Consider the following 246,270-nt stretch of genomic DNA (forward strand, 5'->3'; position numbering starts at 1 on the left):
GAATTTATATATTTGCATTTCTGTCAGAGGACCTTCATGTGTACGAAGAAAATATATGAGAAAATATCTTTGGTAGTATCATAAAAATGTTGCAAGGTCGTCACATCCCCTTGCATTGTTTCATGTGATAAGACAAGTATTTTGGGATACAAAGTAAATTAGAAGGAATTTGCAGTTTTGCCCTTCACTGTCTGTTACCTTGCGCTCCTACCGTAACTACTTTAAGTCAAAGCACAGTGAAGTTAGAATTTGCTCAATGAAATAACCTTTTCTCATTTATCACACTTCAAGTCACTCAGTTTTCATTTAAATATCCTGATGACCTACACAGTCACACGTGAATGTCAGCTGAACTATTACAACTCATTTTCTCCCACTGCCCATATTGCTTTGCAGTGCAGCCAGAGCCAACACAGCAACAAAGTCAATTAAATGGATATTCTTTTCTTACTTAAAAGCTGTAGGTCAGCTCTCAGGTTGAAGATGACGTGTTAGCCTTATCCTCTCTGTGAGCTGGTAGAAAATCTAGTTTTGGGAGGGCTGGTTTGGAAAAAACCTAGAAAAAGATTGCTCTCCATCACAAACCACAAGTACAGCGTACCGTGATTGGGTTTTTTTAGGAGCAAGACACCCTGGGCAGCACCTGAAGAGTTTCAGGGGAAACGAAAACCTGAAGAAAGTAACCAGAAGTTGAAGAGCAACCAGAAGTTGAAGAGCAACCAGAAGTTGAAGAGCAACCAGCACTAAACGGCACACAGACAACGAAAATGTGTGCTACTAAAGTAGTGCTGGTTTCTTCTGGTTTACCTTCAACTCATTTTCTTCTTCCATGGTATCAAAGGTAGGTCGAACAAGGAGAGCAAACACCTGCAAGTCAGGCACTCCACGGTCGAACTTGTGCTAGCAAATGTCCAGCTCTCCCAAAGGTCTCCTCCAGATACCTGCCCGAGGTGCCACTGCTTCACAGGTGAAGTACCTCAAATGGGCATCCAAAAACTCTTAAAACACACACGTGGTACTATGGTTAGACACTAGTATTATGGTTGTTCTCAAGGTAATTCAGCTCTTCTTCTGGTCTCCAGCTCTTGTTGCCTACCTGGCAACCCAGAGGCCTAAGCTCCTGCCAAACTTGAGGCCTCATATAGCTTTCTATCACTAACCTCAGGCCTTTTGTCCCTATTCACGCAGAGATTTCTTGGAAAATTGTCTTGTTCTTGTGTAAACTGTTTTCTCACAGCCTGGCTTCATTGCTGCCTTACCTCACCGGGTCAGTGGAGATCTGCCAGTGGCGGTGCAGCCAGTGCAGGGCCAGGCAGGCTGGAGAAGGGCAGGACAGACCGACCATCCTCAGCCAACTGCTGCCACAAGGATGAGGCGCTCTGGAGCTTTGGGTCCTCCACACACCTTCGTTCTCCAGATGATTATCCCTAGTGTACATTTTTCACATGGTTACCTGGGAGAAAGGCAGAGGAAAAAGGGAAAGGTAGAGTCAAAGATCTTTCCTTGGGCCTCCTCACACTCCTGAGAAATGTATTTCAAGAATTTACTCTGTGCCGTGGGGGAAGGCAGGGAGGAGGCACTTTTTGAAAGCAGCTGTTTTAGGAAACACTAAGCACAAAGATGGGTTTGAAATGTGACCCTGACCTACTGTGTGCTTCACATTTTGCAGGAAAATGCTTTTATGTACTGCAGATCCACAGCTTTTAGCCCTTTCCTGAAAGAAGGGGTCTGTGACCTGTCTTTGATATAGCTAAGCAGGGACTATTCTTTTCCTTTTAAAACATAGTTGAAAGGGGAGATGATGAAACAGCATTGAATAAAATATGAATCCTTGGAGCAGAATTCAAGATATCCAAGTGCCCTACCCATGAACATACGTTTGTACTGACATTATCTTACTGGCCCAGTGAATCTTGAGTTCATTTCTGCACAATAATGCAGATTCAAGAGGATGGCTGAAGAGCACTGCCCATGTATATACCCCATTAACCACAGACACCTAAACCGGGCAAGAAAATGGGGTATGTGGGTCTCAACTCTGTTAGACAAGAAAGAAAGGTGAGCATCATTATTTTGCAATTAGAGGCTGCTGCGTATAAAGGGAAGGGTAGGGTGAGACTGTCTTCCTTCTGAAGGAAAATGACATCTCCTACTGCAGTTTGTCCAATCTTTCCAGTTCATAAGGCACTCAACTAGGTGGAATCCCTTTGGAGGTTTAATCACAGGATTATCTAATTACTGGATCTTCAATGTGAAGCCCGTCAAACCCAAGTTGTGAATTCATTGTCACTTCAGCTCGGTATCTGGACAAGGCCGAGCAAATCTGAACTCCGGCAGAAGAGGGAAAAGAAACATACTGAAGTATAAACAGTTGCAGCTACACTCTGAAATCCAGCAGCAGTGAAAGGACCAGTATCCAGATCCTGACACACAGGGGAAAAGCGCGAGTTCACAGCATATTTAAGCTCACAAGAAAAAGAGAGAACTGAAAAAGGGAAAATACATAATAAAAATGTCATGAGCAGTACAACCTTTTAGGTTTCTTACTAACTAAGTGTGGTTCAGCAAAGCAAGTATGATCTGAAGTGTGGGTTCACTGGTTAATATATTAAGTAAATTCTTGGTTCAAAACTCCACTGGGAACGATAGTCATTAGGCACTGTCATCTACTGGAGATGGTTATGAAGGATCTTAATAGAGGAAGAAGCTATTAAACATTTCATCTTAATAATACCTACCTGCTGTCTCATGGTCTACAAAAAGAGACATGAGAATTTTCCATGATAAATTTATCTCATAGAAAGGGAAGAACTGATACTTGCTACAGATTTTTGGCTAAATTTTTTTCCACTTGTCTTTTTTTGCCATTTCGCTCCATATGCTCTGGAAGCATTTGCTGCCAGAGAGGAAAATATATTATTTACTGAACCAAACCAACAGTTATGTAGTTTTATGCCCTGTGTATGCAGTGGTCACTGTGAGTTATCTCACACTGAACAGAATGGAAGAGGTACAAGAAATTCTAACTAAGGCTCAATAAGAAAATTCTGGCTTAAGCTCAGGGTGACTATGCCCTGCAACATGATGATTAATAAACATTTAAATATTGTATCCCATTAATATTTGTCATTTCTTTCCAATTTTTGTTCTGGTGGCTTGATAATACAGAGACTGTTTCAACTCATATATTCCTAAACAATATTTCACTCCTATACTGCATTCTCCTAGTTCACCAGCACAAGTTAAACTGATGAGAAACAGGCAGCTTCCATCTGCTACCAACAAATGGCATCTAATAAATTAATTATATTAAAACGCTATATTTGAAGAGGTTTTCTAATAAAGTCCTAGAGAACCATTAGCACCATTTTTTTCCAGTTAAACTTATGGTGGCTCATGATCTGGTCTAATATTCCAAGCCACTCTACCTACAGTCTGCATTTAAAGATCGAGCCCTTAGCGCTCAGTTTAACAGCTGTCTGGTTTGGTTTAGATTCCCAAAGTCAGATGCAAATCCCTCACGTTGCCTCCCTTCTCCTTGACTGCTCTGCTCGGATGAATTTCCCCGTGACCACCACCTCCCTCATGTTTCCTAAACCAGAAAAGAACCATGGATTTGTAACACAAGCCGTAGGTCTTCACACTGGTTAGCCCAACACAAGCGGGCATACAAATGTTTTCTGCACCCTATCAACATTAGTGTATGGGAGAACTGATTTCTCCCCACATTTACTTCCATTCTTCTGGAACTGTGAAAAATCAGTGGCCTTGATTAGGTATTTTGTCAAATGGGTTTTGATGAGATGCGTGGTTGGAAGGATATTTGACTAGTTCTGCATCTGTGCTCTCCAGCAGAAACAGCTCATCAACTTAGCTCATATATTTCCGCAAAAAGAGCAGGATGAAATGTCATGAGGCTGTATTGGATTATATGCAAGGTTTCCTGACCTAATTCACTTTAATTTTTCCTTCTTTTTTTCCCTGTCGTGCGGTATGCTTCAGTAAACCTAATATCTGACTTTCATAACTATTTTGAAAATTATAAATACCTCTTCTATGAAGCACTATGAAAAGTCGTTGCACCACAAGCCTTACAAAGAGATGCTGAAAAAAATCTTCCATTAAAAGTGCATTAGGGACTAAACGAATCTACAAAACCATACTCAGAGACCCATATATTGCCCTTATGGGGAATAAGATGTATAAAGTTTGTGGCTGGCAATCTGTTATTTAAATGGAACATTAATGTAATAGAAAGTATCTGCTTGTATCAGCAATACTACCATCATAAACTTCACAGAGTAATCTCTTGCTGTTAATAGCATTTCACAGGAATCACCGGAGACAGCACAGAAAACATATCCACTGTAGCAAGATACAGCAATATCTCATGGATAGTCCTTTCTTTTCAATGAATTTAATGTAAAATTAAGGCCATTATTTTAAAATTTCAGCACTTGAATTTGATTCTGGATCTCAGATCCCCAAAAAATGAAGATAGGGTACCAATCTGATCCAGATTTTCCACTTTATCTACAAAGAAATGAGAAGTCACCAACAGTGAAATCTGGTTCTCAGAATATAAGGAAGAAATGTCAGGCACGGAGTGTGGTTATGTTAATGTTATGGAACTTAAGTTATACTTAGTGGATTAAGATGTGCAAATCTATTTGATGTTCCTGAGCCAAATCCTTAGCTGGTGTAACTCAGATGTAGTTCAGACTTAAATAACATCAAACTAACGCTACGAACTACCAGTGAGTAAAAACAATCACAGTAAGAAAAAACAAATTACTTGACTATATCAAATTTTATGCTTAAAAACCACCGTGAAAACACAGATGTTCCTCTTCTTTTCTCACCAATAGGACTTAAACAATACGTTCTGAGCATGCTCAACCCAACGAAAGAGAGGAGAGGAACTCTCCATAAAGTCATTAGAATATTTATTTGGGTACTGGACAATCCAGATTAAAAAGCTTCATCACTTGGACCTATCAACCCTTCCAGCAAGCCAGTATCCCACTGGAAACCACAAGACAAATGGGCCTCAATATTTCCTTGTGAAGCTCTTCTTTTTTGCACAGAAAAATTTAAAATATTTGTCATTAGTTGGAGATAGATTCTCAGAATTCACCCGGGATAAAAGCAAAATAAATTAAAGTCCTTGAGGAAATGAATATTTGTTTCTTAAGAGCAGAGGAAAGCTGAGGAGGGACCTGAGAAACAGGGAGCTCCCTGAAGGCACTGACATGTTTTGCCATTTTTGCCCACTGACTTGTATAACTGGTTTTTTTTTTGAGCAAATATTAGATCCAAGTATCAGATTACGGAATTTATAAACTTATCTCTGGGTTGTGAACTCATCTAGGCCTCTGGGTATGAAAAGTTCGGAACGATGCAGGTTAGTACTGCAGCAACAGAAATCCCCTTGAGCATTTGCCCTGTGTGTCTCAGTTCTGTGTTGCCTGAAGAAGAGCAGAGGCCAGGTTATTCTATAGAACAAAACATAATAAAGATATTATTTTTTTAGCCCTGTAAATCACCACCGCCTGCGACAAGAAGCAAACAGCAATCTCTAATTGCAGGTTGTCACAACCAAGTATTTTTCCCCGTTCAGTATAATGGGGAACAGTAGTGACAAACTGATGCCACATCTGAGAACATGACTTACTGTCTCCTTCTTCTGACTTTAAATAGACTGAGAAGCCTTTGTCTTATTAATAGGGCATACTTTTTTAGAAGTAAAAGGACGTATTCGTCCAGAATATTTCTAGAATGGTTTTCAGGACAGCCATAAATCTACATTAGAAAATACCTTGACAAGCAGCGAAGGTTTGATTGTACAAAATGCTTCCGGGTGATGCTTAGCCGATTATGCTGCAAATTTTTTAAAGGCTAAAATCAAATCAAATCTAATCAAAAAGAATTCAGCTGAACTTCCTGGAGGAAAGGATAAGCAGGTGGTCCACTTTACTTTCTTCTATGTTTTTCAGAAAGATGGTTGTAAGGTAGGGACGCTCGCACTCGAAAGCCACTGAGCGCTTGGAAAAGCCATTTATAGTAAAATTTTAATAAGCACATTGATGACTTAGGAACCTAAATTCCCTTTTTGAAAGTGAGGTAGGCACTGGCAAATTTAAATCTTCTAAAAATATAAGTGACTCAACACCATGATTCCCCAATTCTCATGCACACAGCCAATGTGAATTAAGGTTTTTATCTTTTAAGGAAGAGAATTATTGCAAATGGCAACCATTTTTCTACGGATATTCAAGCAAATAAAGAGACTATGTATACTTTCTACAGAGTCTATTTTTTCATCCAAATCAGAAATTATTTCATCTTGGAGTTGGTCAAAGGTAAGTTTATCCATTTTGCAATTAGAGCAAGATCGCTTCCATAGCTGTGGGCAGTTCGTAGCAGATTTCCCAAAGGGCATCAAATCCAAATCAGAAAACACAAACGCTTATTATGAAAATGTTTATATTTAGAATGGGGGCAAGTATTTGAAGCAGTTATTTCCACGGGAAGGGATTGCCAGAAAAGGAAGATGGTGGCAAAACATGTGTTTGCACCTCCTGCTAGCTGGGAAAGAGAAAGGCAGTTTAAAGTGTCTTTCTACAGAGCTATTCTAGGTCATCTGACAAAACCTTAGCACAGAAGCTGCTGTCCCCTTCTGCCAGAGAAGGGGCTGCAAGGGCACCCATGCACCCAAACCTCTGTTTCCTTCGTGGCCACGCTGCAGGATAAATGGTCCAACTCGTTGCTTCCTCAGCCTGAACACAGAGATGCGTTTGGGGGACTTGCCTTTCAATTTTGCTTTTTCCTTGCAACCAGATATATCTTCTTTGCCTTAATTTCTCAAGAGGATTTTCCATCCGCTAAATATATATGAAAAATCTCTCAAGATATTTTCTAACATACAGCAATCTGCTGAGTTTTGGAGATGATTACTTACTTGAGCACAGACTTTCCTTTCTATTCATTTTTGTACAGTGCTTCGCACAATAGGGGCCCAATTATATTAATGTTCCTCTCCCTCTAAAGCCTGTAACTTGAAAGGGTCATTTCAGAGACTTGGGCATTTCCATCTGTGCCAAGCCTATAACAACCTGTTATTCTGAAAAAAAAATCCCCGAAAGCACAACAACATTTAAGGATCTAGCAGATCGCTAAGGATCTACTCAAGACAATGATACTGCATCTCACAGAAACCCATCTGGTTCTATGAATTCACATTTTGTTTCTAGGCAGTATGATAACTTGTATAAAATAATTGCACTCATCTAACCGGTTGACAATAACCTTTTCCCATTTCATATAGCACATACACTGTGATAAACTAACACCAGTATTCATACTTGAATTTGGAAAACAGAAACTTAGGACACAACGTTTGCAAACTCAATAGGAGCACTCCAAGCATTACAGCCTTGAAAATACACACTAAGGGATCTTAAACCTGTACATAAATGTTATTGAAGAATACTCCTGAGAGCAGGTGTGAAAAGAATGGTTGTCAATAGTATATTTTAAATCAATGAGCTGCTCTGCCATTGGAATTTTGCGATGTTTGTGCCCTTTCTGACACTACAGTGCTCTCCGTGCTTGCTTTGTCTGATCAGAGCCTGTAATTTTTCTGTTGCTGTATTTCAAGCTGCTGATGAAACAGCCTGAGGAAGATTGGAAACACCTCTTTGAAATGCACAGCAGGATTTCTCAAAAATGAACCAACAAAACTTTGAGCAAACTCTGCTGCAGAGACTATGAGAGAAAACTATGTGCATCGTTAGCATTGAAATATTTTGCTATGTGGGAAATGCTCAGGTAGGATTAAAAGAGAGGGCAAATAGTTGTCTAAAAAATAATCAAGTATGGGCAACAGTCTGTGCACAGATGTAAGATTCCCCCAACTAAAAGTAAATATTTGTCTTATTGTTTTTCCTGCCTCAATGTACAATGGCAGAAGGACAACTAAGCCTGATTCTTTGCCATGGTCTATATTAGGAGATCAAGGGGTCACTTCAAATTATTTCAGTTGTAGAAAATCACTTGGAGTAAGCAAGCACACAGCATTTTTATTTCTGATCAGAGGAAAGGCTGGAGGTTGGGGGAACAGGAATTGATGATGATCTCAAACTGAGCATTTCATAGTAAGGGACAGATAGGAAATCCTCCGTAGCATCATGCTACCAGAAAATCAGGACATTCTTTCTCACAAGGTTTTGCTGGTACTTTATTATTGGTGACATTTCTGTGAGCAGTCTGTGTGCATTGCACTACAAAGCCTGTCATGAATAGCAATCCCAACCAACGTCGATTTCATTTAAAAGTCACAACACGGGAAAAAATTGAGCAGAAACCCGACACTCTCCTTTGCTATATATAGAATTTCCTTGCCAAGAATAGTGCTCTATAAATCTTTTATCCCTCTTTCTGCTTTTGCTACATGTGAAAAAGAAGATGACAGCCAGCTTGCAACAATCAGTACCACTTTGTAAAACAGATGATAAAATAAACCTGCTCATGATAGCAGAAATCTGGAACCAATGATGTGGAGACCTTCCTCCAGCACTGCATTACTGCAGATGGTCATAAAGTATTTGAAAAGGAAGCCTTAGTGTGTTTTACTTATTTTCACATTTACTTAAACAGAAGAAGTTTGAAGTTTCAAGCCCTGTGACTCCCATCAAGAAAAAATTCAATAAACCAGAAAAGAACCTGTACATCTCAACTGACATACATCACTAGTAGGTAAATCACAACTTAACACCTCGGAGCAGCATTGTGCTGAAGCAATATGCTGTCAATGCCACCTATAGACAAACAGAATTGCAGAGCAGCCGGGACAGTGACCGCAATGTCCTTCTCTCAAAACAATGGTCACCACCCAGGGACGCAGCCCGCTTGGCACACAGATGATCACAGTCACTTGTGAGCTCTCTGCAGCAGAGACCTCCTTGTTCTTCTGCGTATTTTTATTACACAAGACCGATCAGAAGGCGGCCTCACGGCACGACTGAGGCTCTGGGATTCTCCGACACAAATATAACTAAACAAGCCCACCAAGCAGCTGCACACGGCTCCGACACTTTCTGTGGCCTCTTCTGGAAACAGAACCCGCTCTGTGTATGATGGTCAGTGTTCACTCTTTCTAACCATTTCTCTTCTCAGTCTGAGAAATGTGTCAAGATCAGAACTGGAATCAGAATTGTTCAGCATCCTTGAGCCACCTCGGGTCTTTAACAAATACCAAAGGGACTGTTTAGTTTTACCCTGAAAGCGTCAGCCTTATGTGAAGTATTTTAACAAATAATATTAAAATTGGCTCTCCCTCCACCCTTTCCCAAAGTGGGGTTGATGTTCAATCCCCCCCCGCCCGCCTTGACCCTCCTGGTGCGAGCTCACAGCGCCCCCTGCCGGTTCCGCGCCACAACTGCGGCCAGCGCTCCGCGGGGCTGCGTAGGGACGAGCAGGGAAAAGAGTTTTAACTTTAAACTGCCGTGGTTAGTTTGAGCTTTTAACTAGGGTAAAACTAGTTTTAACTTTATCTATGTGAATCTTGAAATTTATGTGTATTTTGAAATACATATATTTTCACTTTTTAGATGCACGATTTCCTATGTCTGCGCGTGCCCTGCGATTTCCAGAGCCACCCACCGAAATTGCTTGCCCGGTACCGTGTGCATGACAACAGGTGCCCACGCTGACCAGGACTGATAATCCGTGAGGATTATCTATGCCCCGGGCTTGGACATAGAAACAGAGAATCATTTTGGTTGGAAGAGACCCTCAGGATCACTGAGCCCAACTATAACCCAACTCTAGCACTAAACCATGTCCCTAAGAACCTCATCTACGCATCTTTTAAACCCCTCCAGGGATGGTGACTCCACCACTTCCCTGGGCAGCTTGTTCTGGTGCTTCACAATCCTTTCTGTGAAGAAATTTTCCCTAATATCCAATCTAAGCCTCTCCTGGTGAAACTTCAAGCCATTTCCTCTCATCCTATCACATGTTACTTAGGAGAAGAGACTGACCTCAACCTCACCACAACCTCCTTTCAGGCAGTTGCAGAGAGCAAGAAGGTCTCCCCTCAGCTCCTGTTCCCCAGGCTGAACAGTCCCAGTTCCTTCAACAGACTTGTGCTCCAGACACCTCACCACCTTCATTGTCCTTCTACCCTCTCCATCACCCAGGCTGGGACATCCGTCAAGCCCATCTCAGCGGGGCCCATGGCCAAGCTGGGCAGGGTCAGGTAGGGCTGCTGATCCCCTCAGGGTCCCAGCAAGTTTATCTTGTGTCTTCTGGGTGCTCCTGCTTCAACGTTCCTCCCAACTTTTCTCTTATTTTCTGCATTTATAAAGGGACCTGGACATGGCAGGCAAGTCCAGCTCCTGTACAACACAGAGGGCAGGTCTGTGTTGCTCTGGGTGCAGAGCTGGTTCTTGATTGTTAAAGCTGATGGATAAAGATGATCAGGTCTCCTTGCCTGCCTACTATGTAAATTAAATACTTTCCTATACCACCCACAAAGAGTTCAAACAAATCCTGAAGTGGATTAAGCAGCTAAGAAAGTGAAAATATCCTAAACGTAGAATGATGGAATGAATAAAATAGTTTTTAAAAACATGAATGAGAATCTCAAAGTAGCCATGTAGGTCCTGAACTGTACCAGAAATGAACATCTCATAATCAGAAATCTTTAACACTTGTCATCTCATGTCAGCAAGTTACACTGAAAAAACATATTTTACTAGTCATGCTTAAAGTTGCCATTTTGTTTCCACTGCAGATATAAATATTTAAAAAAAATAAAAGCATGATTATATGGAGTATGTCATTAGAACTTTGGAAATAGTCCCTTAATTATTAGTTTCCTTAGGATGATACCAAGTACCTAAGAAATAACACCATAAAATAGACATTTAAGTCACTGGAAGGTTTGCGTTCTGGCAGGATTGCTTTCACTTATTATAAAAAGAACAAATTTCCTAAACTGTTTAATGTCAGTACGTGCAGTTCGCCTTGCACAACAGCAGGAGGAAAAAGAGAAAAAATTGTCTAATGCCCAAAAATGACATCTGTGAAAGAAATCTGTGCTAAAAACGATGAAAAGAACATCTAGTACAATTTATTCACAGAAATGCCCTTAATAGACTAAATTTACACCATAAAATCCGTTTTCTACCCAGTCTGTATAGTTAAGAAAATGATGTTGTTGATCCTAGTGTTAAACTGGCTTTGTGTGGTATAGAATATCAGACTCATGCTATGTTTGGCAGATGGACACATCTTTGTTATGTGCTCGGGACCATATCAGCCAACCATCTGAAAAAGTCTCGTCAGCACATTCATCCCTGTCATCTAATTTTCCTTTGAAGGCATCGCTAAAATCGGCTGCTGAGGTTTAAAAGGTTGAAGAAGCAACTAGATCACCAGAACGCTCTTTTTGTTACACAGCCCGTCTCAGATTTGCCACAGATTTGAAACTGGTGCTGCGGGCTGTGAGCAACAGGGCGAATTCAAGCAGCAGCCATCTTCCCAGATTAACATTTTCACCACTATTGACACTACAAGATTTATTACTCCCTGTTCAATTTAAACAGATTCCCCAGAGAAATTTTTAAGGGGTGCTTGCTTTATTAGTTGTTATTGAGTTGGACCACTTGACAGCTTGTGGGGAATGTCTGAATAACAAAATCCTTGCTAGGAAGAGATCAAGGGACCCGTGGTGACTGATATGGATGACATTGATTTGGTTTTAGCAGGATGCATTTAGTTTCCATTGTTAAAGGAATATAGCAGATTAATTTATAGAATGAATAGTAGCTATATGAACTGTATACACAACGGAGTCTGACCAGGGCCGTGATAGCACTACAGCATAAGTAATAAATTTCAGCACGATTACTTACTATATAGAGCTGGATTTCTGTAGGGAGGGAGCACTAGGGCTGAACCCTACAGCTTCTACACTTGATATTCACAGAATCCCCCAATGTATTACAGAGGCTGAGAAGTGGGGAGAGAAGAAAACATGGGAGAAGAAGATTTCTATCATCTTAAAGCTCATTAATCTCTTTCTTCCAGCATAAAGAAACTGTGAAACATTCTTGTATAATTTAAGCAGGATGTTGACACAATAGAAGTGCTCTGGCAAATACAAACACAGCATGAGTTAGGGTCATGAAGAGGTATCTTTGGTATTAAAATATAAACCACAAGTCTGTCTAATAAGTAACAAAGCACAAGGTTAAACACTGATAAGACTGGAACTATTTTTTCTGAGGGATTATGAGAAAAACAGAGTCCAAGAAACTGGAGACAGGAAAGACTGTAAGTTTAATGAATTTACCCAGACACTAGAACATTTATAGAACTATGCACAAAGACAACAGTTTCCTCTAATATGCTGATAAGAAGAACTTTCAGACAAGCAGAATCAATTTTACATGATTACATCACCAGCACCATTTGTTAATTATTATAAGCCATTAAGTCCTTCCTTTTAGGTGTAGTCAGTAGTCTAAAGTTGTAGCGTAAATGGCTTTCACTTCCTAAGAAAGGGTTGGTGAATATTCCCGTTCCATCAAGAAACAGTAGGTAGTGGAGGGATTTAATGTACCCAGAGATGGTTGAAATCAACTTATCTGGAACTTCAACTAAGCTGAAGATTTTTTTTTCTTAAGATTTAAAATATGTCCTTAAAAAATGCCTCCAAAAGTCTGAGGTGTTTCAATTTCAGATGAAGTCTCTGCTGGATGGGCAGCAGCTCTACATATTCTAGACTGAGAACTGCACTAAGATGCCTTTCTACCATGGTTCCAAAAATCCCCTTGCCTCACAGATTGATTTTCCCTAATCTCCCAGCAAATACACAGTTGTGGCAGCTTGGTTGAGCATACCTACAATTCCAACCTGTAGCCACTGAGAGCCTGAAAAATTACCTTGTGAAGGAAGCAAAGAGTTTTTATTCAGTCTGTGAGCATTTGTGGGCGTATCAGATCTGAATTGTCTAATCCTGGAGTTAATCTGAGGTTTAATATGAATCGACCGTTAACCCCACATCTGTGCTACACATGCTGGGCTTTGGCAAAAAACGTCTGCCAGGCAAATATTCAGATTATACAAACCAAAGGAAGCCTGGAATCTGTTTCTCCAAGCACACCAAGGTTACTCAGCAGGAGCAGCATTTGTGCCGCTGGTTTTCTACCCATCTATACAGCTACTGTAATTATACTTAACCCTCTCTGTGTTACATATGCTAATGTAATTTTCTGTACTGTGTTTGAGTCATTCATAATTCACTCCTGCCTTTCTAACAGAAAGCTTTATGCCTATGAGGCTGGAACACACAGTTGGTTTCACAACGTGCCAGTTGAATGCCCAAACTGGTGGATTACAGTCAGTGTCCTTAACCTTGACTCTGTTGTCAACAAGTCTGCAGAACAAAGCAGTTGGAATAGCAAGTGATTCCATGGGGTAGGAAATATTCACAAGCAATAGCTCTAACTCACCATTTCTGGTGATCTGGCATTTCTCCTTTGCCAGGTTAATATTCTTGTAATTAAACTACACAATTACCTTGTGGTAATTTCCTCTTGTTTTACCCAGAATGAGAGAAATCTTTATAGAACAAAAAGAGACTCAAGACTAGTAAACTTCTTAGTAAATGCGTCACTTTCAAGTGATTAACATTAGCTCTTGAAAATCAACGTGGGACTCTCAGTTTGAATGATACGTCTGTTGTTCCAGGTTGGAGACCAAAAACATCACTGACTATGAATCTCTAAATGGTGGCTAAAATAGATGGAAAAATTATTGCTGGGTGTTCCCCAAGTAAGAGCTTTGTACATGTTCCTAACTAGTCTGCTTACAGGAGGAGCAATTCCAGTGAGCTCCGCGAGTATTGAGTGTAATTCCATTCCTTACACGCTGCTACACGCTGTGAAAGCCAGAGACCAGGCACGAATTCTTCCTGAAAAGCATTTAAAAATGAAGGAAAGGAAGAGCACACTTCTTCACATTAAACCATGTCAAAACACCATGTTCAAGAACTTAGCCACAGCAAACTGGATGATCGTATTATGGTGAGCTACACCCATGGGTACTGTGCAGCAAGAAGTATCCTGCAACCACGGAGCAGCACGTAAGATCAGCCTCACTGAAAGAATGATTGATTGCAAGCAAAGAAGAAAGAAATTACATAAAATAGCTTTTTCTGGGGACAGTATTCTTCTTCGTTCTCTTTAAACCTGAGACGAAGCCTCTGGGAATGCAAGATGCCAATTTAAAAGAAATGAAAATGATTTCTAACTTGTCATATCATACTCTTACATAAAAGCAATTCCATTTGCTGTGTAATGCCCGTAATGCCAAAACATCTTCTGAATTATATTTGTTTTCCGGTTGGTTCTCCTCATCTAAGAAAGAGATACATTGCCATCTAAAAATGAATGCTTCTGACAAGCTTTTTTCTCTTTCTCAATAAATGACATTATAGCAGTAACAAAAAAATCTCGAACCATTAACTTCAGTGCAAATTTTGCCTGAAAATGGACAAACTAAACATTTCAGGATTAGGTCCATAGAATTACACCACCATTAGATTCAAATAGATAAATATTTATTCACGGTGAAGGATATCATAATGCTTCCAAAGGGACTCCGCTGGCAACAAAGGATGACAGTATCAGCAACAGCCCACAGTCTGATGCCAAAAAATTTTATATATTCCAATGTTAAATGTCAAATACTTGCAGATAAACAGACAGGGATGCATTCAAAGGTGACATAAAATACTTGTTGCTCCCCAAGGGTAAACTGCTGGTCACTAGGAGACCACTGTGACAGCACCTGTCCCCTGAACCAGCAATCTCTGTTTCAGACAGCAGGAAATCTAGTTTTGCTAGGAAAGAAAAGGGAGAATATGTGGCTGTGTAGAAAAAGTAGAAGGCCAGCTGTGGAAGCAGCAAAAATCCTGTATTCTTGCCATATCCTCATTTCCTTCTTAAGGGAAAAGCATCAAAACTCCGAGAAGAGAAAAAGACTTTCTGAACCGGCTAGGAAGAGAATAATTAATGAACCTGAGGGAAAGCTGATTAAGGGGGGAATGGAAGAAAGGGGGATATCAGAATCAAGTGGAAAGGGAAGAGATAGGCAGGTGGGTAGGAAGAGCTGGGCAGTACCAGTGGGGCAAGAGGAGAGAACAGAGGTAGAGAAAGCAAAGGCTCTGGCAAGTCTACTTACATGCCAGAGGAATCCTTGGTAGAAAAAGGAGTGTGGGAATCACTGACATAAAACACTGTACACAAAGCAGCAGTAAACCTGCATGAATTATTCAGATTACACATAATTTTCACTCTGTATAGAAGTGTGAGACTATAATAGGAAAAGAACAAAATAAGAGCTGTGAAGTGTGAAAGAAAGTAGAGAGGGGAGAACTTGTTTTCCTCAGGTCATGTTTCTTACATACAGACAGGGAAACGTTTTCATTCTGAAATGTTAAGAAAACAATTAAAAATAGAAAGTCTCCATTAAAAAAGAGTACCTTCTGGATCCATACTTGGTCTGTGGTTTGTCTTACCTGCTACTTTTCCTTCACCTAACTACACTTTCAACACCTAAATCTGTATTTTAGACGTATATGCCCCATGTTCCTTAGCTACTGAGTATACCTGTCCCATATAGGAATCACCACGTGGTGGGAAAGGTCAAGGTACAAACTCAGGTAGGAGAGAAAAACTAAACTAAGGTCAAGTTGCTCTGGCAGGAATCTAATACCACACAATTATGGACCGTAACACTGAGGCAATTGTGAATCCCCCACCTCCTCGCGACTCCTGCTGCTCACTTTGCATTTTGAAACAGCAAAACGGGGCTCCAGCCAAGCCATTTGCTTGGATTTGGCTCAGATATGTCTACGTCCCGCTGAACCAACTGATTTCACTGGCAATCTGATAGTAGCTTCAAACCTACGACTGAAAATTATTTGTTACACAAAGCCAAAGCTCACTTGGCCAAGTTCACAACAGGTGTAATAAAACTAAGGAAAGTCTCTGGCATATTTTTCTACAGTTCACCCAGGACTCTGTTTCCTGACATCCCTCTTATCTGCTGGTTAAGCAGCTCTGAGGTGTATAGTGTAAAATCACGGAGCAATGTTCCTGTTCTTAATAATTTTATCATTGAAACCTGGCTGTTTTGATAAAAAAAAGTGATGAGTAGTGACAAGGGGAACTATTCTGCAGGCATGGTGAATGCACTCGATGTACCACAAAATCATGGTGGGGAACATACTGTGGTGGAGAGTTTCTTATGAGAGAAAAGCAATAGAAAGAATCACATCATTCTATGTCCCAGCTCTAAAAACAACAAATGACACCAACAAGAAAAAAATAGTGAAGACTTAGGGGAGACAAAGAAAACAGGTTTCTCAACACATAAAATAAGAGCTCATGCAGCAGCATGGGATGCTGACTTTATTTCAGGACAGGATTGCATAAAAGTTGCTGGTCTTTGAAGGAAAAAGCTCTCTTGCATGGTTAGGAAGATGTACCGTAGAAGAATACTAATAATCAACTATCCGCTGTCTGATAACTGCGCTGAAAAGATCATTGTTAATAACGGTTCATTAAAGCAAGTGCTGCAACTGCTGTTGACCCTGACAACACATGCAATTGTGCTGAATTAGAGAAAAGAAGCCCCAACCTAGCAGCAAAGCATGATCTTGAAAACAAATTCGGAACAAAGATTACCAGATGTCTGGTTAAAAAACATTGCAACAGCAGAAGAGATTTTAAACATGAGTTCTGGGGCATGCAGATGGAAAACCAATGATGGATTCTTAGACCATTAACATTTCTTAAGAGCTGCGGTATGGAGATACTAAACCACAAGCAGACAGAAATATTATTTTAAAATTGCGTGGATGCTCTTAAGTGCAAGGTAAAAAGAAATGCTCTGCCCGTTTCAGCTTCCATTTGAGCATGACAGGAAATGTGTGGGGAGGATATCAATTTTACCAACAGAATCAGAGGGATGAAGCTTAATAACTTCACTACTTGGTGAAAGTACAAAGGAAATGAAGAAAAAAGCTGCAGCAGGCCAAGGCAAAGTGAGCTGATACAGATGGTGCCTCATTGGCTAATGATTGATAAGAGCAGCGATAACTGACAGTTTTAAAAAATGTCATTCTATTTTAATTCTCAATATGTGAGACCCAGGAAAATTATATCACATCAGAAGCCACAGACCTATTACTGAAAGGCCAATTTTTATGGAACTTTTCCTCAATAATTTTAACAGAGAGATTAACTAAAGCCTGCTCTATTCACTTGAGTCAGACAAGTTTTAGAAGAACACTGGGCAAAAATGGACCAAGAAGGTTGCTACTTACAGATATCGCACGAGGTTTTGCTTCTGTCTCCAAAGATCATTTGGAAATCAAAGAGTAAATCATCTTGGTATTCATAGTAGTAATATCATTCAAGACTTGCTTTGAATTGAAAAAAGAAGTAGCATCACTTGTCTTAATTAATGTAAGGATGAGTAAAGCCAGTGTTACTCCTCCTACGTAAAGTCACGTCCACACCTCTAATGCTCCCATTAGAACTGATGTGGAGGTGTGAGGCGATTCAGAGTCAGACCACCATACATGCAAATCCTGATGCTGCAGCTTCTTCAGAAGCCCATGGAAGAACATGAAGGGAAATATTATGATCACTGAGTCCTTGTGCAATTGACTGGTTTTAAAAGCCAGGCCAAAAAAGTGCTGTGTGTTTGTTACTAGCTTATTTCTTGATTCATGCACCATTTATAATTGTGAAGCACAGACTATGACTCTGATAGGCTGACCATGATTGTGCTTGAAAATTGTGACAAAACTGAGGATCAAGTTTAATCCAAGAAAAAGAAAAGTTTTTCTAGACTTAACAGTTGAGCTTAAAAAAAAACAACAGGAGTTCTTCAAAAACAGACCTATGAACGTATTTACAGTACCAGAGTTTACGTATCAGATCACTCAAATATTGGTTTCTGTCCTCTATAATACAGAGGGCTATCAACAACTGCCTGTGTGTTCATATTTTATGTTTGATGATAAGGATAAGCTCAGTAATTTCAAGCATTAGACAGGTACGTTAATACCAGTTGTCTTAGCACACTGGCTTACCTGAAGATTTAACTTAAAGAGAATCACCCAGAACTATATATTGTATGCTCATTAGCAGGAGAAGAAAATAATTCAACAGCCAGGAAAAATCTTCACAATTAATACAGTAAGACCAGTGGACTTCAGAAATGATCCAATTAGTAATTACCGGATAGGTAACTACCACGGTATTTTCTTCTCTTTTTTCACAATTCAACTGAAATGTGAAACGGTAGAACTTTGCAAATGAGGGAAACAAGGAATGACAAATAAGACTCCTCCTCATGTATTATGCACTTGAATGGATATCCACAGAGGCATAGTTAGGAGGCACAACTAGTTTGTCTTCTGATAAACAATTTACAATTCATAAGAAGAAGAATATTATAGACAATAGCAACAATCTCAAGAAAAGAGATTTGACTTTTATTAGAGATGGCATAGCTCCTCTTACGAATTCAGTGGTTTGACAGGAAAGGAGAATTAACATTCAGAGACACCACCAGAAAGTGTTCAAATGGCAGATTCGCTCTACGGAAATGACAGAATTATGTGTTGGCCTATTTGTGTTACACTTTGGCTTTCCTACATGAAGCCAGAGGTAAACAGCAAAAACCGCAATTACATTGTTGGCACTGGTAGGACTCTTTGAAACCAGTTGAAACAAAGTAGTACCCTACAATTTGAGGGCTTTTATCTATTCCCCTAAAATTGTAAATATACTTGAAACTAATCAACGTTTTAATTTGATATTGATTTTTCTTATTTGTTACTTCTATTCTTTTTCACTCTGTTCCTCACAGGCTTTGCTTTTTCCTGTTTAGAATGTATATGTGAATTATTAGATTATATTTATTTCATCTTACTGTTTGTACTTCTTATCTTAAAGCACTGATTTTTAGATACATCTTTTCTGCTTAAATTTGTCACTTAGCTTTTTGCCCAATCCTTGCAATTCTGATTGATATGGCTGAGGGTGCCCGTGCATTTCCCGGCTCCTGCTGCTCCGGGATGCTCATCGTGTCTGCAGAGCTCTCACAACTCATCCGTATGCCCGGCCTGGGCTGTGCTGGGATGGATGGGTCAGCTGGGGCAGCCCCGACAACTCTGCACGAGGGTTCCCCTGGGTGGGGAGATAAACGCTATATTATTCAGACAGGATCTTGGATAGGGATCAACTAGAGACTGAGGATAGGCTGGAAACCACATGGACACTGTATTTCCTGTGGTTGAGTGGAAAAGCCGTGAAAGCGAGAAGGAAACCTAAGGGCTGTGACAACCAAGACCTCAGTTTTATTAGAATTAAAAGCAAAATTATGTCAAGTAGTACTGGACCAAGGCTGATGTCACCACTATTTAATTTACCTCCTATGAGGAAGGCTCATTTCCAGCACATACCAGTGTTACTACATCCATCAGGGTAAAGGCCAGCACAGACACCCACATCTCCAGAAAACAGTACCTTGAAGCACGCAGCTGGCTTTTGTGATGGTGCACAGCCCCCAAAACTCGGGAAAACCTGTGTGTCCTTGGGTAGGGTTGGTTACTGCAGAAACACCTCAGACAGTTTCCTTTCTGCCTGTGACCATCACACAGCTTTCCTGTGTGATGCCCCTGAAGGGCAGACAGCCCCACACGCACCCTCTCATCTTGCTTGCTCCTATAAATTCTAGTTTCTAAATTTTTCTCCTTCTGTCTGGTCTTTTCTCTCTCCATAGAAAACTGCATATTGTTTTATTTCCTGCAGTCCTTCACCTAGGTCAGTCTGTAAGATGTGAGGCCTTTGCAGCTTCTCTCTGCTTTTGCAGGGAAGGAGGAGAACGGGAATGCCGATAAAAAGAGGAGAAAATAGGAAGATGCACGAGCTTGTGAAGGATGGAAACCCTCAGCCAATGCACTGGAGCAAGCCTGCAGAGCCTGCCCAAGGCTTATTGCTGTCTACAACTACCTGAAAGGAGGTTGGAGCATGGATGGGGTTGGTCTCTACTCCCAAGTAGCAAGTAATAGAGCAAGAGCAAATGGCCTCAAGTTGCACCAGGGTGGTTTAGATTGGGCATTAGGGAAAATTTCATCACAGAAAGGGTTGTGGGGCATTGGAGCAGGCTGCTCAGGGCAGTGGTGGAGTCACCATCCCCAGAGAGGCTTAAAAGGTGTTTAGACGAGGTTCTCAGGGACATGGTTTAGCACCAGAGTTAGGTTATGGTTGGATTTGGTGATCCTCAGGGTCTCTTCCAACTGAAATGGTTCTGTGATTCTAAGGGCTGAAAAGAGATGGTGGAGCTTGTACGTTTGATATCAGAGAAGTCAACATGGAAAGATGCTTCCTTGAAGTTGTTTATAAGAATGCTCTATGTGTGCGCTGCAATGAAGGGAAGCTTTGAAAACTAAAGGTAGATCTACCCAATAAACAATAATTTATAACAGCAAGTGTGAAACATTTTCCTAAAGTTCACATTATAACTACTATCATTCTTCACGGAGAATGTTATAAACAGCAGAGAAAAAGTCAGTCACTCAATACTGCCCATAGGATGAGACAATCACTTGTATTATTGTTTCTATTATTCTCAGCAACCTGCCAGATAAGTAAGTTGTGCTTGAATATCTCACACAGAATAACTTGTGCTTGAATACCTTGAAGGGCTTACATTTTTTCTAGAATTTTTGACAAGGACGCTAATCTCTTGATATAGTTTTTATACACTTTTAAATAAAATATGTAATCAGGGACAGTTGAACACGTGCAGATATGAGAGAAGTACAAGTAATTAAAAGGTGTATACAAAAATTCGTGGTTATCACAAATTTGTTTGTGAAGATACACACTGTTATTTGTATCTCACACATATCTGCATTTTTTGTTCTCTCATACTTTTATGGTACCTTTATCACTCAGTTCTGCTTTACTGTCTAAGCTGATTAATGCACACTGAACTGAATTTTTTAAATATTTTTGCTAGAGCTATGGGAGCTCCCTGCATCATTTCAGTGCTCTGGCTTTCACACAGCAGCCTCATTTACCCACTCCACAATCCTCTGTGTTTACAAGAGAATATAATTTGATTTTATTTATCCATTTTTCACCCTGCGGTGATCAACAGATCTAGGTGAAAAAAAAAGCAGCATGAGGTGGTAGCGTATCTAGTTTCACAGGAAAAAATACTATTACCACCAGAGGGCACTAAAACCTGAGAAACTAAATTGTCTATAAAAGGACAAGAGGGAAAACGGATGATTTCATTAGAAGCACACAGGAATTTACTAAGATGACGCAACTTCTTATTTTAACATTGTCATTTAAGTGCCAGAATTGATGAAGTGGTTTTATCCCAACCCAAACGCATTCACTAAGCCTTTATGTGAGCATATCTATCAGTACGCAACCCATCGGAATTAAATACTGATCTTCACTCGTGCCGTTCAGGAGGAGTTTAGCAAAATCAGTGTAACTCTACCCACAGAGACATGATGAAAGTGAAAAATCATGCTTCAGACATTGTTAGTGATTTTGTACATATTCAAGTATTCTTAAGAATATATTTACCAGCAAGAAAGAGATGAATTCTCTCTATTCCACAAAACACACCAAAGGAATTTTGTCTTGCTGTCTTTTTTTGTGGCTTCTTCGGATTATTTTTTACTAAAGCTTTCATGGCAGCTGTAAACTGAGCAATCCATTTACGGGAGTGTAACCACAAGATTACAGAACTACAATGTCTGCTTGTGCTTGAAACAGGATACAGGCTTCTGTTGAAATTACCTTGATCTCTAGGAGCTCTCTGAAAATCTCCGTTGCTCACGTGGAGCCCCCAGAACCGGTGTCCACATGTCAGGTTTTCCTCCCCCATCAGCCAGCACCGCAGGACGTGGTTGGGTTGAGCTGTGACCGCACCCACGCAGTTTCCTTGCCCTGGAGAGAGTGCAAACACAATAGTTGATTTTAGTTCCACTGTTGCAAATGTACAGTAAGCCCAGCCAAAAAAGAGGTAGATTATAGCTTGTAAAGTCATCTGTTTGTTTAGACATTATGGGAGTTATTCCTGCACCGCTTACTGCAAACAGCTGACTAACTGAAAAGTGATGGAGTATGAAAAAAACGCAGTGACTAATAATGAACTTCTGCATGCTATGTAAAATTTCTTACTTCCTTTGAGAACTGTTTGCATTCTGCTGCCTTGCACCGCAGCTCTTTATGGCACTTGCTTTTTATTTCCTGGCGGCCTCAGGGCTGTGTAGCAGCACACACCAGAATCAGCCGTCTCGATATATAAACCCAAATGCCGGTCCCATCAGCAAGCGTTGCTGTATTTCTCAGTGCCTGACCCTGGAGTGGTGTTCCAGCAGCTGGGTTTAGCCCTAGGAACTGTGTATAGTGGGAGGGGAAGAGTCAGATGTCAAACAGCCTCTGAGTAACATGCAGGAGTTCAGGGAGTCCAGACTGAATTGCCCTGTGATCCCCCACACTACAGGCGTATATCGAAACCTTAAGTTATTGCCTGGGATACAGAAACTGCGCTTCCTTTTGGTGCATTTAAGAAAGAAAAAAGCCTGTGGAAGTTCCAAGGTTATGCGACAACTAGATTTGGGCCAGATTTGGGCACCTAAATTCCATCTGAATGCCACTTTACCTTTCTAAGTCTGTTTGGAATCTGGCTTTACTCGTCTCTAAAAGATGAAATTTCTTTCTGAATGACACTGTTGCTTATATTCTAAAGGGCTAATTCAAAGACAGGGAAAGAAAGTGGTTAGCTCTTCAACCAGAAATCCTCAGTGGCCTGTAACTGGTTGGAAAAAGCACGTTAACAAAGATGTGAGAGGCAGCAACGCTAGTTTCTGGGATGTAGCCCCTGTCTGCTGAAATCTCACACCAAAGCGACCAACCGTGTGGTTGTTCAGCCATCAGAGGAGAAAAAGGAGGCTGAAGAGGCTGGGAAGGAAATATACCCTGTATCCGTTTCAAATTCAGGTTTTGTTATTGTGTCTATTTCTAACTTGTGCTCACAGTCTGACTTGGAAACTTACTAAACCTCTCTCTCTATATATACAACTTTTTTAAACAGGAGGAATGTACTCAATACTCATTATCTTCAATAGCAGAAAGTTGCTGCACCTTCTAAGGCTGTGCCATATGGATGCATGACATGCACAGCATAGGGAATCCTGAAAGCATCATCTCAACAACTTGTAGGTAGGTGCCCAAGTGGTAAATGCAAAAGCTGTATTCACTAGATTCCTTCCCAGAGGACAGATAACAGAGAATGAAATTTTTCAAAGCATCTAACTGATAGACACAAAATCTCCATTTTCCACATGATTTAAAACTCAGGGTCATATTTTCAGAGTTGCTTTGGTGACACAAGGTTTAGACAATCCTCTATCAGAAAGCTGGGATCTCAGGTTGTAACTTGAGAGTGGTTTTGAACAGGCCCTGGGGTACCTACCTGAGACAATGGTGGGCACAGAGATATCTTTGAACCCTGGCCCTCCAACCCCACCAATTTTCTGTGTTTAAATAATACATTTAAAAAAAAAAAATAAATCAGTTCCACGCATCTGAAAAATGTAAAACAAGACTTATAAGGCCTACAAACTACCTGCTCTCCTTTAAGACACACAGTTAAGGATTACGCATTGGTGCTGAACTGATAACTGATTGTAATTTCTGGTTATGTTTGTTACCTACACATACAACCTTCTAGGTATTTTTATTTTTTTATTGGAAACAGTGTTTGAAGTCCAGTCCACCAGAAGCAGAAAAGCTATGACATACCTGGTTATTGATATTTCAGGAATAAAATGGTCCTGCCATTGTGTGGTTCCCCACTTCCTCCTTTGTTTTGGTGGTGCCTCTTGGTTGCAGTGAGTCATGGAACTGAAAACCTGGGGGAAAAAAGATCAGTCAGTTTAACAGGTTGATGTGATTCTTTGTATTGCCTTATGATCAATCAGCAATGAAAATATAAGCTGGGAGGGGAAAAAAAGTCTATGCCTCTGGAAGGAAGTGTGGTCCTGGATCACTTAGGCACACTGTGAAACCACAGAGTCAGAAAATGGCTGCTTAAACTCTGGATGTACAAAACTCAAGGCTGGGTATTGCATGGACCTCCCTGTGCCTGCCGTGGGCACAAGGCCTTCTATAGACAGCTCCTCCTGGGAGAGCAAACTTCTGCCCCATCCCTAATACAGGCCACGGTGTAATTTACACAAATCCAGTGCCTCAACAAACCACGAGCCTGTACAATGACAGAGATCTGCAAAATCATCTTGGGCACCTTAGGGATGGTTGGCTTCACCGCCACACGTGCTGGGTGGAGATGGGAAGGCTGAGCGTGTAATTAGAAGGCAAAACCCAGCGATGGTCCTTGCAATTCTTGCTGTTCTTGGCTCCTGTTGAATACTGGCTCCAATATTGCATCTCCTGTGGGCATAAAAGCATCTATGTAATATATATATAATTCTGCAAGAAAATTAAAGGCCTAGAAAACACAGTTTTTAAACTGAACCTCGTGACCGGGTGCGTTGTGTGCAGTTACAAGTTGTTTAAAGGCATCTTTTGGTGTGCTGATGCCCATCCTGGTTGCTCCTGACACCCCGCATCGTGAGATTAAAAACTAAACTCAACATTTCAGACTTTAGAAAGCAACCAGACACATTTTTAGGTCTTGCTCCTGACTAAAAATTTACTTCTCGAAGCAGTAATGTGGCACAATACAACTAAAGGCCTAATGCTGTACATAGACCTGGACACAAACCCAGCACCTTATCTGACTCACTTGATCAGCCCTATGATTAAGAAATCCTGTCATGAAACCGCTGTTGCGTTACAGTTGCCCACGTAACAAACTCCCTGTCAGTCTGGTACACAAAATGGCCACTGAGACAGTAAAAGCTGAATATACAAAAAATTAATCTGAAAGAAGGCCTGAGATGATATTAATGAACAAAAAAATGTGTGGAAAAAAAAGCACTGAACAAACAGCCTGCTGGAAACTACCTCAGGTTATTGAAGGAAGCGATGAGGAGAGGAGGTTTGAGACACGAAAATGGCGCCAGCTCCAGGAGGAGGAACAGCAGCCGTGGCTGGAGCCTCCCGTCCACCCCAGCACCGCCGGGCTCTGCTCCTGGGAGACCAGACCCATCCAGACTGAGGGATCAAGATGGAGTTTCTTTTCCAGCACTTGGAATTAAAGAGTTATGTTTCTTCTGCCACCTTTTCAGGCCTCATTTCTCCTTCCTCAGACTCTATTCTTATTTTTGTCTTTCTCTCAACTACTACATACAAAGAACCCAGGCTTGCTAGCCAAAACAATGCATTTGCTAGCTCTGACTCTGTAATCAGAACAGCAAACAGTATTATCCTTTATTGTCTGACAACAGCTTACATTCGCCCTGTAGGCAGGACAACTGCTTGCTGTTCTTAACCTCCCTGCAAGATCAAAAGAGCAAATTTATCCTCAGTAATCAGTGATTGTACTGGTTTTAGCAGGGATAGAGTTAAATTTCTTCATAGTAGCTGGTATGGGGCTACGTGACGGAGTTTGTGATGAAAACAGTGCTGATAACACAGGGATGCTTGAGTTAACGTAGCGTCCAGGCCTTTTCTGCTCCTCACACCACCCAGCAGTGAGTTTTCTAGGTGTGCACAAGAAGATGGGAAGAGACACATCTGACCCCCAACTGATCAAAGGGACATCCCATACCATAAGACACCATGCTCAGAAACCAAACTGGTGGGGGGTGGAGGTTGGCAGGGGCTGCCATTGCTGGGCATCAGCCAGTTGGTGAGGAGCAATTCTTTTACTTTTGCATCGCTTGTTTTGCTTGTTTGTTTTCATGTTTGTTTGTTTTTGTTCTTTGTTTGTTTTAATACAAACACAGTATAATTAATACACTAGTTTCCTTAGTTTTACTATTCAGAATCTTCCCCACCAACACAGTGGCCAGGGGTAACTGAGCTGGGGGCTGTGCAGGATTTAGACACGAGTGGAGCATCTCCCTTATGAGGAAAGGCTGAGGGAGCTGGGGCTCTGGAGCTCGGAGGAGAGGAGACTGAGGGGTGACCTCACTAATGTTTATCAATATGTAAAGGTTGAGTGTCATGGAGCCAGGCTCTTCTCAGTGCCAACCAATGATAGGACAAGGTGTAATGGGTACAAACTGGGACACAGGAGATTCCACTTAAATACGAGAAGAAACTTCTTCTGAGTCAGTGTGACAAACACTGGCCCAGGCTGCCCAGGGGGGTTGTGGAGTCTCCTTCTCTGCAGACATTCAAACCCACCTGGACACCTTCCTGTGGAACCTCAGCTGGGTGTTCCTGCTCCGGCAAGGGGATTGGACTGAATGAGCTTTCCAGGTCCCTTCCAATCCCTGGGATTCTGTGACACTGACCCACAAAAAGAGTATTACTTTAATCCATGTTCTTTCCTCTCTCATCTCAAGAACTACTTACAAGAGATGCAAACAGAAAAAAAAAAAAAAAAAAAAGGCAAACTCTGCTATATCCAAACAAAGAAATCAAACTGTACAAGGGAGTTGCTTTTCCAAAGCGCTACTAAAGGAGCGTGCCAACGCTCGAAATTTAATCAATATTCACATTTTGGATGCTTTCCCGGTTCGCATTCCCACGTTTCTCTCTACGTAGCGGAAAAGCGAAGGGTTTAATGGAGACAAAGGGCTCTCCATCGGGCGCGATGCCCGCCCGGGGCGGCCGACGGGCGCGGCCGCCCCGGGCGGGCACCGCGCCCGGTCGAGGGCGGCCCCGGGTTCCCCCTCCTTTCTCCGGTTCCCCCTTCTCCGTGCTCCGCCTCTGCGGGCAGTGCGCATGTATGGGGCGGCAGCTCAGCCCCTGACTCACCCCTTCTTATCCCATCCGCTCCCGGGAGCGCGCCCCCGCCGCCGGCGAGGAGGGAGAGAAAAAGGGCGGCCACCATGAATCGCTTGGGGAAGAAAGGCGACGAGACCCTTATAGAGATGGCGCTGTCTACGGATGGTAGGAGACGGCGGGGGGATCGTTGCTTTGTTCTGGCTTCCGTGCACGGTGCGGAGGGGCCGCGCACGGCCGGAGCTTCCTGCTGGGGGGGGTGCAGCGGATTTGGGAGGTGGTTTTGGGGAGGGCCGGTTCCGCCCCGGGGCTTATCAGGAAGGCACCTGGGAGATGGGGTTGATCCCAGGTGGTCCCTGATGCTTCCTGAGTGTGTCTTTAATCCACCACGTTTGCCTGAGTGTAGTTTAATTAGGGGTTTTTTTAACCCTGTTAGGGCTTTATTAACCCTAAATAAACCTTGGGGGGAAAAAAAGAATAGCTCCTGTATCCGGACGCTGCTCAGAACCAAAACTAGACATAACCCTTAATTTCTATTTTTAAACACACTTCCAATACAAACATTGCTTTTGCCTAACAGCAAACTTTTAGCTTTTCACAAGCAGCAGCCAAATTCAGGCTGAGATGTGCTGGTGTCTTCCAGAAGCTGAGACGGTCGTTCCAAGAAGGTTCAGGTTCATTTGGAAGGTGGGGGCAGCCCCTCTGTATTCTCACCCCATCCCAGAGGCTCCAGTAGGGTTTGTGTTGTGGCCTTGCTTATTTTTTTGCAATAACCAGGTTACATTTTCCACTTCATGTCAGTATGTAATGTAATTATTTGTAATAAATGCGGTAATGATATGATTTCATAAAATAACATGACGCAAGTGCTGAGTGCGTATTTATCAGTACGTCACCTGGCAACAGGAATCAACAGTTAGATGTAAGATAGTATTTTTCAGAAAGATTCAAATATATTAAAAAAGAAAGAAAAAGACTGACTTAGAGAAATTTCCTTATGGGAATCACACTTTGCCATCAGTCCTAGAAAGAAAGATTGTAAAGCAAAAAAGAAGTACTAAGAGTTTCTAGGTTGGCTGCCTGGGTTGTGTATTTTCCCTCACAGTTTGACTACATGGTCTCTTTTAGAAAAAAACATACAGTGCCATTTCAAACACCTCCAGCACTAGTGTAAAATCATGATCTTTTTTCAAAGCATTTGAGTCTTGTTTCAGAGAAGTATGACAGCAGCTAGTGACTGTGGAAATGATCCAGAGGATGTTGTTTACCGTGCCGGTGAGGAGCGGTGTCCGGCTGTGGCGAACCAGCAAGTGTCAGACAGACGGACAGTCCCCTCCCTGGGAAGGCCCGGTGGAGCTGGCAGGCTGGCCAGGAACCCGAGCAGATGGGTGGTGCAGGCTCTTGGCCAAAAATGCGTTTCCCAAATCGCATGGGGAGGCCTGAGTCATCCCCCGTCCCGCTGCCTCGGAGCGGGGAAAAGGGCTCAGGGCTGAGCTGCCGTTCTAGACGGGGGTTGTTCGTCTCGAGTAGCTTGAGACTACAAAATATTTGCAAAATACACAGTCACCATTTAAGGAATGATGTTGCAAAGTTAATTCTGCAGCATTCAGTTTTCCCCTGGTCATGTCATGGATTTTTTTCTACTCATACACATGAAATATAAGGAGATTTGAGGGGTTTTGGTGAATGAGGATGATTCAGTAGGATTTACCATACAGTAGCACATAACTGTCCATGCAAAATCTTGTACCAGGTCAATGAATTTTTTAATCAAACACTTTTCTAAAACAATAATAAACTGGAATATGGGGTGAAGTGATTCTACTTTTTATGTTGATTCATTGTTCAAAAATCTCTCAAGGATAAAAAACCAACCAAACATAAAATCTTCCTTAAATTATGTTTTAGAAAAGTTAACAGCACACATACATTGCCACTGGGCCTTCTCGTAGATCCGAACATCTGCTTTTATGCTTTTAAGGAAGCTCCAGGCTATAGATGTCTGACGTGCACAAGCAGGGTCTGTGTGAGTCAATAGCAACAAGGCAGAAGCAAAACCATCTGCTATTTATTTTCCTTAAAGATGTGTTCATATTTGGATGGTGCGTGTGCATTTGATTCTGGTTTACTACTGCATTTCGTTGAACTTGAATGCTGAAGAACAGGTCGTGTGGGTGAAAAACTACTCACCAGCAGCAGAAAGCTTAGTTTGCAGGGTCTGTGCTTAGAGACCGTGTGCCAAAACTTCTACCTTGGAGGAAACTTTCTGGCTTCCTGTTGAATTACACCCTCGTGAGGTAATAACTTCCATTTTCGTGTGGGTGATTTTGCTTTCTTTTGGAAGATGTGTGGCATTTACTTCAAATATTAAAAACTAAGAAGAGTGAACTTGCAAAAATGGAATGTAGCTGTGTTGTTGGATGCATCCCCAAGATTGCGGATCTTCTGGAAACTTGTACTTGGCTCCGTGCCGTGATTGGGAATACGCTGCCTTTATGTGCGTGGTTCCTTTTTCAGAACTTCCAGGAGTCTGGTTTGAACTCAAAATTCTCTAAGGCTGATCTGAATTCAGACGTTTATTTAGGTTGATTGTCATCTTCCCTCTGAGAAAGGCAGCAAAACATTGGGAAGAGCTGAGGGCATGACTTGCAAATGGTGCTCGTGCTTCTCGTAGTGCCTCAGCATTCAGGTTCAAATACTGCCGTTCTTTAATACAATGGTACTTCACTTATTTAATCAGAATCATTATGATTCATACCAGTAACATAAAACACAGGCCTCTGTTCAAAACTGCATCTGTCTCTAATTACTGGAGCAATGTATGTAGTAATTTCTGATCTATTTGTGGAAGCATTGAATGGGATATCATGTTCCCAACAGGGCTAAAGCAGAGGGTTTGTTAACGTGAAAACTTTTCTTTTAAGGATTGTTCCTAGGTAATAAAATAAAAACTCGGGGAAATTTACACATAGTTCAGAACATAAAAAGCAGGGGAGAAAATACTCCCTTAGACCAACCCCTGTGTTGTTCCTGAGTGGAATTTCTTTACTGGCTGCGATGCGTCACTGCGGGGGCACAGTGTAAATACAGGTTGGTTATGGGAAGGTAAAACCTTTTTAACGGAAAAATCCCATTTGTAATAGGACAGCCTGCTTTTGGGAACTGAGCCCAACAACTTGCATAATATCGCCTTACATCTATTTTTTGTATACATGCTGTGGTGCTTTTAATGAGAAAATAAACGTTAAGCTCATTCCACCACAGTTGGTATGTATGGATTTTATCCAGAGATTCTTGCAGCTAAAAAAAAAATTAATTTAACAAATAATTTTTAAAAAAATTGGCTTTGGAGTGGTGACTGAGGCTTATAACACTTTTCTTTCAGATGAGGACCCTGCATGTGAGGTTAAAGTCACATTTATACCCTCTACTCTGTAGCCCAGTGAATGGCAAAGCAGAGCAGCTCCCCAGGAGGGTTTAAGTCTCTCGCATTCCTTCTTAACCCAGTAGCAATTACGTGGGAAGTTTAGGCCAGGCTTGGGAGAGCTGGGCAATCCAGCTCAATTCCCTCTGATGAAGAACTGAGTGGTGAATGCTCTTTACCCCCTATTTAGAAGCGGCTCTGCACCTTTTTGCTCAGAAGAGGAAAGAAAATGCTCCGCAGCTGTTTGTCCCTTGCAGCGGTTACTGGAGGAACGGGCTTGGTTCCAGCTGTGGGCAGAGGTTTTGTGCTGGGAATGCCAAATAAATGGGAAGGAAGCACCTGAAACACCACTGCAGCACTAGTGGAAAGGCAGATGTCCAGTGCATAGGGGTTTGATTTTCTTTTTTTATTTTAATAATACCAATTTGGCTTTGGATCTAAGCAAAAGTCAACATTTTGAAAGTGTAACTACAGCTGGAAGGTTTCCAGCCTTTGCTGCTGGTCAGTGAAATGATGCCCTAAGTATGATGTCACACCCTGTAGGTAATTCTCAATTTACAAACAAAACTCAAAGTTACTTTGCTTTTCAGGTTTTTTACTTAACAGGTGCATTAGCAGCACGTTTTGGGAACTAAAGCCTATGTTGAAATCCTAGTTTTTGCACTCTAGGAAAGTTTATCCAGAAATAAGATAACTGTACCATAAAATGGAAGTGCACTTTTAACATGTATGTACAAATGATTAATAAGTACTACTATGCAAGGAAGAACTAGGATAAGATACAAGGGCGCTACTAAAAATGTGCTTTGAAAATTATGCTGGGAGCTGTTGGCAGGTATTTTGTGGGGAACAACAAACCAAGCCCTCGCCCCCCCAAAAAAACCCAAGCAAAATGAGAAAACCAAACACCATTGTCTTCATGTTTAGTAGCTGTAAACTAATGAGTTGGATATACTCATGGAGAAGTACAGTCACCTAATAGAAACATGTAATTAAGAAAGTATAGGTAATGTAACAATGTGGCGAGAGCTGCTGGTTCAGATATTAAGTGGCAAGGTAATAATGCAGTGAACTTTTCCACTTTTTTTTTATTGTTATCTGGGGTTGAACTGAAGACCGGTGAGTGTCGTTGCCAGGTTGTGCTTCATTATCTAGCAGTAATTTCATTGTATTTGGCAGTAGCTTTTCACCTGTGCATGTGTATAAATGCACGAAAGGGAAGGAACATCCTTGCGTCCTGTTGATAGGGATAGTTCTTGCAATTATAGCATGGAAGGATTTTGAGGTGTCGGCTTCCTGCAGAAAGCTGAATAATATGTCAGGGATTATTTATAGATAAAACATTGTGTGGGGGAGGAGCTGGTTCTAGGTCGGGACTTGGTTGCTTGCATTGTACTACAGAGATGTGTGTTTTTTGTTCAAGGGCCTCCTGGAAGAACCGAAAGTGGTTAAACCCACAGTGCTCATGCTGTGGTCTGTGTGTGCCAAGAAATGGGGTGTTAGCAGGGTGGTTGGCTGCTGCTGATAAAAAAGGAGTAAAATAAGGCAAGACACCCTTGTGCAACTGTGCTGATGTGCGTTGTCAGCACCACCTACCTGTCTTAATGTAAAATAATACTATTCTTAACTCGCCTGTCTGGGTGGGCAAGGGGATGCAACAGGAAAATCTGTGTGTGAGTGTGGTTCCCCAGAACGGCTGAGAAAATAATTCCATATCTGCAATACTCGTATTTCAGTAATCCAGGAAAGGCTTCTGAATCTTTCTGTGTATTCAGAATATACCCATGTGGGAATTTGGATCGCTCTTTCCACACCACACCAATGCAGAACTAGCACGTACCTCACACACCGCAGACCTGCCTGCAGTCTCTCTCTTTAGCCCCTGTTTTCATCTTTAGTTTCACTAATGTGAGGTTTCAGCTTTAGTTATAACTGGTGCCCAAGAAACGAGGAGAGAAATTATCTGAGGTCCTGCTTACACAGTTGTAATCTGGAATTTTCAATAGATACTATAGATTAAAGCAGGGGTGTCAAACTCATTTTCAGTGGGGGCCACATCAGCCTCGCAGTTGCCTTCAAAGAGCTGAGTGTAATTTTAGGACTGTAGAAATGTAATGACTCCTACATTAGTTCAGTCCTAAAATTACATTTGGCGTTTTGAAGGCAACCGCAAGGCTGATGTGGCCCCCAATGAAAATGAGTTCGACACCCCTGGATTAAAGGGTTATGAGATTTACCTTTTTTTTTTTGCATTTTGTTACTGTTAAGAATAAATTAAGAATAGACCAACATTTGGTGCTACTTTTGTTAAAAGACTTAATTCTAAGCTACCGTTTCAAATCAGACTTTTTTTTCCAGTGCATGTGGATCACCCATTCACTCAAAACAGCACAATAAAAGCACTTCATTATTTCACATGTTGCTTTGTCTGGGTCTTTTGGTGCTGTCAGAGCCGTTCTCCACTGGATCTCAATGAGGACCCATTGAGGTAGTGAAGCTCCAAATGCTGGTTTTTAGGAAGTGAGAATATCTTTGGGTGAACTCCAGTCTTCTAAGTGGAAATCCCAAGTGATCTTTTGTCTTCCTTCACAGGCTCCCAAGGGTAAAAGTGAAATCTGAGGCCTTTGGCAAGAGAGCAGAAGCCCAGCAAAGCATCTGGGTAGGGCTCGTGATAGAGATGACTGGCCTTTAATTTTCTGTGCTAGCCTGAAATTAGAAAGGGCCCTGTGGCTTGTTATTCCAAGGGGTTTTCTTAACTATCAGGTAGGAAATGGGAGAGCCTATGTTTGTACAATTTATAGTGTGCCACAAATATACCATGCTAGTGACTGAATGACTTGCAGACGTGGTTTTGATGCCGTTGGCAAGCGGGATGCCAGCGTGTACTTCAGTCCCGTTAATCGATGGGTGTTTACTTAAAAAACTCTAAGTGATGGGAGCTGTGGTCTGTTGCCCTGCTCATTTTCTTGATTGATAGGAACTGTTTCTCTCTGAGGTCAGTATATGACTTCGAGAGTTATTGCCTTGTCTTTAAAGTAATTCAGACAGAAGATGTTGAGTTTTGCAAACTCATACTTCAGGAAAAACAAAAATTGATGGGATTTGTAAAAAGTCTTTCTATACTGGTATATTTTTATGTTGTTTAATATGAGGCAATTAAATACTTGGTGAATATACTAGTGAAATTCCAAATGACGCATTTCATTGGGAGCATAACCAAAATAGTATTGAACTAGGTAGAGTGTGAGGACCAGAAGGAACAAAAAACTGCAGATGAAATTGGCCATCTGAAATTCAATGTCTGGGTAGCATGAAACTGAGGAGTACTGCCAGAGGACAGTACATTCATGATGTGGTTTTTTGAATATATATTGCTTTTTACTTTCTTAATGAAAGTACAAGTTATATGCGTTCCTAGTTTATGCTAAACGCCTTCCCAGCATTTTTTCTCTATTTCCTTGTTTAGTTCCTTGTTCATATACCGCTTTTCTCTTCTCTATAGAAGATCTGCCATACAAGGATGGGCATGTAGTGAATAATACATTGGGCCCTCCCCTACTTTTGAAAACTTGTGTGTTGCAAATGCTGAAAGAAGTTAGAGATTGTGTTGCTTCAGGGTTACATCAGTGATTTCAGTGGGAGAAATTCATTAATGAGCGATGCTATAAGATTTTAAGTGTATCTCTGGGAACAGCAGGAAAGCAGCCCTGTACTTAATGCTTTTTGAGGTGCTTATCATTCCCTCGGGCTGTGATGAAAAGCAATACTGTGGTTCCCTTTTCTTCAGCTTTTTTGAAGGAAATCTCAGAGCACCCGACGCTTTTATATTCATATATGTGCAAGGCCACTGCCCGAGCTATTTTCTGCCTCTGCAGTCAGATGGTGCTGATGAAATCTGGCCCACACTTCCGAATAGTTTAAGTACAAACAAGCACAGCCATTTGCTTCAGGAGCTGTCAGGTCATCTGCAATCTTGTATTTTACCACCCTGCTTTCTTTTTTTTAATTGCATTTGAACCTATTAATCAGTTTACTTGTGTCATTCTGCAAAATGATGATGCCTGAAAGCTGCAAGTGCTAAACTCAGTGCTCACAGCATGCTCTAGCTTTGGTCTGTGCTGGTACATACAATACAGTTACGGTTATTGCCTTGACCACACTGAAATGCTATTCAAGTTCTGTGTTACAACACTATGCTTGTGGTTTTTTTGCTAAAAACAGATTTGCACCGCTCTTTTTTTTTATTTTCTTTAGCCAAGTGCCTTTAATTAAAAGAGGAGGTTTTCTAGTTCTTTAAAAGGAAGGCGGCTGAGGGTAAACCTCAAGTTCTGATATCAAATACTCATTTACCGTACCAGAGATGAGAACTGAGGACTTCATGTGTTTTCCATAAGCTAAGTGAGATTTTCTTATTGTTAGCAGCAGATTTCTTTTCTGTATATTTTTGCCTATATAAAATACTGTTGTTTGTTTCCTTTTACTTTCTATGTGTTGACAAATATCTCTTCTCTCGAACCACTTGTTTAATAATAAAACACATGCTGAAAATTACTGTCTGTGAAGCAAACTGTACTTGAAAGCAATCTTTTTTAAGGGAATCATAAAGTTCTTTTAAAACGTTCTGAATAAATTTTCTTGGATTTATGGAGAATTTTATGTTTGCATGTTAAAGAATAGCTTTAAATTTTTAGGAGCAGCTCTGAGTGTGCATAAAGCACCAATTCAAGTGTAATTTTGAGATGGACTCTTTGGTTCAGTGGTGCAGGTGGGTCCTCAGTGCCCCTGGGCAACTCGCTCATCCAGCTCTGGGAGGAGATGGTCAATATACACATAAATGTAGTTAATAAGTCATTTAAAGCTGTATTTTTCTTAGATATGGAAGCACTTTAGTCATGACGAAGCTCACTTGGAATGAGTGACCTTGTTCTGGAGAGATCTGTGTTCATTACACATTTTTGTCAGTGACTCAGTGCTGAATCCTTGGCAAGGATGGAAGTTGGTCAGAGTAGATCCCGCTGCAGCGGGAATCCCACCGCGATCTTTTGGGAGCAAAGGACATGGTGTTGTAAAGAACACATTGATTTAGTGATAAAAAACCATGTCTTAAATTGAATTATCTTGTCTGTCAGGCGGGCCAGGTTAGTGAATAATGACAGGGCTCTATTAAGATGGTAACTTCAAGACATCTAGGAATAAAATCTTCTTTCATTGTTTGGTAAGGATGAATATTAGGAATTTTCTCCATAGTACAAAGTAGCTACCTTGTAACAACTGCCATGTATATTTCAACGTTTTTATTATTGTTGGGTGGTTTCTTGTTTTATGTTATTGATGGTTGTTTTTGTTTGGTTATGGGGTGTTTGTTTATTTGTTGTACCTCGACCATTAAAAACTTGCTCTAGGGATATATATGTGTGTAAACCGATATGTGGAAGGCATCAGACATATGCAGGAGAGTTTGACAGGTCTGAAAACTGTTTGTTTTTACCTACTTGCTTTTGTTGACTGAATGGGATGCTGTTGCTGTGTCTAAGGACATAGTGGAAATAAATGGAAGCAATTATTTTGGAACCAATGCTGAAAGTAGTAGCAGTAGCAGTAGGAAAACTGTCTTACTGCTGCTGCCCATTAAACGGCTTGTCAGCACCTGCCTGAGAATCCTGGCTCTGGCTTTGCCTTTGCAATACAATAGCTCTGTCGGAGGTCTTAGGTGTGCACATGCAGATGATTTTTTAGTTTAGGTAGCAAAATGAAAATTTTGATCCATAAACTGTCTATTTGGCTGCCACTTGGCTTTAGAAGCACCTGATTTGTTGATGTTTTTACTGGTAGACATCTACCAAGAGCTCTACTTGGTGCAGATGAATTGGGGTAATAGAATTTGAAAGGAAGGAGAATTTAGATGCTTTCTCTTGGTGTTTTCTGAGGCAGAGTTGCTGTGACCCTGCCAGGCTGCAGCATCCCCAGAGCAGCCACTCCATGTCCAGCGGTACCTGAAGCGCTGCAGCACCGACCCAGCTCTTTTCTTCCCATCTGCCAGCAGCCTAAGGATGCTGAAGTGATATACATCATCATGTTTCAGGGAGATCACTGGTTAGGTACAGTTAAAGATGCTGGAGCATCCCTGGCTTGGCCTCTGCTAGTAATTCAAAAAGCCAAGAAATTTTTCATTGGCCTTTGAGAACAAGTAGCACAGTCCAGCCATGTCCATAGCACCAAACTGCCTCCTTCCCCAAGCTGGGCTGACTTCTTCACGCTGTTTTCAAGAGCAGAACCTGGCTGTGATGTCCTCCAAAGTGTGTTTCTGCACTGGTTGGATGGAGTGCACTAATAATTAAGTCAAGTGAGCAGATCTGTGGTTGGGCTCATGTCCTGGACCTTCTGTTTCCCTAGCTGAGGTATGGGTGTTGTGACCAGGACATGCTCTGTGACAGGCTGTACTTCTCCCAGAGAATGTGCAGATCATTTTTGGTGCAGAGGGATACATCACCAGTCCTGTGGCATCTTTAAATGGTGATGCTTTCCTCACCCCAGCTATCACAAAAATATCGAATCATAGGTTCATTTTGGTTGGAAGAAACCCTTAAGATCATCAAGTCCAACCATAACCTCACTCTGGCACTAAACCGTATCCCTAAGAACCTTATCTCCACATCTTTTAAACCCCTCCAGGGGCGACTCCATCACTGCCCTGGGCAGCCTGTTCCAATGCTTTACAACCCTTTCCATGAAGAAATTTTTCCTAATGTCCAATCTGAACCTTCCCTGCAACAACTTGGAGGGCTATTGAATGCTTTGATTTACCATGGCATTGTGACTTTTTTATGACAACTTGAATACTTTTGCTTTTGTTTCATAATGAACTTAAACAGCACTTGTCAAAATAAACAGAATTTATTTCAAGCTGCTTGTTTTCTTGCAGGTGACTTTAAATTTACAAAGCCAGTATTGCCATTGTTGTCAAAGAGAATTTCCTGCTTTCTGTCAAATAAAGGGTGGGTAGGTCGTGCATCTGGTCTCCCATCCATTTATCTGAGTTTTAAAGACATCCAGTCATACTTGAATAGCTTGTGTGCCAGTTCTGTAAATGGCAGATACAGTAATGTCTTTGAAAACCCATGAGCATGTTGGCGTCCACACCACTGAGCAGTTTTGTCTTTCATCATGGAATGAATAAAAAGGCTTTGAAGGACAACTTCTTGATTCCCGAAATATTAATCGTATTAAACCACTTCTTTTAACCAGGAGGTCAAGACATGGAATTAAATTCCTTTTTTTTTTCCCCAAAAATGTCTGTTTTCAATGTAGGAAAATAAAGTGATTCAGACACTGTGAACAAAGTTAAGCTATTGTAGAAGGACTAATCATTTCAGTACACAAGAAGCTATTTTTCATGCTTGTTGGGGAAATCGTAAGATGGCACTAATTAAAATACCTTCTTTTTGTGGGGTAAACCACATATATTTTAAGGAGCGAAATTAGTCTGGATTACATTCACCAGTCTTGAGTTCTGAACTGTTTTGAAGTCCTGCTGATCTGATCTTTTGGGTCTGTCATTGAAACAGAAACGGCCTGTAATTCTTTGGGTTGGCACACCAAAGGTTTATAAGTAGGTTGCCCTGTGGTGGGGTGGAGTCTGGGACAGCATACGTTAATACTGCAAAATTATAGACCATTTGAAGCTCACTTATTTCTAATAATGTGCAAAATCCCAAGGCACGTGTGGAAGGAGTTACAAATAATAGTGTGCAGAACTGTAAGGGTGTTGGAGATGACGGTTGCATTGGGAAGGAGACATTTCTTTCAGCTGGGGTATGTGCATGCCCGTGAAAGGCCAATGATTGGAATAAATCTTGAAATTATATATGTCTGAAGCGATTTTAATGGGTTCTGATAGTCGTAGTGTGGTTCTGGGGTTAATTTTATACAAAAAATTTGGAAGGAGTAACCATAATTTGTAAAAATGAATTTTATACTGAAGGGCTATTTATTCTTAGCAGATGTCCTCATTCATTCTTCTTGGTGTGCAGCAGTTTTTAGATCTTTTTACATACAGTAGAGCGTGTAGTGTTGAAAAACAAGGCCATTCCCTTAAATATAATGCATTTATCGGGATACTATTGTTTTACTCTCTCTTTAGATATGAAGTTATAATTTCTTGAAGAATTTTAAAGGTCTTTTCTTGGCTAGCAGAAACTATTACATTCCTCCCTGCTGCTGATATGCAAAAGTGGCATCTTTGTGTTGCTGAATAATGTGCCTGGAGAAAAAAGGCTAGGTCACAGTCTCTTGTTTCCACGGCTTGTTTGTTGTTTGGTTATAGTGGCCATACTGTAAAGGATAGAGGAGAATTATTAAACGAGTTCATGTTCAGAGTGAATTTTCCTTCTGGTTCTTACTGAAGTGTTTTTTCCTTTTAAAGATGACATTGTGGTTCTCACCAAGTTCAAGCCATCGTGGTCAGAAGGTACCGTACTAACCAGCACTGCGCCTTCCTCCCTGTTGTATGTCTGCTCTGTCCTCTTGTATTTTTTTCCTGTGAGAGCCTCTTGGAAATCTGATTTAAGTTTCTATGAGTCATCGGTATCACATATGAGCCAAGCTTTTTGCAATGTGGTTTACAAGTAAATTTCTAGCTATCTGTAGGCAGCCCTTATGGTTAGGAATTAATTGGACGTCTCTGTTCCCTGTTTTTTGTTGCAGTTGTGATGTGCGGCTCCTTTATACCTTCCTATATGACTTCAACATGCATTTCTTATCCTGCTTAGGAACGCTGTTATGTGTTTTGCAGGGAGTGAACATAAAGTGTGTTGTACTTCTCAGTTAATGTATGTTTTACATTCTCTCTTTGCCACCTTGGGTGCTGCACTGGGGTTATTCAGTTTTATTCCCCAGGATCAGAGATGCTGAGAGAATTTCATTTCACAAGTTGCACAAGTAATCAGCTGTGGTGCTGGGAGAGCAGTTAAAATGTACAACTCAGAATCGTGCTTGTTCCCGAGCTTAAACGTTCACAGCTACAGAAAGGATAATCCAAAGCTGCTGTTGGAGGCCGTGGAATCACTATTTATGATACTTTTGATACTTATTTACTTCCAGGCTAACTTTCTAGAGGTGACAACACTGTTCTCCCAACTTGCATCGCCATATGCAACATCTTTCTCTAGGTGCATGAATAAAACTTCAATTTTCAAATTATATCAACTAATACAGATTTTGCAGGCATGCTTTGCTTTAGCAAACTGTGAATGTCTCGGCATTCGGACACTTTGTTATATGTTATATACCATTGTACGCTATTGCCCAGTTTCTCATCACATCGTATGTACAGTTACAGATTACAGAGACCATTTTCTGTAAGTGAACTTAGACATAGCTTGAGAGCACTTTGTTCCCTCTGTTTTATTTTTTCTTTTGCCTAAGTATCTTATTATAGATTTTTAGATGAAACAGTTTATATCCTGCCTGGCTGCAATTTTGGCATCAAATATTTGAAGGTTCCAAAAGAAGAAAAGGAGAGTAGTTTGTTTTTTATTGGTAGGACTAATCTAGCCATAGATGTCTGACAGCGGTCCAGTCTAAGCTGTGCTAGGCAGTCTAAGTCCAGTCTAAGCTGTACCCACCAATACTTCCTGCTGTTAGATGAAGAAAAGAGAAGATATTCAATGTGATTTTTCCCTATAATGTTAATGTTTCCCTATATGTTAACATTTAGATAAGTGTCCTTGGTGGGCTGGCTATATTTGCAGGAAAGTCATGTCAGATTTCAATACTGTTGTTAAGTTCAAGGTGAGGATTTTGTTTATTTTAAATAACAAGAAGCTTGGGGATTAAAGTTGGTATTGCTGTGCTTGATCCTGTCAGCGTATCTCCATTATGTGGGCATCTATAACCTTGAGGTATGCACCATTAATTCCTTAGCAACAAAAAAATAATTCAATTTCTAGCAAAACCCCAGAGATAACTGAACTTTCTAACTGAGGCAGCAAAGCTGCAAGTGTTAGACTCTCGTAGACAGTCACCTATTTAAGACAACGAATTTTATCTCATCAAATACATGATGCTGATGGATTTTTGTTTGTTACATCTTAAACTGTGTTCCTGTGGCTGCAAGGTCACAACCAGGTAGGACAGACTGATTATCTTGTGTCTCCCAGTTTTTTTTCCCTTCAAAGAACTATTCGTGCAGATTTTATGTGGCTGAGTAGTATTTTCCAGCTTTTGCTTGTTTGTAGTTCCATGCCCTCGAGGTTCACTTCATTTTCAGCTACAATCATGTTTTAAAATAAGGAATGTATTTATGTGAATCTTTTTTTCCATGTTCCTTAGGGGAAGAATGCAACGGACCCTTATGTGAAACTGTTTCATCTGCAGAATCAGAAATCCCCAGCAGCTCCGAGGTAAGGTCCAATACAGATGGTGTTAATACATTACTGGTAGGAAGAAAGAGGAACAGTTGCTGTGAAAGAGAGATATTAGTTTTAAAACCAATATTTCTTTTAGATTGTCTTATACCTCCGTTTTTATTCATGTAAACATTTTCCTCCTCTAGCGTTCTGAAGGAGCAAAACCATGAAAGCGCCACTGACCCTCATTGAGTCTTACAACAGACTTAAAAATGTTAGCGCTGCAACCCAGTGGTGATAGGAAACAGTGTTTCCAGTATCACTCTTGAAATGAGAAACAATCATTTGATGTTTTGGCAATTGGAAAAACATAATGCTTCTGCACAAACCCAGCACTTTGTTTCATGCTGCAAACTATATCGCTGGCTCGATAGGGAAATCAAGACAATCGCTTTCCTCTGCTCTAGGAACTTTGTGACAGTGCAACAAGACTCATGAAAAAGCAAATGAAGGTTTGAGTTTTAGGAATGAGGTCTCATTTATCTGATTTTTGCTTTCTAGGCGTTAGGCAGGCATAAAGTTACAGAGTTAATCTTCTTGCCCCGTTTCACACTCTTATCAGCCACGACAGGCTTAGTGCTTGATGATCAATGTCCTAGATATTCAGGTTAAGTCTATCCTTAAAGCTTTTCCATGAATTCATTCCAGAAGTAAGGTAGCCCCGCTTTCTTTTTCCATACAATGCTAATCCTTTATTTTCATGTGTTGTCACAACTTCAATATTCTTCTCTATAAACTGGAAGAATTCATTTTCCTGCAGTTCTCCACTGGGCTGCCTTCTGTCATCCTCAATGTGTTCCCATAGGAACTGAGCCGGGTCATCTGTCCTGCCATAAAAAACAAGCCATGATTTCTCCCCTTCCCACCAGGACCCTTTTTAGCTCAGGTCAATGTGCTTTGTTCTTGTTTTGACAGACAGCACATTTCTCTACTTTATAATTTTACTCTAGTGACAGATGGGAAACATTCTTGTTACTTAAACAATGTACTTTGTTCCTGCAATTGGAAAACACGAAAGCTTAGAAGTCTTAAAACAATAAGGTCAGGTAATTTTAAAATGGTAATGGAATTCATTCATAAAAAGACCATTGGGAAAGAGTTAAATGGATTACATTCAAGTCACAACTTCATTATGCTTGGGCTGTCTTTTCTTTTGGAAGAGAAGAAACATAACATACAATAACAATATGCTTCTGCTCAGCAGTAGGGAGGAAAAGCTACGTCCTTATTGTTGATTTAGCAACAGCAGGGGAAAAAGAAATCTAGATTCAAATGTAGAGAGCAGAAAACATTACCTATCCATAATTCAGTGGTGCTTTTTTTTCCTTTGGTAATCTGTATAGGAGCATGTGATATGTACACAAGGAATAATGCGAGTAAAACAAAAGAGAAGGTGAAAAACAGGCTGTAGCCAAACCTGCCAACACATACACAAAAGTCAGATGAAGTCCAGGACTCCAAAAGCAATTGAGTCTCCTGTCAGTGGTGCCTTGGTCCTTCCTCATGATTTTGCATTTGTGCTCTAATCCACTGCAGCTTCCCTGAATTACCCTCTTTTTTTGCCTTTTTATATGCTTTTTGTTGAGTTTCTTTATTTTTCTTCTTTTAATCTCCCACAAGAAACAGGATTGCTTAGAGTTCAACAGTTTTCCTATCTCCTTTTTGAATCAATAATTCACAGACAGCGACTTCTGTTAGGGACCAGCAACTGTCCTAATTGAATCTCCATGTAGAATCTACCTGGATCAGGCTTTATGGTGTTTGTGTTCCAAAAAATACATAAATGCCTCTGAAAGTCCTTTCAAGAGAATTGGAAAATCAATGGAAGAAAAACTGAGAATCTGTTTTTTCTCTGTGCTTTATATGCATGCAAAGAGAGAACCAGAAAAATACATAGAATGGCATAATTCTGTTTTGATAGCACAGTGCATCTCTGTTCTGTGATTATAATTAGTTGTTCAAATTAAAATGTAAACGAGGATGAGGCCCACTGACAAAATAGGGTTCTTATTCTTAAAAGGGAAGAAGGTCAGTTAAATAATTTAAGATTGGAAGAGGGGTTAAAAAGTTGAATTTGTATTAAATTTCCTGATAGTAAAATTCTAGGCTATTCAAGTGGGATAATTGTAAAGTTAGTACAGATTTTGTAGAAGACTTACTAACTAGTTTGTATTTTATCGACATCTGTAAGAGGCGTATGCTGAAGACTATTTGTCTACTATTCTAATTAAGAAGTACAAAGTAATTTGAAATGTTTGCTTTGTGTGTATGTGGGCGCTGAGTTTCTCAGCCCATACCAGGCTGTACTACTCTGAGTAAAGCTGCAGGATAGCGCCCTACTCTGACTCTGAGAAGCTGGGAGTTCATTTAGCACAGTTAAAGATGAAATTTTCACCTTTGCTGTTATTTCTCACCAATGGAATGGTTACTAAACATTTCTGTTAAACCGGATTTTCCGTATTGTAACTTGATTGTGAGATAATCTGAGAACAAGCCATTTTATTTAAGCCAGGTTAGCAGGAGTAAATTGGCAGAGCTCCATCCAATGCGGTAATGCAAAGCATTTTACCGAAATTAGGGATGTGAGGCAGGTTATTTATTTTGAGAGCAGCAGTTGCTGCAGGTGTTCCACATGAACTGATTTCTTTATTTCTGAAAAAAACACCATGATAGCGTACATTACTTTCATGCTTGTTCATTCGCAATTCAGACCAGTGGCTTTTCAAGTAGAGAGAAACATAAAATACCATTATTAATACAAGAGTGGATGCCAAAGTATGAAGGACCAGCCCAGCAGTGCTGCCAACCTTCATTCTTGGTTTTCACCTCAACCAAGTTGGACTATTTGAGCATTTCTGAAAGCACGGGTTGGTTCTTGTTTTGGGGTTCACGTGTTATGAAGACTGAAGCCCCATTGTGCTGTACATAGAATTTAGCATATGATGAGAAAATGTCTCTCCAGAAGAGTTCTTGCACTTTAAATGTGCAAGGTAAAGTTATATTGACTGTCATTGTTTTTAATACATAACCAGCAGGACTTGAGCCAAATAATTATACAGAGAGCAGGGGGAGTTCCCTGGTTTAGCAGGAAAGTGTTTCACAAAACAAATGGGAATGTACAAAGGGGTTTTGGCAGCTGGACGCTGTTTTCATCCCACAGTTGAACATTTCACTAAATATATTACAACTGTATCTCGGAGTGAAGCAGTGTAGCAGCACATGAGGTGCAGCGGGTGGCTAAAATCCATAGTTACACTGAATTATGGAGGAGGTGGGAGCAGCACAGGATGGAGAGGTGGAAGAAAAGATGGGGACATCATGAGCAAGGCTGCACTGTTATCAATGTCAAATTTGTACAGTACTTTACATGGCAGGTATTTTAAGTGTATAATTGGAGAAAAAGTTTCCATTGAAGTGTCTCAGCCCTTATTTCTCTACAAATAGCATAGGTTTTTCCAGTAGCATCAGTGATGAGAGGATTAGACTGTAAAGCCAGTTCAGGCTATCTTAGGGTAAGGGCACAGTGCAGCTATTTATATTTGCATTGTTTCTCGTGGGGATTCCTTGCCAAAACCAGATCAATCTCTCTGGGTTTGTTTGACTGAATTCTGAAAAGGACGTTTTTATCTTGTTTAGATAAGCAAATACTCAGATGGCATCACAAAGAAAGAATGTAGAGATATGTGTGTGTGTATTACTTGCAATGGAAATAGGAACAAAAATAGCGTGTTTCACAAAATTATAGGAGCGGGCCTGTGTGGTTTCTCTCAAGCAAAATTGTAATAAAAGTGAAAAATATTCACTTCTAATTTCAAAAATCACAGACGGTACTTTATGAAAACTGGATTTTGGGAAATGCGCGTTTTTGAAATAATACAACCCCAAACCAATAAATGGTGATACGATAATGAAATGAAGTGAATATTCTGTTGAAAGCTAATTTAATTCCATAGGGAATTGTCATATTTTCCTAATCCGCTTGCACTGTTTGGTTGCACTGTTTAAACCTGTCTATAATTTGTTTTCAGAAGCAGGAGAACAGTGTGAGCAATGATTGACTAACAGAATTAGGTGTTGCCAAATTGCTTAGGGACTGTAAACCATCATTCATCCCAACAGCGAAGCCTCCAAGCCCTTTATTCCTGCCATTCCTGCCTGCAAAATATTCAGAGGACGTTGCAGCACCCTCTGGGCCCCCATACAGGAAAATAATGAGCACCCAGACCTTGTATTAATCCAATTAATACAACTAAAATCAGGGTAGGGCCTCAGCAGGCGTGGATCAGAACTGGAAGCTGGGAAACCCTCGCCAGTCTCATTAGGTGGAACAACTACAATTACCGATACCAATTTGCCTTGTCTACACTATGAGATTAATGATTTGTCTCCTTGCATTTGTTTGCCTTCGGTTCACAGGATGTAATTTCAGTTTGTATTGAAAAAAATAGCTAAGAAGGGGTGTCACGTTTGTTCTGAATGCAAGTGCAGCCATCTGTGCTATGTACATTGTCTCTCTTTGATGTGAAAATAACAAGTACTGTTAAAATTTGTTCTTTATCAGCTTGCAAATGGAAATCTGTACCAAGTTGTCTAGACTTTGTTTTATAATGGAAATGCTGAGGATTACTGTATTGCTTTTATTCTTACTAATATCTAAAAATCAATAGAGGCCATGTAAAAGTCAGTGGCGTAGGCTGGAGACCCAGCTCACCTGAGAGAGTAGAGCTTTGTTTAAACTTGATCTAGACTGAAAACCCATCTATTGCTCAGAACAGCTCTTCAGCAACTTAAAGCAGAAGCTGCACTGTTTCTTCTGAAATAGCCTTTTATTTGAAAGCGTCCTTTGCATCGTCGCTAACAACGTTATGTTTTTCCCGTGGTGCCACTGGCAGGGCCTAAACAGCACTGAGACTACTTTACTCATCCCTGAACATCAAGTGGTAAGCAGTAAGCGATATTCATGCTTCCCTGCATGAATCTGTGTGGCGTCTTCTCTTACCGTTTGCCAAAAAGTCCCTCACCAGAAAATTTTCCAGTTTCAAGGAAGCCATCCTTATGGAAATCGTTGTTTTTCTAGCATATAAAAACAAATGTGGTTTTTGAGATTATTCCCAGCGATGGCTTAAATTCCAGCGAATCAAAAGGATAATAAATAAAATTGAAAAGTTAAGTAGTGGTGGAGTAAACTGGAAAGTTTGCTTTTTTTAGCATTGTTTTGGTTTGATGGGTTATAGGGTGTATTCTGACTGTGGTGTTATTAACAAACGTGGGATTCCTTTTTATCTGGAGGGCTCTCTGAGTCAGCATGATACTTTAAAATGTTTCAAAGAGCAAGAAATCCTGACGCCATTTGAAATGCGTTGCCTTTTGGTTTGTTCTTATTGTAGCAAGTAATAAGGAAAGGCTCAAAATATCCTCTTATTGAAATTCATAGCCAAGATAATTGTATTAATTGGTAAATATACCAGAAAACTTAAAATAACCATTATGCTTTTATGGAGAGAAACATTACAAAACTCATTTAAGATAACTGAAGAAGTACATGCTGAGGTGTATTCAAACTGCCTGCTTGCTTACATTGGGCTCTGGTGTCTTACATTAACATGTACGCTCCCTTAGCATATTTCTTATGTTTCTTTGTTCTGTTCATTGTCTTTTATCCAGAGAGGCTTTTTCTGTGCATTTAGATGTTAGTGCAAACATCTTGGTGTCCTAAATGGTTTTGAAATGCATGTTTTCAAGCTTTCCGATTTTCCCGTGGTTCAAAATTGCAACATGAGCGTGGTAAAGGTGCAAATAGCAGCTTGCAAGTTTTAGCTGCAAGAAATACATGAGCTTTTGTGGGTTTTTTTGTTGAATGGGAAAGGTTATAGTTTTGTATGCAACTTTGGAGCCTGCATGAAGCATAACTGGAAATGGCGTTAAGATCTTGTGTTGTTAATTCACCTCTTTGAAGTGGGGAAGCACTTTGGTTGCCTGGATTCCTCCAAGGAAGAATATTGAAGAGAACTTCATGCAAAGGGCCTCTCTGCTCTAATGGGAACTGAGTTTACTGTGCAGAAACCAGGAATTTGCCTTTTTGATTTTCAGTAGAGTGCCTGTATATTTTCATATGTTGTGGAAATGCATTTCCAGGAGCATTTTGCTTTTGGAAATACATTTTATCAAGCAGTTGTATTTAGCACAGCAGCACTTTAATCACCATGTTTCTCATAGAGCTGTAAGCATGTTTAATTCTGTGAAAAGGGAAATGTGTAAATGTTCTCTGTGAACTGGGGGTCAAGGGTGATAATTTTGTTTTTAAGCCATTGAATGTTTCCTACCCCTCCAATTGTGGAGGCTTTTCTTGTATTTCGATTCGGCTTTCAAACCCTTGTATTTTTGTCCATTTTCTGAATTTTTTTCTGCAGTGGATTTTTAATTCATAAATTAACGAATTCCTTTGTGATATTGTTATTTTGGTTTGTTACATTATCTGTGATAAAATAATTTGCCTGTATGATTATCAAAGGTGTGCAGTAAATAAATATTTGGTTTGTAGACTGTATCTTGTAAGCAAAATGTTGCAAATCAATTTTATTTTGTAATTTCAGGTAGTTTTCTTGTCTGGTAATGTAGGACTTTGATAATAGAACTGTGCTGGTGGGCATCGTGTTATTGACATAACTTTTTAGCATACCCATTACTAATAGACACAGATTCTTCACCGTGCTATAACTCTAATGCAGCTCATATCTTGGCTTCCTCTGTCTCAGATTGGTGTTGGTTACTTACTGCTTTGGTACAGAAATCACCGTTTTAAACCATCTTCCCACCCTGAGGTACAAAAAGCAGAAGGTGAAGGACTCTGAGGTCTGAACCCACAGTCCCGCGAGGTCGGACGTTTGTGGAACCTTGGGCTCTGGGGAACTGAATTTGGGAAGTGTGGTTCTGAATGTAGGCCCCTGAGAAACTTGCAGTTTTCTGACTGAATATTAATCTGAAAAGTACTACTCTAAGCCGAGTTCCTTAGTCTTTGAAGTACAGACATGGAGAGTGCTGGGATATTGAGTAGCAAGGGGCATTTGGAGGAAGCTCCGTTGCCTACAAGGAGAGACCTGTGCTCAGTGGCCTGTAGGGACATGAATTTCCTGTTAGGTAGATAGCCAAAAATAGAAATCCCCAAGTCCTGTGAAAATATACAGGATTAGATCGTCCAGGTATAATCTGTAAGATGTATTTGCTTTTCAGGTGCTGTGATATCGTTAGACCACCGAGGGCTGGCAGATTGTGCTGACCAAGGTCAGCTGCCTGTGTGCTTTGGTGTGGGGCCAGGGAAATGTTGACCACGGTCTCTTCAGCTTCACTCCCAAGCTGCTTTTCTGAAGCACTTTCTGTGTTTAGCGGTTGATACCACAACCAGCAGTTCCCTTTCCCCTCTCACTGTTTGCTTTGGCCCTGGAGAGGCCAGTCTGGGCCACTGGTGCGAACGAAGTGGCCAAGGCTTGAGCAGGAGGGTTTTGATGGGTTTGAATGTAGTGTGTGACCGTCAACCGGCATTTACACCCTTTACACCAAACCGGTTTGGGCAGAACTGACCGTGATGGGGTGTTGTAGCCTTACTTCATCTTGAGCTCTGCTTTGTTTATTTTTGTACTGACATCTTGGTCTTTCTTATAACCTGTCCTGCCTGAGTCCCTAATGTGAGGATTGCAAATCCAGGTACTTGGAAGGCTGGTTGAAGGTCGTTCCGTACCCTGACCTCCACTGGATGTCTAGCCAGAAGTTATCGCTTATGGTGTAACTAGAAATATTAATTCTATATGAATCCAGTCAGTTTGCACTTTATGTAGCCACATCAAAAGAAAATTTCTGTCTTTATGATAGACTGTAGAGGGTTCAATTAGCACATCTGTCTACAGGCTACAAAGTCTTTTAGTTCCTATAGAGGTAATTAAGACTATTAAAACTGGGAAGTTACTACTGGAGAACAGGAGAGCAGTATTTGGTTTTGAACAAGTAGCTTTTGTAAACTTGCTTTGTAGCTGATGTTTTGGAAGTAGCACCATTTTGTAGAATCATACACTGGCTTGGACTGGAAGGGACCTCTGGAGGTCTTCTTGGCCAATCTCCTACTCAAGGCAAGGCTAATTTCAAACTTAGATCAGGTTGCTCAGTGAGGGCCTCGCTTGGAAAAGCTGTGTGATCTCTGAGGATGGAGATGATACAGTCAATCTGGGCAACTTGTTGTACCTGTTCCTGCTCAACCCCACCCTCAATCCAGGAGGAATTTCCCTGTTGCAACTTGTGGCTGTTGCCTCTTGAGTTTTCACCATACACCTCGGGGCTCCATCTCTTTTGTAATTCTTTACTGGCTGTTATTCAATTATTCCAAAGTTGCGTGGGGAAGTTTGAATTTGGTTACTTGTATTCCAGAAGGAACACATCACACAATATCTGCTCCGATGAGGTGTAACTTCATTGAATAACTGCAGGTTGTCTAAGATCAATTAATTTGAATACAGTTCTGGAAGGAGCTGTTAAGGAATGAGATGTACTGATCCATAATGTTTCATGATTCACTGATGCGACCAGTGCAAATTAGTAACATTTTATATATTTTAAACCTGTGAGTGCACATTTATGCACAGAGCGGCATGAATATGCAAGACTGATCTTGTTCTTCTTGTGAAATCCAAATGCAGCAAAATGGAAAGGAATAATTTATGGATTTAATAAGTAGGTCTGTCACTATCCATGATGAATAATCCTCTGTACAGGAAAGGGAAATGATAAGTATTCCCCTTCTCAAAGCAGATCCAAGGATGACTACTACATCTTCTTAAATTGATAGTCAGGCCTTTAATGACTGAGCAGGATTCTGATACATTCTAGAAAATTGGCAAACTTTGACACTACAGACAAATTATTGCTTCAATTGTATGGAATAATCTAATTTATAAGTATGCTGCCCAAGGAATTTGGGACACTCCTTTGGCAGGAGCCCTTTGTGAAATAAATATTATTTATTGATATTTATACTTCTTTTTTTTGTGTATATGGATTTTGGTAGTTTATTAGGACAGTGTCCACGCTCGCACAATCTCTGTCTTTTTAAATTACCAGTTCAGTTTTAGGCGGATTCCCAAGATAGGTTGTTAGAATGCACTTTGGGCTTCACTTGCTGTAATGCTGAATAATTCCAACACTGTTGATGCTACGTAGATACGGGTGTGGTTCTATGTTACGTTGATGACATTAACATCTAAACAGTTGCGATTTGCTTGTCACAATTGTATTTACAAAAACACCATAAACACAAAATAGAATAAGAAAAGACTGTTTCTTTTCTTTTGCTCTGTTGGATTCCATTGTTTTTGTGTTTTGTGACCCCTTTAGTCTTGCATTATTATGTACTGCATTTGGAAATAAAAGCATTTTCTGAGGTAGCCATCCTGCTCTAATTGATCTGCCGTAAATATTTCTCAAGAAGAAAAATGACAAAAAACCCAACAGAATTGCCAAAGAGGGAAGACAAAAAGACATTGCAGCATTTTCAGAAGTGTTTTTGTTTGATTTGTAGCTCCCAAAGGCTCAGATAGTTTCAGAAATACAGGAATTCTCCAGCATGCCTGGATGGTCTGAGCCGGCTGCTGCCTGCATGTATGGTGAAAACGCATGAAGTTGTGCAACACTATGGCACAATAAGGATGTTTTTAATTATTATTATTAAATTTGAATCTGTCTGAAGACAAACACATGTCCTGGAGTATGCGGATTTTATTGCTTGTAATATTGTCCGCTCTGGAATTACCTGGTTGCCATTTGTCTTTTTATGTCCCCTTTGGTCCAACCTGAGTGTAACAGAAACAGGCTCACACTGTTCATTACCCAGCGCTTGTTTTGTTACCTTTGCATTCCATTCTAATAAACTTTCAATTGTTCTTTCTTAAAAAATCCGCTTAAGTATCCCAACCATGGCAATTAGCATTATAGGAGTCATTATTTTAAACCACCTGAGTTTATTATCAAGATGGTTGCCAGCACAGCTTTGCCTTTAGTAAAAAAGACATTATAGTCATAATGTTTGTGGGTGCTTGCATTTTTTAATAGTTGTAGGCTTTTCTTGGCTTTGTTAAGGACATGGATTTGTTACTAACTTTAGTTTTGGGGTGTGCTGGCAGCTGGTTTGGGTTTTGGGGAGGAACCGTGGGCTCACTAATGGCTTGTTGGTTATTCCGGCAGAGTGGAAGGAGATATAATCTGTTCCTGAAGCGACGTCTCAGGGTAAAAACCAGTGATGAATGATATTGCAAGTGGCTCGGATGGCTGCAGTAATAACATGCTTCACTGTGTGGTGCCTTTTGTTAACTGGGAGCAAGGTTCACATTACAAAGTTCCCTGAGAAAGCACAGGATATTTTTCACGTGCATCCTCGCATGGCTTAAGAGAGAGAAGACAGAGACACATCCCTCTGAATTATTCTTTTTTGTTCCTACTCTAATAAAATGAAAACCCAGTCCTTTATGAATACAATTTTTGTGATGGCTGTGGTTAAAAAAACCAACACCAACCTTCCTTAGCATTGAGTTAAATTGAGACCGGGGTATTAGTTTCTATGGAGAGCATTTTGCTGGATGAGCCTCCAGTCCTGTAAACAATTGATAGAGCTGAATATTGATATGATAATAAATAATATTACCTAATATTATGTTAAGGTCCCTAGGAGAGTGAAGTAATAGTCTTTATTTCCTTAACATTAATTGCTGTTTTCTAATGAGTTGTCGTGGTTGAGACGGACAAACGACAATGAGTGAAAAAGATTAATGTTGTTACTATGACATTCTGACATGCCAATAAATGAAAGGATGACCTTTAATAGACCAATTAGAATACTAATTACCTGGTTACATTGATAACCTTTCATTAGATGTTTTTTTTCCCCTCCAAGAAAGTAAGTACTCTATTTTGAAATGTAACCCCTGCGTTGTTTGTGTGTGTTTTCACATGTAATCATTGCTGGAACATGTTTCTCTGTGGTGGTTGGTTTAGTGACTCTTATTACGTAGAAGAAAACGCATGGATTTCGCATTTTGCTGCCTGCTTCGGATCAATGAACCATGCCCTGGCTGGGTTTTGTGTGGTGGCGTTGTGACTAACTGCAGGAAAAACCCCATGCTATCAGATAACACTTGTCTTGATCATTTATGACACACTAGTTAAGATTGTGATGGTGGCATTGCTCACAGGTATTGCTACACTAATGTATATTTATTCTTCATATAGTAGTTATTTACATGTAGAATTTGTGGACATAAGCAGCTAATTTTGAAATTACTGTAACTGGATATATCCCTTGTTAAAACTTGCACAAGTGTATCTTCAGCTATGAAGAAATTGAAGAATTGAGACAATTTGGGGAACTTCTTTGTCTTCTGTTACATTTTAGAGTGACAGCAATACTTGCTCTTTTTAATCACATGCCTGTGTCTTCCGCAGATTGATAAAAGACATCAAAGCAAAGATTCTATTTTCTTCAGGGATGGTGTCAGGAGAATTGATTTTGTTCTCTCCTATGTGGATGATCTCAATAAGGAATGGGAAAAAAAGTTGGTAAGTGTGTCTTTTTGAGGTCCTCTTAATTCTTATCTATCATAACCCAAATATCAGTTGCTAAGCCTTTCAAATCGCTGCACTCGTGTAAAAAGCTGTTCTGTGTACTGAAAATTCTGTGTAATTTACTGTTGTGCATTAGGACCCAATGTTATTAGATATTTGGGGCTTTATTTACTGAATTGATCACTCTCCATTACTTAGGCTGGTCAATATATTACACAATCAATGCCAAGTAATCCAAATGGCTTTGTTTTCTTCATTTAAGAGTCTTACAGTTACCTGTGGCTGTGGTGAAACTGTTCATGTAAATAGTTAGATGAAGGAGGTTTCTTTTAAATAAGCAAAGCATTATCCAAATGAGATGTAACGGTAATTTCTTCCCCCATCCTTTGACTTCAGTCAGAGCAGAAATAGATTCTCAGGTCCAAGGATCCAGGCACTTTTCCTTTTAAGACTTTTTAAAAATAAATACTCAGAGTAAAACAAACAGCGCGTCTGCTCGGTGCTTGACTTGCACTCTGCATATGTGTATTTATTCTTCTAGAAGAATATTGAAAGTGACTTTGATAAGAGACCTCCTGTGTATAATAACAGAGCACGAAGTTCGAGCTTTCTCTAAAATGCTGGTTAGTGATGATTCCTGAGCTTCCCAGCACGACCCAGTTGACTGAATGGTGGCAGTAGGGCAGATGGAATCACTAAATTATATGTATTTGTTCTTGCTAACACTGCCACTTGAGGTCTAACTTGACTAACATGTAAATTCAAGCTATATAAAAAAATCCAGAACTATGAGATGCAGTCAAGACAAACAAATACTTTATATAAAGCACAATATTTAAAAGAATAATAATTGCAGGGATTTGAATTCTTTTGTTTTCTCTTTATTCATTGCCTTCTCTCTGCCAGGAGAGGTTACATTTACAAACTAGTCTCTCCAATATATATCTCAAAATTAAACAAGAGAGGGAAACTAAAGAAACTTCATTCTTATGTAATCATATTATTCAGAAAAATAAGGATGTTGGAAGAAAACTATGCTGAGGGTTATGACAAAATCATGATCAAAACTAAAGGTCTGTGAAGTAAAGAACATTTCCTACCTATATCTTGTCATATTAAAGCGTTTCATAATTAAAAATTGTCATTTCCTTTGAACAAAAACTGCAACATTGGGCTGTTCAAAAAAATTGCTGACTGATTTCAGTCCTTTATGAAGGAAATAGTGTTTTCATTAAGGACTTAAGCTGGGTACACTTGCACCCAAATCTGACCCAGTGTAGAGCTCAGCCCCTACATCTTACTCTTGTTACCTTAAAAAAAGCAAGAATCTCCGTCATTGTCTCTGGTGTTTTTCCCAGTTTAAGCATCTCACAGGCAGCATTTCTCAACTGGCTATGTTGAGGAGATTAGTTTGGCAGACCAGGGTTACATTATAGCTATGAGCCCATAGGTTTAGAAAAAAAGTACTTTGTCAGCCTGTAATCCAGCTAGATTACTTCTCCCATAAAGCAAAATGCATTTAAAAAAGAAGGGAGAGGAGGCCAATCTGTAGAGAGAAGAAAGATACCCATGTAAACTATGTGAAAGCAACTCTTAAAATAAACTTTTCCATTAGTCATACTCAAATAACATGAGGAAAGAAATGGAGACTATTTAGGTAAAGTTTCAAGTGGGAAGGAAAACAAGCCAGATGCTCAGTCTCGTTGCTTATTTGTGTTTTGTGCAGCAATTTCCATTTCATTGCTTTATGGGTCGTTAGGGGGTAGCGGGAATCTTTGCCAGACCAGAGGCCACGTACGTGGGCGTTGTTATGGCCTGAAGGATTCACATGGGGAAGAACCCAAGAGTTAGAGCTAATATTGTAGTTCTTCTTTGAGGTAAAGATGCGCTTGGTCAGGAAGAAATGTCTTGCAAGAGGTGAGAACATCCACATCAAGTTGCGTGAGATTTAATTCTGTATGTCTGCTACTCGTAAAAGAGTTTATGGCCCCATGGAAGGTGTTTGGTCTATGGCCCTATAGGTAACTCACATGGCAAAAATATATCCATGTTACAGCGTATCTGTTTTTACACAGTTCCTGGGTTATCAGCTAAGAAAAGGAGATTTGCCCTATATTTATGTTTTATATTTGTACAATGAAATGCCATGAATTAATGCAAATTTCTTGGCATAGAAGTACTGTGCTGTTGTCTTTGTGGGAACAAGATTTAAATATTGATGCACTGCAGCCTTTGGAATCTGTCTGACATGTTGTACTTGCCATCCTACAGTCATCGCAGGACAGAAATGTGAATTTCTTTTACTGTAATACAATGACACAGCAAATTGGAACAGCTAAGAATGGAAATCTTCATAGGAAGAGAATAACAGTTGTGACAAAGGGGTTTGTTTCCTTGTCTCAAGGAAACAGCTTTATTCTGCATTGCTAAGAAAAGAATGAATAGCTTCTTTGTGTTTCAACACCGCCCTGATACAGACGGAAGAGACGGTCTGTTCATCTTCTCCCTTAGCTTCATGTAGAACAAATGCATTAACTACTTTGATGTTCCCCAGAAACTTTCCATCTTAAACTCTGTTTTGAACTCGCCTTCTAGGAGCTACATGAATAAATGCAAACCACAAAGTCTCTCTAAACAAAAATTAGGATTACGTTTTTGTTTCCTTAAAGCCTTTAGCAGATAAGTGGAAATATTTTACCCACATATGAAATGCATGTGAACGTGGAAAAATAAACAGAGCATTAACGTATGACCAGGACTTGATCTCTGTTCTCCATAAGTGTATTTCTCCGCAAGAAACTCCAGAGCAATAAGACTCTGAGATCTCTGTGGAAAGTAACTTGTTCCTGTGTTTACTGGAAGCAAAGTCCCCAAAGTGATTGTTCCTAAAGTCCATATTGATTTCCCAATATCCTACCTAGGACTGCAGTTAGAATAGGCCTGAGCATCCTGATATGTAAAAGGCTTTTGTCAGCTTGGCGCTCCCTGCCTAAAGGAAGGGGAAAAGTGCGAAGGAGGAGTTTGATGAAGGAATAGTATGTTGTAAACTTGAAATTATTTTATTTTCCTGCTTATTGATTGTTGTTACTAGCAGTAACAGCATTCTTATCAAGAAAACAGGTTGATTACACTTGTCTATCTTCCTTGGGTATCTAATCCTGCAGTGTTGCATCTGCATCGGGCGTGTTAGTACCGGTGGACTTTGGATCTTGCTTTGTTAATCTTATCGGGATGAATCATTACAGCCCAGGATAAGTTAGATGGTGACGTGACCCCATAAAGCAGGCGGGACATCCCCAGCGGTGTTGGGAGAGGTGGATGCTCTACTGGCAACTCCCCCATATAGGCCACAGTGGTCTCAGAAAATGTGGTTTCAGTCCTTTACAGATGCTTTGGAGGGGCTTAAGGACTGTCCTTAAACAACGTGTAAATGTGAGGAAGGGCATTAGCCCACAAGTCCTGGTCTTCACTGCCGTTATTAGTTTTGTTGCTTCCCTGTGTGACTACAGAGCGGCATCTATTGTGGAGTCACAAATACACTCACCAGGTCCAGCTTTTTAGGTTTGGGATAGTAAGCTCTATTAAGTACATATTAAAACAAAACAGCACTAATCCAAGGGTACCTTTGGTCCATTTTAAGCCTTTAGCAGCGACATGAATAAATCTAGTATTTGGCAAGAAACGGGGTAGCAAATTTTTTTTGCAGGACATTGATTTCCTCCTAAAGACGGTTGTTTCAAGTGACTGCAAGTACATTACATTCTCACGGATTTCAGAGAAGGTGGCCTATGGGAAGAGAGCAAAGAGGTGAAAAGGGTATAACTTCTATCGGAGCAAAGCAATTTATCACAGTAAGTGTATAGTAGGGAAAAATCAGTAAGATGGGGCCAGACCCTTGGGCTCTGCACAGCGGGAGGAGGAGCTGGGGTCTGGTGGCACAGAACCGCTGAGCTACTCGCTTGGCTCTCCCCCAGTGTTTGTTCAGACAAGATGTAACCCAGAACAGCACGTAGCTCTGGATACCAGGCCTGAATGTCAGCTCTTACACACCACTTTGACTGTAATGATAAATCACCTTTTAGTTGTATTGTTCTCTATTAGATCAGCAGGTCAGCACAGAAAAGTTCTGGGGTATGTTTATCCAGGCAGGTTTGTGGGATAAATGAATTAAAATTAATACATGGAATTGCATTTTCCACAGCATGTGCTATAACTCAGGAATGATCGTATTTGCAAGTTTACCTAGGCCAGTGTCTAATCTAATATCTAATAATAAAATCAGATGTGACATATCAAAATACAAGGCCACTAACATGGGCATGTCTTAGCATAGATTTCAGAGCCATTAAAGCCATTCTTGTCTGTATTCATTTATCTGAGTAGTTAATGCAAACTGAAATGCAAATAGAGCTTCCTGACCCTCACAGACACCCAGGAGAAGGAAACTGGCTGAAAATGATGGTGTTTTGCTTTGTTTTTTGGTTTTCTTTTTTCAAGTGTGCTTGCAAAATGTCATGTAAGACCTTTCGATAGAGAACACATCACCCAGCATGCACGTTTTAACCCATAAATTGTTAGTCTACCTAGTGCTTTCTAATGACGCTAGAGCTCAAATACTGAGCTTAACATTTGGTTATTCTTGCAGTTCTTCAATGAATTGTGTATAATTAAAAGGAAATTAATAGGAGAAAAAATTCTACAGACAATAAGGGGGAGAAAATGTCGTTGTCTTAAGACACCACCTTGGAATTACTTGGCAAAAGACAGCGTTCACGAAGGTTGCAGGCTTGGCGAGGCCTTGGTTTATCTCTGCGTGAAGTCCACGCTGGCTTTATGCAAGCTCAGCATATCTGAGCTTCCACAGGATGATTTGTTAGTCTTATCTAGTTTTACAGTTGTGTTGTTTGGGAGGCGTCCTGTTGGAATTGTGTGTTATCAGTACTTGAGCATCTATATCAGGTATGGTTGGTTAACTGGTAAGTAGATATCGCTAGAAGCAATCGGTCTTCCATGTGCTTTCAGAGTTTTTCTTTTCATCTAGTTTTAACAGTCCCTTAGAAATATAGCTACGTTTAAACAATACCACACACCACTCTTCCGAAGAGTTGGAAGTGCTCAAGACACATGATATAGAATCGTAGAATGATTTGTTTGGAAGAGACGCTCAAGATCATCCAGTCCAACCATTGACTCAATGCTGTCACTAAACCACATCCCCAAGATTTCATTTATTTTTCTGGTTAACAAGATTGCACAGTTTATGAGCCTATTCCTGACTAACAAATAGGTTTCCTGGTCCTAGTCAGAAGTGGCCTGGTCTGCATCAACTGGGTTTTGTCTGCTTTCTTTTCCAAATGTCACAGAGCAGGAAGGGGTTGTCATCAGGAACATTAGGAGGAGTGAAACTCAGTGAAATCATTAGGAAGTGATCAGTTAATTGTTAAGTTGACCAATTAATAAAGCATGGGGTTTTTTCTCTTCAGGAAAGAAGAAAAGAATTTGAGAGCAATCTGCAAAAGGCTGGCTTGGAACTAGAAACAGAAGACAAGAAGGTAAAAGAAAGGAGAAAAATTAGGACCAAAGAAGTATACACACAAATTACTAATTACAAATTATTCTACCAGATTCCAGTGGGCTATGACTAAGTGAAACAAGCTTAATGTGTCTGTTTCGCTCATTTTTTCAGATATCTTTATAAGAATTGTAGAAGCAAAGTAATCTTGATTCAGGAGGAAGTAATGGCTTTGGATTTCGTAACAAAAAGAAAGCAGTTCCAAAATAGCTGTGACTTCATTTAAACCCATGTAAATGGGAACTATGCTTACAGCCAGATTTAATCCCACTGATAAACTAGTAACGTATGTAGAAATCAGTGAATGGATTAGCGTGTGGCCACTGGATGTTGTAGTTACGATGAGGAAGGACCCTGGTGTAACAACTCGAGGGTGTTTGATTAGTGTTACTGTTTTGTTTGATAGGTAGAGAACAAGGATGCTGACTTCGCTGACTTCTTCACTCAGCAGCCTCTTTTTTTTCCTACTAGAAATTGGGAGGGCAAAATAACTTTTGATGAAGTTTAGTCTGTATAACATCCCTGGATGGGGATTCATTAAGTAACACATTTAAAATACCTTCTGATTACCATTTTCTCCTCTGTGTGCTGAGGAACACTACAAGAATCCTGGGGGGTGAGGCTTGTGATAAGATTATTCCTTATCACAGCTGTGAGACGGTGACAGATCTTTACTCTGCTTGCTAACTCCTTTTTGCAAGGACTCCTGTGTGCTGTACTTGCTGTATGAAAAGTGCCCTCTCCAGGACAGACAGCAGCTTTGCAGCCCTGCACGACCAGCCTGTGCCTTTCCAATGGCTCAGAGCCTAAGGAGAGTTTTCAGGCCTCGGTGCACAAGATTAACGTAGTTTGAAAAGCCTTCCTGAGCTTTTAGTAGTGCAAAGATTATCTTTATGAACAAACGACCACTCAGATAAGCTTTTCAGTTGTTAAAAAAAATGTGTATACAAAAAGTTCCCCAATCCCCCCTCCTTTAAAATTAAAAAAAAACAACAAAACACTTTTAAAAATATGTACAAGGCAATAGATTTTGTACATCTTTTCTCATGAATCTTGCAAAGAAACACAGTTTAGTCTGACATCTGATTTAACTTCCCTGGGGCAGGAATCGGAAGATGGCAAGATCTATTTTGTGAAGATCCACGCCCCGTGGGAGGTTCTGATCACGTATGCAGAAGTGCTGAACATCAAAGTTCCCATCAGGGAAAACGACATTCCCTCCACGGTGGAGAACCCCCTGGACTGTATGTTGGCTCCTCTCAGGCTGCCCGAGAAGGTGATGCACCCTGAGCCCGATTATTTCACGGCTCCATTCAGCAAGGACAAGCAGGAGCTGTATCTCATCGATGATGAGAGCACCTTCTTCTCACCGTCCATGAGAAACAGAATAGTACGTATGTGAATTTGCCTACTGATATTTATAGGTAGATTTATGTGGTCCCACTGGAATGTTCATGCAAGGAAGGAGAGTATAAACTGTGCTGTCTCTGGGTAAATATGAGGAAGCCTGGATGCCTGGGCATCTTTCATAGAAATCTGGAGTGGTGTTTGTTGGATGGATCTTCTGTCTACAAGGCAAGTGTGCCCTGAGTGATCTCACATGGGGTAGGGCCTTCTGAACAAACCCTTTTTGCTTTTGCATATTGTTCCTGCAGGTTATACACAGCGCACAACCATTATAGGTTTCTACTAAATGGCCATAAAGCAGGAAAGGTCTGAAATTCTTATGTTTGAATCTTAGGTTAATTATATTCTTACACGTTGCCCGTATGGAACAGAAGAAGGGAAGAAAAAATTCGGCATTAAGAGACTGCTAAATAATGGCACCTACTCAGCTGCGTATCCTCTTCATGACGTAAGTACTGGAGCTTTCTGCTCCCCTGAGCATTTCCCCGTGGTTTTACTCTTTTACCTGCAGTGACATTTGCTGTTTCCAGCAGAAAGGGAAATGCAATGAACCCTCCCATTTGTGCCAGTAGTCGATTCTGTTTTATAAGACACAAGACAGAGCTGCCAGCCTTACTGTTTGGGTCTTATTTGCTGAAGTGTTTCTTCCTATGGATGAGTTTCTAGGATATGCTTATATGTCAGACACATAATTTGTAAGAGACTTATTCCGTAGTATATTCCTATTATGTCTATGGTGTGGATTATGCAATAGTACATTAGCAAGATTATAACAAGGAATGAATACCTTCTGTACACACATACATTGAGCTGTGTGTGCATAGGATGTGTACATACTATAGTTACACAGTAGCACATACTACCTGTTGTATATTTTACAGATTTCTTTTTAATGTATTTTTTTTTCCTTCTGAATGTTGTATTTAATTCATTGCTTAAATCCTAAATTCTCTCCTTGTTTCTAAGAGTTATTTCAGATTTGTCACAATGCTTTAGGAACTTTAAGTGCTTATTTACATCTGTGCATTTTACAATAAATTTTTAAATACTTTATATAGATTTCTGGTTTTTTTTCCTCCATTAGAAAATGGAAAGAAATGGATTAATGCACAATCTTTAGCTTTTCAGGGTGAAAGTTTAGCTGATCAGAGTCTTGGCTGTAGAAGACTAGTCTAGACTGGCAAGTACTTTATACTATTGGTACAACCGAAAACACAGATAATAAAAGCCAGTTGTACAAGAATCTGTTCTATACAAATACAACCAGCCTTAAATGCTAAGAATCACAGAATGTCAGGGGTTGGAAGGGACCTTGAAAGCTCATCCAGTGCAATCCCCCTGCTGGATCAGAAACACCCAGATGAGGTTACACAGGAAACAGCTGAAGAAACTCCAAATGTCATGAGACAGACTCACAAATCATTGTCTAAAAAAACTATTTAACCTCTTAAAATATTTTAAAAATGCAAACGTTAGGTTGCATAGACTTCTTGATTTCTACTGAGAAACCAATTTTCAGGCTTCTCTTTGTCACTGAGAGACATTCAGAAAAAAAAGGAACATGAAGATGACAAAGAGAATATTTGACATAGCCAAATATTTCTGGAGTTGTACAACACACATTTCCAAGAGCTGTCAGAAACTGCCATTATTTTGTGCTGTTTAATTTTTCTTAGTATTTGACAAGTGGGTGGATGATAGTGACGAACGCCACTGACATTAATTAGTGTCAGAATTTCAGTTTGCATGTCTTTGCATGACAGCTTGAGCAGCCACAGCGCAGGGCACGTTCTGGTGCTCTGGCTGGAGAAAGGAAACAACTTGAATTTCTATCCCCCCGTTTCCATCTCTCGGTGAAGAGCTTTTGGCTGGGCAATTTACAGTGAGAACATGATTGAGAAGTACAGAGAATGGGATTTCAATTTGCATTGTTTGGAATGAAATGGGAATTTTCTGCTTTAGGGAAGCTCGAACTTCTGCAGTTGCACTTGTTACCGATGCAAAGGAACAGACCGCTCACTGCAATGATCATACAGTCATTTTGGTTGGTAGAGACCATTAAGATCGAGTCCAACCATCACCTAACTCTGGCACAAAACCATGTCCCTAAAAGCCTCATCTATACATCTTTTAAACATTGAAAGACATACATCTTTTAATCTACCAGTGCAAATGAGTATGTTGTACCAGCACAACACCGGTGTAAAGTAACATGATGTGGTTACAGTGCAGGTTGACTTAATGTCTCAGATTGATGAATGTTTTCTGAAAACATATATTATCTTAAAACATATATAAAAAGGGTTATACTTAAATGGAGTGATAAGTTTGACTTTCAAATCAGTTTAATTGGCACAATGTTGAGAGGGATGCTTTGTCATCATTAATGTTCATTTATTTTAATGTAGGATTTGAGTCTGAGGTGTTTTGCTTTTCCTCTGATTTGCTCACAGTGCCAGTACTGGAAAAAGGCAAATGATCCAAACTGTGACAACGAGAGGTACACGCTGTACATGGAGTGGGCCCGTTTCTTGCGCTTCTACAAGGAACAGCCTTTGGACCTCATCAGGTAGAATAAAATACCACTTGTGCTTTATTAGATTGACTTGGTTCTCACTGTAATACAAGTGTGGATTCATCTGTAGCTTGATCCTGCTGGGATTTTTTTATAGCTTTTAAGAATCAGATACTTAATTGCACCCCAGGTCCTTGGAGGGCATGACACAGGTTTTTATTGGCAACAGGAAAAATTATTGATCTCAAATCAAGCCTCTTTCAGTGTAGCCAGTGCTGCTGGTGTCAGGTGTATTACAGATAATTGGGCTGTAGAGGAACACATATGAAGAATACCTTGCATTTTATAATCAATATCTGCCACAGTTTTTAAGGATTGATTTGAAATTTTGCCACAGACTTGAAAAAACATTGATAAAACCAGTTTTGAAGCTTGGCTCTTAATTCAGTACCAAACCCGAATTTAAACTAACCTCACCCAAGATCCCTTTGATTCAGCTCATATAACAAAAACGTTACATTATTCACAGGTTACAGCTGCCCCTTTCATAGCACAAGGAGTTGTATTCCTGTGAATTAGACGTTCATTCTAGCACATGATCAGAACTGTTGGGCCCAGTTTCATTTATATAACCCCTTAGAAAATCAAAAAAGTAAATCTTCATTTACATTATCCTGTGGGAAGGAGAAAGAGTGATTTTTAAAGCTGGAGCTTTTAAAAAGGGTTGAAAGAGGCCACATATTTTGTTCATTCAGCTTGCACTTTGCAGTCTGGCCAGTAGTAGTTTTATTGTAGTTTTAAACTTTGCTTTGTATTCCTATTAATTGCATTTTTTCCTATTCAGGAAGTACTATGGGGAGAAGATTGGAATCTATTTTGCCTGGCTGGGATTTTACACTGAGATGTTATTCCTTGCAGCAGTTGTTGGCTTAATCTGTTTTCTTTACGGCTTGTTTACAATGGATGAAAATATGAGCAGGTGAGTAATGTTGAAAATCTCCTGAGCTTATAATGGGAAGCGCTAAGCAATGTGAAAATTTTGTTCTTGCAATAGAGCAGGTAAGAAGCTTTTAAAGCTTGTCAGAGCAGATAAATTTGTTCTTCAGCCGCCTTTATTGACTGAAATGGTGGCGGACAGCAAATGCAGAACTTGTGACTGTTAATTAGTAAGACTTGATTTGTAAGTGAAAAGCAATATTTCATTGCCATTTGGCAACAGCTTTTTAGACTGGAGTACCTGCAATACATAATGTCCTAAGGGTACAACTGGCACATCTCAATACTATTTGTTTCAAGTGTTTATTGTTGCCTTAAGCTTTTTTATTTAAACTGCCTTGCAGAATACTCCGTTGACCATGTTGTGTAGGTCATCATTTGTGCTGACTGTCCAAAGCAGGAGCACAGGACAGATCAGCAGGTTCTCCTGTCAAAGAAGGGTCCCGTATCTTGGAAGCTACAGTTTGCTTCTTTTTTAAATAAGCATTATATTTGTTTCTTCAAGGATCCCAAGATTTGGGGATGTGGGGCGGGGAGAGGAAAAGAGGGTTGACATTCCATTGCTCACTGTTTTTTATAAGAAGGCTTCCAGAAAATTTTGAGCTTTAACCATAAAAGATGAATATCGGATTAAAATCATCATCCTTTCTATTGAATTAGGTCAGTTTGAGACTTACATTTTAGCTTGGTTCAGGGTTCACCTGGGAATACTGCTGTACGTGTTCAGATTTCTCTGGGTACTGAAGGACTATCATGGGATTGTAAACTTTGCCTGCTGTGGTACTTCAATTGAAGTAGCAAATTTTATTGTAGGTAGCAAAACTGAATTAATACCTTTGCTTTTAGAAAGGGTGTTATGAGCACGTTACTAACCCGCTGAGAAATAACATGGGTAGTATCTCGCCTGAACGCAATGCAGGTGCAGTACAGCTCCTCACAGGCTTCTGATTCATTAGGGATAGAATCAGAAAGCCCAGGCTATGTGAATTGTTCTTTCTCCTTGTAGCAGCTGCTACACAACCTGGCTTGCCCTCACCAACTACAGATGAACGCCAGTGAATGTAACAAGACTTAGCATCTTCTCTGTGAAGCTGCAACAATTGAGCTTTGAACCAACGAAGCTCTTAATTTATCTTTTTTTCAAATGCTGATTGTTTTTTTTTTAAGTGAATTTCATACGGCATCTGTTAAGATGGTATCAAAACAGGTACTATACAATGGTTTTTCTCCTCAGCAAAGAAATTTGTGACCCTGCAATTGGAGGAGAGATCATCATGTGCCCTCTTTGTGACCGAGACTGCGAGTACTGGAGGCTGAACACCACCTGCCAGTCCTCAGAGGTCTGTACCTGCTTCTCCAACTGCTTCTCATTTTTGGTCATACTGAAAACTGTTCTGGTACTGACCTATTCTCCTGTATTCTGTTGCAGTATTCCCATTTGTTTGACAACGTGGCAACTCTGTTTTTCGCCATTTTCATGGGGATATGGGGTAAGTACATTTGATAACTGTTACGTCAAGCAATAAGGAGATCTTGGCCAAACTGCTGAGTGACACTGAAGGTGGGAAGGAAGAGAATAATGGCTTGGCTTTAAAATCCTTCCTCAGAGGCAAAAGTGATGAAAGAATAAAAGTAATTTAAAGTTACAGAGGGATTAGGCTTGATCAAAACCAAACAACATCCAGCAGGTATCTGAGACATCCTAACCATTGTGTACTGGTAACATTTATTTCTTTCCTTAATAACCTAAGGTCAAGTGGTGCACCCTTACATGGTCCTTGTAAGAATAGTCTCTACTTAGCACCACAAGTTATTAGTGTCACTGCAGGGTGGTCCAGCACTGCGGCTTAATTAGTACTAATTTTACAATGAGACTCAGTTGTTTTCTGCTCCAGCGAGGGTCATACATTCTGGTATGTTTTGATGATGCAGAAAGAGGTGGATTTCTTGATTCTTTCTATAAGAAGTGTGGTTTCACACCAAGAGATACTTGTTCACACGTCAAGATTTTATTGTCTTGAATACATGTTCTGTTCTTTAACTCTGGGCAGCTTTATAGATGCAGGACAGTGTAGTTATTATTTCTTATTAGCTTAAATACCTTGTATCCTGTTTCATACTGTTTGTATGAAATACCGTAATTGAATCTTCAGTTCAAATACAGATATTTCATTAATGTGCAGAGATCTCTGTATACTAATACAAAACCTATTTGTGTATTCATTATCGAAGGATCAGTATGTAGCCACTAACTTGTTCACAGAGAATTCTCAAGAAAATCTTGTGTAAGATGATGTTGTATGGCTGCTTTCCTAAACTTTTCTTGGTTTTAAGCATTAGTCTCTGAGTGACATGGATTAGTCATTCAGGAAGTGCCAGCAAAAGATTTTAGAAGATAAACTTCCCTGTGTTTGTGTGAACTGTACAGTCTCCGCACATCCAATAAGAACAATTAGATTACCAAAGGCTTATGTTTCAAAGTAGTTTATAAAAGGCTTTTAAAGTGTGATATAATATTATAACTTTTATAGTTGTTTATTTTATATATTAAATCAGTTCCTTTTAGAGTCTTAAATTTCTTCAACAGTCTCGCTCTTGATTGTATGAAAAGCGTCAGACATTCACTGTCTTTAAAATGACCGTGACATCAAATAATCATCAAAAAGCAACAGAAGCCTTTGAACACACGACTTGAAAACAGTTCTGCTTATTCGTAATACTTGTTTATGTGTTACAGGTTTATACACAAGCAATTAATTGAATGATAATGTTCCTTTGTTAATTCTGTATTACTATTTGCCTATGAAAAGTAGTTAAATTGTGATGGAACATGGTTGTCATAACCATGGAAACATTCATATCCTGTCTTGGCATCTTCCTTGTCATCCACTTCTGAAATTCAGTTAGCTAATAAATTACCTTATCCATGTTATGGTCTCAGCTGTGAACTTTGATAGAAATAGATGGTCACATTGCGAGGGGGAATAACAGACCACAGAATAGGAGCCAACAAAGAAACAAGTTTATCTTTGTTCATAAACTTGTTCACTTCTCCCTTAAATATATTGTAAAATTTCCAAATTGCAGTTACGCTTTTCTTGGAGTTCTGGAAGAGACGGCAAGCTAGGCTGAAATACGAGTGGGATTTGGTTGATTTTGAAGAGGAACAGCAACAGCTCCAGCTGAGGCCCGAGTATGAGGCAAAATGTACCCAAAAGAAGAAGAATCCTGTGACTCAGGTAATGAGGGTGCTGGGTTGACACGTGTGCAGATTCAGTGGTGTGCTGGAGGGCTGGCAAAGGTTCGGGTACAGATCTGCGTGACACACAAAAGCAATGCTGCTTTTATATTGGAGCAGGGCAGGCCCTCGGCTATTGCACGTGTGCAGAGCAGTGGTGATGGTCACAGTTGGCTAATTGAAAACTAGTATATTAAATCAGGGATACAAAGGCAAAGTTAGTAGTTTTCAGTTAGCTAACACCATCTTTACTGTGTCCTTCACGTTTCAAGGTAGCAATCTGAAATCTTCACACCTTTAGAAACACTCTTTCTCATCCCTGCGCAGCATATGGAGGAGCAGTTGTCTCGGTCTAAAGATACAGAAGTGGGACTGGCTGTGGTTTTGCCTCTGATATAAAACCACTTTGCTTGGGGGAGAGATGGAGGTTACTGAAGCCCTTTGTCTGAAATCTAATTTAGATACAATTAACCATGCTATTTAACTCTGTTAAATGCTGTATATAATTATTTACTAGACGTTAATGTCTTCATTAAAATTTAATTTAGGTAGTAGTTATTTGACAAATTTAGGGTTGAGATGGTTGCATTCCGATACATCTACCACCTCAATCTGATGTATTTTTAAACCATACTTTCTCTTCCTAGAACTGCATATCAATAACTTATTTTTGGTAGTCCTAGGTATACTTCAATAGCACAGTCTTCAGAAAAGAAATATAAACTTAACCAGAACATGAGAAGAATCATTGTCATATAAACAGTAGCCTTGCCTTTCAGGGTTTGTATCTTGAATTATCAGGAACTACATACACTAATCTTATTTCTCATGAGGGACAGTTTTCCTGTCTCTCCTTCCCCGTCTGCACATGCAGCATTAACGCTGTTGTTCTTGCACCTGTAGCTTGTGCACTGTACAAGTTACTCAGACTTTTGATAACCATGCACAGTGATTTTGAGTGTAGCTCTGCTGAGGTATTGATTTCTCCATGCTCAGGAAGACAATTTCAGGTAAATCAATTTTCGATGAGCTAATTGAAAACAGATGCCTGCCTGTTGCGTGTTATTTGCTGGTTTGTATCCCTGTGTGTGTTTGGACTCCAAACCTCCGCTCTCTTATGTGGCTGTGTCCAGTTCTGGGCTCTCCAGTTTAAGGACAAGGAATTACTGGAGGGAGCCCAGCAGTGGGCTATGATGATGATGAGGGGTCGGAAGCATCTTTCTCATGAGGAAAGACTGAGGGAGCTGAGGCTGTTCAGCTTGGAAAAGAGAAGCTGAGAGGAGATCTTATTTATGCTCATAAATATATGAAGGGTGGGTGCCAAGAGGGTGGACCAGATTCTTTTCAGTGATGCCCAGCGACAGGGTGATGGGCAACGGGCACAGACTGAAACACAGGAGGTTCCATCTGAATATGAGGAGAAACTTATTTGCTTTGACAGTGCCAGAGCCCTGGAACAGGCTGCCCAGAGAGGTTGTGGAGTCTCCTTCTCTGGAGACATTCAAACCCACCTGGACACCTTCCTGTGTGATCTGCTCTGGTGAACCTGCTTTAGCAGGTGGGTTGGACTGGATGATCTCCAGAGGTCCCTTCCAACCCCAACCACTCTGTGATTCTATGATTTTATTTTGGAAACAGAAGTTGGATCATGGTATACTTTTCTCATCTCAGAGTGAGATACTGCACTGTTCTGTGCTTTCTAAGTATGCATAAAAAAATTCTATGACTGCACAATCCTTTATTTTATGACACATCAATTTATTACTTTGGTGGATTTTCAGAACCTTTTGTGCAGCAAAGTATAACAGTGATCCTTATCAATACCCAGTTATAGCAAACCATATGGGTTACGCAGGCTGTAGTGTAATTTCCTTCCATTAGATAATGTGCAATACTGAACATGTGAAAGGGCAGTGATTTGAAACAACTTAGTTCTACAGACTGATAAAATCAGAATCACAGAATCACAGAATGTTAGGGATTGGAAGGGACCTCGAAATATCATCCAGTCCAATCCCCTTCCGGAGCAGGAACACCCAGATGAGTCACGGAGTTTCTTGTGTCCCAAGGTAGGCTTTGCCTTCCTCAGAAAATGATTTCCTCATTATTCCTGGCCATGATTCCAGGTTCTAGTTGCGCTGGAACAGAAATTGCCCATCTCGAGGCTTTAATTAACACCTCAGCTGATCACAATGCCAACTATTTAGCTATGTCATAGCTAAAATCTGGTTTTGCTCATTACAGTAGAATCTTTACATATTTACATAAATGATGAAGCATTCCATTCAAACTTAGGCTCTGTCATTGCACATTATTGCCCACCTTTGTTATAAAGTAAAAAAGTTGGTGAATAGCCTAGAATGTGTGAAATGTTCCTAGTATAGAATATATGTCTTATCTATTTATACATAATAGATATAGAATGTTATGAGCCTATGTAAAGCTGCTTGCTACCTATGCTTGTTATCTTATCTTCAGCTGGGTTTTTATAGTTCTGTCAACAGAGCCTTTAACTGTTTTCATCATCAAACAACTTGTTGTGACTCAAGACTACGGTATTGATAATTGTGTTTAGTGAGTATACTCAGGCAGATACAGGCGATTTATCTCTCCTGAGAGAACAGCACATTCTGGTATGAGCATCCCAATTGACTGAAGAATATCGCCATCAAGAACATCTATTGCTTGGTGGTGTCAGGGAGAAATGTGGAGCTGTTGTATTCAGCGGTATTAGACTGCATTATGCCAGCGTGTTTGGCACATTCTGACCTTCTGTGCAACAGAAAATAAACTCCCTTCACAACATTTCACAGGCTCAATATCCTCTGTTGTCAAAAGAAGCATTTCCTGGTTCAGTATACTTATTGATAAGATAATATTGCGTTCGCCTATAGTAATCGGTGCCCATTTGTCCAAGAGGAGTGTAAGGATACTACAATGTCTTGTCCTAAAGATTTATTAAATTCAGATTTTTTTTTACTGAATCTTCTTCCACTGTCATTAGTACTCGAATGATCCTTTCTTAACACATGTAATCTGATATTTTAGGAATTAGAATTGGTTATGAAAAAAAGAACTTTACACGAACATGGAGTATTGTTCATGTGCTATGTGGGGATACTCACTTGGGTAAGACCTCGCTGCCTGATGCTGTGGCAGAGATTGGCAGCTAATGAATGTGGCCACTTCTTCAATTAAAAAAATAAATTGAAGGAGTGGAGTAAGACACTCTCTGGCTGTGTGGAAAATGTGGTACCATTTTAAGAAACCTCGACATGAAGAATTTCTTAAAATTCAGTCTAGTTTTGGACTCGGAGCAGTATGGCAGCTGACCGAGCGTTCCTGTCACACTTCTGTCCCTCTCATCTAATGAGTGGGGTGGTCTTTTTCATTCAGCTATCGATTGATTTTTACAAAGGTTTAACCAGTCTTTCCAAGTACTGACTTAATTTTTAGCATTGTTTTGGCCACTTCTGTCCCCCAGCACATTCAAAATCTGCCCTTTTAGAGATGCTTTTCCTTTCACACAGCTGATGAGAGCTCTGTGTGCTGCTTGACGTCAGATGGTGGATTTGTGATCAGTGCTCTGCTTGCTTGACTGTTTCAGGAGATGGAGCCTTATTTGCCTATAACCAGCCAGGCTGTGCGGTTCTGCATCTCGGGAACTACAGTCTTGTTCTGGGTGAGCATCTTTCCAAATGATTGTTTTAACATACATCAGGGTTGCTGATCATCACTAATTGTTACATTAACACAAACTGGCTTTCATTATTATATTAACATGTGCTTTTATTATTGTCTTGCGGATTTCCTACTATCATGCAAAATGGACTTCAATTCACATTGAAAAAAATACCTTGGAAATCTGTCATTAATTAGTAATTTGATTGGACATTTTAGCACAGGGATAACGTTTCCTCTGGCTTGTGTCCTGTTAACAGATCGTACTGAAAAAAATAGTAGTAAAGGCAAAAAAACCAGTGTTATTCATCACAATGAAATCTACATATTCCTCTGTAGAAATACCTGCAGAGTGAATTTCAGCATGGGCAATTTAATCTAACTTGTCCCATCCATCTCCATTTCTATGAGTCTGTATCCTTCTGCACTATTTTTTATTAATATTGGTATTGGATAGTCTGCTTGTCTTGTGTTAACAAAATAATTTTTTGGGGTTTAGTGTATCTAAGAAAAGAAAGTATTTTGCCTGTGGACTTTGCATTTCAGTGCTGCTCAACTCATACCTGTGAAGAATAAAATATAAAAGCCATAAAGCGTAACGATGTACATGTTATTTCCAAAGTTGCATGCATCTAGCTGTACTGAGCTGTAGGTGTATTTCAAATCTCTCTTTCCTGTAGGTGTCTCTGATTATCGCCAGCATGATCGCTGTGATCGTGTACCGCCTGGCGGTGTACGCGGCCTTTGCCAGCCTGATGGAGAACACGGAGACGTTACAGCCCGTCAGGGGGCTGCTGACCCCCCAGCTGGCGACTTCGGTCACGGCCTCGTGCCTCAACTTTATCATCATCATGATACTGAATTTCCTCTATGAGAGAATAGCCATCTGGATCACCGACATGGGTAAGCAGCGTAGTTGAAAACAAAACTTTCAAGGAATCGCTGAAGGTAGAACTAGGTGCTCTGCGTAGTTGTTTCCAACTTGGGCACAGTGGGAGCACGAGGATGTCAGTCTGCAGCTTGTAGCAGCAACTCGGATATATCCATGGCCACACTGAACATTTTCCCTGCATTTGAGTACTTATCATAAGCCGGTTTCTCCTAGTATCATGTTTGCTTATATTAAAACTAGTCTACAGAGACAAGCCTAGTTCTGAACATTATCATGTGTTAAATTAGAGCTGCCAAAGCAAGATTAAACTCTCTTGATTTAGCAGTGTTTCAATTAGAAACCCTGAAGATAATATTTAAAAACAGAACACAAATTTCACAGCCATCCTTACAAGAAAAAAGACTGAATAATCCAATCTCTTACTTTGGGGGAAAAGGTAGGAGGCTGGGGGATGGATAGGACAGTATATTGTCCAGGGTTTTCTCTTGGCATTATTCCCTGTAGCTGTGGATTTGCAGATTTGGAGTCACCACAGGCTGAGCAGGTTGAGAAGCTGGGCCCAAGGTGTGTCATTGGGGAGGAACCACAAGATCTTAGATCTTAGAAAGACTTAATACTTTTGTAGCAGATTTTATGTTTGGAAATGTCCTTCCCTAGAGCCCTTCTTCCATATTTTTTTTGTTTGCCCTTAATGATTTAGATGCTCAAGTCCCTGCAGATGCTTTATAGAAAGAAATAATTGCAGAATATTAAGCTGGGGGGCTAGAGCCGAAAGTATTAGATACTTGTAGTTTGCACAGCTGTCATAAAAATAGCTGGGGGATCTTTTTTTTAATGAGGTCTTGCAAGTGGATTTAAGAATCAAAAGGTGTTTCTTGCACAAACTTAATGGTATGTTGCACTGGGTTTATTTTGATTTATCATGGATCTCTTGTCTCGAAGATGTGTGTTGCTTATCTCACTTGGCCAAATTAGACGAAAGAAAAACAGAACAAGTAATAGGTAAAATTGCCCCTAGGGGAGAAAAAAACCCCAAACATTATTTTTTAAATCTTTCTTTCTTGAAGGGCAGGAATTATAAGCATGAAGTCTCAGCCATGTTGTTTTGGTGTTTGCAAGCATGGAGAATTAATTTATTAATTTTTGGATAACCTGATAACCTGTGGTTGTCAGTTAGAGGGACAATAAATCCGTTTTTTTGTGGGACTGCTGCCCTCCTCTGGCGGCTGCGGCAGCTGCGCTTAGTCCAGGCTTAGGGTCAGGCTTGGGTCCGGAGGATGAAATGTTTTGCCAAGCTTGGAAATGTTCGTTTACTCAGATATATAAAATAATTTCACCACAGGGTGGGTGAGTGAAATTTTCATCGTCAACAAGACCAGCCAGTTAATGTTTGAGATTCATCATGGATCTCCTAAAAATAGTGTAAGATTTTGGGATGAACAAGTGCTAGTGGTCTGTACAAAGAAGGGGAAACTGAAGCCTATAAATGTTTCAATAATGAATTTCACTTGCTTGTCTACTCAGAGCATTGCATTGTAAATTAAGGGCAGGGTGTCTGAGAGCTGGAATTCCATTTTTTAGGTGGTTCTCCTTTCTCTTTCGTTTTTTTTCTTTTGGCTTGTAAAGGCACTGTGGGTAATGAGTATTAATGAATCTGTATCCTTTTAAAGGGACTAAAGCAAAATAAAATTACTGTTTTCTGGTTTTGCAGAGATTCCCAGAACTCATATGGAGTATGAGAACAGGCTCACTATGAAAATGTTTTTGTTCCAGTTTGTCAACTACTATTCATCCTGCTTCTATGTGGCCTTCTTCAAAGGGAAGTTTGTTGGTTACCCAGGTGCCTACACATACATGTTTAATCGCTGGCGAAATGAAGAGGTAGGACTTTTCTGATTGAGGAGGATGGAATAATAATAATAAACTATTTTTTATCCCCATGAAGTACCAGCTGTGGGTTTGGTCTGAAATGAGCTGGACCTCAGCTGGGCATCCTGAGGCTGATGGAGGAGCTTCCAAGGACTTTTCCTGCTGTTGCCAGTCAGGGAAGCACCAGCAGTGAAAATCTACATCTTTCAGTCACAAGGGTGAAAAATAAAAATGCTCCTGAAATACCAGTGGATCTCACCATAGGTCTTAAAAGTGATCCTCTAGGTTGAAGCAAGCTGGTATAAACATAAATGCTCTCTGCCTTTTGGGTGTCTTCATTATTGAGGCACTACATTTTCAGAGGGACCATTTGCTAAGAGGGACACCTGTAAGCTTTTGCTTTTTTCCCCTCATTTCATTGCTAATTATGGTGTTTGTACAGAGATAAAATATAATATTTAATGTGAAGCATTGCCTGGGAGTCAATAGTGGAGGAAAAACCTCACGCAAAACACGCTGAAGTAATGCAGTGCACTTGCTGGTGGAGTGTCTCCTAATACTGGTCTGGCTGATATTATAAATTCCTAAGAAGGCCTCAATAAAGAGTTGAAACTTTAAAGATACTCTGGTGTAGGGATATAAATTGAAAATGTAGGTCAGGGTTGGTCTGATGTTGAGAGGTGACCAAGTGCCACAGATTCACCTTTGCTGGGGCTGCTGTACGTGGATCCACCTGCCCCATCTTTGTGTACCTGCATAGTGGTTGCCTGGAGCATCTCTGAATTACTCTGTTTTTAGATGTTCGTTATGTTTTGGTGCGTGTTTTATCAAGCACAGGGAGTGTTGAAAGCCCCTCTGTAACAGCTTTCCTGAGAAGGTGTCTTAGCTGGCAGCCCAAGTGAAAATTAATTATCCTAACAAGTTTTAAGAACCCTTCTTCCTCTTTAATTGATACAGTAGTAGAATATATTTTATCTGGGTAATGTCTGTTAACCCCCAGTTTGTCTCTGCCAGTGCGATCCTGCGGGCTGTTTGATAGAACTGACGACACAACTCACCATCGTCATGGCTGGCAAACAGATCTGGGGAAATATCCAAGAGGCCATCGTCCCGTAAGTTCTCCCTTACACCGAGATGCCCGTGTTACAGACAGAGGAAATTATTGGATGCAATGATAACGAGTATTGCCATATGAAGAAGCTAAGAAAACTTCTGTAAATTAAGCACAAATTCTGACAAGTAGACTCATTTCATAGCAGCTCTTGGCCTCTTTTTGTGAAAGCCATGCTTGGAAAAGCATGTTGCAACAAGAGGCTTGCTTAGAGAAAGGGATGCTTGATCTACTTTTCTCATTTTTAACTCTTTTTCTGCATCTACAGCTGGATTTGTAACTGGTGGGGTCGCCGGAAAGCCAGAAATAATCCAGAAAATTTGTACAGTCGCTGGGAGCAAGACCATGATCTGCAGACATTTGGAGCCTTAGGCCTGTTCTATGAATATCTAGAAATGGGTGAGTTTAAAAATACACATTTGGAATTGAGGACAAGACACCTCGTACAGACACTTTCCAAAAAATAGCTTCTCAATTAGTTGTTATGGGTTGATGCCACCACTTTCATCTGGTAAACAGTAGACGATTAACTGCTGGAAATCATTAAATAGGTCAACCCAATTAAAAAAGAGCTGCCTTTGCGTCTTAGACTGCAGGGAATTTCACAGAAACACTGCAAAGACTCTTTGTTTCCCTCATTTGAATGGGGAACATTATTCTCGGTGCAGCCAGCTGTCTCAGTGTCTGTTCTGCTCTTGTTCCCAAGCGTGTTCTCAGCTGATGTCAGTGGAAATTGTATGTATGGGGTGAGTGCCAAATATGCTGTAAGGATGGGAACTGCAGATATGAGATCTGGGAACTGCAGCGGGGAGAATCCGTCTAGTTTGGGGTTTGTGCTGATTAGTGTTTCGATACAGACCAGCAGAGGGAGCACGGGGAACTGAAAAGGGTTTTCAAAGGTAACGTGAACAGATCAGCATCTGAAAACTAGTTTACAAAACCTGAGAAACTAAAACTAGAAACTGAAGCCAAACTAAAGCTAAAAGATGCTAATATATATATATATATATTTGTCTTTTATAAGGACAAAATTTGTGGGAAAGTGGACCTTTGTAGTGTTTTATTGCTACAGAAATAATTTTAAGTGTACTAGATTGCCTAGAGATGTGTGGCTTTATTATTGTAACTTCGTACACTTCATGGTATTCCATACAGGGCTGTGATCTTATGAAATTCATACACTCAGAACAGTGTTGTGAGCCATGCCTGTTAATAGATGTCCTCACTCTTCCTGAATCAGAACTGAACCCCAATGCTCCGGCATTGTCCTGGGGCTGCTGAGCTAGTAGGAGTCTTGTTGCTTGTCTAGAATGAAGAAATCATCACTGAAATCATGGAAGAGCCGATGGCTGGTGTATGGGAGTTTATTTTTATCCACTGCCTAAACCAGACAAGATTTTCTGTTTCATATCTTTAAAATACAGTGGCAGTATTGACTCTGCATTGAGAACTGCCACATTCCATACCAAGAGATATTTCATTTTGGTAATGACTAAAGGGGTCATTTGTGTATTTTATTTGCAATTCTTAAATTAATATTAAGAATCTCCAATGGAACTGTTAGATATAGAATTAGTATTAATATTTTGACTGAACCACTAACAATAGGTGGAGGTGAGGTTGTGATGAAATTAAACATGTTTCCTCTTCTTCATTTAGGAGTGTAGCTGGTGAATAGGGGCATATTTTTATCACTTCTCTTTTCTCCCTTGCAGTCATTCAGTTTGGATTCATTACTCTCTTTGTGGCGTCCTTTCCCCTGGCTCCCCTTCTTGCTCTGATGAATAATATCCTGGAGATTCGAGTGGACTCCTGGAAATTAACCACTCAGTACAGGAGGCCTGTGGCTGCCAAAGCACACAGCATCGGAGTTTGGCAAGAAATCCTGAACGGAATGGCCATCTTGTCTGTTGTCACTAATGTAAGTACATCAACTAAGCTACATCCACTTCGATTCTTCCATGTACTCAGAATTTGCAGACTTAAAAATCAGCTAATGCTTTTTCTCCTTCATCAACAGTATTCTGTGGGAGTTCTGCTCGTTTGACTGTTTCTGGATGCCCCTATGGGGCCAGTGGCTCAGAGCACTTTTTATAAGCTGGAAACTAAACGTGTGCTAGTATTTCATCTTAAGTAGCATATAAAGCAGACTGCTGAGCAAAAGAGTTGCCTCTTTTTAATGCAGAATATTAAACAGTATCAGATCTGCAAGTGCCTTAGGCAATAAACCCACTTGCAGGTATTGCCTAATTAGCAAAGTACCTGAGCATCTCGAGTACTTCAGGGTTCCAGGCAAAATGTGCTGGTGGCCATTGTTTCCTTTTTAAATACAGCTGGAGAGAGCGGCCCCTTCTTGGATGAAGTCATCACACACTGGATTTGGGTTCATCCTTTCTCACAAGAATTCAAAACCACATCTCCCCTTTTACTAAGGAGTGCTGTTATCACAGATAGAAGACAGTTTGGTGTGAGGAGATATTTGGGATTTGGTGCCTCTTATATGCACTGTTCTCATGTTTTGTTCACTGAGTGCTGGTCCTTGCATCAAAGGCCACGATCAGCATCTTTACCAAGGTGAAGTCCCCTGGTCATGCTCACCCTTGCTTAAAAGATCATGGAATCATGAAATGGTTTGGGTTGAAGGGATCTTCAAAGCACATTGTCCCACCCCTGCCATGAGCAGGGACATCTTCACCAGCTCAGGTTGCTCAGAGCCCCGTCCAGCCTGGCCTGGGATGTCTCCAGGGATGGTTCATCCACCACCTCTCTGGGCAACCTGGGCCAGTGTTTTACCACCCTCAGTGTAAAATATTTCTCATGTCTGGCCTGAATCTCCCCTCCTTTAGTTTAAAACCATCACCCCTTGTCCTGTTGTAACAGGCCCTGCTGAAAAGTCTGAAGTCACTGTACCAAAACCTTTTTATGAATCTGCTCACAAGTTTTGTGTGCCACTTCCTTAATTTCTTTTTCCAATTTCTTTTTCAGGCTTTTATCGTTGCATTCACATCAGATATGATCCCTCGTTTAGTTTACTACTATGCTTATTCTGAAAATGAAGACTCTCCTATGTCTGGATACATAAACAATAGTTTGTCAGTGTTTCAAATCTCAGATTTTCCTGACAGAAACAAACCTAAAGTGAACCGAGAAGACTTTGTCATATGCAGGTTTGTGTTTGTGTAATAATAAACATCACTTTGTTTAGAATACAGCATAAAAGGTCAGTGCAGATCTAAGTAGTCCACTAGAAATTAAATTATATCATTCTAAAGTGTGAGAGGTAATATTGAAGCTGTGAGCAAAGCAGCGCTTGAGATGGTAAGAGATCATGACACCAATGAAAAACATCACCTTTTTGTTGTTTAAGTGTCTCATTGCTAATGGTTGGTTGTTTTTACTGAATTGAACTATTGATTTTTGAGTGATGGAGAAGCTTTACGTCCTTAAGGTTGCAAACTTCACCTTATATTTTTGAAGGTTTTTAGACTGCAATGCCTAAGTGGACAAGGGACTATTATTAAAGGAATGTTTAGATTCCAAAACTGAAAATGAGATATGGTGTTTAAAGACAATCGTTATTGTGCTAGATATCACCAAGGATCTGGGCCATCCTGCTCTCATTTAAAAATAGTCCTTTCTTGCTAGAAGCAGCATTGGAGGCTCTAGAATAATTGAGAAAGAACTTTAGAGAAGTCCATGGTAAAAGAAAAGTGTTGATTTGATGAAAAAAAAATCCCCAAACAAATGAACCAAACAAAAGCCTCAACACTTAAAGAGGCAGCTACGTTTGTATGATGTTTTAACTGTAAAGCCCCAGGAGTCTTTATCCTACTTGTACATGGGAATGTAGAACACGTGCTCAAGACTGTCCTTCCATTAAACCCTGCAACTGTTCCATCCGCAATCTGTCAACATCTGTCACATTTATTCAATACTTGACCGTTAGTGTGTGATACATTCTATCACTGTACTGTATTATTTGATCATTACCTGAAAAAAAAGTAACCTATGTACAAAATTTCACTTCTCGCACATCCTCGTCTCTGTTGCTGGGAATGTGAGGGGTTTTAAGCAAACATGAGATGGAAACAAATAGAGAGGCGACCTTTTCCTGCCGAAGGAAACAGACCATTTAAAATGAGATGAAAAGGTTCCTTAAGTGACAGCTGTACTTGCCTGTAAGTGTCACTGAGCTTGTCGTCTGTCTGAGACTGAATGTGACATTTCACCTCTGCATGTCTTTCTATCCAACAGGTACAGAGACTATCGGTATCCTCCAGACCATGAGAGGAAATACTTACACACTATGCAATTCTGGCACATTCTGGCTGCAAAACTGGCCTTTATCATCATTATGGAGGTATGTTCCCTGCAAAATGTCCTTCTGCAATTGGTACCATTACGTTCTCTAAGTGGTTACTAATGTTACAGAAAAGAGAATTGCTGAGAGTATAAAACAGCTTCTTCTCTAAGTAACACCAAATAATCATGTCTTGAATAACTACTCCCTGAAGACCTAGCTATAGTAAACCTCAGAGTAAGAACAGTGAAACAACTGAGGAGACTGCTAAAGTTGATCCACATAAAACAGCAGAATAAAAAAGGTCTTTATGCAGGTGGAAGAGGCACAAACCACCAGGACTAGCACTTTCCTACTGGGTTCATTAAAGAGCTGGATGTGAGATGATTGTATACAGAATCCAGAAAGAAAAATGCAATGATGTATATGGGCTTAAAATAGCTAAATCCATACTTTGGATAACTGGCACTTCAGTATTAAGCTGCTGTCTTGCAGTTTCTGGAGGGAAAAGGGAGTTGTTGAAATGCTCTTCTCATCACTTTTCCTACTGTATCTTATCAGTTCTCGATATCTGTTACCAACACGGCCAAATGAATGTTCTAGGAAACCACACAAAGATATTGAAAGAGCGATGTTGGGGAGGGAGAGCCTGAGTTTGCTAATTCATAAATGATTTGGAGTTAAAGTTTCTGCATAAAAGCAAGTGTTTTAATCTTCGTGCATAGCTCAGATACACATCAGTTTGTTACGTATTGTTCCAGGACAGACAAATGAAACGTATTCTGTTTGTGAACAAAAAGTGATCTATTTGATGTTAGATAAAACAATGGGTGTTTCATTTGGGAATGAGTTGTAACATTTCTCCTGGCTTTTTTTTTTTTTTTTGGCAGCATGTTGTATTCATCGTCAAATTCTTTGTAGCGTGGATGATTCCTGACGTCCCTGCAGACGTGAAGGCCAAAATAAAACGTGAAAAATATTTAACACAGAAAATCCTACATGAGTATGAACTTGAAAAACTGAAGGAGAGACTGTGTCAAGGTGATAAACGAGCCACGGAAAAGGAGTTCATCGCCACGGAAGGGAGAATGGAGTTATCCAGAGCAATGTAGCTGGAAAACAACTGTTTGGGATTTAGCTCATTTTAGGTTTTTTATCTGTGATTTGCTCAGTATTGCATCATCCGGAAAGCTGTAGGACAGTTTCAACCCTTCGCTTTCAGTCTGAAGATTTTAGACTTTTCTTTAAAAGTCTTACTGAGCACTCTCGGTTTGGTAAATCTACTTATCTGTATGACTGTAGCACTGTTTTCTATTTACCCATCACTTTGAATCGTAAGTGTAATCTCATAATCCTCCAATTGGGATTCCCAGTACAGGGAACATGACCCTCAAAGGGCCATGACAATGTCATTACCACCCAATCCTCCCCCTGTTGCTAAATGCAAAGTTCCAGGCTGTATCCCAGCAGAATGAAAAGGATCCCAGAGAGGACTCCTGCTGGGGAGAATGCTGAGAATTATTATTTTTGTGACATGAGCATTTAAATAGGAGAACACTCCTGATACAAGGGTTAGGGTTCGGGGCTTTTATTTGTGGCCACTATATCTCATGAAACCTTTGTTGCAGCTTTAAACTTCTATACACTTTTTAGAAGGAATGTTTTTTTAAAGATATATTGGCTTAATTCCACTCGGAATTATTTAGAGACACAGAATTCAGTTAATACATACTAATGAAGGAAAAAAAAAAAACCCACATAATTTATTTTCATAAAGATATCATCTGCCAAAGAGTTTGCTCTTTAAATGCCAATCTTGTGGAATCACCTATTGACAGTGTTTGTTGAAAAGATGTTGGAGAAGTACAGCTGGTTGATTTCTCCATCTCAAAAACCGCCATTGGAAGATCACACTCGATGTGAGCTTTGGCCAAAGCTGCTCTTTGCTTGGCTTCTCAGCGAATGCTGACAAAGGGCTAAAGCTGCATGTCTGTACATGACGTGTATTGATGCAGTGGGCTGGGAGCGCGACCGCCGCGCTAATTGATCTGGCTGCTAATTGATCTAGCTGGGTGGTTTGTACATGGATTTTGCATTCAAGAGATTTTAAGCATGCCAATTAATCTACGTTTACGTTGTTATCTTCCTTATATATAGGAGCCTCCGTGGGTCTTTTTTTGCTTTGGTTTGTTGTTGTGGGTTTTTCTTTCTGTGTTGTCATGGGGCTTTTCTACAAAGTTATTGAGTTTATAAATATCTAGTATCTACTTGTGCAAAGTAGCTCCCAGCTGTTATGAATGTGCCCTCATTTTATAATTTGAAGCAGTTAGGTATTTTTCTGATTTTGCTGTATATTTAAAACATATCAACACTTCCATGCTTAGTGCCTTGTTTATTTGCGTTTGGCAAAAGATGTGAAAATGAGCACCAGGGGGAAACGTGTGTTCCCCAGGTGTGCTCACAGGCATCGTGATACTGTGACCCTGCACAGGGAGCTGCACAGTGTTGGCTGAACCACCCGTGTGTGTTAGTGCTGTGCAGACTGTTCCGAGAGCAGTTCCTACCCAAACTGCTTCAATAGCACCAGACTGTTGAGCTCTCTCATGCTGAAGTACACTAGCTAGAGAGATTAGAAATTTTTATTCTATTTGCACTTTGAAAGTTATACTTCCTTGCAAGTATACACATTAAAAAAATGAGATTTGTATTCCATATCAGCCAAATGATGTACTGTTTACTAGATCCACAGCGTAAGGTTTCTGTGTTTTGTTTTAGCAGACCTGTGTCTTGTAATACTTGGCTGATAACCTTAATGTTGTAACAGGGTTTTAAATCAGTGTCTTGGGCAGAACAGTCATTGTCAGCAAAAGTTTTAACATTGAAGTGCCTACCTCGAGCAAACATCCCATGGTTTGGCTGCCAGGCAAGGAGTTGAAGCAGATGTACATTTCTCATTACTGTAAATTATTCAGCTTCGTTTGGTGGGTTTGCTTGGTAAATCAAGCATATTGGCAATTCATGTTCATGATGAACTGACCATGTTCTTGAATATTCAGATAGATTTGAAGTAATGGGTTTGTCGGAAGAATGCACGTATAAATAAATGAGCTCTGCTGTTTAATGTATAAGCCAAAGAAAAGTTATCAGTCACCACTATTATGTATGTGACACCAGAATTTACACAGCGCAAGCACTTTGCTGCCTCTTGCACATATACTGTTAACTAAACTGCTTTATTTAGATTTCACGGTTTTGTTACTGTCAGCAATGCAAACAATTGCATCAAGCGGTAAGGTGATGAGATGCAAAACGATATTTCTATGCAAAATATACAATCTGATCGAAGCTGAAAACAGGTTTGGAAATTCAGCATTAGATGCACTATGCTCACGAAACATTACTTTCCTGTAATAAAGTGTCCTAATATACTACACTTGAAAAGATGATGGCAAAATAGATGTATTGTGAATGAATAATGCTATTTAAAGGCAAGATGCAGGAAAGCAAGGAAATACCTTAGTTTGGGATAGAGCATTGGTGTGCAGAATGCAGACCCTGAATTTGAATTGATGTTTTGACCCCTACTTCTTGTTTCTTTCAAACTTATTTTTTGAGACCGCTTCCTATTTAATGCTGTACAAACAGATGTTTTGCATATGTTGTATCGTACAATAAAAAGTGGGAAAAATCTGGGATCATCTTATTTTAAAAGAAATATATGTCTTAAAAATCTATCATTACACTTCATAGCACTACTTCTTTGTATGTAGAAACTGTTAAAAAGAGAATGTGTTGTCATATTAAGAGCTAATTTCACATAATGAAATAAGTCTAATACCTCTTCACCTACTAGTTTGCCTTTACTCGTCATTAAGCAGTATTTCGACAAACAAAGGATTATTAATATGATTAGGATTATAATGGTCCACATACATATACATTTCCTGAAGTGTTCTTGAAAAGTGGCAAAAATAAGAAAAATAGCCTGGTTAGTTTGGGAATGCGCTTATTGTTTCTGTTGGAATATTTGATTTCAATGTGTTTAATCTGAAAGTGTCCTTTAATCAAAGTGAAGATAGTTCTGTGTTGGAACTATTGTGATTTAAGCAACAGTAGATTGCGTCATTAAAATCAGCTAGAAGAAGAAAATTGGCCTTTCAAGTGTAATACAATCAGGGATTTATTTTTTTTTTTTTCAATTAAAATGTAGTATTTCTACCTTGGAAGGATTTAGCGTGGTATGTTCTAAGCAAGTGACTGCAAAACAAGATTTCTACTATAAGACACTATACTGTTGTTTCTAAAAGACTTTGTTATTATGCTTTTACTTTTTTTATGTGATACTATCAGTTTGAGACAACGGAACGGAGTGAAAATAGAGGGACTTTCCTACTGTTCTATGTGTCCTGCTTGTTTAACTTGTACTGTCATGTAACCCGAGTGGCGGTTTTGTCTGCTAAGTATGTTGCTGATATACATATGATACACTAATGTTGGAATAATTTTTTTTAAACATTGCATTCAGCTAACTTATATATGTACATTTAATAAGGTCTAAATCTGGCAAATAAAGCTGTGTTTATTTTTAATATGTTGTCAACTTGGTTTTGAGAATTCCAAGAATTTAGAGAGGACCTGAAGTCTCAGAAGTTAAATGCCCAGAGAGCCTCATGGAGAAAAGTGTTCATACAGATTTCTGCAACTCATTGCAGGATATTTAGGTGCTGTATAGAGATTTCCTGCAATTGTAACTTCACGAGTTTCTTACTCAGATTATTGAAGGAAGCCTCCATCTGACTGCCATCTTCCACTTGATAATCATATTAACTGGCTTTTCTTTCTGTGTTTTCTTAAGAGTGAATTACCAATTAAAACACATTAAGTTCTGCATATATTGTAGGCAAAGCACGTGGGACAGGGTGCCATGAGTGTGTGATGGCTCAGGAGGGAATTCAGCTTTGCAAATTCCTTACATTAGCAGACTGTAGTTCAGAGAAAAAAAAACCCCACAGCACTTTAATCTTTTAGGTACGGTACAAACGGTGTATTAACACACATTGATTTTCAGCCAGGCTGCTTTTCCCTTCATCCTTTCGATACGGTTTTTATTCTTGTGATGCCAGGACCTGAGGTGACTTGGCAAGTTCTCCATCAGTCACACACCCAGTTTCACACACAGCACGAGTGCTTCGCATACATGCACTTAAATAGCTTGGAGCACGTATATTGGAAAGTATGGCAGAGCTAAAGCTGTTCTGAGGGCCCGGTAAAGTCTTACTCTTCATAAATACCTCTACATATTTTTATCTTTCTTAAAACTCGCTCCTGGCACCAGTGTGTGGCTTTGGATTAAATCACAGAGAATCTGGATTCAAGTTTAGGACTTGCTCACAGTGGCAGCATCAGCACATTATTTTTCCTGTTACACCGCATTATCAAACTGCTCTGGGAACAGGGTCGCCTGCCAGACTTGGGATAACATTTCCTTTGTCACTTTGAAATGGTGAATTGAGAGAGACGCAATAGCAGTAATCAAATGAAAGGAATTTATGAGACGAATAAAGCAATCTTGACTGTATTAAAACAACAACAAGAAGAATACTGAAGCAAGCAATGTGTAATTCTGTGTTTTGTTCCTACCACTGTGCTGGTTACTAATGCGGGATGGGTACTTAGGTATTAAAAGGAAAAATAAAGCATTAAGAAAGATGGAGAAGAAAGTCGTAGGAAAAGGAAAGTGAGAAAGGAGGGCAAAAATGAACAAACAAAAACACCACCACCCCATGAAGCCACTGTTGCTATGCAGGATATAGGGGATATTAATGTATTATGAAAGTGTTCAAAGTTTCCAGATGCATTCAGGCTTTGCTCTTGGAGGTTAAGCCTTGCCTCCATTGAGGCCTGAGGTAAACAGGTAATGAAGTTTAATTGGGGTCCAATTTCATCCAGAGTCAATTATATTTTATAAGAGTAGCATGGAAAGTTGTGAGACATTCACAAATACCTGGCTCTCCCTACAATCAGAAATTGTAGTTACCCTTAAAAAATGTGAATTCCTTTGTTGATGTTCTGCAGTAAATAAAGAGATGCACCAAGATTTTGGCAGTTGTACTTTTTGCATCAGAAAAATATGTAAGGCTTCTAGTTCATTCAGTGTCTTCATCTACCCAGATTAAAGGGTCTTCCTAAAAATAAATCCATGTTATTCTATTGAAAAAATGGTAGGGAGCACTGAAGTAGAAGGAATGTGCATCTCAATCAGACTGGTGTAAAATACATTGTCTTACAGGAGTAGAAAAACCTGTAACCCATTCACCTGTAGATCAGCGAAAAAGAACAGCAAGATGTGGAAGAAACGTTATCCCGACAGCAGTAGCCTGCATGTTTCATGTCTCTTTCAGATGTGTGGGCTCTGCAACAAATAAAATCTTGCCTAATGTTCCTCAAAATGTTCAAATTTAAGAGAAAAACAGCTTTTCTGAAAATAACACCTTAAACATGGCACTGAAAATGCATCAAGATCGGCACAACTGTGCCAATGGCAGCTCCTGCAATCTGAGAGCTCAGAACGTAACTGGAAGGAGATTTAGTTTGGGGTTCCTCACGTCTGGTGTGGCAGAGATTGTACCAAGACAGCCCTCCCAAAGGACTCACTTAGACATGAAAAACCCTTCCTTCACTGAACAGATGGAAAGTGGTAAAGGGAAAAAAAAAACTATGATCATTACCAGATGAATGATTACAAAATAATTTCCAGAATATTTGAATTACTTGGTAACCTCATTAAGCCACAGCTACTATTTCTTGTCTGGCTTTCTGCATGGTCACAACAACTCTGCGGCATAGTCTTGGCTTCCTTAAAAAGAAATAGCTAAATTAAATCTTGTTCTGGTTTTAAATAATCAGTTGTCTCTACCCAACACTTACATCATTCAGATGCTGCTCGGGAAGCTGGTTTTTTTATGTAAGCCTGTGTACCAAGAAATCTGCTGGGAGCTGAGTAGGATGTGAAATTCAGCAGCCATATCAATTTTTGGAAGGTGCATATGCACATTCCGCTGCAATAATGAGTGACTATGCTTTCTCAGTCAGAAATGAGTCAGTCTGAAACATTTAGTAAGGGTATGATTCTTTCTCATTCTTTTTTTTATGCAGCTCCCCAACAAACCAGTGCTGTTAGCTAGTCAAAAACACATTTGTCTTTAAATTACTGACTGACCCAGCTTTGCCCTTGGGTGTTCTGAACATCCAACGCTATTTAGCATCTCAGTTTTGGTACTGAAAGATGTAGGAGACATCATAACTACTTCTGTAGTCAAGTGGCATGACATAAATGAGCCTTTTTGTTATGGCCCTTCCATACCACAGTGGGTTTGCAATGCTTGGCATTGCTGGTGTACCTGAACTGAACCACCAATGGAAAGCTGTGGTGGGAACGTTCTGTCTCCAATGGCTCCTGGTTCCACGCATCTCCCAAGCTGACAGCTTTTACTAACTCATCTCAGCCAGGGCTTAGTGCAATGATATTGGAAGCTGATATTCAAGAAGTACATGCTGCGTGCTCGCTGGCTCTTAATAAGTTTTCAAAAAGGAATAAAAATACTCCAAACTGAAGATTTTATCAGGGAAATCTGATAGGAAGGCTGGATTCTCTGCTATGTTACAACCTCATCACAAGAGTTTTGCTATTGGATTCTCTTGAATAAACATGCCTATTGACATTATCCCATTAGTAGAGAGTCAGCAAACAGCAACTCCAGAGTTAAGCCTGTTTTCTGGTTGTGGCATCTATATCACTCTTCAGATAAAATCCTGGCTCCTTCTATAGCGATGAAAATTGTACTATTATTTTCAGATGTAGCCAAGATTTCAACATTTCTCTAACAAAGACCCAGGCAAAAAAAAGAAAATACCCAAGATAGGTGGGCCAAGAGATTTCCATACAGCTCACCATATAGTGGCAATCCATTCATTTTAAGATGTCTGGACTTGGTGCTGCTCTGAGCAAGCTGCCAGGGCATTGCAATCAGGAAGGATTTGCTGCTTTCCCCTTTCACATAGGATCGCCTGTGTCATGACAGCTTTTTAGGCTTCTCCAGAAGCAGTACGGGAGATGAGGTGGGAGCAGCACCCAACATGGGATCCAAGGTGCCAGGTCACACTTCCACGTGTCTGCTAACAGAGGCTTCCTTGCCTGGGTTCCTTCAGAGCACCCTCCCGCGATGCTGCGGAGTGCGAATGGGCTCATCAGGCAGTCGAGGATTGTGCTGGGGAGAAGGATATTTGTGCTGGTGCCACACTGCATGAACGTTTCCAGAAAAACTCCTTGTATCTCAGCCAAGAACTCCAGGCACTCTGTGTCAGTGACGGTTCCTGGCACTTCAATGCTACTGAAGCTGGGGTGAGTAGGTTCAGTCCAGAGAAACGCTGAGAGATGATCCTGTGGGGCTTGTCAGGGCTGTTTCCTTGGGAAAAGACAAATATTCCACCCCTCTACTCCTTCCTTTAAAAAAAAAAATTGGAACATCCTGATGTATCACTGTAAAGGGATTTTTTTTTCTCTCAGAGATTTCTAAGTAGAAAAAGTCTCATGTTTTGAGTAAGGGAACGAGATCCTGTGTGTTTTATGGTAAGCAATAAGTGGCATGTTTTTTCATTATATTTTTGCTGCTGTGCACTCATGTGAAAATAGTAAATGATTCTGCGGCTACAACCAGCCCGTCATGACGACTCGTGTTTTAATTAGAAATGCCACAATATGCCGAGTCACCACGTACCAATGAACAACATTCAACTTTTTCATTGAACGCAAGTACTCTCTCAGGGATTGGTAAAAAGATGATGATCTAGTTAAGGGGGTCACTACTGTGATTAGACCTGAAGGAGGTGACACAACTAGAGGAAATCAACGCAAAAAGCATTTTTACTTTATTTACTTTATTTGCTTTATTTTTATTTACTTGATTATTTATCTATCTGTTTCTTTATTTACTTAGTTTTATTTATTTTTACATTATTTATATTCAGAAATACTTTGTATTTCTGCTGTAAGTGCTGGAGTTAACTGCTGAACATGTGGAGGGAACTGAATTGAGCAAGGAGCTATGAAGACCTTACAAGTGACTTTATCTTCAAAAGGGGGAGAGTGGATAAATGGAAGTGCAAAAGGGCTCTTGAACTGGAGAAGATAGAAAAACTGGGGCACCAGACAGGCTTGAAGGCAAAGAGAAACTGCTATGGAGATTTGTTAATATTCGGATGTGTAGAGGAAGCCTTTAAATGTAAATGTTAGTCTGTCAGCAACCTCCCCTGCCCAGGAGAGAGGAGCCACTTTTATTAGCAGTTAATGCAGAAACTGAAATGGGGCATCCACGAGGTTGATTCTGAGGGGAAGGGAAAAGTAGGTTTTCCTTCGCTTTTGCACCTGGAAGAAATTAAATGCAAAATATATAGAGATATATATAATTTGGAGCACTTGCTTCACTTTCAGTGTGAGAATAAGCTCTGATTCCAGCATTTCCAAATGCCTCCCTGTGCACGGAGCAGCCTCCCCTTCTCCTGAGCCCAAGCCACTCATCGGGGATTTATTCACCCATCTGTCCTTGCAGGGACCCAACTCATTGTGACCACAGAGACAGTGACAGGAGCAAGTGTTTCTCCAAAGAGCTCAAGGGGTCTGATGAAGACGTGACAAATTTCAGTTTGTGGAGAGAACAGCTACAACTTCCTATGAGGCTACCTTGGCAAGTTGCTTCATTCTGCAATAAATGCCAATTATTAGGCCTATATTTGGCACACAAAATTCTCAGCCATTCTGAAACTTTATAATTAAACTTCTATCCCGCAAAAGGGTTGATATTATTTAGCGTAAGAAAAGCAAGTGATATGGGTTTGTTGTCTTCAGAGAACATGGTCTTTGTCACTTCTTAAAGCGTGCTGGAACTGGACTGGAGATGTTCCGATAGCACCAATCCAAAGCAGTAGGTAGGAATTTCGCTGTCGATTTTAATGCCTTTGATCAGTCCACAGCAATTTGCCAGTAAAATGTCAAACACCTAAAAAAATGAAGACAGTCCCACTATAAATCTCTTCTCAGAACTGGCAGTAGTGATACAGGCAATCGCAAGATGTTCATGTTAACTGTAACGCAGAGAGGAGACGTCTGTCACGTAAAGTGGAAACATCGCGTTTTATGTCTTTGCTTTTGGATAGAAAACTGAGGCAGATTTTTGTGGGAATGCAGATACCATCCTGAACACTGTTCACAGGACTCTCCTTCCCATCTGTGTGGCTGATTGAACATCTCTGTTATCTGCTTCTGCATCTTCCAGGGGAAATGCTGGACCTGGCGTGAATTTCTCTTGCAGCCTGGTCTTAGCTGAAACCACGTGGCTCCTAACCCTTCCCGCTCTGATCGCCATTTGAGCCAGCTGCTCTGGATCTTTTGAGATACTTCTGAGCCCGATTGCTCTGGGAGTAGCTACTAGCAGAAAAAACAATTAAGTTACTCTTCGGTCAAGTATTTATTAAGTGTATCAGATCTGGGCCCAAATGTTTAGCAACATGATCAACTGTTTAGATTTATTTTCATTTTGATGGTGATCTTTTCCTATTGATGTCCTTCTAGCTTTTTGTGAAATAACAAGGATTAAATTAAGAAGAAGCTTGGAAAATATGGTGGTTCAACTCTCCTGTACATTTGCCATCCCACTTCTGCTGCTAAAGGGACATTCGTTCAAATGCTGGGAACCACTGGATCTGTAAACTGCTTATTACAGGGAAATGAGGTAGATGAGGCATGCGATGATGAGGCATAGAGTATTTTGGAATATATATGCGGAATAGAAACCCCCTTCACTGCCTACAAAAAGCCTAGTTCTGGTCTGCTTGCAGGCTGTGGTATGGGAAAGCAATTCCAGAAAGTGAACTGTGGTGAGATTTCCTGCAAAAATGCTACAACTTGTGAAAATGTCCAATTATATTTAAGGTCATATTCCTTGAGATTGAGTTCAAGTAAGGAAACTTGGGCTGGTTTTCACACCATCTGACCTCCCCTGTGCCCCACATGGACTTAAGAGAGAATCCTGTTCTCTGTTTCCCTCACTGGTTGTATTTTCCCATCTCCTTCAGGCTGTATGGTTGGTCACCCATCCTTATAGTGAAGAAGGATTAATGAGGATCATTTTGAAGTCTATTAAAAGTGCTGGAGGGTACAGGGCAGCTTTTGAAAGACAAGCAATCGGTTTATGAAGCCTTTTGGAGAACACTAGTCAAGGTACAAGACAGGAACGAAGGAAAGATGCTCATGTAGACCAAGAAAGTGTAGGCTGTATGAAGCCCGTAGGTGTAATGTTAACCAGATGCGAAAGTACCTCTCCATGATTTATGATGTGCACTGATGATGGAGCACGCACCATTCAGAGAGTGATTAATATTGTTGTCATAAACAGAAAGAAATGGGCAGCCTGCCAGCAAATCTGTCTGGGAAAGCAGAAGACCAACTCAATTCACCAAGAGCGACTCAGTAACTTGAGATTGATTGAACTCATGGATTCAGTGGAGATTTTTATTAAAGATAAGCTACCTCCAAGGAAAAGTGTTTCCATAAGCCATGGGGACCTCACAGTAAAGGAGAATTTGGAAGTGAAGAAGACATGACTGGCAGAATGGATTTTTAGGGACTACCTGCTTTCCAGCCATTCAGTTTGGGGATATGTAGTTATTTCAGAGTTTTGAGTATTACGTGATTATTCGTAACAGAAAGTCAAAACAGCATGAACCCTGTTGTTCCAAAGGCCACAAAAGCTAGCCTTTGTAACGCTTCTGATGTGTTCAGCCCTTCAGAGAACATCCAGAAAAAAGGGAATATATAACAGCATGCTAGATGTGAATGAATTGGCAGTCTCAGACCAGTTACTGGACACATGCATCAGTCTAAAACAAAATTAAAAACACACACACAAAAGGTACAACTAGTACCTTTCTCATTGAGTTAAAAGTCAGTCTATCATGATAAGGGGAAAAAATGATCTGCACCAAAAAAAAAATATGGCATGATCACTGTAAGAAAATTTAGATCCTTTGTTCTGGATATAGCCCCAGTGATTTTATTGGAATTACATATGAAGTTAGACCTACAGTTTGGAACTGTAGGAGAATATTAAGTGAGAGAGAACAAGAAAACAAACAGCTAAATTTAACAAGTTATGTGTTGCAGAAATTAATTACCTTGCTGCAGCCCCCAGGGTGTGATCTCAGGACATCTGGCAAGCAGCAACAGAACTGTGCTCGTTGCCTGCCTTTCCTTACATATTTATACACATCTCAGTCTTGATCTTTGCTTGACTGTAGTGTGATGTGAATTTTTCATGGATAAAGCAGGCTTAGTATCTAAGAAATACCTGTTCCTCAACAGGGCTTTAGAACAAACAAATGGTAAGACAATTTTTGAGGAGCTGGCATCACTTCTGAAAGGAGGGCGCAGAGGATGTGAAACGGTGTATGGAAGGGTTCTCGGCTAAAGATAGAGCACTGGCAAAATGCAGAGCGCACATTAAAGTTAGATCCATACAGAAGGCCAAATCCTGAATTCCTTTGTTGATATTCTGCAGAGACCTGCCTCCTGCTGGGTTAGGTAGGAATACAGCCCAAGCAGAGACTCTGACATTTGTCTTATTCCTCCTGTAAGCTGTTATTTTTGTAATGCATTGAGAAGTTTCTGTAGCAGTAAGACAGAGAATAAGTAGCATCGCCTTACAAGAGCTTTCTATCTACACTTTAGTATTTGGCTTTGGCAAACAGAGTGGGATTCATAGATCATACACCCCAGCAAACAGAAATAGCACTAATGGTAACACTGATCACTTCTCCAGCTGTGAAAAAAAGCCAGTTAAGAACTACTCATAAAATCCTTTGGGTACAAAACTGAAACAGCTCGAAAATCTTTGCCAAAAGGGAAGCCAGAAAGTGCCTCAACTGCAGAATGAATTGTAATAATCAGACGTAACGTGTTCCTGCTCCGGCGGGAGGATTGGACTAGATGATCTTTTGAGGTCCCTTCCAACCCCTAACATTCTGTGATTCTGTGATAATGCAGTGAAAGTCCATGGTGTAGGCCTGGTAGACATCAGCTGTTCAGCTGAGTGCTGTTGGGCTGAAAACCAAAAGACAGAAAAGCTTGTCCTTGTTTTCACAATGAAAATGTCAACTTCAGAGACAAACAAGAACCCTAAGCCTGGTAAGGGCTGAAGGTTCAGCATAAGTCTTTTGAACTGTTTAAACTTCCAAGTATTGAAAGCAGACCACTAAATATGCAATTAAAATTCACCTCCTCTGTAGGAGAAACCCTGGAATAGCTGAAGACATCAGAACTAGTCACACAGAGAGTGAGTCACACAAGAATCAGTGGGCTCAGTTTGACTCAGATGGAACAGAACGAGCCAGAGGCATTCCTTGGAACACTTGAAGTTATGGCTCACTACATCCAGAGGAACCTGGGAGGGAAGAGGAAGGACAGACTTGAAAGTGAGTCAGCATCATGCTCTTAAATATGTGGATATGCCTGTCCTTAATCTGGTATATCTACATATAAAATTAAGGTGGTAATTAAGGGTTCAGAAGTACTCCACACATTTTAGTTTGTGCCTGTGGAGCCTAATCATGCCCCAGTGGTGCCATCATAATGCTGTTGGCCAAGCTAATACCACCCCGTGGCCCGACACAACGCATTTGGAGCCACAGCTTCCTCTAATAGAATCAAGTAGTTAATTCACCAGATCTGTGATGATTTATTTATAGCAAACAATAAGAAAAAATAGATATAAAATATTTACACTTAAACACTAGATTATAAAATGAAATGCCTGTGAAGCCCAAGCTTGAGGGTGCTCCCTGTGACTTTTAGAAAATGCAACAGAGAACTTGGTATTTTTAGTTACATTTAGAGATCGTAGATATTTTGAAATGGATGGGTCGTGTGCTTTGGCTTAAAGCTAACAGTGTGATACCCCAGTCGTCCCCCTGCCCTGTGAAACACAAGGTAATCACCTTTAGCTCATCAGCAGTGCCCTAAAACAAAGCAAAGATTTTCCTGTTGTCTTGAATTACATGCTGCTCTAATGTTTCTGGGAGAGAAGGAACATCTTATGTATTCAACAAACCAACAGGAACAGCAGTTCTGTGCTCAAATTCTCTCAAAACCTTTTACAGTCTTTGGTTTTCCTTTGTATCTTGTGGTAAGAAGAAGAACATTTGGACTTTTCTGCCTTTGAACCCATGGACATGTTCTCCAAAGAAGGCATCTAGCACTTCTTAAATATTTATTGGATAAAAGAAGTGAGATCTTTGTGCTTTGTAGAAAGCAGAGGAATTGTTTCTCAAAAGATAAAGTAATATCAAAGATAACTTGCGCTGTTAATGAAACATGAGATCAACAAAAACAACAGCATCTAATTCTGATTGTTTCAGTCCAGTGTTCTAATGAAATGAGACTTACACTTTGTGTGTCTATTCCCCTTCATAATCACTTTTGAACCTATTTTAGTCAAATTTGCCAGAAACAATAAAGTGTCATAGTTAATTGTTCTCTATAATTTTCAGAAAAATAATTTACCAAAAGCAGACACATAAAGAAAAAGAAAAGAAACCTGATGAGGAAGAGGGAAAAGGCATGCTGATGAGATGATGGAAACCATGGATGTTGACAGGAAAGCATTAGGGAACATCAGGGGAGAACTGGAGTTCTCATAGATCTGGACCAGGGGTTGGTGTGAGGAGGGGACAGTAGAAAACCAGGGTTACTGAAGACAGGAAGCCTCAGGGAGCCAAATGCCTTCAGTCTGATGCCCAGAAAACAATAATTGATTTTATATTATAAAGAAAATTACAAGAGTCTTTTGATTAAAACACTAGTCATTGAGGGTCTGCTGGCATTGCTATCTTGGACCAGTGTTATCTGATGCAGATGCAAACATATGACATAAGAACCAACCCCCAAATTTCCTTTTATTCCTATTTTTGGATCCAGACTGGAGAAAATTCTATTAGGGTGTTTTAAAGGAAATTTAAATAGGAAATGTGATTATGTTCAGTCTTGAATTCATGGTATGGTTGTCAGCTTGTCAAGAAATAAAACTAAAGAAGGAAATAAGGGATGACTGGAAGCCTCCCTCACTGAAAAACATGGTTCTTTCTTGGGAAGGCATGAGAAACAATCTCTACAGACCCCCTTAAAGCCAAACCTCAACTAAAGACATTATTTTTTGCTGCAGTTATACACATTGACTCAATATCCTTCTGCATAGAAAAGCTATGGTGTAGTGATTGAAAATACACCAGTGTTCTTAGGTCCATGCAACCTACTCTGGCAGAGTCTGATGGTGAAGGTGGAAAGTGTTGGTTGTCTATATCACTGGCAAATTATACTTTGTGGATATAGATTACTAATCACAGCTTGATGTGTGTCTCCTTAGAGAAACAGCTTTATGTGTAAGGGAATCTCCATACATTCTTCTTACACAGCATTTTGTGAATTTTGGTTTAGTTTAGTCTTTTGACAGTTCAATATTTGTAAATTATTCTTCCTCTTTCATAATAGAAAACAAAACAGAACAAACTGAGGCATGGGAAGAATGAGTGACAAATTCAGGCTGTAATACCAATCTCAGACACAGCACTGAAGTTCCAGTCTCTGCCTGCAAACTCAGATGTCAGCTCCCCATTGTACTATTTTCCAAATATCTACTATGTGTGTTTTTCCCTACCAGGAATAGTTTCTTGATCAAATGATGTATCTCAAGTTAGGCTTGGTATCTCTTTAACAGTTCTGCTAGCAAATGAATTTAGATTTAATCCCTGTTCAAATCAGTGTGACCTGTGATCTGAATCAACAGAAATTCCTTCCCAAACTTCTCTTAATACATTTAAAAATAATGTTAAGAGGTAAGTCAACAGGAAAGGACAGACTACTGCAGCCTTAGAAAAGCCGGTTCTGATTTTCTAATTCTAGCAATAAAAAGGCACCATAATACAGTCTTCAACTTCTACATTTCCCTCCAGGTTTTTCATGCAGTGAAAAGAGACTTGGCCATCACTAAGACCAAACTGACTCTTGGGTAAAAGCCTTGCCTAAGCTGTCAAACAGTCCAGTGATGGACATTGTGGAACAATAAAATAACAATATATGAATGACATAAAAAATCATTAACCATCCTATTAATAAAAGATAGGATAATATGCTGCAATCCTTGGCTAAAAATCATCATGGGTAATTGCATCCCACTCGCCAAGTGTTGCAGAGCTTTCTTGAGTATGAAGAGAGTTGTTACTCTGCTCGCCCCAGCGGTGGGTGCGTTTCTGTCTGTGTGACATGACAGATGGTTTGGAGCCCTCGGGGATGCTTTGCATTTACCTCTTGGAGCAGTACAGGAATTCAAAGTAACAGATGTTCCTGTAACATCCAGGAAGAAGATAAGCACTCCCTATTATTTTTAAGAGAAATACATTTGATACAGTCTCCTCAGGTATACTAAAAAGTTCAGATTTTTAATACAAATATCCTTGCTTTCATGATTTAAAAGTCTTTTGCAATTGGGTGGATTTCTTCTTTTTAAATCTGGTCACTAATATTAAAAACAAACTAGATTTTAGACAGAAAAGGGAGGACAGAGGAAATAAATACATGTTTATGTAACGTAATGGGAAAAATTCCAGCCATGGAGTAGTCATATATGGTAACTGCAAATCAGTTAGTGGGTTTTGTTTCGTTTTCTTTTGTTGCCTTTTGCTTTTCACAATGCAATTCGCGATATTAATAGAACATAAAAATTCACTGCACTTCTAGTGCCCTAATGGCTTTTGACCACTAGAGGGCTGAATCAACAGCTTCAACCCGACAACGAATCTGCCCGGCTACACAAGCCAAACACGCTGGACTATCTGAAAATTAGGCATTGCCATTAGAGTTAACACTATGAATTTATAAGCTTAAAACCAAGATATTATTTAATTTAATTAAAAAAAAGAAAAAAGTAGAGCTTTCAGTTTTGTTTTGTTTTTTTTTAATGACCATTGTTACCTTCTTGGAAAGCAATAGCAACTTTCCAAATACTGGGGTTTGTAGCAAGTCGTTAGAGTATTTAATCATCTATGTTAGTGCCAAGATTTCTGGAAAAATTACCTCCAGTTTGGCTTAAAACTAAAAATTTCCCTGAAAATGTAGTGTACAACTTCTATCCTCTATTAGGTATCATTTCTTGTGCTTATTAGGCTCTTGGCAAAGCAATATAACAATGTTCTAGCAACTGAATGGGGGCATCTGAAAGAGAGTAGCCCAATTTACAAGCTCTAAGCTGTCGTATATCACACTTAGGTGAAGTAGTGGAAAAGCTACACAACTTCACTCGACAAAATCCACAGACATTGTTTATTTTGCCTCCACTAGATTTTTATATTCGTCCCTGTGACTTTGGCCCAAAGTCCCAGATTTCTATTTCCAAGAAGTCAAAGTCTGATCCAATACTTCAACTTCTGCCGTATTTGTTTTATAGCAAATATATTACCAATCTAGCCCACAGTTGAAGAACTTAAAATATCATTCAAGATGTGACACAGATCAGGAGGAAACAGAAAGAAATTGTGTGAACTTCTGGCATTGCGGCACATGGCAGCGACTCCTTTCAACACCATTGTGTAATACACTTCTCCACAGGATATAACACAACCTAGGTCTGGAGTTACATGTACAAAAACCCAAGGTCATTTCATAAAATACACCTTTAGCCACAGCTGGGCATGTCTCCAAAAGCCAAAATCATCTGTAAAGTATTGTCAAGCTAACTACATGTAGTTTTAGCTGGGATTTGGGAATCTTTACCTCTTTAATGTATCAACACATGGTCACTACATCTAAATCCTCACATTGTTCAATTGTGTGATTTTTCCAGTCGTTGCTGTGAATCATCATGACACAGGAATATAAAGCAAAAGCCCACCTATGTTGTTCTAAGGTGTGACCTTCACAAAATTTGGGGAAAATGAGGAGGCTCCTGCTATAAAACAATCTCTTTGTCCCTCTTTTCTGCCTCTGCAGTCAAGGGTGGAGATTTTATTTCAATGATTGTTTGAAATGTTGGATATTTCTTTTCAATAAATACCTTATTGAAAAAGTGTTTACAAAACTGTTGCTTCTTCCTGGTGGCCTGACAAGCAAGAACATTATTTTGGCATTGCTTTGGGATTTTGCAGTTTCATAGTCCCAAAGAAGGTGCCATAAATAGGAGTGAGAATTAGATCAGAATTTTTGAGGCATGTTTACGCTATCCTCAGTCCCAAGTGACTCTGTATTATGGACATGTATTTAGGGACATAACTAAGATTTTAAGCACATAATATATTTCTGAAGATGATACTGTATCATTAAGAGAAATCTTTGATTTTGTCTGTATGATCATATGAATATAAAGTAACATGTGTGATTCATTTTCAAAATGGATCATAAAATACATATTCATCTGTAAGCTCTGCATTAGTGACACTTGGGAAAGAGCAGATCCATACTGCAGTGTACTAGCATCAAAGATAAGGTAAAAAATGAAATTTAAATAATTTGTGGCTTTAAATCACTGATATGTAGCATGGATGAAAATTTTAGCTTAGGGTATAGCTTGTTTCAGCAAAATGAAAAACTTAGAGAAATCTATAATGCTATGTTGACTTTGTAGTCCTCTAAAAGGATTATACTACATTTAGACACTATTCTGGGGGTTATAGTGGAAAATTTTGATATTAGATATGTAGTGATAAGAAAAACCAAGCTAAGAACCACATCTGTAATTCATCTTTGTCAACTAACTTGTTGAAATAGCTCAGCCAGAAACTTGTAAAAAGGAACTATTTATAGAAACAATAGACCAGGCAAGGACTCAATCCTTTAACCTTCACACAAGCAGAACAAAATTTTATTAGGCAAAGAGAATTGTGTTTAATTACAAGATTTCAGGATAAAACAATAAGCCTACTGCTCTATGTGAAAAACTGCAGGCATCTGCAGCATCCTACATCATACCATATCATCCCACAGATATTCTTAGAGCTTTTGCAGAGCTGCATTTTTTACTGGGTGACTTTTGACTGAATCTCTTTCCTTCTAGTCAAGACGTGAACATTCAGCAGTGTTATCTGGACTAGAATTTTCTGCATAGTGTCCTGTTTCACCTGTCACTGACACCAGTGGAAAGAGCTCACAGTGATTCCACTGGAGTTTGAATTAGGTCTTTTGTGAGACAAGTCTGTCTGTGACAGGTATTCATTATAGAAATGATTATTGATAACAATTTTAATAACATATATTAATGCTATGTTTTGTTTCTTCTAGAAATGGCTTATACTACTGAGGTTAAACCACTAATATATAAAGTTAAAAAGCTGACAAGTCTGTATATATTTTATAACACTAATGACATCAGCATTCTTCTGCTCCTAGTGCCTCATGTGAAACCACAACAGCTGAGCTTGATCAGAATGTGACTCAGTGATATCAGGATATAACATGCAATAGACATAAAATTTTTACTTCAGATGTCTGCAGCAGCAGCCCAGTCACTCACTACAGTGATTTACTATAACAGGGTTGTTTGCTATTTTGCGTATTTTATCCAAATAAGGACTAATTCCCCTCTAGTAAGAGTCTACACCCAGAAATGTCTCATCTGGCCTTTAAATTCATTTTTGTGTGATATGATAAAATATTCATCTTTCCCAAACCAGCCAGCATTTACTTATTAAATGCTATTATTTTACTAACAATTATTGCTACTACTTAGTAGCCATAGTATCAAAAACAAGCCACTGCTGAGCTTTGTATAAAAGAGGCCCAGAGCTCCTTGTATATAGTGTGCAAATAAACAAAGCACCCTTGCCCTGCAGACTTTACACCCTCATATTCCAGCTCAGAAAAGTGCTCAGTACTTTCCTGAAAGGTTACGGAATCCAGCCCCATTTCATCCCTGTGAAACAATTTTCTGTTCCTGCTGTCCCTCAGAAAAATCTATCAACATGGGTTTTCTCTGAGCATCTGCAATGACACACGGGAGCCATGGAACACTGGGAAGAGTTGCTTATATAACTGTGCAGCTTGGTGTGTACTGGGAAAAATCCTTTTGGCAGCATAAGGGTAGTGAAGATGCTGTACTGAAACCTGTGCTGAAAACCACATTCAGTACCTACCTTGATTTAGAAATCAGCTCTGTGTTATGATGCTAATTAGCAACATTTCAATATAGTTTTAATTTATTTTCTAGTGTAGTACTTTGTAGTGCTTTTACAAATTTGAAAGGAAATATCGAAATTCTACACGGATTAGTCATTAGGGAAATTTCAATATTAAAATAATTGGTCTTGTATAAATGCGCTTTGCTGCTGTAAAACTTCATTAACCCTCCACCAGAGGGCAACGTCAGAAAAAAATATTGATATAAATCCAAAGAGCAGTTGTTTTTAGGATACTGCAGCTACGACACACATTTTCATCAAGGAATCTTACTTTTAAAGTATGCTGTTTACATCCTATCACCAACTAGGAAGTTGCTTCATTTTAGAAGGATTTGTTTAGAGCACAAGTTATGCTTTTTTTTTTTTTTTTTTTTAATTAACAACTCTACAGAAACTTTAAGATTAACATGAAGTTTAAGAGAAATATAACGGATATGACTTCTAAATAAATACTACATTTTTCATCTTCAATCTACTTCGAAGTATTTTAAGTCAGAAAATTACTACTAGATTCTGGAAAGAAAAATAATTCTGTTCAGAATGTGCCCAGCTCATTTCGGTGCTGTAGATGCCACAAATGAAGTCTAAATGTTACACTGGCCTACTTGGAGGCGTGAAAGCAGAGGACACAAAAGAGATGGAAAATATGAAATGCTTATGAGAAAGCAGTCACTAATGGATGCCTCATATGATATGAAGTAATTAGTTTGAGTAAATATGGGTATAGAGATAAATATACCTTTATTATCTGTTTATAGCAAGAGCAGCATTATTTGCAGTTAATTCCCTGTTTCCCCAGAAGCGCCACCGGCTGCACCAAGGCCACGTCCTTTCTCCACACCAACGGTGTGAGTGGATCAGCGACGCTCACCCCGACGTGTGGCAAACCCCGTGGCACCAAGCTGGACCCAAAGAGGGGGGTGGCCATGGGTTCCCCCGCACGGGGCTCCACTTGCGCGGACGGGAGCGGGAGGCGGGGACGAGGCTCCGCGGGGCGCGGAGTGGGAGCGGCGCTGTCCGCGGTGCTGAAGGGGCCGCGGCGCTGTCCGCGGTGCTGAAGGGGGCGAGGCGCCTCAGGGTGCCGCTCGCTTTTGCCGCCGCCTTGGGGCGCGACCTGCGCGGCCGCGCTGGGCGGGTGGGAGCGGCGCGGGGGCAGCGCGGACACGCCAGGGCTCCTCGCCCTCCGAGGGATTTAGCCGGCGACACCGGGGCGCGGGGGACTTCGTGGCTGTCTGCCCACGGCGGCGAATCGCCCCCCTCCCCCTCCAGCTCTACAGCCAGCGCCAAACCGAGATTGCTCTGAAACGCTCCCGCAAAGGGATCTCCGTCCCCTCCCAGCCGGGCATGGCACTGACTCCACCCGCCGCCACTGCACCCTGCGAGGCCGAGAAGACTTTCTGACCGTGCTTGGCAACTCCGCGCTGCCGGGAAACCCGGGGGCTGCCTGCAGCGCTCGCAGACTCCCCGCTCGCTGCCGCACACAGGCGCGCTCCCTCGCCCTCGCCCTCTCCCCCCCCGGCTCCGCACGCCGTCTCTCCCTCTCCCTCTCTCTCTCACACACACACACACAGCGCGCACGCTTCCTCTCGCTCTCCCTTTACCCGGAGGTGCACTGATGGCCATTTAATGAGGGGGGAAAAGTTAAGAGATTAAACCAATATGAACCATCGTTGCTCGTAGCAGTGCCCTATCCAGAGCAGAGCAGAATCCGGCGAGCATCCCTGCAGGAATGGAGTCGGTAAAACAAAGGATTTTGACCCCTGGTAAGGAGGGATTGAAGAATTTTGCTGGAAAATCGCTTGGTCAACTCTACAGGTAAGACTGAGATCTCTCTTAGGACTCTACCTCCTAGAAAAAAATGGAAGCTTTCCTTTACTACCAGCTGCTGAAGGAGGTCGAATGCTTTGGGGAGGTTAGTGGTGGAGGGGCTGGGAGCTGCTGAGATACTGCTGATATAATCTGGAGCCTGGAAACTAGTGCTGAAGCTTCTCAATATGGCACCCTCGTAACTTCTCTATCTGATTCGTAGATGGTGTCAGTGAATATGTAGCAAAAGATTACCCCATCTTTTTCGCACAAAACCAGGATCCTATCTTGAAATCACGATGAGGAGAGAGCAGCCCCCCGAATTTTTGTTCTCTGTTAATTTTGCAATGCAATCACAGGATCTTTCTCGCTGTCTTTACCAATCATTAAAAAATAATAAAAATAATCTTTCCTGGTTTCGATTAGTCTTCTCCCTTGTGTAATTCGTCGTCAGAGGAAGATAAACATGGAGATGTATAAATAATTGATATCCGAACGATTTTTTTTCCCTGAAGCTGAAACATATAGAGGGATGTGTTTAATTATTTATCCGTCTGCCTTGAGAAGCATCCACTTGCCTTATAAGTAATACACAACTGCAATTGCTAAACTCAAAAGCATCACTCAACAGTGTGTTTCTGTGTGTACAAAACATTTCTACCGTCTTCCAGATCTGTACACACAGATAAACAAGCCCAAATTCTCGCATACCTAAAAAGTGTATGCCCTAAAGTTGACACATCGTGTTCCATCCAATCTGGCGACTTTAGTGACCTCTAGGATGCGTGAGAACAGTCTGTGAAATTCCAACGTATTTTTCCATTGTCCCTTTTGCTAGAAATTACCCTGAAGACTTTTTTTTCCACCAAATCACAGATTAAAGGCAACTGCGGATTTATCTGCCATGGGTAGGGCACGTAGAGTCTTTTTTCCCTACCTATGCGGCAGTGTTGGGCACAGGCACAAGGCTGTTCCACAGCGTGAGTCACAACTTCTGCTGCCATTTTCAGGGAAGGGAACGTATCAGTGAAGTGAGAAAGACAAAATTAACGCTTCCATTTTAGTAGGAAGGCTACAATTTTGAAAAGCCAAAAGCAAAACCAAAGCCATCAACAACGCAGTGAATATCCTACTGGTTTGGGTCATATTTAAGTAATTGTCAATGATCAGAAAAATAAATATTGATAATCCAGAATAACTTCTTAAAATGTAATTGAAGAAATAAAACTCTTTTTCGCCCTAAAAGAGTCTACAACATATAAATATACCAGTCATGTCTACTGCTTTTATATAGTAACACAGGGAATAATGAAGAAACGGTGTTTGTATTTTACAGCAGAATTCCGTTTGAACTCCCCTCTTGATTAACAAATGTCCGATTTACAAATCTTTTTCAACTCACGGGACTGAAGTATTTTGTTTCCGATTCTTAAAATTAAAACAGTTTTCCCGTGCCTTGCACATTGATTTCTAGTGTCTTCCCGAAGACAAGAAAACCATTCAGGGAGAAAACACTTCTACATCATCCTTTATTCGCACGAACGAATTTTGAACATAAAAACACGGTGGTTTATTTTATTCACAACTATATGACATTTCTTAATGTTGCGGTCTTTAAATATGGAAAAAATTCTTCCAGCAAAGAAAAATCGGAAGAATTTCAAGAGAGTAACTATTGGAGAAAATCCCTGTATTTTCTCCAAAACACGGAGAACCTTTTGAGCCTGATTCTGCTAATTGTTAGCGCCCCATTAGCCGGATGAATTAACCTCAAAGGGATTCTCCTCCGAGGAGAATTTCTGACATGAGAAAACACTCCTAAAGCAGGGTTGATGGTAGAGTGTCGGAAAATAGTCACGTATTCGCTCCTCAAGACTATGGAGCCACGATGGATGCGGTTTGTCTTTTAAATATCTCAGTGATTAAGAAAAGAGAATCTTAAAGAAGATTAAGAGATCGCTCGGTAAAACCGATCTTTCTTACTACCGACACGGCATTTTTAAAGCTTTTTCGCCAAAGAAGAAATAAAATGAAATGTTCTAAGTCACCTTTCGTGGATGGCAGGGTTGGTGTGGGCTGGTTTTGTTGTGTTTTTCTTTCGGTATTTTTCTGTTGATTCGAAATAGCTGCAAATAACCATTTCCCTTCAGATTCCTGTACATTGTTTTCTAGGAGAGAGGATCCTCATGTGAAAACAAGGGAGCGGGGGCAATGAGATCGAGCTTAAAGCTGATCTGGGAAGGTTAAACCTGCTGAGCCATCACACTCTCCCAATGTGTAGCTGAGCAGATGAGATCTTTAGAAAAGTCTTCTCCGGAGATACCAGTTCTCTAAAGACAGTCATATTTTCTTCCACCGCATGTGACAGCCATTTTGCAAATCTAAAATAAGTAGCAATATCGCACCCCTCCCCCGCTTTCTGTTGATATTTCTTTTGTTCCCAGAACTCAAGCGAGATGCACACCAAGATCATCCCCCTTGGTGTTTCTAATAGAGCAAGGAGGGAATAAAACCTTCTCCAAAAGATTGTTTCCGTTTCCATAGTTTGCCTCTTGGGCTACCCAACATGGCGCCTCTGCAGTGGTTACAGCTGATGTCTTCTTAATGCGTCCTACATATCTAAGCAGAAGTCTTTAATGATAGATGAGCAATTCTCAGCTAGAGCTCCTCCCTGGGCTCCTGCGGCGGGGGCAGCTGGGGATGACTAATCCTGACTCCCACAGGTCACTGCTAAAGAACAGTTGAAGGTGAATGGAAAACAAGGAGTATATCCTCAAATCAATCCAAAGCGAGCCAAAGGGGCGGGGGGAGCGGTAAACTTAAACCTTCAGCTCCTCGAGGTGTGTTCAGGGCTTGATTTTTCCCTTCTTGTGCCGGGCAGGGTCCTAGAGAAGAGGCAGAAGCCCGGGGACACCATCGAGCTGACGGAAGATGGAAAGCCCGTGGAAATGCCCGAGAAGAAAGCGCCGCTGTGCGACTGTACCTGCTTCGGGCTGCCCCGGAGGTACATCATTGCCATCATGAGTGGACTGGGATTCTGCATTTCCTTCGGGATCCGATGTAACTTGGGAGTGGCCATCGTGGATATGGTCAATAACAGCACCATCCACCGAGGAGGAAAGATTATTAAAGAGGTGGGAACTTTTCCCTCGTAAACCCCGTGTCCTCCCAGTACAACTCCCAGGTCCAGCACCTTAGCGCAGCCGAGACGGGCTCGGAGGTTTTGGGGCATTTCCCCCCGATTCAGAGCGCGATGCCCCCTGGCCCTGGTGCCGCCGCCCTTCGGAGGACGGAAACCCCGTGCTTGAAGGAGAAACCATTTCTACCGATTATTTCTATTTTTTTCTTTTCATTTCCCAGCCTTATTTCGCCGTATTAATTTGGGGGCACATTTTCACTTTTGCTTTTTTTTTTTGTTTGTTTGTTTGTGTTTTGCACACAACCTTAAAAAATGCAGATACCTCGTAAAATAAATGTAGGGGATGGAGGAAAAAGGCGTCACATAGGCGACTGCCGGCGGATTCGCCGCGCTGTAACGGAGACCGGGAGGTTGTGCAGGAATGTCTGTAAACACCAGGGTGAAAGAGTTTGCGTTGATAAAAGGCGCTAAATGAGAAGACCCGTTTTAAAGCGGGTGTTTTAAATCCTGGCGGGAAAGAGGTGAATGCTTAATACAGATGAGTGTTAAATATACAAGCCCGCAGACAAACCCCGATAGTTTACTCCTTGCACAAGCAAGAGGTAGGTGCTTACAGCCACGGCCGTGCAAGTGGGGAGGGCAGGGGACGCCTCCACCCCCCCAGCCGCTCAGGAGTGTCTGTGTAAGCCCGGCAGACACGGCCCCGAGGTGTCGCAGCCGCAGGTCCCCGCGGGTCCCCGCTTTTCTCCGACTCTGCGGTGCCCGGCCCCGCGGTCTCTGTCCCGACCGGTGGTTCGGGGTACTCGGGGCTCTGGTCACTCACCAGCGCCCCTGCCACTCTCGTGTCCCACGGTGCTGGTTTTGTCGCTGTTATTTGATGCATTTTGCCGTTTATTTATCCGGCGGGCAGCTGGAGTGTTTGGTGCGATGGTCTGAAGAGAAGGGAGCAGTTTTGTCCCTTGTCCCTGTGCCCCGCTGGCACTGGAATCCCCCCCACTCGCCCGCCCGGTGTGTAGTTACTGCGGGTGAATGCTCAAATCCGGCACGATTACAGCCTTCCTCTTGTCTTTCTCTCCTTCTCTCCCGGTGCCTTGCATTGGAAGAAAGCGAAGTTTAATTGGGATCCCGAAACAGTTGGCATGATCCACGGCTCGTTTTTCTGGGGGTACATAATCACCCAAATCCCCGGCGGGTACATCTCGTCCCGGCTGGCAGCGAACAGGTAAAGACACTTAAACGGCCCCAGGGGCCGGTCCCAGGCCGAGGGGGGAGCAGCGGGGGGAGCCCTGCAGCAACCCGGTCCTGCTCCAAGGGCTGTCGTCTTAAATAAAAAAGGGAAAAACACTTGCATAGAAACTGGAAACGCGGCTGCGGTGATGCATTGATCACCCACCTTCGAACTACCTTCTGCTTTTGCGGGGGATTATCTCGTTTTGGTTTCTTTTTCCTTTAATAAGTCATCTAGGGAGGTTGTGGCGATGATATTCAAACAACCTGCATTCAAAGGCGGATTCAAAGATTCATTATTTCATCAAAGCTTGAGAGATTGTTTGTTGTTTTTTTGGTTTTTTTTTTTCTTTTTCTCCGTGATTGAATGAAAGAATTTTATGATTTTTGTTTTAATGAAAAGGAAAACCATCAGCAGGAATTTTCCATTAAGGCACAAATGAATTTAGAATGGTCGAAAAACACGTTTCAATGAGACCTCCACAATGAAAAGAAAGTGCAGATGGTGCAGGGACTTAAGGAGTCGTTTCTATGGTGTCTGGCAATTTTTCAAGCACCCAGGGTGCGATTCTACCTGTTAATTAGATCCACTGAGTATTCAAGACACATGAGGCTTTCACGTCCATGCTTAATGCCACAGGCTCATCGTTTGCAGAAGCAACGAAGGTCCTAGTGCCACGCTTCAAAACAATAACAAACGAAGTGCAAATGGATACTAAAATCAGCAATATATACCTTTAACTCTTCTCAGGAGTGTGTAACATCAAAGGTAGGCCTGGATAGGCAGAGAGGCTTTGCCAGGCGAGCAAGCTTATTTGTGTTTATTTGAGAAAGAGGGGGAGTTGAGAGGGGAATTAGGCAAAAATGCTCTCTCCAAGGCAGATACCTTTAAGCCAGAGACCTGTATTAAAAAATATGAGTATTTACTAGTGGATAGATGCTCTGTTACTGAGATAACACTAATATACCTAATTTTAAAGCAAATAAAATACAACATTTATTAAACTGAGGTATCCATTGACTGTTTACAAGTGCCAGCTTTCTGTTAATGGTTTAGAAAAGTAGAAGGCTATTTCAAACAACAATTAACAGTCAATTAAAGGATTCCTTGCCTTTTCTTTCTCCTTCTCCTTCGAGCAGTTTTGCATCCTTGCACAGTCTGTAACTCCCCAGGATTAACTGTAGATTTGCTTGAGTAAAGACTACAGAACCTGATTCAGAGAATCAAAAATCTCTCTTCATTCACCCCAGCAACATCAGTAAAGTCATTTAAATCCATCCAGATTTAAAGTGGTGCGACTATAAAGATTTGCAAGACAATGGCAGGGACATGCCCAGGAAAACTCGGTAGTAGAAACACACAACCTGGTGTATCCGAATCAAATTTTCCTCTCCTTCACAAACATTTTCATATACAATAGCAAATGAAGACTAGTTCCTGTTATTAACCTGGGTATATTTTAACTCAGCAATTTTCACAGATTACTGGTTAGTTGTCACTATTGTGAAAGCCTCAGAGACAACTCCAACATAAGGCAAATGACTATGGAAATCACAGATTTAATTAAGGAACTAGATATGACATACATGACAGTAATTGCAAATAGTTAAAATATGGATAGTGCCTGTGATTTATGCTTTGTAGATAAAAATGGCAGAGAATAGGATGGTGAATGGTTAATGTAGTAGTTGGAATAACAGGGTATTGAGGAGGTGAAAATACAAGATGGTTCCTGAATGCCTCAAAGAGATTTTGACACCTACGCTTTCAACTTGAAATAACAGGACAACTGTAGGATTAAGTGACACCCAAAATACGGTGCAAGCCTTGCTGTCCATACCCTTTCCAAGAAACTGCATGAGAAAAAGTCAGACAAGTGAGTACACAGGCCTAGAGGTCTACAGCACCAGTAGAGTACGAGCTACTATAAAAGCCTCTGCTGATTTACATGTCTTGTGCTCCAGCCACAACTGATCCCTTCACACTGTGGTGGATGACAGCCAAGTAACCTCACTGAATGTCTTTGTGGTGCCAATGGTTTCCTTTGCATTCAGAGCAAGTCTGAATTCATACAGAGAAATGAAGTTCAAATGTGCTCTATATAAAAAAAATAGGAGACTCTAGAATAGCATCACCAGATTGAAGATTATCTGTAAGAAACTCAGTCCTGAGCTGAAGAAAAAGGGAGATTTTCCAGAGATTCATTACGTGGAAGGGAAGGAGGTCATGATTACATGGAAAAGATAACGTGAATGAAAAGCTGACTCCCAATTGCTAAGAGTGTTCAGGAAGGAAGCAGGGAGGAGGGTTAAGGTGTGCTTTGCGAGTTTAATTTGTTATTGACAGGGAGCTGCTGAGTGTATGGCCCTGAGTTTGCTTGACATTAAGATTCAGTCTAGGAACCAATTACTGGGATTGGGTTGACATAATTAGGAAGTTTCTCTAAGGTATAACACATCTAAGAAATGACCCTCCTGTGATATCAAGAAAACCTTGCTACATGCGATGCAATAATTTCATGCTGGGCTGAAACCCTCTATTTTGATTCTGACCCTGTTTTAAAATGTTTGCTGCCAATCAACAATTAGAAACCCTGAGCTCTGAACTTGCTAATATATTTTCTTCAACTGAGTCTGTCAATGGGTAACATTTTACTGGGATCTTTTGCTAATTGTAGTACTCAAGGCTGCTGCTGCATAGTTATTCTGTTCTGCCTTGACCCCCTGCTCTTATCATGCATAGCTGCCCATTACTTCTGACAGATCAGATTTAGTGATTAACAGATTTACAAATAGGAAATGGAGTTTCTGAGGAAATTACCCATGATAGCTTAGGTGTCAATTTATCTCATATTGCATAACTGAGAAGTTTCTGTTATATTTTCAGCCCAATACTAAGAAAAATACTTTATTTAAAAGAGGTGCATTTATGCTGTTGTAGTACCAATGGGGTCAAACAAAACTGTGTTTGAAAATTCTGGAGAACATTCAGAAACAACACATCTCCTGAGCACTTTCCTCTCCAGTGGCCAATAGAGGTTGGGCTAGTACATAACAAAGGTTAGTGATCCTGAATACTATCAACCCCTGTTGACTTCTGTAGGAACAGGGAACCTTTGGTACATTGGAAGACAATTTTTTGAAAGACAGAGCACTGGAACAGGCTGCCCAGAGAGGTTGTGGAGTTTACTTCTCTGGAGACATTCAAACCCACCTGGACACATTCCTGTGCCATCTGCTGTAGGTGAACCTGCCTTAGCAGGTTGGACTAGATGATTTCCAGAGGTCCTTTCCAACCCAAACCATTTTGTGATTCTGTGATTTGGCCTCAGGTGCCACTTCATTTGTAATCAGCGAAGCTTTAAACTTGCATCCCTTGAGCAGTGTGTGAAAATAGAAGAGGATTCCCTTTTGCTGCAAAGCTGGAGACCTCTTCTCCCAGAGGAAGATCTGCCTCTGGAAGATGCTGGTATGAAACCACTGTGCAACCAGCCACAAGAGACTGGAAGCACAAAGGAAGCGCAATGCAGAGTCCCATGGGTATGCTTTGTTACAGATATAGCATTTCTCAGGGTTAAGTTCTCGATGAGCAATGAACAATTAACCTTGCCATCGATTAAGCACGACATGGTGATAGCAGAGACTATTGAACAGGCTCCTCTAGTAGTTTAGAGAAGGAATCTTGTCACATGGACATCCTGGTTTGTAGCTAACCTGGGTTACTTCTCCTATTTGGGTATATTTACAGCCTTACCCTAAAAAAAAGTGCCCTTCTCCCCAGGCTGCAACACCCTGAGAGCAGAATTCATGGTCTCTGCAGAGGTGTTTGATTAACTATCTTTATTGAGAGAAAAGCAGCTATTATTCAGAGCCTTTGAGGCTGTAGGGGCAAGAATAGGTGAGCAGATTTGACAGAAATCCAATATAATACAAATGTTTATTGGTTACAGCTCTTTCTGACTAGTAATAGTGAAGCTTTCTCCCCAGAAAGTGAATAGTGAGACTTCTTTATTTTTGAGGTTGTTGGGGATTCAGTGCTGTGTTTTTCACTAAATCATAGTGGATTTCAACTACTGTGAGTAGGGTTTTCAGGAGGAAGGAACTGAGCTGTTTTTGCATTATTTAGAAGTATTTTTCCTTGAAAAACAAAAGAAAACAAGAAAACTCAAGAGCAATGCCCTAATACCATGTATCCACACTATTTAATCAGCTGAGCTGTTACTCATAATGGCAGTTAATGCTATTTAAAAGGACATAAATCTCATTTGAATGCTTTTAAACTACAGGTTTCAATGTCAACATTACAGAGGCTCCCACCAGAGGGGTTGTAATTATATGATTACGATGAGATGTGAGCAGAAAGGGTATGAAGAGCTGACAGTCCTCCAACCCCACTGAGTCTTAATTTAAACTCAGTCCATGAAAAGAATTTTGGCTGGGCTTAATCAGAGTTCATCTCATCTTGATAAACATTAAAATACAGTCATCATTCTCAGGGACTGAAATCTTATTAAAAGAAAGAAAAAGAGAATTGTGGTTTGGTGGTTCTCCAACTCTGAATGAAAATTTGGTTTAAATAGAATGCAATGGACGAGGTGTTTAAATGTTCTAAACCAAAGCAAGGAATGCAATGTTCTGATGCAAAATTCAGAAATGTTATTTAATAATTACATTCTTTGTAGTATAGTAACAACTATCCTATAAACAGATTTTGGTGTTTTGATGCTTTAAAATCAGCAAACTGGAAACAGGTGCAGTTTTGCTTGACTCTGGGTTCCTCCAGGAAGATTTATACTGTTTAATTGAGTGATTTAACAAGCACTTCAGAGCTCAGGTGTATTGTGTCCAGCCCAGAACATGCATATCCCTGCCTGCTTGCTGTGTAGGGACCCCGGGTTACTTGGGGTATTTGTGTGGGTCATCAAGAGCTGCGATGAAACCCTTTATTTTTGTGTTTTGCACAAGTGAGTGCCTGTAACTGGCCTAGTGATGTTTATCACACTGGGAGACTGATGATTTATTTATCTTCTAGTCTTTCTGAGCCTTTCAAATATATGATATGGCTGAATAGTCCTTAAACAAAACCTTCACATTCTATCAGTCATTTTGGGAGTATCTATAAATGCTGATAAACTGGTGGGTACAAAAAGGATCAGGCAACAAGGTGATATATTAAATACCATTTGGTAAACTAGGTTTTGTTCAATTTATATGACACTCAAGTGCAAAGTAACACCAGGGAGTGGGGAACCACCCTGGAAAACAGCTGTGCTGAGTGGGATCTCACCATGCTGAGCTAGAAACCCGTCACGAGCTTCCAACACAATGTAATCCTGGGACATTTGTTTTTCTGGTTTTAGCGCAGTGAGTGTATTTAGGTCAATGGCACTTGGATTGTTGTGGTAATTTGTGAACTTGCATATTAATATGAGTGTTGAAAAATTTGAGGGTTTTTTTAGAGATCTTTAATTATTTAAAAGATGATAGTATATAATGTCACATAGTGGAAGAAATGGCAAGAGCTATGTATTCAGTGTATCAGTATATGAAAAACATTACTAGGACATAATTTGATTGCCAAGTATGCATGTAACTCCACTGGAAAAAATTGCTGGGTGTAAATGTGTGTTTTAGTCCCAAAGGAAGATATAGCACAAACCAGTAAATGAAAACCAGATAAATTAAAAATCATAAATACTAACAATACTAAGTAGTCACCGCTGGTCCAAACAGAGAAATTATATGCTAGATTCTTCTTCTCTGGGGATTAAATTCCTACGTTGGGTATTCTGTTTTAGCTACTACAAATGTTTTCTGTACAGGGATAATTACGTAAAAGATAAGGGATAATAAAGTGCAACATAAGGTTAATGCCACAGTGAATATCAGACTAGATGGCCTTAAAACTAAGTGCTTGGTTTGTCTTTAACCTAGAAATAAAATAATTTCATTTAAATTAATATTTCCTGTTCCACATTCATGCTATTGCAAAGCTGCAGCTGTTTGTGAATAAACGACCTGCTGTGCTGTCACAAGTGTCTGGAAAGGTGTGAAACTGCACTGGTTTTTACCACCTCATCACAGGATCATTTCAATATCGTTATATTTTTATTTCTGATACTCTTTAAAAATCCTTTAAAAAACATGCTAGAATTCTATAGTAAATCCCTTGCCCTATCAACAGCATCACCAAAATGTTGTGGCAGTATTTCCTCACTGATTTCCTAAGTGAACAGTTTAAGCACTTACTGTAAGTCAGGAAAGATTCTCTGAAATTAATGGATCATTGTTAGATTACACAGAATAGGGAATTAATTCCCAAGTTCGCAGGTATATATGTAAAATAGGAATGCAGGTTTTGACTGTATATGCCAAGTATTGTTTCAAAAAGAGATCTGCAATAATCACAAACTTCTTTTGGTAAAACAAAGCTGAGTGGCCATTTCATTTGTGTATACTCAAACATTTGAAATCTGTTACACAAAGGAATACAAAGGGTAGAATCAAATGGCAATTGTTTAAAAGTTAAAGTCACCTTATAATTCTATAATAATGACATATTTTTCATCACCTGTTAAAGAGCAAATTGGACACTATTCATATGAAGAATCATAACTATACTGAATTTCTCTACGATGCAATTATCTCTCATTTATGTTAAACTTGCCATTATCGTCACATTCTAACCTGAATGAAAATATATAAATCAAGCTTTCACTTCAAATTCTTCTTTGTTTTTAAAGTGCCATTCATCTTGTTATTAAGGGCTAAATCCTTCTTCCCAGCAAGTAATCCGATAGGATTATTTGCATGAATAAACTGAATTTCAGACACCAGTATGTCAGTGCATCTCATCTCAGAGCCCCAAAGATTTTCACCAAAACTGTGTCATTGCTATGTCAGTGAAATCAGAATATTTCTCCTTAACTCAGCCTTAATGACAACAAGCATAAAAACTGGAAGGGAAAGTATTGGTTTAGAAATACAAGTCCCAAAGGTGTTCTATAATTTTTCATCTTTACATTTTTGTGGTTTATAGAGAGAAATTATTCACTCTCTTTGAGCAGGTGGACATATTGTGTGTTTTCCTGATTTGCAAACCATGTATAATTCACAGCATGACCAGGGGATTTGTGGATGCTTAGACAACAGCCAACTTCTGAACTTCTGAAGATATAAACTGACCTTGCACTGCAAGAGAGAACCCCCAAAGTTGCATTTGCAACCCCACCTTTCAGTCCAAAATCCTGCAGATCAAACTGGGCTCCGATCCCAGGCACTGGTGTTGGGTTCATCTGTTTCCAGGCAAAGAAGCCAATATTGCACAAAAAAACCCCGAGGTGGTTTTGTCACCCTACGGCATTGCAGGGTCTCTTAAGCACCAGTCACCGCAAGAAGGGGACTGGGGAAACGTCTCCGGGTGGCTGGTACCGCTGCTCCCTCTGCCATATGGCTCTGGGTCCTTCCATTTTTCTGTCACCAGTGATGAAGCTGTTTTCACAATTTAATGATGCAACAAGGGATTTGGATGGGGGTTTTGGTTGATAAAAGGGGGCCTCAGATGTGTGACAAAAATTAATAATGTATCCGAGCCCTTATTATACGAGATTAGATGGCGGGAGGTCGGTTTATACATATTAATGCTTCATGAAGGGCTTATAATAGGATTTAGTATGAAGGGCATACAGACACATCTCCCCCCTCCTTTGTACACATATGAATGAAAATAACCTGTTTTAACACATTTTCTAAAAGCCAAATAAAGCTGCTTCACCACAGCTTCTGGCCACAGACTGCTAGTAAAGAGGATCCTTTTTAAGCGATTCTCTCATGCAGAATCTCAACCTAGGACTGGCAGGTGGGAATAAGTGTTCCTCTCTAATATTGAAGGTAGCTTATTGCGTCTGTTTTGCTGGGCAGCTGAGTTTGTCAACCACTCTAATATTCATGGCATAATCCCCGCTTTGGTAGCTCTATGCCATTCTATGCAAATTAAAGGCCCGATTCAGAAAACAACCCCACATTCTGTCTATCATTTATGAAGCCATAAACTGTCAGGGTGGGCAATTCACAGGCACGTGTCTACAGTGAAGGGGTCAACAGAGTCATCAGAAAATCAGCCTGTACTAGAAACAAGTCAGAATGATATGTCCCAGAATCGCTAAACAGTGTCTCCCCACACTGGATTTGTTTTCACTTGGTCCATTTTAAATATATAAACAGTAATACAAATTGCCCCAAGAAGGGTAATCAGCATGATTACAAACGGATAAGTAGATAAGAGAAATATTATCAGGATTATTTAGGTTACGAAAGTGATGAACAGGTAACATAATAGGTAATGTAAATATTCCAAACGAATGGCTACTCACAGTTTGTGGTCAAGGAGGTAACTGCTGCTGCACAGGGGAACATCTGAAAAAGATGCAAATAATTGTCACGATATATTGCCAAGGAAAAATAATATTTTCACAAGTCAGTAAGAGTCTACATTTGCATAAAATGAAAGCAAGTAAAGAATTGTTAATGGTGTTAAATTTATAGCTTCCAAGCAAAACTCTGTGTTACTGAGAAGCCCCTGTATTACTCTCAGTTGACTAGTTCATGTGGACTTTTGGAACTACTGGGATCTAAAATGGCAGTGAGCCCTAAGATACAGAAAGCAGGGAACTACATTTACTCTTGATGAGTTTGTTCAGGGCTAAATGTAAAAAATACAGAACTTGACCTTGATTATTCAGATATAACTAACAAGAGTAAGACTATGTCTGAAATTTGGACTTATTTTTGCATTCCACCCTCCATTGATCCAAATCCTCTGAAACTGGTATCTGTAGAAAAATTACCACAGAGTTAACATAAAATTACACAAGACATTTTCAGACCAGGCTTATAAAAAACCTCCATATTATTTATTTGGATTATATCATGTAGCTATGTCAATACTATCAAATAACTTTACTCCCAGGCCATCAGCCTCTATGAATCCCTTCTGCATGTGTGATACCTCATGACCAGGGTCTCTTTCAGAGTGGAAAAAGCTGATCCTCTGAAATAGAACCCAGGTAGCTTCTGGCACAGTTACTTCCAGGCACTCTTTCCAACAGGTCTCCTTAATCCTCTCTACCTGCTTTGACACTTCACCCTAATACAATATGTACACTGGCTTTCATGCAACAAAATGATGTTTAGGTTGGTTGCATAAAACCACTGATGTCCCAATCACTTTGCTGTGAAGGAACGCACTTTTATTCTCAGCAGTTCAGATACAATCAGTTGTAACACGTGGCCTGTATGCCAGAAAACACCCCACAAAGCCGAATAGAGAGAGCTTTGGAGTCCAACAGATAGCAATTATCCTCCCAATCAGCTCCATAAAATATTGTAAAGTTAAAAACACAGATGATTTCTTTTATAACTGCATTATATATCTCTAAATCAACAGAGACAGTTGAATCACAGCCTAAGCCCTGGAACTCAGTGTGGTAATTCAAATGAGATGGTCTTGGTTTGAAACATGATCTAGCAGGTTACATATTTAAACAGCAAGTGATCCCGAAGCTAATGAGCTAGAAGGGATGAGTCAGAGCTTTATCTAGACATACGTGGATATAATGAGCTGTAAAACGAAACCGCAGGTTTGAGAGATTCCCCAGCTGAATTCTAACAGGAGAGAGTGGGGGTTGATAGGGTGATCAAATGAATGAAGCATAAAGATGATGAGATGAGAAAAGAAAGAAGGTAGGATTGCTATTGGGGTGAACTGCAGAGGTTAAACCCACTAAAATAAATGACCATGGGTGCAAGAAATCCACTGGATGTAGGAAGTAACCTGCAAGCTGGAGAGGCCTCCGAAATAAGTAGGGCAAATGCTAATTACTTCTGAGACGGAACTCGATCTGCTTATGCAAGGATAATGCAATGCACTTGCTGGTAAGAGCAACGATCAGAATTTAATGACCCAGGAGTCTTTTACAGTCAGCATCCATTGCAATGATGCTGTCATCCAACAGTGCTCAAGTTCTTCATAAAATACACACCGACACATCAAAAACAGGACTATGAACAGGTGACGAAAAGTGCAGCGTGAAAATTATTTAGGGTCTTGGTTTGACCTGTATGCATCAGTGGCGTCAGTGGGGCTTGGAGATGGCAGAAGGCAAAAGAAACTTTGGGTTGCTGATAGACATTGACTTCATCTCTGCCTGGCATTTCACTGTGGCACTTGATCTGGCCCTTGTATGGTCTGTTTTGCTAAAAGAATTGTGAATATTTTGGGATTTATTTATCTTCAAACCTAACAGATCAAACCACAGCATATTCAGGTCATCAAAACATTCATGTTCTGTCAAAGTCTTTGCAGGCCCTCATCACACCTGACATGAACAGAGATGCGTTTTGTAGGAATTAACTGGCAGCTAAACACCTGAAATTTCCATCTATTCAGTCAGTGCATGACTCAAAGAAAACAAATTAAAAAGGATAACCACAAATTGTCAGTGCTAGCGACGTTTGCAGAAGGAAGGATTCTGAAAAACCGCTGCATGCCTACAGGCATTCCAGCTACCTCCTGTCCTGTTTCTCCCTACGCATTATGTTTTACTGAAAAAATTCAGCATTTAATCCAGCATTCAGCCTTGCAGCTCCTCTTAGACAAGAAACTCTTTGCATTGTATAAAAAAATAACATAATCAGTTCTATGTTGTGCTGTTGACCTTTTGTAGAAGGAGGTTTGGCAAAGATGAATGATAGCAGGCAAAACTGGAGGAAAAACCAATACATTTCAGAAATCTTGAGCTGTCAGAATAGTCTAAAAAGTCACTTTGCATGAGACATGTTCAGCTGCCCAGAGCTGCTGCTGCTCTAGGATTCTCCCAAACAAGCACTGTTCAAGAAAGAACATCAAAGGACAGTCATGACCCAGTTTATCTTTTATATCTGTTTGATAAAATAAGGCTTGGTTCAACATATTTTATGTGTTTTCTGTAAGGAAAAAGAATGGCAGTAGTCAGCTCATCAACCCAAATATAAATAAATTTTGTTTCTTTTTAATGAGAGAATTTTCATCTCATCTTCAGACTAGGGTGGGAAAACTTTGCAAGGACAAGTCATGTTCTCACTCTTCTTTAGTTTCCATCCTTACCTAACAGAAGAATCTCATCTAAGACTAGGAAAAATGTTTTCTCTTTGTTTACAAATAAAGTATTTGTTCAATACGTTTACTTTACCAAATGAAAAGAATGTCCTCTATAATATGATCGGTGTTACTGTAAAATTGTCAAGTGCAGTGGTTGTATGTCCCAGGAAAGAACATGGGCTACATTTTCCATAGTTTGTTTTTGTTTTTGTTTTTTTTTTACAGTCAGAATAAACCACCTCATAATGTTTTCATTTATTGTAGCAGTGTGACATGTTTTCACATCCCACATTCCCCTCCATAATTCCCTCAAAAACTAACAAAAAATTCAAACTTTCCTATTCCATAGATGTCTTCCATGAAATGACGGCTTTTTGGAGGTGAAAACTATTCAGTTACAGTCCTGAATTAATTTTCTATTGAAACCACTGGAAGCTTCTTTAGGTTGTCATGAAGAGTGATGTGAAACCTTCTGTGCTTCATAGAAGTAAATCCATTAAAATACCTGCAATCTTGTTTCGTAGTTGTCAGTGACCAACACATATCATTCTTTAATTATTTTGGAGTTGAACAAAATGGCATTCATAATTGATTAGTACAGCATATTTCTGAGCATCCTAAACCTACAGCATTTTATATTTTAAATAAGTATTTTTAAAAATGCTATTTTGAACATATGTAGTTATTCTTTGGTTTCATCTCTTTCTTTAGAAACTTTAGTTAAGGTAGTTCATATGCTTTAGGACAGACACATTATTTGGTTTCCGTAACAGTTTAATTTTCAAAAAGTTGGACCTTTTATTCAGAAAGTAAATAAACATAGATAATTGTGGAATTTAAAAATGATATTAAAAATGACATAAATAGAAATACATGGGATTCAGATAACTGAGGAATCGACTCCTCCCCGCACATATATATGAAAGGGATTTTAGCTTTTTGAAGTCATCGTTGCAATGTTCACTCCCAGTCCTCGGGCTAGAGGGGTGCTTCCAACTGGGACCCCTTCCTTTCAGATATAATATATGTAACCCTATATGTCAACCAGACATTCAGCAGCTGGGATGCATCTGCGCACACGCTGTGCTCAGCTCACTTTTGGAGCGGGTGCTTCTTCCAGCCCAGTGACGATACCTCTAACACCCTTTCATGCAGAATGTTCATGTCATGCGAATCGCTTGGAAAAGGTAGATGAGAATAGTGGGGCTGCACAAATGCAGAGATTAGAAATCCGGTGATGAAAAGAAATACACTGCTTTCTCTTTGGTTTGTCCCTAAAGAGAAAAAAATGAGTTGATTGGCTTGAAACCCAACAAGATTAATTCCCCTGCAACCTCATTCCATTCTAAGCATTTTTCCTGAATTGTCAGAGTCATTTCCTTCCTCTGCTCCCATTCCAAATGTCTCTTAGCCAAATATGATTTTGCTATTATTACTACTTGTATTACAGGAGGAGTAAGTCACAGCTTGTGACCTTCATACAATGCCAATGTCAGTAAAACACTGAAGATCAATGTTAGATTCTGACTTTTGAGACTGAGTCTACCAAGTCTAGAAATAGAAATAGATAACCAAAGCATAATTCTTTGCTTCAGGGCTTTTTCTGGCCACTTATGAGGAACAGGATTTACCTTTTTTTCCCTCTCCTTGATACTACTACTGTATTTATTCATGTATCTTCTTCTGCATACGGTTATTTTCTCTTAGATATAGTTACACAGCTGCTGATTTAGGGTCAGAAAGGAATTTTCCCCCAAGCTGAAGGCATGTCAGGGCATTTTAATTCCCTCCTAATGTCAGGTCCAAGAGTGAAGGCAATGCCATTGGTCTCTCCTGTGCTGTCTCTGTAGCATATTGCAGTTTTCCCAGAGTTTACCTTCAATCTGGTAAAGCTCTTAATTTCTGCCATTCCATTAAAATATGAAAAGCATGAAATGGATTTTCAGATACAAATCTGAATCAAAATTCAACAGCACAGCTACATGAAATTCTTAGGCTGAGCTCAAGCCAAGGTGCACTCTGCAGCAAGGCTTGGCTCAGTCCATGAGAGACGTGAATTCCAGTGGTGTTGGAGTGGGAGGTAAAGTCTTCTCCAGCAGCCCATGCCACCGGGGGAAGGATGGCTGAAGAAATGCTCTGCAGGGTATGGCAGCTTTAAGTCACATATCCTATAAGGTATCCTTCCAGGTGATATCAAGAGGACAGACAGATACATGTCTAAAAAATGCAGTGGGGTAGGATAGGAATGAAGACTCCTAAACAGACCGAGAGTCTTATTTTAAACAAAGAACTGTGTCTGTTTAAGAATGAATATAATCCATATTCAACTGCAATAAATACAACCGTGGAAATGCACATACTCTCAATTTGTCATGAAAACAAACCGGGTTTCTAACCCATATTTGGAGTAGCCATTGCTGCAAAATCAAGCAAATGAGAACTGTCTGAAAAGCAGAAATGAAACTAAAGACTATAACAGGTCATAAAATCACTAGCTTAATAAACATAACAAAAAGATAAGCAAAAAAAAGAGCACAATTTTGAGGTTTGATGTGTGAGTCAGTTAAATGCCTTAGGAACAATCGGAATGCTCCGTTTCTCAATTAAATATATTAGAATGTGAGAAGCATTCAAATATATTTAGATTTATTGTAGCTGAAAATCATTCTTATTTGATCTAAATCATAATATAATTAGTTGAGATATTTAAATCAATAAAACAGTACGTACAAAAAACAGAACTATATCATAATACTCTTTTAGGAAGAATTTACTATTTATGGAGGTGAAATAAATGTAGCAAGACAAAAGAGTGCGAAGGGTAAATACTGAATATATTTATGGATGTATATGAGACATGCAAAGCAAATGTAGGAAGATGAATTTACTCTCGACTAAGAGTCATAGAGGAAACTAATTCACTAAAATAGTCATGCACTAAATTCACAGTACTGCTTTTAATATGCATTCAAGGAAAAGGATAAAAAAGCCATTTCTGACAAGACTCATAATTTAATGTATTCTACCCTTAATTTCATAGATTTTTTTGGGGGAAAAACTGATCTGTTTTTGAGAAGGCTGTTCCCACAGAGCACAGTTCTGAGAGAATTGACTTACAAGTGACATTGTGCAATTACCTCATTATCTGCTCCTCACTGTAACTAAATATTCGCTGGTAGTTTTATGGCTAAATACAGGCAAGATTTTCATTTAGAAGATGCATGTCTGTGATTATTCCTTAAATTACATTTTCCTTTCTCTTCTAGAAGGAGCAGACTGAAGGAAACAGCTTCTCTTCAGTGAACGTGAGAACAAAGGCAATTCTGGGAGACACAACTTTCAGTTGTGGTCAACAGAAGCTGATTTCAGACACAGAACTGAGAAACTAGAGTAAATTTCCTTGAAAAAACAGTTAAACGCTATAACAACTTTGCAAATCTCATCCTTAGAAATAGACAGCATTTTTTAGTGTTCTATCTTAGCATGATTTTAACAGGAATGATTTTAACAGAGCAACAAGACTGGTGAAGGGACTTGAACACAAGACCTATGGGGAGAGGCTGAGGGAGCTGGGCTTGTTTAGTCTGGAGAAGAGGAGGCTTAGAGCTGAGCTCAGCACTCTCTAGAACTACCTGAAGGGCAGTTCTAGCCAGGTGGGGATTGGTCTCTTCTCCCAGGCAGTCAGCAATAGGACAAGGGGGCATGGGCTTAAACTCTGCCAAGGGAAATTTAGGCTGGATATTAGGAAGAAATTCTTTGTAGAGAGAGTGGTCAGGCATTGGAATGGCTGCCCAGGGAGGTGCTGGACTCACCGGCCCTGGAGGTTTTTAAACTGAAACTGGACATGGCACTTAGTGCCGTGAACTGGTAAATGGACTGGAGTTGGACCAAGGGTTGGACTTGATGATCTCTGAGGTCTTTTCCAACCCAGTTGATTCTGTGATTCTGTGAATCATGATGTAGAAAGAGTTGCACTGATTCACACTAGCTAAAAATCCACACCAGCAAATCTGTGCACAATCACAAATTTAAACCATATTGCTGCATTAGGCATTTGGTTAAATGACTATTCAGAAAAGAAACAAGAAAGGCCACAAACCAAACAGTCCTTTCTTCCTGCTCACAAGCAAATAAGGATTTTCCTGAGAAACCTTTAGAACAGTTACAGTCTATTGCTCTTCAAAAATTCTTAACAGGAACACTGAACTTTTTAAAAGCCTTTGTAAAAACCACAAGCAAATCTCCTATTAGTCCCAAACTCTTCTCATTAATAAATAAAGAGAAAATGCAAATGAAAAGCTATACACCATTGTGGTTTATGTGAACATATGGGGGTATTAAATCATAAGGAAATGAACCACATGTATGTTTGGAGTAGAAACTTCCACATAAAGAAATTAATAGTAAAGACAGAATTCAGGCCAAAATAGTTCACATGGTACAACACAAACACGTGCACCCATCAATCCCAGTAAATGTATTGAACATGCTGTCAAACAAAGCCAGAAATGTGCTGTACAGCCAGCTAGATCTTGTTTAACACGAGGTGAGGATCACAGGGAACACAATGAGGAGACCAGATTGAGGGCTATTTAATAAAGCTTCCTTACCATGCCAAGAAGCTTTCTTCTGCTGCCTTTTAATATTTGTCAAATAAAAGCGGAGTACACTCAGTTTGCTATTTAAAGATTCATATCAGGCTGTAATTCTAAATAGAGATTGTGAAATGTAGACGTCTATGAGGAGAATTTTCATCTTGAAACTTAATGCTGATTCTTCAGCCCAAGGTCTGTTTCTCACTAACTTATGGCACTGAACCAATTTCTAAAGAACACATGCTGAGGTTAAAGGTTTCTGTCAAATCAGTTCCACATCAGATATCATGATGTCATATGTTAAGACATGGCCAGGATTTATCTTAGTATTACATAGTTTTGTATAAAGAAAGTAGCCAGTCATTGCTACTGGCTTCATCCCTTTGCATAGTTCCACTGAAAGGAAGATGCGGGGGAAAAAGGATTATTTCCACAATAAAGGAATGAATGAACATTAAAAAAATGATATAATGATACTGGAGAAAAGGCTTAATCCTACAAGGGGCAGATATTAACTGAATCAAATCAAAATTCAGTCAAAGCAATGGAATTTTGAAAATCAGTCATCACTTCACACATTTATTCAGACCTTGTAATGTGCTTTATTTGAAGCAATTCCTAGGATGCTGTTGGAATCAAAATCAGCAACATTCAATGAGCAGCCTCTGAAAAAACAGCAGAAAGAATGATCTGGTTTCTATGGATATGTGTTTTCAGATTGATTAATTCTTGCATCTGAGAAAATCCCAGCTCTGTTTGAAATCCTTCCTGCTGCTTTGGCATTTACAAAAGTGGATTCTCTTCTGTTTTATAAGTAGTGAAACCACAGTGCTGCATTCTTACAATTGAAGCACTAACGAGAATCTCTCCTTTACTGGGCCACCTGATTTAGTAAATCATTTGGAGACCTAATTTCTAATTTCTGTAGAGGGCAGAGAATTCAATCAGATTCAGTTGCAACAGATGTGGAAATAAACTACAGGAAAGAGTGGGGATGTGTAGGCAGAGTAAGATCTACACCTGTGAGCGCACAAGATGTATTTCCTTAGGAAACGATGCTAAAGAGATGTTTGGTCTGTGTCTCATTAGACAGGTTATTACATTAGATGGAAGTAGATTCTAATACAGTCCAGCAGGTACTATATTCCCTACATAAAGAACATATGTTTAAATACATCTCTATTGATATGTGAGCATATGTGGAGTAAGTCAATTGGAACAATACTGAAGGTACTTCCTTTACTTTTAATTTTTTCTTAGAATTGTTATGTGTTTTCTCCCTTTGCAGAGTATTTGGTGCTGCCATCCTGCTGACGTCCTCCCTCAACATGTTAATCCCCTCTGCAGCCAGGGTGCACTATGGGTGCGTCATCTTTGTGAGGATCTTGCAGGGCCTTGTAGAGGTATGAAAAAAATATCAAATCAGCAGTAAATGTGATAGCTGTTTGTTAGCTTTAACTAGCAATTGCAACTTTTGAGGGAAAAGAAAAATTGCTTTTAGGTTATTAGTGGTTTTCAGCGTGATGGGTTTCAATGTATGAATTACAGATATTTGATTTTCCTTCGTCTATACAATTACACAGCGAAGTTTTCTCTTGCTAAGAAGTCGGTGAGATAAGTATTTAACACAGAGTTTCACTGCATAGGGTTTACACTTGATATTCTCAACAGTTGTTTGCTGTCCAGCTTCACAGATTAAATCTACAATAAAGAGTTAAGCTTCTGTCACAGGCCCTGATCATGATCTTGTTGGAATGAATGGGAGATTTACCATAACTTAAAAGACAAAAAACTTGAGCCTGCCTTCTAAATTTGTTTCTTTACTGACAGACGGATTTTGGGGACTGTGATCACCAGTTCTACACGCTTCTGTTGTATGAGCTGATTTTAACTCTTGCACTTTGTTGTGTAAAAGCACTCTAAAAGAGGATGCAGAATGTGCCTGCAAGTTAAGGAACTGACAATCCAAGTTTACGTGTAGAAAAAGGGATCCATCCCTGAAGAGTGATCTGGGTGTATAGAGGTGTGCTCAGCTGCAAACAGAACAGAAGCAACTGGGTAATTACAAAATAGAGCAGCTATTTTAGACCCACTCATTTCTGTGATGCTGTCCAGAGGAATTGTGAATGCAAAACATCTCAAACGGGACTGTTGAAGAATTTTTACAGTCAATTATGACAACCTTAAGGTTCCATCTTTATGTTGTTTAAAAAAACTGTCAGACTGAAGTGAAGATGAAATTGGTTACAGGATCTTCTTTCAAAACAGAAGAAAGTATTTTACAATCTTTTGCATGTTGAGACTAATCCAAAAAGTTATTATTATTTTCTACTTTTTGCATAGGAAACAAACCACCAGATTAAGAGAAAAGTGACCTTATATAACTATGCATACATTGTAACCGGTTTAAAATCAAACCAACTAACATCTTTCAATTATTTACTTTAAGTGCTCAAGAAGGTTCACGGAAGACAAAGAGAGTGAAAAACCTCTTTCTTAATATTGTATTTTTAAGCTCTTATTGATCTTGTTTTCTAGTTTTAGAACAGTGGAACAGTAATCTGTATTTCCTGAATTATGCTTTAAATGTTAGATCAAAAAATGGTGGATGGTCGCCAAAACTGAGGGTTGGAGAAATGAGCCCAGCATTAGAAAGACTCCAGAAGGTCTGTGGTTTCAACTTTCCTTTGATTCTGGTACTTGTGCATTAAGATTCTTTCTTTTTAATTCTTCACAATTCTTTCCTGGAAAGGGGAAGGGGTACCAAAGGAAATAATTATGTTTTATATCTGTTTCATCAGGCGTCTTTAATGATCTGGAGCGATATACAAAACCTATCTTGACTTTAAGAGAGACTGAAGTTTTTCTATGGCTGTGCTCAGACTTTAGAAATGCAAAACATTCTCAACTTCTTGTTTGTAGCAATTAAAACAAAACAAAACAAAATCATGCAAAGACAATGAACTGAGTGCTTGATCGGCATTAGCTAACTTGTGGCACCCCTTCCCCAGGGGGTCACCTACCCTGCCTGTCACGGTATTTGGAGCAAGTGGGCCCCCCCATTAGAAAGAAGTAGGTTAGCAACCACGTCCTTTTGTGGTAAGTCACTTTCTATTTTTGCCTTTCTTTTAGTTGTACCGTGAAAGTATTTTGAGACTGATTTTTTTCACCTTTCGTCTTGTTTTGTAGGTTCCTATGCAGGAGCTGTGATTGCGATGCCTTTAGCTGGGATTTTAGTGCAATATACTGGGTGGTCTTCTGTGTTCTACGTGTACGGTACGCGCTTCTGCTCGTCTCACTCCAATGTTGTACAACCTACTCTACCCTTTCTCAAAATGTAAAAGCTACTGCTAAGAGGTCAAAAAAAGAGACATGTGGGTCTATAAAGCTAAAAATACTGTCCAGAGAAAAGGACAATGAAAGAACAGAATTTAAAGGAGAGAGCGTAGGAAAGCAACATTAATAAAAAAGAAGAGAAGCTAGTTCATGGGTGAAACCTTCATCACTTCTAATACAAGTAGTGCAAACTGCCATGCAGATCTGTAAAATCTCAGATCATGTAACATCGCCATTTCATTTATACAACTAGAAATTTAGAGTACCTAAGATGTCCTGACTTTTATCTGAAGACCTATATGACTTTATTCACACTCGTTTTGCTACCTTAGCTTACACTGATAGAAAAGAAGGGCCCAGAGGAGTTCATTCTGAGGTGTAAACTTGATGTCAGTCAGGGGGATATCTTCTAGAAATTTAATAAACTACTCAGGAAGTGCATTGCTATGTTTAAAACAATGTCTCAATCTTGTATTTTGCTGGTAAAAAAGTTAGTGCAGCAATCAAACAACAGTGGCTCAAGGCAGAATAGAATTTAATTTACAGTTGGGTGGAATGAAACGGAAGCTGTTTTGCTGCATTGCATTGTACAAACTGATATTAAAATACCAGTGAATATTCACTTACAGTGAAATCATTCTGTAAATGAAGCAAAGATGACTTCACTGTGGCCCTGCTCTCTGTGTATTTTGCACAGATACTGTTTGCAGGATCCAGCTTCCTATTAGAATGATTCGATAGGGAAGCAGTAACAACAATTGCCGTTTACATTTGTTATCATTATTCACAGACTTTTTTCCTTGTTTGCTGCTTTACTGTGCATCTTTTTAAAGTCTTTCTTTCCATTCCAAAGGGAGTTTTGGTATAGTCTGGTACATGTTTTGGCTTTTGGTTTCATATGAGAGTCCTGCAAAGCATCCTACGATCACAGATGAAGAAAGGAGATACATAGAAGAAAGCATTGGAGAGAGTGCCAACCTCCTAGGTGCAATGGAAGTAAGAATATTGCTCACATCTTGTTTCCTATGAGATAGAAGTAAAAAACAAAAACCCCAAATAGAACCAACAGCAACAACAACAAAAAATCAAATACGCTTCTTTAAGATAGAAAAGCATGTTTCAAACGTTTGCATTTTTTGGGGGTGGGGAGATTTGAAATCTGCTGATGGATTTCTGGGTGAACATCACTTGTACAAGAGAAGAATACAGGTTCCAGTTCCAGTAGATCACTCATGGAATTTATACCTCTTGTTCTTTTCTTTTTTGTACTCCAAAGTATAACAAAACCCCAACCTGCAGCCACATTTGATCGAGACTTTCATAGCACCTTCAGTTCAAGTGGTTTATTTCCTTTCTATATAATCCCTTCTGGAATGTTTTCCTCTTCCTAAAAGTAAACTGGAATTAAAGCACTACTCAGTGTCTCTTGAGGTCCTCAGAACATCAGGAAAAAAAAAAAAAAGTAAATTCTATTCTACGTTTCATTTGCAAGAAAGACTGCAGGTTGCAATAGAGCATACTAGAGAGCCATAAGAACGTTCCTCATTATCGTGGTAATTTTCCTAGAAACATGCTATGTTCCTCTATAACCTGACTTAGCTCTGTGCTGGGTTAGTTCTCAAGGACCAAAAAAAACTGGTGATTTCAGAGAATCTTCGAGGCACTTAATCATCCTATCATGCTAAATCATAATTTTATTTCTCTAACTATTGAAATAATTTAAAGGGACTACCACCATGTTTACTAACTCAAGAATGCAAATATCTTTTCCCCATTGACCCTCACTACCACTCTTCACTGTGTTTTCTAATTCAGGTTCTTGACTGAGCTCAATAAAAAAAAAAAATTTTCCCTCAGTAAAAAACTTTGATTCAGATTAAATAGGGAACTGGAAATATTGCAGAGTGATTCTTTCGACAACTGACATTTTTAGGTGTTCCTGAGGTAGTGTCTGTGTTGATATTCAATAGCATTAACAGTGTTCATGCTTTCTTATACCTGTAACCGCTTTTGAAAGCCTTATGTGAAATGACATATTTCAAAGGATGTCCAGATAATTCTAACTTGGGCTGGATATTTTCTGTGTATTTTTTATTGTTGCTTTTAAACTAAATGTTTTTTGGAAGTGATTAGTTTCTTCACATAGTATCAAGTTATCTTTTCTGGCTGGCTTCTCCATAATTAAGGCACTCTTAATCCTTAGCTCTCACTTCAATGTAATTTAATAAGTATACAAGTTATTACATATATCTATTGGCTTGTTTTCTTGAAAGAAGAGCCAGTATTCAAGTCACAATAGACCAAATTCATCTTGGAATCTTGCTGAATTGATTTTTAAACACTCATCTGGGTTTGGATCCTGCATTTGGATCAACACAGATGGGCAGAGCGCTGGGTTCATGGAGAGGTGCTGCGACTCAGCAGGGCTGGAGTTCTCTCCATCTGTCATGGGTTTTTTTCCTTTCATTATGCAATTGATCTTAAAAAATACAATAAACCAAATAAAAAATATATTGACCAAGCAGTTTCAGCTAAGGCTTGATAAAAAAAATATATTCAGAATGCTTGGATTAAGGTTTAAATGCTAAAATATATATTTAAAATAAATCTGGATGAAATAGTGCACTTACGGTGGAAAATCTGACTCTTGCCTTAGATACAGCAGCATTGTCTTTTACAGACACACTATTATTTTGGACTTAGTATGTTCACGCTTACATGATGAGATAATGGCACTTGCACATGAGTGTTGTGATACAGCTGAGTATCACCGAGTTTCTCTACCTGTGAATTTTGCAGTAATTTTCACCTGTTTATGTTTTTAAATTAAAGCTTGTCCATCCAAATGTGGATGCATGTAATTTATGATAATTTAAGTTAATGCACTTTATGATAATTGAAGATAACTTGTGTTTCAGAAATACAAAACTCCATGGAGAAAATTTTTTACATCTATGCCAGTCTATGCAATAATTGTTGCAAACTTCTGCAGAAGCTGGACTTTTTACTTGCTGCTTATTAGCCAGCCTGCTTACTTTGAGGAAGTGTTTGGATTTGAAATAAGTAAGGTATGTAAAAATAATGTTAAACTTTCCTCTTAGCTAAGTACGTAACAGAGCTACATTTGTGGTATTTATTAAGAGAAGGAAAGAAAAGTGTTCTGTGTGTTTATCATATGTTTACAAGTCTTAAATCTTAAAGGTATCAAGAAACTCATCGCATCTCTCTTCCTGACACCCCAGGCGATGCAGGATCCCACTATAGTTGCGAAGAAATCATTGACAAACAGTTCTGTTTTTCCAGGTGCACTTTGCCAAGCAGGACCACCTGGTTTTAGGAAGGATAGAACAATTTTATCACCTTTCTATCAATATATCCCTCTTTCATGTGGTGAGAACTGCTGCCCCCACACTTAGGAAACAAAATATGAGACATAAAGATGATCTAAACTTCCACATAATACATAGGAATTTTGGATCAGACCTGTAATGTAAATACAAATACACACAAATAGACCTTCAGGGTGTGTAGCAAGCTTTCTGCTAATACAGATTTCCTTCTTGTGAATGTGATGGGGGCTTGTGCTTTTGAGACACCTTTGTTCTTTTGAAATTGTTCTATGAGGTATTGTCACCCTAAATTATGGTGTAAGTGACAATTAGATGAGTGGCTTCCAAAATGTTGCTGCATTATGGAGTGTGGTCAAAATTCTGTAATGCCATCCTGCATTTAAAGATGGGCTTCCATCTTTAGCTGGAGTTATTTTAAGAAGCTTTGCTATGCTTGAAACATCGCTGTTATGCACACAATAAGAATGGTCATGTCCTGTAGAATTAATCTGGTCATTTTGCTCCAGAAGATTTTTCTTATGGTGTATTCAAAGAAATGAGGAGCTTCATAAACAATGACAGCAAAGTTTCCATCTGCTATGGATGTGGATGCTCGTAAATGAATTGTTACCATTTAGTCAGGAACACCTCAAAGCAGTAACTGCAATACCATGGTTTCCTCGTAGCTAACTTCTGGCTTATTGGGAGAAACATCTATTAACACAAAACTATTTGTCACAGCATACTTGCCACATATATAAACTGCAACAAAAAGCACAGTTTCATGACTTTAATTGAAGAGTAGGGAAAACTTGTTTTGTATTTGTTCTCATGGACTCTGCTCCGCACGCTGATGTAACTCAAGTCAGACATCAGGTCCACTATTCAGACAGGAATTATGCAAAAAACCCTGTGCTTCAGCACTTTTTCAAATATAGACAATAATCAGAATTCCCTGTTAGAGCAGAATGTCTTGCATGTACTAAAACAAGCTATCCGCAAGGCAGTTCTGTTGACAGGAGCACGCAGGTGGCAGTTCACGCCACGCTCAAAGATACCCTGTCCCGCTTTGAAGAAATGGTTTTCAAATCTAGTATTATAATTGGGACACTCATCACAAGATTACTACGTCTTTACTTGTATGTATAGCATTTTCAATCTTGTCAGTGGATAAATAGTGTGTCACCTTTCACTATGTACAAGAGTTTCTCAGACAGTTTTTTTGCCCACATGAAATTTGAAGCTTGAGGGACAGTCAGAAATCAAAGGCAAGTGGCCATTGTGTACGTGAGGATGATCCACAGGGAGCTGGTCTGGACACGTTGGGTTTGTTGAGCAATGCTATGCTGGACACATCACCAACAGAAATGTAGCAACTCAGCTCAACACATTTGATCATACATTTGCTGAAAAGAAAGGGTAGAGGGGCTATAACTCAGGGGAAAAAAGCCATTAGCTTAAATACGATGTGTAAAAACAATCTATAAATATGTGTCACAGCATCAGAGATTCTTAAAAACTCTGTCTGTCCTTTGTAAAATACAAAGTCACCTTAAGATCACCAGTTTTGTTCATTTAATAAACCAAGACAAGACTTTTAGGTTTAGCACATAGCTTGAAATTGAAGAGAAACAATTAATTAGTTGCTGAATGCTTCAGAAAATGAATTATCAATATTTTCTTATGGTTTATACTCTGCTAATTTGAATGATTATTTTAGGTGGGTATCTTGTCTGCTGTGCCGCATTTAGTGATGACAATTATTGTTCCTATTGGGGGACAAATTGCAGACTTTTTAAGAAGCAAGCAGATTCTTTCAACCACTACTGTGAGAAAGATCATGAACTGTGGAGGTGAGTCTTCCAATTTTATTTAAAAGTTTCTTATACAGATTCAATGTCCAAACAGTCTATATGGATATATATATACTCTCTATATATATACTGGATATATATTGTGTACAGTAACCAAACAAACTGCATGGGTTTATGTACTTATGTATCAATCCTTCGTGCATTTTTTGTGTATTAGTGATGTGGTTACTAAATCAAAGTCGTTCCTATTCGCAGTTTCAATATAGATGTTTGGCATTTGAAAAAGCACTTAGAATGTTAAATTTGCCTTCTCTTAGCTATTTACTGAATCTCTGCACCAAGAGAGCCCAGACAAGCACCTGAGGTGACATATCTGACTTGGGAGAGATTAAAGTCACACAAGCTGAGTCCTGGCTGCGATAAGGGCTGCAAAATTCATAAGCGTTTCAGTGTCTATTCCCATTAGGGTTGGCTGGAATGACCTAACCCAATCACAAGTATTTATTTTCCTCTTAAAACTGGCAGGAAGTACCATTAAATTAGCATACAAAGAATAAAATAAGGATTATTTCAGATAGTGAGAACGTGTGTTGTTTAGGAAATGAAATAAATACTTGATTATATTCCATTCTGATATAATGTTTTGCCTCTGTCTCCCTATGAAATATTCCCATATCCTAAAGCCTGCTGTATTTGAGATGGAATTAATCTGATGCCTGGCTTTCTTTATGATTTTCTCAGGTTTTGGGATGGAAGCAACTCTTCTTCTGGTGGTGGGATATTCTCACAGTAAAGGAGTGGCTATTTCCTTCTTAGTGCTTGCTGTAGGCTTTAGTGGATTTGCCATATCTGGTAAGTTTATGTTATTGTTATTAGTGAACTATTTTATTTTAAGAGATAGAACACCTCATTTAGTTTTTATTCATTAATAGTAATTTAAACAAACCCCAGAGTTCCAAATGACATTATTTATGATCATTACAAAGTACAATTGACATCGCCTCTTCTATATCAGATTATTTTTGTTCAAATACTTAAATCTTTTCCATATTCATTGCAGCAGATTAGACTTTCTTTTCAGTGAGGTGCTAAGGTACACTATGGATTTTTCTTGAAATGACACATATAACACAAGTGGCCTGATGTCATTCAATGATACCTAAATTTCCCCACCTCTGTTTAAACATAGGCTTTCTACTATTTTTTTCCCCAGTGTATATTAATTAATGCTTTGTTAGTGTTGTACTTTTTTTTATTATTACTTTGGGACCTAATTACTAGCAATTTCTTTCTGAATTAACATTCGGCTCTTCACTTTCTTGCTGACACATCACCCCTTTGCCTTTGCCTTTCCCAAACACAAATCACGTGCCCTTCTGCTGTATCCCACTGTGATTTTCACATCCTCTCCCATGCTGGTTCCTTATGTCTAAAACAGGCTCCCTTGTCTTTTGTGCCAAACATCTAAACTCTCCTTAATCAAATCTATCCTTAATCCCACATGTTCTACAAGGTATCATGCCTGTTTTGTACCCTAACAGTTTTCCATATCATACTGCCCATCTTTGTCCTTTTATTATCTTTCTGTATCAAAAGATTTGGTTTCTGTTTTCACTTAAATGCTTATTTTGGGTACAATGAGTTCTGTCACTTCAGAGAAGCATGTGGTTTTTTCTAAGATTATTTAACAGTTACTGCATGAATTTCAACAGAATTAAGCTGCAGGAAAAGCAAGAGAACAAACAAATCTATATATACAAATAATTCACAACTCATTTATAGATACTATCTTTTTACTCCTTTTATTTTACCACTCAAGAACAGAAGGGAACTCCGTTCTGCTGGTCTGTGTGACAAAAAGAATAATGTAGGTAATAGGCAAGGAAAATGGTACAAGCTGGAAGAAGAAAGGAAATATTATTTACAGCATAAAGTGGCCATGAATGAGACTGTGAAATATGAACTTTCTCCCTGCCTAAATATCTTCTGGGTTCTCTACTCCACACAGTCACTGCTGGGATTTTCTTCTTTTAACTGCAATTTTGTGAAGATAATACATTCTATATCCTTTTATAAGATATTTTTAAAAGCACATGAAATCCCAGAGTCTCTCTAGGAATTATAAGCCTTTTAGAGAAAAAGAAATGCAATTAAACAGCCCCAAAATGTCATAGTAAAATTGTCGGGTGACAGCATTACTTTTCAGAACTGAAGTAATGCTCTGCTTTTGGTATGAATGTTTGCTGACCTTTGTATTGCAGGATTCAATGTCAACCATTTAGACATTGCCCCAAGGTACGCCAGCATCTTAATGGGCATTTCTAATGGAGTCGGGACCTTGTCTGGAATGGTTTGCCCTATAATTGTCGGAGCCATGACAAAGAACAAGGTAAATAGCAATAGAGTTTAAAAATCTTCCAGTTTAATACTATTGGTTTCAAGAAAAAGACCTTTCCATAGTACAATTTGCCAGGATATCCCTATTAGAGACTGGGACCTGCAGGGAATAGCATCCAGGAACTTGCGAATTTGAAACATGGTTCACTATGTGCTCACGAGATCATTGCTTTTGTAGGCTAACAAAGAGTGATTTTTCAAAGAAAGGTGAATAGAAAGAATTGCAAACCGGACACTTAAATGTTTTAGCTGTGCTATCACTACCTCAATCCCTAAATTAAATATATCAGATTAGAAGAGCGAGATAAGTCTCTGAACTAGTCTGATTTAGCAAATTTCTTCTTTACAGACACGTGAAGAGTGGCAGTACGTCTTCCTCATTGCAGCTTTAGTTCATTATGGAGGTGTTATCTTCTATGGCATATTTGCTTCAGGAGAGAAACAACCCTGGGCAGACCCTGAACAGACAAGCGAAGAGAAATGTGGCTTTATCCATGAGGATGAACTTGCTGAAGAGACAGGGGACATTACTCAGAATTATGTAAATTATGGTACCACCAAGTCTTATGGTGCTACAACCCAGGTCAACGGTGGCTGGCCTACTGGTTGGGAGAAAAAAGAGGAATTTGTACAAGAGGAAGTACAAGACTCATACAACTACAAGGAAGGAGATTATTCATAACAAACCTAAATATTGGGTATATTTTGTAGTGTTTGTGATTAAATTCATTGTGATTGTTTGCACACAGAAATAAGATGTGGTATAAACATGTAAACACATATCAAACAGGAAGGTCTAACTGTAAAAAAAATTACATCAAAGTGCAATCTGTATGAGTTGTGACATGTCATCACTTTCATTAGGTTATATTTGTTCTATAAACATTAGAGTTTTAAGGGTTTACTGGTCAAAACTATAGAGTCAATTAGATACTTACAGTATACAAGAGCTAAAACTCATAACTAAGGATTAAAGCACAACTAAGCAATCAAGTTGGCACATCTAATGCTCTTTTAGAAAGCCAAAATTACTTGATCATTAAAAATGCACTTATATATTTGTTACACTGTATTGAAAGAGATTGTGTTAAATACACACATTTACTCAGTGCGATGTAGGAATTGTGTATTTAGTCTAAGACAAGAGCTTTCTTAAAGAAGAAAGGTCGAGTCTCAGGCATTTGCAGAGGATTGATCCAGTCCCTTTAATGGTGACTGTGTCAAGCCTAAAGAACAAATAGGGCGTATTGTATGTTTATCGTGATTACATGCTGCAGGCTGCTCTGTGATGAATAAAGGAATTATTTAGGAGTTTTATACTGAATGTTTGGGCACAAATTCTCATTTCTATTCTTTACAGAATCCTATGAAATTATAGGCGTTGTCATGTTCTTCCCTGCATTTAGCAACTACTATAAAGACAATATATAATGTTAACTCTGACTTGTCACGCAGACTGTCAAATCCCTTTATCAAAAAGCACGCTTTATTATTCTATTCTTTGCAGTATATTCCAACTTTGTACTGGAGTCTTTAGAGAGAGGAAAAAATAACCAATATAACCTAGAAAAATATATAGTCTTTTACAAAATTCCAAAGAGAAATTTACTATGAGCAAGTAGCCCTATAAAAAGGATTTATTTGTTTTGCAGAATATTTTGAAGCCAACAGAAGAAACAGAGAATAATTTAACCCTTATTCTTCCCTTAATAGCTTTCATATTTTTACACATCTTGCCACAGTTGTATACATAGATATAAGTTTATCAAAGATACTGTAATTATAGAGAATGTCGCTATTTTAGAAATCCCTGAAATAAAAAAAAAATGTATTTGTCTTTCAATTAAACCTAATAATAATGGACACTGAATATGAGTAATTTATAAGCTCACAATAAACCAAAGTGGTAAATAACTAGTGTTGGGTTGAAAGAAGCCAACAAGCACCACGCTTGTCTTTATAGCATAACTCAACAGTGACTGCAACATTAGTGTACCAAGCAATAAGTGCAATGCATTATGAAGTGCATAATCTTCTAGACTATATATTAACCTTCATTTAGCTTGTTGTATATATTTGGGGTTGTTGGGATTCAACCAAACTGAACCAACTGGAGTTAGCAACACCAGACCACTTCTTAATACTCTAAAATGACAACAATGATCCATTTCTTAATTCAATCAAATGATTATTATTGTATGTAATAATCCATTCTGGATTCTTGGTCTGTTCATTGTATTGTGCTAGTGATTGGAAACCCTGCTACCGCAATATACAACTTGAGGATTGTTTTTTCTCCTTTTTGTTTGGTTTTTTTTTTTTTCTTTTAAATGCAAATCATACCTTGACCTTAAGAAAAAAGTATTTTGCTTTGTGCCTCAAAGTGATGTAAAATGTGACCATAGCTTTTGCTGTGTTTAATGAAAAAGATGTGGACTGTGTCACTTTTGTTGCTGCAAAAAGTGTTAATAAAATGCTCTATTTATCCTTTTATATAAAAGAGGACCATTGTAGTTTCTTGTCATTTTTTTAGAGGTATTTTAATATAGATGACTAAAATTATAGTCACTGCAAAATAAATTCTGCTATTGATATGGAGATAATATCTCACATTGCAGCTGGGAGCTATGCTGAATTCCTGATGTCCTGCCTTGTTGGGAGAGGTGCCCAAGTCTAGATTGTTGTTTGTCCTCTCATAAGGACGGTTGGAGTAGGTACAGAAGAGAAAGGCGCAGGAGGATCAGCGTGCCAGCCGATGCACGCTGATTAGTTAGTAAACTCAAGAAATCTTATATTAAAAGTCCTTTTCTAACAAAATTTTTACTCTTCAATAATTTCATTGAACCAAATAGAAGAATGTAGAAACACCAAACTGAACAAAAGGTTGCAAACAAGCAGACAGAACAGTAATGGGCCCAATGCTCCACACCCATGGGGTAGTTGTCATGACATGCCAAGTCAAGTAATGCACAAAGTTATTGCTAATTGTTTTGGTGGACCCGTGTGATGTTGCCATGGAAACTTCCTGAAAGATTCAAAAGTGGGATAAATAGGGGCTGTAAAAGTACTGTTGTGTTTATTGCGGTAGGTGGACAGCTCAGAAAATGAAAACTAATTAGCAAAATTAAAATCAATTCTTAGTTTTCAAGTCTAATCTTACAGGTTCGCTATATTTTGGAATTGTTTCAATAATTTTCTTTCATTAAGTATAGGTAATTTTTTTTGTTCTCATTAGCTTCACACCTTTTAATTACTTAGAATAAATGAGAGACATTAATCCAGGCATTAGACACCGCACTATTCAGTTGTGCACAACTCAGTGGGAACTCAACAACTGCCTTTAAATGCTCCACCACTCCACAGTTCTCCACATTCTCTTTCTAGATCTCAGCTTCTGCTTTGACTCCTTTACTTCCTCTTATAACAACAGCAAAGAGGAATCCATTCTAGGGTGGAAAAGGAGTGTGACGGGTTTTAAGGTTTTTACTTCTTTACAGATTCCAATTCACAGGAAAATACAGGAAATGACCATCAGGAATGTGACTGAGAAAGAAGGGGAAAGGGAGAAAATAATTGAGTTCTTGCAAAGGATGATTCAGCGAAGAGAAACAGCAACAGCTGGATCTGGTTTAGGGAAAAGGGGAGTTGAGGGGACATGACCCTTCATTTGAACTCCTATATTCCTTCTCACTAAATACATTTATGTTTCTCCTTCTCCACTTCATTTTAACGAAGTAGTGTTGCTAAAACATCCCTCTTCAGTTGCTTCTGTGCCCTTTCTGCCCAGAGATTTCTCTCCTGCACTCAGATTCAAAGACTGGCTCTGCAAACGCCTTGCACTTGCATGCACAGCGTTCTTCTTTGGGATCCTTAGCAGCTCAAACCATCCCCGTTTATCAATCAGAATGTGTCCACAGTCACCCGATCGTTTGTCCTGTTACCTGTTTCTGTTCTGTTCCCTCTCTGCTCACTCACCATGTTGAAAAAAAAAAAAAGGAAGGGAATTGTTACTCACATTTTTATTTATCAGTTAGTTACCTTTTCAGCGAAGAACAATAAGTAAAGGAAGGGGCAGAATCCAGGCTCCATTAAAATAATTAGAAAAGCTTTGAGTTTAGATGAGCTAAAATATCACCTCAAATGTCCACCTTCATGTCCCCAAATGATTTAGTTTAGATAGTATCACTCCACCAGTGACAACTTTGAAAATATTAGAATCTGCATTGGTCAGATCCCTTCTGTTAACACACACTCTTTGTTGTGGAGATAAAGCTGTCATGAAGTGCTCTTTGCTTTCAGAAGTGATCGTGAAATTCAATGGACCCAGTTTCATAAAAACACTTTTCTTTGGGGGAAAAGAAAACCTCAAGGTAAAGGTTGAATAACAGTGACAAAAGAATATCTGCAAATACGAATGAAGTCCTCTTTCAGCATGAAGCCAGGAATAGGGATGAATGTGGAAGTCAGAATAAATGTCACAGTTCAAAGCCGTACTGTTGGAAAGATAACATCACAGTCTTACTTGCTGCCTCTGAAAGATGAAATGTTTTGTTCCATCCAGGCTAAGCTGTGAAGGAGTTTGAAGGCTAGTCTAAGTCTAGATTAACTATTTAACAGCACCTGCTTTTGAACTTATTTTGAATTTGTTTGTGGGGTTTTTTTGAATAATTTTCGTTGCACCAGGAGATTTAAGAGTAAATAATCAAACGACCTAGAACTACAGTCAGATATTTTAATTAGGTATCTATGTAAGTCCTCTCTGATCCAGCTAACATGATGCTATTCTAGATTTGCTTAACACTTTTTCACTCTCTTGTAACCCAAAGCAAAGCAAAGATAGAAATATATTATACATTCACATGTGCACAACTACTGAAGCCTGTGTACTTAGTTATACTGAGGTCACACAGATAGTATCTTTTCTGTTTGAGAATCAAAGTCACAAAATGATTATTGGGAAAACTGGCGATCCAGGTGTTATAAAGAGTAAAACCGCCTTATATGACTGACAAGGGGTTGATGACAAGGTGTTGCTTCTACCCTGAGGATCAAACAGCAGGTTCTGTGCACAAAGAACAGTGAACGAGATGAACATTTGACATGGACAAACAGTGCAGGTATGTTTGGTTTGGCAAGATCCCGATTCATCCTGAGCACTATGAATTCATTCACATCGCCTCTGTCTGTGACACCTCGAACACTCAATATATAATTTATACGTGTGCAAATTTACTTCCTCTAGTGCTTTTCTTTCAGAAAACGCAGAGATTACACGTAATTAGCAAACTAACTAAATAAACTGGTTCACTTAATTAGCAACAAGAATTTTATTTCAATGGTAAGCTTATACTTCACTTAAAATTTAACACAAACCACATTAGAGTGTTATTCGAGGTTTGTATATACATACACACACATGTACATACAATATGCACATGTATATGTACATAATACACAGATATGTGGAGCAGTAATAGGAGGGAAATCTTAGTGTACACAGAAATATTTTAGTTCTCTTAGGATCATTAGGATCAAAATCCTAATGCATTTTCAGAGAGCTCAAATACCACCTACATAAACCTCCTCTCAAAACCATTACAGCCTACAATAAATATGGACATCGGCAACTTCAGCACTGGAACCTGAAAAAGTCCATAAAACTGTATGCGGATATTGGCAGGAAACACTTGGTGTTGTATTGCTTATCTCAACACTTCCACCGTCACATTTTCCAGGTCACAAATGTAGATTTATCTATTATTTATTTTCCCTTACTTAATTTGATATAATTAAGGTTCATAGTATTTCTAGAGGCATGAATAGCTTAATAATATTCCCCAATTTCAGGGATATCCTTGAATTCAGTGTGTACTTTTTCAGAGCATGTCTGTTCTCTCTTGAAAAAGAAATATGAAAAAGAGCTTTCATTGAATAATGAAATATATTTCACTTATTTGAACAGTTGTGCTCCTCCTGCCGGGGTTTTTAAGCTTCCTGTGCATCACACGCCCTGAAAAATCTGAATGATTGAGTAGGACATGCACAGTAAAAATGATACAAGGAAATGCTGGACTCACTATTTCCATGCCATGCAGACGAACATCACATGCGCTGTGAAAATGTGTCAAGGTCCACACAAACAGTGCCTGATTTAGACCAGAGGATGAAAGTTGGATGGCCAAGGATCCAGAGTGAAGAAATAAATCCTCATATTTTGAAAAATATTTGTGTGATACAAGGAGTCATATTTAGAAGTACCCAGACACACGTGTGATGGCCCTGTTCACCTATTTACTTCTCTCCAACTTTCAGTAGCATCTGGAAAAGTCAGTAAATCAAAGCAAAAGGCCACTACTACACCAAAAACAGATATAAAAATGATGCTTGAAGCAGAAAATGAACTAGATAAGAAAGCATTTCAAAAATAAAGGATAGTATTGTTAAAATTGGAAGATTTCCATTTAATTAGAGTCTGTTTTGTATAATCAATTAAATGTGTCAGCAATGGGTAATTGTCATAGATGGCCATGAACTAAATAAGTTTGTGAGGAGGGTGTGATAATTGTGTTCAAGGTAAACATCAGAACAATTAACAGAACTGCTTTCAGTTTTATTCTGGAAAGTTACAATGTTACTTTCTTTTTGTAAATGTTGCTTTGTGGGATTAAAATTGAATCAAATGAAGACAAGGTCAACCAAAGCACTGTTTTTCTCAGCTGTGTTTTCCTGTGTGGTTATGTCTGATCATGGGATCAATAAAGCACAAGCTGTTTATCCTGTACAGATGAAGCACCAAATTAAATGTGATGTATGACGAGATGCCCATTGGCATGTACAAGTCTTACAGAAAAATCACCAGGCAGCCTTGGAAGGTGAAGCCCGACCTTCTCGCTCTGCTCTAGGAGGCATCAAGACAACGGTCCACAGTTATTCCTTGGCTGGTAGTGTGATGGGACATATTAATAATGGGATTGGACTGCGAAGAAATGGAGCAGCTGTGATTTGTGAGTTAGTATTCTCCATTGCATGAACATGCAAATCCTGATTATGGCTGATATATGCCCTTTCATAATAAAAATATAATAATAATCTCAGCCTAAGTTCTAAAAGAAGAGCTAATTCATAGAACATAGAACATCCTTCAAAAACTTTTCAGTTCATTTTAAGCAACCTGAAAATTAAATAGATTAAAAATTGAATGAAATACACTAAATATTTTTAAAATATGTGTTTCAGAAAACATTATTTTTCCTTATTTTTCTTATATCTCAATCATTCCTACGCAACTAAAACCTGATCTCTCTTTCTTTTTCAGATATGATCGGGGTCATACTGAGAATCTTAAAATTTGACTTCTCTATAAACCAATACACCTTTCTTGTCAAATCAAATAATCATTTTTATATATCAAACACATTTGGTAATGAATGAGACAGAAATGAAAATCTAGGAAACCAGAATTACCTTTTTATGGCAATTATTTCAAAATACTTTTTTTTGGTGTGTGTGTATGTCTGTTTCACATAAGTAAAAAGAAATGGTATATGTTTAAACAGCATTTTCTAGTTCATTTATTTTCTTGTCTTAGAATATCTTTATTAGCCTAGAAACCTGTTCACACAGTGCCAGCTTTATTGCAAGTGTCATTTACTGTTTCTACTATTAATACTAAATGTAGCCACTCCGTGTTTTATTTAGAATAAAATCCTTTGAGCCATCAGTGGTTTATTTGTTCCTGTGCATTAATTCGATGTGAGAGGCCACAAAAACTACCTAGTAGAAAGAACACAAGCTGAAATAATTGCTGTGGAGTTGGAGTACCCACACTATTTAGCATTTAACTGTTGGTGCTCGTTTAAGATCTATTCCCTAACTGACCACGAAACTTTGAAGAATTGGGCTCTGTCCTCTATCAAAATACTCAGTTCTGCTCCCTGTAAAGGGAACGTGTTTTGAAGATATTGAAGATATCGACTTCAATACAAGAGAGATAAACCGAGTTTCTCAAAATTGCCATTGTCACACTCGTGACAGAACGTAGTGCGGTGTAACAACCGCACTGCAAGCACTGGAATTCTGGTTTGCGATACCCACTACCACATAGGACATGATCTGCAGTGCTGCTTCTCACCAGATTTCAGTCTACATTCCCATTTAACAAAGTGGGAGAACTGAAAGAGTGAGAAAGCCCTAACTATATTTTTCTCAAATTCAAAGCTCCTGGCAAATGTAAACTTCTCATATTCTGGGCAAATGTTGAAATCCTTCCGTCACTAAATTGATCTTCTGTAATCTCCTGATCTCTTCTGCTTATTTAGCAAGAGTTGGCAAGAGTATTTGAAGCAAAGAGAAATGATGTCTTTGTGATATGGAGTAGAACCAGGGAAGGTACAGCTCCCAAACAGCAGATGTTCCAGATGCTCTGATTCCAGCATCGGATAATACACCTGAACACACACCTCAGTTTCTGTCAGTAGTGACAATGGTAAATCCCACGAGAAAAATTATCCCATAAAATACCAAATGACACAACCTAAAGACACTATGTCACCAGAAAAAAAAAACAACAACCCTCTTTAACTAGTAAGTGAACCTGGAGGCACTGCTTGGAAATGCTTATTTTCTCTTCTGTTGATGCATTTCATCTTGTGGGTCTATCACTTTCAATTATATTATAAAAATGAACTAGTGGATCATTGGTAGGTTGATTAATGGCAACACATTGGTAGCATGACTTAATAATTCCCTGTGGGATTATGGTTTCCTTTCTTGTTTCTTTCATTTCAAGAAACTTGGGCTTTTTCTGCAATAAAATCACAAATAATGTGATTCATCCTGGAGTAATCTCATAAAACTAATCAAAAAGGCATATAGAAAAAGGCAAGGGTGAGAAAGAATGAGACAGAAAAGAATCTTCCAGCTCACTAAGAGGAGGGATTTAAAGGACACCAAGAGAATGGGTTGCAAACCCAAACATCAGGAAACACAGTAAAATCAATGAGCAAAATGGTATTGTCGATGTTTGAAGGTTAACTGTCTTAATAACAGAATATAGAGACGTTATGTATTCAAACATTTCTGGGAAACCTCAATCGCTTCCAAAATAAAAGGTTTATCTAATTTTTATTAGGAGCTAAAGTTTCTTTTAAAAACATTTTTGATGTGCATATGCTAGCGTTTATATGGATTAAAAGTGTTTATAGAGGTGTTTGAAGCCTGACATCCCATTAAATGCAACTTTGCTTCTGTTGCCTGAACAAACAGCACAGGAACCACCAAGAGTCTGTGTCACCTGCAGTGAAATGGTGTCGATCTCCCCAGAAAAAATGCCAGAGCCCATAAATTCATTTGTTGTGTGTGGCCATTAATTTAATTTGTGATTACTAGCAAAGTTCAAGAAGATACATACAGATGAATTATTGATTTGCTTTTGGGCACTAATTAGAACAAGTTTATGGTTAATCTCTAAAGCACTCTTTATCTTGTATGCAATAAACAGAAAAACAAATTTAATGTGTCCTCTATTGTTCTTGTGATTAATCAAGCATATGAAAACAAATCAGCATTATACTCCTAATAAGGCATTTGCAAATGAACATTTTGGTTTGCAGACATCATTCTCCTTATTCTGTATCTGTACAGAGAAGAGAGATTGTCAGTAACAACTCAGAAGGCAGGGCTTGGGGTAAATTTAGCTATGTGCTAATATTTGCTTTGCAGCAGATAAAATTTTCTACTAAAAAAAAAATAGTAAAAGTGAAAAGACCTGACATTTTATAGTAGCAAAATAGTAATTTAGCATATCATTTTATACTGACAATGTCTTTCTCCTTTTCCTTTCTCCTCGCTCACCTCCCTGGGCCTGGGATATGACATTTACTATCATATGGCAGCAGAGCTGAAGCTCCAAGTTCCTCTAAGACTGTGCTGTTGTCAGCTGGGCTGTTTTCTTTGCTTTGGCACAAGAAACAACCATTTAAAAGAAGATATTTAAACGTGGACTGTTTAAAATAAAAAGCCTGATTCCTTGTGCCATCAGCATGAATTTCATGTCACATTTTACCATGGTTTTTTACCCTGGTTTTGAGTAGCCCATAATGGTGCCACAGCTCCAGCTAAGCAAAACAGACTTTACAAAGTGTCATCTTACTAATTCCTTTTCATATTGTTAATGTCAACTAAATTCACATTATGTTTTTTGCATTAACATTCACAATTACCTCACTACTTGGGATTGTTAGATTTATTATACCTTAAAGAACAGAAAATCATCTCTCCTTTCTCTCTTGAGGCTTAAAAGCCGGTTTAAGTCCACAGACAGAAGAATAAACCCTTCTTGTAATTTCTCCTGCCTTCTACCACCTCCACATCATGCTCAGACATCAAACTGAGCATGTGCAACATACACTTGTAAAAATTCTGGTTGCTACGCTGCATGTTTTTATGTATATACATACATGTGTGTAAAAGATTGTAAAGACAAGTGTTAACAGATAGGATACATCAGAATTCAAATTTGCATGTACAACCTAATCAGTTCCTTTTCCACTTATATTCTAACACAATGCATGATGAACTAATGACCTCTGTGTCACTCAGTACACACACAGAAAACATAAATCAATGAGCAGTTATTGTATAGGTTGTTTTCTCCCCCTTGTTCAATGTTATCAGCCCATTTAAATCACGATTTGAAGACGGAATGATTAATGCCCTGTTTACCCCTCAGTAATACTCATCACTACAGTGTTCTGGATCAGCATTTCTGCAGCACCTATGGAATATCAGAGGGACTTCATTTCATGCTCAGGTAAAGCACTAGATAAAAAAAGAAAATGAGAGCTAATTTATAGGGCACTAATTGGAGAGGTTCCAATCCTGATTTTTCAGGACATTTGGTGATAAAACTACCCAAATTTATAATATAACCTCTCATATTTGCCATAGTTACTAATGCACTAATGCCATCAATCAGCTGCGTCATCTGACCATATCAGACTGTATTATCTCACACTATCTGCATAGAAATAAGGAAAACATTTATTTAATATCCACGAGAATTTTTGGTTGCTTTATTTAATAACTTGTTTAGTTGCAGTCTAGAAGTTTTAAAATGAGAAAAAATCAGTTCATTGGGAGGGTGTTCAGCAGCCTCAAATAAAACATCATCTTCTTTTGCTAGTAATTTGCTAGAAATCCTCTGCCTCGGTCACCACACATTTTTTCAACTAATGTGACAAATCACTTTTATTCATTTATAGAAACTGTATTCCACGTAATAAATTGGTCAATGATCTTAGTCAATGATCTGATGAGAAGAGTCGTGCCCAATCCCCAGCCTGTGTTTCTCACCTCACTCTCCATCAGCTCAAACCTGCAAACTGCAATACCAGTTCAACCTATAATCTCAATTTCATTCGATTCCTTAGTTGAGAGGACTATCTGGACAGCAAAATTCTAGTACCTAAACTATCCATATGCCAACCCTCTTATGTGGTGAACAAGAGCAGCCACAATGGTCCATATCACCCATGGAATCCTTCTCACAGGGATTCTCCATGAGCTGGAACTCCATATGGAATTTATTTCAGCACATGCAGATAAATATTTGTGCATTTGAGTATGATGAAGCAGTGCATCTTTTGCTAAATTTCAGTGCACAAATACAATGATTGTACACACTGCTCTACAGCTTAAATATTTGAAAGTACACTTGCAAAAATTTCAAAGTTTAAAGTACTACATATTGATTTAATTGCCTACATAAGTAACTATAAATTTTTGGAAAGAATGTTTTCATTTTGCCATGTATACTGCAGAAATGGACAGAAGTGGATGGGATATGTTGATAGTAACAAAGCAACAGGATTGCAAAGAGACACTTGTTTAACATTGGTAGAGTAGCTCTATTGGCTTCAGATGATTCAGGCCAGTCCAATAAGTGTAAGAGCATTCCACATACATCTGCCATTTAAATTTTGGAAGACTTCATTATGTACATTTTTTATAAGTTAACATACATCGATAAAAAGACTCAGGCAAAATTCCAAGAAACAAATCAGTTTGAAACTGAATATAATGAAAACGCTGAACTACTTTATAAAGGACCTCTGTCTTCAAATATCTGGGTTATTTTTCATAGCTATTTACTTAAGATTCAAAACCGATATGTATAGTAAAGCAAATGTAGAAAAAAAATCCTTGAACAAACAGTGAATCATGTGCAGGAGTTCAGTCTAAAAAAGGCAACTCCACAAGGAGCCACTAGAGTATAAGAAATTTCTCTGATTTGTAAATTCATGAGATATATAGTTAGTCAAATCCAGACAATGAATTATGAATAGTTCTGAGCAAAGGGCGAAAATTGTACATACTGGACAACTGACAAATGACATTTTGGCACCCAAATACTGAGAAAAGTACCGAATAAAAAATAAATAGCAACTGACAATATGAAAACATTTTTCTACTTCAAAACTGCCAATCTAGTGGTGAAATATAGAGTTTGAAGATGTCCTTTATTTACATAAAGAATGAAATGCTGGAGGCAGGAATTATGTCATCTATCTGTCTCTGCTGTTTCTGAGTTGCCTTCCCATCTTTTAGTTAGTAATATCTGTTTCTCTAAACAGATATTTTTAGAGAAAAAAATCACCATTAACTACATTTTTTGAGTAGACAAAACCCAGCCGTGTAGCTCCTGTATTAGATTACAGCAAAAAAGAGCTGGCAACACGATGTGCCAGAGGTCAGCCTCTCCAAGTGTAGTTGCCTACTTGTAGCTACTCCTACTTGTGCCTACTTCTGACAAGTGTCTCACATCCCTCATTTCTGATTCCTGGAAGCTGCTGGTCTACCCACTCTGTGTCAAGTTGATTAAATGTAGACTCACATACACTACGGACAGCACACGATGTGACAACTATTATGCTTTTCCTTTCAGTAAGCTGAATTCCTTTCAAGATTTTCACATAGACTACACTGGTTTGAAGAGAAATAATTGCCCAACCTAAAATTTTAAATGCAGTTTGACATCAAATATGGCAAGTGTGTTGAGTTCCACTTGTATTCGCTCACAAGCACACGTTTCCTCTGTATCCTAAAAGCTTATAAAACCAAATCTTTCTCCGTTTTCTCCATTTCAAAAACCTTACTGCCAGGACTCTGACATCAAAAAGATCTTGTGAATCCATAGCAACCTAATTTTTAATCTTCACCACCAAAAAAAAAAGTGCACGTGTGTCTTCCTCCCCCTCTCCCGGTCAAATGATCTGCTGACAAATTCCGCGTTTAGAAGGAAAGGGATTAGTCAGTGGAGCGGCAAGGGAGAACCAGGGATTCCTCACAAAAGAAGTGTCTTCAAACCCCGTGTCTGCTACTCATCACTCCCTTCATGTGAGAATTCAAAAATACTGGGCATGTCTTACGGCAAGTTGCCATTTAAAAATCAAGTGATAATAATGGGACCTCTCTGACAGCTGCTCCGTGGTTTGGAATCTGAACTAGTCCCAGCGGAGGCAGCTGAAAGGCCAAAGTGCAGATGAAATGGAAGGAGGTGAAATGTTATTAGCTTGAGACATGGGTCTCTAGAATGGACTTTAGAGATCTTCATATAGCTATGTTGTTATATTTACATCACTTTTTGGTTGGGTGCTCTTTAAACAAGAATATATATACAAATATAAATTACATAGTCATTATACACATGATATACCTGAAATAGCATTTAGCAATCTTCAGAAAAGATTATGAATCATAATCATAAAGAAAACTTATGAATATTATGGATTACAATTAGGCAGTGCATTACTTACACAAAGAGGAAAATCTTTAGACTGTTTTTTATTTTCTTTCATTCATAAATTATTTTCATATTTACCAAAAGCATAAACTGTTACCAAATCTTAATTTTTCTGCTGTAGCGTTTGATGTTCAGGATCAAATACTGACAATGACCAGTAATAATCAGTCAACTAATTTTACTACATGGACAGTCTAGGAATTGATCCACACTATCATCCCAGTAGCATCTGATATTGTACAGAGAACCTGCGGAAACTGCTGGGAGCAGCTCTCAAGACTGGGAAATAGGATGTGCCAGGAGATCAACATGAAATATTTCTATTGTTTCATCATCTGATGTAGCACGTATGCAAAGCCGCCCATTTCCCACCTGGTCCAGCAGAACACAGCACCTTTACTAAGAGAAAAAGAAGGCTGAGCACCACTTTGTTCAGGCTGAGCCCCTTTTAGGATGACAACATATAGCATATGCTATCGTAGAATGTTCAGTGGCAGCTACCTGTTGTTGAAGGATTCACATACCATTGAAAACATACAAGGAGAGGTCTGCTGAAATACTACACAATATAATTTAACTTTACTTTTTCCTTTTAAAGATACCTGATACTGATTAAATACATACAAAATTATTCTTAAAAATAACATTTCTATTCAGAACTTGACATTTGGGAAGTGCATGACTTAGAGATGCTTCTGAAATTTCAATATGTGTATCTTTCCATACATGTAAGATACCATTTTTCAAGCATCAGTTGACACATTTTGCACTCATTTTGCACACACAATGTACACAAGGACATTACTAAAATCTCAAAAGCTATTTTATATTTTACTTTTTCAAATATTTGAAGTCCTAACTTATTTGCTACTGAAACAGCATTTTTTTTTGCATAACTTTTTACAGTATTTTATACTGATATCCAGAGAAACATTCTTTTATCATTCTAAACCTGCCAAGAGGTCCCTGCAGCACTCAGGGAATGATCAATACTGTAGGAAACATCAGCCACATCCACCCTCCTTTTCCTCCTTAAATCATTAGCACATAGCATGTGTAATTTGATGCTCAAAAACTTTGCCTAATGTCACGACCCCTGACAATTCAGTGTCATATCTGGCAATTTTCAACAGTGACATGAGAGGCTGCTTGAGTGGGAGGAGAAGATAAATATTAGTAGATTAATAGTAATCTATTTTTCTCTAAATAGAATTCAGTGCAAGTTTGGAAAAAGAAATATATGTTGGTAAGTACTTGAGAGACTTGAGTAGAGCCAGCTATTGTGTACAGCAGGCACTGTCAATGCAACTAATTTAATCACTGGAACTAACTCAAGAAAAAATGCAGTTAATTGTGGTTTTATGTAAGGAGTGACATCAGCCCCTGTCTCAGGACTGGAAAATAATGTAGCCTTGTGGGCCTTTTAAATCTGGCAGCTGGCAGCCTGTGATGTTGACAAGGAGAAAGACTAGAAGCAAGAGCTATTTCATTTTTAAAGTCAGAATTCTCTCTTCAAAGTAGGGGAGATCTAATATTTTCTTATTTGTCCTTTTGTCTGCCGTCTGCCAGTTGGGAGTTTACATGGAGACAATTGTTGTAGGTTCAGGTTCAGGTGTGGTGACTCTGGAACCCAGGCAATTTAATTACTATAATTTCTTTCAAGTTGCAAATATGAAATTGTGATAAATCTGATACAAAACACCAATACAAGCACAAATCACTGTGAATGCAGCATTTATCACAATGTTTTTCCTCAAAGAAATATCTGAGAACTGTGTAAGTAGTCCTTATTTTTTATATTGCTTTTGGAAAGTGTTCCTTGGGATCTGTTCCATTCTGCGCGTTGCTCTGTGATGTGAAATGGTTGGTTATTTGGAATGGGGTTTTTTGAGATAGGATGTGGAACGTGTCAGGCTGAGAGACCAGCAAAGGTACTGGTGGAGTGACCTCACTGCTGTGATCATCCAGAATGGCCAACTCACTTGTCTGGGTTACAATGGTGGGGAAGAGCAGAGAAAGATGCGGCTACAATACAACTGACGCAATATTTTGTTCATGATGATGAGAGCAAAGCTACTGATTGTTTCTATGCTACCTGTGAGACCTCAAATAAATCTTCACAGAGAAAAGAAAGCATTATGCTGTCCTACAGGTACGGAGATCCATGCACAGCAAACTGAAAGTACCAGGACACGTTTACCCAGTGGCAGAGCTGGGAACAGAAACTGGTGTCCAGCTGTAATGTACTATTGAACTACACTACATTTTTTGGTGAAGAATAAAAATTAGACATATTCATATAGACTTGGATTGATTGGACTGGATTTTGATTAATTTCAGCACAATTTAATTCTTGATTCCAACAGAGCACTGACTCATCAGAGTCTGGAAATTGTGGCTCCACTGCTGGAAATTACATTTAACAATTCTTCGCTCTCATTTCTGCAAAGGGAACTTGTGTAATATCAGGCTGTGGGCACTGAAGACATTCAGCAACTCACAGGATTTAAAACTAAGTCACCACATTGAGCTCTAAATAATTTGATGGTGAAAAATATTTGTCTGTCTCCTTTAGAGGTTCCCTTCAAGGGCACAGGCTTGTTTTTCCACTTATAAAAATGCTATTTTTCTCCTTTAAGCAGTGAATTGCAGGAAACAAAATTTTACTGGGCACTTCAATAAACCGCTGAGCTTCTTGGCTTTGCAGACACGCAATGAATAAGTAATAAATGTTCCTTGAAGGATCAGAGCAATTTCCAGTGGATGAGATTACATGCTACATCCCGCTGCTGTCTGTCTTGACAGCACTCACCCATAGGAACTCTAGAGGAAGATACTACAATTATATACATATACATTTTTGAATACAGTTACTATCTCCTTAAAAACAACATCTGCATTTCAGGTTCTACAGCTCTCAAAATATAGCATTTCAAAGAAAAAGGCATGAGCAAGCACAGTAATTGTATGTGAGAAAATTCAATTTTACTGAATTTTCTGCATTCATATTTCTGAAAAAGCTTTAAACACTGCTTATATATTTTCTCCAAGGAATATCAGTCTGCGGGTTCCTTTCTTTGAGAATTATATTCATTTCTGTGCAAATATTACAGAAGAATACAGAATGCCTAATAGTTTATCATTGAGATAAATGAGCAAAAAAGCTCATTCCTTCTCGTTCCCGAGTGCAAGCAAGTATATTCCTCTGTGCCATAAATCACAAATATGCAAGAACTCCCACCAATTTTCCAATAAAAACCACCTCTTTTGGATTTAACGTATAAAAGAGAAGCGTTCTATCCTAAGACAACGCCGATGCTTTTATCACAGTGCGTGACTGAGCTACACAAACCAAGGGCAGCTGGAACTTGTGTCGCCAACAACTTCAGCAGCTTTTCTTACCTCCTCATTGTGCAAACGGGTAGTTACCATGGAAATTCCTGCAGCACATGGTACGGAGCATCTTCTTAAAGAAGCACGCATAGATGCACATAGATAACATAACACATTTTAGACAAACTTCTTTGTTCAGTACGTCTTAAATTAGATCAGGTGTGAAAACATTAGCACAGAAAAGATCATGTCTAGACTTCCCAAGCTAGACAACTGTAACAGTGAAACATATCTGCTTGTAACTAGCTCAGTGGGCACAAATGATTTTAAAACCTTAGGACAGAAGTTGCATTACTTTCTTGTACAATGCAAACAGTATTGCATATACTTTGTAAATAATCATAGTAAAAATAACTGATTATCTTCCTTGTAAAATAGTCCTGAAAGCACTGGATAGATATGCTAAGAAGGTCTCTGTATGCATTAAACCAACTCATGCAGTCGCACAGAAACAGCAGAATGAATCTGATTTTGAAATTCTGTTTTTGTTGGGTTTTTTTTCCAAATATGAAAGCAACAACTTCCATTAATCAAGCCTGTGTCTCAGTCTTTGGTCACAATCTAAATACCAATGCCTGAAGAAAATATCCCAGTTATTCAAGCAAAAAAAGCATTTCAGGCTTAGGAGTGTGCCCTTTGCTTAGCCTCTCCATCTGAGAACAGAGCTCTTTTTGCTTTTGAAGCAGCTCATCTTTAACCATGAAACAAAACCCTCTCTCAAAAGTTCTCATTGAGGTTGATTCAAAGCAATGCCTGGCACACGAAAAGATGGATAAAATACCAAATGCTTCATTAAAAGATATTTGCTTACACACGTGGGGGTAACAAGGAGAGGGAAAGGAGCAGGGAGCGGATCTATGCTTCTTGTCACTTTTCCTGTTTCGCTAATGCAACTACTGAGTTTTTGTGTGGCTCGCGACACGTAGAGCAGCAAAGCCCGTTAGGCAGCCTTGTTGCTGTTCTCTGCACAATAGAGGCAAACAGGGCTGGTTCTTCTGTTATTTCACATCAATTACAACCTGCAACAGTGATTTTTCACAGAATCTTTCTGCGCATTGGGTCAGATAGACAAGAAAGAGTAGAAAGATGGGCTTGGTACAGAAGCCTGGTGTCTTCTTTCTTACCAATCATATCGAAACAATTCAACACAAAAAAAACTGAAGTGATATTACCACTACTCTCTACCATCAGGATTTATCACAAATTTAAAAGTACTGAAAATTGAAGTAATCTGGTGGATCTCCCCTGATGATCCAGCGATTGCCCTTTAATCCCAAAGACATCAGCTCCTCAGCCAAATTAACTAAACGTACCTCATGTCTTTACAGCTGATGTTTGAATCCATCTCTGAAATCTGCATCTTAGACCTCTCAAGGTCTAGTAGAACCTCTGTAGCAATTTTGAATGTGTTTTTAAAAGGAAAATTGTTAAAATAATTTTAAAAGCTATTCAGATCTTACACAGACAATTGCAACACTATCGACTGCATTTGTTCATTCCATGTGAATCTACTGCTCTAATTAGGGACAGAAATTAATGACATTGATTCTGAGTATAAGAAACTGCGTAAGTAATGGAGACCTCAGCTTCTACAAACATCTAAAGACAAGGAGGGGTCATAAGCACTTCATAAATGTTTTTCCCAACTTTTGAAAAGGTTTTTTTTGGCATATTTTATTTATCTACTTTCCATCTCAGAGCAGACCCTATTTCTCCTGTTCATTGCCATAAGCTACTTACAGTTAACAAAACTTAGTCTCAGGAAAATGTCAAATATAATGAAAAAGAAAGAGGAAAAGTTATAAAAGAGAGAAAGTTGGCAACAAGTTCTCCTCTGGGTCACATTCACACAGGTTCGGCAAGTTCTGCTGTTTCATCCACTAAAAACTGGGCTGCCACCTCAGCTGCTTCTGCTGCTGCCATTGCTGCTCTGGTTTGTGTCACCAGGGAATTGTCCATAAAAAACCCACCTTCTAAAGCACTGAGTAATGTCGGTACTGGTTGAAAAGGTGGAAAACCAGCTTTACTCTCAAAACACATCAAAAAATGAACCACTGGGAGTTTACTTCTGTTCTTTCTTTACCATGAGGCAGATTGTGAAAGAAATTGTGTATAAGGACATTGATGAAAAAAAGAATAAAATATTTATTATCACAATGTGACGTTCAAGGATGATTTTGAGAACTTTAGAATATATGATGGATCCAAACACTGAGTAGAGTCTAGAAAAGAAGGTTTTGAGGTCCTCTGATATGAACTCCAACACTGAGAACCCTAAAGAAGGAGGACATGTTACTGATTTGTCAGATATAATCAGTATAATGGACTTTGTTCTAGCTCTTGGAAAGATAGTCACAATTTAACAGAACAAAAACTAAGGTTATGATTAAACAAGAAGATAGTGAGCAAGAGATAAAAAACAACAGAAGGCATGTCAGAAACTTTAAAATATTTTTTGTTAAATTGCCTGTTGATTCCGTATGTTGACAGCAATTGGTTTACAATTAAAGCAAAATTAATTCTTAGAAGAATGGAAAAAATCACCTATCAGACAGACTCTTGCACAGATACATCTGAGAATCTCCACAGAATTTTCAAAGACCCTTCGATTATCACTATCTGAAATTATAACTTTATATTATAACTATACTGAGACTTTAAAATGAGCCACAGCAAACAATAAGAATTAATGACTGTGAGGAGAATACGATTAAATATTTCTGTTAAAAATGATGGCAAATCAGACCCTCTGTCCATCACTTATTGATGTTTATGGATATATTGTACAACTGTAGAAATCTGTATGGATGTTGTGGAGAAGAATGTTTAATGCCTTTAAGATGAAGCTGGATCACTTTCTGGCAGTGTATATGCAACGTGGTTTGAATAGCAGCAGAGCACACATGGGGATTCACCAGTTTATCTCTAGTCCTTGCGACATGTAGGATTATTTTTAAAGGACCAAAAACTATCTATGGGAAATATTCTTAACACAGCTCTCTCAACATCACATCTACAACATGATGCTATTATTATTATTTTCTTAGTAAGTGGGATTCTGTTACAGAGATAATAGTCTTTGGTTTTCTTTTACAGTGAATTCCTGAGGCAGAATTGTTAAGAATCAATCATTAGTCTGAATAAGCATTGTTCCAAATGTGACTGACCAAGTGATTATTTAAATGCTGTTAACTGGCCCTGTTGCTGCTTGGAAGCTCACGTATAAATCTCTATTCGCCTTTCAGGTTCAGGCCAAGTATGGCAATACCAGGCAGTTTTCCATAACTACTGTTTCAGACTGACAGGCACAACATTATCTGTTCTCTTTTTTTCCCCGCATGTTTTCTGGTCTTGAAAAAAGTTTTTACTCCCCAAATAACCAAATGCGTCTTCTAACTTTCAATAATATCAAAAATTCTGCGAGGATCAAGATGAATCATTCGACACACACGTATTTCAGTGAACGTGTGGGTGGATGCCAGAATGTTTTATCCTTACTGCTGGTAACTCGCAGACTACAAAATTATCAGGTATCAAAATTTTGTCATTGATTCCACAGGATCTTCACTAACAGGATCTGCCAGGCGATGACTAAAGAATTATTCTGAGATTTGCAAGATTTAAACTGAGCCCTGTGTTAGGACATAGGCTTCCTGTGTGATCTTGTGAGGTCATTCAAACCTAAAGCAGAAAATCTGTGTTTTCTCGCCATATGGGGGAATTTGTTTCCAGTTCGCTCAGAACAGTTGTGTAGTCATTAGGGAATAAGAGTTGGTTTGGGCACAATCTTTAAACCATCTCTACTGCTGAGGTATTTCCACATACAAGGAAAGATGACAGAAGAACATCAGAATAGCCATAATTGTTCAGTGAACAGCTTAGTGCTTTGATTCCAACAATAAACCAAAGTGAGCACCTATGGGAGAGCACAAACAAGGCAGGAATATGTAACATGTCCCCTCTTGATAACCTGCCAGCCAACAACAATTTTCAGCTTGGAAAATTCCCAAAGCCTGCTGGGATTTGTCTGCTAAGTTCCTCAATAAGTCTCTCTTCCAAATACTTATTAGTCCCCTCTTGACACAATATAGTTTGTTATCCAGCATGTCCTAAAGCAAAGAATTTCACAGGTCGAACACAACTGACCACCTGTTTCATTTATATCTGAGTCTTTTTAGTCATCACTTCTATGGTGTCTTTCTCTCTCACAGAGAGAAAAATACTTTCACAATTTCAGTATTTGTGGCCACCACTGCTGGCACACTCACTTCAAATATTTGCATCCCTAAATGTGAAAAAGACACCTGAATAAAATCAGCAGTCCCTCAAGGTGCTTTGAAAATCTAGGCCTATGGGATTTTTACATTCATTTCCCAGTGAAATAAAAAGGAAATAGTCAAATACTCTGTGCAACTCTGAAAAGAGGATCTGAAGATTTAGGACAATGTCTAAAGAGGTAGAAAGGAAATTCTTTCCCCAGCAATAATATATATTACTGTTCTCTGTATTTAGCTGCATTTTTATTCTTCAGCACGTAAGAAAATATTGGTAAGCCTGCTGATTTTACTTTTTAGCATTCCTGACAAATATAGGATTGCTTTCATTAGTGCAAAACTACTTTTTCTCAGCTATGCACTGTGCATTCTGTGTAAAGCTCTAATACCAGCTAAAAGCTTTTCTTGGGCAGGCAAAATAGTTTATTATTACTAATGGTTACACACAACCAGGTTTAGTTCAAGAAATATGGCTGGATTTAAAGGGCACAAACGCTCCAACGACCTAAAAATAATCAATTCTTTAGGGGATTCTGGAGTTTTTAAGTATTTTCCTGCAGTACAGAAATCTGATGTGGATTATAAAAAGGAAATAGTGCCCTAATAGCTTACGTATTATTTTACATCCAAAAATTGTACAAAATGTGCACACTCGATAACACAGGGCCAAAATCTGCCCTTCTATGCACCCCCATTGATTTTAACTTTATTTCAGTTGTTTGAAGCAGGAAGAAAGCTATTGTAAAAATGTTTGGGCTGTGACATACTTTACCATAATGACATCTATAGCATAATCTTATTCTGCGTGACACAGCAGAGTTTCCACGTGGGCCAAATCCACCTCTGGCCCCGAAGGTGCAGAGGTCGCCTGGCAGCGAACCAGGGCAGTTCCACTAAATGAGGGATTTTAAGGATCACTATATTTTAGTGCAATGTTTGAGCATATGGGATTTGAGTACCTAGAATTTAATATCTATTTTTTGACATTCACAAAGCATTAGCCAGGCCTTAAAACTTGAGGGTTAAGAAAAAAACATTTTCATGAATCAGAATATAGCTTAATCATCTGTGTGGTGGTTTTTGACTTTTAACTTTCCAGATCATAACAATGGCATCACACTATGCTGTCCAGCTTTCTTCCACATGTATGAAGACTTGATATGGGCTTTTTAAATTTAAATGCGTGATTCCCACTGACTTGTCTGAATTAGGAGGTCAGTTCTTGAGCAAAACTGCTAAGCGTGGTTACACCTTTGCTAAAATCCTGAGCAGTTCAATTAAAGATGGTTACCTCAGTGCTGCCTTTTCCAGTTTCCCAAGAAAGAAATATTGGTTCAACCTCTTCTTAGTTACCCTGAGAACAGAACTGAACTCCATTCAGTTTAGTTCTTCACAGAGCTGAGTCTAAAGCCTGCAATGTATTATCAAGCCTGCCTCCAGTGTGAATGTCTGATATATTCTAATCTGTAGAAATGCTAGGACTGGTAAAATATTTTTACAAAGGAAAAGTTCACTATTTGCAAAGAGTTATACACAGATGCTTCAGGACTACAGTTTTATATACACAGTAGAAACAGTACAGAGAAATTAATGCTGTCCATGGAAAGCAGCTTCCACGGAGCCCTTCATGGAATCAGAGCCAAAGGTTTTTCAGCTTGTTTGCAATAGCAGAGTCCTGACATTAAAGAGAAGGGAATTTTTGGCACGGAGAACTAAACTAACTCAAAATGAAACTGTTGTTTAGAAAATACTTAACTGAAATATTTTGCACAACAATGCATTTCTCCGCCAAAAGCTGAAGGACTGTGATTTCATTGAAATACGGTTTAGTTGAAAAATTAAGAAGTGTCAAGAATAAAGCACCCTGTTTTGGTACTTCTGAACTGAAAGTTTGTAGCTTTTCTCACACACAAAATCAAAGCAAAAGAGATCGTTTCAAAACTTATTTTCTTTCCTAGAATTTTCATGTTAGAAATTGAAAAATTTAGACAGTTTTCCCCTAAATGGAATAGAAATAACTACTGAAATATTATTTTTTCCACAGGCTGGATTTTCTGTCTTCTGTGCGGCGTTCAAAGCGTTCCACCTTCTCCGATAAGAACGACCATCTTTGGTCTATGTGTTCATAGGACTGGTCTGCTGAGAAGCCATTAAAAACCTGTATTATGGAGCTGCAATTTCCACTCTCAGGGACAATGAGAAAATCCGAGTGCCACACGAAGGCACTAACACACCCATGGCATGACTTACATTTCCAATAGAGTTTTGATAACACTTTCAAAAACGCTGTCCCATGAGGTAGCCATCTGATCTATGCTATGGTATATTAGATGACTGTCTCATTGTTTGGCAGTCCCAAGCTCTGAGAATAAAAGCAAACAGAACAAATAAAACAAACCAACTGATAATCTCTTGAGCTGTATTAAAATAACAAGACAGATGCAGCAACCTGAGAAAATCATTGTATAGCCTCATGGTGGTCTTGTAGTCAGTTCTGTGTCTTGCTCAAATAATTAAAGGTGGGGAGCATAAGGTAATGAAAGGAAATGTTTTTCTCAGTGTACAGGGAAAATACTGATTGCATATATATGTATTGAACCAGCTTGTTTGACTCCACCTAGGAGTTCACGCTACTTACTACAAATGTGAAACGTCTGTAAGGAGAATAGAGACTTGTAGATTTGTAGACACTTTGTAGATTTGTACACACTGCACAGTCACAGGGTGGGTACAATGTATTAGAGCCCATAGCACTTATGCTTCTAAATTCCCGGTTGCTGTCGAGGTTTGCTGATTTGTCTGAACATTCTTCGCTCTGCTTGGGTTCACAGTAGCTGCAAAACTGGTCTCCAAAGTCTGTGCACATCACGGATATTTATGCATACAAAGGGATGGAAGTACGAGGAAGCTTTCCCAGAAGGGTTGGCTGTTCCCATCTGGAGCTCTAAGAGCCTCGCTCTGCCCCACAAGGGACACACACACCGGTGCAATGAGGTTTCCTATACATCTTGTTAAGCCAGCATTAGACTGAAAAATGCCAGTTTTCATCCACACGCCACCATCTCCTGAGCCCTCAAGCTTGTCCTCGGGTCTCATAAAATCCTTGCTTCCACCTGTTTCCACCAGTATCCCCTCGAGTTTCCCACGAATTTAATGGCCTGCCAGTTTTTATGTCTGCTTAAACTACAAGACCTTTAAATAATTTATGTCCTAATTACTGTTCATCATTTTTTAACTAGAAGGCTCGATTCCATTCACACAAAAGAAAATTCATGGGATTAATTTTGAGGAAATACTTTCAAGCAGCCATATAAAAATAGCGAGTGTGATCATGGTTTTGAAAAATGAACTTAAACTTACTCTAATAAAATGTCATAAAAATATTAATCATTCCCGCCTGATATGGATCACAGTCATTTTCGCACAGTTTCTATTAAATAAGTTCATAGTTCATGTGAAATGTAATACCTCAAATTTCTGGGAGAGCTTATTTATTGATCATCTCATTCAGGGCTACCATTCTGTTTGGGATTTATATTCCTTTCTCCCAAACAGCAGGATTAAACCCAACTGATGTTTCAATCAAACTCAGCTAACACAACCTCAGGCTACCAAATACATCTACGATAACTCGGAGCAGAATCTTGCAATGTCTCTGGGCCACAGTGCAGAACTAAACCTCTTTTTTGAAAGAGAGAGTGACTCTTTTTTCAGGACTACAGTATTTTCAGGTACAAGCAAGTAATGCTTAAAGCTGCTTTATGATTTGTGGCAAGGTATCTTAGGGAGAGGGGAAATCATTCTAATGGGGTGTTATAAGTTTCTGGAGTTCAACATGAAATAGGAGACACATGTCTGGAATGATTTTGCTATTAGAATTTTGTCTGAGAAACACACACAAAGGAAAAACAGAAGATTAAATTATAGGACAAGGGTAGACTAGAGGCTTTTGAAGTTTTACTGTCACTACCAGGAATAGCTGTAACTGTTTTATAGCTTTATGGTGTTTCTGTTAAGCATATCCTGGCCAATACTTTAAAAATCTGATTGTGTATCCATGCATGATTGCTTCTCTGCTTTTGCCCAACCAGGTCTATTTAACAGACTAGGGGCCAAAAATTCCAATGGTCTATTAATCCAGAAGCTCCAAAAATGAATTTCTTGCGAATTTAAAATATACATGATTTTGTAGACAGAATTAGGAGTTACAGGAGACGTCGGTTATTGAAATGTTTACCTAAGAAAATAAAACTGTCAGATCTTGACCACCGTAGAAATCAAGAACAAAAATAACATGACTGCTCAGATATATTATTGAATAACTCTATTTAAACGAGTAGTGCAACATTTATGAGTAAATTTGTCAACATATGGATGTCCAGGCTCTGGATGTGGGCTGGATCTGACTCACCAGTGTAATTCAATTCCTGGTCTCCAATTCCCTCTTCCCAAGAAGCTCTTCAGGTCCAACCTAACACACAACCCATCAGGCCTTCAGGGTACTGAAATGCCACATCCTTGAGTAGGACAGGTGCTTATAGCGTCGTCAGATGAGAAAGCTTTTATGTATATATTCATGAAATCAATGCCTGCTTTGCTGTTGTGTGCCTCGGTGTATGTGCATTGCATGTTGGTGTCTGTCTGTATTTGGTCACGTAACAGGCAAAAGAAGAATATATGACTCTGCACTACTTTCAGAAGGGACTTCTGGCATTTCCCTTTGCTCAAAAGATTGGGGAGAACTGGAACAGTTGGGGAAAAAAAAGACAAAAATCTTCAGGCACATCCATTCAGTTGTGATCATAAGTTATATAGGAGATAAAAAGTTTTCCTTCTCATTTTCTGTACAACTTTTAGGGTAAAGATGCTTCTCAAAAAACCAAAACCAAAACCAACCCAACGCAACGCAAACCAAACCAACCCAACGCAACCCAACCCAAACCAAACCAAACCAAACCAAACCAAACCAAACCAAACCAAACCAAACCAAACCAAACCAAACCAAACCAACCAACCAAAGAAAAACCAAAACAAAAGAGAAAAAACAACCACAAAGCCCAGTACATTCAACAACTGTATATTTAGATTACAGAAGTAATTTCCCAGTTGTCCACATTTATGTTGTTCCATGCAAATAACTCGTCCCATCCGAGCTTTGCTCAGTCTAGGCTCGAGAAGTGTGGTTAAATTTTTCATCTAATACTGAAAAAGGTGGCAAAGATTTCTGAGCCAATATTCTTCCTCAGGTTTTTCCAAGGACCTAGCAGACATTCTGCTTTTTCATTCAGGAGAGGTAGCGTATGGAAATAATACGGGGCAGATCTCACTCCAAGCCACTTTTACACTTCGTTATGCGCATATACTCTTTGCCTGACAGATCCATCTCTTCCCGTATCCCCAGTCAAGGCACATCATGCCTCTACTGGTGTCCATCAAGAAACCAGTATACAGCCACTGACAGTGGCTTCATACAACGCAAATTCTCAGCACTGGATGACACTGAAGTCTTTTAAAAATAGCTTAATGCTTTCCACCTCTTTCTAGAGAAATATACATGTGTCGAAGGTACACTCAGAATCCCCTTTTCACATCTTCTGCCCAAGCTTGGAAGCACCCTGGCTGCAGAAGAATATTTTGCATGATTTCAAACACACAGTGGGATTACTGGGGCACTACTAAAAGCTGAATAAAGAATTTAGTACTTAGTTCAGGTATACTCTTCTCATCTTTTATCATTAAATTCAAAAGGAAATATTTTTTTATTGTCAGATTGCAACAAATACAAGACTTTTGCTTTCACAGCATCTCTGGTTTAAAATCACATAGTTGTGTTCATTACTGAAAGTATTGATGTAAATTCATAAAGGTAAAGTCACTATATGCAATCTGTTCAGCAATGCTAATATTGCTTTGCCAAATGTTCCAGCTCAATAACTTTTGTATCAGTGAGGGAAGTTCAGAGGATGTTGTTGTAATAAATTATTTTTCCTGAGAGGGATTAGAGCCCTCTGAAGGTGCCCCATGTGTTGTAATAACCCCGGGCTACAACGGCCTCATCATGCTGTGGGATCCTTTGTTGATTTATTGCTTAGCTAATAGTCTTTGGAGGGGAGACTTGCTAATAATTTTAATTCACTCCACATTGAGTTCAACATGGATGGCATGATGTGTACCATCAGATTCTGAACTTGTAGCAGCCCAAAAGACTGAGCAAGCAGCAGGAATTAATCAATATCTGAAGGTAAGGATCCTGTTCAGACACCCAAGAGGATACATGACTTGTGTCTCCTAAAGAGTCAGAGACTTGAAAAATCAGTTAGTAGTTTCTTTACAGGGCATAAGATCACACATTATCTCTCTCACAGCAACAACAACATAACTAGCTAGCTAAAAAGGCAGAACTCTCTGTTGATTATAACTTTAAAAAGATGTGGTATACGACGGAAAAATCAGTTACTTACTTTGTGGTACCTTCTAGAGATATATATTTTTTTCAATAGAACTTTTAATGGAATACGATTTCAGTGACCCAACTGCTGTAAGAAACCACTAACAATCATGATGTTGCCACATAGAAAGAGGGAAAATATATATGTACTTGCAATGGCACAGATTTCAGTTTCCAGGTATCAAAAAGTTAATTTTCTGATGTGCCCAAATCTTTCCATAGTTAGGGCAGAAAACCCAACGACTTCAATGGACACCCAAAACCAATGAGCATTGACTGAAACAAATTCAGCTTCAATAAATACACTGGATTATACTGTAAGCTTCAAAATAAAATCCTGTATTTCATCTAGCTACTGGGATTTTAAAGAAAATACTGAAACCCTAAACCAAGTGCAGTGAGGTCTGGCAGGGGGCACAACCGCTACCTGGAACATACTTGAACACTCCTATTTAAATTGCTGACTGTTATTAGATACTGAATGATGAGAATTTAAACTTCTATTTTAGCAACTACTTCTCTCCACTGAAGGAAAAGCAGCATCATACCATTAAGATGCTTTAATCTCCTTTGCAGGATAAATCACATTGGAACTATATTTAGGTCGATGAGATAAACATCTTTATTCCCATTCATTCCAAGGAAAGGGTACAGAAGATCAAAATGACTACTGGGATTTCTGAGCATGATCAAAATGATGTTAGTATGGTAGATTTGTTCTCATTCTAGTCACATAACTATTGCTGCCTATGGCATACATTAAAAAAAAACCTTGTGCATTTAGTCTAAAAATGACAGGAAGAATGCTGAGAGATACAAGGCTGTGTACTTCCAGTTATAAAGAAAGCACAACAGAATTAAGGAGCACATCTGAAAGATAAAGATCAGATTCTGATTCTTTTCTGCTAGAGATCGAATTTATATCCTTTTTATGCAAAAAAAACAGTGAGTAAAGAATTATTTAATTTGCCAGTCTTGCTCTTCTGTAGAAGTAGGTGAAGATACAAAGCGTTGCCACATATCCTAACTTCAAAATACCCATCTCATCAGAGTTCTGATTGTTTTTCCCTGTCACACAAATGGATCCAGTGAATTTGCAGACTCGCTTTGCTCACTGACACAGAAAGAATATTTTCCCTTTACACAGATGAAACCAAGCTAAGCACAGGACAAAAACAGGAACATTTTATTACTCACAAGGTATTCCATAATTGTTTGAAGCATTCCGATTTAATCAAACCCACCTAATGTTATTGGTGGCCCCATCCACTGTTCATTTAATCAAACTGATACAGAGCAGTTGAAATCAGGGCCTGTTTCAAGTACCTTCCTCAGCTATAATTTATTTTCCTTGAAGGTGGACATATTAGTTTCACACACTTTGACACTTCTGATAATGAAAACATCAATAGCTTGGAACAGTTGTAATGAACGGATGAATAAAAGCCACAGGATCAGTCTTTGTATAGATACCTGGGGAGACTGGGCCACTTCTGAGAAGGACACAGGAATCTGATGCCAATGTGAAGTTACACACCTGAGGTGGAACAACGCCATGCAACCCAGGCTGAGCACCAGCTGGCTAGAAAGGACCTTCGCACAACGAGAGATGGGGGTCCTGGTGGGCAAGCAGAAAGAGATTTGGCAGTAAAAGTAATCTTCAGGAATCAGGGATATGACCATGAAAGTTAGCTGGCTGTTCTCTGAGCTTGGGCAAACCATGTCCTTACTCCAGCCATAGGCAGTGGAAGCCTAAGATCCAGGTCACCACAGATCCCCTCCCTGTGGCAGTCAGCTGGATCACACTTTGTTTTGCTGCTGACAGGCTCCTTATGGACGAGTAGTTTAAACTGTGTCAGGGCAGAGGATCAACAGCATAAAATTTTTAATGATAAGGGTGGTAAAACACTGGCCCAGATTGTTGAGAGGTGGTAGATGCTCCATCCCTGGAGACATTCAAGACCAGGCTGGACAGGGCTCTGAGCAATCTGGGCTGGTGAAGATGTCGCTGCTTGTGGCAGGGGTTGGACTGGATGAGCTGTGAAGGTCCCTTCCAACCCAAACTATTCTGTGATTCTATTCTATGAAAACCGTTTGCAGGGTTCAATTGCCAGGACTCTCCGTGACACAGTGAGTTGAGTGCCCACCAGCATTCTCAGCATGTTTGGGTGGGAGAGGAGCCCAGCGTTGGGCAGGGATTGTTCTCATCAGGCAGCACAAGCCAAGGCCACCTCCATGGGAGGGACAGAATCTCTCCCTACAGATGGGAATCCTGTTGGGCCATAGAAAGGGTCTTTGTCTCTTTTGCCCTGACAAAGCCAAAAGGAGGAGAGCTTCCTTCTTTAAGAATTCTCCAAAGGTGATGTCTTTATTCACCTGAGATCTTCTCATCTGCCTTACAATGCTCAAACACAGTAATTTCAGTATAAATGAAAATAATAATTTTGTATGTCTTTACTAACAAAGTAAAATGCTAATTTTCAAGTGAGTTACAAGTGAGCATTGCTGTAAAATTTCCAAATGAAATATTAATCAGAATTCGACTTTATAGCAAAATTAGAACAGAAATATTGACTAGCAACAATTGAACATTAATTGCTTGTCACATTGTGATGGATGTTTTTCGTTACATCCATAATTATATGTATATAATATGCTGCAGTACTACTGTTCTGTAATGAAGAGTCTGCTTTTCTGAGGTAATACATTTACAACTGAACAGTATGAAAAAGCAATGTATTGATTATTTTAAAATTGTAGCAGAATTCTCCTCGGTGACTAATTGTGTATTCTGATGTTCTTCCAGTCCCACATCCCTCTGCAGAGCTCCCATGAATCTTTAATCCCCTTCTAACTCAGCGATGCCAAAATCACTTTGCATCACCACATGCACTCAGCTGAATTCCAATGATCTCCACAAAACAGAATAGCAAAATATATTTCTGAGATTGATTGCTTTGCAAGTTATGAGGTAAAAAAAAAGGACATTAAGTTTCATTACCCCACACACTCAAGGGTTTTCAAACAATATTTCCCCCGATTGTTTCAAATTCTTGGGAGTATAGAAAGGTGGGAAAATTAAAGCATTTTCAATATCAAAACAGATCCTTTGGAAAAGTTCTTTCCACTAAACTGATCATTTTTAATAAGTTCTTTCACTATAAAAACATTTCACTATTTTTTTTCCTCTTTGATCAGCATTACCTTTTACTGGTTATAATCTTTTATTTATTATTTAGTTATTATTCAGTTTAGCTTTCCCCCCTATTTTTTGTTGAATTTTTATTTTGTATTTATTTTGTATTATATTTTATGCTAATGCATCCTGTCCAAAAACTTTCTGTTTTGTTTTCAGATAAACTTCATTGTTGTTGTTTCTTCACTGTTTCATTGCTTGTTCCTTCTTCATGATGGAGAGAGGTGTGAGTGCAATTACATTTCAGTTTCCATCTGTTTGCTATATCTTTAAACCAATAACTTTTAAAATGAAAAGTTTCATTTTCCTGTTGCTCTATTGCTTTTTTAAGTCTCTTATATTGGAAATGAAAGTATTTAAATTTTTAAAATCCAGATTTTTAGCGATTATTTAAAATATTTTATAATGTATTTATTGCAATGTCTACATTTTATAATACATATTCATACTAGTGAGAGAAAACAAGCCATATTGATTTACATGTAATAGATATTGTATATGTTGAATATTCCATTTTATAGAAAAAACCCAGATCTCTCATTTCTCACTTTTCCACAGCTTGACCTTTGGTTATAAGACAATATGTGGTAGTTGCCTTCACAAGTAAAAATTTATTATCAGTTCTTGGTGCTCTTTTTGGAAATGGTAAAGCTGAGAAAACACAGCGTAACTCTTTACTGAGGGATATAACACAGCTGCTGGAGCCCTAATTCTGACAGCAGGAAAAAACAAATTGAGAGAAGAATATCAAAGGAAAAATAAGCCATCAGTAAACTCAGAACTTCATTCGGACAGGTCTGCAGGAGGTGAGAGACAGTTCACGACTTCACCCAATCCGGGAGAATTACCCGTAAGTTCATGATTCCCCTTGGCCACCTGCTCCCCAGTTCATCCCAGTTGACCAGCATGGGACATGGAGTTGACCAGCATGGGACACGGGAGGAGTTGGCCCCAGTTCCTCCTCTCTGTGCCACAAACTAGACCATGTCTACATCAAAATGTGTAAGAAATGTAAGAAATAGAGCAAAACTTGGAGGAAGAAAGTGCAGTATACTGAACACTTGTATTGTAAGGTAGCCTGCTCTCATAAATAGATAAAACCCCCCCTTTCTCCTTTTTATACTCCCAGCTTCTTTTTTTCTTGGTTGTCTACAGAAATGATCAGCTAAAGATATTTTCTGTATCGAGGACATGTAAAAGTAACACACTACTATCTACTGAATTATGCTGTACATGAGATTAAAACCAGAAACAAATCCCAACATTTCTTCAACTTCCACATTTCCTGAGACATTTTTATTAGAGCTACAGCTAATAAACAAAATTTTTTATATGGTGCAGTGGACCCTGAAAGCATGGTCTGACCAGATGGGTACAAGCATACAGACAAATAAATAATTCAAGATAAATGAGGCTTCACAGCCCCTGCAGGAAATGAGTGACAGATCTCATGCTCGGAGCATTAACATGACGTGAATTCAAAAGGCTTGAAATTTATGTGGCCCGTTAACACCACACACATGTGCACAAACACATGCAATTTCTTAATCAGTCCTGGCTCTGTTTTCATGTACCAGCCCCAGGTCAGAAAGGGTGAATGCTTCCAATCAATATCCAGTTGTTAGAGTAACAGCCATGTCCGTTCTGGATGGCTGAGTGGGTGAAAACATGTTTGTTCTACTTAATGTGACACAGTCCCGTCAAATTAACAACCACGACGGCAGAAGCAGGCTTGCTTAATGGGCTGAAGTCAGTTCCACAGAGAATTTATTATCAACACTCAACCAATAGATCCGAAACCTCATTACTAAAGGTTTATTTGCCGATAATAACTAAAGGCACACTTTATGTACATAGGCGTTGTCTGATTTTAAAGATACAGCGTGCTACGCTACTTAGTAAACAGATTGTCTTTAAATTGACGTAACCTCAAGATAACATCTGTGTGTTATGTCAGTAGTAGAGTTATTTAGTCAAGCCCCTGTTTGGTTAAACTACAATAGGTATTAATCTTGTAAAAGCAAAGATTTTCTTTTTCCTGCTGTGTGTCAATGGTACCTGCCCAGGATACACAAAAAAGCTGAACCCCAACGTGTGAGCCCTGATCAAGGTCTGAACCACAAGTTCCAGATCCCCTGTGCATTGCAGAATGGAATAACTAAGAGTGGTTGAAAGCCAGTGGCAGTTTGGAGCCGCTCTTTGCTGCAGATGTGCAGAATTCCCTGTTATGCAGCAACAAAATTCTGGTAATCAGTTCACCAGATTCTCTTCCCTTTCCCACTCCTGTAAGAATATTGCCTAGTGGTGATAGACAGCAGAGTCAATCACAGTCATTCAGAAAAATCCCCTTTAACCAGATTTGGCTGGAATTTGTCTTAATTGACAGTGCTTGATGCTCAGCTATGAGAGAATAAACATCATTTAGCTTCTCAGTTAAGCTGTTTGTACATAGGAAAGGATTTTTCTTTACCTGACTCTTAAGTGGTGGATAGAAAATTTTGGATAGCAACTTCATACCCAGTATTGCAGAGTCTGTATTTTATGTTTCCTTTGCCTTTTTGTAGAACCAGCCCTGAGCATTCCCTTGTGCAAAGGACAATTTTCCATAGTTCACAGCCTTGACCATTCCTGGTCGATTTCCACTGGGAAATCAAAACTCAGCAGATTGCAAGATTAATTCCCTGCCACGTTTCAAAAAACATACCGTTAACTACAGAAAGGCTTAGAAATTCATATGGGAAATCTTAATATTACTGTACCGCCACCTGACATTACTCTCAGTAGTTCTCATTTTTGCTTCTAAAAATTGTAGATTAAATTAGTGACCCGACACTAAAAAAATCAAACAAAATGAAGGTTTAATGGAATAGTTAGTTTATGAGAAGATCTAATAAAGAAAAATGTTAGGCTCACATATTAAATTCTCCTGTAGGTAGGTTTGAAGGAAGTGTTTCACCAAAATTATTCAATAGAAAACCATATGAATTGTTCCACAGAAATTTTTTTCAGTTCTGTTATTGTTTTATTTACAGAAAAGGCCTACTTTCTACAGACATCTCAGAATTTTAACAGAAAATATCCTTAGATACTTGAAAATGGAAATATTTTGGCTGCAGTTGAACATCCTTTGACTAGGAGATGCTGCTCCCTGAGAATTACAGGATTTGGAGTGCAGGTGTTTGTTTTGGGGGGTACTGAGGAGGATGACAAACACACGGGTCACAGTCACTTAGTGGTCTGGACTTTCCTAGGAGGAGAAGCAAAAGGACCAAATGGGCTGTAAGAGGTCTATGGTTATTCCAATTTCTTTATATATTGGAACAAAACTTCAAAAATACCGCAGTTATGCAATGTATGTTAAACCAGGTGTATTTTTGACATTTCACAAAGTATAGTGAAGGAAAACTAAGGTTTGGGAAGGTTTAACTCCCCTGCGTCTCACTACTATAGTTTGTGTTTCCATCAGATAAAATGTTTAAAATACAATTTTCTGTAATAAAGCAAATAAATTTAATCAATCAATCAATCAGTCAAATTAATCAATCAAAGCTTTGGCAGCATCTTGAATTCACCCCTAACAATAGGTAATGAAGAAAAGTAAATAAAGTTTTATTTAAAACCAGGGATAATTATTCTAACATTTGGCAGAACTCTCTAAGGACTTTTTCCTTAATTTTTTTGCTGTTAGGAGTTCTTCCACCTCCTAAATCCCAATTTAATTATCTCTCTGCTTGCCAGACCTTGGAAGACATACTTGAGTCTGTTCTATTCAATTTATATTTGCCCCCACTATTTGTCTGTTGGGGAGCCATCAATACTGCCCATTACATTCAAAGAAAAGGCAGGAAAAAAAGGAAAAAAGAAACAAAAACCTCTTAATCTCTCGGATTCAGAACTTATTGCGAGAACATATGGAGGTGGGCACAGTTCATGTCCACATTTCAGAGTCAGCTCTTGACGTTGAATTGTGATCTTCATCCAAAAATGTGCAGCTTTATGTGACTCATGTTAAATTCCCAATTCATCAGGAGCTCTTTTAAGTGAATTTAAGATTTAGGGAGGTGAATGGGGAAAAATGTAACAGACTTGGGGCAAACTTCTGGTGCCGTGAACTCAGACTTTTTTACTGACTGAGGCAGAAATGGAATCTCATCCATCTGATTTGCCATTTTCTCTCATTGTGGCCTCAGCTGCATCCCTTGCTGGGCACCACGGCAACGACAGCCCGTGATCAGGAACCATTGAATTAAATGGAGAGCTTCAAGTAGCCTCACCACCAGGTAAAAAAAATAACACCTTGGGATTTCATCACGAAAATTAAAGATGAAGCACAAAGCATTATGAAATGGGCTGGGAGAGTCTCTATTTTGGAGGCAAAGCAGAAAAAAGCTTTCTGTTCTGTGGCATGCGTCAGTCAAAAAGCAGGACTTTTTAAGAGATGACAGATACTTGGATTCCTCTGTCTGGCAATAAAGTCCTTTAAATCTATCGGTGCCAACAAATCAGCTAAAAACAAGATGGAATCATATTGCCTTCTCCTTAAAAAGAAGGCATAAGGAAGAGAACAGGAAAAGTGTAGGGTAAGAGAATAAGTGTGCATGAATAGTCAGTAATTTTGCATATTTTCCTTTTGATCTTAGTAAAATATTTTCTTATGATATGTCTAAATTGATATTTTCATTCTAAGATTGGCTGCATTATGAAGAGAGTCGCCAGCAGGTCAAAGGAGGTGATTCCTGCCCTCTGCTCAGCACCAGTGAGACTCGACTGGCGTTCTGGGGCCAGTTCTGGGGACATAACTGGAGAGAGACCAAGGAAGATCTATAAACATGACTAAGGGATTGAAGCATCTGTCACACAAGGAAAGTTGGGAGAGCTGGGTTTGTCCAGGTTGTCTGCTCCTTAACTGGATGGAGACACAGGAACTCCTGCTATAGAGGATATTAAAGTAGCACGAAAGAAAGTTGGATCAAGTAAAATGAGCAGAGGTAATTTGTAGGGGAGTATCACTGACATATTTCTGAATGTAACCACCCATCTAGAAAACCTGCAAACCACATTAAAATAATTTAATTTTAATTTAGAAAAGAACTGCCACTGACTATTTTTTCCAATGTATCAGATTATAATTGTTTATTTATTTCTTCTTTCATATATCTTTCCAGAGGCTGGCTGTCCCTCTTGGCTGCTTCATATCGAAATAAGGTTATAAACGTCACAGCTGCTTATGAAATGTGTATCAGTTTCAGCAGTCACATAGGAGGATTTTCTGGCCCACAATATGTGGATTCATTGAATGTTGGCAGGAGACTAGAAGGGGAAATGAAGGTTGTGCATATGTAAAAGAAGGTACTTGGAACAGCCGTCTGCCATCCAGCAGTAGAGAAAAACAAGACAATGCAATGTGTCTAAAGACGTCCATGCTCAGAAGAAGGAGCCCTTAAGAACGTCACTTCAAACTCTGAATGTAAATTGTTTTCTCAAAAAAATCCACTTTTTGCCTTCCCTAACATCACAACTTATCCCTTGGAGAGGTGACAAGAGAGGGCTGTAGCCAAGCAACAACAAATAATCTTTAAGACTCTCTCTCACTTCAAAGCAAAACGTCCTCAACCCACAGCAGCCTGTCCTCTCTTCAGCAACAGAACCAACACGGCACAGCCTGGGTGAAAAAGCAAACAAACAAACGGACAAGCAAAAGCCTTTGTGTTGCTTTATTTCTACAAAATAAATAAACGAGATTGATGAATAGATTAAGCTTTTTTAATATATGTGGAAATGCTCCTTTCATCACGCTATAGCAAGGCTGACAAGTGAACTGCTAGAAAACATAGTCTGCTCAGACTGAAAGCACTTTAGACAAAACGTGTGTTCACGTTCATGTGTGATTCCCCTGTGCGGTAAACTTGGACCTGTACAATTAATTGAGTTGGTGGTTTACTAGCAATAAATAACCTTTAATAATTCCAGAAAAATATCAGATTCTCAAAAGAGAAAGAAGTCCTCGCATAGTTTTACCTTTAAAGTCGATTAAGTAATTGAAACAAGAAGACACGATGGTAAGACTTTGGAAAAATCAAGTTCTTTCTTCCCTCACTTTTTCTCTCCCTCTTAGGCTAAAAGAGCTAAACAACACTACATGCCAAGGCACAAAGCAGTTCCTAATGTCCATTTGTCATGAAAAGAGAGAAAATCTACTCCAGTGCAGTCGTACTCCTGCCTATCCACATAGGAATGCTTTGTTTTCCTAGCAGGCTTCAGTGCTGGCTGCATTCTCAAAAAAAAAGGTCTCAGAGAAAGAGTTTCAGGGAGGTTATGGAGCATTACCTGCGATGTCTGAGCTTACCAAACAAAACCACAAGTTATTTCCCATTTAACTGTCTGCCCACAACCACTAGTTCTGCTGGCGAGACACATTCCTCCCCCATCCCTTTTACTCCCTTCTGATTAGAGGACCTTAATTAACAACTAGTGCTAATGCTTCCGGAAAAAAAAGACGTTCAGCAAGAAAATACAGTTTCAGCAAACACTGCCGTCTTGCAGGAGGCGCTTGAGGACAGAGGTAAATGTGTGAGTCTTCCTGCCATCTATGGAGAGAGGAATACTGTACACAGAAAATTGGTACGGACACTTGTTGGAGCACCATGTTAAGTGCATTTCACCGCTATCAAGGTTCTATGTAGGTTAAAAAATAGCTAGAACACTCAAAGAGTGATTTTTCTATTTTTCCCATATGCAAAAATCTGCTATTTGCTTTCCAAATCATCTTCACTTTAGAGGAAAGACAGGAGAAGAAGGAGGGAGGCAAGATTCACTTGATATTATTTTACTGAATAACTAGCTTTGTTTATAACATACTGACTCTCAAATGGGTGCAAAATAGTAACTGCTTGCAAAGAAGCACATTTCTATAAATAAATTAATTAATTCTGCTTAAAAAAGAGAAAAAAGTGTAACCATTAGGTAGTTCACACACTATAAACATTGTTTTCCACTTCAGTTGCTGAAACAATTAAATTGTTTGACAATGTTTTGACATTCACTGCTGTATAATAAAGTAAGAAAGGCTGTAATTCTGTTAATTGGTGATCAATACAGCTTGCATTATATTTGACCCAACAGTTTGCCATAATAACTTCATCAATTACTGTGTGGCATTTTCCTCCTCTCACAATTCACTTGTAAGTAACACCGTATGTCACAACATATTCAGTACGCAATTATAACGGGAACATCAAAAAAAAAAAACCCCAAACCACCTAAGATGAATGTGTTATTCTCAGGGTTTCAGTACAGCCAAATAAATGTTGTTAGGAGAAATCTAACATGAAAGGTGTTTTTTCTTACTTAAATTCTTTCCCAAAGGACTGACGCAACTTTTCACTGGAAGTGAGTAGAGACGATGTGATGAATGACAGGCCAACAACCTAATTTAACCAGAGATGTAAATTTCTTATTGTCAGATATGCAACTTTACCAAAGTCACATCCAACCCACATGTTATCTCAGATAATCGCCAGGTGAAATATCTCTTAACCTTCAGAGATAAGAGAAAATTACAACTAAAGTATACTGCCCTAAATCTTTGGACCTCAGATTCCACAGGACATCACTTGCTTGTATTATTTCAATCAATTTAAATTGATTTTATGAAAGCTGTGTAGCGAGCTGTTGGCATATGGTAGTTCCTTCTGATTCGATGTAGTCTATGCTGGTAGAGACTCTTTTTCTTTTGCAGTTGCCTTTTTGTAACATTTTGCAATTAGGAAATAACTCATGGTGAATTATTTACTTGATACAGACAGAACCTACACAAGGGCACAAGAGACTGTCTTTTGGGAGCAAACAGGAGAAATGAGGCATAAGGATATCTTTTTTGTCACAAATTTGTTCACAGACCTGTAAGTGTGCTCATAATTTGAAAGCACAGCTTGTTTGATGCACTTTCCTATCATCCTCTAATAGTACAACATTCAAAAAATAAAATTCAGAGCCTGTTAGGGATAATTATACCTATTCATCAGAAGAAATAGTTCCTGTCCCTCAAGCAGATATGCATAACTTCAGGATCCAGACAGGACTTTAAAACCTGTGTAGCTTTATCTAGGTATATGCTGATGTCAAATGGGTGCTTAAGGATTTTGTAGATAGACTTGTGCTGTATTTTAACCAGTCACATTAAACACACATGGCAATGGGGATGAGGAAGCACTGAACACAAAATACATTGCAGCTCGATATACGTGTTTAGCCCAAGTTTGATTGTGTTTGGTAGGATCTTGCCATCAATAATCAATCCAGACCATTTGAAATCGTCGACTATCATGTGGGTTTGACCTTGGAATTAGTCAGAGGAACACAGCAGATTTGTGAGAATAGAGAGAGTAGAGAATGTGAGTAACTTTTCACACTCCCTAATGATGGGCTTTTTTTTCAGATTGTAAAATACAACTTAGAGTAGAAGGAGACAATTTTATGTGATTACTGCAGTTCTCTCTTCCTTGACTTTCTTAGACTCGTATCCATGGGAGCTGGCATTGAGTCATTCTCTAGGCTGCAGTGAGAAGAGGAATTATTTAAAGTTCTTTTGCATGACTAACGAAGCAGAAAAAAGGCCATTAGTACAATTAATGTCCATTAATATCATTATCCTCACAAGAGGCTCCATAATATAACTAGAAAACAATATCATAGGAGATCTTTGGCCCTAAATGTTATCTTTAGCTAAGGATGTACATAAACTCCAAAATCTTCAGTTGGTAACTTTAACAGAAACTTTTTACCCAGATTTTGGATTCAGAAGGTATTGCCTGATTGAACTTAAGCATCAGTGGATGTGTAAGCTTTACATTTTAGTTTACAAGTTTACCAAACAAACCCACATTCACCTGCATTACCTTTTCTATAAGCAAGAATGATATGCAGTGATTGCAGGCTAAATGCGTAGTAGCCTCATGTTACTGCTATTCACTGAACAAGGGCAGGCCAGTTTGAAAATGAGTTTTGTCAGTATTCATGTACCAGAAGAGAAATGAGATTCCTAAAGACAGAGGAAACGGGCCTTACAACAATGTTCCCACTCCTGGGTCCAAGCATGGGGAGGAAAGTACCTGTGTGGAGAGGGGAATGGCTCTTGGAATAAAATAGAAAATCATCTTCAGCTTGTTAATATTCTATACTATTTTTTTGCTTTGCTTATGGAGTTCATTTTGAAGGTGTGAAGATGACTAATATGTATCTCTTTCAAGTGTAACAGATGGTACAGATTTTCTGTAAGGTGGCTTAAAAAGATGATACAGTGATACTGAAAATAAAATGACTAAACGTTTGGGACTCGAATCACCAGATAATGTTCTCCCCATGAGTCAAGAAATACAAAAATTCAGAAGCGATGCATGCATTTTGTCACCAGATGCTTACTCTCATACAAGGTCTTACGCCTTTTGGAGGCACTATTGATATGAAAAAGTAACACAGTTCCTCAGGTCACAGTTGGTTCCAACGAAGCAGCTGGTACATAAAGTGAAATGCGGTGTATAAGGGGATACCTGTGGGTGGCCATGCACAGTATCTAGAGGTTACCGATGCCTCTTGCCTTCTCAGAAGGCTTAACTGCAGTGCCTACCAAATGTCGATCCTCCCAGGGTCTCCCAGAACCTTCCAGTATCTCTAGGAAGAAAAGCCAAGAGGAAAAAGGCCAAATCAAGATCATCCCAACCTACTGCAAATGGGAGTGGCTTGCTCGGCTGAGGCTTGCGACCACATGAAGACGAGAGGGTGGAAGTTAAGGCATATTCCCAGTTTGGAAAAATACATTACAATTGAAATGAGGAGAGAACGTATCTTTGTGGCAGAATTGGCAGCAAGCACCTTTCTACCCTTGTCTTCTGTTTTCATAGAGAGGTAATAAACATAGCAATCTACTGTATAATTTCCATGCATGTTCTTCGTTACTATCTAAACACAAACAGGAAGACCCACCTGGCTACAGTCAGAACTCACCAAGAAAAATAATTCTTCAGACTAGAGCAGAAAAATACCTACAAATACTGAGAATGTAGCTCAACGCTCCAATACCTCTAGAAGCAAAGCTACACTAGAAAAGTGTCTATTCTCTTCAGTCCTCACTGCTCATTTCTGCCACCCAAATCAAGAGCTGGGCTGCAGCCAGGGTTTGCAAGACTGAGTTCTGAACTAGATCAGTGATATGATGCAGGTTTAAATACAGGAAAATAAAAGAATGGGAGAACACATGGAGTAATATCATTTTGTGAATAGGACATTGACTTAGGACTGAAATACCTATTCTTTTTGGCCTTACCAGTGGCTTCTCTTCTGAGTTTAGGTAATGATAGTTCCTCTCTGCCTCAGTTTTCTGTCAGCAAAATAGGAGAATTATTTTGTCTCTTTTGTGAAATACTTAAAAACCTATACATGAAGAAAACTTTCTAAAATCCAGGTTCTCATTTTAATTAGTTGAAATTACACTTAGTGTTTCTTCTAAATTATTCCAGAGGACATTTCTAAATGTGATTTAAAGTCAAAGTTTAAGTATTTATTTTATTTAGCTGATATAAGTTCTCAAAGAGTTTTATTTTTTCTTTCCATAGTAAAGAAGGGTTTTTTCCTGCATTTGTCAGCTGCACAGAAAAAAGTTCTATTATTCCTAATTTATCAGGATAATGAAACTAGCCAATCATTAACTAATATATGAACTTTTTGAGATTGAAAACCATGTTTTTTGCTCTGTAACAGCAGGCTAAGTAGAGCCATGATCTCAACCTGGGGCTTTGTCCACTTTGTTAAATACTAATGACATGCATAATAGCTAATTTAATATTCTATTTGTCTATCAGTGAAAGAACATCTTATTTTTAATCAGCTATTTTGTGAAGTCTTGAGGTAGATATCGCTGTTCCTTCCTATGAGATTTTGCCATGAGTAAATGATGCTGTGTTAGGTAGAAAATGAATTTTTAATCCCCTTGAATTGAAATTCAATAATTCTTGACCAATATATTCCAACAGGATGAAACAGCACACGGGAAAACAAAAACAAAACCCAAGAAAATGGGATATGAAATCAAGTACGTTCTGAAACAAATCACAGTGTCTAAGCTCACTACAAATGTTACACAGCAGAGTTAGGAAAAGTCCCAGTCTTGTAAAGTCTTGTTTATGAATAAAACTTTGAATCTATGAGTAGTTTCATTTGCACAGGCAACCCTTGCAAAACTGGTGCTTTCATTTGTCTGGCTTGTGGACCTGTATCACAGAAACTACAGAATCATTAATGCTCAGTGGCTGGACATTATAGGAGATACCTGAACTTTAAATATAGTATGGAACTGTTCGAAGAACTCTAAAAAAGGAGATTGTCAGATTAAACAAGAAGAGATGGAAAAGGGAAATCATTAATGACATAGCTACACAAATTTTGACTTAAATTACTGTTATGCTCCTCTAATAATCTAACAAATTCTGCAAAAACTGATTCATAAATCTCCATTCTGTATCTCAGTAGGTACTTCCCCACCCCCCGGAAGATCCTGATCCATTATTCATAATTGCTTGGAAGTGATGAGCTGGCTAATCAAGAGCCAGTTTATGAATCATAAAAGATAAATGTATTTTCAGTATTCTAATTTTCATTCACTCATTCATTTACCAAGAAAATTGGGAAAGCCTTAAATTACGACTTCTCTACCAAATAACAGGTGGTCAAAGAGTAGATGCTGTAAATTTACATGCTGTAAATCACATTTATTCCACGTATATAATTGTCAGGATGTATAGAATAAGAATAACTTACAAACAATAAACTAAATACCTCTTGTATTTAGTATCTGTACCTGGTGTCTATTAGCAGATGAGAGTCCACAGGAGCTGAAATCGATTCACAAAAGATATGTCTAAAAACAAAGAGGCTAAGATGACAGGAGGTATTATGTGATTCCCTATTACTAAATCAAACAGATGTACTTGAGACTAACATTCAGAACAAAAAAACAAGTGCTGCACTGATTGCCTTAAATGCTCTAAGAGCAAAACCTGCTGCCAGTGATGATCCGTTCAAGAAATTTAAGGAGCAATATAAGAAGAGATCGTATAGAGAAAATCCATTCAGGAACTTTTTGAGCAATACAGAGGAACCCTGTGCAGAATGGCTATGATGATATATTTCTATTTATACAATTTTAGCACCTCGTTCAGCCTGAAACAATCAGCCATCAAAAATGGAGAAATGCAGCAGTTCTGCTGTTCGTATTTCTTCTCCAAATTGCATCAACTTTTCTCAATTTAAAAATAAACAAGCAAACCAAACCAAACCAAAAAACTGTTTCCCCAAAGTACAAGCAGCTAATAAAGTTTCGAAAGTTCTTGTAGTGCTTTGACTAAGAATGCAAACCCCACTTTTTTTCTCCATTTAAGCATACTTCAACAGAGAAGTTGCTAGCTCAAATGTCAAGTCTATGCTGCTCCCAGGCCCGTTATGAACTTTAAAGGAAAGAGAGAATGTACACGTTCTGGTTCTTGCCACCAGTATTCACAATATTGGACCAACAGGAGATATCATGTTTTTAATGAACAATTTTCTGCTGGCTGGGAAGAGGATTTTGGAAGTCAATGCCACTGGCAAATGTTCCTGCCAATGCCTCTTCAATGCCCTGTAGAAGAGAACACGAGGGAAATAGCAACTCTATGCCGCATCTCAGAGAAACAAAACTTGTAGAAGCAGCTGCCCAACCATTGCTCAGAGCAATTGACCACAGAAGAACTAGTTGTCCTGTCACAGAATCACAGAGTGGTTGTGGTTGAAGGGACCTCTGGAGATCATCCAGTCCAACCCACCTGCTAGAGCAGGTTCACCAGAGCAGATCACACAGGAAGGTGTCCAGGTGGGTTTGAATGTCTCAGAGAAAGAGACTCCACAACCTCTCTGGGCAGCCTGGTCCAGGATTCTACCACTCTCAGAGTAAAGAAGTTTCTCCTCATAATCAGATGGAACCTCCTGTGCCTCAGTCTGTGCCCGTTGCCCCTCATCCTGTCGCTGGGCACCCCTGAAAGGACTCTGTTCCCATCCTCTTGACACCCACCCTTGAGGTGTCAGATGGTGCCAAGAGGCAGCAGTAGGAGTGGAGCAGCCACAGCCCCTGTGTTCATGGCATCCTCTTATTTGGGTTGTCTGCCAAGAGCATGAATAACCTTTAAGGCCACCACAATAAAACCATTTCTTGGAAAGCGTTACTGTGGTTTGCTGTTGTAAGCCAAGTTTAGACTAGTTCTGAGCTGTGTTTGTGAGCACATGTGTTGTAGTAATCTTTCAGGGTAATGCATTGGCAGCAGTGGGAGACATTTTATTTTTACAATTGCCGGTGCAGTAGAAGCATATTCGTCTGCACTTAAATACGCTTTATGGTTATTCACATTAGGGGCAAATTTTCAAAGAGCTGCTAAGGTTTTTGGCCAGGTATGCTGCTGCTTTTATTGGGAACCGCATGTGTTAAACTGAGCAATGTGCTTTGAAAAACATGCATACACTTTCTTCCTCTGAACATTCAGGAATGTCTGATATTTTCTTCCCCTAAATTGTTAAGGCAGTTAGTATGACTGAAGGTCGAAAGATATTCTTGTAGAACTTTGATTTTCTATCAGTGCTGAGAAAAGCTCTGTGCCAGCTGAGGATCCTCTCCAGCCCAGGGAACCCTCCTGTGGTGCAGTTTGGGATGCACTTGGCATTGATGGAGCAGCAAAAAACAGTCTGATGGGTTGAAAAAACAGGTCCAGTTGTAACAGGCAAAGAGGGATGTTCAACAGTAACACGGTACCATATTCCCTTTCCCTTCTTCAAGTGCACTATCTTCCCCCAAAACAGTCATAATTTTGTTTCAGAGCATTTTCCTTTCTATTTTGTATGCCCGAGCAGAGGTTTAAGATGATATTAAAATATCCTTTTCCAAGCTGGATGGCCCACCATCAACAAAACGAGAGTATATATAATATTAGCATTTCACACAGGCCCTTTGGTGCTCCTGTTGGCTTCAGTCCTGCCAAACCCTGGCAGCTCCCAGACTCAGTTCCCCAAGGCAGAGCCAGGCAGGAAAGCAGAACAGGAGGAGGGACTGTGTCCTCCTGAACCACACACGGTACCGCAGCAGCCACCACAAGTTCAGAACCCTCCTTGTCCTGCACGTTTGGTGTAAAAGGAATATCAGATCTTGTGACTGCTCCTATAACTGTGATTAGAAAATATTTTAATTTATAACAATTACAAAAGCAATAAAAACATAATGAATGCTGTTACTTCAGTCTATAATTAAATGCACATTTTGCAATGTGGAATTCGAATTGGCCTCCTTAAAAGTCTCCTAAAGATAAAAAAAGTGCTGGCTAGAAGATGTTTAAAATATAGTTTTATACTTTTTGAAAGAAAGTTCTCATTACTTGACATATTAAGAGAACAGTTGTATTTGCAGAAGAAGGGGAGGCAGTCCCTATACACTGTCCAAGGTGTTAACTCAATGTGTTAATTACTGTTTAACATGGATACAGATGCTGCTCTAGGCAATTTTCACCCAGCACTTGGAGGAAAAGTTTGGTTTTAATCATAATCAAATGAGGCATTATGTAAAACTACTCTACAGCATCTGTCCACTTCACTCGATAAACATGTTGGTGCTGTTTTTAAAAATAGATTAGGACATGTGTAAGAATCTACTAGGCTTCGAAAATCACTTTTCTTACCAAACCCTAATAGAACAGCAGATGGTGAATTGGCTCTGAAGAAGCTGCAGAGAAGTCAGTACCCTTTTTTCCAACCTTGCCTTTTGATATGAACCAAGATTTTATCCAAGTAAGGAGAGGGTGGAGCAAAGACTATTCTCTCAATAAGCATTTGGATTAACTGAAAGATGGAAGACATTGATTATATTGTCATTCAGCTCAGAAAATATGCCAACCTGAGGAGATTCCGAAACCTCTCCAGGAAAGTAGAGTAATTTATTTTTAATTCTCCAAAAGCAAAGGGAAAAATGGAAGCTACACTCACCCGCAAAGAGCACTGCTTCAATACTGAAAGAGAAAAGAAGTTGAATATACTGATCCATGAGGCATTTGAAAGAATTTTTTTTCTGCTAAGGTAGTGATTCTTGGTTTAAATACATAAAACTGATATCAAAGCAGGGCACACAGACAGAAGAGGCAGCTGATGATTTTTGAAGTCTGCCTTTGTAACATGATCATATGATGCTTTGGACATTTTGGACATTTTCACTCAGCCTGTAAAACCAGCATCAATATAACTGTTAAGCCATATGATCCAAAGCACCCATATGTACCCGTCTGAGGGATTAGACAATTTGTTTTTATGCTCTTGGCATATTTTAAATTAGCACTTAACAATTAAGAACTAAAAATAGGGTAAAATGAGCTTTTTAAGCTTGTCAAGATGCTGAAAAAATGGACTTTGACAAACCTGCTATTATGCTGTTAAAAGTCTCCAACAAAAAGTAGAATATTTCTACAGCTTGAGAATGCAAATCCTATAATGTTGCAAAGCAGGTTTGCAGCTGGAAAGCCAAGTGGTAGTGCTGCAAATACCAACAGCCAGCAATTCCATGCAGCTGGACTGCTGGAACAAATAAATGGACATAATGCTACTACAAAAGGCATTGCTGTAGTGAAATACCATGCATTTCAAAATACCATAAATTCAGGGAAAAAAGACATCACCCCTCCTCAAGCAGCAGAAGATTGCTGGCACTAGCTGTGATCTATGTTCTAGTCTTGAGAAAGCAGCAGCAACACAACATAAACTGCCACAATCCAGAATAAACTGTTCTTTACTCTCCTATCTCTGTCTCTCTTCTGTGCTCCCAACAGCAGAAAATTGTCAGCTGCTGTGATTGGTACCTGGGCTTTATACATCTCTCGCCTTTCCTAAATATACAGATCATTATATAAAACAATAAAACTTGCTCCATGTCATATAAGTTCCTGAGCAACTCCTCACCAAACTGAGCTCAGGACATTAAGTTCAATTAGGATCATTATTTATGGTTCATTTACAGTCTCTGGAGATAGAATGATGTGTTGTGGTAAAACTGTTTCAGCTGAAGGTTTGAAGGATGCTGGAAAGGTGGTTGATAGAGTTGAATGCCTTCAAGGAATTTTGAAAACCCCAGTCTATGTAAAGAATTACATTATTTAAAGAATTACATTATTCTCAGATATATATCAGATTCTGGCAACACAGGGGATCCACAGACATAGTTTTCATGTTACTAGGCTTTATTTCAAGGTAAACTTGTTTTTGGCCCCTGAACTATTCTTTTTTGCATGTATTTTTGTATGCCTGTTGCTCTATTTTATCCTTTTGGATATAACTGGAGCGCTGTATTAAATCATTCCTACACAGCATCGCATGATTTGTCAATTCAAGGTCTGTTCCTGTGTTGATTTCTCACATTCTGAATTGCTTATTCACGTGGGCTGTAACCCATCGCTTCCCCGTGACATCTGCTCCCGTTCCCCACCCTCACCCAGCAACGAAAGGTGCTGCCTGTTTCTTCACCTTGATCTCTTCTTCAGAGCGTTGCAGCGCCGGAGGGGCTGGAGCAGAGGAACAAAGCCCGTTTTCTGCCAGGAACAGACTGTTGTTGAGATGAAGAGCTAAAAACACACCAGTACCTTTCATTTGCTGCAAAGGTATTGTTGAAGGGCTTTTCTAAGCGACTGTGGTTAGAGCATGCTGGTCAGGATGTTGAATATCGAAATCGTCTGCCAGGATAGAGAATTGCAGAATTGGCTGTGTGTGTGACTAATAGAAAAACATTATCTTTATTTTGAGGGTACAAAAGTACATCATGTATAAAGAAAACCAGCTCTTTGCTAAGGTAATGTATTCTTTCACATTCCATTTCACAATAGCTACCACGTTTTGATTTAAACTTCCAGATACACTCTGCACCCAGTGAGTCAAATAGCCTATAGTTATGACATATTTGCAGTAATAAAGCAACTGGATGTAAATAAATAAAATGGAGGCTGTAAACATAGCTTCAGGCAGAAAGGTCTTGTCATCTTTCATCCCCTCATTTTAATTCAATACTAAGCAATGCACGGCAATGTTTACCTTCGCCTGATCTTTAATTCCCTAAATTTATGTGGAATCATGCACAGATGCTCTGGAAAGCAGCCTGGAGAAGCCTGGCATTTTAATTGATCCCAGAGCCTCCTTCCTCCCGGTCCCTGCTGCTCCGCAGTCTGCTCCTTGCTCCGGAGGGGCTGTGCGGTTGCCTGGCCACAGCCAGCGGCCCCAACACGTGAAGAAATCCAGGGGAGGAAGCAACCAATCAATTTTTTAATTTCCCTGTGTAAACAGCAGCAAATCAGGATGCATTTTGAAATCTCATTAGTAGAAAGTGAGACGTGTTGTGTGGATTTTAACATATGTATTAACTGTGTGCAGAGGCCGGCAGCCAGAAATGAGAAGCCACTGGGTTTGTTTCACAAAGCTCGTTTCGGAGGAAATCTGAATATGGCATTTAAAAGTCTGAATGATTTCAGGGGAGGGAGGAAAAATTTTTAATTCTTCATCACTACTATCTAATCAGTTTTAATGTTTTCTTATTAACTGTTAATCATGTTATAAGAAATACACTTTTCTTTATACCCAAAAGGCTAAATATTGGTAGAGTCAGGAGGATGATGTGCAGAACCAAATCCTGAAGTCATTAAGATTTAGTACAATAGGAAGAATGGTATGCTTGCCCTCAAAGATTTTCAATTAGCGTTGTCTTGGCATGTGAGTAAAAATGAGTGCAAATATATCAGGGTCATATTTGCAAGTCAGTGAGTTGTGTGACCCCTCTGCACTTTCCTGCACAACGGGATGATTCTGGACTTTTTTCTAGGTGTTTAATAGCAGTCTCCTAGGAGGCTTGTCCCTTTGTGTCATCACAGATAAGAGATTTCTTGAGGTATTCCATGCTTACTGCTATATCACCCCAGTAACTTCCACAGAGAAAGCATCAATGGTCATTTGAAAACACCGACTCGTTGCTAATTTCTATAAAAACATACATTCTGCTGTGTCACTAGTAACACATCACTTCTGCCTTTGAGATCCCTACTACCTTAATGAAGCTCCAAATTTAATGTAGGTAGTGAAGAGTCTCACATATGCTACACAAAACACGTGACTTTACCATAAGATAACACAAGAATTGGTTGTAGTGATATAATGGAATTTGAAAAGCATGATGCATACCACAGACTATTTTATCCATAAAAAGTAAGTTAAACCCAAATGTTATATATATGCATACACGCTGACCTTTCAGGAAAATGGCTTTTGGACTTTTAATGGGAAAATATAAATTTGCTTCACCCATTCCCAAGAGAAACCCGTTTGGCCCAGTGAAAGTGTTAAACGTGGACATTAAAGACTTTGGAGATCAGTTAATTTTTTCAATAATCTTGAACAGAGAAAGAAGTCTTAGTCACATTCAGATCTGCATGAGTTCTGCCACTGACTTAAAGTCAATGTTTCTTCCAAGGGCTGTAGCAAAGTGGAGGCCATTGGGAACGTGGTCAGGTGGGCTGGTTACCAGTGGGGTGTATGATGGGACAAAGAGGAGAGGCAAGAAATTGAAGAACCCTGAGAAATGGACTGAGGCAAAAATTGAAAAAGTAAATTCTACGCCTATTTCCATGAGTAAGGCAAACACAGCTGATACAATTCGGAGCTGGCGGTGCTTTTGGGAGATAACACTTGCAAGATCTAAGCCTTATACAGTATAAAACCCAAAGTTGTTCAGAATGAGAATTAAACAATTCTGGCTGCTAATACACCCTGTCAGAGCCATGCAGACTGGCATCTCTGAACACTGCTACATTTCAAATTATTAATTTGGTGTTAAGAATAGACACAATGCTCTCCATTACAATCTTTTTAATGCTGTGACTCATGTTTGTGAACTTTTGGATGAACTGTCCTCCTAGAAACATTAGAAGGAGACTTGTCTGAAGGTTGGTAATAAGCAAAGATGAGTGGAGAATGGTCCAGAGTAAACTTTTCTGAAGCACTAAAAATACCACCCAACTCTCCCTATCCCTGGTCAAGTTCCCATGCTTATTGCAACTTCTCCAACGATTTAACTTCACACTCCATCACAAGGCTGAATGCAGATGTCTCCAGATGAAAAGAAAGCACATTAAAAAACACTCCGCGAGCCAGCAAGAATTCAAACAATTCCAGGACCTGAGCGCCAATGCAGAAGTTGAGACGCAAGGCAAATCTTCTGTTTCTACATAACTAGAGGAAGGTCTGGTTTATTAATATCCAATGCCAGCCAAACACTTGAGCTTTCCAAGTACTTCAGGAGTAAGAAGAATAGATTTGATTAAAAAATACAAATGAAAATCATCTTAAAAAATGCTGTTCGCAGGGTGTGAACTTGAACTGAAGGAAACTTATTGCAAACTGATGTATTAAAGTCCCAAATTACTTGTTCGTACACATGGGGATTTATACTTATTTAACTAAAAATGAAATTTAGCCCAGAGCTAATAAATAGTCTGAAAACCTAATCTACAAGGTGAACTAATTTTTTTAAATAGGAAGAACACCATCTATCCCATACTTCATACATTTTCATTAAGTGTGCCTGATAAATTGCGTTAATCTACACAGAGTTGTGTACACCTGATTTTTCTATCAGACTAGTGAATGAAATAGCTGTCAGATCATGTGACCTTTGTAATTACCAATATGTCTAATAAAATGAGCTTTTGTATGGTCAAATTGGAAGAAGTACAGTCACAACTTTGGCAGGGTGAATACACAAAGATAGTATTTCCAAGAGCTACAATTATCAGATATTTGTTATACACATTGCAAATAATCCCACCCTTAAACTATTAAGTTCTTCTGTAGGGCAGCCATCTCCAGAAAAACAATCTACAGCTGAACAACAGCCATGCAAAACTACAGTGTTTACTAGAAGAAAAGGTTCCAGATTCCAACAGAGTGAAATGAAACCCCAACAGTGTGACCCCTGTGAGCCCCAAATGTAATATCAACAGTGATAAATGTTGCTTCCTTTAACTTTTTTTTTCTTTCATTTTGACAAGTGGTACCAGTTAAGACTGTAGAGCTACAATCCCTGAAAGATTTTGATAAAAGATAAAGCTACTGAGCCATGGCATTTATGGATCTACATTCTGTGTGAATTAAGGATTAGGCCACAATTTATCTTCTCTTTTCTAGACTTCAGCTTATTTAACAGCCAGGCCACTCCACTCCTCTTTTTCCAACAGATATGACACCGACAAAATGGAATTTGATTAATTTCATTTACTGAAGTAAAAGGAGGAGGAAAATTCTCAATGGATGATGGAGAATTTGCTAAACTTTGTGTTGGCCCATTGAAGCTGACTGGCAAATTCAGAACAATCTCACAAATGTTAAACAGACCTAAGTTAAACTGGACAGCAAAGAATTCCTTCCATGGCCACCCTCACTTTGCTTTCCCATCATCCCATTTTGCCTTATACTGAATCACACACTTGTTCTTATCAGCTGTTTTAAAACTGATTTAAACACCCTGGTAAGACTCTGACATTTAGAACAATAATTCGTATTTAAAGTAGTGGTCTGAGGAAGAAAAAATTATCATAATAATGAAAATTATCATAATACTTTGATCTATTCTTGATAATTAAATAACTAACGCCAAAAAGGGAAAAGTGTATTATTTAGAGGCTGACATTACTTTTATTTCATTAATTTTCACGGGAAAAAGTGAAGCTCAGTCATAATACTAGTTTTGTAATAAGTAAAGGATGAATAAAGAAGGTTTTTAGGGGTTGTTGCCAGTTTGAAGAATTGTTTTGTTCAGCAAAAATGCTTTTTTCTTCCTTAGATCTTTATATAATAAAGTGGATACTACTTACGTATCTGCAGACAAGATCAGTGAAATTATCCTCAGTAAACTTCTGCTGAAAGGGAAAAAAAAAATAAAATTAAGCACCAGTTATATCAGCAAAATCCTTTCTTTCCCTACATTATTTAGCTTTGATTCACCCAACACAGATACTAATTCAATTATGAGGGTCAATGAAAACTTTATCAAACATAACTTAAGAAGAATACTTCTATAAACACAGACACTTTCTTGTCCTCCAGAAAGATGCTTCATTCTCAACAGTTTGGTGCGTCCTTGATTGCTTTGTTCTCCCCTCCATTCAAATCACCAATTTTGAGACAAAATAGTGGCAATTTTCTCTTGCGGATGAAAATCCAATAGGGAAAAATAGACTTGCTTGTCTATTGTTTAGAAGACCTGTGACATCTGGAGTCTTCAATCACTATCAACTTAAACTCATTTTCGATGTGTAAGTCAGGTGGGAACAGTGTCACAGGAACACTGGGGAAAATACTTGGTTTTTGCCAAATAGATTTTCAGAACAATGGAAATTGCTGTTAAAACTAAAATCAAAACTTTCAAGTTGAAACTGATTTCCAATAAAAGTATCCACGCTAGTTCATTTTTGCTTGGAAGTATTTGTTTACAACGAATGAAAGAGGAGATCATACGGTTGTCACAGTTCAAGCATTTATTTTATCATCTTTCAAATAGCAAGAAAACCTCTGATATCTTTGATCAGCCCTCAAACTTGCAGTCCAACAACTGGTAAGAATCTGAAAACAGACATTTCATGTTAAAAGGCTGGGTTTTTGGTACATTAGGTCTGGGATGCTATAATGAGGAGTAAAAACAAAACAAATTTTCTTAGAAATCAAACCTTCTGCAGCAGTATGAGGGGCTGCATTTGAGAGTTCCTCTCTTTCCTATTACAAGACCAGCCATCGAATATTTCTTCTCTCTCCCACAACACTTCACACCAGTTTCCCAAATGGATTTTCCACTTCTGTACCTTTTTGTCCCTACTGAAACGTTCATTTCCCTCCCATTTCATTGTGTGCAACCACAGAGGTGAAATAATTGCGGATGTTCCCCTGTTTTCATTGTGGACTCTTTTCATGCTGACAACATACACTCAAAAAGCTGGACTTTACTTGTTTTAGCAGACATTTGCTTTTTAAAAGTCTCAGAGGGCCTGACCACATGTTCAGCTTACATTTATATAGCTTGGTTAATTTAACCCATTAGAGTCTCATAACTGGCTGGAGAGAGTACATTTCATAAGTATACCAGGCTTGTAAATGTAATTCTATAAAACACAAATCGATTTGCAGTGTTAGGACACCCAATCTAGGTTTTCTGTTTAAAATACTTTTTATTTTATAGAAATAGCATAAAGTCTCAGGCCAGAACCAAAGAAATCCATTTAAATCATTTCTCAAACACTGGAGATTCTTTCCAGCTTTGACATGGTGATGGTGGAAAATGGACTCTCAAAGTATTTTTATTGATCTTTTGGTAAATGTTGCTTTTCCCATAATGATATATTTGCTTAGTATTTGCAGATGTTCATAATAGAGGCTTTTCTTTTGCCTTCATCAGAGCATTTCCATGCTCTGGAGCGGCTCGACTCTCCAGAGACAGCAAAGGAAAGTGGTGATTCCTCCTCAGCACGGTTAAAAGCTTTTCCTCAGAGCAGGGGAAACAATGGTACTAAAGCTGCCCCTGTTCCAATAGCTTTGAGACAAAGCAAGAACTCTGCCAACAAACAATTCTGAAATATTTAGTGATCCCTGAACCTCTCTCTTCTAGAAGTAAAACCTTTTTGGCTCCATTTAGTCAAGTACCTGGGCTGAGGACGGTAATGCCGAATGTCCAAGTCATGTCCAAAGTTGACTGAATTAAACAGTATTTTTTTTTTAATTATTATTTCCTTTTGCATGGCTGTCATCGTGCCAAAAGTGGGACTCTCCAAGCGTGAGCTTATGTTGAGGGAGGCAGGTTTAATACTATGCTGAATCTGGTCTATCATAGTGACGCTGAGATTTTCCAAAATCTGCAGTCCTGGCCTTTGTTTCTTTCCAGTGGAAAGAGATTTGGCTAAAACGAAATGCTTTAAAAATCCCATCCTCTGTTATTTTACTTATTCATAAGCATATGACTTTGTCATGTGAAAGTAAAGGTAATAATTACCTGCTACTAGTTTCACTAACGCCTGCAAATCCAGCAGGCTCTACAAGATGCAGCCACTGGAAGGGCTACAGCATAGAGAGCAAACAGGTGGCAAAGAGGACATAGTGGCTCTGACAAGAAAGTGGCTCAGATATTAAAAGACATAAACAATCCCAAACCTGATAAAAAGTGCACTGAAGCCAGTTAAAATCTTGATTTTAGGTTTAGGCTCGTAATGAATAAATTCTAGAGAGTGGGAATGAAATGTAAACCCACGTATTTTTAAAAGTCTTTTAAATAAAATACAGTTCCTATTGCCTTCTTCAGTTGGAAGGGGCAGTTAGTATAAGCTGCTGTATCGCATTTTGGACAATGGTTTTACAGGCTACTTTGTTTGATATTTCTTTTATAAACAAGCGAGACAATAGTACCTAAAAAATACTCTTGACCTCCTCAATGTCCCTCATAAGCAGAAAGCAGAAAATCTGCTTCACAGGAATTTCTATTTGCAGAACTTCACCTGAAACACTCATTTTCAGGGCTAAGTTTTCATTTTCTCACCATGCTAGCAACTAAGTACCAAATGTTGGGTACACCTTCAGGTTACATTTCTCTACCTCTTGCACATTCCTTAGTCACTGACTTAATGCTCAAAGCAGTTCTATGTTCAGGAAAGCAGACTATTTTTCCAATGTATTTCCTCAGTGACAGTAGAAATGCATGACAAGGATCTGATCCCAGCCACTCATAAATCGGAGCCCGAATGTTTTAATTACAAGGTTGATTAGGTTTTTTTCTAGCCACAGGAGAAATGAGACATGTCACATTAGGTAGCATTCATACCACCTAATTTTGGAGAACTGACTCCCTCTACTCATATATATGAATATACACACTCGTTTTGGAACCAAATCAACTCCGAAGTTCTCATTTCCTTGTTGGTAATATAAAGGGTCATGGAAGGTGAGGTTCCGAACTGGGACAGCTGCACACGGCTTCCTAAAATTTGGTAGCAGGAATATTACCCCAGATTTTCCTGGAGGCCAGGAACTGCTTGGAGTAATTTGCTTCCAGCCATAAACCGGAGGCAAAACATCCGGGTGCTCAGCAGAACAGCAAAGCATCGGGAGGCAAAGGGAAAGAAAACGATTCACCGCTCACATTTCCATACGGATTTCGTGATACGTCAAAATAATGAAACATAGACACTGTCTCTGGTTTGGTCAAGATGGTCAATAGGGACAACGATTTTTTCAAAATTCCTTCAGAATCCAAATGTAATTCAGTAATTCATTTTTATTTGCCTCAAAGTATCATTATTTTTACGTTCTAAATGAAGGACTCTTACCCTTGTTGGTCATTCTGTTCCCCGTGATTCCTCTTTAATCCCATAACAGAGAGCAGCACAACAAGAGCTGTGACTGGTAGTTATAAAATTCTGCTCCTTTGGGTTCTCTCATTACTGAGTTACGTACCAGAGTATCCTACAGTACTCCTTGAACTTTACTGTATGGCCTAAATGAACATTAGCAACTCAACAGCCTGCTCTAAATCCGCCTTTCTAAATGCAGATCACAGCTGAAATTCAGTCCTACAAATAGGTGCAAAAAGCACAACTACCTGCAAGTCTTGACAGCTGCAACTTTAAAGATTTCTCAGAAAATTTCAATTTTAAACCCTCATTCTGTCGGAACACCTCCCAATGACTTCAGCAAAGCAGGATCAGCTCTTTAATACATATTCACAGAAAAAAAACCCCATATTTTACAAGTGATTTTTTTGATTAGTAAGTCTCAATTTGATGTATAATGGGCTTCAGCAAAGAGAACTTTAATGGATTACATGTATGCAAAACACATTCCTACTCTTAGTACCTCTAATCTCTAGCTTACATTTTGGGGGGTTTTATATCAGATTATTTTTGCCAGCCGTGCCAGAGCATGCTTTTGGTATCACCATTGACTGTCATTCAAAAGGGAGGAGGTGATTCCCTGCCTGGAGCAAAACCCTGGGAAACGGATTTGCTGATGAAATATTTCCATGAGATTAGATTAAAAATGAGTACCTGGGTCCATAAGTCTACCACTTAAAGTGAAAAATAAGGAAAAAACAGCTACGCAAAAGTCACTAATTTGGAAAACATTTAAAAATACAGGATGATTTCATGTCATAATACTAGACAAGCTTTGTGCCCCTTACATTTTGCCCACTGATAAAACAATGAACTTGGTGCAAGTCATAGGATGCTATTTTAGTCAGTATTTTCTATCAGGAATAAAGTTTGGGAGTTTTCTATTAATGGATAAGAGCTTTGCTCAAGACAATCTTTTACTACTTTCATAGTCTACCTGCTGATTACTTTCAGTCCCTGATGAAGAAGCAGGTAGAGGCATGAAGCGGTTCCACCAAGCTGATTCTCATCTCACCAGTAAGCAAAGTGTTAAACAGAGAACCCTCAAAGCCAGTTGGAGCATCCAAAGCCTGTTCCAAAGGACTTCAGAACCAACACACCCGCATAATTTCTAACTCTTCTGAAGTTAAAGATGAGCATTCATTAGCTTATAATAACTTATGACAAAGAACTACTCTTTAAACTTTCTTTTTCCTTTTAGAAACCTTCTAAATGTCAGTAGTGACTAGTATGTGCAGCAGAATTCACCTTAACCTGGTATTATTTTTGATCTAAGGCTGATAAAGCAGAATGAGAAAATGTGGACCACAACATTAGTTTCATTGCTGTTGTTGTTTGTGGTTTTGTTCAGTTGTTTTTCATAATACATTTTCTATGGATTATTTTGTATTTATTTAAAGTAAGTATGAAGTTTGCAATAGGTTCCTGTGTACACCTGAAATGAGCACCATTGAATCTACCACTAAGGGTAGTAAGAGCAAGCACTGGAACAGGTTGGCTGGAGACGTCATGGAGGTTTCCCTCCTCAGAGATATTCAAATGCTGTCTGAGCAGCTTGTTGTAGGTGACCCAGCTTGAGCAGTGAAGATGGCCTGCATGGCCTCCAGAGCTCCCTTCCAACCTCAACCTTTCTGTGATGCTGTGATTCCCATTGGCAAATCATGGAATCATAAAATGGTTTGGATTGGAAGGGACCTTTCTAACTCATCTAGTCCCACCCCACCATGAGCAGGGACACCTTCACCCAGCTCAGGTTGCTCAGAGCCCCGTCCAGCCTGGCCTGGGATGTTTCCAGGGATGGGGCATCCACCACCTCTCTGGGCAACCTGGGCCAGGCTCTCACCACCTTCATCCTGGTAGGTGCTTCCACACTACTCTTCATGTAATGATCTCATTACAGCTAGGGTACTGAGGACGGTTACATCACTATTGCCTCCAAGCAAGAGTCCCATCATGCATAAACGTCACAAAAATTAATTCTTTCAGCAATGCGATGCTCTCAGAACAGAGCGGGCTTGGTCCCTCGCTTCAAAAAGGGATTCTGTTATAATACTGCACCCAAACGTTGAACTCCCTTTCAGTGAGTGGCAGCAGCTTGTTGGAAGCTCTAAGAATGCTCAGCAGTTTTTCTGCATTATTTATGGACAAAGCTCGAAAACATAAACTGAGCATAAGACAGATTACAATTTGGTTTTGTTAATTCTAATACTGTAACGTGCTTTATGGAATCAAGATCCTACGTACAGGGTTAGTGCACCTGCGCTTCAATCTGCTCCCTTTAGTTTGGCCTTTCTTTTGGGGGTTAACAATGGAATTTTGCAATTCTTGCTGAAGGAAAAATCATTCTTTTTAATTGCATCTGAAACATGTCTTAAATAGAATTAAAATATTTTCAGTGTTACCATATAGCCATATTTGATAATTATGGACCAATGGTAGCAATTTTTACATTTGCCATTGCCTGGCAAAAATTTCAGATAATATTAGAAGGATAATTATATTTAATTGAAAATGTTCCATACTTCACACTTGCATAATTTTTTGCCTATAAGTCCCCCAATACTTCTTCATCTTCTGCAAGTGAGTTAAGGTACAAAGTTAAATTCTGATCATGAGATCATGTTTTGGTTTTATTCTGCAAAAATAAAACAGCAACAGAAGCTGCCAATGCAGACTGATTTTGAGGTACATAATAATACAGACTTTTGGACAGACACAAATTGTTGTCACAAAATATACTCGAAAGGCCAGTGTTTCTGCATGTTTGTGCGAATGTCAAACTATGGCATCATTAACATTGTGTAGTGTCCAATAATTCTGTTTTCCCCATGGACAAGGACTGTGCAGAAATAATTACTTGGCAATCACATGCACTTCATCACTTCCAAATTAGATTTTAGTAATCCACCGCTTTATTTCCAGAGTAATCAAATTACTACAATGGAGTTTCCTTCACTTTTTTTTTTTCTTTCATTTGATATTTATTGCCACAGATGTGAACTGTGACTTAAGCACAGTCAAGAGAGAAACATGGCTTGGGGAGAAACAGTTGGATGATCTGTTTTAGAATATAAATGAAAATAAACCTTTAAATCATCTCTGTTCCAATGTAAACACATTCGGTAAATCAGTGGTATAAAGAAGAATCAAAAAGTATATCTAAAAAATATTCTGAAGAAACCAAGATTTTGAAAAAAAAAAGGTCTTCTGATCACATAGGAATTCCTCTTTTACTTTCAACAGTACTCTTGCAATAGAATTACATTAAAAATCATTTAGTCACTTTGGAAAGCTTTGGGTGTTTTCATTTTGCTGCTGTGATATCACTAGAAAAAAATCACAACTGTTTTTTTCTGCTAAGAAATGATTGGCATGTGAGAATTTGCACTTTCTCTGGACTCTGGATGGCTCTGGTTGAGGCCACATTTACTGGGTCGTGTCTGTTCATCACAGGAGTTCATCAAGTGCTTACATTTAAGCACACATTTAAGCAATTGGATGAGACCAAAGGAGATAATTACATAAAAATCATATTTAAGGAAGTTGCTAAAGTAAATTTGAGTACATTTTACATACTCAAGTGTTCTGGGCTTTTTTTGTTTTTTATTTTCGGGGTTGGGATTGGCGTTGATTATTAAAATCAATAGCAAGTCTTGCAAACCCTCACGCTCCATACAGGAAGCTGCTGCTGACTTTTGTGGGGTTTGTTCCTCTTTTTATGGGTCCCTAAGACAGAATATTTTCCATTTATTGATTTAATTTTTAATAGCAAGGGTAGGTAGGACTAAGATTCAACAAGATTGTCATTTGGTTATTTCTTCAACCACCAATGACTATATATCAGACCTTTAGGCAATTAGGTATCTGGATTTTACTAAAGTCTCAGTATGTCTTTCGAGGATGAATATATATATAGCACTAAAATGAATGTTTTCAGCTCAGGATCAGTGTTTACAGAGTCTTGAAAAAGAATAAACAGTGTTCTGTCTTACTGATACATTTGCAATTAGAAAGACAGGTTGGTAGATCAAAATGCCACTCATTAAAAGCCATTTGCAATCCAGTGACATTGTCTAGAAGCAGAGTTCTCCGTTGCTTACAGCTGTGATATAATGCATTGAAATATGATTATTTCTTTATTTGTGAATACATAGATAAAAGTACCAAGGTTAAATTCCAGAAATCACTATTCTTGGTAGACTAATTGCCTTGCTCTTTATTCCTACAATAATCAAAGCCTCATGTTTCAAATTAGAAGTACAGGCTATTTGTTATTCTAGCAGAACCCATCAATCTCTCTTTCACCACTCTAAAAGCCCCAAATATTTCATATGGATTTTTCTTCTGGGAATGAGCATCCCTGAATTTTCGCAAGTCAGGACTGGAGAAACAACCATATTTCTTATATCCAGTCTATTGTCTTGCACATCCTCTACTACCCAAAGGCATTCTCTGAGGTCCTTTGATTTAGGTTATTTACCAAAGAGAATTTTCAGACACCCTCAGGGTCACAGCTTGCTCTGGTTCTTGGATGTCGTGAGGTGCCAGAACGGAGATTGCAAAGCTGTGGTCGCCAACGTCAGCCTTGCAAAGGGAATAGAGTACCAGACATCCATGTCATGAGGATCTGGAGAACCCATCTGTAAAGATACAACTCCTTTTGAAGCCTAAATTCCCTCCCCACCACATCACCTTTGTGCTAAAGATATTTCTTCTCCCTGACACTGAGGACAAAATTCTGGCATCACTAAAATCAGTGTAAGTTTTACTGTTGGTAGAAGTGGGGACAGAATTTCAGCCTGTCAAGTGTTCTCTAGTGTTGAAGCACAGCTAAGTCAGCACTTCCATTCCAATCTAGCTGGCGGTATTACCGCTGCATAACAAAGCAAGAAAAGAAATCCCTACCTGAAATCTGCCCCAACCTTCATGTCTTTCCAATGAGTGTTTCTCATTTTTGGCAGTAACAGTTACAACCAGATTTTCATCTCTCAACTCAAATGTTGATACAATCACATCAATTACCATTCTAACTAAGAAAAAACTCTCAGAATCGTGTCTCTAATAATATTTTGTGTTTTCCACTTCACACTTGCTCAACAAAATGCAGCGTTACGAACTCTAAAGCTCAAAACGTCTGTTGGCAGAATTACCAAGTTCATTTAGCTTTTGTGGAAGAAATTGTGAAATAACTGGTTTTATCTACTGAAAGCCTACACTTTAAATTATGCCTTCAAAAATTATATACCTAGAAATGGACATTTTCTCATTAGACATTTATATTAAAACTGAGTTAAAATCTTGCAGACATTTAGTAGCATAAAATAACACTATTTTAAGGAGAGGGAGGTTACTGCAACGAGCCCATTACAACTAAACGTTCTGGTGCACTCTAGTGGTAGAACATCGAGATGCACAATAGCTTTACTATGTATTTGCTTTTTTAAATCCTGGAAAAGACAGGATTATATTTTTTATTAGAGATATACAGGTAAGCAAAGGTTTCTGTACTGTATTTAATTTAATGTTCTCACATGGGGGAGAAGTGAAGGGTTTCTAAGTGTCAATAAGAGACAAAGATACCTTGATATCTGCTCTCTAGCAAAGCCAACAGGCTTCAGATTCAAGGTTTCATCCCAAAACAAGCAAGGAAACCCTCAGGTCCAAATCCTGCTGATTTAGGCTCTAAATCTTTCTCTTCCCACCTGGAGTTAGTGGCCTGTCACTTCCAGGGTTCTTTGACTGATAACAACTATTGCATAGTTGATGTAACAGGCATATACAGGTACACATGCACAATTGGATGTACAACTGCATTTCCCTATACACACACACATGGATGTAAAAATGTTACACCAGGCAAAGGGCTGTAACATGGGAAGGGAAAAGAAACCGTGGGTGCATACTGACTGTCAATTGCCCAAACACTCAGAAATTAAACAAGACAAACTTGGAAAAGAAAAAGAAGAAACCAAACAGGGGAAGTTATGGCACACTCCTTTTATATCCACTCAAAAAGCAACAAAACCAAAGGGCAGTATGACATTCTGAAGCTTTAAAATTAAAAAGCAGTGCCACCACTGCACTATAATACTGTACGTGCGAGACTGCTGTTCTTGTTAACTGAATAAAATGGGGTTTTTTAATGAAAAAGGCACTTATACTTAATGGCTAAATATGCAGTTATTAGGAAGAAATCTCAAGTATTCTGAGGAGGGGGAGAGGGGATATTCTACCCTTACAAGGAAAACTAAATGAAATTTCTTCGCAAAAAGTGTCTCACATAGGCAGCGCAAGACTGCTGGTTCATACCCGCAGAACCAGAGATGCAGGAAGATGAAGCATCTCGGCCAAGTTCATTTCACTGCTTAATCGCAAAGTTGAATTAGTTCTCAAGACTCTGGAGTTCCTCTCCAGTGCTTATCCAATAAAGAATTGTCCTTAGTGAAAACACATACCTAGAAAACAGGATGGAAAGGTGCTTGCTTTTCCAGGCACTATATTTTTGTGATCACTCCAGTCCAGGTAATTTTTCTAAATGGTTCTGATATAAACTCTTGTTCAGAAACTGCTATACAGCACAAGATAGATGCTGGCAATTGAGAATATTACATGAATGTGTATTAACATATTTCCCCAGGAGAGTAGTCGCGGGGGGGGCAAATAAACTGTGTTACCCACCCTGAGCATTCTAGAGTCATTAGACGACTTGTCTCTTTTTCTCAAATACATGGATTTGATGTTCTTGCTTCCTAGCCTCTGAGCTTCTGGGTAGTGTTTTTTCAAAGCATACAAGTTTCTCCCTGAAGCTTACTTAAAAAAAGCAAAAACAACAAAAAAAATCAAGATCCCAGGTCTCTTTACGTGTCCCAGAACTGAGGTTTTAAATCAAGAAGACCAAACTTCATCAAGTCTGTGAAAATTCTGATAAATGACAGAAATGTATATAGCTAGAGATTACAAATAAGCCAGAACACAGCATAAGAACTAAACAAAGATTCTCTATCTGAAAGACAGCAGAAAAAAAATACTTGCACACACAGGAACCATAATGTGATAGTAATTACTTTTCCATAAGCACTGCCACGATGCAGGAAGATACACCACAATTAATTCTAGGACAACAAAAGGAATTTCATTTCTTTGCTCAGATAAACAAAGACACAAGGTAACTTTGTTGTCATGGTGTTTGCACACAGCATCATCACCTGCCACATCGAGATATAAATCTGAAAAGGGAAAAATCTTTGTGAGTGACGTTGCTTGTCACTTGTCAGTCAGATGAAAGCTCACACTCTTGCGTTATTCTACTAAGTAGCAGTTGGTTGCGATCGCTGCCTGTCCCAGTTTCTCAAGAATGTATGAAGAGATAAAAGGTTTAATACAGTTTACTTGAGATTACTCTTGAATGTTTAAAGAAAAAATCTGTAATCAAGTAACTTAAAACCTTCTAAACATGAATTGCTAGTCATACAGTTCCTAACATTGAAATCTACTGTGATTCTGCTGTATAGAGCAAAATGGAGCAGGTTTTATTTAGGGCTTTCACTTTGCCCTACACTAACGTGCTGGGTCTCATCTTCCATACAGTTTTTAGCTGGGGTACAGAAGGAGCTTTTTGTGGAGCTACTCGTACTTATTCTGAAAAAATATTTTTGTGCCATCTGGACGTTGCCTACAGGTTGGTAGATCTCCAGACTGGTGGGAGGAAGGCAAGTGCTGGTGTTGTCCCAGTGATGCTATGAGACAAGCAATAAGTGCTTTATGCACAGAAAAATGAATATATCTATTATGCCTGAAATCTGCTGCTTTTAGATAATGGGACATAAGGACACAGGAATATGTCCCGCTCACAAGGGACATTCGTCTTCGCCCTACGGTATTGAAAAGCAATCGGTTCTCAGAATGTACCAGGAAAGTTTGAAAAAGCAGGAAAGGAAGATGCTTTGCAATTGTACCTGAGGAAATGAAGGATTTTACTTGCCTTATTCGAGCATTTGTGTTCATGGCAATGGTTGTTTCAAACTATACTTAAGCACATTCAGTCCTGTTTTGAGATGAAGTAGAAGAAAGGATTTAAAGTCCAAGGTCTGTTACCATCATTGATTTTAAGATCATTTCAGGCTGGGGACTGCCCCGAGGATGCTCATCTGCAAGAGATGCCGGAGTGGGCCAGGACCTCTGCTATACAGGGGAAAGTTTTCATGGCTTGATGATTGAACAGGGCTGGAGAGAACCCATAAACCATGGACAGCCTTTGGATGGGTGCCCTGACCAAAAAATCTCAACGATTGCTTTGAGTTTCTCCCGTATGGAAAACATCTCCCTGTCCAGACATGGAGTAAACACAAGTAAAAACTAAACAAAAAAAAAAGGATTCCCTTTGCTTGGCTCCTGTAAGGCTTTGAGGTGTGGGAGGGAAAACCTGAAGACCATTGATTCTGATTTTTACTCTCTTGAGTGATTTTTAAAAGGAATAGACACCAAAAGTCAGTATGTTTACTACACTGATGAATAAACAAACCGAGTCTTATTTTTTTTCTTCCTCTGCTAAAGCACAGAGATATTTTCATTAAAATTTACTTTGAGAATGAGGGTCAGGCCTTAGTGACAGATTCAGTGCATTAGATGGATACATATTGATTAAATCCGCTCCCTAAGCTGAAAACACAATTCAGAAAAAACAGAGACACAAACTTTTAATGAGCAATCACATCCTTAAAGAAAACGTGCCAGATGGTTACACTTGTCTTGGAATACTGAAGAAGAAGAAAGAAAAGAAAATGTTGTTCTTTTTTTGTAAGAACCAAAATAAACTTTTAAAGACACCACCCCAACCCCCAACAAAAATGAAATTAAGTGAATGCATATTCTATCAATATTCATTATAATGCAATTTTATCACATGAATTGGAACGTGCTTATTGCATGTTGGGAAAGGTTTTTCTTCCTTTTTTTTTAGACATGAGTTCAGTGGGGGTGTGAACCGTGTTCAGCTAAGGTAACATAGCTTTGCATGATTTCTGGTTTAATAACCATTGCTTCATTTCACTTCTGGAAAATTTTCAGATTGGATTATTTTCAATTTCATAATGCTTCAAATAGTGTCTTTCATTCCCAAAATGTTTTACTTTGGGGGTTTTTATCCACAAATTGATGACCTGGCGCTTTTGCTTTTGCAGGTGCTTGCAATAGAAAACTCCAGACTCCGTACAGCAGAATATAATTGTGCTAGAGAGATAACCCAGGAGTGGCTGCTCTCCCACTGGAGAAGGGATCCATCAGCATAAAGACAATAAAAATATATCAGATGAAAAATAAATAAATGTAAGTTAGGATCCACCCCCATTGATTTAATTACAAAGACACATTGGGCTGTGCTTGTACTCCCCTACCAGCATGGTAAGAGATGGAGAATCTAGAAATACCCAGACAAAAAGAGACAGTAACAAGAACCACAAAACCTGAAAGGAGTATTGAAGTGCAAATCCAAGTGCTCAGAAGTCTGGAGTTGCCAGAGCTCAGTGCTAACAATAGAATTATTGCTTCTTCCTCCTCTCCCTCTCCTTCCTCCCATCCCACTCAGGAAGAGTAAGTTTTTTGCTGGAACTTTTCAAAAACGTTCATCCTGGAGCAGACACTCAGCAGGAACAGTTAAAATGTATTAAAGTTCCAAAACACTTGAGATAATTTTTTAAATGGGAAGTGTAATACAAGTGTTACTTACAAAAAGCAACACAGGGACAGCTTATAAACTCACATTTCCTGGATAAAAGAATGTGATTATGAATCTGACATAAAAAACTGCACATCGTTCAGAATGGTATTGATTTGACGAAATATTCAATGTAATTTCAAAATAAGGGAGCGTGGTCTGGGACTAGAGTGAGAAAGGAAAGCTCAAGGGTTTTCTCTCTGGCTCTGCCAAATGACACAATGTTTGATCTAGATCAAGTTATTTGGAGCCTTTAATTGGATTATTCACTTTTCAGGTTTCAAAAGACTCCATCCAGGTCCAAACTTTGTGATTCCAGACTGTCTATGATTGACCAGTCCAGAACTCCAGATCCAGGCAGACTTATTTTTTTAAAGAAGTTTGGATTTAAACCTGGTCTTTTACACTGGGAACCCTCTCATGTTTATGAAGGGCTTTGAGAAACGCAGTGAGAGTTATTAATAACAAAAGTCCCATAAGAACCTGCAAAATCTTCCCCATAGCCGTGCTGGGATTTCACATCTTCAGTCGAGACAGCTATGACAGCAAAATTTCCTAATTTAACTCTAGATTCTGGTTCCTTCACCCCCATGGGCTGGTGTTTTCCACCTCTCCTGGCTTTATTATTAATCCATCCACCAAGCAGCCGTGTTCAGCTTCAGCAAGCGAAGCAGAGAGGGTGACAGTTTGTGTAAACCTTGTCCTGGAAGCATCCAAGCCCCTCACTGGAACATTTTGTTCTGATGGGTATCTAAGGCTCACAGATATGAAATCTATAGGGAATACTCTGAACACATTTATCTTCTCTGCCCTACTCCACTCTTCCCCCATCTCTGTTTCATAACTTCCATGCCAGTATTTTTGTCTTTGCTTTCTCTGATTTATGCTTCTAAATTCCACAAATTAATTTATGTTGTGCTTATCATTGGCATTTCATATGCTAGATTTCATTTGTTTATTTCTATGTTTGCAGATTGCCAAAGTTCTTTACTTTGGTTTTCCACAGTCCTATTTCTCAGATCTTTGTCTCTTCCTTTTGAATCCTGTTCAACAATACAGTACATCAACCATCAGCAGCTTCTGAAAATATTTTTGACTACTTTATTCAAAAGTTATTAGACCTTTCATCAACTGAAATAAAGCTTGTTTGCTTTTTCTTTCTCTTTGTGAATTATTCATTAAATTTTCCATATTAACAAATGTGTCTTGTGGGAAATTATTAGCTGAATCTTCTAACATGTATTTTAGACAACGAATTCATCATCAAGAATTCCTGTTGAGCAGTTTCATATATTCAGCAAAAACTTACCTGCTGAAATCTAAGTCAGTCAATCACAGCAGTGACATTATTTTCAGTGACATGATGATCACATAGCCTGCAATATTCTCATAAGGTTTCCTGTGTTATTGAACTGTTATGTCATTAAATTAGTTTTCTACAACAATCACAGAAAATGAGAGCAAAAGATAAGTCTAATAAGATAGGTTGATTTAGATAGCTGAAATAATATACAATCGTGATGTTCATTTCTTGCATTTGGCTGACTAGAAGTATTTCTGCCCTTGGCTATGAATGATGCTGGTGTCCTTAGCAAACTAAAAAACCCCAGCATTGTAAATTAGAAATATGACATAGCAATTTATTTATGCATGATAACTTGCTTGACAAGTGCAGTTTGGACTTGTTCAGGAAAAAAACAACGAACAACCAGATTTCAAGATGTCACCAAAAAAGTCCTCTTTGAAAACTACACAGAACTATATTTTATTCTAAAAATTAGGTATCTAAAAGCAAGGGTTTAATTATAGGCTAAAATATAAATAGTAATGAATTACAAGAAGGGGAAGTTGTAATAAAGTCTAAATGGTCTTCCAACTTAAAAGGTAATATATTTTAATTAAAGCCTTAGGGGATAATCCCATCTTGGTTTTGTGTTGTGTAGCTACTTAAAAATTGTCATAACTAAATGCAGACCATATTTTCATACCATTCAAAAGAGTTTTACATGCAAACATTTGCAAACAGGAGTGAAGATTCTCCCTACAAATAGGAATTATCCTTGTAAATGATACCATTATACCAACCAATTAGTACACATATACTTCATTACTGCAGATTAAATCAAAAAAATGATGCAACTAAAAGATTTGAAAGGTATAACCTAAAAGCTCCAAACTCAAAGAATTTAAAGCAGTTTCTATTTTGCACCAAAGTGATCTATTCATATTTTATCACAACATCATGAAGTGATTACCATCGATATTATAGCACCAAGACAATAAAATATTCTGGAAGTAACATATATACATGTGCTACAGCCAGTTTTCAAGCTGAAGTATCTTAGCAGTTTCAAGGCTTTAAAGACTCTTTTCTGAGAGGGGTTCTGCTTGCAAAAATCTAAGGTTTCTTTAATAGGCAAGTAGAGTTTGGCAAAAATGTCACATGGGACTGTCTTTAAATTACCTTTCTTCACTGCTCAGTAACAAGAACATAAGATATTAAAACCATTTGGGGCTTTAAAAAATGCCTTCATGCTAAAAAGCTAACTGGTAAAGTTTTAACTTCATACAATCTGAAGCAGCTGGGGCAAGAACCCCACAAAATCAGATTTTGTAATGAGAGAAGCATCTCAGTTCCCATTATGAGTGGCATTTCTACAGACACAATGGTTTTTCAAGGTGTCGGTGGTCTGATCATATAGGTGAATTTTTTGAAAGTCCTAGACAGTCTTTGAAAGACTTGAACTGGGATACACATCCCAGATCTCTGATGATACTAAACAAAATATTTTCAATAAAAATGCTGCTCTTATATTTGTCAGTCACATACACCAGTCCCTTAATACTATCTAATATCTCTTCTTGAAATCTCCTTACATTGAGAGTTCTGCTACTGGGAAAAGCTTGAGGGTTGGGAAAAATAGGTTTTTTCCACACTCCTGCAGGACAAGACATGCTACATGTCTGGATCACGGTGAAAGAGTGTCATCTGGAAAAGAAAGCTTCAGTAGCTCACACTAGTAGTAAGTTACGCTGCACTTCAACTATGCTGAATGATCAGGAAACCGTAAAACTGTCAAGAAATGTTACGATGCCCCCCAGGCCCAAGAGCTGCTCTGTGGTGGGCAGGGAGCTGGGAACAAGTCCATGTCAGCTCTGAGTGCGGAGGCTGCTCAGTGTCACAGAAAGAAGCATCTGGTGTGAAGCGGAACAAAGCTCCACTGCCCACTGATTTACACCCAAAGGATTTCTGCAGTGAGAGCATTTTTGTCAGTCAACAAGTGGTCACAGAAGTCATCAGAAAACAGCAGTGAGTGGAGGAATAGCTTCCAGACATGCTGCAGGAGTAAAATGATCATGGAGATGGTTGTTATTCTGGACTCCTCCTCTAAATGAGTCTTAGCAGGCTCACTAGCAACGACAGGACAAGGGGTGGTGGCTTTAAACTAAAGGAGGCGAGATTCAGGCTAGATGTGAGGAAGAAATTTTTGACACTGAGGGGGGTGAAACACTGGCCCAGGTTGCCCAGAGAGGTGGTGGATGAACCATCCCTGGAGACATCCCAGGCCAGGCTGGATGGGGCTCTGAGCAGGAACCTGAGCTGGTGAAGATGTCCCTGTTCATGGCAGGGGTGGCACTGGATGAGCTGTGAAGGTCCCTTCAACCCAAACCATTCTATGATTCTTACACACGGGTCTGAGGAAGCCTCCCTTCACCCATAACCGAAGTTCACATCCCAATAGACAGTAATAGCGCTCCCAGTAGCTCCCATGCCAATGACTGCCAGCGCAGGGAGTCCACAAAGGAATATCAGCATTCCCTTGCCTTTTATTTCACCCCGTGCCTCTGGTTAGAATAGCTGCACTGTGCTCAGTGGCTGCACTTCACCTTCCTACCTGCCTGCCACACCAGAAAACAGGCTGAGTGACATCCCAAAGGCCCTAAGGCAAATGTGCTCCCACTACATTATAAGAATATATTATGACAAAAGAACTGTGCTAAGACAGTCCAAATATAACATTACCTAGAGCCTCAGCACAGAAGTCTTACAACTGTGATTTCAGATCCCCAGCTGAAGGAACATTGAGATTTAAAATCGTACCAAAACATAGTAGCAAAAGTGCAATTAGCAGAAGGCAAGTTTATTTCTTGAGTGGTAACAATAAACTAGTGAACTGGCTCAAGTCACAATGCAGAATCATTAGTGAGCCTAAAACAGATGGTATCTCATTTTTAGCTATAGGCAAAATGCCAAATGACATGACTAAATAGAAAAAAAATCCCTATAGTATTGCATTTTTGTGCCTATTGAGCATGGAGACTGAAAGGCAGGAACATTTTTAATAACCTTTCTTTGACAAGCTTAAAGCCATTTAATGCTGAAGCCTGTCCTCGACATAAAGCCAAGAGAATAGGCCTCTAGAGAAAGCTCACGGCTGCACAGCTTCACCTCCCAGCAAAACACATTATGCAGCAAAGCCACATAATACTTACTTTCCATTAAAAAAAACAGACCCTCACTGGCTATTGCAGAAGTGACCTTTCAATCCAGGCTTCCATAGTATTTATCGGCCGAAAAGTTGTTTCTATGAATAGCAATTGTCTGGTTTAAAAACTGAAAATCTCTTTTCTTTTTCAGGGAACAGTATTTGGAAAGGCAATGGGTTCAATTAAAAAGCAAAGGTACCTAAAAGTAATCAAATGCCATGTACCAAGTGGCTTCTACCAAGAACTACTTGCACTTGTAGTGGTTTTGCCAATCCGGCAACTTTCATCGAAGGACCTTATAGTAATTCCAAACGCAGAGGCCCCTCCACATGAAAGCATTCCAGCCACGAAGGCTTCACAACACCTTTGAGAAATATATGACAGATGGGTAAATTAATTAAATAGTGGGCCAGGTTCTGGACTTCATTCTGGCCCATTTTTTTGCTCCTTTGACAGCAGAAAGAGGCCAAAAAGCAGCTCGATGTTTCCATCTCGGGATTCACCTGGCACTGAGAAGTCTCCAGCTGGCCCAGCCGGCACCTACTTAACACTCACCTGCAGTGGGATGCTGAGGGTTTTGGGGACATGGGAGCAGAACTACCCCATGGCAGCAATTTCCCGGCTGGCAGGTGGCCCATTCTGGGCTGGAAGTTGGAAACCTGGATGAAAACGGCACTGAGACCGTGAAGATTTATGTCGGTACTCAGACCAGGATACAACTTGCTCTGGAACCTGAGAAATTCCTTTTTTCTTTCTTTTGTGACTTTCTGTTCTTACAAGATCAGTCTAGCAGATACAGGGAATGATTTAGAGATTTAGGCCAAAAAGAGAATGTTTTGTCCAGGTGTTACACAGTGATTTCTTGGTAGAGTCAAAAGAGCTCAACACTTCACCATCCTATAAAAAAACCTCAACTCCTAAAAATATAGAGGGAGTAAAATATAGAAGAGACTCCACTGTATTAGGAGGATAAAGGCTAAGAAAACCATAGTCAAAGGAAGGTAATTTTCTAGACCAAAAAGGAGAATTAAATTTTTATTAGCACATTAGGTTTTTTTCCTACTGCCATTTAACAAAGTGGCACTAAATTCTGGACTAATTGAATCCTCACCCATTTCACTGGAAATCAATGTTGCCCCATCTTGTGATTTTAATCCCAAGTCTTGAATTAATTGGTGATTTGTTGTATACTTGTTTATTAAATAATACAAGCTCATATACTCATATTAAATGAGAATCCCTTTTTCTTTTTTCATTTTTTTAAAGGATCTCAACCCTCTGGGTGTAGAGAAAAAAAAATAAATCTAAAGAACAGAAGCCTTAAAACTCTAACACAGAATGGAATTTGAAAATAAAATATATGAGTTTAAAATGCTTAGATGTTTAAGCCAAACTTATGATTTGAAGTCCAGATCATAACTTGTAAATACCAAAGCTGCAAATACTGACTATTGTAATGAATATGAAATGGAACAGGATTTTCTTTATGTTTGTGCATTTTATGCAGCTCATGTATTATTAATCATTCTACAAATGTGGAAGAGGGAATTCTCCAGCATAACCTGTTAAAATTGTTTTTCCCTACTACAGGGTCTAGTGTCACTCAGAACTAAATTAGTATTTTAGCAATCTCTTTGCTCCTTTGAGCTCCAGTTATTGGCATGTATTTTGCCAATAGATTCTATTTGTTTTTCAAAGGATCTAGTAAGAAAGAACATTTATATAGACACTGGGCATTTCCCCTTTGCAATAAGGGTTTCATCTTGTCTCAGCTGTTCCATTTTCCTTTCAGCAGCCTGCAGCGTCCCTGCTATAATAAAGATGAGCTCCCAGGTCCTCGTGTTCCTTTTCATAAGGACATAAGGGCACTGAGGCTCCTTTCATTCAGAGCTAACTGATCTCAGTGCGCATTTCATTTAACCCTTACTGTGCAAGCGAATAGGGAACACAAACACCTCCCTCCATGCACTCCCAAGAAAGGAAAATCCTGCAGAAAACTTATTAATAAATTTATTTTGCAGTGTTATTTCAGCCATACCTAACAAGCCCTCTTGATTCCATGACACTGGATCAGAAAGGGCAGCACGTTTTACTTTTCAATATGAATGGAAGAGATTTAAAATACCATTAGACATAAACAGAGGCAGCAAAACGTATTGCTATTAATTTCCCTTCTGATTTATTGAATTAACTACATATACTGCATTGCACGGGGTCATTTTCAGAAGAGCTCTTTGAAGATATAATCTTCTGTCATTAAAAGTATGCTATAAAACAAGGCTTAATAATAAGCAACACATTAAAAAAAATGTTATGCATGTTTATGAGTTTATGATGTATTTAAATTTCTTAATATTATTCACTGTGTCAACTAAGTACTGAACTAATAACTACATTGCCTTGTGTTTGGGATATTGTTGTATCAATGGAATAAAAGAATGGTTTGGGTTAGAAGGGACCTTTAAAGACCATCTCATCCAAGCACCCTGCCGGGGCAGAGACATTTTTCACTAGGTTAGGTTGCTCAATAAACACAATAAAACTGGAAATCAATGACAAAACGTAGCCTCTTCAGGCTAATTTTGGATAAGGTAGACTTCATGGGACCCAGAAAAAGAAATAACCTTCCTCAAAGCTGTGGAGTGTCAGAACAAGTCATGGCAGTGGGTCAGAAAGTTCAGACAGTACCCACATTTCCACACGTACTGTTCCATGGTGCAGAAACCTGCCTGTTGGAGATTCTTCACAGCAGAGCAGGTGTCCTCCCTACCCCAGCATGTCCTGCCCCAAAGGACACGCATTTTCAGCTATGACTGGTGCTCCAGAAAGCTATTCCTTCATATAACCTTCTTTTCTGGAGGCAGCAGTCCGACTAGTCCTTATTTAAATACAACGGGAGGTTTTATTACAGGAAACTTGCATAACAATGGGTGTTCCAATGGGCATGGTGCCTCCCTTAAGAGACTTTTTGGTCACCAGCTCTCAGCCCTTCTGCATCCCTACAGATTCCAAAGTGCCAAGTGTTTTTGGAGGCTCTGCTCTTCCGTGTCTTTCCATTTGAAGCACAACCTCCACCAGTATTACAGTAGCAAAACATATCACTGCCTGCTTCATAGTAAAAAATAGGTTATTGCTCTCCAGCTTTACCAGTCTCTAAAACCCTCTAAAATGCACTTGCAGTATATTCTCCATCATATTAGGAAAATTTAAGAAATCATGTACCTGGAAGGCTTAAAAAAAAATAAAAAATGTTGTACCTAGTAGAATTGGCAAGAACATAAAAGGGACTGTAACTGTTGCCAGTGACCTCATGAACAGTAGCTTTTCGAGAAAGAGCAAGAAGGAATGGGATGAAAGATGGGCCAGGCTTGTATCCACCCAAAACCTGACGAAATGACTTGGCAAGCAAGAGGCAGCATGACACAAACCTGCGAACACTCCAACACTCGCACACAGGAACTAATAAGGAAGAATTTTGGCTCTCAGGGACTCCTGTTTCTGTGTGACCCTTTCATCCTTTCTTCTAACAGGGAGAGGATACCAGGCATGCAATCCTGCCTCTAATAACGTTAAAATCACAGCAACAAAGAGATTAGCCTAGCATTTATCCATTTTCCACATCTCAGGCATTCAGAGAACCATTTTCAAATACTAAAGTTACTGTAATTATTTATTTTTTTCTTGTGTAATATTATAGCCAATTTATTATTTTTTCTTGTGATTTAAATGTCTCCACTCAGATATACGGAACTTCTGAAGTTACAAATAAAGCTTTTGCAGCAATTTTTGCCCTTTCCTCTTCAAAATGTAAAGGACTGTCAAATTCTTTACTCCTTTGGGATATTTTTTTCGTTGGCACTGTGTTGCATGGGTAATGCTACAACAACGGTAATGGTTGGCAAATAAAGAGTTTTAAATAGGTGCTTCACCTGCCCTATTATTTTAGAGGCTCCAAAACTTCCCACTGAAGAATTTAACAATATTGAAGTGTTTTCTGGAATAGGAATTCAAGATAAATATCTTTGTACTGCTGAGTGATGATAAACCTTTCCTGTCTCCTAGATTTTTTTATTATTTGTTTTCTTTCAAGAGTGGAGGCAGCATGAGTGTATTCTGTCTCTGATAATTCCCAGTGGAAAAGAGCTGAAATGACATGAGTTCTGTTCTCCATCCCCTGGAATATAAATCTGCATTAAAATTTCACTTAGTCTGTTCACTTAAATATAAGGTACATGACAGAGTATTCAGCAAACTATCTGGTAATTGTATTAGATATCTTATATTCCCTCAAAATGGCCTGTTTACCATTATAGTTGGTTATGAATCCTAGAGTGATAAAACACAGATCTGGATACAAACCAAGTCTGAACATCATATTTATTCATCATGTTTGACTATATATATATTGTACTTAAAAAGTTAAAAGGTTAAGAATCTTGAACGAAATCTTCAGTCTTTCTTTACCAAAATGAAGTACATCAATTAGTTCAGAAATACCCAGCCTTTTCCCAGATTGAGCTGTTTCTTCCCTGAAGTTCAAACCTACAGTTCTGTTCTTAATAGAAACTTGCTATTCTTTCCCCTGAGAAAGTTCAATTATTGCATCTTTAGTCACCCGTGCATTTTTCTATTGCGAAAGAATCAATTATGCCTTTATTTTATTGATCAATACAAGACGAATCAGAATGTAATAATGAAGATACATTTTCTATTCTATGCTAAACAGATTTTAACTGATAAGTTAAAAAAATATAAATAGAAAAGTTAGAATTTTTTTAGTGTGCTTGTGTGCACTACTATGAATGTATACTGAACCTGACAAGATATACCCCAAAAAGCATTGTTTCATTAATTAATAGTATTTTTTTAACCATTTAAGGATTCTAAAGAATCTCGGAAAAACAAAAATTATTTGACAGATCTCTAGGGAACAAGGAATATATGAGTAACATTTTATAGGTTAAAAAACTAACAAAGCAACAACCATGAACTGGTGTGTGATCTTGCAGAGATCCTGCAACAGCAGCAAACATGAACACTCATCTGTGTTTAAAATTAAGTTGCAATAATAGAATTTCACCACCCTCAGAAAGGGGCTGGTGGCTCCACTTGTATAAACCTCTGCCCAGCAGCTGCGCTGGTCACTGAGCGGCTTTGCCACACAAAGTGAGTTTTTGCCGCGAATCTTTACACAGCTCTGGAAGGCCAAGGTCCCACACCAAGAAAGAGTTGATTGTATGAAAGGTCCCCGAACAATCACAGTTCATAAATTGCCCCGAAACCACGAGGGCACAGCATGAACACAAATGTACAGGTGTGGAACAGATTCTAACACAGGGGGAGAATCAACCAAGTGGTGAGTGGAAATTTTTCTACATTTGACAGAATGTTTATAGAGAAAACACCATGGAAAGTGAGAAAAATTCAAAATACCAAATGTATTTTCCAAGTACCTGTGCCAAGAGTAGTAAAAACTTTGATTATTTACTGCATAGATGCTTGTCACATATACAAGACCTACGGCAGGCCTAATGTGATCATATTAGTTTTAAGGATTATTATGCTGCAAGCCTGAACCATTATTCTTTCCTGTTTACTTCAGCCTAATAGATTGTTTTAAAAATATAATAAATAGAATCAAGTAAACTGACAAATCAATACATTTATTAATGAACCTATAATTAAGTTAATAAATGCATCAATAAGTTGCTCCATTTACTTATAAACAGATGGATATACAAGCAAATAAACTCAAATCAATTTGTTTTAATAAATGAATATTAAACTTCTTTTAAAACAAAAACTAAAACTAAAAGCTAACTATGAATGAATTTCAAAATTTGGATTATGGTTTCCAAAATGAAAAGATGATGAGAACTGCTTATTTGCATTCTTTAGTCAACAGGTACCCTATGAAGAAGAGAAGAGAGTGCCCTGGTAATGAAGCCAGAGGAGGACAATGAGAGTTGGCAAAAGGTTGGATGTCTATTAGTCAACTGTGACGTTGGTCAATCCTTAGGAAAATGAGACCAATACAGTACAAACTAAATAAAATTCTCCCTGACTCAGAAGACTGACTGGCTGATAGAAGGTGGTTTTTAATATCTATATCGCCTACAATTCATTTCTGTAATTCTGTGGATCACCATATTATCAATTCCAAGAGTTATGAAGTAGCATTAAACCCAGAGACCAAGATGATGTGAAAGAATGCCATTGGAGGGAGACGGGGAAGCGGAGTTTGTCAGCAGATAGCTGGAGTCTCCCAGATGTCTGAAAAGAAAGAATACATCATCAGTCAAAACAAAAGCCGGTTCATGAACTGCTAAACCAGAAACTGAACGCTCTTGACTTCATGCCAGAGAGGATGCAGTTCATCACGGTTCCACATACTTAATCTTTATCATTGTGCTCAATACTGGGAAACTTTAGAACAGCTCTTCTGCCCCAAGGAGTTGATCATTAAAATTAACAAAAAGCAAGTCATGTAGATGATGCAGTTCAAAAATAACACGCCATATTTTACACTATAGATGCACTAAAAACCCCTGTAATTTGATATTCAAACTAAGCAAAATTATAAGGGACCTTAAATCTGCAAAAGATGAAGAAATCTGTGAAAGATGAAGATACTAAACATTCTCTGATGCAGAAACACCAGCAGGCACATCCAAGGGAGTGATAATATGCAATTGCTCTTGATTTCAGCTATACAAGGATAACTCACAGCTGCTTTCAAGGTATCCATCCTTAATGTAGTTTTGCTCTTCCAAGTGTATAAGTATTGTGCAAGAAGTCACAATCATAGTGTGCACAGACCCTCTAGAAATAAGATTCTGTATTCCCCAGTTATGGTGTCACGACTGAAAATGCACTAGATTACGCAGTAAGAACAGAAACATCATTTATTACAGCATACTCCATAAAAGGCAGCTATCCTGAAATTTTCAGCATACAAAACATGGAAAGTACTCTGTGCTATAATCTAGCCTGCAGCTATTATAGCGTTAATAGCATTTCCTTGTTCCTCCCTCACCTCTCACTACAAACCAGCAGCAAGGCGAGGCATTTTATATACTTGCTCTGTACAAAAAGGAGTAGAGGATTACACAAGATAGTTTCACAGATCTCAGATCATCAGCTACAATAGGACAATTACACTAGCAATGGTGAAACAACAACAACAAAAAATACCTCTGCAGGCCCTGCATCCCTAAACTTAGATTACTTCAACAAATAAAAAGTTCTGCTGCTATTCACATATTTTCCTTGGGTATAAACCATTCATAACTGTGCATTCACCCAGCTGCATGCCAGTGAGCTCATAATTTTAATATATTTGTTCAAGCACAGTGCAGCTGGGAATCTTAAAGTATTTATAATGCAGCTGAGAGATGAGGATTTTGAGCAGTTATTTGTAAAGCTGCAGCTTATCCAGAGAGATGCCAGACAAACATCCCTTGGTGGCTTTTGTTCTGGCCCAGCAGCAAGAGGAGCAAGTGCGATGCTGGATTTCTGCAGGATATAAGATTATTCATCTCTTTCAAAATGACTCAGACTTGAAAAATGCTGTACAGTGATACCTAAAAGCTTACAGACATTTAAGACAGTTTTGTTCTTTAATGTTTACTTATTATTTTATTCAAATGAAATTTTCCTTTTTCCCTAACTTTATTGACTCATATCAGGCCTGAGTTTGGTAGTCAGACTTTAGAGGAGCAGTAAAACAAACATGACATTAGTCCACACAGAGAACTTCCCAATATGCATTGCCGTGCTGGTTTTTAATAGAATAACCTATCTAGGAATTGAACTGTGAATGGGCCACGTTTATGACAGACACTTACATACCAAATATCTGATACTTTGGTAAACAACTTCATACTACAAGTTATTATAAAGGGCATTAAAAGCTGGATTACACTGAATATTATCCACAGGACATCTGAATACTTATTTCTAACAGCCTATTTGTGTGATACCTAATTTCTTACATAAATTACTATCAGCTTTTTGTTCCATTCTTTAACAAGCGGCCCAAAAGCCTGAGCTAGAAAGATATATAGTGATTTCCTGAAAATGAAGAAATCCACAGCAGGTAAAAATGCAAGATGATTGGGTTTGACAGGGCCTGTGCCACAACACGATGTGCTCCAGTAACCCCCATACGGTGATTTAGCTCAGCAAACCCTTTCATTTTTCACTTCAAAATGCCAAACTACTCCAGAATAACTACTACACAGATTCTCAATTTGACAATCTTTGTGAAACAGGGCAAGGCTTACTGTGAAGCACGTCAAGCCCAGAAGCTCAAAATAAAATCTTGGAGTATCCATTGCCATAAAGTCAGACTCATGGATTTCAGTTTACATCCGTTTTCAAAAACTGGGACACCCAAAGCACATCAGTTACTCTCAAAAGCTTTTCCCACAGTTGTTCATGAATTGTAATACCTATCACAACCTAGTGACAGAATTCATAAGCTACAGTAAAAATTAAAAAAATACATATATAGACAGTAGCATTTCCCAGTCCTAAAAATGTAGTTCCTTCCAATGAAAAGTTTGGGACTAAGAGTTTATCTGCACGGCGGTACCTGTCTTGTCTGTAGAGGAGATTTTTAGAGCTGTACTTGTATAGAAGCAGAACTACACTGTTAAGATCATACAAGCATAAGTACCCCAGGTTAATATTTTGATTACAGAGTAAAAGTAGTTTTATATTACTTGAAATATTTTTTTTTAAAAGACTCAACGTAAATTAGAAAAAGTAGGAAAAGAAGAAGAAGAAAAAGAAATGTCTTTGTAAAAAGGCTGTGCATACCTTTAATTACACTGATATAACTATGGAACTGAAAAGTCACATCTTGCCTTAGACTGGTAGCATAAAGACTGCATCCCAGCCAAGGTACTAGGATGTAAGATGTAACCATAAAGTTCTCCAGGGTAGTTGTCAACAGTTTCTCTCACCCCATAATAAATACAACAGAGCTTATTCCTTAACAACAGTGAGCCAGTCTACCTTATATCTGAGAAGGACAAGGCCAGCAAATAAGCAGTTGCCACAGGACAGTTGCCACGCTCTGTAGTTATAGTTACTTGCTCAGTGTTCATATCCCAACATCTGTGTATCCCTGAGCCCTCAGACGCTGGCTGAACAAGTGGCACCATATTTTAAAGTACAATTATGATCGTTGATAACGAATATCCTTTGTGGCGAAGATGATCCCTTCTTTGCTGTCAGTAGGAATGTTCACATTGTAATAAATACTCTACAAAAAAAGGTTCTTCCAATCTGTCACAGCCAATGGTGTCAGCCGAAGAACTTAATGTAAATATATTTCATTATTATCTTTTAAATATTTTGCATTGCAGTACCTGGCCATGGTGCAGTGCACTTCAGTTGTATTCCTTAATTCAGCGAGTAGAGAATATTACAGAATTAGTTCACCACTCGCTAAAACCAGTCCAGACAAAATTAAAAATATATTTCTTTTACTGTTCAATGGAAAGGGAAGATACTACTTTAAACCTTAATTGGGACAGATCATTAGCTATAATAATACAGCCGTAGCCTGGCCACGTTTGTTGTAGGAGGGCTTGTTTTTCAACAGGTGAAGACCTCTTCCTACATCTGTAATACATGACTTGTCCATCCTGGCTTTGTGGAGCAGACTGAAGTTCCTGCTAAGCTTAATTCATCTGCTCTGAAGTAAGCTACATCTGCAGAGCACAGCTCCTTGTGACAATGTGCATTCTATTATCAATATTGAAAGCATATAAAGTTCAATGCTCATTAGGTTTTTGTTTATAACATTCTTATGGACACATCTCTTACTCCGTATTAGCTTGGAAATTCTCCAGTCATCTCACACTGGTTTGTGTCCCAGCAGGACAGACCCTTCTGAAGCCCTCCAAAATTCTGATCTCAATCCTATTTAAAACAGCTGCAAGCTGCCAGAGCTTTCTCATCAAGGCTGCCCATAAACCGAACAGAGAAAACATTCTGGGAGTACCCAAAAGGCTTATTACATTATGGCACCTGGGTACAAAGGAGTTGATGTGGAAAGAAAAAAAGAAAAGAGAAAAAAAAGGGAAGAAAAACTTGCAATCTGCTAAAATCAGGAAGAAGCCGAAAGCTGCCATCAGAATTGAGGAGAGATACTTTATTTCAATATTGTAGATTTGAAATAAATAGCCATGGATACTACTCACAAGTCCAAAAACTCAAAGGACACAATCCACAAGAACAGAAACGGAATGATCCAGCACTTAAGAAACCTGTGAGGGATTCCAGAAAAACCCCAACAAAAAGTGCATTTAGCGATCTCTTAGAACATGAAAAGCAAACACAGATGGCTCAAAAATGCAGAGGATTCCTCCGGTCTGAGTAAGAGGAATTAGCCACTCTGAACTGGTTCTCACTTTGCTCAGGAATTGGCTCAAAGAACAATACTATAAAATGATGAAGAAGTGCAGATGCAATTTCTGAAGATCACCAGCAGGCATGCTGGCTTCCTCAAAACCACGGTGAAACTGCGCTCTTCCAGCACGGCAAAACAGCTTCTCTGAACCAGCGCATTAAATCTCAGCTCAGCACAAGCTGCTGCTGTTTCCTCCTCCCTCCCTCAGCAAACCTCAGCCCCCAGCAGTGGGACCAGCCACTCTGGCACCCCCTTTCCAGCATCCAAACCAAGTGACATTCCAGCCCGCAGGTGCAACAGCCACCCAGCAACTACCAAAGGCTTCAAGAGTTTCAACTTGTGCATTAAGAAACTGTTTGCTTCTTGAGTTTTGATGACTTGATTTTAAAATGTGATTTTATTATATTTGCACCTCTAAGAGTTAAATATCCTTTGGTTTTGGATTTTAAAAAATATTTTTCAAGTATTGAATCCTTAATAAAAATTTAATATAAAAATTGCATATACTTCACTATCTCTATGTAAATATGTGCAAAAATATTCTCTGCAATGTTATAGAATTAATAATGAAAATATTATGAGTTTAATAAAAGGTACACTTAAAATTGCAGAACTATATCCCTGTAGGCAAGTGGGAATACGAGGCACTGACTGCATGGTCGCTCCATTCTGCTCAAGGGAATCTCACATTACACAGAGCATTCCAAAACCCTTGGCCCTCCTGCTTCGACCACTGCTGAATACCTCTTTGCTTTCCAGAGCCAGGGGAAGGAGTTTCGTTTTAGAGAAACTAAAATCTTTGAATTACAGGATGGATCTTCATGAGCTCAAAGAACTGCAAGAATTTTCATGTTACCATTAGAAAAAGAAACAAGCAGACTTTTCAAATCTGTATTTTAAAGACAAAGGACATTTTCTTGCATCCACACCAAGACAGATTTGCAAAGATCTCCTATGTTTGCGTGGGCACCCAGCAAAGCAGCAGGGACCAGTGCTCCTCGCTGCTATCACATCCCTTGCAATTACAACTTTTTTTCTGATTTCCTCTCTTGTTACATTACAGAGAGTAGCAATCTAGCACAAAGTATTTTTTAAATCCATATCTTATTATGAATCAAAAACTATGATACCTTAGGAACAAGACGTAGCCACTGAAATAATTTCAGAGAACATCTTTAGAAAAGCTACAGTTCAGCAAAGCTGAACCATCAGTCTTTCAAAACACACTCAGGCAAGAGGTAATCAACTCTATGCGTCATGTTAAAATAAGCAGAGAAGGAAATATTTTAAATAATGTACTTGAATGTTTGAATTCATCATGGGGCTTACAGAAAGGAGAAAAGAAAAAAAAAAGACAAATTACTGTTCTTGGTAAAGACCCCAAGGAAACAAAACAAACAACATTTACCAGAGCTCAATTTTCATTTGTCACTGAAATAATGAATACTAAAATAATATAATTAAATGCCCTAAAGATTTCTATGGTAGCTGGTAATAACCATATCATGAACCACCTAGTAAATTTTGGCTTTAAGATTCCTTAGCTGTAGGTATGTTAGTTTGGTGGCCTGGAATAACTACAGTACAAACCCTCGATTCTTTTCCTGCTTGTGTACCCACCGCACACGCTGTCTCGGGCTCCCATCGGCGGCCCAGCAGATCTGACTTATGGACCTGCTGCAGCTCTGCCACAACAGCCTAAAGTTCAGCCTGTCCTAACATGGACCTTTTGGGGTTTTTTCCCTACTTAGGAGCACACAAAGACCAAGCCTGTAAAAGAGCGTGAACGTTACCCTTGGCTGTGTAAGCTCTGACACAGGGTGATCTTCTCTCCCATTGTCTCTCACTCCACAGCACAACTGGGACCTTGAGGTTGACTGGGCAATACCAGTGACAGCAATGAAAAGATTCATATATTAAAGAGGGAGAGAAAGGAAAAACTAACCCAATTATTCTTCTGAGATCAGCTTTCTGGATTTACAGGAGTGACAAAAATTTTGGCTTATGTTAGCTACTGGGTTTTACCATCACCATGACATTTGCCTTCAGTAAAATGACTCTATCGCTCACTATTCGTGCAATATAAACCTTATGATCTTAAAGGTAAGACCAGAAATTCTGGTTTCATATTCTGACCTGCATAACTCAATAATTTTGTTCCAAATTTGTCTTGGAACGTTTATTCTGATAAATTGGATTTATTTTGTCTGTAGGTGTAAACACTCGTCAGTTAATCATAACGTACAGACTTCGCATATATAAGTTTTATGAAAAGCAATGAAGATGCTTTTTTTAATGCTATACCTACTTTGTGTGTATTAAGTATATTTGCATATATTCTCACCAAATACTGCTTTCTACTTAAAGAGCAGAGTAGCAGGGAAGTGGAAGCATTTCCATGTTGATTTACTCTTCATTTAAATAGACAGAAATCCATGCTGAGAAGAAACAAACAGGCAAACAAAGAAAACAGAGATGGTATTGACTAAGGATTGAGAAATAGTCAATATAATAAAATAGAAGTTCTGCTACAATGTTATAGCAGGATAGATTCAAATCTATGAAATAACCTCAGTAATCTAAGTGTGAAACGCTAAGAACATATACAAGGAAGTCTGTGCCTTTGGTACATATTGAAGCCTTTCTTAGAAGGTCAGTTCAATACTACACTGCCACATAAGATTTTATTTAACTTAAACGTTGTAAGTGAGAATAAATGGTGAATAGACCTTATGTTGCCTTTTGCATAAGATTAATTTCAGCCTTACAGCAAAACGTAGAGAGAAATTGGCATTCTTTAAAATGTCACCCTCCTCTTCCTGTTAGAGCATGATGTCTTTACATGTCCACCCCATTTTAGAACAGAATGAGGTGGAAATGCAGTTTGCCTCCAAATATTCTGGTTACTCTGATCTTCCTTATTTGATGTGGCAGAAAAATATGGTACTGTCCAAAAATACAGAGCATGGGAGAGAGAAAAAAAAAAAAAGGAAAAAAACCCCACAATCCTACAAAAGAACTCATATATTTAGACGACCACCTGAGCAGTCCTGCTCTATAGCACTTTCTGAAGTCTGTATCTTCCTTCGTATCAAAAGAACACGGACAAGGAAACTTTGACCCTTTTAAAGTCAATGGACACACTACTGTGACTCAGAGTCAGGTTTTCACTTGCAATTTAGGTCAACATATGATTGTTTCCTGAAATACAATAACAAAATACAGGAAAGCTAATGAAAGCGTTGCTTGGTGTTACTATGGCAGGGGGTGAAGACTTTGAGCTATTAAGTCCTTTCCGTACTGGTCTATACCAGTGAAGGCAGAAGAAACAGGGTTCATACTTAATATTTTTGTTCTTTGAAACATCAGTTATTTTACAAATGCCAGTTTCAGAGTATATGTTATTAGATATTTCCTATAAATAAAGATTTACAACACAAGAGGAACCAATGACCCTATGTTCTGATTTACAAAGCGTTCAGGCTTGCACAAAAGCAGGCAGCGCTAAAACATAATGAAAAACCTGAGGCCATTTCTGCGAAGGAACAGTCAAGAAATCAAGGCACAGGAATCAATGAAAAGACCACTAAGTTTCCATGGGGATCTTCACGTACATCAGCAAAATGCCATTAAAATCCTACAGCTTTATTCTCCTTACATCTCTATCACCAAAAATTCTTTGTGCTAAGAATATTGATGATAGGACAGCAAAACATGTCCATAGATAAATACAACGCTAGCAAAGTGAATTATCTAAAAAGTCCATAAAATAGTTCAAATATTTCAGATAATGCATAGAATGGCTCATGAAAATCGGCATCATTTTAACATGTCCTAGATATTTAAAGTCATTTAAAAATAAAAAAAGCCTTTTTCCAATTTTATTTGTGTAGAACTGAGTGGTTTTCTTCAGTATTTTTTCCAGACCAATAGTTATGGCAGAAAAATATAAAACAAATATGCTGTTGCTGACAGAAACCACCTACTGATTTTACAGCATGGAAAAGTTTCAGATTACAGTTACTTAAGAACTCCATGTGTGGGTGTGTTTGTTTAGGTGTGAAAGTTTAATTAATCAGCTGAAAGTTTATCAGCAAACACACCTATTAAATTCTGCTACAAATTTTAAATAACAGTAAAGGCAGGAAGACTTCACTTTCATCGGGTTACATCTATTTCAGTTATTATAGTGCAAAAATGGTCAGGAATCAGTTTAAATTATATCTGTGGAACTCGAATTTTAACAAGTGTCAATCCTGAAAGTCTTGAGCACATATTGGATCAATGCCTTGTGTCCCAAGTGGTTCCACTGCTCAGAAGGTGTGAAACAGAAGTAGACCAAGCTTCCTCTTCTGTTTATTAGATCTGTATTCTCAAGTAATCTTCTACAGTAAGAACTATTTCTTCTAAATGGAAAACAAACAGCTTTGTTTTCGAATTTTGAAATAGGATTTTTAAAAAGGAAAAGAACCCAACTGAAGTGAGTGCAATAATGTAATTTTTAGAGTAAATCTAAGATGGTTCAGCAAAATATACGAAAAATTACTGTCTTGCAGCCCATCACATCTGAAGTGACTACATGAATTACTCTTTGAGACAGCCCAGCTTGTGCAGCTTTGCAATGGAGTAATAGGAAAGAAGAAACTCATAGAATGTCCTGAATTGGAAGGGACACACAAGGGTCATCGAGTCCAACTCCTGTCCCTGCACAGGACAACCCCACAGTTCGCACCATGTGTCTGAGGACGTTGTCCAGTCTCTTCTTGAACACTGTCAGGGTTGGAGCTGTGACATCTCCCTGGGGAGCCTGTTCTAGTGCTCCAGCACCCTCTGGGTGAAGAACCTTTTCCTAATGTCCAACCTGACCCTCCCCTGGCACATCTTCCTGCCATTCCCTTGGGTTCTGCCATTGGTCACTCAAGAGAAGAGTTCAGCACCTGCCCCTTCTCCTCCCCTAGTGAGGAAGCTGGAGCCACCATGAGGTCTCCTCCAGGCTGATCAAACCAAGTGACTTTCGCCACTTCTCACAAGGCTTCCCCTCCAAATCCTTCACCAACTTTGTAGTCCTTTTCTGGACACTCTCTAGTAGCTTAATTTTTTTATAGTGTGGCAGCCAGAACTCCCTCCCAATACTTTTCACCTAATCACAATGACAACCCATTTGCTAAACTGTTGGTTAGAAAAAAAGAAAAAACACACTGAAGAGGGTACTTGAAGAAAGCATAAGACACCACTGCTGCCAGAAGAAACTGCTGTGCATATTCCCTACTCTGGCCGTAGATTCCCACATACCTATCTTCCACCTTCGCTCCAGCACACAGACACTTGAGCTACAAGGTGAACCAGAATGGGAGATGATTCAGGTGAAAATGAAGGTGTGCCAGGCCAGCAGGGCCTCTCACCCACTTAATAACACAAGCACACAAGTGCTTTGCCTCCTCTGAAGAGCAGCAGGTGGGCCAGGCCACCTCTCTCAGCAGTGCAGGAGACCTACAGGAGCTTGGCCTTGCTGGGCTGGAAGTGGAGCCGACCAAAAGCACCATCGTCCAGGGCAGGAGAACACACAGGTTGCACAGGGAAGATCATAGAATTGTTTAGGTTGGAAAAGATTTGAGATCATTAAGTCCAACTGTTAACTTAATGCTGCCAAGTCCAGAAGGGGAGCTCAGAAGAAGACGATCCTGATCACAGTATCACAGAATGGTTGGGGTTGGAAGGGATCTCTGGAGATCATCCAGTCCAACCCACCTGCTAAAGCAGGTTCACCAGAGCAGATCACACAGGAATATGTCCAGGTGGGTTGGAATGTCTCCAGAGAAGGAGACTCCACAGCCTCTCTGGGAGAAAGAAACAGTCAGTCCTAGACCATTGGACAGACTTATTTGTCTTGGTAAAAACTACAACCTAGAAGTCAAATAGTGCCAGTGGTTTTGTACGAGCAGGATATTCTCAAAAAACAATGTGCACACATGCCAACCCCCCCCAAATCCAAAACCAAGCAAAACCAAATACACACAAAACCAAACCAACAAACCGACCAAAACCAACCAAACAAAAAACTTCCAAAACAAAAGGAAAAAAAACCACAAAGAAACCACAACCAAAAAATCTCACCCCCCCACTCCCCCCCAAAAAAATCTAAACACTCCAAACCAACCAACCAACAAAACATACACACATAAAAATAGAATGAAATAATGAAATGATCTGGTAATTGTTCTGGAAGTGAATCAGTGAAGGTATTTGGAAAAATAATACAGGCTGCACATACAGAAACAAAACCTGATGGAACAGTAAAATGCCATCTCAGAAAGCAAATCTGAATGATCATCTATTGTCTCACTCCAGAAACCAAATTCTAAGTGGGTGTAACTTGTCATAGCTCTGCAGCAATCCATATTAGCTGAAAATTTGGTCCTTGAAGTCTAGAAATTCATATCTGAGAAGAAGAGATAGGAGAATGGAATTCCATATAAGCATTTTGGCTAGTAACTGAGCTGGTTTCTAATGCTGTGTTTCATTAGTAAAGCTAAGGGAAAAAAATAAAAACCAATGACTGCCCCATGAAAAATTAGGAGAGAAGTATTTTATAAACCTTTGTTAGTTTAGCTGTTATGAGGCTATTGCATAAGTACCCCATACTAATTTTATTGGCTCATAGCACATATAATTTGAAAGTATTATGTTACCTGCATGAACTATACATATGGTTCAGAATGTCAGTGTAATCTGTCTGTGGGAACAGTAATGTATGGTTCTGGAATAGAGACTATGTACATAAATTATGCAAGGTATTTTCTAATCCCCACCATATTTCAAGGAATGGGACAGCCATTATGTAACAAGAAATGTCTCACACACCTTTGTGACAGATGGGACATGAACATTATTGCTTTTCCCTCTTCCTTCAGGGCAGGTCACTCTCTCAGTTCACTGCAGTAATGTGCCACTAATTCTAAAGGCTTCATGATTCATTCAGATTTCAGCATTTCATTGTGGTGGAAAAGCTACCATTTTCCATTTGTTTCATATGAACTTAATTACTTTTTACCATAGGAGTGTCGAAGGAATAAGTCACCTAAATGAAGTTCACAGCAGTACATGTGATGAACAATTTTGTTGGTAATATCAAATGGCCGTTTCCTTTTTCTGAAGAGTTGCCTCTGAACTGCTGTGAAACATTCAGAACTTCTCAGTCTCATAATTAAACAAGGACAGATCTGTGATGAGACCCAGGAATATAAAGAGCCACAACAAGCGGTCAACTGCCATAAACTCCCTGCATCACTATGCACAAGTCATTTGATTTCTCTGTAGTTCAGGTGCTCCCTCCACTTTACAGACTGAAAATGCCATTATTTACTTTCTTTAGAATTTAATTCAATTAAAAGATCTAACTTTTGGCTGGTAACTTTAAAGTGAGTGTGTTTTACATTCAAACCAAAAATGTCACAACCCAGAAATACTATTTGACAGTGAAAATGCCGTTACGCTGTCAGTGCAGGCAGGCCTACAGATTGAGATTTTGTTAAAATGTATTAAAAATAAGTATAAGAAAACGCATGGTACTTCATATAAGAAAATGAAAAACCTATTTTCACCATTACAGTTCAAGAACTGTCTTCTTCAGACCAGTTGCTTGCTTCAGTTGGACCAAACGAACTAGTTTTGCGGTACTACTGCGTATGACAGGCTCAAAAGGGGAGACTAAAAGAACCAACATTTCCAAACTTTGCAGTGACAATTGACACTACAAGATATAAAGCTAAATACAAAGAGAAATGAAAAACAAAGGCCTCTTCTAATCTCGTTGGAAAAACTTTCCCTTCAGACCTCAATCAGCAGCTGAACTTTTTACCTTGAGTACACGTGCAATGTTCACCAAACACTGAAGGCATGCACGAAGAGCAAAATGCCACCATGTCTGAAGCTTTTGTAGTGACAAGGATTCATCAGGTGTGTTACAACTGTGTGTCACAGCTGCCAAGATGATGAAAAACCTCTGCATTTTAAAAGGCCCTATATTTTAGGTTTATTTAGATACGCCCTCATGAAGACTGAAGATAGAAAAACTTAATCCAACATCTGTGTTATTCTTCTGCAACCAGAATACAGCAAAAATCTTTATTTTACCTTTTTATTTTTAATCTCTTATTTTTAATTACTGTTGGAAGAAAATGAAAAGATTAGCATAAGGTCATAATTCCCACCAACACACACTAATTCTAACTGGCTTCTGAGAACGAGATTACTTCTAATGCTGCCTATTTTGCTAACCTGTGCTTTTTTTTAAATAATTTTTCTGGTTCAGCTAACTCATTTCTTGGGCCAGCTGCATGGGATACAGATTTTGCCCCACTTCAAATATCTTCTAAAGGGAGTTATGACTTGTTAACTTGTCCTCATTATACTCAAATAGTGATAGAGAAATTATACTCATGCTGTCATTTCTTCCAATTTATAATGTGAAAGTCAAAATATGCATTCTATAAATCAGTGTCTTGATTTGCCACTGCTTATAATTTGTTGAGTCTTCTCAATCACTGTAATCCAGCAACCACCATGGTAATGCAGTTATGCCATGTATTTCTGGCATTAAACCTTTGCAAAGCAAATGTAAAAAGGACTGAACTAAGCAAACAGCAAAAGGTAATTGGCTTCCATGAGCTCAAAGAGTTTAGAAGATCATCATATCAGTTAAATCACCGTAGAACAAAACCACATGCAAGTATTTAGTGACTGCACCCTAAAACAAAGCACATGTACACAGAGAAGAGGTCCAGCTCACTGAAGCATTACAAATCAAAACGCAATCGCTTTCTTGAGCTTAAGGTGCTCTATGAGGAACTGAAAGGTTAACGAGCAAGACAGCTTTAATTGCTTTTTTTCTAAATACCTGGCCCATAAACTAAACACAATTGCCTTTAAAAGCTCCATATTCCAAAATTTCTATAGTAAATGTTCTTTTGTTGGAATTTTCTATGGTGGAGTTGGACTGTAAATAGGGATATAATATCTTTAATAGGTTGCAGACACCATATTCTTTTCAAATATCCTGACTTCGCTAGAGGTTATAATGACAGCAGTGAAATAGCTGAGATACCACTGGGAGCAATTTGTCAGTGCAGTGCACAGGGTCCAGTGTTTTCCTGTTGTAATTAGTGGCTGGTGCATGCTCACCATTACCTGACATTACTGCAGTAATTCCAGACTCAACCATACAGCCACTGACTAGCGGAGTGTGTATTGTCTATGTTTGGATAATGTACCTTCTGTAAATTGTTCCTGCTAGTCCTTTGCGATTTATTTCATGTTTCCAACAAGAGTCTTGAACCAGCAGTGTCAGCAACATGTGTTTTTGACATTACCGACAACACAGACAAGAATGATTTATGCCATTTTTCCCCTTCTTGGATTGAACAGGTATAAAAAGTGTCAGATGTAGAAAGTCATGGGACAAACAGAAAGCTTTAGAAAACTTGACTTAGATGGAAGGTGTGAAGATGAGTGTTTTACATTACCAGAGTTAACACCTTAGGAATAATTCCTCAGTTATTTAAAAGAAAGAATTATTTTTTTCACACTATATATTCCTTACATAGGAACTCCTGTCCGACACTTTTGTACGGTCTTGCAAAAATAACTGTAGCGTTTCTTCCTGGTTTGGTGGAGATATTGCCCATTGCATTTCACACCAAAATTTGTGCTCTGCCTTGCTCAATTACAGCCAGTGACAAAAACCCAATTACATTCACAGGGAATCGGTATTAAGTCTGATACAGATAAGACTTATTTTCTCACTTTACCTGGATGGACTACAATAGCATCAAGAAATGATCACTTCAAAAATGTTACAACTGCAGCTTTGATCAAGAGCCACGTGCTCTATGTATGCTATGCTCACCACTTACAGAGGATCAGGGTGTGACAAACAGCGAGATGCAGAATTTCACAGAGGGCAACAGCACATACCGCTCAGCGCCCAGCCACTGTTTGAGCGAGACATTCAGCTGTGCACATGAAGCAGACCTTTGTCAAATCAGAAAGAGAAAAAGCGGGACAGTTGGAGGAGACAAGATGACAGCAACTCACACTCAATGGTACTGTTGCAGCACTGGGAACTCAATGCAGAATTCATGAAGTGACTTCACACTTTGCAAGCCAGTGTCCCCTCCTGACCCGCACTGTGCGACCACACACTGTGACGTTTCAGTTGACTCTGAAACAAAGAACAATATATTGGCTCTAGTCACAGTGGCAGAAGTCTTCCAACAATATAAACCACTTCTCCAGCTATTTCTGCCTCCTTGGGCATTGGACTACAATGTAGTTCACGGTAAATATGATTTGCAAGATGAATGATGACACATGCCTGATTTGAATCCGCTCACTGTGCCACTTCTGGAGGGAGTAGCGTCTTACAGGCCTGATGTTGGTAACAGAGCCAAGCTCTGCTTCACACACCAAGAATTCGTACTTAAAAATCCCCAAACACCACCAAAATAACTCCAAAAAATCCACAAAACAAACAAACAAACAAAAACCCCTCCAAACCAAAACATACTAACAGCAGGATCACAATCCTGCTCGTCTTGCAGGTCTCCATCATGGTCTCGCACTGAACCCAGAGTGTTAAATGCATCACCTAGGAACACGCAGCTTTGAAACCAGCCACACATCTCTGCAAACCTTACATTAGGAAAATACAGGGCACCTAGATGCATACCAGTAACCAGTGTAATTAACCATTGTTGCTTTGCTTATTTTTCATCTTCTTTCTTAAATCCTCACTTTTTCCCCTAACAGACTGTAGGTTTTCACTTGCTTGGTCCTACTTTTAGCCAAGAAACTTATGCTTGAAATAAAAGAAAAAAAGCGTCTTTATGAAGACATCAAGTCTATGCAACTAAAAATCACTAAAAGTGTTGATAGATTATTTCATTAAGTCGATAATTTTACCCTTACAGAAAACTGAATCTTTCTTTTAACTGTTTCAAGCTTTCTCTTCCTTCTGCTGAATCTTATCTATGCTTTTTAAGTTAAACAATGGTTTGACATACCATTGGAACATGTTAGGGGTTTTGATACCTTGTTGAATTTCAGCTCATACAGTAACTTGTTATAAAATTCATTTAAGAATAGGGGAAAGTATTTACTTGACTAGTCCGGTAATAGCAAGAAATTCTAGTTTCACATAGAGAAATGGCTTTCCCTTAATGTCTATTATCTTTAAATCTGAACAGTTTTTTGTGCACATTTGTGAGGAATAAAAAGGTAGGTGTTTGCTGCATTTGGGGAAAAATAAACCTGTAAACAAAAAAAACAAACCAACCAAACAAAAAGACTTAGGCAAATTGGAGGAGAATTTAGCGCTCAAACTAACTTGAAGAAAACACACAACTGATGGGTCAGATTATTTCATTAGTACAATCCAGAAAAAAAATCTTCTTACCCAAGAGTGAGTCAAAAAAAAAGATCTAGACATAAACTAAACGATGATATTTTCTTCTTATCTCTTCCAATGCCCAAAGATCCTTGTGTAGCTGTTGAGACCCTTAGTTTCAGGCAGAAAGCGTCCCTCCAAAAATGTCCCACTCAGCAGAACAGCAAGCAGGAGCGCTGTCAACCCCCTGGGACACAAACACAACTGCTTTGGTTGGACACAAACACTGGTGCTGTATTCTGTAACTGGGAAGAGAATTTCCTGTGTTTTCTCAAAAGCTTGGGCCAGACCAAGCATCTGACTGTCACCCTTAATAGATCGTTAAATTTAGCTTTTCTTACGCCTTCTATTTTGACTACGTAGAAGAAATTTATGCTTGAAAATAAATATCCTTCACAAGGCAAATTATAAAACACCTGAACTCAGCAACTTTTACCTTAACATTAAGAATGATGAGGCTGTGAGAGACAACATTACCGAACTTTTTGTCAATAGCATAACGATTTTAAAGCCTTTTCCCCAGGGCATGGCATTGTTTCCTAGCTGAAAGGGCAAGCTTAGGCTATTGCAACATTAAGCAGTTGATGAATGACCTTGTTGTCACACTTGTTTTAGGGATTGATCATGTCCAATTAATCCCTAGAAGAAATCAATTCTTCTTACCTAGCTCATTTACATTAATAAGAAAATATTAATGACTTCACTGCCTATAAGTATTGGAAACAGAGGTTGCATTTACATTTCAGCCTGCTGGTATTTCAAGAGGATTCATTATCTCCTCCTTGGAGAGCAAAACAAACCCACACAAGCTTTCCTAGATATTCAGCATTAAAATCAAGTATTTCTCTATGCATTTAACTGACAATTGGATCATATAACAATTAATCTTGTATTGCTGGCTTATTTTTATGGGTATAATTTCTATCCCATGCAATAGAAAGCACATAATCATTTTCTTCCACTGCTAACTTTACATTGAGAAAAGCACTATGTATAGAAACTCAAGACCATAATTACGATTTCCTGTTCAGATAGTCATTAAGTCTAACACGCCGTAAGAGGAACAGGGATACAAATGTGCAGGTAAAAGTAATTCATATCATTTCATTCCTGGCAATGATCCTTAGGAAAACATTCAAACTGAATCTTTGCGATGGAATTTAAAACTCATAATGACTGCCAAAAACTTAAATAACACTTTATCAGATGCTGGGATTAGTCTCTTTGTGAGCTACACACTATGAATAGCCCATGTCTGAGCATTCATCCTGGACTTTCTTCCCAGAGGGAGAAATATAATAGGAAGGTGCATTTCAAGACAAAATTCAGAATTTGATTGCTATATGCTCTGTTCAGTGCACACTGCTATTATTTCTGGTAAAAAGTCCTAGTTAAGGGTTACAGTAAATTGATCGCATAATACTACAGGAATTTATCATGTAATAGAAAAGGAATTTAAGAGCTGAATACCTAATATTATTAATAAAACAGGTCTGTGGATAGAGACAGTTAGGGGATACAGCTTATATTATTACCTGATCCTACATTAAATTAAAGAGACGGTAAAATCAGAATTGCAAGGACAAAATAGACTCTCAGTGGGGTTTTTCATCTGGAATCTTCTGAGTGGGCAGCAGAACAGTGGGTATTTACTCCCTGCGTCTCTTCTGTCTCTAGAAGTGGCCCACGAGTTTGGCTTCTCCCTTCGGATCAGAAGCCCAAGCCCATCTGTGCTGAGAGACTCTGCTGCCACCCTCTGTGGTGTCCAAGATGATTCAAAACATCAACTGTAAGTAAAATGCCAAACACTCTAATTAAAGATTTAGGGACAAAGATCTCTAGCTGTGAAAGAACCGACACAACGAAAAACTATTAGGATGTACTTAAATATGGAAAGTAATATGAGTAACACTAAGATATTGGCACACAAGAAATTAAAGTAGTGTTGGTACATGAATTACTTCAATATCGAAGTATTAACAGCAGCTATGTTGAACAGCTTAAGCTATTTTCAGGCTACATTTGATAAATGATTAAAGAGAATGTCTCTTAACTACACATTTATCTCTGATCTAGTTCATTGCTACAGACATCTTTTTATTCTGAAATGTTTAAAAAAGTATATAGGTAAGGGAGAACAAACATGTAATTGTTTCCTAGTTGGCTATAATCTCTCAATCTGAAATTCAGTACAGGTACATGAGTGATTAATAGAGAATTATGTGTTTGGTCAAAATAACATTTAATGCCTCATGAGACAGATACAACACTGATAGCTTTTGAGAAGGATTTATATTAATTATTAATTGAAAAAAGCTATTTTTCCTGACCATACTTGTGATTATTCAAGTTATTTTATACCACAAGAGATAGCATATTGTTCTTTTGTTCTCACCTCTACAAGAGCAACCCTTATTTAAATAGGCACAGTTTCCTACTCTGCACATACAGCTACAGTTCTCATTCACCACCTTAATATTCTTGCCTGTTAAACCATTGATCCAAGTGGTCATTAGGGAACACAGAGGCTGAGTGTTTTAGCAGAGCAGCCAACATCGAAGCAAAAGTCTTTTTATTTTATTTTTTTTTAATTTTTTTTTTTATTTTTTTTAAATCACAAGATTCACAGACCCAATGTTGTACCCAGAAGTAGCAAAACCACTCAGTTTTTGGTGAAGGGGAAATCTACCTTTTCTCCAGGGCCTTCAGAAGGGAACAGTTTTCTACTTTTTCTCCTTACTGTCTCCACTTGCATTTTATTTATTTATTTTTCTGTAACTCTGCCCATCAAACTCAATAAGGCTCTCAAGCAGTTGGTTGCCATGTTAGTGGTGCCTCTTTGCTCTATTCTGCATGGGGATGGTGCAAGGCCGTCGCTTACACTCTACAACAGATCATTTATGCAAACTCTTCACAAGGAATAGAGTTTAGCTTTAAATCTTCTGTTTTTCAGAAATTAGCCATACAACTTTAGCTTAGTTATCTAGTTAAACAGTACATGAAAACACTACTGCCATGGGATTAAAATATTAGTTTGTCTCCATGACCTAAAAAATATTCTCTGACACACAAGAAAAAAAAAATCACTTGTCATTGTCACTGAAGAACAAGAACTTTAGATCCTTATTGACCTAGTTGAGGGGTTGGGGAAACAAACTTTGCATTCAAAAAAAGTGTTCATTTTAATGCATTGCTCGGCTTGACGTTTCCACTGGACATTCTGAATTGAACACGTTCTATCAGTCACAATTGGGCTCATACATTCACCTGAATGGTATCAATCTACTTGTATTTTTTTCCTAAATGAACAATATATTCTGCACCATTCATCCTTATACTAGTATCTAGATATATACTGCAAATTACTAGAAGAACATCGATTTTTTTCTTCTAGATTTTGCTTAATATGGTGATTACAAGGTAACAGACACTTCACAAGAGAAATCAGAAAAAAAGTAACTTAGTATCCAGACAGCTCCTAGTATGTCACTTGTGGAGTTGCAGTATTCATCTTAGCTATTTATTGAGCAAGTAAAATCCTCCTGATTCGCTAAATAAAATAAGACGCCTCAATACTTACTAGTCTGAAAAGGAATGTTTCTTCAATAATAATTTTAATAAAGAAACTAGCAGAGATCTGTTTCTCTTTATTACTAAAAGGGAGAAGATGACAGTGGGGGAAGAGGCTGTAGTCTATCATTTCCAGTATCTTATTTCCCGTGACAGTTCAGATTGCTTAGGTCAAGAGCTTGCAAATTTGGGCTGCAAACCTCAGCATGTAAACACAAGCTGCAAATACATAGAAGGAGACTACAGACACGCTTCTTCCTTTCCTATTTACGCTCTTATTAAGAATGGAGTTCCGAAAAAAAAAATTTAATTAAGTGCCCTTTGCACGGCTACCTGGAAATCTCGACAAGCATGCTGAAATAATAGGGGATGTGGACTGGTGCACTTACTTCAATAACAGCCATATGGATTTTGGAATTTGGTAATCATGGATCTGGCACCTCTTTATAACGTATTTGGGACAGGCTGGAACATTTTTGCAAAATTGCTACAACCAGGTGCTTCTGCCTCATTGAGGCTAAACTACCTTTTACTATTTAGGTGTCCTATAAGGAGGACAGAATTGGAAATCAAGTATATATGGTCTACACTGGTCCATCTCATGCTTTCTGTTCCCCGATTATTTCTTTATTTTCTCAATGAAGTCACCCTGAAGGGCCTATTGCTTCCCAGCTACTGGAGTAGAAGATTGCACTTAGCTAACAATAGGCGTAATGCTAAACTACTTGGAAAGACATCTGTATTCATGAACTGAACCTTGCAAGAGAAAGCCTGAATTTATCAAAAAGCAAGACTTGAAATAGTGCAAGTATAAACTCCCTACAAGCATCAGATTTATCCTAGAAATAGTTAAAAGCTGCTAAGAGACTTAACTCATAGTCAGCATGCTGAGTAAATTAGGAAATACATGTACCTTGACAAACAAAAACAAGACTTAACTCTCATTGAACTTTGTCAGAGACTCAGGTAACAGGGAACAGTCAGTTTTTAACTGGCTGAGGTCAATTATCGCTCACCAAGAGAGCAAATGCCAGTAGCTTCTACCCATCTTTTCCCTTTAGATCCCCACACAGAAGACAGAACACTGATAAGGGTGGTTTTTTGTTATCATTATAACATTTGTAACACTACTGCAACATTTGATATTCACCCTTAACATATAGCTGGGGAGAAGGGAATGACTTTGACTGATATTTTGGGTATATCATTCATCAGGAACCTCTGATAGCAAAAAGTATTCTAACAGACAAAAAAACCTTATTCCTGCTAAAAGCATTAAGAGCAAGCTCAAGTGAAGTTTCCATACCACATGCCAAAACTACATAATGCAGGGAACTGTGGCTAGACAACATAAGTTCAAGCTTCATGCTTTATACTTCTAAGAAATTTTAAACAGTTAGAGATGTCGTTTATGTTCCTTTTGATACCACAGAAATACCAACTCAGTCCTGAGGTCGACCAACATGGTGCTCTCTTTTAACACTCACCACGAGTTCCAGAAAAGGGGACAACTCCATTTAAGAAAGAGCAAGATGACTACCACGGCTGTAGCTTTCAGAATATGTCCATTTGCAGATCTCCATAATTTTATTGCCTCACTGACACGATGTAGCAGAAAGCCCAAACAAAACAGTCATATTTTCCATAGATAGAAGTGTGTCTTTCTAGCTAATTAAAGTGTGCTACCCTTGAGTGTCTCTTTTGTTTTAGAAGGGGGAGAAGAATAAAAATGTTTGTACGTCTTTAATTACTTCCATACAAGTTAGAATAGGCATAATTTCTCTTCCCAGATAAACAATATTCATCCTCTTGTACTAATTGTTTCCATTTCAAAATCATGAAATCCCTCCTAGTTCTGTGGTACAGAAATATCTGCCATAGCTGTATACACTATTCCGTGTTGTAACACAGACTACTACTCTAATTAGCTTCAATCCAGTTCATGCTGGATGAAGACAACCACTACTAACCCTGAATTTGGGGTTTTCACATTTGTAACTCCATTTCCCCTTTGAGCTTTTTGTCAGCCTCCAACAGTCAAGAGACACAGCTACCATGACCACATCTGAACTGTAATATTTTCTAAACAGAAAACTATTTACTCCACATTTGAAACAGAAAACATTTCCTTCATTTTATTAGGTAAGCAGCAGATATTGAAAAGGAAGGCTTATTCTGCAGTGACCGGAATTAACAGTGCAATGATAAGAAAGCACCAGGCCCCCTGAAAGGCTTCATATGCAGCCAGGAATAGTGCGGTCAGCAGTCACATCTGCACTTGGTTTTTAACCCAAAGCAAGGTATAAGTTTTATTGCTTTTCACATGAAATAGAGGTAAGCAGGTCTACTGGATTTCAGGAGATTTCACGTTGCTTTTGCGTTCACGTATCAGCGCTCTGCTTCTTTCCTCAGATATTCCTCTAATTCCATCAGTAAGTCAGTCCACACACTTAGGCCACGGACATTAAAGTCTCCACCCTGGGCTTTCAGGAGTTTCAGAGCAGCTTGGGTCTGTGCCTTGACCAGATCAGACCCCTGACAGAGGCAGCTGAAGCGCTCCCTCAGCTCCTCCCAGGACAACACAGCTTTGTCAAAACAACTTTTAACCCACCGTCCCTGCAAGGGGTCATAGAGCAAGCCGCTTCCCCAGCCAGTTAAGAGGTCCAAGTAAGGTCTGTTTAACTGGGAATAGTGACCAGCAAGGGAGGCAAGAAGAGAGCCTGGGAGGAAAAGGCAGAAGGCAGAAAATCGCTCCATGTTCTCCAGCAGCCAGGCAAGCAGGGGCCCGGCAAGGTCTTCTTCTGTTGCACTCACTTGGTTTCCATTTAGGCTGTTCCCAACCCGTTCCCCGCCTCCGGCCTGCTCAGCGCCGCTCTCCTGCCTTAGCAACAGCGCCGCTGCCACCACCCCGAATGCCCGGCGCTGGGGGAGCTGCTCCAGGACACCCGACAACCACCGCAGGCTCCCCGCGGCCTCTCCGGCCGGCTGGGCCTCCTGCCCCTCCTTCCGCAGCCGGCTCAACAGCAGCTGCGCCTCCGCCTGCACCTGCGGCTCCAGCCCCTCCGGGGGCCGCGGCAGCGCCAGCAGGCGGGAGGCGGCCTTCCGGCGGGCGAGGAGCGCCAGGCTGCGGGGCTCGGGGCCGGGCTCCACGCCGCCAGGGCACAGCAGGCTGTGGATGAGGCGGCGGCAGGCGGCGGGCGGCAAAGCGCGGTTCTCCAGCAGCGCCAGGCCCAGCAGCTGCGGGCAGCGGCCCAGGTTGGGGAAGCCGAGCAGAGGGCTCCGCTGACCCCGCCGCAGCCGCCGCCCCAGCGCTTCCCGGAGGCGAGGCCGGGTGCGGAAGCGATCGTGGAGGTGCTGGAAATAGCGGGCCCACTCTAGAGCCCTGTCCAGGGTCAGGGAGTCCCAGTCCCGCACCAGCGCGGAGCGGGATACAGCCAGGAGCGCAGGCAGCTGCTCCACCTGCTCCAGCACGACCTCCATGGCGGCCGGGCCAGCCTTGGCGCCAGTGGTTTGAGCAGAAGCCCCGCCTCCCTCCGGGAGCCGCAGCCAATCCGAACCGGAGAGGGCGGGGATTTGTGTGTCTATTGGCTGAACCTGACGTCAATCCCATGCGGATTGATCTCCCGTTAAAGGAGACGTTAAGCGGTCTTGCGTGTCAGTCATTTTTGTCTAATACCGCAGTGGGTGGCGCGTGAGAGAAATTGGGCCAAATTAAAGCGTTCAAAACCGAGCAGGATTAAGTTGTGAAAACAAGCAAACAAAAAACAACACAAAACAAACGAACACACACACACACACAAAACCCACAACAAGAAACAACCACCAGCAGAGACGCTTAGAATAAACCTTAAAATTGTTAAATGCCCCTTAAAAAAAAAATAAAACTTTTAAAGAGTAAACATCCCGTGTCCCACATTTGGGGGTATTTCCCGATTTCTGTGGTAACCCCATCCCTGCAGGGCAGCCATGGCCGAGCTCCCCAGTGCTGCCCCAGACTGAGCCTTGCAGAGGTAATGGCTGAGGAGCTGGGGCTCTTTAGCTTAGAGAAGAGGAGACTGAGGGGTGACCTTGTTAATGTTTATAAATATGTAAAGGGTGAGTGACACGAGGATGGAGCCAGGCTCTTCTCTGTGACAACCAATTATAGGACAAGGGGCAATGGGTACAAACTGGAACACAGGAGGTTCCACTTAAGTATGAGAAGAAACTTCTTCTCAGTGAGGGTGGCAGAGCCTGGCCCAGGCTGCCCAGGGGGGTTGTGGAGTCTCCTCCTCTGGACACATTCAAACCCACCTGGACACCTTCCTGCGTAACCTCATCTGGGTGTTCCTGCTCCGGCGGGGGTTTGGACTGAATGATCTTTTGAGGTCTCTTCCAATCCCTGACATTCTGTGATTCTGTGATAATGCAGCCAGGGTTTTCCACAGGGATGTGCCCCAGACAACGTGGTGGAATTGTGCTATAATCGCTCCTCTTTGTAGTGAGAAGCGACCCCTTCTTCCTTTCCCGCCTCCCCCGGCTGAAGGGCAGCTGGTAATGGCAGGCTTCATGTATTACATGCAGCTTGCAGGACGCAGCCTACTTGTTGGAGCCACTGTTCCCGGCTGCTTTTTTCATGTCGGACGCCTAAAGAGCTTCTGATCAGCTGGGAGACAGCACCTCTCCTTTCATCCTCGCCCCCACGACAGACCTGCCACGCTCAGCGCTCCCGCACGGTGTGGGAGCGAGCGGGCCGACCCGGCTTCTGGAACCTTCTGCAGGCGTCCCCGCTCCTGAGGGGATGAAGCAGAGGCGGGAAAGTGCCGGGCGCTGGAGCTGGTAGGGTTGGGAGCTGCTGGGTGCTCTGCATGGAGTTCATGGCCCTGTGGTGTAATCCTGGACACCAAGTGGGTACGAAGAGAGCAGAGAAGCCTGGTGATCCCCGGGGCTCAGCTGCAGGCAGTGATGGCGGCTGCACTACCCATGAGGGATGCGGAAGTCACTGGGGCTGGGGGGCTCAGTGGGAATCGCGGTAGAGGAGCAGCCAGTCTGTGGGAACCCGGTTCGATCCCCACCACCGCCTTAGAGCTACAAAGATGGTGAGGGGTCAGGAGCACCTTCTTTATGAGGAGAGACTGAGAAAGCAGGGTCTGTTCAGCCTGGAGAAGAGAAGCTGAGAGGGGATCTCATCACTGTTTATAAATATCTCAAGAAGATGTGACCGGACTCTTTTCAGTGGTGCCCAACAATAGAATGAGGGGCAACAGGCACAAACTGAAGCACAGGAGGTTCCATCTGAATATGAGGAGAAACTTCTTTACTCTGAGGGTGCCAGAGCCCTGGAACAGGCTGCCCAGAGAGGTTGTAGAGTCTTCTTCTCTGAGACACTCAAGACCTGCCTGGACCTGACCCTGTGTGATCTGCTCTGGTGAAGCTGCTGTAGCAGGTGGGTTGGACTCGGTTATCTCTTAAGTTTTCGGTTAACTCTTTCTAGAATAATAAACATGTTAATTGGATACAGGTGGCTAGAGATTTGTTACATTGTTAACAATGAAAATGCTTTTGTTCTTAATAAATTAATGCTCATCTGTCATTTGCCATGTCCATACACTTCAAAGCCTATTATAAACTAACATACATTAGAGAGAAGATGAAACACACACACATTTCAATTACATACAGTTGAGTGCAACACTTTGGGACATTTTACTTACTGCTTTAGTTAAATGAAAAAGTGATGGAAACCTAAAGTGGTTGGAATATGATTATGTACCTCTGCCTCTCAGTTATGTTTAATATAACATCTCTTGAATTAAGTGCTGTAGCATACAGGAAAAAAAACAGTTTCAGTGAATTCCAGACCCACATTCTATTTTCATTAGGGATATTTTTGGAGGTGCATATGCTCCATGTCATGGAGATGTTTCCCTTTATGTCAGAAAATTTTCCCAAGAAATCTTTCACTTTATTGTTCATTTTTTTTTTGTATTGGATAAAGTCTATGGGTTTATATCGTGTGAATGTCTCTGTATGTTTCAGTTGAAAGAAATCAAATAATCACATTTGCAACACCAGGAAACTAAGAAAACAGGTTGTAAAAATCTAACCAGACTGCTAAAAACACTGAGTAACATAGTACCTGGAATACTCTTGCATGTGAAACGACATGGTCTTTGTGATCTAATGAGTCTCTGTAGAGCTGGCTGAAAAAGAAAATTTCCATTCTGTGTAGAACTCTGAATGTTTCAGCACTTGATTTTGTCTCGAATTAGGATGAAAAGTCTAAATAGCAGCATTTTTCACCAAAAGGATACAGTTTGATATCTCTGTAATGAAATGGTTCATGCAAAAAGGCACTTATGTATCTCTAGGTATTGCAGCTGTATTTGGAGTCTCCAGTCATGATGGGGCACAGTTGGCAACACATAATGAAAAATAAAGCCTGATCTGGAGAACAAGGGGAGTTCTGATTAAGAATGCATTAGAAGGCAAATTCAAGGAACAAATAAAAGAAACAAGGTAACACTGAAATAGTTATGACTCATGTAATAAATTGTTAGATTACAATAGCCCTTAAAAATAGTAATTCTTTTTCCAGATTCACCATCAAAGGAACTCACTTTCTTCTTCAAGTTTTGTGTTATTATTTGAGAGCCTGGCTGCTCTTAGAATGTGTTCTGGGATATTCCACTGTAAGACTGGAATCTATTTATCTCTTGACTGATCTGCTTGTGCTGGTGCCATGTAGTAATCAAAGACAATAAGATACAATAAGAGCACAAAGATATTTGGGATGGAATGGTGAGTGGATTTTCAGATAGCAGAGTGTGTATGTGAATGGTCCTTTTCTACTTAGCTTGATTACTTTTTAGAAACACCTAAAAGTTCACTTATGGGCCTCACATAGGTATTTAGTTGTCTAATATCATTCTGCTTCCCCTATTAAAAACTCTTGTAGTAGTCTCTCATGCTGCTTTAGTCTGTGATTGGGTGTTTATTTCATATCACATAAACTATGCAGTGTCTTTATTTTTTTTTTTCTAACAAGAGAGGGAACCCACAAAGATACTGTACAGAAAATCATACAGACTACGTGTGAGTGCACGAGGCTTCCTTCTATGGAGGATGGGGGAATATGTTAAAGTAGCATTTTTCAGCTATTTAAAGAACTATTACTTCATTACACAGTCAGAAGAGTAACCTCTTGATTTTGTCTAATTTAGAAGCAAAGAAGAAAATAGACACAAGAGAGAACAGGGCATATTTTGTATGATAAGCTAAAGTACAGATTTACAACTGCAACGCATCCGATTGTTTAAGCTCTCTGCTATATGCTTCTTGCAAGCAGCTACGATACTGTGAACAGGAGTAGCCAGTGTTTCTTGTGTTGTGGGTTTGGGTTCTGTTTTGTTTGTTTGTATGTGGTTTTTTGGTTTTGTTTTTCTTCTTGTTTTTCTTCTTGTTTTTCCTCAGTAAAGTCTATCTTTTATTTTGGTCTCTAAAATGAGCATTAAAATAAGAAAGCAGTCTTTGAGAGTATTTATCTACAGTTGTGTTAAGTCACAGTAAATGTTTATTACAGCTTTTGATTGAGAAGATCGATGGCAAAGAAAGTTGTTGAGCAAATAAGAAAAGTGTCTGATAGATACAAAATCTGGGAAGTCATTTCCACAGCTCCCTGAAAACAAGCCAAATTTTCAGCAATGCACTGCAAAACTATTTCACAAGTCTCGCATTTTCTATGAATTACTGGACTGTTTTATCTAAGTGGAGAAGTCAAGTAAATATTCATATGGAGTTTTATGGAACTAGTGAGTTTCTTCACTCTGGTTATGTAGCCAGTAAAATTCACCCTGGTGGGGAATATGGGTTTTGAAGCAAAATTAGTCAAATAGCCAGAAGTCTGGATTCCACTGTTGTGTTTTCCTTCCTCTCAGAAGTCATATTGGCTGTAACATGGTTATACTGTTTCTCCTGAATAGAAATTTAGGACTCTGTTTAGTCAGTATACCTAGCATTATAAAACTCCCAAATGGTCTTTCCTTGGGTAAGAGGTATTGTTTCAAATTACAAAAATGAATATATTGAGAGAGATGTATGATCATCTTTTCTATTTCTGGCGCTAATATTCACTTTTTAACTGTAAGGAGGTTTGTTTAACTCCCTCAAATTGTGTGGTAGGAATAAGGTTGCCATACTTATATAGTGACTTATATTGAATGATTCTGAACTTGTGGACTATTCTTGTAGAATTTCTTCCTATTTCTGCAACAAATTTTGCAGCAAACTGAGGTTATTAGTCAGGTCAGTATCTTCCATAACTTCTAGTGAAGTCCTTAGAATTCTTTCGTTAATATAATCTCTCATATCTCAAAAACTAGCAAGACTGGGGTGAGAACAGAACAAGTGTATGAGCAAATTGAATAATATAGGTATTGATCCTACTAATTTATATGTCAGGAAGAGCCTCGGACTGTGCAAAAGGCATATCTGTCAGCAGGGGGATATCTGCTGGAATCCTTTTGTGTGATGCTCTGGTTAGAATGGTGTAGTAAATCCTGCATACGCCGATTGCAATATATCAATGTATTAACAGCAATGCCCATTTACGACGAGTTAGACCTATAATGTGAGTAATTGATGTCAATGACCACTCAGGAGTTGTGTAATGCACTAGAGTGAAAATTGATTGAAAATCCATGTGTTGAAGGACTGCGATATGTAACATATGTCATTACTGAGATAACCTAAAAAAGACTCAGACATTTTGCTTATGTCTGGTTAAACCAAAACTGAATTTTTAGGAAACTAAACATATAAATGGGCAGACTTTGCCGCCTAGCCCCATTTCTAATTTTGATGCTAAGAATCAGGACTATGCTAGCAAAACAACTAAGCTAGGATATAGCTCTTCAGTATTATAGACATAAAAATAAGTAAAATTGAGTGGCAAATTGTGCGACCTTTTTCTGAGCGTGAATAGCTGATTAGAAGTGGCGAAGCTACTGCACACTGATGAAGGTCCCTCTCACCGGATGAGCCACATCAAATGACCACGTGTACACTCCAAAACCAGTTGCAGTTGTTAGGTGTGTATGAGCTACAACTATTTTTTTCTTCAGGTTGTTTGAGCGAATGCATTGAGCTCAGATTTGCTGGGGGGTAAGAGCATGCAGGCAGATAATGTTGCTCAGCTGATGAACGGTGAGGAATTAAGCTGTGTGCTTTGATCACTTGCCGTTATTTGTGATATTAACGAGGTTTCATTTGCTGTCAGTTGTGGCAGTGGGTTTGACAGCTCACAGCAGGTATTGATTAGAGTATTTGTCTACATGCCTTTTTCTCAGCTGCTTTTCCTTTAAGCCAAGAAAGCTTTTAGTTACTTAAGTACTTTTATTATAGGATCAAGTGCACTAATTCACCTTTCTGAGATGGTTTGAATTCATTCCCCCTTTTTAAGGTACCTGTTAAGAAGTGTCTTAAAGAGCTGCCTGTTTCAGAGACCATCCATCAGAATCCTCTGAAAATAATATTCCATAAAGCTTGAGTCATAAAACACTGGCTATGGCTAAAGGTTTGTAATTTTGATATATAAGGCTGTGGTACCTCTATGAAGTCAAGCATGCTAGGACTAAGCTTAGTCTAACATCAGGGGTTTAGTATTTAACAATGAATTGTGTTTGAGAGTATTGGGGGAAAAAAATCTATATATTTAAGAACAGCATCTAAAAATTCTTTCCTACTCGTAGATTCCGTGTGTTTCCATGACAGTGAAATTGCTGTCATTCACAAGAGTACAGGGAGATCTTATAAATGCACTTTCATATTGGAATTGGTTATATTTTTTACTTACATAAAAAGATCTATAAAACTCAATGCAAGACAACTATGTACAGAGCTATTTATATGTATGTCTGGGTTCTAATAACACTTGGATTTTTCACTTTCATTTCCCTTATATCCTGAGAACATCTTAAATTATCAGATACACTAATAATGCTCCTTCTTAGCCCTGTACAATGTCTTTTGAATAGCACATCTCTGTGTATCCAGAGATAGCTACATTAACACACAGACATGCACATGCTGGATGGACATTTTGGTTTTTTGACCAATGAGGCTTTTAAGTATCTGTTGTTTCCATTTTCATGTCTCCAAAGCTTTTATGTGAATTCTTCCAGCACATTTCTCATTATTCTTTCAACCTTCCTTCTGCTGGATGGCTGGGGTTTCCAGACATATAACCTGAAATGTCCTGGGAGAATTTACATAAAAACAATAAAGCCAAGGAAATGGAAACCACAGAATATATACATAAATTTTTTCAGTCTTTGCTGAGAAGTTCATTGGTTAATATTTACAAAGGAATTCAGTTTTCCATATTAACATCCTTTTCACTGTGAAGCAAATGTGGGAGAGTGGGATGGTAAGAATCATTACTTAAGTGAATGGGGGGGTTATGTGTTAATCTCATTAATGATTCAAAGATTTTACTTTTCTCCATCCTAGTATATCAAGAAGAACATCCCTTGAAAAAGAATCATATAAATGTTACTGCAAAGCTTGGAAGGGATTTTTTTTTCCTGTTTAAGAAAATATGAAGGGGTTGTTGGTTTTTTTTCATTTATTTATCTAACCATGTATAAAAGAATACTGGTTTCTGTTATCTATACTCATAGCATCCTCTGAAAGCAAGCCATTAAAATTGATACAGCTGCTTAGAGGATCAATAGTACAGCAAAACTATTTCAGTTTCTGTTGGGGACCACTTGTTAATAATGAATTATGTACCTGCCTCTGGGAAATGCCTCTGACAGCTTTTGTCAGGACTTTCCTGCTGGTAACCCTCTCATATCACAGAAACCACGACCAGAACTGTCATACTGTCCTGGTATTGATATTTTCTGCAGAAAGGGCAGGCTAAATAAACACAGATTTAAAGTGTTTTCCTAGCCTCAGAGTTTTTAACTTCATTATTTTATTTAAAAAGAAGTTTCTCCCACATTTACAGAAAATATTGGTATTTAGTTAGTAAAAATGACCAGAAGCCAAAATATTTTGATCTGGTGTTACAGTTTTCCACAATAGTTAGGATTTGTGGGTTTCATATTGATTCCATGTTGTTTTGCTTGTCTGACTTGGTTTCTGGTCCAGTGCTGAACCACACTTAAGGATTTGTATAATGGTGAAACATCACAATACAGGTAATATAAATATTAGAATATGCTAGTTTGCAGCTGAACCAAAGACATGGCCATTAGTTTCCCAATAAGACAGGAACTCAGCAGTGCTAAAGCAATGAATTGTACTTGCAGAAAATAATAACAGTGAGGTTTGTTTTAAAAAAGCAGCAGAGATGAGATTCTAGCATGTAGGACATTTTCATAAACCTGAAAGCCAGCAGAAAAAATTTGCTGTGTAGCTCCTACCTGTGGATGGGATGAAGGTGATGGGTCAAGATGAATTCCTAGAATTAAGGAAAAAGTCTAAAAAAGAGATCTGCTTTATTAAAGGCCCCATATCTTTGGTAAGAAGAAGGTAATAACCATCCGGTATTAAACCTGGAAAGAATCAAATTCATATTAATTCAATTTGTTCTAATGAAAACAGGGAAAATGGTATTCTTAGTTGAAACCACTGCTGCAAGCATCCTCATATTTCTTGATATTACAATAGCTTCCTTTAGCTTGAGAAATACATTTGTAACTGCATCAAGGAGTAATTCCTCTCTAATGAGTGTATTGCAGTTTTATACTCTGCATGGAGAAAATAACACTCATGAAACAATGAAAAATGACTATTTGTGTCTATTTTTCTGTGAAATTCTGACATTCATCGAGCATTTAGAAAGAGTGTGGAGTTCTGTTAACTGATAACTTACAAACCTTGAGGGCTGGAATTGTTTCTTTTGCTTTTTGCAGGAAGAGTTGTGTCTAATAATTCTTAGAAAAGGGATAATATAGATCAAGTCTTCCAGGCAAAACTTGCCTATGGTTGACTGTTCAGAAACACCCAAGGGAATTCGGTGCTTTACCACAATAGCAAGTGAATGAGCACCAGATGCCCAATGGTCTTAAGAGCTCATGAAAACGTGTGTAATAAGTGAGGTGCTGGTGTCCCAGTTAGGGGTCTGTGTTCATCTGGTGAGAGCATCTTATGCCACTGGCAATAGTCATGATTGCAGCTTTACCTGGGAAATGTAAGAGTTTTTAATCTGGGTGTAACTTGCCTATAGTACAGAAACTATTTATCTAAGAAAATAGTCCACAGCATTTCCATAGGAGTCATCTAAGTAGGTTTTTTTTAATATAAAAATTAAATTTGCTTCTATTTTCTTGAATGGTCTTTGCTACCAAACAGTAATTTCACTATGAATAAGGGGTTAGAATTTTCTACTGAATGAAATTATCAAACAAAATGACTTGGGATAAATCCAAATGTTTATTTAGATAAAATCACTATATTTTGTTTGATATTTTTCCTTAATTTTAAATGAACATTTAAAAATTAAATTAAAATTGAAACAGAAAAAAAAATCAGAAAGCATTCTAATTCTGCAGGGGTGCTGAGGAAGGAGGATTATTTGTACCCCAACAAATGTTTACTCTAAGCATAGAATTTGTTTGAGAGGTTTGACTTTGAGTGAGGCACTTTCCAGCCATCCATTGAAATACTTTGAACCTTACCAGTTTGAATGGATGTTCACCAGTTTGAACTGTTCTTCCCTGACTTGATCAATGCAAAATCCTCGGAAAAGAAGAGTCTTGGCAGTCCCTGCCCTGTTGACACGGTCTGGTTCAAAATTACCCTTTTTCTTGCAGAACTGCAGAAGAAGAAAAAGTAGAAAGGCAGAGACTGCTGGTAGGACACGATGGTTCCTTGACAGTAGGCTTAGCATGGGGCAATATCCAAATGGAAAATGTTTGTTTCTCCTTTTGCTTACATTATATTGTTTTGTTGTTTGTTTCTCTGAATATATAACTGTTTCTAATAACATTTTGTTCTTCCTGGTTTCCAAGTCCTCTTCTTTTACAGTTTTTGCAAAGTTTTCACATGGAAATGATTTCAACATGTGTATTTAGGCTTTGTGCTAAACATGTAAAGTCCAAGTTATACACAGCACATTGATTCTAGGTAATTAGTCCTGCAAACAGACACTTTCTACCTAGCTTGCTACTATGGCTAATGCATCACTATATCAGGTAATTTGAACTGATTAGTTTGGTGAGAAGTACTGACAAATACGTTGGTCAAAAATAACAACATGGGTGTTATTTCCTTTTTATTTTCTATTTTTACATGTTTTTTAATTAGTAAATTGCAAACAGTGACTTCAGTCCTGTTCCAAGTATTCCTCCGGTTATAATAAATGGACATAGATCCATCAGAAATGATCATGAATTTCCCATTAAATTTGTTCCCGAAGTGACTCGACATGCCAGTTCTCAACAGCTCACTGAACGTACCCAGTCACTTGTAACTGCTCTGTATGCAAATTACTGCCGTGTTCAGCAAAATCCATGGAATTGTTCTGAGTCCCTGGGGAGAGTCTTGTTATCTATGTCCACTAAGACTTGGTGTATGTTACAGCAGATGTGAATCACCAGTTATGCTTTGGTAGATCACTGCAAATTTTTGTTTACCGTACCTTTTTTTACTACAGATCAAAATTTCACATGTGTTACTACTGAGGTGGAAACAAAAAGGTCCTTATGATGAATTTAGACCCTGGCACTTGCCTATACTAAGACTGAAGTATGTCAAATTACTGTTTTTCCCATTTTGTTTTCTGTTGAATGAAGCCTGAGGGCCAACAATACACAGAACACTATTTGGTTGTACTATATGGATGTACTAGGATACAAGTATCTCATGCTATCACATCATTCAGAGAACTGATCTGACTATTTGGTCTTGGTTGTTTTGTCTACTTTGTTCCTAATTCTTCTCACCTACCAGACCTATGAGATTTTGCACAAGTGCTTTTTTCACATTCATTGAATTATTTCTTGATTTAATTATTTTGTGGGCTCTTTGCCTGAACTTGCGACAGATGAAGAAAAAGCAACATACTCAATTAAAAGATCACACAGAATGATTTTTAATAGTGGAATTCTGACCCTGGTCTCGTTTGCAAGCATGGCTATAATGTTCACAAGGTAAAAAACTAGCTTTCTATCCATAGCTTTCTCTCCTCATTATTTGTTTCGGGCATCTGGTTTCAAGGTTGGTCTGAAACTTGATCTTACACAAATTCTCTCAATGCATTTCAGCAACATATGTCATTAATGAAGGGAGCTGGGTAACCAGTCTCACCATTGTTTGTAATTCAGCCTATGACAGGCAGCAGGAAAGCTGAACAATTTCAGCCAGCCTCAATTAGGAAAACATGCCCAAGGCATTGGCTATAGCATAAACAGAGATATGTCAGGCTCCTCCCCAGAAGAAAACCAAAAGTGTACATTTGGCAAGGCTGATTTGCTTTTATTCTGAACAAGAAACCTGTTGAACAAAACCAACTCCTTATTTTGACATTGGTATGGCTGACAGTGAGGATAAGGAATCATTGCCAATGAAGAGAAAGATAAACTGGAAAAGGATGATCTGTGGATTGCAAGTGCTGAAGTAACCTTTATACAAAATAAGAACCTCTTAAATTAAAATGTACAGAATCACAAAAGCATATTTTTGTCTGAAAGAAACATACTAACAATATAAATACTAGTCTTTCATCAACAATTAGATGTTCCCTTATCACGTTTCAGATTGTAATGCTGTGAACTGGGAAGATCCTTCTGAAGGAAACTGCCATTCCACAACATGCCCTTACATGAAGAATAACGTCACAGGGACAATTCTGGAATTGAGCAATTTCTTCACTGCAAGAAGAATGCTTGCAAAAGAGGTAATACATTTAAAAAGTAATATTTATCATTTCTGTTGAATCTTCAGTCTATGATATCAAAATGTTTAATAGGTATCTCCTGCCTCACAACCCTCATGAGATATCGTTAATAATGACCTTATAGATTGGAAGTCTGAAGCATCTGGAAGATTAAGTAAATTTCCCAAGATCACATACAAATTTCTTGTTATGACAGCAAGTGATTACCAGAGCCAAGATTATTCCCAAACCACCATACTTCCCTTCTCTAATAGCATATTACCGGATACGTGGTTTGCAGGATAAGGAAGAGGGAAAGACAGAGAAAGGAAATACGTGCAGGACTTTTCTATAAACTGAATTAATAAATTGAACTCATCTTTCTATAATTCTCCCTGTCCACCAATGTCAGACTACTTTACAAGAGCAAGTTTTTTATGAATATGGTTATTTTACAGATGGGAAACTGAAATTAAAAGAGATTTGACAAAACTCGTACAACAGATAAATTTGCAGAGCTGGGAAAAGGAACAGAGTCTCCCAGCTCCCATGAGACAGGAATAACTTATAAATGAGCTGGCATTCACCCTGTTTCATTTGGCAGTGTAGTACAGGGCAGAGGGAATGGTGTTCTTTCCATCGGGAACGCTTCGATGATGCCACTTTAATAGAAGAAAGGAAAGGAATGCTGAGCTCCAGGCATTCCCTAAGGTATAAGAGCAACTGTTTGAACTCAGCAGTTGGATTAAGAAAACTGGAAAAGAATAGCAATAGAAATAGTATCTCATCAATATCTTCTGAGGAAAATCAATTTGAAATGTTGATGGAGAAAGTGTAGGGTTGAGGAATAAATGCTGAAAAGCAGTGTCAGAAACACCGTGACAAAGGCTGGGAGAACTATGAAGACTGTGTGGAAAGAAAATCAAACTCGCTGAAATGTAAATGAGCACCTAATTTTTGCCTATAAGGACCAGCCTGTCTTTCTTCCTTTACATTGCTGGCCAGGCAATGAAGCTCTTGAATTTCCTCGTTACAAAGACAGGTTTATTGCAAAGTTACAAGTTTGCAAGCATGAATCACTTCAAATGAGGTAGAATGAATTATCTGCCATTTTTGACTTCATAAACAGAGCTATGTGAGAAAACTAGAACTGAACTTGTGAAACAGCCAAAGAATCTGCTGCTTTATGGGGTTTTTATATGGAAACAGGATCCTAAATTGGATTGCAGCAGTTGTTCCAGTGACTAGGTTGGAGCAGCTCTGTGAAATTGCTCTATTTTCACTACACAGCCAGTAGAGAAGATGTATTTTCCTCACATAGGCCTGAACCTCAGTATGCCACATATTTGCATCTTGGTGGTGCTTACATTCAGAGGTATTGGATCACTAGCTAGCCTATGGAAATACATTTTTCAGTAAAATATTATGATAATATTTCAGAGATCTGCAGACTGGAGTGGTGTAAGAAAGTATCAATGTTGATATGATGAAATTATGAAGACTGTGAGATAAGTCCCTAGGACTGTAAGAAGAGATTTAAAGCTACATCTGTAGTTATCTACAGTTCTCCCAGATTTGGAATAACTGCTGATAATTTAGTTCTTATAAACTAGGTACAAAAAAAAGCCTCATCTGATTTCATTAACATTAAAGGGAGTTTCACTGCAGGTGATATTAGGGACAGAATTGGGCCCTGGTCTACTTAAAATACAAACTCAACAAAATATTTTCATAGAGTCCAACAAAGAGAATAAGTTAATGGGAAGAAAATTTGAGCAAAAAATATTAATATTTTAAGGGAAACCTAGGTATGTGTCAGGAGAAGGAAAACATTGAAAGGCAAAGAGAAAAAGAGGAAAGGCAGGATTCTGACCCGCCAAGGAGGGAGCAGATGGTCACATATTACTACTCTGTTAGAATATTCTCTGTTTAAAATAACTTTTGAGTTCCTGAATAATTAATTCACCTTCTGGTATTCCTGGTCTGCAAAATTTGTTGCTATCAAGAAACTGTTATGTGTGCATCTGGACTGTTTGCATTTTGTTTGTAAACTACCTCCCAAAGCACAGCATCTATCACCTAATTCCTATGAAGATTAGTTTTTTGCATTTAGAGAGAGCTACTGTACAAGGAGCAGCTAATAAAATTATTCCAGAACTCTTCTAATACAAGAAGACAATGTTGCTGTGGTAGCTCCTGGCATCCTTAGATCTTCTTTTTCTCATTGCTGTTCTTGCACTGTTGGTAGTTAAATTCTGATGCTTCCATGTGACCATAGATAGCACCGTATTTTAACGACTTGTTGGTCCCAAGTAGAAACCAATCACAAAACCTGGGGTTCTTGTTGTAAAATACAAGAAAAGGACCAGAGATTGTTGATGTTTGTTTGTACTGGGTAACGTTCTAGGTGCTAAACAATGTAGACATAAATGCCTTTGTTCTTTATATTATTTTGATAGCAATTATGCAAACTGAAAATGCTGGGAGCACTGGTTTTGACTGAAGGCTGTTTTGCTCCATATTTAGATTGACATAACAGAGAACAGAATTTAGTTCATAATAAGGGTGATTTCATTTCACCTTGTGGCATCCTGAGAGATGTATGAGAAAAGATGCACTGAATGAAGGTCAATAGTCTTAAGCTGACCAAGCAGTGGGGAGAATCTCAGAATCAAATAGATGTTTTTCCATCACTTCATTTACATTTGGGCTAGTTCTGACAGGTATTCCAGTTAGTTTCAGATGCTGTGTTGTGTCCTGAGTAATTTTCAATCACTACCTTGTCTGGTGAAGACAGTGCAGTATGGGAGTATAGCTGGACAACTTCCAGTTCTGTATGTGAGTACCATGGATTTCACTTCAAGAAGGAAGGAAGGTGTTATGAGGCCTGTCTACTCTACCTAGGCATTTAAATGAAGTATCTATGATCTTCATATTTAAGAAAAAAAATAACAATCTGCCTTGTTAATGTTTAAGACACTGGTTTGTTTAGAGAGAGATCATAACACTTTAATTGTCAAAGGAAACATAGACTTTGGCCTGCAAATCATTGTGTCAACCCCAGTATTTTTCTTGGCATGTCAACTGCACGTTCCGTATCCATGAATCAACTATTATGACACTCAGTCAAAAATTAGTTTTCTGTATAAATCAGAATTGTGAGCACTTCATGCCAGCGGTGCATATTCCATAATGTGTGGCCCAGTGATGCGTGTACTATACACCTGCAGCTTCTGAGCACTGGTGCACTGTATGTCAAGTCAAGTATGTTTACTCCATGGTGACAGAAAACTGTCTGTTATTGGCTCAAATTTGATCCAGGTGTTTTCACTGACAATGATTAAGATACCTCTACAAGATTCGCAGTAGGTATGTTTTAGTAAATATGTTGCAGAGGAAACAGATAACTTCTACTTAGGCTTACAATGACAAAAAATGTTTTTCTCAGATTGCTGCAGTCAGTTTCATATGTAAGATTAAAAGCAAAACAGGGTTTTTTTGTCCTAGTCATCATAATAATTTTGCTCAAACTTCCTGTATCTGCATATAATTTCCAAACAGGCTTTACCTTCCTCACTTTAAGTCCTCTCTCCTTTTCTCTCTTCTCCTTCCTATGTCTGTCTTCAAATCAGCATTTATTCATATGCCCACTCGTCCTCTTACCTGTTTAGAAGTAGACTGTGTCGAAAATATTATCAGAATATGGAGATACTAGAAGTTGAAAGTGTGGGGCGCTAAGGTTGTTTACGTAGAGGAATAATGATGAAAATAATAGCATTTCACAAGGGAACTATTGCGCCTTTCCTCTACAAAGGTCAGCAAGGTTGTTCTTGAAATAACCTTATGTAGGAAATGTACTTGTGCTGTGGCTCCAAAGTTACCGTGTCAAATCTGAAAGCCAAATTCTGACGTTTAAGTATGAAATGGAAAAGTGGTCCTGTTTGAAGTGTGAATTTCAGTGCATTCTAAACTGTGTTGTCACTACAGAAACTTGCATAGCATTTATATAATGTACATTTCAGGTGCATACTTGGCATTGTGTTCCACTCGGTCTTGTCTGTATCAGATTTGATCTAACATCCATTTTTTTTTTGTTTTTTGTAACCATTGTATTGGATGTTGCACATTGCTAGTTTACTATCAATTCTTTTGGAAGTGATGGTAAGAAACTAAGGATGGAAATAATAAAAGCTAGGACATGTTTCATATAGATAATGTATCTATCAATGCATGCTCTTCTACTACCAGCTGATGTTAGATTATTCTTTGGTACAAACTGATTTTAGCAAGGATTGCACAATGAACCTTGGCTTCAAAATCTCACAACTGTTTTTCAGCCCTTCCCACTGGTACATATGCAAATGCACATACAAGATTTATTGTGTGGCATCTGGAAAAACCTCAGCTTAACTCCCTATGTAGAATTGCTCCTAAACTTAGGAGGAATCTTGTAACTTCAAGAGCACATGCGAACTTTCAGAAGCTTTTACTGGAGACGTAACTTCTGCTTAGGGGAATGTTCTCCAACTTTTCTATCACGTGGCAGCACTTTTAAGTATAGAGAACACCGTAACAGAGTTGGTCTTCTCATCTCAAGCTAGTTTTTATATTGCAGTGATACAAAAACTGGATTTAAATTGCTGCTCATTATTAAAACCAAACAAGCAAACAACAAACTGAAGGTCATATAAAACCTCTGTAAGATAATTAAATGCATACAGGAATCTGCTCATCAGCTCACCATCCGCTCCACCCCAATGTATTTTTAGGAAATTTGAGGGCTTCTTTCTTAATTTCTTCTCTTTTCTGACTGAGAAATTGAATGAGCAAAAGAAAACTGTTGTGCCCAGGGGCATCCAAATTTTGCTAAGCAGAACAAAACTAGGAGTTCATTTAAATCTGTACTGTTAGTCACATAGTGCATGGCTAGAGCTCATCATAGTTAAATACATCAGCATGCTGATGAAATGCTCTCATTTAAGTACCACTCATCACAGCACTTAATAGTCCATCAGAACAGCATAATATGAGTATAGGAATACAATAAATAATGAGATATGTCTGTATCCTGATTGGCTAGAAATGAACATCTGCTACTCAGAGAATTTG

At 39.0% G+C, this 246,270-nt stretch overlaps 3 protein-coding genes and 1 long non-coding RNA gene across 7 annotated transcripts; 2 read left to right on the forward strand and 2 right to left on the reverse strand.

The window, feature by feature from the left end:
• Window positions 1-1,267: 1,267 nt before the first annotated feature.
• On the reverse strand, window positions 1,268-27,195 carry LOC139828064 (uncharacterized). Of its 2 annotated transcripts, none has more exons than XR_011739244.1 (5): window positions 27,015-27,195; window positions 24,430-24,575; window positions 23,928-24,037; window positions 21,918-22,067; window positions 1,268-1,453 (listed from the first exon to the last, which is right to left on the reverse strand). It is a non-coding gene; the product is annotated as an uncharacterized lncRNA (long non-coding RNA). The 2 variants fall into 2 exon arrangements; XR_011739243.1 differs by lacking the exon at window positions 27,015-27,195 and adding an exon at window positions 26,439-26,567.
• ANO5 (anoctamin 5) lies at window positions 26,945-82,579 on the forward strand. 3 transcript variants are annotated; one of them, XM_071808820.1, is made up of 22 exons: window positions 26,945-27,149; window positions 40,735-40,805; window positions 45,704-45,751; window positions 51,036-51,077; window positions 52,290-52,403; window positions 57,893-57,961; window positions 59,087-59,371; window positions 59,723-59,836; window positions 61,842-61,957; window positions 62,748-62,882; window positions 64,134-64,239; window positions 64,329-64,389; window positions 65,987-66,138; window positions 69,745-69,819; window positions 70,499-70,721; window positions 72,422-72,591; window positions 73,594-73,691; window positions 73,959-74,089; window positions 75,406-75,611; window positions 76,676-76,857; window positions 77,945-78,050; window positions 78,881-82,579. In XM_071808820.1, exons 1-22 carry the CDS (start codon window positions 27,089-27,091, stop codon window positions 79,100-79,102), a joined length of 2,787 nt encoding a protein of 928 aa, XP_071664921.1. In that variant the 5' UTR covers window positions 26,945-27,088; the 3' UTR covers window positions 79,103-82,579. The 3 variants fall into 3 exon arrangements, with proteins under 3 accessions (XP_071664921.1, XP_065694523.1, XP_065694524.1); XM_065838451.2 differs by lacking the exon at window positions 51,036-51,077; XM_065838452.2 differs by lacking the exons at window positions 45,704-45,751; window positions 51,036-51,077 and having other exon boundaries at window positions 26,947-27,149.
• A 16,739-nt stretch (window positions 82,580-99,318) lies between these two features.
• On the forward strand, window positions 99,319-133,538 carry SLC17A6 (solute carrier family 17 member 6). The gene is made up of 12 exons (XM_065839802.2): window positions 99,319-100,073; window positions 102,946-103,198; window positions 104,307-104,425; window positions 121,451-121,565; window positions 123,174-123,261; window positions 123,352-123,438; window positions 124,352-124,494; window positions 126,417-126,566; window positions 128,548-128,680; window positions 129,383-129,493; window positions 130,903-131,030; window positions 131,388-133,538. The coding sequence occupies exons 1-12, from the start codon at window positions 99,988-99,990 to the stop codon at window positions 131,718-131,720; spliced, it is 1,746 nt and encodes a 581-aa protein (XP_065695874.1). The 5' UTR covers window positions 99,319-99,987; the 3' UTR covers window positions 131,721-133,538.
• Window positions 133,539-228,406: 94,868 nt separating this feature from the next.
• Window positions 228,407-229,792, reverse strand: FANCF (FA complementation group F). The gene has a single exon (XM_065839669.2). The coding sequence runs from the start codon at window positions 229,776-229,778 to the stop codon at window positions 228,687-228,689; it is 1,092 nt and encodes a 363-aa protein (XP_065695741.1). The 5' UTR covers window positions 229,779-229,792; the 3' UTR covers window positions 228,407-228,686.
• Window positions 229,793-246,270: the final 16,478 nt, after the last annotated feature.

Source organism: Patagioenas fasciata, chromosome 5 (genome assembly GCF_037038585.1).
Source record: "Patagioenas fasciata isolate bPatFas1 chromosome 5, bPatFas1.hap1, whole genome shotgun sequence".
Classification (NCBI taxonomy): domain Eukaryota; kingdom Metazoa; phylum Chordata; class Aves; order Columbiformes; family Columbidae; genus Patagioenas; species Patagioenas fasciata.

Coding starts and splice junctions, on each gene's coding strand:
- FANCF (XM_065839669.2), bottom strand. CDS start 229,778: ATGGAGGTCGTGCTGGAGCAGGTGGAGCAGCTGCCTGCGCTCCTGGCT.
- ANO5 (XM_071808820.1), top strand. CDS start 27,089: ATGAATCGCTTGGGGAAGAAAGGCGACGAGACCCTTATAGAGATGGCG. Junction 40,806..45,703: donor AAATCCCCAGCAGCTCCGAG/GTAAGGTCCAAT, acceptor TGCCACTGGCAG/GGCCTAAACAGCACTGAGAC. Junction 70,722..72,421: donor CATCTGGATCACCGACATGG/GTAAGCAGCGTA, acceptor CTGGTTTTGCAG/AGATTCCCAGAACTCATATG.
- SLC17A6 (XM_065839802.2), top strand. CDS start 99,988: ATGGAGTCGGTAAAACAAAGGATTTTGACCCCTGGTAAGGAGGGATTG. Junction 121,566..123,173: donor TCTTGCAGGGCCTTGTAGAG/GTATGAAAAAAA, acceptor CCCCTTCCCCAG/GGGGTCACCTACCCTGCCTG. Junction 123,439..124,351: donor TTCTGTGTTCTACGTGTACG/GTACGCGCTTCT, acceptor TCCATTCCAAAG/GGAGTTTTGGTATAGTCTGG.